This window comes from Seriola aureovittata, chromosome 3, assembly GCF_021018895.1.
Source record: "Seriola aureovittata isolate HTS-2021-v1 ecotype China chromosome 3, ASM2101889v1, whole genome shotgun sequence".
In the NCBI taxonomy this organism is placed as follows: Eukaryota; Metazoa; Chordata; class Actinopteri; order Carangiformes; family Carangidae; genus Seriola; species Seriola aureovittata.
Genome location: NC_079366.1, coordinates 25626173 through 25901968, shown reverse-complemented (window position 1 = coordinate 25901968; position 275796 = coordinate 25626173). Strand labels below are relative to the sequence as shown.

At 41.4% G+C, this 275796-nt stretch overlaps 11 protein-coding genes and 2 long non-coding RNA genes across 14 annotated transcripts; 7 read left to right on the top strand and 6 right to left on the bottom strand.

The window, feature by feature from the left end:
• Positions 1–11960: 11960 nt before the first annotated feature.
• On the bottom strand, positions 11961–72336 carry mad1l1 (mitotic arrest deficient 1 like 1). Its single transcript, XM_056372399.1, has 18 exons — positions 72192–72336; positions 71447–71601; positions 71217–71357; positions 69822–70001; positions 69603–69727; positions 69407–69488; positions 66957–67087; positions 65881–65995; positions 65197–65258; positions 61347–61433; positions 60418–60562; positions 56010–56150; positions 53500–53556; positions 51892–51983; positions 51556–51646; positions 40094–40325; positions 34459–34652; positions 11961–14341 (listed from the first exon to the last, which is right to left on the bottom strand). Exons 2-18 carry the CDS (start codon positions 71588–71590, stop codon positions 14192–14194), a joined length of 2169 nt encoding a protein of 722 aa, XP_056228374.1. The 5' UTR covers positions 71591–71601; positions 72192–72336; the 3' UTR covers positions 11961–14191.
• On the top strand, positions 72120–77281 carry LOC130166692 (uncharacterized). Of its 2 annotated transcripts, XR_008827189.1 has the most exons (4): positions 72120–72223; positions 73404–73561; positions 75915–75964; positions 77006–77281. It is a non-coding gene; the product is annotated as an uncharacterized LOC130166692 (long non-coding RNA). The 2 variants fall into 2 exon arrangements; XR_008827190.1 differs by lacking the exons at positions 75915–75964; positions 77006–77281 and adding an exon at positions 74116–74218.
• Positions 77282–97691: 20410 nt separating this feature from the next.
• On the bottom strand, positions 97692–105405 carry LOC130163984 (galanin receptor 2a-like). Its single transcript, XM_056368326.1, has 2 exons — positions 103137–105405; positions 97692–101856 (listed from the first exon to the last, which is right to left on the bottom strand). Exons 1-2 carry the CDS (start codon positions 104030–104032, stop codon positions 100872–100874), a joined length of 1881 nt encoding a protein of 626 aa, XP_056224301.1. The 5' UTR covers positions 104033–105405; the 3' UTR covers positions 97692–100871.
• Positions 105406–139009: 33604 nt separating this feature from the next.
• LOC130166742 (beta-1,3-N-acetylglucosaminyltransferase lunatic fringe-like) lies at positions 139010–149976 on the top strand. The gene is made up of 8 exons (XM_056372483.1): positions 139010–140100; positions 144093–144141; positions 144601–144703; positions 144797–144950; positions 145227–145312; positions 145409–145568; positions 145693–145778; positions 147366–149976. Exons 1-8 carry the CDS (start codon positions 139732–139734, stop codon positions 147430–147432), a joined length of 1074 nt encoding a protein of 357 aa, XP_056228458.1. The 5' UTR covers positions 139010–139731; the 3' UTR covers positions 147433–149976.
• Positions 149977–153765: 3789 nt separating this feature from the next.
• On the bottom strand, positions 153766–179864 carry ttyh3b (tweety family member 3b). The gene is made up of 15 exons (XM_056372867.1): positions 179302–179864; positions 177800–177986; positions 170281–170477; positions 165447–165558; positions 165111–165331; positions 164765–164860; positions 164538–164610; positions 164327–164402; positions 163260–163315; positions 163031–163123; positions 162705–162797; positions 162464–162600; positions 160396–160569; positions 158774–158849; positions 153766–156956 (listed from the first exon to the last, which is right to left on the bottom strand). The coding sequence occupies exons 2-15, from the start codon at positions 177923–177925 to the stop codon at positions 156822–156824; spliced, it is 1665 nt and encodes a 554-aa protein (XP_056228842.1). The 5' UTR covers positions 177926–177986; positions 179302–179864; the 3' UTR covers positions 153766–156821.
• A 304-nt stretch (positions 179865–180168) lies between these two features.
• Positions 180169–191350, bottom strand: iqce (IQ motif containing E). Its single transcript, XM_056372866.1, has 21 exons — positions 190926–191350; positions 190343–190384; positions 190134–190179; positions 189882–190031; positions 188792–188893; positions 188532–188602; positions 188038–188151; positions 187911–187961; positions 187749–187819; positions 187589–187661; positions 187244–187284; positions 186036–186187; positions 185395–185450; positions 185051–185280; positions 184791–184898; positions 183619–183919; positions 183407–183493; positions 183048–183175; positions 182820–182905; positions 181670–181768; positions 180169–181346 (listed from the first exon to the last, which is right to left on the bottom strand). The coding sequence occupies exons 1-21, from the start codon at positions 190995–190997 to the stop codon at positions 181222–181224; spliced, it is 2205 nt and encodes a 734-aa protein (XP_056228841.1). The 5' UTR covers positions 190998–191350; the 3' UTR covers positions 180169–181221.
• A 5416-nt stretch (positions 191351–196766) lies between these two features.
• LOC130166984 (fascin-like) lies at positions 196767–203107 on the top strand. The gene is made up of 5 exons (XM_056372868.1): positions 196767–197752; positions 199796–199952; positions 200045–200166; positions 200419–200589; positions 201517–203107. Exons 1-5 carry the CDS (start codon positions 196921–196923, stop codon positions 201720–201722), a joined length of 1488 nt encoding a protein of 495 aa, XP_056228843.1. The 5' UTR covers positions 196767–196920; the 3' UTR covers positions 201723–203107.
• A 4966-nt stretch (positions 203108–208073) lies between these two features.
• On the top strand, positions 208074–209952 carry rasd3 (RASD family member 3). The gene has a single exon (XM_056372870.1). It carries the CDS (start codon positions 208937–208939, stop codon positions 209696–209698), a length of 762 nt encoding a protein of 253 aa, XP_056228845.1. The 5' UTR covers positions 208074–208936; the 3' UTR covers positions 209699–209952.
• Positions 209953–212479: 2527 nt separating this feature from the next.
• plk1 (polo-like kinase 1 (Drosophila)) lies at positions 212480–217832 on the top strand. Its single transcript, XM_056371961.1, has 11 exons — positions 212480–213202; positions 213669–213837; positions 214162–214306; positions 214398–214491; positions 214631–214856; positions 215039–215081; positions 215293–215390; positions 215515–215592; positions 216195–216349; positions 216555–216737; positions 216865–217832. Exons 1-11 carry the CDS (start codon positions 212840–212842, stop codon positions 217057–217059), a joined length of 1749 nt encoding a protein of 582 aa, XP_056227936.1. The 5' UTR covers positions 212480–212839; the 3' UTR covers positions 217060–217832.
• Positions 217833–218981: 1149 nt separating this feature from the next.
• On the bottom strand, positions 218982–227983 carry palb2 (partner and localizer of BRCA2). Its single transcript, XM_056367739.1, has 13 exons — positions 227907–227983; positions 227511–227585; positions 227143–227202; positions 226876–227056; positions 224785–226299; positions 222856–224366; positions 222511–222663; positions 222025–222107; positions 221682–221831; positions 221478–221594; positions 220530–220617; positions 220251–220447; positions 218982–220160 (listed from the first exon to the last, which is right to left on the bottom strand). The coding sequence occupies exons 2-13, from the start codon at positions 227568–227570 to the stop codon at positions 219935–219937; spliced, it is 4341 nt and encodes a 1446-aa protein (XP_056223714.1). The 5' UTR covers positions 227571–227585; positions 227907–227983; the 3' UTR covers positions 218982–219934.
• Positions 227984–228012: 29 nt separating this feature from the next.
• On the top strand, positions 228013–235108 carry LOC130164902 (uncharacterized). Its single transcript, XR_008826670.1, has 3 exons — positions 228013–228044; positions 232654–232736; positions 235020–235108. It is a non-coding gene; the product is annotated as an uncharacterized LOC130164902 (long non-coding RNA).
• On the bottom strand, positions 228738–235312 carry LOC130164894 (retinol dehydrogenase 8-like). The gene is made up of 6 exons (XM_056369890.1): positions 234989–235312; positions 231529–231690; positions 231227–231406; positions 230897–230990; positions 230305–230488; positions 228738–230177 (listed from the first exon to the last, which is right to left on the bottom strand). The coding sequence occupies exons 1-6, from the start codon at positions 235092–235094 to the stop codon at positions 229950–229952; spliced, it is 954 nt and encodes a 317-aa protein (XP_056225865.1). The 5' UTR covers positions 235095–235312; the 3' UTR covers positions 228738–229949.
• A 1970-nt stretch (positions 235313–237282) lies between these two features.
• LOC130167097 (collagen alpha-1(XI) chain-like) lies at positions 237283–275138 on the top strand. The gene is made up of 66 exons (XM_056373079.1): positions 237283–237661; positions 249849–250016; positions 250147–250238; positions 250398–250519; positions 250755–250917; positions 252010–252132; positions 252839–252958; positions 253049–253177; positions 253284–253331; positions 254410–254451; positions 254649–254711; positions 254802–254876; positions 255514–255597; positions 255712–255768; positions 256340–256393; positions 256517–256570; positions 256737–256790; positions 256875–256928; positions 257015–257068; positions 257155–257199; positions 258031–258084; positions 258988–259032; positions 259111–259164; positions 259251–259295; positions 259373–259426; positions 259559–259603; positions 259733–259786; positions 260339–260383; positions 260550–260711; positions 260822–260875; positions 260991–261044; positions 261133–261177; positions 261916–261969; positions 262082–262126; positions 262210–262263; positions 263055–263108; positions 263246–263299; positions 263402–263509; positions 263624–263713; positions 263796–263849; positions 264035–264142; positions 264328–264435; positions 264537–264590; positions 264772–264825; positions 266244–266351; positions 266468–266521; positions 266860–266913; positions 267009–267062; positions 267163–267216; positions 267367–267474; positions 268454–268507; positions 269227–269280; positions 269405–269458; positions 269680–269733; positions 269818–269925; positions 270021–270074; positions 270533–270586; positions 270661–270768; positions 271379–271432; positions 271553–271588; positions 271687–271740; positions 272041–272359; positions 272581–272693; positions 272899–272967; positions 273799–274032; positions 274118–275138. The coding sequence occupies exons 1-66, from the start codon at positions 237583–237585 to the stop codon at positions 274262–274264; spliced, it is 5226 nt and encodes a 1741-aa protein (XP_056229054.1). The 5' UTR covers positions 237283–237582; the 3' UTR covers positions 274265–275138.
• The last annotated feature ends 658 nt before the right edge of the window (positions 275139–275796 follow it).

Genomic DNA, 275796 nt, shown 5'->3' with positions numbered 1-275796 from the left:
GTTCCAGCGGTCTGCCTCTGCGATTTCTGCTCCCACCTCAATACAGGGAACTATCATTTCATCTGGGGCGCTCACAGCGTTGAAAAAGTACATTAAAAAAAAACAATTCAAACACTGTCCCAGAGAACACACTTAAAAGTTTCCAATAAAGTAACTCCGGTGAAACTAGCTGATAGAGAAAACTTTGAATTGTCCAGAGTATTAGGGACACTGTTTGGGGAACACCACACTGCCAAACAAATAAGCCCAAGACATGACGGGTTCATTCACCTGAGAGAGATTCAGTCAGTCACTTTACCCATGTTACCAAAATAACACTTTCTCACCAAGCCTCAAGCAGCTTCCTGCCATGCAGATACTTTTGGTTTTATCTGTTAAGTCTCTCAGCCTTCTGCTTCTTCTCCGTCACAATGAACCTGAACGGTGTTGTGTTTTTGGTACTAGTCTACAGCCGTGCTAGCAGCTTGTGACGCTGTACTTCAGCACAGCAGTGCTTTGAGCTAAATGCTAATGTTAGCATGTTAACATCCTCACAAAGACAATACCATGCTGATGTTTAGCAGGTTTAATGTTTATCATGTTTATCATGTCAGCATGCCAACTATTGCTAATTACACAAAGTAGAGCTGAGGCTGATGGGAATGCCATTAGTTTTGCAGGTATTTGGTCATAAACCAAAGTATTGGACAAAGTTTGACCAGATGATGGCACTAGAAGAGAAGTCTAGTTATAACCTTTCACCCTGAGGGGGCCAGGCAATCACCAAAGTCATAAGGAAACTGGGAAACAAGTTTTAATTCCAGGAGATATTTCACAACATGAGTGAAAACGTTGACCTGCTGGTGGCGCTGTAGCAGAAGTCGGGGGGGGGGGGGTCAACATAGTCAATGGGATTTATTCTCAGGGAACCATGAATGTCTACAAAGATTTGATGGCAATCTGTCCAAAGCGCTTGTTGAGATATTTCAACCTGGACCAAAGCGGCGGACGGCGCGACATGCCACTAAGAAATGGCTAAAAATTCAGCAGCAATGTGTCTGCAGAGAGACAATGTTACTCTTGAATAATCACCTTTAATATGGACAATTTTGTTATGACATTAAAACAACAAAAATTCCATTATTATTCCTCTGTTACATCAGACTGGAGGCAGAAATCTCAGAGGCCTAGAAAAATTAAACAAAGTGTCTGAATGTTTGAAGATAGTCCTGGAGGTAAGTGAGAAAATTTGTTTTTGTAATTTGGGTGAAGGAACCCTTTAGGACGACTGCTCAGATGCTGTCGGACACATAAAAGTTTGTTTGTACTTAAACAGTGTCATTCTATGGGATACTGTATGTTGTTTAACTCTGTGGTTGCACACAGTCATACAGAGCTCAGTATTTGTTACTAATACATTTAACTTGTTGCTAATTTGTAGTTTTATAACATCACACAACAACATGAAGACATGATAATTAATAATTCAAATTGATTAATCCATGACTGACTGATATTTGTAAAGAGTTTTTGGCTTGTAGATAAATATAATCCTGTTAGATAAATTGCATAACTCATGTAAGAAAAAATATATCTTTGGCAAACCTAAGCACTTTTTATGTCTCAGTCCAAACAAAATCTGAGTAAATGTAAATGTGGGCCAAATTTGCTTTAGGAAAACTTGGATGAACGTGGATACTGACAAACCCAAGACACCCTCAGTTAAAATACTGAAAGAAAGACTTCAAACAAGGGGAGAGAAAGAAAAAAAAAGGTAATGCCATGTTGGATTGGCACTGTAAATGAAAGGCCCTATTTAGAGCGTGTCCTTGGTGAAATGAATTGGGATGCTTACTTTGCTGAATTTTAATTGACAGCAGCAAGTGATTGGACCAAGTGAACCATCTAATGAGGAGTGTCTGGAGAGTGAGTATCTGTGCAGCGGGCCAGTCTAAACATATTTTGAAATTTGGTGTTGAATAACGCCAAGAAAATGCCGCATTTAAAATAAGAGAGACAGACTTAAGAAAACGAGGGGCTTTTGTCGATAGAGTCTGTCGATAACGCTGCTGGTGGAACCTACTTCTCCCACAGTGTCAGGGTGTTTTGTGCCAAACAAAAGGTTTGACATGGTTGAGGTCAAATCTAGGCTACCTTTACTTACCCCCCCCCCAACCAAGCGCACACACACACACACACACACACACACACACACACACACACACACACACACACACACACACACACACACACACACACACACACACACACAGCCATTTTCTACACGGTTACACCATCCATTTTCATTCAGAGGCGTTTAATGAGAAGCTTTACTGTGCATGAAGCAGGTAAGTGCATTTCCCTGAAACACAAGGCAGCAGCTTTACTCTTTCATTGTTCATGCACATGTTTTAATACTGTCTGACAGTGCGGTTACAAAAGAAGGATCAAAATCCTAAATGAATCTCGCAAAAACACAACTGCTTATCCACCTGCCGGCTGTTTTATACAACATGGATGGTTATGTCACACCCAGCAGTAGGTAAGTACGTGTACTCCTGTGCTGTGCCTAAATGAGAATGCCACTGATTTTACACATCAAGATCATTTTATTTGACATGAAAAATACCACTAAACCTGTGAAAACTGTTCTGCAATGTCCTGTGTGGCTCTAGAGGAGCAGAAAAATGCCTCAGTAGAAATTGTAAACAGCTGGATGTCTTGCTTGGGAACCGCACGTTGTGAACACAAAACCTCGGTTACAAACCAGGGGTGTAGGTTTGTACCAGGCAGGTAAAGTCTAATAAAAACACAACTGAGATACATTTTGGGGAAAATAGGATCCAGTGTTTTTAGAGCTTCACACACACACATTAGGGACTTGAAGTCTAACATCTCAGTTTTAAGTAAAGTTCATTTTGTGATAAAATATTGCTGTTGTCAGCGGAGAACTTCCAAAATGCCAAGTTTTCTGGAAGCTGCTTACATTTTAGACATTAGCAAAAGTGCTTAAAGGTACAGTTTTTATTCACGTTTGTGATGACAGTCAGATGAGAAGATTGGTAAGGTATTAGTAAGGAGCCGGAGCCGGGAGGAGACTAGCATAGCTTAGCATAAAGATAGGGAGCAGGGGGAAACAAGCAGGTTCGGTCACTGTGAAAATTGTACCCGAGTATAAATTTGAGGTCATTGAGTCCTTTCCATTTCATGCTACTTCATACTTGTTTCATTTCAGGATGCAAGATTGTACTTTTTTACTCCTCACCACATTTATATTACAGATAGTTTTTATATAAAGCATAGAACTTTTTTATTTCTAATATGTTCCCTTCAAAAATTGCCTTCTTTCAAATCATTTTAGTCTTTAACTCAGTCCTCACAACTTTATTCTACTTTCAGTGCAAATCAATTTGTTTCAAGTATATTCAAGATTCATGTTATATAATTGTGGTGTAGCGACCTGCGTCATAAGTTCTTGTTTCAAGCGACAGTACAGATTTGAGTTAAGGTTTTCATGACCAAATTATAGCTATAGCAGATTATAGAGAGTATATAAGGAAGCAAAAAAATGCTATTTGCAAATTAATACAATAGTAATAATATGTATGTGTGTATATACACACACACACACACACACACACACACACACACACACACACACACACATATATATATATATATATATATATATATACATACATACATACACACACTAATAACACTATGATCTACAATACTCTTACTTTTGAAACATCTGAGTTTTACTCATGTACAGGATCTGAATATGAATTCCTCATGCACATGCTCAGTACAAACAAAATGGGGACCCACTTGTAAAGAGCACTGCTCCATGGTGCACCTTTTAACTCACTGACATTACAGTGGTATTAAATTTTCTCATGTGTCGTGAAGAAATCTAATACGTGTCTCTCATAATGTCTCTACATTTATGAAAATGACCATCAGACACTAGAGGAGCATGTATCTCTTCAACCGCTCTAACTTTCCATTACCTTGTTATCTCCAGTGTGGATTTTCTAATAAGAATTATATTGTAGAGATCTTTGTACCCTCTCATCTCGCAGCACAGTCAGGTGCACGTGCAGGCAATGACACAGCTACAGCCTGGACCGGGGGGCTAATCTCTCCAGGTGGAATAACCCTTTTACATTCACGACGGCAGTGGAATTCATGTGCAGGAGAACTGTCCAATTCCACCACAAACTGTCTGCATGAAAACTGCAACTTCAGTACAACACCTGCAAGGTTCATTACTCCTTATCTTTAAACTGCTGCGGTACAAGTGGCTTTGGGGCCTGACGGTGGGTGGCTTCGATCAAGACGGCGAGAAGAAAACACGTCTTAACAGGATCTTTTCATTATCCTTCCATCTCCTATCTGTCCTGCGTGATTTTAACCAAGGGCAGGTGAGTTTTGTATGTCTGCATGGTTACATCATTTGTCTCGACAACCTCATTTTCCTCCCTTTGTGACACCTCGGATCTCTCGCTCACGCTCAAACTCACACAAACTGTGTAGCTGGACACACACACACACTCTGGTTTTTGTGCAAACGTCTACATTAATAGATGCAGGGAGAGTGAGGCAGACTTTTTATACTAAGACATTAAAATAGTTCAATTTAAAAACTGCAAGATATGATTTTGTTGGTGAACCTTTAAAATCATGTGATATTTACAGCAATGCACATAACCCAGTCCTGGCGCGGCGCAGCTTATTAAAGAGCACTCCTGGCCGGCAGAATGAAAGATCTCAGTCCTATACCCAGTGGGGCGGTTGAAAAGGGCAGCCAAACAACTCCTGGTATTACTGCTGCTGGAGAACCTACATTAAGTCTAGTTCTGAAGCACTGTGGTTGAGAGCTGCCCTTTCTAGATGTGGTCTTATCAAATCTGTCGTACGCGGAGCGAAGGAGCCTCCAGCTTGCCCCGGTGTCACAGTTTGGAACCCAAGTAGTTGTCAGGCTCGTCACAGCCACCGCCGCAGTGACCAAAATACGTCTTTTTATATACTCGTGCTGCCCGTCTCTTCCCCCACCTCCCCGTCACTCGCGAGCTGTCCGCGCTGACGCCCACCCGAGCACAAAGAGGCCTCCCTAGGCACAAACAATAACTCCCTTCCTTCATTCTCCACATGGCATTTACAGTGACGCCTTCAGCAGGGATGGGGGCAGCAGAGATATGAAGACAGAAAGAGGGGGGAAAAAAATAGAAAAGCAGGAGCAGGAAAAGGAATTAAGAATAAGGGGCTAAGGAAGATAAAAGAGGACAGAAAGACAGGGTTCTTTGCTCATTTTCAGAGTTTTGATTTCGCTCAGAGCCCTGGGGGTTTTCTTTGTGAAATAACCTCCATTTGAAAAAGGGAATTAGACTCGGCGTCTCTCCCAAAGATCGTGGCCTAATGTGGGCCAGCCTGTAGAAGGAGGCGGCTTGATAGAGGAAGAGGATAAGAGTAATAATGGGAAAAATTCTCACCACTGTATTAATACATATTAAAATCAACCCACTAATGGGAGGGCCCTACTTCTCACTGCAACACACACACACACACAGACACAAAGACACACACACAAATGATAGGCCGCGCAGCATTAATAATGTACAGTGTAAGTGAGAGAGCGCTGTGGAAAGGTCGAGTCTGGCTGAGAGGCGAACAAACACGACTTATCAGATATCAGGTCAGCGGGTACACTGGTTATCTCCAGTTTGTTATGTTGTAATGTTATGAGGCCAATCATCCAGGAACATCTGTAACATTCCCACTCGAAATTCTTTTTAAAATAAACACTTTATTTAGTTTAATTGCATTTTAGTTTCAAAACAAGGACACCAGATGAATAACTAGTGCTGGAGTACTGGAGACTGTTGACCCCGAAAACGCTGCTGCTTTCATTAAGAGTGTGTGTGTGTGTGTGTGTGTGTGTGTGTGTGTGTGTGTGTCTGTGTGTGTGTGTGTGTGTGTGATTTGGGGCCAGATGCAGAAAAACAAGGGCCACAGATTGTGAGAGATCTAGAAAATGATCCTTAAAACGCCAATGAATTAGCGGAGAAAGAGACACAGAGGACAGGCAAAGTCTGAGGAGGACTAAATGACAGATATATTGTCGTTTAGCCTCCTTCAAAACTATCTCACCTTTTCCAAATTACCTCACAAGGTGACACTGAACTAGCTGAAAATAGACAAATACACACGAGCAAGCATTCCTGCACACGCACACACACTCCCAGATTGAAGGAGGCTAAGACGAGAGATCAAGGCAGTGCAAATTAAAAGTGCTCTAATTAGCCAAACTGTCACTCTCCTGCTCTGGCAGCCATATTGGAGTCTGCCTGGAGACCTGCCTGCCTGCCTGCACGTTTCCACCGGCCCTCTGCACAGACATATATACTGTATGGGAGTGAGGATTAGAGGCAGAGGCTGTTGAGAATTACACTTGCCAGACATTAAGCACCGCAAAAAGCTCCAAAATGGAACAATGAACAGAGAGGAGACGTTTTAATGAAGCCGCTCTGTGGAGATCCATCATCGGAGGTAGAAACTTTGCCGTTACAGCTCCTTCCAAATTCATTCTCTTGGTCTGGCAGCAACTTCGAGTGCATTATTGCGCCATTAGACTTGGCCAATTGTAGTGCCAGAGAATAATCATGAGGTAGCCTCTGGTAATGGCTGAAAATATCCAAAAGTTCAAATGAGTAAATCTAATATTAATAAATTTAAATGGGCTTGTTTTGTTTTAAAAAGGATATAACGGTGGCCAACAAGAAACTATTGCAGTTTGCTTCTTTTATCATTAAAGCATCATTTCAATTATTTAATAAATGAGACAATTATAAAAACTAGTGCGGTCTGTGCGCTGCTTTCTGTCCATGCACTACAGTACGGTTACTGTGTTAAGATTTTTACCTTGCGGGTTCATCACATGCAGATCTACATTGTGCATTAAACTGCTGCTGAACATTTTCCCAAATACTTCTAGATTTCAGATGGATTTCCCGCCTTTCAGGGAATCTCTCATATCGCTCCCACGCCAGGAAAGTATGAAAGTCAATTTGCGGAAGCTTGATGTGTGGTTGAGTTCGGTAATCCATCACAACCAACAGTTTTTTACCTTAAGGTTTTGTCAAAGCTGTCAAAAGCTGCGATATTGTCGTGAGGTTGGGAGGCTCAGAGTGTTTTGACAACTCTGCCTGTCGGTGCTTTCAGGCACACCGACACTGACAACTTACATTTCAGAGTTGGTCACAGAACAGTAACTCAGCTTATTAAGAAATAAAAAAATACAATCATTGATTCACACATTGTCTGTGCTTGCTTGTTGCTTGTATTTGACTTTTTGAAAATATATTAAATCTTAAACACAGAAAGTTTTCAAAGAATTATTTGCTCAGAGCTGCATTACCAGATTATAATAGCATAAACAAATAAACAAACAAACACATTAAAGTCTTCGATGTAATGGATTACAGTGTCTCAAGTTCAATCTTTGCAAATGTACTGGATTACAGACTGAGGAATGCTGGAATACAACTGATGCCTGGAAGGTAGAAAATCAATTTGCTTCGGAAAATGTCAGCAAAAGTTTAAAGTAAATACCACGTGCAGTCAAGCAACTGGCGATTACATCAGCAGGGTCCTGGGATGAGTTAAGGGTTAAGAAAGCTAATCATTCCTTTAAGTTAAGTTTAGATTTTTTTGTTGACTAATGAACTTTTTTTTTCTTTTTTAATGACAATTTTAAAAGAAAGAAAATCACGTTTTGGGTGGAAGCTAAAAAGGCATGAAACCAGTGGGCTGAGCCATTACCAGTGAAGGAGATTACTTAAACAATTATAGTCAATTACAACTTTAACTTTATCTTTGTAGTTTTGGTGATCATTTCTATCAGTGATCCCAGAATCTGGGAGCAAGGCCTCATCGCTATGACGAAGTCTAACGGGGCAAGAAACCCGAGCGGTCAAGTGTTCAGAATTACTAGAAGTAGAATTACCGCCTCACGGTTGTACGCCTCTGCCAACCTCCTCTTCCTGAGTTACAGTGATGAATAATGGTTAGAGGTGTTTTTGCAGAACATCATGATGTCACAATGAAGTTGACCTTCGACCATTTGGAAATAAAATGGCATCACTTCAATATTTTATCCTATTAGACACTAGACACTCGAAATTTGTGTTTAATTATGTCAGTTAGAGTATGAATTTGTGAGTTATGGTCAAAAATGTGTTTTGTGAGGTCACAGTGACCTTGACCTTTGACCTTTGAAATTCTAATCAGTTTATCCTGGAGTCCTAGTGAAAGTTTATGCCAAATCCGAAGAAATTCCCTCAATGCATTTCCGAGATATCGCGTTCACGAGAATGGGACGGACAGACAACCTGAAACCGTAACGCCTCTGGCTCCGACTGCTGCCGGCGTGGAGCCACAAGAACTGTGTGCACAACTACTGGAAGTACGGCAGGTCAAAGTTGAACCAGGAGGCAAATTGTGAAGGATGTTTACATCAGTTTGGGTAATAATTTCACGGTCTGCCATCGGTTGTTCCTCTGGGCAACAAGTGTCAAATGTTATCATTCACAATAAGAGTCAGTGATAATCCCCCACTGCACAGGACAACCGCACACAAACCTACGGCAAAGCACAGCTGGACTTCTTTGAAGCAATCTGTCTGCATTTCTAGACCTCTATGAATAACTTAATACACACAGTGTTAATATTACAGCTAGAAATGACGGCCACAATCACATAAATAAGATCCAGGTTGCAATAAAATAGGACCATCCCTTTAATAAAAGGGAGTGATGTCGGGGAAATGCCTGACTGAATTCAGGTGCAAAAAACGGTCATATATAAAAACCAGTTTTCACTGCAGTCCCACCACGCGTTACTTTATGTACACATGAATGCTTTCTTACACTTCTGTTACATACACCTGCCTCAGCGAGTACAGCATCATGCTGCTGCTACTCTGAGGGGAAACCAAGGAAAAGAAACGCAGATCTGAACTAAAGCATGACAGCTGCTCCGTCTCTCTCTGTTGGGACTTTAGAGAGGGAGTGAGGGGGAGGCTGGAGGAATAGATGGGAGAAAAGACTCACTTCAGAGACAATACTGAGCTTCCTGGAAACAGGCAGATGGAGAGTTTAGTGAGGAAGGTAGAGACAGGAAGAAAAGAGGGATGAGACATGAAAGAAAGAAGTGACAGGTCCTCTCTATCCTCTTTTTCTGTCCCATAAGCCTCTGGTTTCCAGCTGAGACTCTCCTCTGTAGTGGGGATGTCTCGTCTCAGCAGGCCCCACTTACCAATTTCTCTGTGGTGGAAAAAAAAAAAGAAGAAATTAAAAAAAAAAAAAAGAAAAAAAAAAAGCTGAAAGATGAAGTTGAACAACCACGCCTATACTTTTTAATAAATTAAACATGCATGAGAATTGCTTTTAAAGATTTACTGCAGCCTTGAAATGATTTCTGCTGCACACACCTTTCAAAATCGATTGTTTACCGCCTGATGAGGACTGGTGCGTTTTTGAGTGTGTGAAATCCGATGTATATGCTGCAGAGTTATAAAGCTCAGCCCTGACATTTTCAACCTCACTCTACCACTCAACTACCTCATTTATAGTTGATGAGATATCAGGGGGTGTACTAATTGTTTTCGACTGAGAGATGATGGGCTGATGAAATAAAGATAAAGGAATGAATAAAAGAATGGAAAGAAGCAGGGTGAGGCGGAGAGGATGAAGAAAATTGGGGTTTAACAGGTAATGAAAGACAGAAATGGAAATAACATGGATGAAGGCTGAATGTAGAAGGTCTGTTTTTCTCTGTAGGCAGAACTCGCATGGTGTAACATTAAAGCCATAGAGTTACTCCTTTTCTGTTATGAATACTCATATTTCTTGACTGTAACACTGCAGCTATAACCCAACACTTTATCTTCATCATGTCCAGAAATCCCTTTTGTTTCATTACTTGCACGTCATTTAATTCTCACTGGTGAAATGAAGCTAAAACATGGGTTACATTCACTACAAGCAAAAACTTTAAAGTTCCCACATTTTACAGTTTTCTGGTGTTTTATTCAAAGTGTTGATATCCACAAGAAGATATATTTGTGGTTCTAAATAAAATACCAAAAACCACCTCAGTGTAGTTTTACATCTCCTCTTTCATGCTACTCTCTGGAGCTCTAGTAACAACAGGTCGGTGAGCCAATCAGAAGAGAGGCTCCGAGCCTCTCTGACTGTATAAAACTATATAAAAATAAAGCAGATTTCAGGTAAACATTCAGAGAAACAAAAGCCTGCAAGGTTGGACGGTGGATCCAAGTGGGCTGGGCTGGGGGCATAGCTGAGTGTAGTGACTGTTTTTTATGACATCACAAAGTTACAGAAGTCCTGACGGCTCATTTTCAGGCTCAGTTTCTGAATACAGGCTGCATTTTGTCCATGGATTGCCCACTTTGATACTTTAACAGTATTAATATAGAACCTAGATCGGCTTTACAATCCAAAAATCATGGATCCTCACTTGCTACAATATGGGACCTTTAAAAGAAAAAAATGAATGGAGTTTTAAACACAGCCTCTCTTTTCGCCTGCAGTAAGTGACCATTGTGTGAGACCCGATGGTCTCACTGGAGTAAACAAGAATAAAAATGAAAAGAATAACTTTGCTCCTTCCTCTGCTGGACAGGTTCAGAAGTCATTCATAGAGTCCCTTCAAACACAATCTCTCTCAAGGAAGGCAGCCATTCTTCCCCAGGTGAGAACTGCCTGGGTAAGACAATACCCCCACCCCACCCCTGCCTGTGTCGACTGACCGTGACCTCTTCTCACATCTGAGTTTTCACTTCCACAACCACAGCAGCCTGTTTTATTCTGGCCTCATGATACTCGTCTCCTCAGGAGTCCCCTGGGCTGAACAAGCCCAAACACCTCCCTCTTCAGCTTGACAGCTTCTTTCAGCTTCTTGATTGGGTTTCCACCATTACAGACACCAACAATCTTCTGGCCACAACTACATCTTCTTTCAGCCTCTGCAACTCCAGAGAAGTCCAATAGAAAGCCCTCTCTAACTCATGTTACTTCCTCAGCCCACAAGCCCAGTCACCAGACCATCGCCTGCCCACCTCTGCTCCCATGGGACCTCCGGGAGCTTCGTCCAGGCAGGTAGAGCTTCGAATCACACTTTGTGAGCATTTAGAGCAAAAAAAAAAAAAAACAGCGTGTTGCTTAAGGAAACGTGATCCACAAAGCCTAGTTTGGTTAACAGATCCAGTAGTTTGAAGGATTTTCAGACATCAAAACACTGCAGAGTGGTTTACAATAACAGGAGCAACAACTCTCCGGTTCTGGAAAGTAATCACGGTAGAAATTATTGAACTTTTGTAGCAACAGTCATCGGATAAACGTTAATAGTAAACATATTACATTCATGTTACAATTAATCTACCAGGAACGTAAACTTGCACATATGTGATGGGTCAAAGCAGTGCTTTGACTGATGTTGTGCTGCGTTTAAAATCTGAGCTACATTTTTAAATTCTTTTCCATTTTTCTGCATCGGTGCCCCCACTGTGTCAACAGAGTATCCTCATTTGGTCTGAGGTCGATCCAGCCGATGGGTAAAGACCCAGACACCAGTCGCTAGCCTGTAAGCTCCCCTTCCAGGACTCCCCCTCCAGTATCTCCTTTCCACACAACACTGTTCTTTCATAAAGACACTGTTCTTTGAATTGCACTTAGCTCGGCTGCTCACCTGGGACCAACAGACTTTGGAGAGCTTACCGGAGCGGTTACGCCTGACAACACAGCATCCAGGATCACAGGGGCATTCAACAACAAAGCGGTGAGAGTCGTCAACTTATTAGGCTCATTTACATCTTTCAGTTTCACACCAGCCAGGATTTGATCTCTTCCATGGTTAAATGTTGCTGCAAAATTAATATTCATGAAGTCAAGTCAGTCTTTCAAGAGTCACAGTCATATGCTTTATTGATTAACATTTGCATTCAATCTTTAAAACAGAAAAGGGGGTACAGTAATTTTATGGGATGGGGATTATAAAAACCAAAGTGCAACTCACACTGCTGAAGGAAAACAACGTCTGCTGCACCACTGTATGTGTTACACAGCTTATGTGAAACCCTCTTCAATATGACCTACAGGTGAGAGCTGTCGAGTGTGCAGTAGATGTGCTGTGTTGTTAAAGTGAAAGGCTGAGGAAAAAAAGAACCAAAGGACAGTATGTGGCATGTACTGTACAGGAGAATATGTTTCCTCATGAGACATATGGCTGCACCAGCTGGAGTTCTTATATTGTTGCTGTGATAAGTGGCTTTATTCTCAGTTCACTTCCTTTCGTTTCTCAGTTTTATTGGATTGCTCCCTTGCTTCCCTCTTCACGCCATGTTTATTTCTGCCATTTCTCTTTATTGCTGCCAAGAAATTTCCCTCTACTTGTCTCGTGTTTTGTGCTCACGGAAATACACACAGGCAAGATCGTTAACTAAATCCTAACAGGAATAATTCATAGTTCGTTAAAATAAAATTGATATCCAAAGACATATAAATGCATTTTTCGGAGAATTTCAAAAGAGTTTCTAACTAATGTTTGAATTTCAAACATTAAAAGCATCCCTGGTGTTTTCCATGTGTGGGCTTTATTTGTCCCATCAGCACTTCATGATGGCACACCAATGTCTAATAACATTTTTATGAAGCAGATGAGCAGTGGAAAAATAAAGTGTATACCATATAAAGCCCTGTGATTAAAAAAAAAAAAAATAGATAGATATATAGCGGAACTGTGACTTTAAATTTTTTTTTTTTTTTTAAGTATAAAAAAGACCTCAATGTTCAAGGTTCTTGTTTCCTCTCTCTCTCTATGTTGTCCCCTGTCCAATAAATACAAAATGCCCAAAAAAATAAGAAAGAAAAGAGAAAACCAACTTGTAATTTGTTGGAATTAATTCAAACCAACCAACACAGCCTAATCCTAAACACCGTGTGTTTTCCTGTATTCACAGAGACTCCACCGCCTCAGTGGAGTGACGATGTAACAGGGGATTCAGATTTCTCGTTGTGGTCATCTCCCTGTAAAGCACTCGCATTTATAAAATGAAAAACGCATGATTGCTCTGTGTATGATATTCAAAATGATTCATCATATTACTGTTCAAACAGTTTTGTGCCATGATTGTTTGTTCAGTTTTCTCCATTTTGTTGTTAAGAGAGAACGATGAGAGGCCTGACAGCAATACACAAGCGCACCCTGTTTGAGGACACAGCACAGCCTGTTGCACTTACTGTGAAATTTAGTGAGATTATTACAGATCAAATATTACATTTTTTTTTCTAAGTGCGTATTTTGAATGTGGTCGGAGGAAGTCAAGTCTCTGTATTTTCCTCTGAAATGTTTCACCTTCTCCCTCACTGCTTCTTCTTACAGAAGATCCAGAGAGAGAGAGAGAAGCGAGAGACAATATCTGTGGCATAACTAAAATCAGACACTGATGAAAACTCACCTAAGATTTTGATAGAAGAAGACTGAAAAATAATAATAGAAGCCACTGCTCTTGTATTAAAATGGATTTCTTCAGCAGTCTTTGGATTGACTCAGACTAGTTGTAGCCACAACCTTTTATATAACGCCCCTAGAGAGAGGACACAAAAGGCAGAATAAAAGAGTCAACAAAGACTCAGCCTTGGTAAAGACCACACAGAACACATCTACTGCAGATCCACAGAGCCACACAAATGTTTCTAATGCTCCACACAGTGTGTATTAAACTCAGTGGGAAGTGTACATTAAACTCCCACTATAAAAAAAAAACACTCCACATCCAAATATCAGCGGCTTTTGTGTGACATTTTCATGACAACTTTGTCCCTGTTAGGAAAAAATGTATTTCTCAAAGACTCATTGATGAAATATTCAGTGTACAAATAAGTTTTCGAAGCCTTTTAAATGCAAGATGGAAGTATTCCTTCAAACAAAGTGTTCGTCCTCCACAACACGGCACTGACTGCACTACTCATGTCAGAGCTGTTGAGTAGCGGGACATTTTCAGCACTTTGTGAATATCTTACGAGACAGGAGAAAAGGAAGGGAACAAAAAAAAGATATACAATTAAAATCAAACTAATCCCAATTTTAGACTTTACAGCCCCCGTGTCTGAGTTGGTGTCGGATTACTTCAGATGGTGGTTTGTCTGCTGAAGAGGTCGAGGGTCACCGCAGAGAGGAATGCTGGGATGCTCTTCTGGTGATGCAGATGAAGGGCCACCATCTCTCCCAGAGTTTTGGAGAACTCTGTCTCCATGAGCTGCATGCTTCCATTGGAGCCCTACACACACACACACACACACACACACACACACACACACACACACACAAATATTAACACACAGATGTCAAAATACAATACACAATATCAAACAATAAGACCTGGGTTTTCCACTAAATCCATCTCCAGAGAGAAACTTTCAAAGTGAGGCAAGATCACATAAAGTTGTTATTGTCTACTGGGGATTGTCTGTGTGTGTGTGTGTGTGTGTGTGTGTGTGTGTGTGTGTGTGTGTGTGTGCGCATTCACAGCAGGGTGAAGGTGTCTAAATCTGTGTGGATTAATTAAAAGGAATGAGGAGCAGCTTGGGGCGATGGAGTGAAGGAGAAAGGGATGAGGGAAACGAGGGATAAAGTAATTAAAGCATTGCAGGGAGGGAGGAAGGTAGCGAGGAGCAGAGTCCCATGACGTGCTGGGAAGATATTGAGACGTCTGAGTAACGTCCTGTGTCCATGTGAGGAAGAAAACACAGATCTTTATTTGACAAGTATCATGAGAAGGCTTATAAAAAATTTTTTTTAAAAAGAGCGTCGGGACAATACTGAGGAAAGAAATGAAGAAAATAACAGAAGAGCAGAATACAAAAAGAATAAATGCAAAAGATTCAATACTGCACTACATTATTAACCACATGAACACTTTATCACTGAAGGTCAGTAAATGTTCACCCACAGAGTGCGATTAGGAGCTAAATTACCTTCCATGAAATATGATTAAATATGATTTAAAAAAAACTGATTCTGCCTGAACTCTGCTATATTATCATTTTGAAAATTGACTCAAGCAATAAGAAACAGAGAAGTAGTGCAGCTGTTGGTACATTACTAAGTTTTTTTTTTTATGATCCATATTCAAAAAGAAAAAAGAAAAAGTAAATCCCACTTGATAAACCAATTAGTGTGCTTCCTCACACACAACAGGCTGAGGTGAACTCAGCTGCTCATCTCTGTGCGAAACGCCACAAATCTCCGACGGCTGAGAGGAGAGGATAACTGAACTAATGACATTTGCTATCTGACTGCACAATGCCACACCAAGGCTAAATGCAGTATGGAGAGTGCTCAGGAGACAAAGGGAGAATGACTTGCTGTTTCAATGTTGTTCTTCGAGAATCTGTAAAGGCTGAATACAAGCTGCAAAGAAACACTGGAGGGTTGAATGTTTTCTGAGTTCATCTTTGATTTAAAAAAAGATTTCATCTGATTCATCTGGTAGTTGATTTATTCTGCTTAAATGGAGCCAACTTACTAAATCCACATTTCTTCAGTTAGAACATTACATGTATAATCAGTGTTCAACTTTCAGCTGATTACAGTCCCAGGCTGTTGTCTCTAATGCAGCGGCATTTGTTTATCTCTGTTTTTGTTGCCTTTTTCAAAAGTGGAAAGGAAAATAATATCAAGTATTAAAAGAGATCTGTGACGCTGCCTTTTATTCCCACCCTCAGAGTATAAGACAACATCACGTTCACTCTGATCCGGGCAAAGCCACCGCGATCAAGATATAATCAAAAACAAAAAAACTCTGATGTGCTCGGAGTGTGAACACACTTTCTGTGTGTGTGTTCAAGATAAAACAAGGTGTTAAGTTTTACTTTAATGACGTCACTTTTCTTCATACCTGCCAACAAGCCAAAGTGACATTGTCTATTCTTTTTTTTTTTTTCCCAAGTATTTTTTGGTAATTTGTTGCTTTTGATAGTTTACAGTCAAGAGCTGGAGACAGGAAATTAAGGAGAGGGGGGAGGATGACATGCAACAAAGATCTCCAGCTGGATTTGTTGCGGTTATGTGGTAAGCATCTTACACTTCTAGGCCACCGTGACACCAGACTGGAGCTGGATTTCCCAGATTAAATGTGTATTACGGTCTTTAATTGGGTCATTATCAAAATGTTATCAAACTTTAAATAATCATTATTAAAAAAAGAAGTTGCTTCCTCTGTTTTAAATGTATGAATAGACGGTGGAAGAAAAAGAAATCCGCTCATATGAAGCTGACATTCTTGATTTTAACAAATAAAAAGTACTTTTTTCATTCTTAATGAGGAACTGATAAAGACAAGTCCCATGAATCAAAGCATCTCCTAATCCTTTTCCTCAGTTTGAGTGTGAGTGTTGTGGCTGTAGTGATTTCCTCAGCGCATCTCTTGGCGTATTTCTCTTGGTCCATTATTAGTGGACCAACTTTGGCTGCAGTATTTATCAGATCGCAAATGATGTGGCACCAGTCCAACTAGTAATTACATTACACTTAGAAGAATTTTCATCTCCGAAGAAACTGAAAGCTGACAACATTGTACATTTTAACCCACATGAAGAAAACTATTTGAAATGACTTCTGAACACAACACTCGGAGGCCAGACCCTGGTCACAATATTATGAATTGAGTTGAAAACTATTACGAATTGTCTCACACGCTGCAACATGCGATTGTCAAACATACAATACAAATTCTACAACAACAAACTCAGAAACTAAACAGTTTTTACATCTTTGGAGCTGAAAATGAAAACTATAGTGTTGGTGCCCATATGTAAAGAATGAGCTGCCAGAAGGAGGAGTTCAAATAAATTGCATCCCCCTCTGGGGGAGATAACCACAGGAGATAGCGCATCTGAAGTTCTTAATAAAAATGTACCACACGTCATGCACGTCAGTGAAGCTTTAAGCTAATTAGGGTGAAGTTCTGTCATCACAGAGGTGATTTCCAGTCAGTGCAGCAGCAGCAGAGCAACTGCAGCAGCCTGGCATAGAGAACTGCAGCCGCCTCGCTCCCACAAGGTTTTAATATCATGTGATGTGGTGACATTCTGTAGCGCCGGCTAAAGTTGCACAACATTTCTAACCACCATGTATTGTTTCAAGTCCAGCATGCATCGGGTTAAATCAGCGGTGCACAGAATGAGCCTATTGCCTGTATGTAACCTGTGGCTGTGACATATTTCACGAGGTGTTGTGGGAGGGAGATCACCCTCAAGTGTTTGCTAAAATCAAAGCCTGCTCAATAATGTCTCATGTTTATTGTTCAGCACGAAATGTTTTACAGCTGTTATAAAGTCACTGTAATCACCAGCCTGTAGGTCGTAAGACAGACATTCACAGAGAGAGCGACAGGACGTCGTTATGATACGACAGAGAGGAGGGAAAACTGATCAGCTGTTTATCACTTCATGTACATATTGAATAATCAATAAAGAAGTAGGTGTTCTGAATTAACCTTGGTGTGTGTGTGTGTCTCACAGTAGTGATGGTATTGCAAAATCCATGTCGTGGCAGAAAGTGACAGCGGTGACAAAACCGGTATACCGCCCAAACCTAGACTGATCCTCTGGGCACCTTGGATATCTGTACATGACTTAAATGGACCAGCTTTAACAGTGGTGAACAAGACACATTCATCTCATGCAGTCACATTAATCTGACTTACACCTCAGCCACACACTCGTGTGTAATTAGCAGACAGGTGTCTGTAAAACATTTTATATTAGGAGACCTCACAACAACACGGTTCGGCTCCTGTGGTCTTGACTTCATTCAAAATCTATCTTCATTGAACTGGCCTGGACACTGAAGGGAGGCAATCCAAAGGTTCTAATCACACCATCTTTCTTGTGACAACCTCCCATCTTCCTGCCTCACTCTGTGGCTTTATTTCTCTCACACTCCCTGGTGTTTTCTTCCCCTGAGCGGCTGACTGAAAGATATGCCATATCCTCAGGCTGCTGTTCTCTTCACAGGCACACACACACACACACACACACACACACACACACACACACAAACACGTGTGTGCACACGGCTCTACAATCCGCTGGGGCTCTGGGAACATGGAACACATACATCAAAGAAAAACATTGCGACCAGTTACCATGGAGATCTCAGTGTCTGAAACACCTTCAACCAAAGTTTGTCGTCAGAACAGACCGCGTGTATGAGTGGGTGCACATGTGTGTGTGTGTGTGTATGTGTGTGTGTGTGTGTGACACAGCAAACAAGTTGATTGAGGCCAACGGGAGCAGAGGACTGAGGACTCCCACAGTTAGTCAGGAAAGGAAAACTAAGATAACAGCCTCATTGTCTAGAAAAACACAGGTCCCTCCACACACCACACACACACACACACACACACACACACACACACACACACACACACACACACACACACACACACACACACACACACACAAGTGGCTGAGCAAAGGTTACACAGATTACAAAAAGGTTATGGACACAAAACTGAAGTAGTGGTGCTCTGGATGTGAGACAGAGAAGGAGTGTTAGAGTAACACGGAGACGTGATAAGAGAGAGAGAGATTAATTGAAACGCAGAGAGACAAAGGAGGGAGAATCCACTGATACCAACAGATTCACCATGTTGACTGAATACTGCTCACACAGCTGGGCTCAGCAACATTCAGTCTTTACACAATCTTTGATTTTAGTAAATTAAGATTCAAATTAGGAAGTGCTTTAAAATTATTTACATGTTGTTAATTAGTTATTGGTGCATCAAAGACAAGTAGCCTTAACTCATGAGTGAGTCTTCGCATGTATTAAACTATAGCTGCAGGGTTAAACGTTTTCTTCATTTACAGAATATGAGTCTACAATCACACTAGAGGCTCTGTGAGTCTGTACTTAGGCACAGCGGCGCCTTGAGCTGAATGCTAACATTGCAAGCTAACATACATTGACAATGCCATGACACTATTACTGCGACTGAGACTCAAACATCTGCTAATTAGCACTAAACGACAAATACAGCAAAGGCTGATGGGAAAGTCATCAGTATGTGGTCATAAACCGGTCAATTAAAATTCTGAGGCAACGACGGAGAAGTAAGAGGATCACAGAAGTTATTAAGACCCCTCCCCTGCAAACCATGGCAATCTGTCCAACAGTTGTTCAGATGTTTCAGTCAGGGGGAAAGTGGGGGATACTGCCATCCTGAGAGAGATGACACCAGCATTGGCCAATGAAGCAGAGGTACTTGTGTGCACAAAAACCTTTGTAGATTACAAAAGTGATGAAATGAGGACACACACACACACACACACACACACACACACACACACACACACACACACACACACACACACACACACACACACACACACACACACACACACACACACACACACACACACACACACACACACACACACACAAGAATCACAGCCTCCTTCAAGACTTTTCCACCAAGGCCAGTCTTTCTTTCTTTTTGAAAGGAATAATATAGATTTGAATGTTTGTAGAGATTCTTTTGGACAACATGTACATTTTTCTCTAAATGCATTTTTCCTTCTTTTAATGTTGAAGTCAATCAATATTATATTGTCATGGTAGGCTTCAGTCCAGCTCTCAAATACTCATATTTGCAACAGTAAATGAAGCAGACAACCTTGTAGCTTTACTGACATGTTTTCCAGTGAGAGAAAAATATGTCCTGATGGTATATTGTCAGCATTACTGTATGTACACATCTGGATTACACAAAAATCCTTGGCTATCTGCGCTTTTTGTATTTATTTATGATAACACATGTAATGACGTCATTCAGCTTTTCCCTGAATCCATCCTCGTTTCCTCTCTACCGGCTGCATCCACCTGGTTTTACGCTGCAGCTCAAGGTCTACAACAATAGATTATTTAAAGAACGTTTCTCCCACCAAACTGTTAGAGTTACATCAAGTATTTTTTTAAACCAGCGTATCACAGGAGAACGTGTTTCAGTGTCCGACCAGTGTATGAATGGATGATGTTTCTTAAATCAGAATTGATTGTGCCGGTACACTCCAGGCAAACTTGAGGTATTAAAAAAAAGCTCTGCAGTGAAGTTACAGATAAAATATTGAACATAATTGATTGACAGAAAGGCCTAAATATAGGCAAAGAAAGCCGGGTTGAAAGTAACTTGAATTTTTTTTTTTTTTTTTAATTGATTGACAGTAAATGCACGAATATCAGCACATAATTTGATCTAATTAATGAATAAATGAAAGTAGTATGCTTGTTTTTGTAAACTTTGCACTAATCTGCCTAATGAAGTACGTGGCATTAATATTCTGTGATTCTGCTCATGTACGCTAAAACATCTCGCACTGGAGTACAGCTGGAGTGGTTAAGTGATTTCTGCTCGTTACCACAGTCAAGGCCTGCTTTAGTAACCCATCAACAGTTTGCGATTAAAATGAAACATCATGTAATACATGAGAGTTCTTCTGAAAAGTGTGATAACAGGAGAAAAAGCCTTTTTTGGCGGTTTAAAAGAGAAGCATTTTTTTAAACAAGAGACCCAGAGGGCCAAACGTTGCAACACTTGTTAAATTTATTCTCACGTTTTGTGCAGAGAAAAATCCAAACGACGTTAATAAAAGGTCAGGGGAGGCTTTTTTGAAATCAGCTTTATTCAAATACTGACCTTATCAATGGTTATTTGCATATTCACTCTTCCCCAAAAAGTGTTTTAAACTATATCTGACCTTTATTAAAAACAACAAGGTTCTGTTTACAATGGGAAACAACTGGATTTCCCTTCATTCAGCAGGTGGAGTGAGCTGCATAAAAAAACGCGGGGTGAGGTTAACGTAAATACCAGTTTCATAGGTTCCTTGTACAGGCTGACACCAACCTCATTCAGCATCAAAACAGACAGAGATGCAAGAAGACTTCTTTTTGTTTCCAAAATCAGGAGCAAGAATCCTACAGGACAAACGTGCAAAATGTAAGAAGGACGGACCTCAACAGCGGAGAGGAGGAGTGCTATCCCATTCATCCCCGCTTTCCATTTGTCTATCCAATTAAAGGAAATCAATACTTCCTGGCTTGAGATGCAGGGCGGGACTTTATAGTGACCTCATCCAACCAAGGAGCGGCATTGCTGCCTGAATGACAATCACGCTCTTCGCCTAATGCAGGCAGAGTCAGAGTAAAGGTACAGGCCCATGCATTCAGACGGTTAGACAGAAACACATGAGAGATGTGAAGGCTGAAACAAATGAAGAAGGCCTCTGTTTTCCTGCCAGCTCAAAGATGAGAGGCGACGCTTCAACATGCTTGCTTTCCTCCCGACCTTGAAATAAGCTCTGAATCTAGCTCTCAGTCCCAGCGCTGCAAGCGTGGCACAAAGGTGGGAGGTGCATCTATATGAGGGACTAGTGTTTGGTGAATATTGTATTTTTGAAAAGGACCCAATTCTTATACTCATGGATAAGTCCAGTGATCTCTGGATAAAATCCCTGAAAATACCAAAACCAAAAATGAACTGATCCGACGAAAGCGTGTTGCCTGCGTAGCAAGACAGTGAGCTAGAAGCTGAGAATCACACACGGGCTGGAGAAGTCAGGAAATTCTGAGAAGTGGACTAATGCTTTCTTGGTTTTGACCTTTTCATAGGATTGGTGGACAACAAGGAAAGTGGAGTACAGGACTAGACTTAGCTTACAAGAACTCTACGACTCACAGATGCATTTACAAAAGCACAAACAATCAAAAATACAAATTTTATACAAGTATAGCAAGAATGTCAGTAAAGCTGCGGGACTGTCACCTGTTATTACACCGGTTTTCACACTGACAGCGGGACAGGTGTGTGTGTCTGGAGTGTCTGATTTGAAGAGAATCACACCAAAGCACAGTGCCATTACAGTACATAACCAACAGTAGATTGATGCTAATTAATCACACAAACATGTATATACACACACACACACACACACACACACACACACACACACAGGTCGATTAGTACTCCAAGTTTCTTTTCTACTAACGCACTCTTCTGTGTTCAACGACTAAGTGAAACGCTCAAAGACAGCTTCACTGTCCTTACGGCTGTGACATCCTGCTTTGCACAGGTCTTTGCAACCCTGCTGGTAAAATAGAGGCCTCGGTGTGCATGTGTGGGCCTGTGTGTGGATGCGTGGATGTGACAGATGGCCATATATTGAGGTGGTGACATGCAGTTCGCGGATCAGTTGACCCCTGTCTCCGCTCTCCACCGCTAATGAGGAGCCCCCCCCCCCCGTCTTACCCTCTCTACCTTGGTCTCTCCTACCTCTGCTGAGATGAATTGGACAGAGATCTGTGCAGCAAAGTGACAGCGATGCATTGAAATTAAAGAAAGAAAAAAAAAAAAACTATTAAAATCTCATTTACACCTTTTCCCAACTCTGCTACCATCAATCCATGCACATATTCAGTATTCACATATACCAGCAGCACCCCCCACCACCACCACCCCCCCCCCCCCAACAGCAGCATCATCAAAAATAAACAATAAACAACTCAACTGGATGGCATAGCTTCTGATTGGTGGGGGTGAAAAAAAAGCAGGCAAATTAATTGAATAATCAGAAATATGCAGATGAATAGCTTTCAATTTAAATGCAGATTTTGGCATTTTTCTGCAGTCGGGGAGGAGGATGTCAGTGAGCGAGAGAGAGAGAGAGAGAGAGAGAGAGAGAGAGAGAGAGAGAGAGAGAGAGAGAGAGAGAGAGAGAGAAACAGAAGAGTGTCTACAAAAAAATAATTAAATCAGCAGCTATTCTATCCATATTTATATTCTAATCAGCTTTTTGTTTACTGTTTTTAAAGTGTTGCTCATGTGTCTAAGTAATAAATACCTAATGACTACATACAGCTAACAGAGGACTATTTTGCAAGTAGTACTAATAAATACCTTCACTGAAGAACTGTGATCAGCCTGATTCTCACTAGCATAAATACATAAAACATTGAATTAGTTACAGTTGTCAGAATAAGACACCTAAAAACTTGGTGTGTTGTTGTTCACACCATTTTCCGAGCATTTCCATAAAGCTGGAGGAAATGCAATATTTGTGCATTTGTAATTAAATCTGTGTTAACTGCAGTGGTGGCCTGAGGTCCCAGACATGGCATAAATAACTGTTAATAACTGTTAAATCAAACTGCTTCCCTGTTGGTTTTTAGCTGTAATTTTAGCATATTTATTCATTTATTTTTATTTATTTCTTATTTACAGCTGTGAATCATTTTGTAACAGGGAGGAAAACTCCACACATGCAATCCTGATCTGTCACCTTTAATGTGTGATTGACAGCTCATTAAACCACCAGTTGAGTTGAGAGGACGACCAGGTGCTGACCTCTGTGTAGTGTTAAACGAAGCCTAGGCTATTACAGAAGAAGCCCATCCACTGGGATGATATTTTTTTCCATTAAAACTCCAAGTAACATATTCCAAGTGAGGGGATATCTATATGCAGTATGCATTTCAGATGGGACTCAAAGCAAAACAAACTGGGCCGGTAAACAAGATGTAGCTGTTGGAAATTTTGAGGAGCTAAGCCACAGGTGAGTTTTTTCAATTTAAATGTGAATTGGCAGCGATACTGTGTTTGCTCCCAGACATATTTACTGTTATAGATGTAGTTTTGGCCAGATGTGTCAGGCTGCTGGTTGGTATCACCAAACTCATGCATGCCTCTTTGCGTCACATACACACACAGTGACGCACTGTTCAGACCTTGTTCGGTCATTTTGTGTATGCAACACACAAACTAAATCTCAGGAGCACTGATGCTAAATCAACATTTAGCTCAAGGGAACTTGGTATTGTTGGATTGAACATGTTGATGGCTGCTGTAGTATTTTTGATTCAGGTTATTAAAAGCTCCTCTGCTTCATTAATAGAGTTTATGGGAATGAATTGTTAATGTCACTGTGTGAACCATGATGCAGGTTAGGTTGAAAATTAATCATGTTTATAATGAAAGCACAATTTGAAAGTGTGCAATTTACAAAGAGGGTAAGAGCCAAAATTTTAATTGTATCTTTACATTATTAACAATGTCTTAATAAGATTGCATTAGTGGGATCACACTAATTATACAACAGTATGGTATCATTTTGTAGTATGGTCAGTCCACAGAATTAATTTTAATTTGTGACAGTTGTTATGGGGACAGTTTCCATTATAGCTGATGAAGTTGAAGATCACAGATAATTTGTTGTTAACAGCTTGTTAAATGTGGGATAAACTTATTCCTATACAAGATGAGCTGAGTTTATAGGTAATTAAGCGTTTCTCCAACTAAAAAAAAAAAAATCCTTGAAGAATTTCAACAATAAACAAAAAGTAACTACATCACTTTACGTGATTTTATCCAGTAGAACCAAGTTTTAAATTATGCTAAAATTCACATGCAATAACAATTTAAATGATTACCATAATACAATGCAGTTAGAAATTATCCTCAGATCATTCAGCCCTGAATCAACCCTCACCCACATGGACTTGTTATGTGGTGTCTCGAGCTTATTTGCATAATGTTCACGACATCCTGCTTTAATTTGAATATAACACCTACCATCCTCATTTTAGATTTCTGTGAGAGGTGAAAAAAACAATTATGTTTCCCATCAGGTATTTGATACTTCAGATGTTTCGTACAGTGACCCAACTGTCCAGTTTACATAAACTATAAACAGACAATTCTAGACCAAATTTCTAAAATGAAACTTGTTTAGTTTTCTACAAGCCCCATCTGTGTGTTAAAGTGATGTTTTTTGGTGATGAGATCAGGTGGCTATTTACAAGTCAAACACAAACACTTAGAGGAGATAGATGACCTTTCACTGTAGAACAACAGCACTGAGAATATTTACAGCAAGAAACACTCCAGCTAATATGATAATGAAGTGCACCCTTGGCATTTCTCTTATCTGGCCTTATTGAGGGGAAGAGAATTTCAAAATACATGAATCTAATGAAAGAAATAAATCTCAATTTTTGGATTAATCACAATTTCTATTTGAATTTTATTTAAATCCAATAGCAATTATTAAAATCCCATGTACTTGCACATCTGTGCTGAATGTTATGTGCATTCAGTGTTAGTTGTAAGTGCTTGAGTTATTATAAAGTGGAATAAAAAGATTATTTTGACTTAAAAAGTACTGTAGATGTTAGGTAATAACACTCTGAGGACCCGTCACAGCTCACGGGACTGTTGTGACACGGGATGGTTGGCTGACCATCTCATAGGCTAGCGAAGGATAGACTCTAAAAAAGACTCAATGCTCTGCCTCTGTTTGTTTGTTGAACAGATATTATCTCTGACCGAAGGATGAGAGACCGCGGTAGTCGAGTGAACAGTGTGTGGATTCTGCTTCATTCAGTCGGTCCTCGTCGGGCAGCTAACACTAACTAACACTTGCTAGATGGCTGCCTGCAGTCAGGCTGACGTCGATACAAACAGTGCAGATGAATTAGTGAGAAGACTTTCAGTTGATACCCTGTGCTCTGTGCTCAAAGTGATCATTCAAGTGGATGTGCTGCCCTTTGTTAAAGCATCTGCTACTAACATGCATAATGACGACGACCTTGGAAGTGGTGCACGTTTGTCATTCTGGCTCAACTGTTTTGCTCTCATAGGCCTAAAAAAAATAAAAAATAAATGCATCATGTTTTAGTTGTTTTGCATTTGGCAAGGAAAATAAATCCTTGGTCCACAGTTTCATAAATTTAGCCAATAATGTCACACAGTTTTATATTGAAGGAAACTAGAATTGCCGCCTCGCGGTTGTGTGCCTCCATCTACCTGTCAAGTTGCAGGAAATATGGTCACAATCTCCCCTTCCTGAGCTACAGCACTGAACAACAGCTAGAAGTGTTTTTGCAGAACATTATGATGTCACAGTGAAGTTGACCTTTGATACATTTGGATATAAAATGTCATCACTTGACATTTGTGTTTAATTGTGTCATAATTACAGTATGAATTTGTGACTTATGGCCAAAAACGTGTCTTGTGAGGTCACAGTGACCTTTGACCACCAGAGTTCATGCTTGAGTCAGAGTGAATGTTTGTGCCGGATGTGATAAAATTCCCTTCTGGGCGTTCCTGATATATCGCATTCACAAGAACGTGAGATCACCGTGACCTTGAACCTTGAAATTCTAGTCAATTCATCTTTGAGTCCAAGTGAACATCTGTGCCAAATCTGAAGAAATTCCCTCAAGATATTTGCGTTCACGAAAGTGCGATGGCGAAACGGTAAAACTGAAAACATAACCCAGCTCTGACTGTCGCCAGCGTGGAGGCGTATCAACAGTGTTGCTTGCTTGTTAAGTTGGTAATTATCTGATGTAAGTGCATCATCAAGAATCAAATCAAATCGTAATGTATCAAATCCAAATGAATTCTGAAGATTGTGACTATCCAGTTCTATTCACCAAACAAAACGACGTGTCGACCATAACCTGCCCGTCAAACCAATCTAAATGTTTTGGGTTTTTTTTTGTTATTCTGCAAACTCCAAGAACCAATAAAAAAATCATGGGACGGTCTGGGCTGAGCGATACATAAAGTTATGCTGACAACGTTAACGCGTGAACCGCCGTGAGTCTGTGACAGAGCTGGAGTGGCCTTCTCCTGCTCAGGAGTATTCATGACCTCAGGTGGACTTGTGTGTGGTTCTGATGTATCATGTTACCATGGAGACAGCAGACATATGTTCCCAACATCGACCAGGGGAACTAGTGATGCCGACAAGTGCACGCACATAAACGTGTATGCACAGGCACACACACACACACACACACACACACACACACACACACACACACACACACACACACACACACACACACACACACACACACACACACACACACACACACTCTGAGGGCAAGCAGGACAGGAAACTGTCAGGAGGAATCAGAGTCAACAGTCTCCTCTTTCTCTGGGATTTTAACTCCAGGATTTCTCTCTGAAGCTTTAAGTACATAAAGTTATATCCACTGAAAATGCAGTTAATTTATTCACTCTTGTATTCCCATCAGCCTTTGTGTTTATTGTTTATTATTGCTTTGCTCATATTTATCTTCATAGCTATCAGCGATACAGCAGTGAGTGTTTTGTTTCAGTCAGAGAGCAAAGTGAAATTCAGTCCCAGCAAGCCTCGTTTCTTTTCCCAAAATATTTCAAACACCCACTCATCTATCCTTTATAGTTCCTTATTCATTTTGTTCCTCAACCGTCTCATACACATGAACAAGCGATCATGCATGTGCACACACAAAGAAATTGTAGATAATGAAAAACAATGACAGAGGAAAAACCTTATGGATCAAATGTATTGTTTCTCTGTCTGTATCATGACCTTGTTTGTATCATGACCTTGTTTGATTCAGCTAAAAACAGATACACTACAGTACTACAGCAAAAAAAAATCATCTTTCCAGAGTGAGTACAGTAAGTACAGAGAAGGGTGGGTATTCATCAAAGTGGTAAGGTGTCTTCCTTCAACCAGATGAAGGGCTTTTAACTCGGTGTTCGTCATCCCACAGGCAAAGCATCACACTAGATATCACAAAGTTTCATTTTAAAGTTAGTATTCAAATTGATTTGTGATTGAGCAGAAAAGCGCTGGATGTGGGTTCTGTTTCTATGACAATATCTTGACGACATCTCACCACCGCCATTGTAGGACAGACTAGCATCATCCCTTTGCTTTTATAACCACTTGGTTTGACATTGATTTCTACCATGAGCAACAACAGGAAGATGCTTGCCCTCATAGGGTGTATGTCCATATGGTGTTTTTCTCCTGAGTGCCAGCCTATTTTCTCTCCAATTGTTTAATGAGAAGAGAGCATATACGGCCAAAGGCTTTTTCAGAGCGCTCCGTCTTTTTTTGTGTGGCTGCTCCGAGCGCTTCGAGTTGAAAATCTCTGAACTTTTTAAAGTCTTTTCACGTAACCAATCAGATGGGGCTGTTTCTGTCAATCTGGAGCTTTATGATGTGTAGAAGAAGCTACCACAACAGAGACAGGAAAGACCGATTGTGAAGTAGATTGGCCAGATGTTGTTGCCATAGAAACAAAACCTACACACGGTGCGTTTTTGATGAAGCACTAGGACAAGGCGGTGCTCAGCGTCCTGCCAGCACTTCTCACCCATACTTTGTATGGACGGCTTGTCGCCGCTCAAGCTGACAGCCGTAGAGCAAGGAAGATGTGGGTGCATGACATGATCTGCCGGAGACAACAATGTGGTGAATATCATCGCCTCATCCAAAAGCTGTTGTTCTGATTGGTTACCTGAGCTGCAGTGACGACACCAGTGCCTTTCTGCAAAGTTCAGAGCATCGTTTTAACGTAGAGTTAAAACTTTTCATGTATGTGTACGTTCACCAGCATGTTCACTTTGTAATTATTTGGACATAATAAATGCTCTTTGTTACCTGTTGGATCTTTGTTGATGTTACAGCACCTGTTGTTACTGTTTGGATACCTGTGTGTGGTAAAGGCACCACAGTTGTTTTGTCAATATAGTGATTTGAGAGTCACATGAAATAGAAAAAGTTAAATGTTACCACGGTCCTGATTATACACAGGACGGATCTCTAACCGTCCTCGTTTTTAAAATCAGCTCTATTGATATTTTTACACCCCACTGAGTGATGTCAATAGTGATGTTGTGGGCAATGAGTGTTCTGTAACTGCCATTCCCTGCAAAGTCAACGCTCTCATTCCACTTTACTCCAAAATCAATTATAAAATGGTTAAAAAAGAAATTTAAAACACCTTTATCGGTCCTTATCATTTTAAGTAGCTGCCTCACTGTCTGCTACAAATAACACTCTTAACACTTGAGTGATATTCATTCTGATTGGCTGGAAAAAGACAGAGGCACAGATAACAGGCTTATCACTGGGTGAGAACGAGTGACACCAGAAACCTTTCTGGCCACTGGCCCAGCTGGGCTCCACTGCACCAGCTCCTGACTGCTCCCATGGGTCCAGTCTTATTGGCCCTGTAGCCACAAGCAACCCCGACAGTCGAACTGCGCTCCAAAGTTATTTCGAAAATTAAGCTATAACAGACAAATGACTAAACCATTCAAGCAGTGATGGCTTACAATCTGTCTTACACACACATACACACACATTCACAGGCAAACACACATTTGTGTGGCGTTAATCATCCCCAAGTGGCTGATAAAACAGAGACAGGTCATTAAGACTCGACAGTGTTCATAAACTATACTTTATTAACTGTCCTCTTCCTTCTCCCACTCTCACACACAGACACACACATTATTTAGCTTTTTCGAAAGGCACGACTTCATTGCTTCTTTAAACCCTTGCCTCTACCAATCCTCCATACATTCTTTCCTTTCCCTCCATCGCTCTCTGGTGAGAGGGTTGACAGTTAATTGGGAGTATGTTTTAATGAGCTGGCCCTGAGATTCTATCTTCTCCTTTCATTAGGAAGGGAAGACGGGGGAACCGGCGTCAAGGAAATGAAAGAAGACTGCGAGAAAGCAAGAGAGGGAGGGATAGAAAAAAAAAAGTAGAAAAGTGAGTCGATCAAGAACATCTAGAAGTTTTTAGTAACTGCTGTGGAGAGCACAGCTCCGCGCGTGTGTTTGTTTATTTGTTAATGAGCTAATCAATAGCAGAGGTGTGTAAGCCCAGCAGTGGATCTGTTCTGGGAGATTACTCACAGAGACGCACAACTTGTAAGATTTGTTTATTTACAATTTTCCACACTTGTTTTTATAACTGGTCTGACTCAACTAAAGTTGCTCAACTAAATTTGAACAACACAAATACGATAGGTCAATTTCATTTGAGCTACTACACGCCTCTATCCAGCATTGTTCTACTATGAGAATAAAATACCTTAGAGGAAATTAAAAGAAAAAAAAAGTAGCATACAAAATCACTGTGTGTGCATTAGAAAAACTGCAAACAACGTCTTTATCCTTGTAATGTCAGATTGGCTTTTTGGCCTTTGTGCTTATCTCAATCTTTAAATGGGCAAATGTTAATATTGTAAATGTGAGCCGTGCCTTCCTCTCGTCGAAAACTTCTGGAAGAAAAATGTTCAAATAACTCACTTGCTCACACAGCTAAGGTGTTTATCTCGCTGATTAGCAGAGACTCATAAATACCTAATCACTGATGCTAATCAGCCCTCTCACCTAGGGGTGAGCTAAAAATACAAATGACACACACGCTCATCTTAAGCTAATACACAACCATTTTCTGCACAATTTCCCTTTCAAAACAATTCCGCCATCACAGACATTTTAACATAACATCGCATTAATCCATTATTAACTGACAAACAATCATTTCTCCACATGGACCCGCTATGACTGAGTAGCTTTTTGCACTGCAGCGGTTCTTGTTTGCAACACTATAAAAGAAGCACAGAGTCGACTTCGACACTCACAACTTTTGATCTCCCAGAACTCAAAGATCGGCTGTTAACAGAAACCCACAGTTGAGCTTCTGACTTTATTCTGTAAAACTGATCAAAACAACAGCAGGCAAGTGCCAACATTATAAGATTCCTTCTGACTTTGAATTTTCTATCAGTTCACTTCAAAGTGTTTTAGGATAAATATTGAAGAGGTGTGCATCTTGATTAACCATAGGATGCAACAATAGAATAAGTAAAGACTAAGAGTCTATGCATGCACTGCATCATCACATTAACATGCATACAGTGTGTCAACCAGCTATGTTAGTGCTAATCTCAAAAGTACAACTGAAGGAAACAGGAATTCTATATTCAGTGTTACAGTGTTATGAAAATTCATCCTCTGGGGACCAAGAATGCCTGCAGCAAATTTGATTGACTGACAGCTGACTAACATCATGAAGCAATCCTGCTGCGCAAAATGGAGAAAAGACTATCTACATTTTTGGTTGTGGTCATAACGCTGAGTCACAGGACCTTTACTATGCTAAACAATGTACACGCAAAAAATGCCTTCAAACAAACCTCCCACAATACGATCTTTATGAAGCTTGTGAGAGATGTTGGTTCAACACTGCAGTCAATTTTGAGGGTGGAGTGTTGTATTAGCACTACAGAGGTATTCATGTTACATAAAGAGTTCCATCAAAGGAACAAGGGGGGAATAAACACTGAGCTCAAATGATTAGTCAATCAAATGCACAGTATGTAACTTCTGCCACTATGGGGTTTCAATCAAAACAATAACAAAAGATGGGGTTGGGTGACGTTAGGGTTTTTCGTCTTCAGCACCATTGCCGTAAACTTTGGATTCCTCCAGTGTCAGTTGTTCAGGAGATTTTTAACCGGGAGCTGAATTATCCACAGAGGGCCCCCCTTCTCTACAAATCAAACAGACCCAGTGATTCTAACTGTTAAAGAACTGAATAGATCAGTTTCACTTGTCGGCTAGCGGCTTGGATCGTTTGTCGGACAAATCAAGACATTTATGGGACAACTGTTTGACATTTGATAGAATAAAAGACTGTCTAATAATTGAAGAAATAATCTGCAGATTGATCAATAATAAAAAACAATAGTTAGCAGCTGTAGCTGCTGTACTCTGAAAACACAGGTTGAAGCTTCAATCAACACATTTTCTCTCAAGCTGAATCATATGTTTGCATGAGTGATGATCAAAGAAGTTTTGTTTCATTATCCTTTTTTCCCAAAAACCCTCAAATAGCAGCATTTGATCGTGGTGATGTTTTCCACAGATGAAATGGGGGGGAAATGTGGTTTAAATAACAACATCTGAGCCAAGTTAGTGACAAGGACTGAATAAACAACACATTTCTTGCAGTTATAATTACCACTATCATCCTGTCTCTCTCCCATCCCCGTTGAGACTCACGCAGGACAGAATGAAAGAGACAAAAAAAGCATCTGTATGACAATTTTACTTGAAACATTTAAATTACCAAATTAAAGCAGTATTAAAGGGCTGAAAAATAAGTGTGAATACAGGCTGAAGGAATCATTTCAATGAGAGTGCGACATAATGAATGCGCGAGAAGGGAGAGAGAGAGGGAACATGACAGCTGCAGGTTAAACAGCTTACACCATAGGAGGGGGATTTGGGTGCTTCTGCTAGAGGGGGATATTAGCAGGATTATCTGGCAACCCTGTTGCTGAGGTGAATAACATTAGAATCCTATTTGTAAAGACTTCTATGCTTCCTGTCCAAAATCCCCCATTTTCTCTCCACTTACTCCTGCCTCATCCTACAATTAGTCCACTTTATATTCTCATAGCACAGATTACACTCGCACACACGCCTCAAGAGCATGTTATGTATATTGTACTGATGTGTACGTGTTCCTTTAAGTGTGGGTGCTCCTTATGTGTGTGTGTGCGTGTGTGTGCGCATGTGTGTGGTGTGAGTGTTGTATTCTATTAGTAGTACAGGCCTTTCTGCTCCCATAGGCCACCAGGCGTGTGTCATACGCAGTCAGACAGTCGAGAACACCCTGAATACTAATACTGGAGGTGTAAGCATCTGTTTTGTGTGTGTATCTGTGTGTCTTTGTACATCTGTATGCATGTGCACCCAACAGAGTGGGTGGGGGGGTGGGGGGGTGCTGTGTGGTGTGACAGAAAGTGTTGAGATCGGAGTGAGTATGTGTGCATTTGAGTGTGACAGTGCGCACTATGAGGGTATTACGACTGCGTGTGCGTGTGTGTGTGTGTGTGTGTGTGCATGCGTGCGTTTGTGTGTTCTCTGGACGCAGTCTGAGGTTAATAAATATTGACGGTGAATTATCTCTTCTGGCAGGGTCGCAGGTGGGTTCGATGAAGCAGATTGGACACACAAGCAAGAAAAAAAATGCATGTGCGTGCGTTCACACGCACATTCAAATCCTCCCTATTCTCATGTTATTCACTACTCCACCTGCATTCAAGTGAGTCCTTGAGCAAGGCGATGAACAGTCGCAATCGCCTTCCTCTTGACCACAATAATTAGCCTGCCAAGATAATAAAGCTGCCTTCAACATCGCCAGTATGGATTCTCTGTGGTTTTCTTTTCTAGCTAGAGGCCCCCTATCATAACACGACACAGCAACAACACAGTGATTAGCTACTGCTACACACTCAGATCAAGGGGGGCATAAACAAGAAGAGAGATAAAGGTGTAGCAGGACAGGATGGAGAGAGGAAGAAAGAGACAAAGAGGTAAGTGCAAAGGGAGCATGACGGGATGTTTTCACTGCAAAGCTACTTAAGGAAAGGATTTTCTCAACAGCTAAGGGACAGACACAAATACAGTTTTTATTTAGCCCACTCAATGAGTGTATGGGGAGTGGTGATCGATTAATGCGGCCCAGCCCTGTGACACTGCCCAGTCATCACTCTCTCTCTCGTACACACACACACACACACACACACACACACACACACACACACACACACACACACACACACACACACACACACACACACACACACACACACACACACACACACACACACACACACACACACACACACACACCCATTCCTCCACACATTCAATAAAAAAACAGCAGGACACAGTCTCTGTTGGCGTAGTGTTCCTCTCACTGCATGGACGAGTTGGGCACAAAGCTATAACGTGGCATAATGGTGCATAAACGTGGATGTGGGAGGGATACAGTAAAAAAGGGGGGGAAGCACCTTGCAAGGTCAAATTTGCACTTCCTGAAGCATTTTGTGTAAGAGCTCACTGAGAGATATCAGCACTCACACAGACGCTACAGCCTGTAGGAATTCTGATGTTGAGTGTTTCCCTTTTAACTTCACACTTCTATGGTTATGATCACTGTGCATATGCTTTGAGAAACACACACTGCCAGCGGCTCAACAGCTACCTGCAACCTGATCTCAGCAGGTATGTAGGTAGAGATGTATGTAAAGCTGAAACTGTATTAAAGCTGAAGTATTTCTGGTCTTAAAGGTCGTATAACAGTTCAACACATTTCTGAGCTTGTGCATAACTTTTATCTGTCTCTTTCTTTGAATGCACTAAAGTTATAATGTTACATAATATCAATATATATATATATAAAAATGGTAAATGGATTGCACTTATATGATGCTTGTTAACCACTCAAAGCGCTTTACAATGGAATCCACATTCCCCCATTTGCATACATTCATACAGGGCTTTTCTACTACAGTTTACAGACCGATTCAGGGGTTCAGTATCTTGCTCAAGGACACTTCAAAATGCAGGCTGGAGGAGCAGGGAATCGAATCACCAACCATATATCTGGGGCAAAATAGTGTGATATTTGATTGTGTCCACATTAAGCAGACGCAAATGTGAAGCACACGTACCTTTTTGAAGAGCAGGGAGTCGTCCATGTGCTCTGCGTACACCGAGGTGAGCCTGTATTGGTTCTCAGTGGTGATATCGATCTGATAGCCGGTCAGGACGTAGCAGACTGTACGGAACTCCTGGATTTTTCTCTGAAACACCTCCTTCAGTCTCTGGTTCCTGAGCTCAGAGCTCTCCATCTGCTTACGTAAATCTGCCACACACACAAGTCGGGAGAATGCATCAGTCAGATGGGGTGTTGAGTCTAGACTGATGAAGGAACAATGAATTTAAGCAATTTTAGCATAAGCTGCAACATAACAATATGTGAAAAAAGTGAAAGGACCTGAATTCATTCTGAATGCACTGCTGTGCATTAACTTTTGGTTGGTAGTTTTATTTTTATAACATCACTCTTTGTGGCCACGTGCAACTCAAGGATTCCACTGTAAGATTCAGCTACATGTGCAAGACAGTTCCTCCAAAGAACTCCACAACTACATGCTCAATTCACTGAGCTCATGCAGCATAGATGGACAGCTCCATATCAAATATACACTGCCTGCAGCTCTCCATCTGCTAACTCAGGGTCTACAAAACACTATAATGCTCAGTGTGTAGTGGCAACTAAAGCAGTCTGCAGCGGATCCTAGCTGGGAGCAGAGAGAATCATGGAGTGGAGAAGCAGGATGGGGCTTGACTTTAATTTGGTGAAAATCAATTTGTGATAATTACTTTAATTTGAAGGCTTGATTTGAGAAGGCACAGAAATGAGTTTGTCTGAGCAAAAAATTAGTCATTATGGACGGCACTATTTACAATGTTATCACTGCGGCAAATGCTGAAAGGGAGATACATGCATGTGAGCCTGTGCAATTATGCATGAGTGTGATGTAACCTCAGAAATGGTGAAACAAGGGAGGAGAGCCGCAAAATGTTAATGTTCATATTTAACAGAAAAACTCTGAAATAGGTTTGTGTATGTCATCCAACCAAAGTGTCAGAGAGCTGAAACTTTTATCTGCAGAGTGAAGCTCTGTCGATACCGGCTGTCATCAACAGTCATTTGATTGCTATTTCTGCGATTTCGGGAAAAAAAAAAAAAAAAAAAAAAAAAAAAAGTTTAAAAGCTTAGTTTGGAGGCTTTTATCCGAACCCTAACATCCATAGTGGAAGTGCAATTCTCCACCTTTTACAAAATAACTGCACAGCATAGAAAGGTGGACAGATTGCTCTACTTAAAGAGCAGTGAGTAACACGGTGCAAATTCAACCAAGTTGTCTTCTTCACTAAATCAACAATTGTCCTCAGTCTTGTTCTTGCTATTTACATCAGAGAAAGCCTATCCTGACTGTTTCCCATTTCTGAAAAGGGAGAAAACCAATTTATGCAAGGCTGATAAAAATGCTTATTTAACAGCCCTGAAAAGTTTAGTTTGTTTTGATTTATTTTTTTCAAGGTCAAAAGACATTTCAGTTGCTCAAATTTACATCTGTTCAATATAATACACAAACACAACATCCACTTATATACTTGCAAAAGCAGTTAATAGTGACAGTAGTGCATTTTCATAGCCAAGACTTCTAACCTTTCTATGACTGATAATTATTTCTACACATCACTCTTCTTCATGCATCTCGGCCTTTTACTCTTTTATCTGTGATTATCTAACAAGCCGATGGCTTGAAAGTATAAACTTTAAAGAGTGTGTCAGTGTGTCTGTCTGTGAGCCTGTCTGTCTCCTGGGTAACTGGGCTCCTCTCGAGTGTCAGTCAGTGCTGATAAATACTGTTTCAAGACTTCGGGATTGTGACAAAACTGTCACCGTATGACAGCTATCAAACTGCCCTCAAAATGACTGTTAATTCTCAAGTGACAGCGTGAAGTAGACACTGCTTAAATTCACTGCAACATGCAGACAAATTGACATGTACACAGAGACACAGGGTGTTATTTCCTCATATATGCATATCTACACATGTATGTGTAAATTAAAAGTCTTCCTAGTTAGAAAAATTTTTTAAACTAACTGTCAAGCTTTAAGAAAGTTAGTGACTTCTGACTTTTGCCCTTAATTGGTCTCTATGGGTCTGGGCGCGCTGTCTCCTAAAAGCTGTCAGGAAAATTCCACTCCTAAGGGAGCTTCCTTATTTATATATTTTTTGCCTACTCGTTTTGCAACTTTAAGAACTCCCAAAGTTTGCATCGGTATCCGTTTATCTGAACGTAACAGGGAAAAATGAACAAAAAACAGGTAAAAACACAAATCGTTTGTTGTGTGAAGTGTTAACCTTGTCCTGATTTTGCTTCATGGGATTTCTTAGGACTACTCAATGTTAAGGAAGACAGGAAGAAAGGACAATTATTCTACAGTGAAAAATTATGAAAAAACAATAAAAAACAACAGCTAGGATGAATAAATGAAGAATTGTAGCATTTGAAATAAAAAATCTCTCAGGGTGGAGATGAAAAAAAAAGAAAGATGGGTTATGGCACTAAAAGTAAGGGGGGATTATGGCCTGGCAAGATTAATCTGTAAGCGTGGGGTGGGAAAAAATGTTTTACTGAAATAAAATGAAGCCCTGCAAGAGGACGACAGCAGGTGAACCGAGTGTTGAAACTCAATATGTTCAATAATGTTTTCACTTCCAACTGCAGAGTCACCCTCAGGATTCTTCCAAGAAGGAGCAAAAAAAACCTTCATACATATCTCAATTCACGGGTTTAATTTTATTTAAAAAATGCTCAGTGAGTATTATTTTACATATAAAATAGGGATTTCTAATCTGGTGCAAAAATTAGCAATATTAAAGAATAATTCCTGTCACTTTAATTCTAAACTTCATTTGAATGTTTTCATAATGGTCTCAACTCTCTGTGTAAAAAAAAAAAAAAAAAAAACTTAACTGTAAAGCACAATTAGCTCTGAGGTCTCTGGTAATACTGCCCACCTACACATGGCACCAACACAAAAATTACAAGACTCAAAGTGTTGTGGTAAGTGTTAAGCATTTAAGCTGTGATTAAAAATCTCATTGTGAACCGCAGTTTAGACAAATGGAAATGTTATAAGTTCATGAATTGTGCAATTAAATGTGGAAGACAGAGTTTTCCATTTGCAGAAAATGTTTCAGTTGACTACAATTAAGGTGCTAGTGCCATAATCATAAAGACTCAAAAACCCACAATGCCTGTGGGGCAAAGAGGGAATTTTGCCACAGTTCATTCCTATATTGAGCACTTCATTTTGCAAGAGATAACCTACTGACAGAGGGGTTTATAACTCATTTAGTCATATACAGTACATGCAGTAAAAGTGGTTCATACTTTCCTCAATGCAACAACCTCGTGTTCAGTCATGTGCCTCTTTCCCGTCCAACTAATATTAGTCTGTGTTTACTAAAAGCAAAGCTAGCAATATGGATGACACGAGCGCAAACACTGAGTCTCATACATTTCAGTCTTTTAAAACACATCACTTTAACTACATTTACAGCTGGATTTTTTGTCTGAAAACTCTAGGGTTGCATTGTAGTCTGGATGGATAGAAACAGAGACTTTTAAAAGAAAATACACAGATACCTGCCTCCTCTCCTGATTGGGTCGTATCACTTCTGACCACCAGACAATGGTGAATGCAACAGCAACCAAATCTAACACCACTAATTTGTTTAATCACTCATCAGACCCAAAGTGATCGTTCATTAATCATTATCAAGATAAAAGTTAAGAATAATCATGATATTGATATCGAGTCCCATATCTGAGACATAAAAATTACTCAGTTCATGTCTGATACTTTTCCTCTGCACCGACCCCGGTCTGAACAGACACATTAGCTCTGGATTATCTGCTTGAGTTTAAATGGAGCACACTGGTAAGAAAGTCAATCATCATTTCACCAGAAAAAAAAGAAGTAGTACAGAGGAACAAAAAACAGACTGGCAAAATTTAATGGCTGGGGAAAATGACAGAAAGAAGACAAGAGTGAAGGGAAGTGTAAAGAGGAAAATGAATGGTGGGAGGTGGAAAACGAGCGAGAGATGAGTTAGAGTGTCGGTGAGCAAGGGACAGAGAGTGGGAGAGGGCATGCATCACACTGTAGTCCTCAGAAGACAAATTAGCCAACAGACTTCCAGTGCCGAGCTGCCCTGAACTCCAATTAAATATTTAACCCTGTCATAACTACACTTCCTCCCTATAACTGTCTGTCACAGACTCACACCTAAGTGGACAAAGGCATCAGTGGCCTTAAATATCAATGAAGCCATTTTCTTCTTACTTTGGTTTAAGAACCCAGCCGCCAGAGGGAGTACATTAACAGTGTCTCTCTTTTCATTTTCATACATTTTAGCTTACTTAGGCAGAAATATTATGTAGGTCAGAAAAGCTTTCACAGAGATCAGAGCTACAGTGGCATGACAAAAGTAAGTGAAAACTTTGGAATGATTTATGTTGAAATCTGTCCTAAAATATGGTCAGATCTTCATCCAGGTTACAATTCCGAACAAACACAAGCTATTTTAAATAACACACAAATCATTGTACTGTTCATGTCCATATTCAAGAACATCAAACATTCACGGGCTGGAAAAAGTCCAGCTAACTGGAGTCAGGAGTTAATGAAACAAGCGGTGGTGTGGATTGGAGCTATTTTGACTTACAAAAAACACTTAAACATTTTGAGTTTGCTATTCACAAGAGGCATGTATAAAGCTTAAAAGGTTACAGTCATCTCAAACAGTGTAAATATTCATCAGTCCGCAGTCAAGCTGTCAATAGATGATTTGGTTCTGTGGCTACTCTCCCTGGAGGTGGGCGCCCAGCTAAGATGACTCCAAAAGCACGAGGCAGAATACTAAATAATGTAACAAAGAACCTCAGTAGAAACTGGGAAGTAAAAGCTGCAGCAGGACAATGACACTAAACATCAAAGTAACTCTTCCACAGAATGACTTCAAACAGAACATCCACCTGTTGGGAGTGGCCCGGTCAGACCTCCAACCAGTAGAGATGCTGTGGAATGACCTGAAGACAGCTGCTCAAACCAGTGTTCCTAAAAATATGGCTGCGCTGAAACAACTCTTTAAAAGGAGGAATGGTCGAAACTTCTGCCTGAACATTGAGCAGGTCTGATCAGCAGCTACAGAAAGAGCTCATTTGAGGTTATTGGTGCTAGAAGGAGGTTTAACCGGTTGTTAAATCCAAGGCTCACTTAATTTTTCCATTGGGACTGTGAATGTTCAATGGGTGTGTTCAATAAAGACACAAAATATTATAATTGCTTGTGTGACATTAGCTTAAGGACAGTGTTTGTCGACGTATATGTGTTTTTAAGATCAGATCATATCTTATGATCAATCAACACAGGAAACCAGGTCATTCAAAAGGGTTCACATACTCTTTCTAGACACTGTACATTATAGAAATGCAGTGAAATAAAGCAGAAAAATGCCAAATTTATTCCATAACACAAATTATGCCAGACTTTTAACCTGCAAGACGTGCACGTATAAAAAAACGGCAATGGAAATGTGATGGACAATGGGGAAAGTCAGTGCAACTTCCCAACTGCCCCGTTTCCATTATTACGAGGCTGATGCAAGCCGATTTAGTGCGAGAGTCTGTCAGTGTGCGAGTGTTGAGGATCTTTACCTTGCACCTCCTTCGATGGCGGCAAACTGAGGCCGAGGCTGGAGCTGTGCATGCTGGAGTCGTCCTGAGAGTGGACCAGAGCGCCTCCATCCTGCAGCGAGCGCACAAGCTCCCTGAGATGCGTCACTTCCTCCCGGAGAGATTCCACTTCCTGCTGGCGCTGTTGCTTGGCAACAGAAGTGGGGTTCATTTTGAGGTGAAGAACTCTGGTTTTGACTGGATCATAGTCTCCCTGTGACAAAAAAAAAAAAAAAAAAAAAAAAAAAAGGCAAAGACAAAGATCAGACATCCAAAAATCATCCAACTTCTAGAATAACAGAGAAGTATTTGCTCGTACACAGCGGGGTCTAAAAGTCTGAGTCTTCCACCGAAAACTCTTTGTAATCAAATGCCAAAAATGAATCTCTCTGTGAGGCAGAAAAGCGGTGGAGATACTGGTAGCAGAGAACAGTTTAAATTTTGGTTTGGACATATGATAAAAACAGTTCCAGATTAATTTTCTGTTGTTCAACTTATTGATCAGTTGTATCAGCTGTAAATGACAAACACACAAGATGCATCTTCAGTCATATTAGATACAGTGAGTAACCTTTTGAGAGATATTGTCAAAGGCTTCTGTGATCCAGGCTCATTGAACAACTAATCAGAGAAGGGCAAAGTCAAGGGTGGGAGCTCAAAGCTGTCAATCAGTACTTGACCTCACTCCAAGCTAGCATTAGCTGCTGGAAGAGTCTGAGTCAGACGTGAATAGGGCTGACTCACAGGCTAGCAGGCTCCCGCTTCCTGCATTAGCTGAGACAGCAACACCATGACGGTGTAAGTAAAGGGCTGGGTGGAGCAGGGAGAAGGAGGGATGGGAGGGCCGGAGAGGTTACCTTTCGAGTCTTATGCTAGCACAAGCTTGATTACCAATAACCTTCATATTGTAGCTCTGGGATGTCAACTTTATACAGCAGTCAGATCATGAAGCCAATTTAAGTCAGGATGAAAAATAACACAGGGCTGTAAAATATTGGTATCCAGGAGAGTGCGTCTCTCTCTGTCCTTCCCCATGGACTTTCTTTCTCATATTGATGAACAGCATTTCAGGTTTTCACACATCATAAATCACACTCCTCAAGAACATGTGTACAAGGCTAGAACACATGAAGCATGGGACACGTCTGAACAAGAAGTGAAACCATGCACTTCTGTGAAGAGTAAGGTTAAAAAAAAAAAAAAAAAAAAAAACACAGACATGGAAGAAAAGCTTGAAGAGACTTTCTTAATCACAAAGCCAGGAAGAGTTTTATGGGAACCATTAGAGTGTGTGTGGCGGCTGTGATTCAGAGGAAGAAACGGGGAGGAGATAAGAGGTGAAGTACAAGCATCAAAGTGCTTTCTGAGAAATGAGTCCTTGCTTTCAATCACGACTCGAGAAAACTTGTACATTTTAAATATTACACACTTTGTCACCATTTATCATTTAACAGAGGATTCCTTTTTTCCATTATGTCTATTTAAGTGCTGCTGAAGAGTTTGGGTGTAATACAGATCCATGTGTCCATCTCTGTGCTTAGCACATTATTAGATTTTACATCGTGAAACACAGGATTTTTTGGTGTAAAAGTTGTACAGTGTTATTTTTAGTGACTGTATGTTGTACTTCAGGTTACTTTACTGCAACAACGGTGTCGTTTATTGGTATCTAGACATAACTGGTGAAGGCAGTTGGGGAAAAAGTGCACACAGGTTGTAATCTGATTCATTTCAGTAGGGAAACATGCAACAATGGTCCAGCAATTACTCGTACTGAATTAGAATGCAAATTCAGAGCATTTGGCACATTCATGTTCAGAAATATACAGTGCATACACACATGCATGCTATTTCTGGGGGGTAGATGCACAAGTAAGGCTTTAGTCCATGTGTAGTGCAAAAGTCCGAGCACAAGCGAAAGACAGTGTTAATAAAAGATTGTTTCCATCCAGTACCGTTACATGAATATTAGGAGTTAAGCTCATCAAAGATAAACAGCTGGTGGTGCTAATAATTCAATCACGTTCCATTAAACCGTTGCAGATGAAGGCAAAATGAGATTATGTAATTATTGAACGTCACATGCTTCATGTACATCATGGTTTACAAGCCAAGTCTGTTTTCATTCTGTCATTATCGATACACCAATTTTTGCACGAGCCAAGGGGTACAAACTTTTTTGCGATATCTAACGTCAAACTTTTTTGAAAATGTGCATATAAACAGGTGAATGGAAAAGCACTAACAGATTAATGAAAACATCTAGACTCTCACAGGATAATGCAACAATTTATTCAATCACCTTGTAACTAACATTCACATTTAATCTGAGCTATAAATGGTGATGACAGGGCATTGATGACGCAGGTCTGCAGCTAAACGCTTGGAATTCAAACAAATAGCTTTATTTTCAACCTTCTATATCTACAGATATTTATTTTCTGTGTAACCTCTGCCAAAATCTTTTCTACAGAGGCTACGGGATAATACAGTGAAGTTATGAGCAACAGACTGCCTACCTATTTATTTCCCAGTGTGCTCTCTTTCCACTAATACACTGTGTGCAGCACATAGATCTGTTTACATTAAAGAACAAGAAAAGGCTTTGTTCACTGATATGTTATAAGTGGCAATTCTCTTAGCGAAGTAACATAAATAATTTCACTTTAAAGTATGTATTCATTAGCTGTTGTCTTTAAACCTTGGAAATATGATGTCAAGTTGACCAAATCTGATATATAACTCCATAATAAATGCAAGAAATAAAATAGTTTTACTAAATATTTCATAAACTCTTTAAGTCCATAGCAAGAACACTGGCAACAGAAGAGTTTTAATAAATGTTTCATTATATTGATGCTGTTATGATAGTACAACAAGATTTACCAGCAGCAGTTTATCTATCAAACAGACTCACAAAAACATTACATAACATATAATAAGTAGTAAATAAAGATGGATGTCAGCAACAAGAGGAAACTCTGAATTAGAGGCTAATACTAAAGCAAAAATGGTAACGTCGTTTCCTGGAAACACAAGTTCCTTCTTTTCTTCCTTTGTTTTCTTCTGACTCTGTGATGTTTCGGTAAATGAGAAGAGTCTATCTTAGCTTAATGCCAATACAGGAAGACACACACAAACAGGAACACCAAGATGCAGAAACACACACAGAGGCGCACACGCACACACACACACACCAATCGGAGCTCTTGATTACTGGCTAAATTAGATTCCATATGCCCCCAAGCAACAGTTGCCAAATAAACTACAGGCATGGGGGAGAGCAAGAGGCAGACGAGGAGAAAGGGGATATGAAGATGGGAAATGGTGAAGGACATAGAAAAGAACACAATGAAAACAAAGGGTGGAAGGGCGATCATTGCCTTCAGCGTGAGGAAAAAGCAACATGGATGGAGGGAAGAAAGAAAAAAAAAAAAAAAAACCAAAACCTCACACGCTTATAAATAACGCTTTGTATAATTTAAAAGGAACAGAGGGATTGAGCTTCCCAAAATGAGGAGCGGAGCATGTGTATATTTATATCAAACCATTTCAACTGGACTGCACACACGTCACAGCCAAATAAAGGTCCTGGTATATTTTCTTCCTGCGTACATCTTTTGAAGTTCTACATCAGTGTATGGAGAGTTTATTCAAGGATGCATCTGTATGTGCGTTGCGATAAACACAGCGAGAGAAAATGGGAGGGAGAGCCAGATAGTGAGAGACAGATATGTAGATTAGAGCTGTAAACCCAGTGCAAAAAGAGAGGGGAAGGTCCTCAAAATGCGGCCAACAGCTACATTCTGTCAAACAGTGAAAACTCTTTCAAACACACTTCCTTAAAATTAGGTCAAGCTAACGAAAATTAGAATGATTTGGCCGTGGAATTCATATTTCACTTTATGGATGCCTGGACTGAGCCAAGGGGCAAAGGTTTAATTTACTGCTCAATGGTAAAAAACAAAGGAAATTTTTTTCTCTTTGGCATTAAAGAGCATCATAACAAGCCAAGAAGTAGCATCATATTTTTTTTTAATTGGTTGAACCCTCCTCACAAATCGAACTGAAATGAGAATATAGACAAAAGGCCATCTTCTCCATTATTGATGGGTACTGAAACCTCGTATGAAATGGGCCCCACTGTAAACGATTAAAGACCGCAGTATCGATAAGCTCCAGCGTTATCGGTTCTTCTCTTGGTACTGGAGAAATTAAGAAAATAGATTTCCAATTTATTACTCCAACACAGAATTTATCTTGCACGTTTTATCTCGAGTCTGTGATGTATTTACACTACTCCCAATCCAGAAGAGAGCTCTCTCTCCTGGAGACTGGGTGTACGAGGGGAGAGGGGCAGCAATGCCAACAATGCCAGAGAGAGCTAAACGTTCAAATATGCGGTTATGCTCATTGCCACAAGCGTCTTGCATGTACTGTCAGAAACACAAGCAATCTGTTCAAACATCTACCGAAAGTCCATCACATACAAACTCAGAAATGTACAGTTTACGACCAGCTAGCTCATAGTTCATCTGCCGTTGCCCCTCGTGTGCTATGTATGCTAGCAGCCTGGAGAACACACATGGAGTTAACTTAATCATACAAACATGTGTTAATGATAAAAATGAACCATTAGTGATTTGTTCAAAACAATGCTGATGCAGTTTGCTACTCAAAGATGTTAATTTATACATACTACATAACAGAAAATAAAGCAATGTTAAGTCTATTATTTCTTTCTTTCTTTTTGAAAAGCAGTAAGGGTAAGAGTTGTAGTACTATTAAAATCTTAACAATCCCTATCCCACATCTATTTTACCTTATATGCAGAAAACAACGGCACAACAGACAAAAACTAAGTATGATCCACTGAAAAACAAAACATGAATGTAGATTCTCACCAACAGGGACGATCACCTATAAAATGGGGAGAGGTATAATTAGCTTACAATGCATATGTACGTCTGCATTTGTGAAGAGAAAGTGGTGCACTGTGGTTATAAATTATACTTTAGTTCACTGCTGCAAAAACAGAGAAATGCCAAATTGCCTGAGTTTCAAAGTGGATGTAAGAAAACTACTTAATGTTACAGTGTTTTAGTTGGCCTATTTTGTGTGTGTGTGTGTGTGTGTGTGTGTGTGTGTGTGTGTGTGTGTGTGTGTGTGCATATATACAGCCTACTATTCAACACAGTATTTACAGTGCAGCAAGGTGGAGTGCCATTCTAAGTGCCTGAGGCTACATATCTCTTATTCATAGAACAACAATAACAACACATCTAATACCAGGGAGCAGAGACTGTTTTAAAAAAAAGAGCAAGAGGCAGGGGAAGAGAGCAACCGAGCAAGAGATCAAGAGCATGAGAAAAAGAGAGAGAGTGGAGGAGCAGAGAGAGGTAGAGCGGCAGTATGAAAGAGGGAAGGGGAGGTCGAAGTCCAGGGAACAATGTCTGTTTTTAACACAGCTGAACAAATCGCTCTGAAACATCCATTTATATACTCAACACAGCACTGACCACAGGGGACACATGAGTCACTGATGGAACAGGTGACACACCATTGGTGAGCCAGTGTGCATGAGTGCGAGAGCGGAGGGGCACTATCAAAAAAGATAACGAAGAAAAAGCGCGCACACACTTAAAACCACATGAGCTGATAAAGGGAGGCTGAATGGAGAGACAGAAGAGGAAGCTCTTTCACTGAGGCGTATCATCAACAACAGACTACAGCTCATTTCTTGGTTGGCTTTTTTTAGCCTCTCTCCTTTACAAATTGTTGATATCTGTCCTGTGGAAACCACAGATGCATTTAAAAGGATTGGTTCACCCAAATTACAATTACATGGCAATGCTTGGCCATAGAGATTTTGATATTCATATCTGAAGTCTGTGGCAATAGCCGACACGGCCAAGGTGAAAAACATTTCATAGTTCATAGCGGAGCTCAATTGACTAGAAAATAAAAGAGCAACAGAAAAAAGAGAAGTGTCTTGGTTAGTCTAGATAATGCACAAATCTCATTATCAACAGTTTTCATTGAAATTACTTTTTGTTTTACCAAAGAGTAGTCTGTACTGCAAGGTCTGTGGATTATCCAGAGTAACTATCTAGTATTGAGCTTCACAGAAAGAAATGTAGCTGTGTTTTTACATACATAAAAAAAAAAAAAAATGGGGCATACATTTCTTACGGTCTTAATGCCAGTCCTGTTGTTAGATTCATGAATATCCAGGCATGATATGTACTTGTGGTGAGCAGTGAAGACGATCCATTGCCTCACGTTTTCGTGGGAAGGTTTCCTTCCTATTCCTCATATTTCACTGACTGTGTCCATCCACTATTTAAATCTGAGGTGGTGACAAGACCCATCCTTTAGCTAAAAATGATATGTATAAAAACTGTACTGTATATTAATGTTGTTATAGCAACACCTTTGTCCTCACATTTGGTCCATAACTGTCCGTGGCCTTTCCCATGGTAAAAGTGCATCAAGCAGTGTACTACAAGGATGAGCAAACTCGGCACTGATAAGCACTACGTGACAACAGTGAGGTGTCATTTAGAAAATGTTCACAACAAGCTGAAACTGAGGCCTTTTGTGATATGGGCTGGCTATGATGAACACAAAGCAGTTGCTGAGCAGGCATTGTAGCCCTCTCCATCAAGCAATGAGGCAACCATGGATTAATCTGGGTAGTTACACTCAAGTGTTTTTTCTGCATGGGTACCATTTGATGAGAGTCACTTAAACAGCCCAGGCAGCTTCCTCATGGAAGCTCAAGATGGAGTCAAGAGGAGCAGTTATAGTGTAACATTTTCCCACTGCACTGAGAAAGTTTTGTTTGGTAATGGGCTTATCCATGTACAGCTTAGTTCAGGACACAAATATCTGGTATCCTTTGAAAAAATCCTTAGTTAAGCTTAGATACACATGCGAAGCACAAGTGTATGTAAGTTTAACTATGGAGTGGGGTATGTTGTTCTGAAGTGCAGTAAGAAATCACAAAGATCCACCGGCCAGCGGTGATTGAGCACATCTGGGACAAAAGCAGAAAAAGGCTGCATGGTCGCCTTCAGACTCCCTGGTATAAACTGCGTACAGGCACGGACAGGGCTTAAATATCACCAACATGTCTCTGTTGTTGGAGCCAACAGGAAGGATGTCTTACAGCATATCTCTGCTGAGCAGCCTCATGTCCTGGTCTGCAGTTGGTCTTGCGAGGGGCTCACAGAGCGATCACTGAGTCCCAAAGAGTACAAAAGGCTCTGCAGACAGGTCAGAGTCTCTAGGCTTTTTATAAAAACACCAGAGAGGGGGACGCTGGCCTTCCACCTGCTGCCAAATGAGGCACAGGACCAGCTGGTAGAGATGCAGAGCTTTTTAGACCTTGTAGTATTGGCATCAGAAACACCGGTAGGCTCTGCCACAGAGAACAGAGTCCCTGTGGCTCTTTATGGCTACACAACAGGAGGGAGAGGTTGTGCCCAGAATGCATGAAGGCAAAGGTCTGCATAGCTGCAGCATCTTCCATTGAACACTGAGCTCCAAGGTCTCCTACTTCCCTCTTAGTATCACATCTTTTCAACACGGAGACAAGACCTGTGCTGAAGATTCCCTCAGGAGCAACTGGAATGTGAGATCTGTCATCCTCTTCAGACAAGTCTGTCACACTGAACCATCTCACCTGTATGAACCGAGCGCTTTGGTGACCTTTCTTGACTCTCAGGGCTGGTAATTGGACTCCCATGTGGTTGTTGTAGTTTGCCATCTACAAGACTGACTGGTTTTTTCCACATTTTCTAGCTGAGCAGGAACTTATATTTATAAGTTGAAGAACAGATTATGACTTTAAAAAGGTTGTAAAAGGGAGAAATATTCCACAAAGTATTTTCCAGAAGAAAAGAAAATCTGCTAAATACCCTCCTTTGGAAGCAAAAAATACTTAATGTTCAATCAAACTTTCATTACTGACATTTCTCTCTCAAATTGCATCTTACACTGAGCAGTCTGAAGCAGTATGAGGCACTTTTCTCTGACGTACTGAATCATTTCACTGATTTACAGGATAAAAACCGAACAGCACGGCCATCATCTCTTCTGCTCAAAAGTCAGAAAGCCATTATCAATTTTACTCAGAAACACCATGATTTCTTTTTCTCGTTCTTTTTTCCCTACCAGTGCACACAACTCCCTACATGACCGACAAGGAGCGTGATGGGACGACACACTGTCTGGAGCTCAGTCAATAATGTATTTACAACACTGAGACACAAGCTTCATGGTGATAAGGGAAGGTTCTCAGAAGTCCAATACTAGGACAGGCATGTTTAAGCCTGATGCTGTGTAAGACACTTCAACCACACAGAAGACTGTGCCTTCTTGCCCTCAACTACTGCTGCCATCATTCAGCTGATATCAAGATCACCCTGAGCTTAACTGAGATCCACTTCAGCTTCGCACAATTTAGGTCTGTGACACACATTTCAAAAATAATAAAGTGACTAAAAAGAGGTAGAGGGACAAAGAGGAGAAGGCTGTGCTTTTTTATAAGGCAAAATATTCACTGTTTAGAAAGATTTCTAGTTACCTTTGTTGAGAAATCATAAGATGTCATTGATAAATAGTGGAGATGCCCAGAGCCGATAAAAAAAGATCAGTATCAGGGCCGGTCTGGAGATAATTTAATGGACCATATTGAACAAAATAACAGGTCAAAATCCAGTCCTTTCATTACTGTACCCTTCTGTGTTTTCTTCTTCTCAGACACTAGTGTTGCAGCTCCTCTCCTTTAAAAAACAGCCAGGTTTTACTGTGCACGGTCTTTGACATCTCATTAAAAATATTGAACAATATTGTGTTCAGTCGTCACAGTAAAATATAAGTATGGACAAGGTTGCCCTCAGGAAATCTGTAATCAAAGTGGTGCATGTTTATGTCACCAGGGATTGTTGATTTGTCGGCTTGGGTGACAACTGCTGGCAATTACATGATCTGTACATCTACCCAACATTATGCGGAATAAAAAATATCTAACAAGAGAGCAACAACTCTTGGCACCATTTGCCACATTGCCATAAAAACCCATAGTCACTATGAGTTTTATATTTTTAACCCCAATGCTGGAAAGGGGAAAAAAAGGAGAAGATGTCAACACTGCAGCCTCGGGGTGTTGGTTGCAGGCCTTAAACATTTAGTAATGTCTTCAGATTTTTAAATTGCTTAAATTGTTTTCACGATTTCAAGACAATAAATATACAAAAACTTGATCAAAGCAGTATACAGGTCAAACTGCCATGAACATGCAAACCCTTGTATGACATAACTACCACAGTGAGACCTACATTCAGACTGCGGGGAAAAAAAACATATTTAAACTACAAGCATGACAAACTCAGGTTAAAATATCAACAGCACTATTTCTTTCTAACTGAAACTAATGTCTCAACATAATTTTGCTATGGCCACATCAGCACATGCACAACAGAGAGACTATGTTGATGCAACATCTTGCAACGGCAACAATTATCTCTGTCTAGACACTGACATGACAGCCAGAGCACAAAGACAAAGTACAGCAGTATTAAGTCTATCATTAAAGATGTTATGGTATGCAGAGATTGATGAGAGATGAATGATTCTTATATTTTACAAGCCAACTTCAATTCCATTGTATTTTATGAATGATGATGATCACGTCATGTCACACCAGAAAGAACACAGGGTCCAAACCACAGAGGGGCTACTTAAAATAAGACAGAACACATATGGAGGAGAGCAGAGCGGCTCTTGACAGGTTCTGAAAGCCTGTCTGCAAATAACATTATTGTTCTTAATAATAAGACTGAATTGAACACTGCGGGCTCTTGGAGACGGCCTTGTCAGACAAATATCCTTACTAAAAACCACTCTGAAGAAATTCAATAAAACAATCATCCCGCTCATTCTGTTCCAATCTACCTCGTCGCTGTTTTAACCTACAAAGCAATAATTTCGTCAAGTTTATGTTTTGCTTCTCCGTTGCCAAATGATAAATGGTAATACCAATAACCCGTTCATAAAGCCTCCAAATTTACTGTTCTGAACAACTGAGGTGGTGGAAAAAAAATACGGTGAACAGGATATACTGTGTTTACGTTTCTGTCATGATCAATAATGAATGTTTGTAAGAAATCCAGAGTTAAGTAATTCTGGAAAAACAAAGATGAAAGCATTGCAGTTGTAAAAAAAAAAACAAAAAAAACAAAAAAAACAAAAAACAAACAAAAAAAAACCCATAAGATCGCTGGCTAGCCTACAAACCTGGCTTCATGATCCAGGCCCCTGATGAGGAGAGAGACCTTCTATGACACCAGCGTTCACCACTGAACCAGTATGCAAGTATCATATTGTTAACAATATGATAAAATTGAGTTGCTGTTATATATGACTAGTCACTTTAATAATATTAAAAATGAGAAATATAGAGGTATGAAAATCTGAATTTCCCAGGAGCGCCTCCTGACAGACTGCTGGTGGGGATGATTGAGCTCGAGTCCACGGAAAGCAGTCTCATTACACTGGTAATCTGAGTGGTTGACAGTCACACTCGTCAGTATGATCTAAATATAAAGACAGGGTGGATATGATGGGTTCTGCCACAGGAATCTAAAGTGCAAGTTGATATAATGAAAATCCTACTGTCAATTTATTCGAGCATTCAGTTCTGTAAGTCACTCGAGCCCATTCATTTCTCCTTACAAATGCTTCCCCGCTCAGTCACTCATCTCTGCACTCGGCCTGATGTAGAGGTCTCTTGGTGTGCATTAGACCATGGAGGAGTCATAAAAATTAACTCCTAAGAACTGACCTGATCCATTGACCGTGCAACCTTGAAACCTGTGTGTGCGCACGCACACGCGCGTACACACACACGCTGGGTTGTCAATTGCCTTAAAAGTGGTGGTCATGCTCGAGAGCACATGGATTTCATTCACCCCACAGCTAAATGGAACCAACACGCTTGCCCACACACGTTTCATTAAAGTGCCCTGGTAGACTTAGTTTGGCACAGTATGAGTCAGGGGAGTTAGAGGACCTGACTGAGATGAAACACACACACATACAGAGACAACACTGAGGAAGGTCTACATTTATTTTCACGACCCCCCCGCCCCCCATTCCCCACCCCCCCCAACTGTTCTGTCCATCCTAATCCCTTCGACAAATAAAGAAGGACTTTAAATCAGCCACAGGTTCCACAACTTTTCCATTGGACGCTGCCAGAATCACACCTGGGTCCAATTGTGTTTGAAAAACTGTCAGATATGGGAAGCGTTTGTGTGAATCAATCTGCAGTGTCATACGGGCTAGGTTCCTGCCCTTGGGGTTATTAAATTGGTTCCTTTGTGCCAGACGAATAAATCCATCACAGAAAACAGTTGGAGGCAAGTTTTGGTGCCTACCTGTAGATTGTTTCTCTCCAGTCTCATCTCCAGGATGTTGTTCTGCTCCTCCAAACGCTGCCGCTCTGCCTCTAAATCTTCAATTTTTTGTCTGGAAAAAATGCATGCACACACATTCACTCGCTTGTAATTAATATATACCGTGCAAAATAGCCCTTACGCATTCTGTTGACTCCATAGGTTAATCCTTGAGGTATGGCGCTGCTCACAGACACGCATTTGAGGTCTGTGAGAGTTAATCCACCCCAGGTATAGACATGAATCTTTCATGTGCCAGGTTTTAACTTGGTGGTCTTTGCAACAGGGTGTGTGGATGTGATGTGTGTGCTTAACTACCTGAGTATGCTGACCTCTTCTTTGGTGGCTAAAGAGCTGCTGTCAGCAGCGGAGGCCTGCTGCTTCTTTAGAGCCTCCATCTCCAGCTCCACCTGGGACACACAGAAAAGAAAATGGGCCCGTTACACAAACGTCTGCCCACCTTTGGCCATCTGCCTGGCAGAAAACCTTTTTGCCTGCAGATAAATCCTGAGGACTCTCTTCCAGTGTGCTGCTATCTTTTCCAGTCAGATATCCAGACAAACAGATATATACTTTATACACCATTACACCATACACTGACTCATTTTCCCATTTCCATTTCATAGTGCCCTGGCTTTTTTCCCCCCCAGTCCTTGTTTTTAGTCCATCTGTGTCTTAGTTAGTTTCTCTCTGATCTCACTCTCCTCTCTGCAATTATCCCTCATTTCCATTTGCACACCCATTTTCCTCTGTCTGACTGCATCTGTCTGTCTCTCAGCTCATCCTCACTCCCAGTCTTCCCAAGACGAATAAGTAATTACTGCTATACCAGACAGGTGGATTTCACACGTCAATACTCATTGCCATGGCTATGTTGATGTCTCCCTGGCAACAAGGAGCCATGAAAAGAGGAGAGATTGTAGAACGAGTGAAGACACAAACACAGATTCCCAGAGAATGTAGGAGAGTCTAAGTCACGCCTGAAGACTCTTTATCCCGGTTTTTATCTAATATTTTAAAACAAGTCAAGTTTTTTTTTTTTTTTATAACTTTTCTGTAACTTACAGCACCACTAATTAAGAAATATTCATACAGCAAACTTGACAGATGAAATGAACCATTTAATCTGCCAAAATTCACATTAGACTGTTTAATGTTACTCACAAGCTACACTATCTTGTCACTGCAACCTTGATTAAAAAAAAAGAAAAAAGAAAAAAGGTTCCAGTGTTAGTATTATACATCCTCTCACCTGTCAATTTGTGCCCCTTAAGAGGAGGGAGAGTACTCAACACAAGAAAATGAAATGTACTTGTACTGTAAATACCTATCCAGCTGCTAAATAAGACTGCCCCTTTGAAAAGATCGGCAGGACCACCGGTGTAAAAATGATGTTGGTCTGCATTAGTCACAGAGGTATTAAAGCGTCTTTGACTCTCAGGAGGGCACAGCACACCTGCTGAGATAACAGTCACAACTAAAAAAGGTACTTGAGAATGCTAACTTCAGTAGAAGTGATAGAAATAGAAGCAAAAGAAGAGTTAACATTGGCATTCATTTCCACCACTGAAGACGGGTTGATGCTGAACATTTCATATGGACTGGTAAATAAACAGCTGTTAATGCTAATGTTGCCTCTGTAGCAAAAGCGTACTTATAAAGCACCTTTGAGTGCTAATGGCTGAGGTTAGAATGCCTGTTAACGGCTGGCTAATCATTAAATACTAATTAAAAGGTTTCTATACCATTGATACATTTTTTTTTTACATTTAAATGTTTTTTATTGTTGTTTCTTGTTTTTTTTTTTTTGTTTAGTTACTGGTGGAGTATGAATGGAAGTTAACTAGGGTTAGCAAACGATTTCTATTTGTCTGCATATCACAGACATAGACATGCATAGGAGTTTGTATGTAAATGTATACTGACCGTTTGTAGCTGCAGTTTGAGCGTCCCTGTCTCTTCTTGTGCTTTGGTCAGCTGGGACTGAGTTGACAGACAAGAAGTCATTAGAGACACAAAATACGATTTGTCTTTTTCCTTCCAATTTACAGCATTGACAGAAACAGCAGGTGCACAGAGCAGAAGCAGGCGCGACCATATATCAACCAAGGTGTGTAGTTCATTCAATTTTGAAACACTGACCTTCCCGCCTTCTTTTCATTCCAGTGTTGCTCACAATGCCCTTGTGAACTACAAGAGCAGTTTTATCACTTTATCAGTTTTAACTTGCCCACTAATTAAGCAAACTGATTGTGTGGACAGGGACCAGCTAAGCAGCACACATTTGCAACGCTATTAGCTATGTGCAAAGTACCAGTTAACAACATGAACACTACACTGGCGAGCAACCTAGGAGTGTAAATCATGAGTACTTTATTTTCAATTAGTGCTGACCAATTAATCTTATTTTCATCGTCATCGCAATATGAACATGTGCAATAAACACATCACAAAAGACTGACTGAGATGCGATGAATTAGAAAAAATCATTTTATTTACACACGCCATGCAGTCACAGGGTTTTCAAGGCGCAGCGCCTGACAGTCTTTGTGAACGCAAAATGCGTCCTGGGCCACATTGAAGGACCAACTACCTTACTGACGTCCTCTGACACAGTTTCATTGGCCCTGTTCAGACCTGATATTAACATCTGTCTCGGGTGATCCGATCACAAGTGGACAGCTCTCGGTTCGTCAGTTCACACCTGGCTTTAAAATGCGTCTCCACATGCGTCTCGATTGACCACTTGTGATCGGATCTCACTTCCCCGCTACATATGCAAATAAACAGGTATGTTTTTAGCCAATCCACAGATTGTTTTGTTTTGTTTTTTTGGGGCTTTTTTATGCCTTTATTAGAGTAGCAGTGAGAGAGAGACAGGAAAGTTTGGGGTGAGAGAGAGAGAGGATGACATGCAACAAAGGGCCGTGGGTCAGGCTGCTACAGTAAGGACTGAGTCCAAATGGTACGCGCTCTACCAGGTGAGCCACCGAGGCACCCACCCAACAGGTCCATTGTTAAAGTGCACCAAAAGCAAGTCAATCCCCATAGACTCCCATTTTATAAGGTCCAACTTTACAGCAGAAATAAACATGTTTACAGCCTGGCACAAAAACGGCTACATTTCTCCTCCATGATAACTGTACGGGGGGGGGGGGGGTTAATATAACTCGTTAAAATTTTATTAAGTCTTTAAGTTCTGCATAATTGAGGGCTTGCCACTTTGAGTGACAGACAGGTGAGCGTATGCCTGCCACAAGCTGGCAAGTCTCGGTTCAACACGCGCCCCTCCTCTTTGCCCATTTTTGTATTCGCCGGGAGTTCAGTGGGAGTCAGGTTCTGCCAAGATGGCGATGGTGGAGCAGCCCGCTCTGAGCTTCAAAACCGCTCCTCAGAAACCTATGGGTGACGTCACAAAGGCTACATCCATCTTTATTTACAGTCTATGGAGTGTGTGAGAACGAGCGAGTGAGAGAGAGAGCGAGTGGGGCACGGAGGGGTTATTTGCATGTAAAGCGGGGAAGTGAGATCGGATCACAAGTGGTCAATCAAGACGCATGTGGAGACGCATTTTAAAGTCAGGTGTGAACTGACGTACTTAGAGCTGTCCACTTGTGATCGGATCACTGAAGACGCATGTTAATACTAGTGCTGACCGATTAAGCCTATTTTCATCGTCATCGCGATATGAACATGTGCAATAAACACATCGCAAAACACTGACTGAAACGCCATGCATGAAGGGTTTTTAAGGCGCAGCGCCTGAGCCAAATGAACCGGGAAAAAAAACTCTACCGCATTTTGGTGTGGGGCTGCAGCCTCTCACACAGCAGAGAGCACAGTGTAGACCAGTGAGGAGTGAACTTTTTACCGGAGCTGACAACAACTACAGTCGTAGCTCTTCATCACACCACCTGTTCAACAAGATTTAAACACGAAGAAAAGCTACATTTTCAACATGTCCATCCACCGCGGTTGGTTTTGCACGAGCACAGTGCGCTAACGTAAAGCTAATAGTGAACTGTTATAAACAAGCTAAATGGAAGTGTGTAGACTGCAGGTTCATTTGACACAAACGTCTGTAAACTCATAGCTACAGTCTGAGACAGCAGCCCCCCCTCACAGCAACATTACCTGCAGCAGAAGGAGGGGGATGGAGGAGATGACCGATAGTGACCTTTTTCTGTTTTCTGCATTCAGCAAAACTGTGTAAGCACACCTCAATATTTGCTCATTTATTGCAAGTAATATCGTCATTACAAAATTGAACAGTGTCATCCACATTGCAAATTTCCCTCGTACCGTGCAGGCCTATATTCAATTAAAAATATAATTGAATCCCAGTTGGTTTTAACAACAATAAACGCAGCTATACGGAAGACAAAGGAGGGGACTATAAATACAGGTTTGGTCCTGGTGTATGTGTGTACACAAACCTCCATCTCCGCATTGTGGTTCTGCGTCTTCTGCAGTATGTCCTCTGCCTCCCTGAGTCGTTTGCTGAGTTGAGGAGAGTACTCGGTAGGCGCCAGCTCGCTGTCATAGGACTCTAGTATAGCCCGCATTCCATCACGCTCCTGTAACACACACACATCTGCATTAACATCACCCTACAAAAATTCTGATGTATATATAAATAAATATATATATAAATAAATATATATATATATACATACATACACACACACACACACACACACACACACACATTTTTATGCCACAAAGACAGAACAAAGTCATGACATTACAGAATTTTTGCCATCAGATGTATAATTTGTGTTTATGTATATAAATAAATTGGGAGTTTTAAAGCTCTTTGATGTTTTTCTGATTTCACTGTGTTACTTATGTATGGCTGTTTGGTGTGTTAATATGACAGGCAAATGCCTTTGTAAATGAGGAACAAAGTATCAGGCAGCTGCGCGTTTCACATCCAAGCTGTGACAAGAGAAGCTTAAGGTTGTGGTCATGCTCATTTGCATTTCTCCTCATGTAATAATCAAGTCAGAGGCAAATGTCTTTGTAGACAAAGAATAAAGAATCAATCAAAACATCAAATCAGAGTCACAACAGAGAAATGTCTTTGCAAACAAAGCATATAATATTCTGCTGCTTCATCTCTCTTCTCCGAGGTGTGATGAGATCATTTAAAACTTCACATTTTCCTCCTCTGTAACACTGCAATGCAAGACATGTCCTCAACACTGTTCTGGGTCCAGTAAATCAACACACCAAGTGGTTGTTTCTCTTAGAGAAGAGAGGATCAGAACCTCTTAAAGCCAACATCTTCACAAGTGTCACTCAGGCTGACACGCTGTCTCCAAATAGCTCACGAATGTCTGTCAGTCTGTGTCTTTCTGTTTGACGTTTGAGTGTTCGTTCTCACACTCAAAAACATGCATGAGCTGGAATGGTTCCAAACAAACAAACAAACATCTAAAGGGATTCAGATGTGTGTGTATGATTGAGGGTGACGGAGCAAGACAAAAGTAAATGGTAGTAGACACACACCACAGACATCATAATTATGTAAATGCCTCTAAATCGTGTCACATTTTTTTCACCATTGGTCCATTTCAGCAACTTCAACTCAACTTTGAAAGACTAATCTGCGTTTACTGTCCATGTGTGAGTGAAATAACAAAGTGACAAACAGGAAACAGGAAATGTAAAGGTTTTTACTCTAAAATATTTATATGACATTAGAACATTTTAACCAGTAATTATTAATTACAAAGCTTAATTCATGTGTTACATAGTAAATATGTACCGGTTGCCAGGTAACATGATGAATAAGAAAAATCTCATCTGTTTAAAAAAAAAAAAAAACTGGCAAACAGCCCATTTATTAATGGAAATTCACTGTCATTCAAGACAGATAAAATGATGCGTCTCCTCCCCTCCCTTCACTGCACTGGTCCACTCTGTATTATGAAGCTAAGCAGGCAGCATTTCGTGGCAATCAGGCTTTTAATAAACACCTCACAAACAAACCGGCTACTTCGGAGCATCCTTGACTTTTGAAGTTCATTAAAAGCTCAATAGTTTATTATTAACAGGGCTAATCTGGGGAAGCATATGACAATCAGGTTCAAGTCAAGTCATAAGCACTAGCAATAAATACCATTGCAGATGATCTTTTAACAACAGCCCAAAAGCACCTTGTAATTCCCGGATATACAATCCTATGAATAATGGGCTGCTACTGCCCTGTCAGATTAGCTCATAGGTTAGTATCAGAAAACAAGCCATGATTTCCCTAATCAGATTCAGCCTGTGATTAGCCAGATCGAAACCAACATAATCCATTTAAAGATGGCTGAGTCGGGTTCTTTAAAAACACTATATCCAAAATCATACTTAATTCAACTTTATTTGTTTTGGCATTGAAGCGGCTTCACTTGTCATGCAACATTACACAACAGCCTAATACGTATACGCTGTGAGAACCTTTGAAAGGAGACAAGAAGAAGACAACACAACAGGAAGGGAACGGGAGAAAAAACTGAAAATGAACAAACACGTTTAGAGGTCAGTGTGTGTGTGTGTGTGTGTGTGTGTGTGTGTGTGTGTGCACGTTTGGTACCTATCCTAAACAGCAAGCCCTTTGGCTATTTACTGTCTATTACTGTGCAATGAAATTCACTCAATCTAAATCAAAAATCTGTCGGCTCGTCTCTGATAAAAACTCTCATTTTAAAAAACACACAAACAAACAGGGAGCAGGAGGACAAAGTGATAAAACTATCATTACTGTTTTCATCATCTATTTTTTTTTTTTTTTTTTTTTCAAATTGCTTTTATGTCAACTGTTTTATCTAGTGCATGAAGATGTGACTGTGCCTCTAATGGATCAGCGAGTCTGTCCCACAAAAGTGTATAAGAAATAAAACAGGGCAAAAGCAGAATAATGGAGACGCAGCCTTGTGGCAGAGACGGACGGATTCATTTCAAAGACAAGGCTGGAAGAACTCGGGGTTCGTGTGTGTGTGTGTGTGTGTGTGTGTGTGTGTGTGTGTGTGTGTGTGTGTGTGTGTGTGTGTGTGTGTGTGTGTGTGTAATGAAATTTATTCTCCTCTCCACTTCTTTAAGAACTGCTGTCAAGGTGCAGCTGAGCAAGGCAGTTGAAGATATATTTGTATAGGTATAATAATATTTGCAGGATTTGTTGGTTGCTGTCTGTGAACACACCATTCAAAGTTGGCCTCCTCCTCTCGGACTCAACGAGTGGGAGAGGGAGAGTGAACGAAGAGAGGGAGTGGCATTAATGAGAACAAAGCAGTAAAGCAGAGAAGTAAAACATTACTTTCTGATCGTTTCACCGTGCCTAGAACGCAATGTCCCGAACACAGCAAAATAAGAAAATAAAAAAATACAGGCAGAGGGCAGAGTCGCTGCTGATTAACACACTCCTACACACTTCATAAGTGTGGTTCATAAGTGGTGATTGAGAAGATTACTTTTTGTATGAGTTTATACATTGTTGTTGTTTTTTATTTTAGGGTAATTTCTGAACAGTATAAATTTCATCATCATTGATTTGTGAGCCGGTGTGTGGCTATAGTTATTCCCTCAGGTGGAAGGGGAACGTGGAGATCTGTTTATCTTATTGTGCACGCAATTGTAGCTGATCAATACAAAATGAATGTATCATATTATCAGACTAAATAGTAAAAACATTGCTTGGTTGCAGCCTCTCCCATATCTCTTACATTAGTATGCTGTAGTTTTCTTGTAAATATACAAAATGAACAAAAGAAAAATGTTGAAGAAAAGACAACATAAACTTGGGCACTTGTAGAAATGGTTGGGTGAGAGGTATTAATATACTCTTTTAGCTTTAAGGTGCCTTGTTGTAAGTTTTCTCTGCTGCTGAACGTGGTGGTGATTGTCGCTTTGACAAAACCTTCAGCCATCATTGTCTTTATAATACAGGTGGCTATAATGCCCTCTGAGCAGGACTACATCTTCAGGACACGTTGAAGGCTACAGTGAGTCGCTATCGCAAAGTGACGAGACGAGTTGATGCGGGCCCGGAGCTAGCTGGTTAGCGTGCTAACTTCAGAAGAAAGGACTTGACAGAGACAAGGGTTTACATTGGTGTTGCTTTCCACCAATTTTGCGATGCTGAACTCGCAACATTTCTTTTAGACTGGTGAGTAAACAGCTGTTAATGCTAACCTTGGCTATGTAGCAATAGCACAACCTACAAATAGCTCTTTTAATTTAACTTCAGGAATATTTGGCTGGTTACAACCCTTTTTTTTTTAAGAATAATTAAAAAAAGGGTAAATTTTTTAAAAAGCAGAGCATTGAACAACAATGGATATCGTCTCACTACATTGTGACTGGATGATAAAATTAAAACAATTATTCACACCCTCTGAATGATTGGTAAAGTGCAAATGGTTGAGTGCGTTCTCTGCCAAAACAGTCTGGGGTCAAGTCATATTTCCATCATGCCTTTAGCTCTGCTTAGTTATAGTGGGGGCTAAGTAAATGTGTGTGTGCTTCAGTGTGTGTGTGTGTGTGTGTGTGTGTGTGATTTGTGTACTAAAAGACTGAGTATGTTGACCTAGGGAATTATACAAACTGAGAAATCAATATCACAGGGAGGTCTAGTCAGGAACTGCAGAGCAGGGGGAAGCAAGACAGGCAGATAGAGCAGTCACATGACATTCATCGACCAAACAGAGGGAGAGAGGAGTGCAAAGGGGAGATTAGGAATTAGGCCTTTAGATTCAGGTGTCTACTGTGCTCCCTGAGTATTTGCAGTAAAATTCTGGGAAGGATGTGTCGTGAAGGTGTGAACAGCTGCTGATGTGTGTTTTTGTGGTCAGGCACCTTTGTTAATAGCAACACTCTCTTCTGTAGTCGACGGACCAGAGCATCCTGCATCTCCCTCTTCTTCTGCTCCTCCAGAGTCTTGCTGCGCTGCTGGGACACCTCTGCACGGAGGTCGGCCTGCAAGCGCTCCACACTCCTCACACTGACAGATGGATAGATGGAAAGCAAGAAGGGTGTGTGTGTAGGTTAATGGCAGGGGAGAGAGGGGGCAGAGAATGACAGAAATGGGCTGATTACTGCTGAATGTTAAGACAATCAGACAAAAGCAATTCATAGTTCACTTACAGTCATCCTCCCTGACAGACGACGTACCTGACTCACACCAAATAGTTCCCACACAACTGTCCAGAAATTATTTGCAGCAGCATTTTTTGCCAGGTCTGATCAATAGGACAATAATTATACCCGAGGACCATTATTACGCCACAAGCTCCCTTCACCTTCCCCTCCCCCTCCCATCCCCTCTGCCGTTCTGCTGTTTCTAATACTTCATAATGAGCCCAATACGCTCAGCAGAAGAGAGACGCTTGTTAGCTAATGAAAGCTTTCTTAGCAGGACTGAGCTGCGGCATGAATATACCAGAGCATGCGCGCAGCTCTCCTTATAGACATCACCTCTGCCTAAACAGGACAAGTTTAATTAGTGAATTCCCTCTCTCTCACTCACAATCTCCCACACACGCACACACACGCACGCGCTCGCTCGCTCACACACACACCAGTGGTTACTGTCAGGAGTGCTATCAAAATCAGGACCAGTTTAATTAACTTTGTGACAATTAAGGACTTCTCAGAGATACGCTCTAATAGATACATGGGGGGAAAGAGGCATGCAGGCAGACAGAATGAGAGAAAAAGGTTTGAAGGCAGAGAGAGAGAGAGCGAGAGAGAGAGGGATTTTGTGTGTGTGTGTGTGTGTGTGTTACCGGCTGTTGAGTGTGTAGTTCTGCTCTTTCAGAGCAATTTCTCTCTGCTGGATCTGAATCACCTCCCTGGACAGATCCTCTGGTTTCCTACAGACAGACATAGCACAGAGCAGTTAGCATACACACGTGTCCACACATATACACACTCGCATACACACAATGAAAAAATAAAAATAAAATAAAAAAATCAATATGACCGAGAAAGCATGAAAGGATAGAGAATAGATGAAAACGGCGGCGTTTACATATTCTTTTGTTACTTGGCCAGTGGGGAGCTGGGAAATAAAACGACATGAGCAGCAGAGGGAGAGATGAGAGGAGGATAGTGGGCTAAATACTGGTCATGGTTCTACAAAACAAACTCACTCCATGGGAGAGATTGACAGATTACAAAACGCACAAACACACAATGGGAAGGCCACAACGCAGATGGTCACATACTCGGGCAGAAATGCACCACATGACCTCTAAACTCTAAATCCTGTGTCTAACTACTGATCCGAAAGAATTCTGCTGCCACCTAGCAGCTAAAATGACACACCTGAGAAGTGATGCAGCTTGCTCTGTAGCACAACTCAACATGACGGAGTTAGTTCGACATCCGCTGAAAATAAAGCGTATGATCAAACTTCAGCTTTCACTAGAGACACTCGGAGGTTACCTGAGAGCTGACCTGGTATTTTGTCAGTCTACATAGTCGTATGACAAATTAGGTGTATGCAGGGGAAAGCGCTGAGCTGTCAAGGTTAACGTCAAGGTTGGAAAACCAGAGTATGCCATGTGAAAGTTGGCTGGCGTGGATTTATCACCACTTCCTTTTAGCTAGGTGGTGCCTCAGGTATGGAAATAATCTCATGACTAAAATATGAGTTCATGAATCATATGATGGAATAACTATGGTACTCAAAGTAGGTAATTCCACATTGCCCTGAGCACAGAGGGATTAGCCTGCTCCCGAGCTAATATGAGAGGCTGCTCCGTCTCTGTTCTGCTGCTTTTCGAGGGTTTCGTTTTTTTTCCGCCGGCCATTCCCTGTTGACGTTGCAAATAACAGGCTCGGTGTATATTATTGGGTGAAATGTCATGAACAGCTCTTAAGGTGCAACCCTTTCAAGAGTAAATGCACTGTCAAGGTAGTGTGAGGCCACTGTGACTCTAGTTTTGAGCACACTCTTCAGTGAGTAGAGTGAGGTGACCCAGAGCCTTGTCAAAGTGTTGTGAGTTCAACTTTGGAAAACATATGGATCAAAGGAAGCGACTCAGAAACCTAAACACATCCCCACTCTTACTGCTGTTTGTGTTTTCAGACAAAAAAGGAACTATTGTTTTCCATTTGAAAGTTTAAGTCCCAAGTCATCTATGAGTGAATCTCATGTTACATACAATGTTAATGCTCCATAAAATATCAATAGATCTATTGCAACAACCGTACGATCAGTTTTTCTTTTGGGGAAAAGGCACAATTACTAAAACATTTTGAGCTGTAATTTAAGCAATGACCTGAAAAAAAAAAAAATCTGAGCAGAAACATTTTCAACAAATAAAAAAAAAAAAACTTCTTAACTTGGGGAACTTGAGAGCAATTTAAGAGATACAAAAAGAAAAGCCAGAAACCATTACTGTGTCAGCGTGAAATCACACACAGACACACACACAAACACCTCACACTGTTTTTCAAACACACTGTGTTCAAAACTATTCTGAAAAACCAGAAACACACACGTAGCAAACTCTCTAATTCCTGCCTTTAGCTGGCGAGAGCTTTAGTGAAAAGGAATCCCATTCCCAGAAAATCTCCCCACATATTGTCCTTCAATATTGAATATTCAATATTCAACAGTCTATATATAAATATTTTCATTCTGTTTCTGTCAATTTTCAATTGTCATCCACATGGGTAAACACCTAAGCAAGCACAATGTTATCAGACTATGAAACAGAGGGAAAGGAAATAAACACCAACAACCAGCCAACTGCTGGCAAATTCAAGCAGCGGCTGTGAGGCTCGTCTACTCCACCAGGCAGCCACATGGATGGTTGACGGGCGGGGTAAACGTCTGTGCTAAAGTTATTTTCATCTGACAAATGGCGGGGTAAGAAAAATCAAATCCAAGGCTGCAGGAGACAAACTCCTCAACCAACAGCACCAGTGTGTTTTACTCCTCATTAACTGCTCCATATTCTTTTCACAACACTCATGACCACCCAGAAATATGTAGTGACACAAAAAGCTCCAATATGTCGACTAAAACAAAATATATAAAGTATGAGGAGGTTCTAGTTATGAGAAATTACTTACTGGCCGGCAAAGTTTAAAAAAAAAAAAAAAAAAAAAAAAATCAATAACACAAATGCACACTAGTGTGCAAAAACACTGTATCCCAGATATTTCATATTTAATAACAGAAGAAGAAACACACTAACGGGCAGTTTTGTTTCAACTTCAACATCAATTCAGACAGTGTTACGTTACTGACTATATTATCATTCTGTCACTGAAGTGTCATCCATTTTCTTTTCACTGCAAAGGAACACTGTAGTGATATAAATCCATATCCTGTTTCACTTCATCATTGTTAAACTTCCTCATAAAAACTTTAACAATTATATACCTGCAAAGATAATGACAGCTTAACAGCCTTTAAGGCAATCAGTGTCCCACTAATGCACAAATCCGCATTAATACTAATTTTCACACAGAGTGCAATGAAGGTGAACAGGCTGCTGGTTGAACCGCTCTTACTCTCTGTTTACCTCTGCATCACAGTTCTGTGCCAGGGAAAATAAACATCCTGAACCACCTGAAAATTAATTTGGACATTTAATAAACAGTAAAAAAAAAAAAAAAAAAAAAAACCTTCAAGGACTTTCTGAATGTTATATACTACCAGCATTAACCTTTACTTTTGATCAGTATGACCGTCACACATACGGCTGTCCTTCTGCAGCTTTACGGGCAACACAGTTTTCTCGTTTTGAGGCAGCCTGAACACCTGACTTTTAGAGAAGGATTTGCGCAGGAAGACAGCCTCATCAGAGTTAAATATTCAGAGACATGATGGACAGCCCAACCAAATTATTGTATATCGTTTAGCATTGCATCCCTATAATCCTACCAGGTCTTTTAATAACTGTAATTTTAACAAATACCGTCAGGTCCCACAACACATTACATAAGACTAAAATAAAGCCTTGAAAGAGGAAATATTTCATTTTGTAATTTACAGTGTGTCCACCTTTTTCTTTTTGCTCTGTGTGTAACACACATTTTACAGAAACACGCAGAGTGTAAGACAAATCAAATGTGCTGTGCGGATATGTTCAATTTAACATTCTGTTTACATCACAGCCGGAGTTAATCGTAGAGAAAATGCTGTGTGTGTGTGTGTGTGTGTGTGTGTGTGTGTGTGTGTGTGTGTGTGTGTGTGTGTGTGTGTGTGTGTGTGTGTATATGTGTATGTGTGTGTGTGCATATGTGCATGCATGCATGCACTGGACAAGGGGGCAGTGCTTATAACCTGTCAGATCTGCTCCACTGCTCACAAGGAAACATGCAATCATTCTCTTATTACCAGCTTTGACTGGATGCATTGAGACACACTAAGCGCACACATACGCAGGTATAGAACAAACACACACACCTATACAACGCTGGTGGAATCGATCCACGGTGATGAGACACATTCATTTGGAGTGACCACAGCTCCACCTAGTGGCACGTTTTTATATTTCATTCATATTTCTTTAAAAAAATATATAATAAACACTATGAAAAACACATTTGTTGACCTCTCTGTCTTTCTCTGTCTCACAGTCACACATTCAGACACACTCTCACACAATGTCTGACCTTATGTTAAGTCCAGTAGATTGTCCCAAGTTCTCCCAGGATTGAAGCTTCTCAGCCAGCCTCTGAGGATTGAAGAAACATCAGTTTACATGTTGTAATGTACAGGAAGTAGATGATCTTATTACAACAGTCAAGTGCAGAGTAAAAAAATATACATATGCAAGTTAAAGCCTGACTAATGTAAGATTTTCAAGGCTGTCACCAATATCAATACATAAAAATAAAAAATAAAAAAATCACAATATATCAGACAATAGTCCCAATTTATACTTAACAAATGTTTTCACTAACATTTGTTTTTTTGTAGTGACAAAGATATGTAGTGAGGCGGGATGACAGCACATTGTGAAAAGTAGATTTCATTCAATTAAATAAATATTAAAAACATAAAACTACAAAAAAAAAAAAAAAAAAAAAAAAAAAAAAAAAACGAACTTGAATTAAGAACTTAAAAAAAGTCAACACACAGTTAAAACACAATCTACTATTCTGGACAATGTAGGTAAAGGCAGTCAATATTGCCAAAAATGTTGGACCAATATATCGGTCAGGCTCAACTATAAGTACAATGAACTTTTAATCTCTCCATTTCATGTTTGTAGTAGTGAAATATTACAACGAAGCGAACACCGATATGCTACAAGTGATATGCACAATCCAATCTCACAGCCACACACATCTTACTTCTTTCTCCAGTTCCATATTGACCAATTCTTCTTTGGTTTTCTCCATCCTCTCCAGCTTCCTCCTCAGCCCCTCTACCTCCTCTTTCAGCAGACTGCAATTCTCTCTGCTCTCCCTGGACGGAGCGAACAGTGCAAAGACAAAAAAAAACACAAAATTTACTTCAAAAGCTTGAGATTCAGTGTCTGATGCAGGAAAGGCATACTTGTGATTCCTGGCAACGTTCACACTCTGACACGATTTTAGAACTTGATTTCAGATGCAGTGGTATCACAGTGACTGTATCTACTCACACACAAAAAAAGAGATTGTTGTAGATGATAAGGTTAAAGCAGGAAATTGGATGACACATTAAAATGTGTTGCATTAATCTGATTACGCTAAAACCCCAGATTACACAGTTTCTGTCTAAAAAGAGATCAGATGTGCTGAAGTGACAAGGGGCACAGAAGATGTGCCTCTATTTCAGATGAATTACAACCTCTTAGTATTTGTAGAGGTTTGCCAATAGATGTTATCAGTCATGATGGATGGTGTCAATGATGTTACCTTCAAACATGGCATTACTTTTCCCACTGTGGTTCTTTTCAGTGCACCTTTGTGTCCTATACAAAAACTTTCTTAAAACTGTCTGGTATGGTCAGGTATGTTCAGCAAAAAAAATCTATATGCACGAAAAACCTTATTTTGCATGTCACATGTCTCTGATATCAGGATACAGTCAACAGTGGGGAACAGAGCAGTTGCTGTATTTCTGCACTTGGTCTGTCCTCACTGTTGAGACTACTTTTCTCAGACTCTTGCTCTTCAACGTTTCATAGTGATTGTATACACACAGTACAAACCGTTTCTGGTTTAGAGGATCCAAAAAACAATACAAGCAAAGACACCCATTACCTAATGTTTCCTAGTGTGATAGTGATGACCAAAAGTTGAAATGTCAAAAAAGCTCAAGTCAAACTTTTTCAGCTAAGTGGAATCACACTAGGATGTCACCTTTAAAAATGCCAGTCTGTCTATTCTACTTAAAAGTGAAACCTTCTGGAAAGCATTAAAAACTTATAAATGGATTTAACCTGAGAAAGGCATTATCATCTCTGAGACGCTTCAACTCTTTCTCCAGATCTGGAACCCTGGCCACCTCTGACTTAACAGTCTTCACAATGGCGATGTCTTGCTCCTGGAAGGCAAGACGCGTCTCCAACTCCTGCCAAGGGTGAAGAGAGAAATCATTAAAAAAAAGAAATGACCACAGTACGTGTGTATTCAGCGCATTAGTGCGTATTAGTGTTCTTGCCGTTGTTACACATACATGACATCTTTCAACAATTAAATTATTTCAACTGTTCATGAACATGAATGTTTATCATGTATACAGCGCGTTACAAATTATTATGCAAATGTTATTTTTCTCAGATTTTCCTAAATAGTCGATGCAAATGACAGTCAGTATAATTTAAGTCATCAACCGTCAGAGTATAATTAAAATTTTATCGAACAAACCTCCCAATGATAACTATTTTTTTCAAAAATAAAAAAGTCAAAATGCACCGTTCCAAATGATTATGCACAACAGAGTTTCAAAACATTTTATAGGTTGTAAAGAACCAAAAATGGTAATTTGTTGAAACAAAAACATCTTAACAGGCCAAGTTACATGTTAACATAGGACCCATTCTTTGATATCACCTTCACAATTCTTGCATCCATTGAACTTGTGAGTTTTTGGAGAGTTTCTGCTTTAATTTCTTTGCAGGATGTCAGAACAGCCTCCCAGAGCTGCCGTTTTGATGTGAACTGCCTCCCACCCTCATAGATCTTTTGCTTGAGGATGCTCCAAAGGTTCTCAATAGGGTTGAGGTCAGGGGAAGATGGGGGCCACACCATGAGTCTCTCTCCTTTTACGCCCATAGCAGCCAATGACACAGACGTATTCTTTGCAACATGAGATGGTGCATTGTCATGCATGAAGATGATTTTGCTACGGAAGGCAAGGTTCTTCTTTTTGTACCACAGAAGAAAGTGGTCAGTCAGAAACTCTACATACTTTGCTGAGGTCATTTTCACACCTTCAGGGACCCTAAAGGGGCCCACCAGCTCTCTCCCAATGATTCCAGCACAAAACATGACTCCGCCTTGCTGACGTCGCAGCCTTGTTGGGACATGGTGGCCAACCATCCACTACTCCATCCATCTGGACCGTCCAGGGTTGCACGGCACTCATCAGTAAACAAGACTGTTTGAAAATTAGTCTTCATGTATTTCTGATGCAACCGGTTCTGCTTGTGAGCATTGTTTAGTGGTGGCCGAATAGCAGGTTTATGCACAACTGCAAATCCCTGGAGGATCCTACACCTGGAGGTTCGCGGGACTCCAGAGCTTCAAATACCTGTTTGCTGCTTTGTAATGGCATTTTAGCAGCTGCTCTCCTAATCCGATGAATTTGTCTGGCAGAAACCTTCCTCATTATGCCTTTATCTGCACGAACCCGTCTGTGCTCTGAATCGGCCACAAATCTCTTTACAGTACAATGATCACGCTTAAGTTTTCTTGATATATCTAATGTTTTCATACCTTGTCCAAGGTATTACACTATTTGACGCTTTTCGGCAGCAGAGAGATCCATTTTCTTTCCCATATTGCTTGAAACCTGTGGCCTGCTTAATAATGTGGAACGTCCTTCTTAAGTAGTTTTCCTTTGATTGGGCTCACCTGGCAAACTAATTATCACAGGTGTCTGAGATTGATTTCAATGATCCAAAGAGCCCTGAGACACAATACCATCCATGAGTTTAATTGAAAAACAAAAAATTAAATGTTTATGACACTTAAATCCAATTTGCATAATAATTTGGAACGCGGTGTACATACAAACACACAATTGAACCAACCATGAAAAACTGAGGTGGAAAAAAACATTTCAACCAAAACTGTAGTTCAAATGAGAAATAGTGAAATGTCCAAAATTTCAGCTGATAAACTATACATGTGACAGTGAGTGTGTTTATCCGCATAACGCTGTCTTGGTTATCAGTTTAAACCTAGTTTTGATAATATTCGGGATATGATGCAGCTCAGAGTGACTTGGGTCACTGTATATAATATCTCCACATTATCCAGGTTTGTGATCATCCAGGGGGATGCAGGCTTGTAATTTAATTCTCCTCATCCAGCCACTCACTGCCATTTTTTTTTTTACAAATTGAGTTTTTAGCTTGGTGCTCAGACACTGCTACGTTTACACCTCTGCTGAATTTGGCTTCTCCAACTTCACATCAGTAATGGGCAATGAAAGCAACCAGGCATGACACGTATCTTACATATTACTGGTGTCTGTCCCTAATCTCATGTCACCGTTTACACCATAAATTCATTGTGTTTCATTGTCATATTTTTGCTTGACTGACTAACTAGTGCGTCTCTTGAATTGTGGACAGAGGCATGCTGTGATCTCCATTTGTGCATGGTGGACAAGTTTGTCCTTCATGCACAAACTCTGAGATAACACTGTGTAGCTGCAACATACCTTAATCTTGATGATGTGCTCTGAGCAGGAGGACTGGGCAGCTTGGAGACTTTGGCAAAGCTGAGAGACTTCCTGATACTTCCTGATACAAATCAGACAGAAGTGTGTGGTCAGCATTTGTCTTATGCAGTACAGCTCACTGGACATTAGCATGAAACAGAGCTATGTAAGTGGTAGTCTCTGTGCGTATCTGTACCTGCGTTGTAAATCGAGCTGTTCCTGCAGTTCCTGGTTTTCCAGGGTTTGAGTAGAAATTGTCGAGTCTTTGTTTTGAGTCTTCTGTTTCATCTCTCTGATCTCATCCTTCAAAGAACTGATGGCCTGGGAACGGATTACAGAAGTAAGCCAACACAAGATATGATACATGACCAGAATAGCAATATAAGTGTATGAGCGAGTCTGTGTGGGTTTGTACCTGGTTAGCGGTGCTAAGTCTAGAATCTCGCTCCTCCAGTTTCTTGTTCAGGCCCCCCAGATTCTTACGCAGAGCACAATTCGCCTCCACCTGTTCTGATAGCTTCTTAGCTGCCTCAGTCTCCCTCTCCTCCAGCTTCTTAATTCGTCCCAAGAGTTCCTGGTTCCGGTCAACCTCATGCTATAACACAGTACACCGCATAAATGAGTTCATCCACTCTGAACATGAAGAAATCTTTGAATTTCCTAAATGATCAATATTCCAATCCATAAGAAGGTGAAAAAAAATGTAATGTATTAAACATATATATATATATATATATATATATATATATATATATATATATATATATATATATATATATTATATATATATATATATATATATATATATATATATATATATATATATATATATATATATATATATAATAACAACAACATAGAAAGATATGTCATCAATATCTAAGAAATGAGTAAATTAGGCAGCTTTGCTTAAATCTAGGATTGCAAAGATGAGTACACCCTCGTATTATTTTAGTAGTTAGTATGTCCTGCCTTGATTTTAAGAACTGCACTGACCCTTCTTGGCATCGAGCACACAAGTTCATAACATATTGTCCTGTCTTTCCTATGCCACACCTGGTGGATGACCTCCCTGAGAGCCTTGATGTGCTGCTCCACTTGTTGCTCCACTTGTTGCCTTGGCAAAGGCTAAACTGGCTTTTTTGTGCTTTGGTTTCTGTCCTTTTTGAATTTCTGTATCACTTTTGCTTTTGTGTTCTGCCTTAATAACAATGATTTGCTAATTGCTCTTGTACCCTTGCCCTTTTCTGTGCAATGAAATGATTCTGTTTCTCAAGTCTCCAGACAATTCTCTCCCACGTGGCGCCATTTTTGTCAGCACTAAGTCTGAGAGCAATGCATGGGGTTAGATACCACTTTAATTGTCAACCAATTAGACCTGTTTGAGTGGGACGGTTCAACAGAATCATCTTGTGAGTCTGGTGCCCTTAACGAGTACCAAATATATATCTTTAACCTCCTAAGAACCGAACTCTTGCATGGCATGCATTTTTAATTTCTCTTTGCTATTTAGGCTGATTGGGACCTGAGAAAAATGATGTCCACATATGAGGACATTAGTTTTAAATTTCGATTACTGAGTGGCAGTATAATATCGTCATGTGTGGTCACCAGGCCCTTGTTGAGAAAAAGTTAGTATTGTGGTCTAGAGAATCCAAAATGTGAGGTCCACATATGTGGACGCCAGGTCCTAGGAGGTTAAGTCTTATTTTGTAACTTTCAGGAGGGTGTACTCATTTTTGCAACAGAAATAATCATCACCATGTACTCTTCTCTATTATGTGAACATGCAAAAACGTGTGACCTGTACCTCCAAGTCTCGTGCGCTGTCAGAAGCAACCTTCTCTAGTTCAAATCGAGCTCGTTTGTGACTCAGCTCCATCTGCTTCTTCTCCTGGTCCAACTGAAGGTAGCGATTCTTTGAGTGAACCCTGTCTGCTGCTTCCAACAGCTATAAGGGAAAACAAGTTAGTCAATGCAAAAGGTTGCATGTCAATACTTCCTTTAAACAGTCTACTGATGCTGTCAGTTTCTATATACCTCCATACTGCGTTTGTACTGTGTCTGCAGGTTTCCACTCCCTGCTGAGTGATCTGACGGCCGCTGTGGATGTTCAGGGCGGCTGATGAACGAATTGAAGGACTTCAGGGTTGTTAACACGGTAGTGTCATCTTCTAAATCCATTCTGAGAGTCCCTGATGTTGCAGTGCACAAATGAAGTTTCACAGTAAGACAAAGAGCCAGTAAAGCTTTACTACAGTGATGCAAACAGCACAGTTTAGATATATCACTTGCTAATATTCAGTCAGAAGGAACAACAATAAGCGTGAGTTAAGTAAGTTAAATGACTAAGACAGCTACAGAGACAGACTTATTCAAGCCAATGGGGAAGTTGCAAATTGCATAAAGCTTTATGTCAAATGTCATATGATGAGTTGAACCAGGACAGATTCACCGGATTTACGTTACAGAAGCCAAACGGCCAGAAGTTCTCACTAACTACGAGATAGCTACTGCTAATCTAGCAGCTAAAAACAAAAGCTAATATTTAGACGCTTTGTTGCGTCAAATAACTAAATTTTTCGTTCATGTCTCCGTGTTTATCTGTTTTAACTGTTGTTCAGTGCTGCTGTAAAACTAAGTTACACGCAAAGGATGAGTTCAATTTAACTGTGAGCGTTTGTTTCTGCAGCGACTCGAAGGTTGATATTGATATCAAGCTAATGCTATTTAAAAACCAACTGGTCTTTGTGTTGTTGGAGTTTCGCTTGGTAGCAGTCCTCACCTCAGAGCTGACTTGTTTGTGAAGAGGAGCAGGTTAGTTTCAGATAAGTTATCTTTGCTCTGCTAGCTTGTTAGCTTGGCTTGGTCGCAACACTGCACACACACACACATACACAGAAATCCCTCCACTTTATCTCGAATGGGATGCGTGTGTTATCGCGAAACTTCCTGGAATATCGCGAGAGTGTCAGAAGCAGACTGTTGCTGCTGGTTGAGTATTGGAGCTGCACTGTGGGGTGTTTTACAAAACTAAACACACGTGTCTATGATAGTGAATGAATAAAATTATTTCACTTAAATGTCAATAGTGAACCTCAGACATCCTACTATATTAATCAATGTGCATCACATTTTCCATCAATCTAGTATTTGTATGTACTTTGAGTGGAACGTCATTGACATCAAAATTTGTAGTTGCATAGTTTGTCCCACAGAGAGCAGCACTGCTATATTCACCAGTCTATGATGAAGTGGAGGATACATAAGAGGGGCTGCTCAGACATTTAGCCCAAAAGCATAATTCCATCTTAAATCTTTTTTGTATTTTTTTCATAAATATTTAAGATGTGGGGGCAGGCCTACTAGCCAAAAGCCAGTCTGCCATTGGCTCTTCATTATTAAAAAGCACATGCTATTATTAAATGTGAAGAAGCAGATATGGATGTTGTACCCACCATAGCAGACCGATCTGGCACTGATGACATTCATTTGGCTTGAGCATGAAAAAAATGGCCCCAGGTGTGGCACTGACGGCAGTTTTAAAGATCGCAAACAAGGTTAGGGTTGATTGTTAACATCAGTATTGCCACAGGTGACATGAAATAAAACCATTTGGACCACAATGCTGTAGCCAGAAGAATTGAAATCCATGTTTAATTAACTGGCACTGAACTGCTGAACTTGATTTACATTACATTTACATTTATTAATCCGGCAGATGCTTTTATACCAAGTGATTTACAAGTGAATGTGATTTAGCGACACGCCGCCAATGTTGCTAAACCTTGTAACAAACAATGACTCTTATGTATTGAGTTTGCGTCTGCATAAATACTTCATTATGTCCTATGCGGGAAGTCATCCTTTTGTATTTGACAGCCTCGGCTTAGCGCCCAAGGACCAACTCTAGTTCTGTGACAAGTGACATGGTCTTATAACAATGGCCAGACTATTCCTCATACCTGAATTGCATTTCTATCTTTTGACCTGAAAGGAAGAAGATTCTGAGGAAACATAGAAACACAGCAAAAGACGAGGCTCTGGAAGGACCAAAGCCTCACCTGTAAGATGAGAGTGCCAAACACTGAGCCGCAGTGCCACCCATATAAACAGAGAAAACACAGAGTAGACATGACATCCAGCAAGATTGGGGTATGTTTTTCTTGTTTTTACCTAGAGTTTTAATTATCTGTCTCTGTCTCTTCTTGGCCACGAGCTGATGTCCTCTGAACCATTTCACAGCAACAGTCAAATTAGCTGTGATTACTAATTTACCACAAGAGGTTCCCAGTGGAGAGCGGCAGCACGAGAGGTCAGAGCAGTTGCCCTTGCTCACCAACACTTATGTGAGAAAAGAGGCAGAAAACATGAAATAAAAGCTAGAGGGAGTCATGAGGGGAGATTTTTTTTTTTAATGGTTAGGTGAGATCCAAGAGGGAGAGGGTGGAGGGGTGTGAATTCGTCTGAAAAGGTCAGAAAGAAGACATGTCCTCTCCAGAATGACACAAGAGACCCCTTTCTCTCCGTCACTGTCTCTTTCTGTCTAATCCTTTCACCCCCAAGAGTAATCTGCCTGTTTCAGTCCACTGTCCTCATCACTTCCCCTGCCCCTCCCCTCTTGTCTCCTTTTCTTGGACCTCCCTATCACCCTTTGCTTACTGGCTAATAACACTTTTTTCCTCACTGTCTTTCTTTATCTGTCATAGTGTGACTCAGTCAACCCCCCCCCCCAAACCTCCACCTCTCGTGGGTATTCTGTGGCTCTCTTTGCCGTCTCCACCTGCCCTCGCCCTCCTGAGGGCAGCCTGAACGCAGTGATCTCTGGAAGATGACGTAAACACACACACACACAAAACGCATACACATGTAGACACACACACACACACACACAGTGTACAGAAGTAAATCAGCAGAAGTGCCTGCAGATGTGCCCTTCAATGCCATCTGTTGTGAAAAATGTAAAAGCAGTTCACAGGAAGCCGTCAAACATTCAGTGGCTTTTCCACTCAAAGAACGTAAACATCACCACAAACATAAATCCTCCAGTTTTATATAGATTATAATAAAGGGTTAGGCAGCTGACATCAAAATCCACAATATATGTTGTTAGCTTGTCTTGTTGGCACAGCAACGCCGCCCTTAACGTATTAACAATTAACTGCAGAGATGGTGTGGACTAATAATTGTGATTCAGATAGATATAAAAAGGCTTATGGCATCAAAGGTCATCTGAGGCAGTGTGTTAAAGTCATTAAACCCAAGGAACACGTAATTACTGCAGACTATTATGCTTTTTTACACATTTTCTCATCGCTTCAGTGCATTTGAATAGTCTTTTTTTATTTCCAGACTAAGCTCACGTTCATGTTTCCTAATTGTCGATTCACATTTATTCTTGATTTTTGAGTGACAGACGTCGTCGTGATGCAGAACATACCCCTCCTGGGGGACGGCTGTGCGAGGGGCCCCCGAAACAGAAATTAAGTCAGTCAAATCATTCACTCATAATCGACAGAGCAAGGTCACTTCAAGGTCAACCAGACACAAGATGCTGCCTCAGTAACTATTGTAAACACAGAGGAGGGACAGGGACAATAAGGAGAAAAAAGGATATTAAATAGATAAAAGAGAGCAGAAGGTGAGGACAGACAAATGAGAATTCGTTGTCATCATGGGTCCATAAAACGGAAGGCATGGAAGGATGGGAAAAAAGGAAGCGAGACATGGGAGGTAAAATAGAGAAGAAAATTGGGGAAAAAAATGGGGAGAGACTGGAAGAAAACAATGTTAGAGATCAAACGAGGCAAAGGTTAAAGAGAGGAATCAATAAAGTAGTGATTTTATACTCTTCTAATGAAGGAGGACAGAGTCAATAGCTGATTCAGCCTTCCAGTGCTCCTCTGCCCCGGGGAATACTTTAACAATATTAGTTTATGGGCGACGTGCACACTCATGCGCACATACATACACACAGGGGGAGTGAGACAGACGGACGCAAGGCCACCTGATGATGCATGAAGAAGCCACTATCAGGGAAGAAAGGAAAAATAAATTATGCTTACTAATTAATGAAATAAGCAAAATCGGTGGAGCAAGCAAGGCAGGGAGGAAACGCATGTGTGTGTCACATGTTTTTATTAATTGTTTCCCCCCTTGGTGTTTCCCAACAGTCCACAGGGCAACCCTCGAGAGCAAACACTGTCGGCACAGAAGGCATCTCGAAACTGTTTCTGCATCATCCTAAATGTAACGAGTAATACACAGTCATTTTTAGAGAAGTGTGTGTCTTGTAAGATCGTGTGTATTCTACATTCTATTTCCATGAGTTGCTTTCACTCACCTGTCTTGCGATCAATAATCCACCCAACAGCAATCCATTGGGAATCACTTGCTATGTTATGAAAGATGGGAGTTGTGTGTTTGTGTGTGTAGCTGTATGTGTGTAGTTATCGGTCTGCTCATGTGAGCTGGGATGGGACCAATTACAGATGTGTTTTATCTGCAGGGTGGCTTGATTGGCATGGGACAATAAGAAGCATCAAGGCATTAGTGCAGGTGAGTCAGGTGAATGGAAGGAGAATAAAGGCATGCACACACACACACACACACACACACACACACACACACACACACACACTGGGAGGAGAAGTAGTGAGGTGTGATGGTGGTGCTAACAAGGTGGGATGGAGGGAAAAGACAGAGGTGGTGGAGAGGGGCAGAAGGGGCGGAGGAGCTGTGGAGGTAAGAAAATAGACGGAAGTGGCAAAGGCTGAGAGCAAACTGTGGAAAAGAAGAGCTAAAACACACCAGCCAGAAAAGCAGCATTACCGGATTCATTCCATATGGAGTGATATGTGTTGCAAATGTTGTATGCTGACACTGCAGTTCCACTCATATTGGATTTTAAAAAGCTGATATGAATGCCAATATCTACAGAATCAATAATGGATGATGTGCTCATCAGCAACCCTAATAAATTCTTTAGGGTTAGGTAGCAACGGTGTAGCGACCCACCTCGCTTTTTCTCAAGTTCAGTTATAATCATGTTCCCCTGCTTATTCAGCAGGAAAGTAATTATACCAAAAGCCATGTGGTTTCCAGACGTATACACACATCTTTACTAAACATAACATTAATCACACATTGGATGGTAGTATTGACAAACATAATCTAAAGACCATGTCAAGCAGTAGCCATATAAATACAACAAACCCCAATGCTAAACATTTTTCTTTACATAGTATGTAAGCTGCAGATCACACTGACTAGCCACTATCTAACATTTACAGCTTCAGCTTCTTTCATTGACAAATTCATTTTCATTGCATTATATGCAGCCTGTACATTAATTAAGTGTAAATTGGTCGATTTATCTGTTGCTCTGTGTTGCAGGAGAGGAACTCTAGAGTTCCTAGAATTGACTGCAAACAAACAGCACTGGGCTTCAGCTGATGTGGAGTGATTTTGGGGCCAACTTTTCTGTCAGAAATATCTCTCTTGGCCAGTTTTGAACACATTTCGAGTAGACACAGATTGTGAATGATTAGCAGTCGCACTACCTTTTTACGTTTTTGTTTGTTTGCATTTTGTTGACAGCTCATAAGACCAACAGGGAGTAAAGAGACCAGGCCAGCACCGAACAAGGGACATGGTGGTTAAACTGTATGTAGCTTAACCATTCACCACTGGGAAGGAACCAGCACATTGTTGTTGTTGAGTAAAGAAAAGCAAACATGAACGTAAACATAACCTCCTCAAGTTTCAGTGTCTTATTACTGAAACAACATTTTTTCACCAGTACTTATAGAGGGTACATACAAGTTAGTAAAAGAATAATAAAGTTGTGCAATCAAGTGCACAAAGTTATTTAGAAAGAATTCGGCCGAACCTTTTACAGCCTGTCAAAGGCTAAAGAGAAGCAACAAGAATTTCTAAGGGTCTATGTTATGGTAACTAAGCACACACACATTTCTGAATGAAACATGAGGAAATCAAAATGTTGTTACAAACCCACAGACAACCAAAAGTCCTCAGACTGACAAATCCTGCAATATAACAGCACATATCTGTATAGTTTAAGGTTTTGTTTGGTGTAACCAGAAGTCAAGGCTGATATTAGTCCAACCCTAGCAGAGTGCATCTTGTATTACACTCGTCGTTTTACTACATGATGTAATACACTGATAGAACATGAGATACACCGCAGTAAATCTCTGCTTCATGTGATTTACTTTCCTCTGCTGCACCGTGCAGCTTTGTACTGAATATTAATGCTACTGCACTTAAAACACGAACTTGCCAGGACTATGCTTGGTAATCAGTGAAGCCTCAAAAATTGCTTCTGCCGTGTTCTGTGATCTGAGTGACACTACATAGGAAATGACTCTTTCGTCCATGACCTTTGCAGATCTAATAGCTTTGGTCGGATTATATGCAAGTCAGATAGAGGCGAACATCTCTCAGGGTCTTACAACAGGGAAGAGCATGGAGTCAACGTGGGAGGGAACAGCTTCTATAGAAGTGAGGCCCCTCAACCCTCAGGCAGTCAGTTTCATCAATCAACACTTTTACCCTATTGATTTTTCTCTTTCCTGCTCCTCCTTCCTTCATGATGAAGACCTTCAGCACATTTCCCTTTATGTGTGAAACTAAACATATGGGGGAGAGCAGCTTTACTTGTATGCGGCGAAGCTGCTGCCATAGTCACAGTCCATACAAAGGCAATGAAAAAGCTTTCATAAATGAAAAATGATGATGCCACTGGTTGACAGAACATATGGAATTGGATGCACATAAAAACAGGAGGATCTAGCCGCTGTTTTAGCTGTTTATTAGAATGGAATCAATATGTGGCTGGATGGTTAAAATAATTAATTACACAGCACAGCACACAGAAAACAGAAGAGTAAATCAAAAAGAGAAATTATTATTGTTGTATTTTTCCAACTTGCATCAATATTAATGCTGTTATTGACTTGGTGATCTGTGCTGACATACAGGCAGATCTGAAGACACCAGGGTACAAGATGAATTAATCAGCTGATGAATTGTGAACCAAGTAAAATATGGTTATACATATGAAAAAAAAAACATCCTAGAGATAATTAAACACAGTTTGGAGTGAAGCCTGGAGGAAAGGGCTTTCCAGGTTTTAAAGGGTGAGGATTAACAAGAGCACAAGTAGAGAGGTGAAGTGTCATGAGACAGTCATTATTCCATGTGGCCTGTTAAAAACTAAAATCAGTAAAATCCTTTAAGCCCTTTTTGTCACATTGCATCTTATCAAATATAAACCTGAGGCATTAAATCTTCTGAAAGAGATCCATCTTGAGAATACATATTTTCACCTGCTTGATCTTGCCCGCGCATCCAAATATTAAAGGAGCTCTTTGTAAGTTTTGCTATTGCTAAATAGCCAGTGTTAGCATTAACAGCTGTTTACTCACCAGTCTAGAAGAAATATTGCAAGTTCAGCATCAAACTTCATTCCTTTACCCACCAAGAGCTGACTTCAGAGGTGGAAAGTAACTTCAATGTTAACTCTTGTCTCTATCACGTCTTTTCTTCCACTGAAGTTAGCATGCTAATCAGCTAGCTTGTCTCACTATAGCCCCCAATCTGCCCTGAGGACGTAGCGCTGCTCAGAGGACGTATTTTAACCTCTTGTCTTGTAAATGCAACAATGGCTGAAGCTCTTGTCAAGCGACAATCACCACCATCCGCTCCCGGCAAAAACTAGGCTACGTTTGGCAGCAGGGAAAACGTACAAATAGCTCCTTTAAACAGTTGTAAAATTAACAATAATTGGAATCGTAACCAGAAAATAACTCATTTGATTTTTGATGTCACTACAGAATACTTTATTTTTCAGGGAGTGAAGATTCTTAAAACAGTATTAATTGATTATTGGTCACTCGGGGGGAGTGGAACAAGCTGTAACAGCTCCGTTTTGCTCTCAACCAACTCTTGAGGGAAACTTGTGGCTATTTTAGCTCCTAAATGATCAACTTTTTTTCTAGCTAGTCGCTAACGTTGTCTGTCTGCTGTTTGGTGCTGGGCAGGTAGTGCATTGGGTTTATCAGAGCTTGGTGCAGGTGGACACAGAGATGATGAGAGCTCAATAAAGCTGCAGGTCATAAAACCCAAACATTGAGGTGTAAGACTCTGTAGCACTGAGGGGAACTGCAGGGGTGAACACAGAGTCATTCACTCACAGTGAATGAGTCTGTGTGACCCCCTTTCATGTAACATAGTCATTTGATTCACCGTTAATATAAACATATTGATTAATGCAGCTTTAACAAGTCTCAAAGGAAATTCTGTTTTTGTATTAATCTGTGTGTGTGTGTGTGTGTGTGTGTGTGAGTGAGTGATGTACCACTTTAGCTGGCCAACAGTGAGTTCATTCATCATCAGCCCACTCCAATACAAACGACCACTGAGGACTTAAGGGGAGGACAGCTTCTCTTCAGACTCATTCACACACACCAAGGTGAAAGACACAGCTGTAAATGTGTCCTTTTTGTATCTATAGACTCTCCTCGCTCTCCCTTTCCTCTCAACACAATGATCATAATTTACAACTTCTGTCATTACCTTCTTGTCAGGGATAAAGGGACAGACTGGAAGCAATGATAAGTGATGATAGTTCTGCATTATCTGAAGGCTGGAAATCATTTTTTTAAATATGGGTCAGACTTTCAAACACAATATGAATGTGTTTTCTCACATTTATCTTTTTTTGAGAAATCAATCATATGCAAGTTCAAGAATTGTAAGGTGCTGTGTGTGTGTTTCTGGCTGTCTGTCTGTCTGTGTGCACGCTAGCGGCATGACTCTTGGGTCGGTCAACAACCATTGGACAGACTGACATGAAATTTTGTAAAGACACTGAAGGTCTCCAGAGGATGAATCATACCTTTTCATACGAGTTTTAAGATATATTGTGTCACTTTTTTTCAAAAGTATTTGCACGAGCCTCAGATCTCCTCCAGCATGAAAGTAAAAGCCAGTAAGAACAAACATTTTTAAGATTCTGTTTGAGCATTTTTTCACGTTTCATGTCTGACATTGATTTGTCCTTTCATACATCTGTTTTTTTTTTTTTTTTTTTGCATTTTCATCTTATCATTTCACCTCATGCACCATGAATCCATACCGAGCAGTCATGCCTGCTGAGCATTAATTATTACATATCTGGACATCACAGCGTGATCACACTTTATTTAAGCCACCGGCCTGTGGTTCAGGTTCAATGATGCTTTTTGCTTCACTTTTTTCCAATTAGGTGAAGAGAAATAAATGGCACAGAATTGTCCCAACATGATATCAAGGTATTAAATATGCATATTTAGGTCACAATTTCACAAACAAATCTAGAAAGCAATTATGACGGCAGTAGATTTATTTACGTCTATTTTTATGATATTACTATATTTACTGTGTATATTTATAAGACATGCAAATATGAAATAGGAAATACAAAACATGAGTATCAGTCCAGCATTAAAAATGTTTGCTGGTTGTGTTGCTTTAAATACTCCTGATACACTGTGTCTGCATACGAAAGTGACAAAGAAAAGGGAAAAATAAATCAGAGAAATATTTTTAAAAAAACCTTGTCTGATAGATTGACCTATCTCACATAAAAGGCCTCTAACATTAGCAGAGGGGTGTGTGTTTTTGTGTGTGGGTGTGTGTGTGTGAATTACAGCTTCATGGATTCCCTGTCTAAATGTGGATTTTATCTCCTGCAAATGTCTCTCGTAAAATGTTATGACAGTTTTTTTTCTTCTTTTTTTTTTGTGATTATGGTTCATTCCGTTTCAATTATTCTCTCTCATAATCAAACACGCATCGCTTCGCACACAAACCCGCAGCCGGTGTCTGTTCTCTTTAGTCAAAAGTTCATCAGTGATTATGTCTGACAGCCAGCGCTTGAAATGTGTCCTCTGTGGTCCTGTCAGCCTTCTGTACTTGAAATAATGAATACTCAAAGGGAGCTGGTCAGTCACCAAAGACAGGTGGGCGTAGGTGTGAATGATGAGGTGAGAAATTATTAACATCGCAATATTTTTTCTTTTGGAAGGGAATAAATTTGGACATAATATGTGTTATGCATTCTGTGTGCCCGTTTGAAGTCTGTCCAACCTGTCCATTCAGAGTTCATAGAGCTAACTGGAATAATGTTTAATACACTGGGTCCTGATTTAGTACCTAAAGAGTATAAAACACTGTTCTACAACAATTCACACGTGCATCAATGCAATGGTGGAATGAAACTTGTCACAGTTTAAGGTAAGGCTGGACCCGATTGCAGACCAAAACACAAGGGAGGTGGTGGAATGAACTGACTTTACTTACAAACACAAGGAACATGAACAGGAACCAGAAGCACGAGGTAAAACAAGGAACATGAACAGTAAGCTGAAGCATAAGGAAACACAGGGATTTAAACAGGAACCAGAAGCACGAGGTAACACAGGGGACATGAACAGACAAACTGACGCAGACAACACGGAGGACAGAGAGTAAATAGACACAAGGGAGGCAAGGGTGATTGAACACAGGTGAAACACATTAGGGCCGGGCAGACATCTGCAGACTTCTGAAAATTAACAATTAACAATCACATACTATCGCCTTGTAAAGTTATGACAAATGTGGTGGCAAACAGTAAAGTTTTTACTGTCTACAGAACAACTTTAGTCTTTATTTGGAGCTGTGTTTCTGTCACCTGGTGAATGTAAATTAAAGGTTGGCTCTTCTTTTAGCTGTGTTTTGCGTCGTTTCCACCCACTCCTGAGGGAAATATCTGTTTGTTTGTTTTATAGCTTCTAAGTTCTCCACTATGTTCTCCAGCTAGTCGCTAACTTCATCTGTTGCCTGCTTGATGCTGGGCAGGTAGTGCACAGTGGATTTATCAGAGCTTGTCTGTCAAAACAGCTGCCCTTCATGGAGGTAACAAAGGTTGAGGAGAACAGTGAATTAACCAAAACAGTTCAATTCCAGGTCATAAAACCAAAACAATGATTTTTGAGTTGAGTTTGATCACAATTTAATGTTGGTTCATCACAACGAGCAACCTTCTCACATCACTTGTTGACATAAAAAATATTGATTACATCAAGTTTGATTACCTGAACATTACTTTTTCTCATAACTATTTTTCAGTGATATATTGCTGACTTTCAGGATATTAGTATGTCCTCCACCACTGCAGCTATGTGTGATGCATGTGCAGGTTAGTTGTGGTGTGTTACTTCATGCTGTGGTGGCACAAAGAGACTTACATGGTGCATTCCACTGGCAGACTGAAAGGTCATGCAGAGCATTGAAACATGTACTTTATGTGGTTAAACTAGAGAATCTATTTTGAGAGACAGAGATAGGTAAAGGATATAGATCTCCCAATTATTCCCAGCGCCCTTTTGTCACGTTAACCTGCCGTCAAAGGCCATTTCCAACAATGACTCCGTGGTACAATGATCACAATGTATAAATGTGTTTGATGTCCTTATTTCCTGTGTTATTTTCCTATGAGCTGCGACGGCTTGTTGAATTGTATCATCTGTACATTGCTTAATTTCAGATTCATCTTCATTTTTGTCAGGCTGATGACATTACTTGCAAAAACAACAACAGGTTCTTGTCTCAGCAGGGATAAATCAGTGCCATGCACACACCAGCACTAACTGCTGTCATTTGAGCTACTGTGCATATGCTTTGTGCATTTGCGCTGTCTCTGTTCTAGCTTTGCTGAAAAGTGGTGTTGTCCATTAGCAAGTCAGCACATGCACTGCAAGGCAATCATCCTTTTTATTTACATTCAACATATTTCAATATAAAATTTATAATGCATATGAAAGTAATCGATTTCAGTTTGGAGCTGTTTGCATGAAACATGGAGATGTGATGCCCTCCTCAGAGCATGAGCAAAACCAAGTACACAAAACAGTCAGACATCTCACTACTGTTCTCCTACTGTCATCGATGTCACCAGCACTAATAATGTTGATCCCATTTACTTCCTGGTAACACAAGCTTGGAGGGTTTAACTGAAGATGTGGCTGAATTAACTTGTTAGGAGTCCCTGGGGCACAAATTTGCTGTTGGGCCCCTTTTGACCCCTGACCACCACCTCCCAAACACTGTGCATTGTGTATGTTCCGTGTCACCTTCAAGCACCCATTACAGCAGTGGAGTGCACACAGCAGCATAGCAGCTTTAAAGGTCCCATATTTCACAAAGATATATTTGTGGTTTTAAGTACCAAAACCATCTCAGTGTAGTTTTACATCTCCTCTATCAGGCTTCTGTCTGGAGCTCTAGCAACAACAGCTCGGTGAGCCAATCAGAAGAGAGGCTCTGATCCTCTCTTCTGACTGTTTTCTGAGTGATCAAATGGAGGTGGGTACGGGTGGGCCAGGCTTGGGGCATGGCTGAGGGCGATGACTGCTTTGTGTGTGACATCACAAAGTTACAGAAGTCCTGACAGTTCGTTTTAAGTCACAGTTTCTGAAAACAGGCTGTGTGCATTTCTCTGTGGATAGAGCACTTTGATACTCAGACAGTATTAATATAGAACCTAGACCTGCTTTATAATCAAACAACACATGGACATCTACCTTAATACAATATTTGACCTTTAATATTTGCACAGAGACCCAGAAACCAAACAGTTCCTGTGCAAGAGAACTACCAGGCCCAAGGTTTACTATGTCTGTTGGCAGTAATTTTATTAAGCACTTAATGACAAGTTGGTTTGCAACTGACTTCAAATTAAAAGGAAACAATCACAGACTCTTTTAACTACTGATTCTGTATAGGATAGAAGGAAATTAATGAACTGTTTTGCACCTGCCAATTAAACTTTAAAGAGAAAGAAACATGTTTTTCCAAAGATTAAATACTTCAATTTGTTTGTTTTTTTGAGATGTTTGTGAAGCTATTTCAATTGGAGTCAATTAACCTGCATGTACCTCCTCTGCTTCCCCCAAGCATTGCAGCTGTTTTCTGCAGAAAATGCTCCCTGCTCAGCACCACACAGTAGACTGAAAAGTTAGTACAAGCTGGTGAATATAGAGGATCTTTTAGCCACAAAAGTTAGTGGAGAATGAAACAGTTGCAAATGGAGAGTGAATATTGGACTTAAATTCATCAAGGAGACATAAACACCACTCCAAATGAATGCTAATGTTGCTCTGTGTTGATGAATGTGTAAATGAACCCCTGTCTGCTAGCATATTCATCCTACTCGACTATAAATTTATGTCAGTGTTTACGACGCTGCTGCCAAGTGGCCGAAAAATAATCAGTGAATGTATGTGTTAAAACTTGATTTTGACACAGTGGCCCAGTACAAGATGGGATTTTAGGATAACAATGCAGGACTCACCTTATATATAATATATATAATAATATAGTATTATGCGGTGCAAACTGGCCAACAAATGAGCATTGGGCCGCTGTGGCTCAGGTGGTAGAGCAGGTTGTTCGCTGATCACAGTGTTGGAGTTCTGTTCCCCAGCTCCTCTTGTCCATGTGCCAAAGAGTCTTTGGGCAAGACACTGAACCCCAAGGCGTCTCACTTGTAGATCACTTTAGATAAAAGCATCTGTTAAATGAGTAAATGTAAACGTATCTTTAATAAAATTACCAAAAACCACATGACAAGCAGTAAACCCTGCAGTTCTTTTGCCCGGTTGGCAGCCTTGTCTGTCAGACACAAAGCCTCCTGATAAAAGACCATGGAGTACAGCAAGAAAATAAGCTTTTCTCAGAGGTCACAGAGGTCACCAGCAGTCTGGAGTTGGATGCTGCATGGGAAGCTTGTGTAGGAGAGAGGGCACAGGCAGCTAAGCGGATGACCCAGGCTGTGTAAAGAGTTGAGGGTTGCAGTGGGAGTACAATCAAATTTATTCCCAAACAGTCCCTATAACACAAGAGTTTAGAGTCTCTATTAAAGAGGGTCACCTACTTCATCAGCCCCTACAATTACTCATCTCCTGCTAACCCAGAGATGGGGGGTGGGGGGGCAGCGCCAGGTTCCTCTTCACAGTGCCGCTGCACAAATCTGATTTCCTGGGTACAGCTGTGGAGAGAGGCTGTATTACTTTGACAGATTTCAGTGGCAAATTTCTGGATTTATGAAGTTGCCCACTAGATCAAGCCTGTGGCAAAGAACATAGTTCTATTTACCAGACAGTGAGTGGTCGCAGCGAGCTCAAGCCTGGTGAGGCAGATGCGTCCCGCCTGGTGAAACGTGGCAGCAGCCTAAATTTAGATGGAAGCAGACAGAAAACCCCATATCAGCAGTCAGCTGGAACACAGTGGTCTTTATGAGTTCATAATCTTCACATTGTTATGTACCTACAGTACCTCTATGGCTCTTTGGATGACCAACACTGATGTATTTCAGCGTTTGCATAAAAAACACAATCACAATATGGGCACCATGAGGAGTTAAAGTGATGGATAAACTGCTCTCCATTTCACTTAGTATATGTCTTTGTTTAAGGAAGTTATCAGACGTCTTTAAACATAACTCTAAAGATTGAAGCTACACTAATCAACATCTTATAGCAACAATGGATCCTATGACTGTGTGTAATCATTCTGTGATAATCATGCAGTATCCCTCATCTTTTTTAGCACCCTACAGGTCATTGTTTTGGTCTTATGGCCTGCAACTTTACTGTTTTTGTTCAGTCTCATCAACAGCCCACAAGGTTAGAAACTGGCTGGTGAACATAGTGGATCATTTTAGCAGCTGATGAGCCGGATGTTTCTCTCAGGAGTTGGTGGAGAGATGTCTAAATAGGCAATGCTAGTCACTAGTTAATGATGACCTAATAATTTATTATGATGTGCAATAGATAAGCTAATAATAATGAGAATTTCTTTAATTTAGATACATTGTCTAAAAACAGTTACCAGTTCATTGATGACTTACAGTGTGACTTTATTAGACTTACAATATTGCAGTCAAGTGATTTTTTAAAAAGCTATTAACAAATGGTGAACAAACAGGCATGTTGCCAGCTGCAAAAAGCTAGAAGATTGGTTTGAATGAAAGCCAATTTATTCCAAACCAATCTCTTTGAAAATTTCAGTTCAAGATAGTCATTGTTGAAATTAGTTCATTTTACCATAAGGTTCGTTCTGCTTGTTTCCTCACTTCAAAAGCTGCTAAATATTCTAATACAGGTTTACAAGAAATCACAATTCCTCTTATACCAAGAGCAAACACATTGAACTATTAAATGCAGAAGCTCACTGAGGTGTGAAATTACCTGAGTGTTAATAATGCATTTAATTTTATTTGAGTCTTCAAGAAGAACCCAGAGTTCAAATATAACTCACTATTGTTGGAACATCCTAATGAATCAGTGGTCAAAGATATTTACTATGAGCTTCTGGTGTCTAAGGTTTAAATTAGGGATGGAAAGCTTGTTGCTTTGTCTTACACCACGCTTTCTTGTCTGGCATCAACACGTATTGTACAGAATATTGCTTACAGTTCTGTGTAATGAGGTGATTTGGCACAAGGCTCTTTAATTAAAACTAAAGTTCAAACGTAAAAAAGGTTTCAACAAATTCCCAAAACAGTCTGCTCAAGATTAATTGACAAGTACCACTTTCAGGTATAAGGAAAAGATTGCTGTCGTGGTTCAATAATTCAAATGTCAGCGCTGACTTCTAGTTTAACAGAGGAGACATTTGGCGAAATGTGCTTATTCTCTCTCTTCCCAAGAGTTAGATGAAAAGACTGATACTGATACTGCTCTCATGTTGTCTCATCAAGTATGGAACAGGATCCTGGAGATGATTAGCTTAGCGTAAAGACTGAAAACAGAGGGCATCAGTTAGCCTGTTGACAGTTTTGGAAAGAGCTTCAGCCATCATTGTCTTTATAATACAGGAGGTTATACTACGCCCTGTGAGCGCTACGTCTTCAGGGCAGATTGTAGGCTACAGTGAGTCGCTATCGGAAAGTGTCAAGACAAGCCGGGGCTAGCTGGTTAGCATGCTATCTTCAGTAGAAGAAAAGACATGATAAATACAAGAGTTAACATTGTTGCTATCGGAAAGTGTCAAGACAAGCTGGGGCTAGCTGGTTAGCATGCTAGCTTCAGTAGAAGAAAAGACATGATAAGCACAAGAGTTAACATTGGTTAACATTGGTTAATTTCCACCTCTGGAGACAGCTGTTGGTGAGTAAAGAAACTAATTTTGATGCTGAACTCGCACCATTTCTTCTAGACTGGTAAATAAACAGCTGTTAATGCTAACTTTGGCTATGTCACAACAGCAAAACTTAGAAATAGCTCCTTAGATGCTAAATTACTGTTTAGCTAAAGTTGTGATTAGCATTAATTTAAAATGATAACTATTTCAACAATGGCACAAGTGGAGAAGAGTCATAAAGTCAACAAACTACTCAAAGTAGTGTCCAACAACATCTGCATACAGTCTGCCAGTATAAGCTAACGTTAGCCGCCATAAGCTACTGGTGGCACCAGGCCTATTAAGGCTGCAGCAGCAAAACCCCAGAGTGTATTTAATTGCGCAATAGTGCAAGTTATGGTCAATGATTTCTGCTTTTTATTTGTAAGAGTTACAGTGTTTTATTTTTCTTCTCTCAAAAGTTACACAATCTTGCTTTAACATCAAAACTCACCCATCTCTCTCATGTGTAGTCGGAGCAGCAGGGTACTCGATAAAACTGTGTTTGTGTGTTATTGCCCATGTCTCCTTTAATACACTGCTATTTATATGGAACAGCAGAGGTTCACATCATATAATCAATCATCCTTTTCTATAACATGCATCAGGAGTGAGCAGAAAGTTCTGGCTTGAGGAATAATAGCTGAAAAAAAACACAATTACACCAACTACATCCTATTGATGTGTGTCTATTGAGGTGCTTTGTTTATTGCATTGAGAGCCTCTTAATGTTGAGATATGGTCCAATATCTCTCACACCAAGGATGTTTACACTTTTAGATTTCATACCCAGTGGCAGTCACTAGAGGAAATGGGAGGATAATTGAGAGTAGTTTTGTAAGAGTTTATAATAGGATAATAATAAGCTGTTTGTTATGAATATTTTGAAAATAAAAGCACGGTACATTGCAACAACAGATAAGGATGAATATATCTTGAGAAGGCGAGAATGAAAAATGAAAAAGTGAGGGGTGCAATAAGCATGAAAAGAGCAATAAAATATCTTAGGAATCAAGTGTCTAGTCAGGAACACTGAGCTCAGGGTAAGATGACCTAGTCTGCATCTACCACAGATGGGGGTGTACTTCTCTGAATACACAATGGCTAAGCTACATTAAGAAAATGTGCTGATGCATCGGCCAAACAAGCAACCTGGCTACCTCCTTCAATAGATATCTGTTGGCTAAGCTGGACGTATTGCCAGCTCTCCTTTCCAGACTTGTGCTGTGGCCAGTGTGCAAATGAAACAACAACAAGAAGGAAGACGGTAATTGAAGTTGAGTTCATACAAAACTAAGGACTGATTCATACAATGCAGCCGACAAAACCCACAGTGCTGGCACAGCAGGAGCACTGTCACGGAGAGCTGAACAGTTAAAGCTGCCTAAACTTTTACAGCAATGCCGTGAAACATCAGCCAGCCACACATACATATTTCAGTTAGATTACCTCGTGTATCATGTGGTATAGTGCTACTTCTTTTGTGAGCTTCCTTGCGAGCGTCAGGATGATAGAGCAAATTATTCCTGCTGTAAGTTGTTAAATCCTACCACAAAGGAGTACAAATTGTTATGCACTGTCTCCGCCTCTGGTAAGTTTTAAAACCAGACTTCCTAATTTGTACTGTATTTAATTTTTTTCTCACTCCACACAGCAACACACACACGCACATATACACACCTGCTCAGTCTGTTGTGACTTTTAATAGTGCTATTTTTGGTCTGAATTCAGCCTTGGGGAGGAGGACTGGAAGACTAGAGGAGAGAGACAGAACCAGGCAGCAGCTGTCATCGGTTTTGAGAACAGCAGCGTGTTGTTGGGATGGATATCTCTCTGATAGGGTCACTGCTGTAGCCGTGTCAGAGGGCTGGTGACTCTGAAACCAGGCCAGGGCCATTCCAGTCCTCGCCATTTTATCAAGCTGACTACACCTACTGTCTAAAGGAATTAAAACCCGCTTGTAGAGGATGTTGCCACCTTCCTCATACTCCCTGGTATCCGCAGTGCCAGGGGAAGTCTAGTCAGGCTGGTCTTTTTTCAACCGGACACTGACAATGATGACAACCAGTATGAGGGATGTCGGGGAACTGTGGGCTACTAGCTGTGCTTTTCCCTATTTCTGGTCATTTCTGGTTCCTTCCTTTTACATACATTCATCCATCTCTTGAACTGCTTGTGCCGTTCGGAGTCACAAGGAGCTTGATCCAAGTCCGGCACACGCAGTTTACAACGTGGACATGTTGCTGGTCTGTCACACATGTGGACAAACACATTCACACAATAAACACCAGGAGACAAGACTGCAAAATGTCTTGTTGATCACATCTGACTCCCCTGCAAAACACTTCAAGTATCATAATTTGAGATTTCGAGAACCAAAGTTAGTCGGGAGTCGTTGATGCCATCATGTTTACCATGTGGGCTCCAGCTACTGAAAGACATACTACATGTGTGATCGCCACATTTCCAAATCGGAAAATCTATTATGGTGCAGCTTCCACTAAAATATGTTAATTTAATTCACCATTACAGTCATTGAATCAAATTTTGAGGGATTTTTTCAAAAAACAAAGCCAATGTCAGTGAATTACTGTTAGAGGAAAATATTCCTCATTTGCTTTTTAGCTGAAAAACAGGAAACATCTATTTCTGGAGCTCATTAGTCTCCATTACTGTATTATAGGGTTTGGCTGCAGCTCTATCACCCAGCCAATCTCACCGGGTTGTCTCTTTCTTTTGGCGCCAAGTCAGAAAAATTTTGTTGTTTCTGCTTCACTTGATTTGGATGTTGCATATTGGAAATCGGTGACAGAGGTGACACACAGCAGCGTGGTGACAAGAGTCTCTTCCATCTGGGGAGCGCTGCCCTTCACTTCAGGGTACGCTGATTCCATCAATGAGGAAAAACTGTCGAATGTTTGAAAAAGACAACTATATTTTTTTTATTGCTTTCATTATCGTCAAATAGAAGGGCAAACCTTTAAAGACACGTACACAATCACTGGCAAATGCACAGTTTCCATCTCCGTTGATGCATTGGGAAAATAAGAAAGCCTTATCTGCTACTCTCAGGTTCATTTCTGATTGAATGGGTGAGTGAGTGAGTGAGTGAGTGTGTGTGTGTGTGTGTGTGTGTGCGTGTGTGTCTGCTTGTGCTGATGCATGCGTTGGCAGGGTTTGCTTTGCTGACCACTTACATTCTTTATATACAAGGCCGTTCAGCTCACTTGATGCACTCATTTCACACTTCCCAAATCCACTCACACACCGTTGAGTGTGTTTGTTCTGAGTATAAATGAGAGAGAGAAACAAACAGAGAGCTTAAAAAGTCGGCTTGCTAATGGTCTAATGCACAGCTAAATGAAGTGAAGGAACCTGATCGTGTGTGGCAGAGAGCAGAAGTGTGAAAATCAAGTGAGAAAGAGAATAATTATGTGATGATGCAGATTTGCGTAACACCTGAGGTAAAATATGTTTGAATGTGTGTGTGAAGCTTTAAATACACCAGTGAGGGCAAGATTGCAGAAGCCTGTCCGTGTGTACATATGATATTTAAGGTGCAGATGTATTGCACCAGTACAAAAAAATATTTTTCATGGTCAAAAGTTGCAAAGAATTTCAAGTGCAGCCCTCGTGCACAAAGTAACTCCAGTTTGTGTGAGGTTTTTAAGCTCCTTTACCCGCACAGGTTTCACTGCAGATGTCTCACCTCCATTCAAACATATGAACAGTAGAGTGTGGACAATAAGTGATAGCAGTGTCACTCAGTCAGCGCTTTTGGTCAGGTCGCTGGGGACGTTCAAACAACTCCGGTGGATGGTGAGAGGAGAAGGAGAAGCACAAAATGCTGCAAGTGGGGATTTTAGGCTGTTAGACTACATGCAGTTTTTCTGCAGTCTAATGAAACAGCTCAACACTTCTTCTGTGGTCTGATCAGAAAACACTGAGCACGGTGATGCTACTGTTAATACTGTGGTATACTGTGCAGAACATGGTGACTGATTATCTCTAGAATCAATAGTTCCCCCATTTTCAATCTAAAAACGCATCAAGACAACATTGTTTCTATTGGCAAACTGTGTGATTTAGCAGGTGAACTCTGACCTGCACGTCTGCTGGAGCCGGATGGAGTCTGACCAGCTGGAAGTTAAAGAGAGGCAAAGTGGATGTCACCCTCTCTCCTTAATGTTACATTTCTAAATTCTACTTCAAAACAGCAGACGTGTTTTCCAAAAAATGAATACCAGTGCTGGTTACATCTTTTTAAGACGAGAATCTGTCATGTGGAAGGGATTGAAGAGGTGAGCAAATAAAGACTGTGTGCATTTGTTGTTTAATATCCTGTATACAGCTCTAGTTTGGTGCTTGAGCTGTATGTACAACTCTGCAAACATGTTTTAGAACTGGAGCAGAAAGTGAAAGATCCAGCAGACTTAAAGCAGTTTGCGAATCACAACACAAGAAAAAAGAAAGACTTGAGAGGTTACCCTCTCTGGCCTCTAAAACCAGACAAATCCATAAAATGTTACAGGGGGGACAATAAACTTCATTTAGCTGAAGAGACATAAATCCAGGACATCTGCTAGTGGCTCACTAATGGGTTTCTCATCACCTTGTTTCCATGGGGATTCAAAGGAAAACACCTAAACTAGAAGCACACAGACTGGACTGAACTATCAGAAGAGGATTATTGTACATGCTCCTCGAGGTTTCATGGCGTTTTGGCCACGCTAGCGACATGAGTCTAAGGATGGCAATGTTGGTCAGTCCACCAGTATGGGACAGACTGAAATACATGAACAACTATTGGATGGATTACCATGAAGTCTGTCAAACAGTTATCCATGTGCCCAAAGGATGAATTGCAATGACTTTGGTCATCCCTGACTTCTCCTCTAGCGCCACCGTGAGGTTGAAATTTGGGTTGTAGTGATATATAAAGACTATTAGATGGCTTGCCATGAAATTTTCCTTGTGCCTTGGCTTTATTACAAAGTGCCTCAGGCATCCTCATCTTGGCATGTTTACCAGTTAGTTATACTAATTAGTATCGGCTACTGCTGACCAGTGACGCTGAAACAGCCCGATTTATATTCCATCTCAGCCTGTAAAATGTATTCAGTTTAATTCCATCACAAGTCTTTAGCTACAAAAGTTTTGAAATATGGCGATTTATATTTGTTTACAGGCTCCGACGACGGACACTGACTTTGGTGTTTTGGCCCAGCTATGGCTCACCACAGCTGGCACCACAGCTGTGGTGAGCAAAAGGCTAACTAGCTCATTAATGAACTTGTGAGTTTGTGGCTGTTTGAATAACGGAAATTAAGATGAACAATTAAAGGAGCAGCTGGACAGTTGATGATGGACATGTCACCGACACAGCTAACATCAGTATGACCATAAATTAAAAGATCCTGAGTTTACTGTTGCAGTAAATAAGAGAATCCAATTACTGGGGATGACAGATTACACACAAAGCTGCCAAATGACTGAAGCCATTATCACAAGCTGCACCCGAGGCCAGCGTTTTAAGAGCTGGCAGCACAGCTGATATCCAGCCAGAGCTGAAAGAACACTTCCCATATTTTAATTGTTTATAATTGCAGTGATAACAGTCCTATTATAGCCCATTTTTCAGTAATGTAAAAAGTGATGTCAATATGGTTAAACACATTTTATTCAACACTTTTTCTGCCTCTACACTTTGCACACCCAAACACACACACACACACACAGTCACACAAACAGGGATTTCACAATTGGCTTGGATTCAGCAATTATGCAAAATCAATTTGTTACAGACAGAATTTAAGATTTAAACTCAGACAGATTTATCTTGGTATCCAAAATTTAGCAGTGTAATGTTGTCTGTTTATTTGGCTAAATTACATTTGGCAGAGCGATGACCTCCTGCTCGTCTGGTCACATCTCTAATGTCTGCCGAGGCTGAATGAATCTGGTTTTTGGAGATGATGTGATTGAGGAAAGGAAGAACAGGCGTCTTTCGTTTAGAGAAAGTATTACACAGTGTTCATAAGTTTATCCAGCTTCTGCCTTTTTCCCCCTCCAGGTTTAAGAGGCATCTTAAGGTCTGAGGAAGTCCTCTTTGAATCTGGTGCCTCCGCTGTCTCACTCAATATTAGCACTGCTGTTTTAGATGAGCTTTTTCCACTTGAGTTAATCAATATCCCAGCAGCAATTGCGTGTGTGTAAGAGTGAGGGTGAAGAGTTTATCAAAACAAAACAAAAAACACGTAAAACCATCAGGGACAACATAACCAACCAAATGATTGACAGCAGCTCATATCTAATTGCCCAGGGCAACTCAGCACCCATTACTATGAGCCACTGCTGCAGACCTGAAAGGTGTTTGAGGGAAATAGTCGCTCCTGCTTCAGCAAAACACAGATAGTTGAGTATTTGTTGTCTTATAAAAAAAGTATTTTTAAAAGTACGCTCTCTGGTTTTTAAAGGATAACTTCAGTTATCTGTACGTCTGGCAAACGCAAAACAGAATTGTTTGAATTGTATGAATTTGTAAGTTATGGGAGGAAATGTGTTTTGTGAGGTCACAGCGACCTTGACCTTTGACCACCAAATTCAAATCAGTTAATGAGTCCAAGTGAATTTTTGTGGTAAATTTCAAGGCTTTACTGAAAGATTGTGTTCACGAGAATGAGACGGACGGACAGACAACCGGAAAACATAATGCGCAAGGGCATGACAACAAGTCAGCTGATCACCACATTATGGATAGGATTACAACAGAGAGTGACCTTTTAGTTAAAGAGTACGCTCCTAAGTTCATCAGCAACTACTGTGTTCTGCAGGTACATGATTGAAATGTATGGCTGTGATGCAGGTTGCCTACTGCTCTGACACTGTAGCATGCCAAATTGCTACTGAAGAAAGAACTTCTCCCTCACATGCCTGCAGCCTGACAGTCTTGACCCTGTGTACTGCAATTTTTTGGGTTTATTCTCTCTCTCCCTCCTGGCCTGGGGGAGCGGGTTTGACTCACCCGAAGCTGCAAGACTGAACCCTGCATCACCCTCGTGACACAACATCCTCCTGCGATGCTGGTGGTGATAACAGCTGGTCTGGCTTCGTCTACCCCGCGGTTCAGGTTTTATTTTGGGGTAAAATAGCGAATGGAGAAGTTCCATCAGCATCGGATGGGTGTGTCGTATGACTAATGGCTGAATTCCATTTAGCTGATTCGCTTTCAGGGTCCTGGTATTGTGCATGCTGGCTCACTGTCACACTGTTATGGCTTACTGGGACAATTGAATAGGACAGACCCATTGTTTATGTGATTAGTGTGTGCTTTGCCTACAATGGCAAGTCAAAATGTTTGCTGTGACCAAACTAAAAGACTAACAAAGAACAAAGCTAATGTCTGTAGACACCATGAACAGTGAATAGTCAATGTTTCATACTGTAGTACATATTAATCAGGGGTTCAAAACAAAAACAAAAACAAAAAAAAAAGAAAAGCTAGCGGGCCAGACTGCAGTTTGCACGGCTTGGTGAGATGTGCCGCTGAACATATGAGAGCAAAAAATCCTTTGTGTGTGTGGGAGGGGTCGCAGTGCGAAATGTGCAGATGGGAGCAGATTAAAAAAATATAGTCCGAAGCTTTCTCTTTGAAAAAAAACAAACTTTCTCTTCTTTTTAGACAAAAAAAAAAAGTGATGTCAACACTGGTGAGACACACTCAGCTATAAATGTTTAATTTTGAACTATTGTTACTAAATTTTTTAGGCTAAAGCAATTTGACATTCTGTCAACGGCAGAACATAGTTTCCTCACAAAAATACACCTCCCCTCTGTAATCGGCCTCATCAATAAAACAGAAGTGGTGTTTTTGGCTTCGCAATTGACAAGTTGTTTTCAGCAGAGCTCTCACCACTATGTATATTATTTCACAGCATTTTTTCTTGACAGTTTCTCTGCCTTTAGTGCGCAGCGCTCCGCTCTGGGTCTGCCCGCAAGTGTTAAATGGTCCTAGATCTTGTTGCCAAAAAAAGGAAACACGAAGATGGTAATGAAAGAGGAGGAAGAGAAACAGGCTATTGTTGGCATGGTTTCTAACACTGGCACAGCAATGACGCAAGGACAGAGGAGATGACCAAAACGGAAAGAAAGAAAGAAGAAAAGAAGGAAAGGAGAGGTGGGACGGAAAAAAGGAAAAGAGACGTACAGAGGGAAACACAGGATGATGAAATGATGTGGAGGAAAGATATGAGTGGATCAACAAGACCGGAGGTCTGAAGAAATGAAAGCAATCATGAGTTAAAGTGCCTCATTATGAGTTCTCGGGATATCTGAAATTGTGGAATGAAATTGTGTGTGTGTGTGTGTGTGTGTGTGGTGTGTGTGTGTGTGTGTGTGTGTGTGTGTGTGCGCACATACGTTTAACGCCATTGTGAGTGCTTCAAGAACCAATTGACAATTCAGATGCCTGCTGTGAACTCAGGTTCCTGCAGGTTATACATTTCATGCAGCTGCAAACTACCACTGCTGAAATTTTCATCAGTCATTTTGTCAAGTCAATTACATTTATTTTTGTCTTCCTGTAAAATAGATATATTATGAGGATAACATGACAAATATACAATGACGTTTATACGGCAGGAGGCACAACTCAACATCAGATAGTTCTGAAACTGAAATGCAAAATGCAAATTACAAAAACAAGCATCGATATTTGACTCCTCATGCTCTGTGGATGAAGATATTGTCGTCCAAGAGACCACTCTCATCAGCAGAAACACTTAATCATAATATAAAAGACAACATTCATAAACACGTTGTATTGATTTGTAGCGATCTTTCCCTCTGACAGGACAAGTCTACCCAAACTATGCCAGAAAGCCAGCGTGCACGGCTGTCCTGTCGTCAGGCTGTAACTTCAGTGACACTCTAGCTGTGACCCAATTCAGGGGCCGCATCGTTGTGAGGCTGCATTTAAAGACCAATTGCGTCACAGCGGCGCAACTGGTCTGTCCATTTTCAAAGGCTCCCTCAAATGCGACCAAGAAATGCCGCCTTCCTTTCCTGGGAAATGAAGGCTCCACATCCTTAATGGCCCAACCTATCCCAAGATTCATTGCACACAGATAATGAAACTAATATGGCAGCAAACAACGCCAATAGAGAGACCGAAATTACACTGCTGAATTTAAATATTGGGTTTCAGCTCAGTTGAACAGCTAACCGTCATAAAACCAAGGGCTTTGAAAGCTCAGGTTTTTGTTAAAAAAAACGTTTTGTCGGAGTAGCTAGGCAATGATCACATTAGGTAAGGGCGGACACAACTGGAAGTGGAAATCCTCCTTAGGCCAAACCTTCGCGGTCGACGAAGGCTACGAAGATCGCACCTTCCTGGACGGCGTCCTCCAAAGGATTCAGCCCCTGAATTGGGAAACAGCGAATGACTGTCCTTCCGAGAAAAACAACACCATCATCAGCTATTTTCACAAACGATCTATAAATGATATGTTAACATTTAAGTCAAAGTCCTCCAGTGCAGAGGAGCGACTCGTCTGTCGCAATCCAATGGAGGAAGTAGTGAGATGCTATATATACAGCCGCAAAGTCCACAGAGGCAGAAGGTCATGGTGGCTGGATGAGTCAACAGCACAGCCACAGTTTGCTTCACACTTCCTACTTACAGTTAATGCTGGCTTCTTTTAATCATGACCGTGACCGTTTCCTAACCTTCTCCAAATGCTCATTATGTTTGCAGCTGCTGTTGGTAATGATTTTGGAATGTACAGGGAAATGATGTCATACTGCTGAATCAGAAACCCCTCGTACAGTATGGATCCTTCTGGAAGGACATTGTAAATTAACTACATATTTTATATAATGTTTAATATTGGAGGGCTTGTTAGCCACACATGCACTCGCCCGCTCGTCAAGAATACGGTGACTCATCTGACCATATGACTTCTTCTCTTCGTGGCTGAAGCTCCTGCCATCTGTGTCCTAATTATAAACCACCTTTCTGGGTGACTTAGACCTCTTACCGCCTTGATCTAAAATCAGGTTTAAGTGGGCCTGCTCAGGCTTTTTACACTTGAAAATTGTATCATGCAGCGCAGCTCTATATTAGTGTCTTCATTTGTTTTGTTTGTCCCCTCGTTTATTCAGGCTTTCCTTTAATTTGTCACCCGTCTGTATATTGATCATGATGTTTCAGGGTTCATATTTTGGCCTGTGAGAAAAGCAGAGGACGGCAAGCGAGCAAGCAGAGCTGTAATTGTTTTATGAAGCCTCTAGGAAACAGACAGCATCTTTTGGTGAGAAACATTGAACGTTAATAGAACTTTGTTTTGAAGTGAAATCCACAGGGTATGTCTGTGAGAAAACCCTTTCCTGAAACTTAATAATATAGTAGCCAAACGATTGCCTGAATATAAGCCTGAACTTCACCCAAGGCTTCAACAAAGTGGATCCACTCTCTGAAATCTATTAGCTATTTTCTCCACATGGCGAACGAGTAAAATTAAAATGCCCGACTTGTTCTGCAGACACTAATCAAATTCGCTGTGGAGCATTGTCCATTTCAACAATCTGAGGGGTAGTCTTTGGGTAACTCTCTTCTTCAACTTCTCTGTTAACTTGTTCAATAAAGGAATGAGAGCTTCTCATAACCAAATTCAGATCCCTTTAAGATTTAATCACGCCTGAGGGGAGCAAGAGAAGATTGGACAAAGGATTTGAGGAGACTGTGCAGAAGCCTTTTATCTGTCTATTCCAAGCCTCCCGCCACTTTTTTACATCCCTATTAGCTGAAGTTCTTTAAGAACAGCAACGTTGAAGGTTCTTTTAAAATGAGTGAAAATCCTGGGACGTTTCAGTCGCAGTTACAGGTGACCACAGACAAACTCTTTTTTTTTGCTTTTCTTTTTTTTTAATGAAACACCAAATGCACATAATTGAGTACACATGCCCTCCATTGACACAGTGCAAAACTGAGACAGAGAGAGAGAGAGAGGTAGATGAAAGTAAAGAGAGAAGAAGGGATGAAAGACACAGTCACAGCGTAATGGCATTGAGATTTTCTACAAAGCAACCATATCCAGTGACATAAATAGGACGGTTTCAACACAGTTTGATGCCTTGAGTGCTGCATCACGTCTACTTGCGCTGCCAGGACAAGAGTGTGATTAGCAGCTTGATGTCACAGCAGTTCATGCTATTCACCACCTCTGTCTTGCACACAACTGGAAGCAGCCCACGGGTAGATTAGATTTTGTTGACTGTGTTGCATGCATCTGTGTACGTGTGTGTGTGTGTGTGTGTGTGTGTGTGTGTTTCAGTTCTTTAACATTTAAAGCTATTTTGGCACCCTGTTTCAGTACTTTACTCAACAAGGGATGTGCTGGTTTAACAGGAAGTGTCTCTGCTTGGACCGATGCTCTCCTGTCAGCAAATACCAAAACGGATATACTCTTGTATTCTTCTGTCGCTAGTCGCAGCACAGTCAGTGTAATATTTACAATAAAGGGTCGCTTCACCCGAATTGAAAACTAATAATTCCCCTCTGACCTTTAGTGGTATCTAGGCGTAAATAGAGAGATAGTTTTGGTTGATTTGTCTTGGTTTTGAGATGTTTATCTCACCGATATAGTTGAGGTAAATGGAATTTCACTAGAGCTGCCTTCAACTGAGGGAAAAGCCCCTAATCAGAGCTTTGTAAGAGGACGAAGATGTTCCCCAGAAGTCAAAAGTGTTGGTTAAGATTGCGACAACTTCTTAAAGGTCTCCTGTGGTGTTTTTGACCACGAGCAACAGAAGTGTGCCCCCACTTTGTTTGCTCCTGTCAGTGGTTTCACATGATTCCACTGGTCTAGGTGACAGTAACGCACTGAAACAAAGGCAGCAATGGGCCAGGGAAAATGTGGAGAAGTAGAATACAAGCAAGTAACCATGGATTTAAACAATGCAGGATTCAGTCTTTTTTCTAAAAACAATTAGCTTTGTAGATGTCTTGTGTGGAAGCGAATGCGTGCATGGACAAAATACCCTCTACCACCAGCCACACTACCAAATAGAAAACAGCTTACAGGAACACAGTGTCAGACTCAGGTGAAATGAGGTGAAAATTAAATGGCAATTCTGTCAACCTGTTGTTGTTTCATCTTAAATTTAATTATTACATCCCGTGACAAAACAGTCACCAAAATTACATACTGCAGGACGCCTCCGAAAAGTCAGAGACAGAAATCTTTATACCAGAGCAAATTGAACCAAAATTATCCCCCTGTTAGAAACCACTTAAGCTTTTTTTTTTTTTTTTTTTTTTTTGGGTGAAGTGGCTCTTTAAATTGCCTCTAAATTAAGTAACCCTGCTTGTCTTAGAATTAGTTCAGTCCCTGGTCTTAGCTTTTCAAAAACAACATGAACGTGAAAAGTTGCAAGAGCAATATCACAGTTATTATGTGCAAATCAAAACTGTTCACCGTGTTCTGAATTTTTCATTTTCTGCTTCACATACGGTCATATCTCATATTCCCCGCGAATCATCTGTATGATTGCACACGCGAGCAACCGGTACTGCATATCTGCCTTCACAGACTGCAGACACCGATCATGACATTAACCTGTGAAGATCCATCAGAAACACTCACTGAACTGTAACAAGGCTTTAACCTTCCTGTTAGCAACAAATACAATCGAAACCATTAGCAAAGCAATGAGCAACGAAGAAAAGAATCTCAACAAAAAAAAAACCCCTGTCACACTGTGCGTCCTGCCGGGATACTGTCTTAAGCAGATGTAAGACACAACTGTGACTAGCAGCTGTATAGCTTATGATATGACTTGCATGTAACAGCGCACACTGCCGCATCCATCTTTCTTGATAATAACTGGCTTTTGAGCCCAGAGCTAAATAACGCTGCTCTTCATAACTCTCCCCCTGCAGGGTTCACTCCATCACTGCTCCCCTCCACCTTCCTTCCAAAAAACCTGAACTCATTGGTGCAAATATTGGTCCCAGATCCGCTGTGCTTTAGATCCTACAGAGACTCTACTACACGCAGAAATCAGCGTGTAGACCGGGTCAGTTTATCCTCAAGACAAACAATGGCTTTCTGCGAGGGATTAACCCACACTGTCAACTGTAAACTGTGCATCTGGAGCTGTGTGTGTTTTTGCTGCCTGTAGGACAAAAACAAAAAAATTCCTCCCTGCTGATACATCAGATAATCTGCAGCTTTCACAAACTGGTCATATCGGTTGTTTGATCCTCCCTGTCTCCTACCAGAGAGTAGGTTCCTGATGTTTTGCTTCTGTGCTGCCTAGTGGAACAGAGAACGTTTCTACCCATGGTAATGTCTCTCTTATCAGCTGACACACCATATATTCTGTCCCCTGAGTGCCTCCTCAAAGGCAGCACATCTATTTCCACAGACTCAATTCTTAAAGGTAATGATCCAGTGTTCTCATTCACAGAGTGTCTCCTTGTAGGTAGGACGTCTGCGGAGTGCTGGAGTGTGTGGAGCTGGCGGGCGAGCAAAGAGCTGTCACACACACTGGGACTGGACCGACACCAGTCTGAGATGCTGTGGTCGGATCCTGCTCGGCTGTCTGAACTGTCTCTGACCTTCGTCCCCAGTCCCTGGCCACAAGCCAGGCTCAGCAGCCTGGGGATTGTAACCATGGACGCAGACGCTGCCAAAGCACCGGCAGCAATACGGTGGCGCTCAGCATCAGTCACTTTGTTGTCTGCAATCACTGCGGCAGGAGATGCCACAGCAGCTGAGCTGGAGAAGGAGGAGGGGCTGAAGAGGGCCGCGACTTTCTGGTAGTATCGCGTCCGTATCACCTTTGCCGAGCGGTACAGATCCCCAATGAAGCAGTAACAGATGGGGTTAAGGCTGGAGTTCGTCAGGCCCAGCCACTGGGCAAACGGCCGCGTCTGCAGCAGCCAAGACGGTGGCCTCTGCTCGCAGTCTATCCAAAGGTCAACCAAGTACAGCGGCAGCCAGGACACCGCGAACAGCAGCACCAGACACACCACCATCTTGGCGATCTTCTGACGAGTTTTGAGGCGTGAGGTGTGCAGAGCTTGGCTGCGAGGATCCAGATCAGCAAAAGTGGATTTTTTCCCTCCCCAAAGCCGCCTGCCTGTCAGGAAGCCTATGGTGAGGTTAAAGGTCACTGGCAGGCAGTAGAGCATGACGAACAGCAGCACATTGTATCTGTGGAAGAAAAGGGAAATACGAACAGTGAGATTCTTATAACTTTCCTTTCTAAAACGATAAATACCTTGAAGTCTGTGATGTTTTTTGGCTAAAATATCTCTATTATAACCATTTTGTATGTGTTGAAACACTGAAAATGACACTGTCCATGGCTGGAAACAATATCCTACTCGAAGTAGAAATGCCGGGTGAGTCAAGTATACTTTTATTACAGCAACATGCTGCATTTGAAGTTATGGATTACCGCCTAAGTACAGTTATCAGGAACACAATGGACTCTTCTCAAGACTATTTACTTTGCTTCTTTTTTAATCAACAACACACAGGGCTACCTATGATGTTATTATAACAGCAGCTCTGTCTTTGAACTCTCACGAGAATTAGGTTTGAGGGTGTCTGCAGATAATCAACACTATTTCACACTTTGCAGCACAGTCAAGTCAAGACAAGAAAATAAAGCTATAATGGTGCAACAGCTAAAAAGATTAAAACAAAGACTGTACACAACAGAAGTCATTCTGTGACAGGGATTAAAAAAACCTGTCTCTAAACCTGTGCTTTAAGAGTTCATCTTGACAGCACAGCGTTTAAAAACCCCACAGGTTTGAGAGACAAGTACGTCCCTATGTGAGAGAGTCTAAGGGCCTTGGCACACCAAAGCAAACTGTAAGAAGTAGCTGGGACGAATGAGGATGGATCACACGCTTGCTTTGGAAGTTGCTCTCAAACACAGCGGAAAGACTATAGATAACAACTAGCTGACAGCCGACCTGCATATAATCTCTGTGCCTGCGTGCGAGGTAATAACTTGTCACTATTTTGAGTTTGTGATTTTAAATCTGTTACAGAAAGACAAAAAAAAACAATCAGCCTACATCTTTATGCCTCTGTTCACAAAACATTAAAATGCAAATATGTCCGGCAAAAAGTTGTAACAAGCACGGTAAAGTTTAACTTAGCTTTGATCTGGTGTTGAAGACGCTTTAAACGGGGGAAATCCGTGCTTCACTAGACCGAACAGCCAATCAGAGCATTCTGTGTCTTTCACTGACAGCCTCCTCCAAGTCAACATGCTCAGTTGGTCCCTAAGAGTTGATTACCACAAACGCAGCTTGAGAAATAAAGAGCTTTCGAGGCTGACTCTCAGCTTGGTGTGTACGGACCCTCAAGCCCCGTTTTCCAGTGCTGATGATCATTCACGAGTCTGAATCCTGTAATACACACTGGGTCACGCACATACTGTATATATATATTCTATAGTCTGCTCGAGCACCTACCCTTGTTTGAGGCGATGCTGAGGCCACTCCTCCTGACAGACCAAGATGGCGAATGTCCCAAAGCTGATCTCCCGCCGCCGGTTCATCACCGCAATAGGAGCGCACATGATCGAGGAAACCGTCCACACCACGGCGACAGTTGCCAAGATTCGGCGGCGGGTAAACATGGAGCGCGCTTGCAGAGGCGATTTAACGCTGTAGTAACGATTCACACTGATCACCGTCAGCGTTAACACACTGGCTGAGACTGAAACGGCCTGAGTGAAGGGCACGGCTCGACAGAGGAGGTCACCGTAAACCCAGGCCGTGTAGATCTGGCTTCCCAGAGTGATGGGCATGCAGACGCACACCACGGCCAGGTCACACACCGCCAGGTTCACCAGCAGACTGCGTGTTGCGCTGACACTGGCCAGACGCCGGCTGTGCCTGTTGGTAAGGACACGCAGGGACATTAAATTCCCAATGAATCCCAAAATGAAGGAGAGGCAGTACATGATGGTCAGAGCGATGGTGCTGGGCTCATGGACGGTCCAGAGCAACATGCTCTCCAGATCTGCCAAGTCATTAGAGGGGAAGGTGGGCAGGGACAAAGGAAAGGAGGAGGAGGAGGGTTGGTAGACAAAATTGGTCGTTTGTCGAAAGGATAAGGAGGAGGTGGTGGAGAGAAGAGGGGAGGGAATGAGGGAGGAGTATGGAACGAGGGAAGAGGGAAGCAGAGATGGCAGAGGTTGATTAAGGGAGGCAGTTGTGGAGCTTAAGGTGGACGGCAGCATCAGAGAGCTGTGGAAGCTGTAGGTGTGGTTGAGTCTTTCCTGAGAGCCGTCATACTGCAGCAGTGGAGAGAAGCTGGGCTCGACTGAGCTCCAGTCCAACGGCTGGTCCTGGGACAGATCCATGCTGCTTCCCGGTGGGAACAATCACACCACAAGAGGGGCAGGAGAGGGGTATGACAATCTCTCGAATGTAAGGCTCACTGTAAAGGTTTCCCTTGCTCCTCATTAAAATCCATTCACAGGCTTGTTAGAAAAAGCAAAACACCAAAAATCAGAGACGAAAAAGGTGTGAAATCCTTAACAAAGACATCACATCAGGTCCTATGTTTCAGTCTTGTGCTCTGTAAGTCATTGTGTTCTGTGTGGGTAAAAATGTCTATTGACAATAGCAAAAAACAGCCCAACATCTTACGCCACATCTTATGAATCAGCTGGAGTCGTGATGCTGTTCAGCACTGGTCCCAGTGCAGTCCTTATGTAACATATGTACATTCATCCCTCCAGGGAGTGGCTGTCTGAACCTGATAATCCAGCACCTGGATTAGACTTTCTCACCTTCAAGGAAGGTAAACCTCATACAGACCCCCCACTCACCTCCTCCTCCTCCTCTTCACTCTCTCCTCCACCTCACACCTTTTAGTCCATCACAGGGATGCAATCGGATCTGCTTAGAGAAACTAAGATATCTGAGGCTGTTTCAACCTGCAGCTGTGTTAACAGCTCTGTAGCCGACCAAACAACAGCAAATAAGACATTCCTGGATGGAAAAACACTGAAAAGCTTTTAACGTCTCCTCATGGTGTGTTTGGTTCAGAGCTGCTGCCAGTTAAGTCGTGGAAACACAAACAAGGAGCAAAGTGTAAATGCAGACCTGCTAAAGAAAAATTATCTCAGTATAGCTTTAATATGAATTATTCATTGAGTAAGTGTAAGAAGGAGGATGTCACTCTCTACATATATATCAGCTTTTACAGGCAGGGTTCTCTGATTTATGCAGAGTTTTCAGTCACCACCATCCTCATATTATTGCCATTCAAAAAGGAGGCAGAAGTCAAATGTGGCATTACAGAAACTTGAAAAAAAAAAAAATCCCACCAGAGCCATATCTTAGAATTGACATATTCTACTCCTTAGTGGATACGAGGCTAAGTGGAATAGCTGTTTTTAAAAAATAATTAGCTCACCCTCAGGGAGAAGCAAATCCAGGCAAATTCCAATTATCGTTTACTGACCGTGTGCGGATCCTCTTTCATGCTGAAAGCCTGAAGATGTTAAAGAGGCAGCCAGGTGCTGACTGAAGGAGAGAGAGAGAGAGAAAAAAACCTGGACAGACAGTGGCAAAGTTGCTCCAGGATCCTTTACAGCCGGTGTATGCGCTTTATAATCCGTCTTTGAGCTCCCGAGGGATTTGTTGTCGGGAGAGCTCTTTGTGTTTCCGTCAGGCTTTTCTTTGCCACTAACGGGCTCCGCGCACGTCTGCGCTCCTGCCGAGGGAAGCACCGAGCCCGTCCGCCGCTGCAGGACTGACTATGAGAGAGGGATAAAGTCAGGGAGGGAGCAGCTGCTGCCCGACACGCACACACACACACACACGCACACACACACACAGACACACACTTCAACATACCGCCGCGCGCTCAACGGCTCAGCACCTATGGCACTGCCGTAACCCTGTAATCAATCAAAAAGTGACCGTCACTTTTTTCTCTCTCGGCTGCTTCCTAACTTTAGATTTCCGTTACATCCCGGCAGACTCCTTCTCCTGACGCTCAGGTTTACAGACAACTCTCTCTCCTCTGATTGATTATTGGAGACAAACCGGCGATTGACTTGCAGTTTATTGTCCTGTCATCATTTCCCCCCCAACATCGACAAATAGGCTATCTGACTAAATCAATCGAACACATTGATTATTATTTAGCCGTCTGCTTATCAGGCTACAGTAAACACAACCCTCTCTAAATAAATGAGTTCATTATAAAGGCCGGAAACAGAAACATGAGTGGAAAGACAGAGAGATAACGAACCATAATGCAGAATGTAAGAACCGTATGTGTTGGCCTATATACAGACTCAGTGTGCTTCGTATGTTCTGTGTTGACAGTGATGGACAGAAAGTGACTTTACCTGCTGGATATCCTTCACGTGAGCACGTGCTTTGTACCTCTACTTCATTTCAGACTTGGGGGGGGGTGGGGGGGGGGGGTTCAGAACCATGGTGGTCATGGTTTTAAGAAACAATGTTGGTTGGAAATCGATGACAAACACTCTCGTATTTAAGTCCAATGTTTCCTCAGTAGACATACATATATAGATGTTGCATTGGCCACTGGACCGAAGATGGTCTATAACAAAGACGACCCCATTACAAGGTGCACCAATGGTATGAAGTGGTACATTTCCTGTCTCCTAAGTAGGCGGGGTCAGCTGGTCAATTAAACTATAAATATTTACCATTTCAACAACTTAACTAGCCTCCTGCTACTGCAGCTGGTCAACAACGTGCAACAGCTTGAAGTTGAGGGTTGCCAGATCATAAGTCGAGCATCCCCCACATACCCAGTCTTTCGCTCTTTATTATAATAACCAACATTGTACTGAAAACCCACAAATCTGGAAACTCATAGTTGCTGCAGAGATCTTACCTGTATCACAGAGGAGAGTTAAAATAACAAGATCAGTTGAGATGGGCAAATATATTGGTGGGGACAATTCAGCAACACCTGAACATTGGTAGGGACATGTCCCCACTGTCCAGACCCAACTCTGAGCCAATTCTCTCTGCTCTTGTTCTGCTCTTGCTCTTCATCTTTCTGTGAGGCAGATCCAGATATTAATCTGATTTCTTCTGGTGGAATAAAACATTTGGCCTCAGTGAAGGTATGGACTCTAACTGAGTGTCATTCTAGTTACACAACTGTTTTCACAGGCTGAGTACTCCTCATTCAGGTGCCCTTCACAAAAGATGAAAAATACACATAAATCAGATGAAACATGCAAGAAATAAGAACATAAAGAAAAACAATTAACAGTTCAATGAAAGATATATCTATAAAAACAACAGAAAACATCTAAATTAAATGAACATAAAGGATATAAACGATATGATATGAGATTAAATGATAGAGTCAAATATAGTAAAATTCTCCATCTCTAAACATAAGATACAATATATGTGCATATAAAGTGCTTTGCTTGTGTTTGCATCATTTGAGATATAGGACTGCATACAAAATAAGCGTAATGTATGAAAACTGAAATTTGTAATAACCCAGATGCAAAACAAATTCATGGTGTTTAAATATAAAATCACACCACATTCATCATGTGAGATTGTAACAGATGCTTCTTCCCGTAACCTGTTACTGCTGAGCGGCCACCAACTCAGACCGTGTGAAACCAGCCAACTGCTGTTAGTAAGGGAGGAAATGTATTTAAATGAATCAAATGGGGTGGAATAATTGGATAGAGGATTAGTATTGACCCTCTCACACCTTCTGTCTGTTAATATTGATAAGCACTGAGCTCAGAGATAACTCTGATGACTGCAGTACCACATGCACAGACCACGAAAGAAAAGCTTCCACTTGCTAAGTGTGAGATCACATAGATGGAAATATGTTTTCACCTAATTTACTTGGAAGGTTCAATTAAATTGTTATGGACCTGGATCACTGGGAATCCTCTTTTCAGCCCAGCATCAGTGAATTATTTACTCCCTGTCGAAACGTTTTGATCAAATTGCCTGAGCTCCAATTTATGCATTCCCTGCTGTCAGTCTGTCCACAGTGGATGAATTTATTTTGTCTCAGGTCAACAGGTTGTGTCTCTTGTCTATTTATAAACTGTGAGTTCATGGCTGGTAGCAAAATATCCGGTTCTCACATTTCTAATGTGTGCTAAACCAAGCAACACATTTTCTTTGGCGTCTTTTAGCAACAAAGCTGCTAAATTTAACTTCAGTGCGCCATGCTGTTGTTCCTGACCTTGTCTGCTGCTTATTTGAAATCATGAAATATTACGTTATTTTAAACACTATGTAGGAAACTTTTAATATAGCCTACATTCTATGCAAGATCGCTTCAATTTCCACCAGTCACACTACGGAAAATTCAGCTCATTCAAAATAATAAAGCAACAAATATGTTCACATTTGAAGAGTTTAGCTTTAAATCATCCATAAAAAAAAATATACAGAATACGAAATTGAAAAAAGACCCCCACTCCAATATTGACCACTGCCGTGGATGTTAGTGTTGAAGTTATGAGTCAGCTCAAGATATTCATTATTTAAGTCAATTTTAAAGACTGAATCATTTATGTTTTTTCCCCATATTCCCCTAGTGAATCTCAGGTCTGTGTCCAAAACAGCCAGACCCATCCAATATTTTCTAATTAAACCTCCTGTTCCAGATTTTTTTTCCCCACATGGTTTAAAAAGCGTTGGTGTTTCTACAATTATCTACAAGATGAGTTTAGAAATAAGAGGCGACAGATTTCTCCTCTCACTTTGATGCCAAGTTTGCCTGATCTAAAAGACCAAGTATAGTATAATTATACAGTTAATGATGTACAAAATTAGAACAAGTGAAGTAAATCTAACAATAATGTGCAGGTTAACGTTTCAGATTCATGGCAGGATTTCGCCATTTAAATGAACTGCAGATATCTTTTCAATAAGAGCAGGAGGCAGAAGATTCTGCTTTTATTTAGAGGGTGAAAACATTTGTGCGGCCCTTGGATGCTCATCGCTGACTAATGTTCAATGTGGGGGAGATACGTTTGCCAGGTGGGTTAAACACACTTCATTAGTAGGAACGCTGCAGAATTAGTGGGAAAATGCCATTTGGTCCCTTTGCAGCTCTTGTGGCGATGCGTGTTAGCTGTTCCTTGTTTAGAAACTCTGTCTCTGTGTTTCAACCTGAAAAGGGCAGCAAAACAAAAGGGCAGCAGCTTCCTCCCACATGTCATGATGCACACTTTCATACATCAGGAGTCTGACACAAAGTAAAACACACACACACACAAACACACACACATATATTTATAGGTATTATGTAGTTGTATATTTTATAGGTGCTTTATCAAACTAAAAGAATCACTCACATATCAATCTATCCACCTCCGAGATTTCTTCATCCACCAATTGTTTGTGCTCCTCACAAAAAATCAAAAGTGACATTTTATAAATTAAGCAGGAAACTCTCTCTATGGAAACCGCGTTGAATAGTTTAGTTTAAACTGAACGGATACTTCCTATAAAAACGAAATTTTGCTACAAACTTTCTCACATCTCAAATGAGTATTATTTTATTTATGATGTGTATTGATTGTGTTGACTACTGTTGCAAAACTAAATTGTCCCTCGGGGACAACACAAACTTTGAATCTAATGTGACCCATTAATTCATTGTTTTCCCACAGAAAGTACGATTACTGTGTTGCGGCGTCTGTTTTTACAGTAGCCTGAATAAACAACTCCTATTTGTGTTGGCTACATCATGACAGCAGCAGAAATCGAAAATAACCTGGAGACAATAAAGGTCAAATGCAAAACCTTTACTAATTATTGTCACTTACAAACACTAAAAGTTGTGCAACTCTTTCCAAAGTCAACATGCAGCAGGTATCAGGAGTAATATCCACAGACACCGAGTTGACTGTCTCACCACATGAACAAATCTGCCCCAAAGCTCCCAAGCAGTCTCTCTCTCTCTCTCTCTCTTTTCGCCATTCTTCAGTGTGCAGTTCAGCGTGTACAGGAAGCGTCGAGGGCAGCAAGTATGTACGAGGGCCGGTATCAGCAGCAGCTGTTGTTGAGTCGACTATATGGGTTCGTACGAGTTTGTTGTAGCAGCAGCGAGTGCAAACAGCTACAGAAAGTCCCGAGGAGATTCAGTCAGTCGCCACCTGCACTGCTTAAGGCAAACTAAATTTCGGTGAGTTTTTAAACACGATTTAGGGCTGTAATGTTTTAATTTACTTCATATGAGTTTCAGTTAGTTTGACGTATACAAGCGGAGTAGGCTGGAGAAGGGAAGAGCTTCTGTAATGTCAGACTATAGAGTGTGAGCATATGGCTGCTCCCTGGGGGCAGTACCTACCAGCGTGAACCCTATTCACATTCGAACTCACAAACGTACCAGCACGAAACATTCTGTCATTCATTTTTGCCCAGCCCTAGATCCCGCGGTCATGCTCTCCATGTGTTTAACTTCTCTCATTCTCCGTGGACAGCAGCTGCAGTGACACGGTTTGACTTTGTTGCTGTGAGTTGAGTGAAACAGATGTTACATTTTGGCAAACGTGCAGATACTTGGAGAAAAAAAAAACAGGAGCTCCTGACAGGAACAGCAATTGTAACACGGATAAATGTGCACCTACTTTCAAAGTCAAAATCCTGCTGACAGGACTCCCGATCAAACTACAAGCATCATCCATCACTGAGAACGATGCAGTGCTCATCCTCTGCTCAAGCTGAAACAAGCTGATTGCTTCAGTCAATAGCTTTCAGCCGAACATCGAGTTACTGAAAACAATGTGATGTGACAGCAAGCAAAACAAGCAGCAGAAACAGAGTTTGAGAGAGGCCGGCTTCAGTTTGTGGTAGAGGTATAAAGTGGAAAATGGGTTTTTTAGAGCTGTAGATTCACTCTGTTGGCCTGTGGGTTTACTGAAGCAAAGACCTGTTTAATTTAATGAGGTGAAAGAATAAACTATTGTCCTTTAAGTGACACATTTTCATTCTGGGGGAGGGGGGGAGGGGGCCTCAGGCCACTGTGTGCGTGTGTGTGTGTGTGTGTGTGTGTGTGTGTGTGTATGTGTATGTGTGTGTGCGGGTGACAAATTGTTCCTTTGCCTGTGTGTGATGACCTGAATGTTTTTGATACTGTACAGTACCCCACCAGTCAACATGAGTACTTGCTGTTGAGGGTTCTCATAATGCGCACTCGTGCATACACACACACGCACATACACACACGCGCACACACACTCGCGCGCACACACACACACATACACACACACATTGAATGTTTGGAAATACAAAATTGGATGGAAAAATGAAATGAATCAAGGAAACAGAATAAACAGACGTTTCTTCCCCCTGTCAGTTTATTATTCACTGCTTCTTTCCAAAGAATCTATACACGGATGTAAACCACTGTCACACAGCACAAACTAAATATCACTTTATGGATTGTGGACTGAAGACAGTTTATTTGATAAACCTACAGATAGTGAACATGCCGGCGGAAAGCCTCCTCACGCACGCAGACACAAACACTGAGTCGTCGACGTGTAGCCACAGCCGTGATTATAAATGCAGGGGAAACGTATCACTCAGAGATCGCTGAACTCTCACTGTTGGATGCAAAACACACACAGTCAACCCTCCACTGCACACCATTACTCTGAGGCTAAATCTGAGCGGGGAGGGTGAAGATTTAAAAGTCTAATGATTCAAACAACAGCTGAACCCCGTCTGTTTTTTGTTTTTTTTACCCAAAACAAAAGTGTTTGCAGCAGGAGGTTAAACACATGCACATTTGAGGGAACAATCTTCACAGTCCATTTAGTAGCTGTAGTGCAGCTTTCAATCATATCGCATGATCCTTCGTGGAGTTTTTCATGGAACTGCAGATGTTTTCATTTTCATTTTTCGTGAGGCTTGGTTTAAAGCAGATTCTTGACCTTGAAAACAGCAGTTACAATTTCAACTAAAAGCCCATTGTAACTGGAGTGAATCAGTTTACACATTCCGTGCACATTTATTTATTTTCATTTATTTATTTATTTGCTTTATTTTGAAAAGGGTCTCTGATTGAATGCATTCCCTACTCTTAACAAAAAGAACTACTTTCTCGACCTTTACCATAACATTCTTAACTAAATCCTAAAACCAAACCGCCTGTTTCAAGTGGCTATTTGTACGTTTTCTCTGCCCTCGAACGTGGTTTATTCTTGGTGTGTGTGTGTGTGTGTGTGTGTGTGTGTGTGTGTGTGTGTGTGTGTGTGGGGTGGTGATTGTCGCTTGACAAGAGCTTCAGCCATCGTTACGTTTACACAACAAGAAATCATAATACGATAATAACATAATATAATAATCTGTAATGTAAGTGAGTCGCTATCGGACGCTGGTTAGCATGCTAACTTTGGTAGAAGAGAAGACGTGATAGGGACTAGAGTGAACATTGGCGTTGCTTGGAGACAGCTGTTGGTGAGTAAAGGAAAGACGTTTGACTGAACTCACAACGTTTCTTCCAGACCAATAAGTAAACAGCTGTTAAAGCTAACGTTGGCTACGTAGCATTAGCAAGACTTACTATATAGCTCCTTTAAAGGTCTGGTCACACCGAACGTAGCACAGCAAAGTTCGACAGGTCGACCTCACAAATCAGGGCGCTAGAATCTCGGTGACAAAGTGAGGTTTACTTGGTGACCCACTGTAACTTGGCAAGCTAACTGAAAACAAACTAGCCAGCAAGGAACATGCTAACAATGGGTCGCATCAGCCATGACAGCTCCAAGCTAGCAAGTTGAGGCCGTATTCAGAGAGACAAAAGCCCTGTGTGAAAACAAACACACCGCCCTTGTTCATTTGATTTGAACAAGGTTAAACTTATCAACAATATCATACAGCGCCACCCGATAGCGCTCATCAAACATGAGTAAGCACACATTACGTACAATTGTTGCGACAAAAGATGATGAACGTGACTAACTTGTAAAAGCCTGTTTTTTAAACCGCTGTGCTGTACCACAACTAGTTACTAATACCGAGAACTAGTACTCAAAACATGCCCCCACCCATGCAGCTGTTTGAACACACAGCTCTTTCTGCTTTGCCCGCTAATTGTCAGTTAGCCACAACACAGCTTCTAACAGGAAAATAAGTTCACACAATCTGCAGCTGCGGTGATTTCCTTTTAAAATGATTCGATTTTGCCACAATAGTTTTGCCATTTTACATGTTAAGAAAATTAAATAGGTAAGATAAAGTTTGGAAGAAGCACAACCAACATGTCACGTCTCACTGTGTGACACTGTCCTCAGACAGAGAGATTGAGGGCAACTGTATTTAAATTATGAAAACGTCTTTGTCTTTTGCTCTTGTTTTGTGTGACAGGTCGACGCGCCCCTGCCATGAAGATTATCCTGTACAATGACACAACCTTAGCTCGCTCTCTCTCTCTCTCTGTCTGTCTATTTAATTCAATTCAATTCACTTCAGTATCCTTTATCGGGATGAACGTCAGGTGAACAATATTGCCAAAGCGTCAAGGTTAATACAATTCATCAACGAGATGAGGAGAATGAAAAGAAAACAAGTTCAATACAACAATGTACTCTGCTTTTCTCTCCTTTTCTCTTTCTGAAATCATATTTTATGTTGTACTTCCTTTGGGGACAGGAAGTGATTATCATAAATCATTAGAGCTTCCCTCTCAGTGAAAATGCAAGGATCCCTGCTGAAGGCACATATGAATCATGTTCTACAGTCACACAGCCGCACACGTGCACACATGCACGCACCAACACATGTATGCACACACACACACACACACACACAGACTGATCTAATTTCTGCTATTAAATGAATCTCTGAAAGCGTCTAACGAACCATCTCAGCCATCAGGACGTGTGTATGAGGACAATCAATTTCCTGAGGCACTGCTTACCCCCCTCCACATTCACACATAAAAAGAGCACACACACCCTCCGCCTCTCTCTCTCTCTCTCTCTCTCTCGCAGCCACTTTCTCAGTTTAAAAAAAAAAGTAATATGGTAGCGACATTGTTATCATGACCTTAAGCATGTGCAGACGCAGCAACAATAACTGCCAAAGAAAACACTAAATGATAACAAACTGGTCAAAATACCAACACGTCTCGAAACTCTCGGGAGACTGAGGGACATTATGAGGTTTGTATGTTTGTAAAAACTGAAAAGCAAATACTGTTATTGGAGATGATTTGACTTTTTCACTCTGTCTGAACAACAGGTCACTAAAAGGATATTTTTGAATGGATGTTACTGAATTTGTGAGGTGAAATCTTTATTTTTTTATTTTCTAAAATAGACTCCAGTAATATCAACTCTTCTCAGCTCAAACTGTTCCTGATGTACCAGGAAAGATTCAGGTACATCACCATTATCTACTGCGGAGAAACAGGCAGGTTAAACAGACTGCCTGAAGAGAAAATACTTGGTCCTGTGATTTAGGTGAGAATGAAGATCATTTCATTTTTATTGCTCATTATAATGACGATTTAAGAGCTACACTTTTCCTCATTTCTGATGAATCCATCTGGATGATTCAAGAAAAAAAACTGTTATATATAAAGCCTGAGATAGAAAAATGCTTTGTTTGTTATATGATGTTTGTTTGTGTCGGCTTGGCATTTGTATCTGCATGACACAATGAAGAAACTCTGTCAACGACAATAATGTACTTGTGGTGTAGATTGCTTCTGTTGACTGTACTGTTCCCTCTGTTCAGTTTATGCATGTGTTCATACTGAAATACATCTATGGTGAAAACAAAGATAACGGCATCATCGGCATCATCATCATCATCATCATCATCATGTGATTTCTCAATGAGGGGAGCAGGTGAAGTCTGTGGTTATTATTGTTGTCAAGATGTTCCCCATTGTACCGTGTGTTCTTATCAGACTCCTTAATGACATCCTCACGCTGTCGTACAATTGGGCAAAGCATCAGAAAGAAAAACAAAAAACAATGGGTTAATATCCGTTGGGGAAAGCAACCGGTTAGGAAACAATGATCGTATACAGTTTAGGCGTCATCCATCACACTTCATTTCCAGGGTTACGTCACCGGCTGCTGTCGTTTTATTGGTCGGTAATTGGAAGGTTCACCGATAAACAAGGTCAAAGCTGAAACTGAGTGATCTTTGTGCACACCAGCGAGTCGGAAATGGGACGAGAGAGTGGCATGCGACACCCAAGGTAGCACCGCCTCAAGGCTCAGGTCTCATCTCTGTTCATGGGAAAAACATGTCTCAGAGAGATGCTGCTGCCGATCGTGTGTAGGGTCCCTCATGACATAGTCCATAATGTTCAAAGTACTTACAATAGATTGAATATAGCAGCATAAAAATGCATGCTCTACAGTATGACTTGATGCCCTCGGTTTTGCATTTTGTAGTTGATGTTTCATCTCAGCCCCCCCCAGCATCAGCATGTGCTCTGCAACCTGTAATTTTACATCCACTGTCTCGTTTTCCGCTTTATGAGCAAGCACAGCGACCTGTCCTCCTCCTCGCAAATCCAATTTCCTGCAGAGACATCTTGGAAGTTGTCTTCATTGTTGACGACGTGTTGGTCCAAGTGAGACCACCTGCACACGCGTGTGTGGTTGTGCATGGGTGTGTGGGTGTGTGAGAGTGTGTGTGTTTTTGTGTGTGTTACAGAAGAAATAGATGCCTTTGAAATGAAGTGCAGCTACACCATGAGCCTGGGGCAATTCCTTGGTCCAAACCTTCTGCTTTGCATCATAAATATTTCATTTCTTCTTAAGTCACCTTTGTCCTTGCCCTGTCTGCTTGTGTGTGTGTTAGTGTGTGTGTGTATGTGTGTGTGTGTGTGTGTGTGTTTCTGATATTAAGTGATAGATTACCTGGATTACCTTTTGTTTGTTACCTTTTGAAATATTCATATTTATATATTTTTTTTTCCTCTGCACTTGATACGAAGGAGGAATGAACTGACAGCTTTTTGTACTAAGCACTACAAGAAAAGAGACAACAAACGTGAGATGACAGAGCTGCAAATATCAGATTCAAAACCCCTCAGCTGACAAGGCTACGTAGTGACTCTCATACATCCAGCCCGCAGTCCGGCTCTATATACCACACTTTGCTGCGCCTTCCCTCTGGTGACTTTGGCGCCATTCCTCTTTTTGGCCTTTACCGCTCTGCCTCCTGCAGAGTCACTCGCTACATCTGCAGCCATAAAACTCATCTCCTCAAGCAACCTTTCATGTCCTCCTCTCACCGCAATTTATACTCCCTGATCTCCTTCCTCTAACTTCCTGCTCTTGCGGTCACAAAAGCCACAAAAACAGGATGTGGTCTGAAGTCTTTGACGAAGATATTCAGGAAAAAGTGAGCGAATGTGGTGAAAGAGCCGATACTAAGCAGTGAAGTGTCACAGAGTGATTGTGTTTTTGTTTTGTTTTTTTCTTTGGAAGTCATTGGGTGCCAAGCTGTTTTTTGTTGCATTTTGTAATTGTCTACCACAGTGTAATATAAAGTATTGAGACGTGAGGCTGCTGGAATCAATAAGTCTTAAATTTTTTAACAGGATATTAACACAAACTGTATCTCGGTTCGTCACTTAAGGTGGTTCACAGGAATCCATCAGCAGGCTGTGGTCTCTCCCTGTGGAGTGTGTATGTTCTCGTCAGCCACATGGACATATTAAGATAATTACACCGCGCCCCAATTACACATTATTCTTCAAAGATTCTTCTGCATTTTTTGCCCATGAATCAAGGTTTTATGAATTGAGAATATGTCGTACTGATTGTTGTACAAACCTGTAGGTTTCAATCACACAGACACACTGACGTGATGTTCTGCATATAATGTGGTACATTTGGTTTATTCAAACTTGGTTTTCTTCTTCACGTTCTTCAAATTAAAATGATCATTTCTGAATCTGTGTGATGCTCATTTCTTTGGGGTTTAGTCTGCGTGACTTCCCTCCTGGTGCTCCAGTTTCACCCCGCAGTTCAATGACATGAAGCTTTGGGGAACTGATAACTGCTGTGAGTGTGTGGTGTGGTTACCTGTCGAAGCAAATACATTTTAGTTTAAGGTCAAAATGACAATTTACAGTTTGCCTCAAAGAGCGTGTTGAGATCGACAGTGGTCTCATCATTCATTTATATAACACAAATATGGCCAGCAATGCGCTGCTTTGGCCAATTATGTACACGCAATTGCACATGAACGTTGTATTTCTACAATCACAGCGATGATATTTCCAGAGTGTGAGAGAGTATTTACAAACGGTTGTCCAGTGTTGTGGCAACTGAGAAGCCTCCAAATTCACTGTGCTGTTTTTCTAAACTGGATTTTCTGGATCGTATTTCATTATCTCGACGGTGCCTGAAGCAACGTGAGTAAACCAACACAAACACAGCCTTCATCACACTTTTAACACGGGTCTGTTTTCAGCCTGCACACCCGCATCAATGCTAGATTCAGATAAAACAAACAAAAAAAACACATAGCTAGAGATAATAATAATAATAATAGTAATAGAATTACACTATTGGGAAACAGAAAGACAACACAAAATACATATGAGGAATATTGATGTGAGAAGTCGTCCAGCAGTTTCCAGGTGCTGCCAAAACGCAGAACAAGTGTAAACTGTGAACCTGGAGGAGCTGCAGCCTCCATGTGTTTCAGAAGAAGTTAGAAGGTGATGAGATCAATCACTGACCACAACTTCAATCACATCTCTCACTGCACTAAATTATTATTATTATTATTTACTGTTCTCAGTTACAGGAACAAGCAAACCGGTGCTTGTTAATAAAATCTAAATGGACGCACAGCAAGCTTCTTTATTGGATAACGTTTTGGTGATCAATCATCCTGTGAACTTATTGATTTTGGAAGTTTGGAGTCTGAGAACAGATCTGATTCCACATCTGTGATGTCAGGGTATCCCAATGGACTCAACAGTCGGTCTTCATCCTCCTTCTTTCTCCTCTTCATTTAGTTTTTTTATTTAGGATTTTGTAAACACAAACAAACAGCTAGCAGTGAGACTATACTTTACTTTTCATGTCATATGCTAGATCTTGTTTTTAAAAGAAGTCTTTAGTCAGGTATTTCAACAGCAATTTATTATTATTATTATTATTATTATTAATAATAATAATAAACTTTGATTATAGAGTACTTTTCAAATGCTTTACGATAAAAATGAAATAGTACATTAAAACAAGGGTGTATAGAAGGACAATGAAATAAAACAATAAAAAGATCACAGATAAATATGAGAGAATTAATTAAAAGCGAAAGTTCACAGAAAGTTGCGCTGTCTATTTCTTTGAGCGTAAAATTTTGTGTATTTAAAAGCCTGGCAGTAGAAGATCTAAGAGCTCATGGAGGATTATAAAACGACAGATAGTCTACAATGTAAGCTGGTCACAAACCAGGAATAGCTTTAAAACAAGTAAAAGAACCTTGAAATCTATTTGAAAAGATACTGGCAGCCAGTGGAGTGTGGCAAAAACTCTCTCTTGTTGTTTTAGTTAATAGTCTAGCGGCACAGTGCTGAATGCTCAAGTCTTTCAATGGACTCCTTCAGCAGACCAGTAAAAAGAGCATAAAGAAGAGAATAAAAGCCTCTGTGAACAAAAGGTTGTGTATCATCTTTCTGTGATAAACACGAAACAACCCTGGTCGAGTAAAAGCATAGTTTGAAGCGGAATGGGTTGTACCTCTTGACTCAAACATGAATATATGAATTTGCACGTTCTAAAAATATAAAATTGAACCACATATGAAATGCAGCTACTATAATTAGATCTTGACCAAGGATCACATTCTCCAGGTGATACCTCTAAATGCATCACCAGCCCCGTCTCACCCTGTGCGGACACTTGCTGTGCAATAATGAGGGTGATATGGAAACGCAAGTAGCCTGGTCTCCTGCACTTACTCGTCTTTTAACTCTAAACCTCGTCCTGTCCTGCAGTACACATACAACAAGTTACCGATGACGTCACAGGAAAAGCACAGGCCTCTTTCATCTGTTGGCTCGAGGCTGGAGGTTCTTCCACCCTGTGTTCGCCAGGCTGTTTCTGGAAGAGCACCGACACAAACAGCCAGGGGGCGTAGTTACAAGAGAAAAGGATGGAGAAAGGGAGGGAGGGGTATATAGATGTACATGCATGTGTGTGGAAGAGAAGGATGAGACAAACTGTGTCAGTGCAATTCCCCCATGGCACCACAAGATTAATTATTTTCACTTGCGATTTTCTGTTACGCGCTGACACGTCGATGCGTCTGTGTCCATTTCATGGGGAAGATGTATGAGTGGCATGATGAGAAGATCAACCCAGCCAACCCCGACCCCCACCCCCACCCCCACCCCTCTCATCCTGTGTAAACCATCCATCCACACAGTGGCGGGCTGAAGATGGCAGGAGCCTGAGTAGGTGCAGTTGAGTGTCTCTCTCGTTCAAATTTTTAAAGGAATAAAAGTGGATAACAAAAAAAAAAAGCCCTTTCATACACGCATTCATTTGTGCACGTGTGTGTGTGTTTGTGAAGAGCGTGTGTGGGAACAAAACAAACTAAACATGCCTTTGAGGATACACTGTATGTGCATGAGGGTGGTGTCCTGCAGAAAGAGGCTATAGCACCATCTAGTGGTCAGACATGTTCTGTCACATTTAAACCACTGCATGTGTCAAGCTGCAGTGGTACAAGCTCTAAAAAAAAAAAAAACTAATAAAATACCAAAGCGTGAGAGACTTGTGGCCCGTTACATTTCTATGGACCGGCTAGGATTGTCTTTAGGGATCTACAAGCTAAAAAAATGAAAACATGATTGGACTGAGTCGAGTACGGCTGGAATGACTTATGTCCATACACTAATGACAGTAATACAAGAGCGTTATTATGGTATGTGTGTTTGACCACCGTCCTAAGAATGAGAACATCTGTCTCAGCTGCTGTTTCTCGTTCTGTTTGACACAGTCATATTATACGCACATAAGGAGACAGCAAGCAGTCATTGTGTCAAGTGTTTAATACAGTAGCAGGTGGTTTCTGTATGTTCTACATGTTGAGCGCTCAATTATTTCAGAAGAAGAATTCAACATTAAAAGCCTCAGTACGACAGAACTCATTTATATAATCTGTCTATACCTGTTCCTCTGGGGCTGACACACTCGAGGGCGAGGTGAGAGGGCTGCTGTCAGAGCGGGGCGAGATGTGACAAATCAAAAAGTTACATGAATTAATGGTACAGAATGAAATGGAGAGTTAACGACCTGCCTGTCTTGTCAAAGCTCTGCACATCTGGCGACACTTACAGAGGAATTTCAGACAAAATTCAATTCATTTAAACTGTATTTGCATAAATAGCAAATACATTCAGAACATGGGAGCCCAAAATGGAGGAAGCTATTAGCTGTGTGCACCTTCAAATTTATGGACTCCTGTACTGCAACCGGGTGTGAGACTGAAGTGAATGGTGTTAATATGTCCCTTCAATGACCGGTCATAACCCACTTCCTGGTTGTCAGTGCACAACTGAGCTTGTAGCACCTGCTATTTTGTTGCTATGTGAAAATAAGTTTCAAGGTAGCAGTTTCCGTAGTGATCTGACACTTAAGCGAATATAACCTCATGTATCGGCTAACAGATTAGCTGACACTTGACAAACAAGTGAGTTCTTCAGTAAAAGCTAACAGATTAGCTGATACTTTGCATGTTATTGTCAGTAGATTCAGCTGAACTGGGCCAATTCAGCAGAGAAGCCGCACAAATGGCGCTGCTTGTCTTATACAGTTAATCGATACACTGAGCTCATCTCCAGCTTCAAAGCTCTCTGAGGCGAGCTCAAATAAAAACATTCAAAGTATGTCAGAGGATTGGAGAAGCTTTTGTCTACAGGACTGTAAAAGTGCCTGGAACAAACTCCAGATATGGTCTCAGGGACAGCGTGGATTAGTTTAATCTGACCAGAAGTCCGCCTGTGGATCTGGTCTGAAGCTCAAAGTCATCCTTTGATTGGTTCCCACTGATTCCTCTTGCCATGTTCAAGTCCTGAGGAGAATTAAAACCATAGATGGCTACATTTGGTGGGCTCCGGGTCTTAGTCGAGGGGGGTTAGGAACAAAATTTGCCCTTGTGCTATTAAGAATTATAGGGCTTAATATACACACTCCTGCAAACACACGCACTTACATTCAGTTTGTGTGTGAAAAACCGCAGATAGTCAATGAAACATGCAAACACGCACAGAATGCTAAAAATGATTCTACGTGTCCCTTGGGTTGTTTGCTTATCGGTGTCAGTGGAAAGTGTTGCACTGTAAGGGCAGCTGATTTAGTGCATGTGTGTGATCCTGTGTGTGTGTGTGTGTATACGTGCATGTGCGTGTGTGTGTGAGAAAGAGCTCTTCTTCTCACGCTATGATGACTCATTGGTGACAACAGACACTGTTCTGATTTATTTTGGTATCACTTATCCTTGATTTGATTTGGTCTCTCTAGGAGATTATACACACACACACACACACACACACACACACACACACACACACACACACACACACACACACTCTCATTTTCTCTCCTCTTGCTTAAAGGACACTTAATGTTAGACTCATTATTCCAGCATGAATAGATCAAGAACAGTTCAATTCAACAAAAACATTTTGCAATTACAATGAAATGTTGTAGTTCACTGTCAGATCTTGATTCAGCATTTAGCCCGTTTATAAAGTGGATCACCTTCTCTTTTAATGCCACACAAAAAGAAATGCATGTAATCCAAAATATAGAAGTTTTGGAGTTACATTCTGAATGCTTCACATTTGCAAAGGAGATGGACAGTCTGGGACAGTGTGGGACAGTGTGGGACAGTGTGGGACAGTGTGGGACAGTGTGGGACAGTCTGGGACAGCTTTTCAAACGCTCTGCACAGTTTGAAAAGCTGGCGGGTTGCTCCTTTATGAGGAACGACGGCTGAAATAGATTCCAATGACCAACAAAAGAACAATCTCAGTCTACTTCTCCACTGGCCATTGAAAAGCTTAATATTCTCAGAACAATCATGTTCTCATGGATTACACAGCTTCCAGACGAGCTCCAGGAAGGGAAGACTAATGGCATGATATGGAGGGAAAAAAGAAAAAGTGTATTTAGCAGTATTATGGCGAAATGATGACTATACAGGAAATGGAGTTGTGAAGAAGGAAGGGCCGCATTTTGTTTTCATCCTCAATGTTAACATAGCAGTGTGATGTAATGATCATGCAGGTTGAGTTCAGGATACTACAGTACCCATTAGGGTTGTCACGATACCAAATTTCTGTTTCGATACCGATACCAATATGTATTTCGATACTTTTCGATACTTTGATACTTTTTGTAAAAAATATTTCATTATATTATGTATTGCCTTAATGGGTTATTTAAATATTTAAAGAATGTAATTTAATTTTTAAAAATATATTTTTTAATGTATTTATTAACCATGGACATGTTTTAGCTCTCTGTTTGCAGGCTACTGTAGGTTTACTACTGGGCTGGGAGGGGCTTTGTACTTCTTTCATTGACATTACAGTGCAGTGAACAGGTGAACAACACTATCACCTGTCGTTCTTGACTGAAGTCTCGGAACAAGTCCGCACGGTTGTCCTTTAAATGTTTCGACAGGTTTGAAGTGTTGGCTCCTTCTGCGAGACACACTTTGTAGCACCGCTTGCACTGCGGTGCCTCTGGGTTCAGTGGCTCGCCTTTATCGTTCGGTTTGAACCCGAAATATTTCCACACCGAACTTCGGGCCCCTATTTTGACCACAAGTACGGGCTTTTCTGCAGCTGCCATCTCTATCTACGGTATTTTCTTCAACCCGCTCCGTCTGTCTAAGACGCGACCTTTCGTTTCTCTCTCCTCCTCAGTCTAAACATGCGAGTGCGCGTGGGACGCGGCTTACATCCTCTCGGGCAACTACGTCACACTCGCTGGCCTCGCTGTGCTTAAAGAGACAGGCTCCAATTTACCAATTCATTTGCATTCAATAAAATGAAATAAAAGTACCGTTTGTTTTTAAATGCCGGTATAGTACCGTTTTCAAAACTCTAGTATCGCGGTACTATACTGGTACCGGTATACCGTGCAACCCTAGTACCCATGATCCACAGATTAAAACACTGAGCTGCTGCATCTGCTTTCGCAACAGTGGAAGTTTTTATGGACACAATCTTGTACTTTTGACTTTTCTATTTAAGACCCAGATATTCTTCTCAACACAATTGTTAACAAGTGATCCAGGGGAGTTTCCTACATATCTAAGCCGTGCTCCAACTGTGACTCATCATTGTCTGTGGGAAAAATAAATTGAACTAATATTTGTAGAAGCAGGGGCGCCCAAAATAGCTCCTTCCACTTTTAATTAGGTAACGTCATGAGTAAGAGGTGCGCACAGGTAGAAAATGTTCCAGAATGACTGAGAGATTACGAGGAGATCAACATGAGAGGTTGTTTTTGTGCCCAAAACTGCATGAAATGCAAAACTAATCGGTGAAAAATGTTCATTATCCCAAGAAGGAAGCCTGATTTCAGTGATCTGGTCAGAGCTCAGGGTTTTATGGTGGTTGTGGATGGTTTTACATTGAAACTGCAGGAATAAACTCCAGTTTAAGGTCAGACAGCTCACTGTCACTGTGTGTTTAAGGCAGATTAATGAATATTGCCAAGTCTCTGTGACAGCTGAGGAGCAGACTGATGGCTTTGAATTGACACCGTGTCATGTTGTCATGTTTTTATTTTTCCAGTATATTACAAACAAGTGTAGCGTGTCTCTCTTCATGAATCTGTGTGGCTGATCAATAACACTGATTAAATCCTGTTTTGACACAGTTTGTCAGGAGTGGCGCTCGGCCTGTTTACATTGCAGTCACAATATGAGATTTTGCATTAATTTATCACAGTTGCCATATCACCAGTGTCTGTTATATTTAGAGGAAAGATTTTCATACATGCTGATGTTACAGATATAATAACCACCGGCAGCGCACACACTGCAAACAGCATGTTAGATTTTTTATGCTGACATTGTAATTTTAAATTTAGTCTGTGGTTAACATTAGCTTTTTACTTCTGACAATTGTATCTAGGCTCCAAAACTTATAAAAGTGGTGTTCATTTGTGGAGATTATCGTGCTGAACAAAACATGTGAGTATCATAAACTTTTGTTTGTCACAGAGATTATTTTCTGCAATAATCCAAAAGCAAATGTAAAAATCCCATGGGCTTTTTTTTGTATTACCACTGCTGCTGTTTCTCACTGGAGTATGTGTCACGTCAGTTGTCTATCAAAAGATGCGTGTGGTTAAAAAAAAAAAGCTATGCAAGGACGCGTACAGTGATAAGATAAGCTAATATGACCTAGCTGAATGTGTTTTCTACCGCAGCGCTGCACGTGCATCATCCCTTGCTTGTAAAGAGGAAACCCATCTATACTGGTGGTCAACTCTTGGTGGCTAATATTTTCCTAAATGTTATGCACAAATGAAAGACAAACAGACAGATCCAGCTCTGAAATGGCATTTCATTAGAATATACAAAAAAAAAAATCAATAATCTACCGAGTGCAGCGGTTGACTGACGGTTGTGCCCGGCAACTAAATCGATATTAACCCCCAAACGTGCACATCCTGTGATGTTTGTTAACAAGAAACATGTCTATACCTCCAGCAGTTCAGCCCACCAAGTGGAAACATCATATGTTCAGCTGTGAGCTTTAGAGGTGCTGGTTTAAACAAACTGTCTCCTGGCTCAGACATGAGGCACTGTTCAACTGACAACTGTTGGCAAGAAAGCCAAGAGCTACTGCTCCTTTAACATTGCCATTTTTGATACTCAAAACATGGATTTTGCATATAGCATAACTTTTATGAGGATGTAAATTATGGCTAATGATGATTACAGCGGTTCAACAGAGTTGAAAACAGAAGAAATGTACACGTAAAATGAGTTTGTAATGCAGTCCAATGTGTTTGTGCTATGTGTGGGCGTCTGTATGTGTGTGTGTGTGTGTGTGTGTGTGTGTGTGTGTGTGTGTGTGTGTGTGTGTGTGTGTGTATACGTGACAGATCAGTCCATAAAGAGGATGTAATTGGCAGTGTGTGAGTGGAGATTCGCAGGTGTCAGACTGATGCGACACACCTCTGCTGCAGGCCTGTTAGTACCTCGCTGATAAGATTAGACTCCGTCTCTGTCACTATCACAGCCACACAAACTGAAAGGTGTCAGCTCCTTTCATCCTGACAGATTAATGCGTTGCCATATTTGAAGCGTTATTATCACTCACACACCTCATGCGCACAAGGCTCAGACACATTCCTGCTCGGCTACGCCTGTGAGGACTTTACATTGATTAGTTTCTTTTACCTGGTTCTGTCTAAAGGGCAGCTTCATCAGGAGTGTTGTAATTTAACACTTATATGACACTGATTTGCTGATTGACTGATCGACAAGGGCTAAACTCACCTCCGAATTCACTGATTCTCACTGCTAGTTATCTGGATTAAATAATAATCACCATTCATTACAACAAGAAGATTTTCTTTTTAATATATTTTCTTTTCAGTTCATCAGTTTCTTTCCATCGGAAAAATGGACTGTGCAGTTTAAAAGTCTTTTAAATGATGCCAGTGTTGCATTGTGGGCACTGACCAGAGCTCTTTGTAAAGGATATTAAGTCCGGTAATTATTCTACATTTTTGTTATTGTCACCAAATGTTATAAAAAAAGACCAAAACCAACAGTGCATGTTGTCTGTCTCTCATTTCCTCTCCAGCCTGTCTGTGGCAGTCAGCACCAATTCATTCTTCTTCAAGATGTAATTAATTAAAATCAGGTCACAAATGCAGAGTTTAAATCTTTTTAAAGGCTCAGCTGGATATGTAGCTTTTAAGCAGACCTCAGTCAAACTGGAGTAATGTGCGTTCATGTAATGAGGCGACATGTTTAATTCATCTCTGTTATATGTGATTTTTCTATTTTCATGGAGATGAGACTTTTATCTCTATTTAACCCTTTTCACTCGTTTATAAAAACAGATTTAGTTGCCTTTGTTTGATAAGACTGTAAGATTCACGATTTATATCAGTATCTTGAGAGTTTTGAGCTCACATAGATTTATTGTTACATCTTTGTAACCTTTTTAATGCTATTTGCTGACTGGTGATTCATATGTTCTGTGTAAGATCAAGGTGATCATCAGTCAAACCGATCGCTGTAGTATCAGTACTCTGATTGGATGACTGGATAATTGAGGCAGCTCCCCGAGGGGTGACAAATAAATGGGAGAAATCTGAAAAATGAGTGGCGACACAGGATGACAGCGCCCCCGTCCACAGATCACGAGAGGTCGCTGAATGGTTTGATGAATATGAAAATGATGTGAATCATGTGCAGTGGCCTTCACAGTCACAAGGACTTCACCTAGCTGAACAGCTGTGGGAGATTTTGGACCGACGTGTCGGACAGTGCTCCCTACCAACATCATCAAATCACCAGACGAGGGAATATCTTTTAGAAGAATAAAGTAAAGTAAAGTCCAGTTCTGACCCACCACCTCTCTAAGACACTTCAATATGTCACCGTCTGTAAATACGGAAGTGTCGTGATGCTGCCGACACACCTGAAGAAGGTCGGACGGACGGTAACGTTGTAATCAATAAAATATTTCAGCAGTAAGTGGGACAGTTTGCAGGAGTTCTTCTCAGGTGAATTTGTAAACATTATAGGGCTGTCCCAAGCGATTATTCAACTAATCTAACGATTATTTTTTTATTAACCTAACAGTAATTTTATTGCAATTATTTTCCAGTTATTAATTTAATATAACAATTTGCCCCGTCCAACATCTTGACTCGCAGCACCGTGGTGTTTCCTTTATATGTGCTCGTGCATGACTGTCGTGCTAGAGTGATATGTCAGATGCACTTTGCAGAGTCTGCAGACTACCGCACTGTTGGTGTCAAGATTAAAGTATTCCCAAACTTTGGAGGACCGTGTGCGAGCCTTTTTTGCCGCGTGTTGCTCCACATGCTCCGTCGTACTGCTGGTAGACGCCGCCATGTTGTTCAAATAGATTACACAGACGCAAATCATTCATATAGTCAATGACTTCAATTACGTCACCGCGTTGTCCCAGTCCGTGCGCTGCGCTTGTATCCGGGTAAATCAAAGACGATGGATATAAACGGTCCCATTAGAAAGTTCCGGTTTTGTTCTATGAACATTTACCCTGTGTGGTTTTACACGACGCGTCGACACTAAAATTCCACGTCGAATAATTTTTATAATCGACAACGTCGATTACGTCGGATAATCGTCCCAGCCCTAAAACATTATTTACATTATTCCAGCCGAAGCAGCAATATTACCACCATATATGACTCTTGTAATATATATATATATATATATATATATAAAACACATGATTTATTACTGACTGTGACACTGAACACATTTGAATTATTCAGCGATGTAACAAATATTTGAGGCTTCTTGGCAAAATACAGACGTCAAGGAGATGTGACTTGAGGCTCCAGCTGCTACGAGTAATCATGGTTTTGTTTGCAGACACATAGTTTTGTCTCATTTGTTTTCTCTGTTTTTACATACTGAGTTATGTGATCAGGCGGGGGAGTTTTTTTATAGTATAACATTCTTATAGCATGACATACTAAATTAATCCATGTTCCCATGCAGCCACGTTTACAACACACACACACACACACACGCACACGCTCACAGGGAGTTTCACCAGTTACCGTAAGTTTCACGTGTTGTTAAACTGAACGTCTCTTTCAGCAAGTAAAATTCAGTTCTCACACACAGACAGTTTTAACCAGATACATATGTTTAAGATTGAGTAGCAGCTGTAGATTTATCACTCTGTGGAGACAAACAAAACCTGATCTGCTGCTTCATTTTCCCGTTTTACCCTCCTTCCTCTTCCTCCTGTCTGCTCCCTCAATTCAGTATTCAGTCATAAGGCATATTCAATTACGTTGAAGATGTAACAAAGCACAGCAGAGACATCTCACCTTCAACAGTTATCACAACGGAGTCTAGACTGGCGCTTTTACCTGTTTCAAGGCCATGTAAGTTCAGCAGATTCGCTTTCCAGCGCCAGATGACATCACGACGGGGCTGAGGCTCCACACACAGACCAGAGGCTCCCCTGCATTTGTCATGGCTTAGGGTCGGTTGGTTAGATTTCACAGAGCCTCAAAAGATGGGGAGGTTAAAGTTGCTAGATGTGTGTGGAATTCAGTGTTTGTGTGTGTTGCAGTAGGTCAGGGCAGACGGTATGAATTTCAGGGACCAGGGGAACAGAGGTCAAGGGTGAATCACCAGGGGAAGGGGGGGGGCAAATCAGTCGGTAGAATTTCAGGCGTCGGAGAGGAAAACACTGAGGGCAGCAGCTGGCTAAGATAAAAGCAACAGAGTCGAAGGTTTTAGTTAAAGGTAACGAAAACAACTTTAACCTCTTAACCTGGTGAATTCCTATAAACTGATGATGACGTGCAGCCAAACGTCGCACAAAGCCTGAGAAATTTGTTTTCAATTCTGGTGGAGATCTGCAGCGATACCAGGTATGTGATATGTCAGGCTAAGACTGAAAGGTGCATAAAATGACGCACAAAACTAAGAGACTTTTTCTTTTCAATTCAAACAAGCAGCTATAAAACCAAGGTCTGTGGCTCTTTAAACATTTTCTAAAGCAGACAAAGTCGCCTTTCTTTCTCTGAGAAATAAAGATGCAAGTTTTAATCAAGGAAATCAACGGAAATTTTTGGCTCCATTTATCTACTCACATGGCCGGGTGGCTGATGTGGTGATATGTACTGTGAGATCTATCTGTCTATCTGCCGCTTGCTGTCTGAGTCCTGGGAAAGTGTGTGTGTTTGCTGCCAGACACATGAATCTCTCGCCTTCATATTCCTCTGTTTTCTTTTCATTCATTTGTTATTTTCCCTTCACCCTTTCCTCCCTCGTGTGTGTGTGTGTATGTGTATGTGTGTGTGTGTGTGTGTGTATGTGTGTGTGTGTGTGTGTATGTATGTACATGTGTGTGGTGATATTAATCCACACTGATTACATGTCTCTTGGCTTCAACCCAAATGAAACAGCTCTTCTCTTCATTATTTGTTTTCTGCAGCCCTCGTTGTAAGACACACACACACACACACACACACACACACACACTAGGCTTTATCATCCTGTCGATGCCTTTGATGTGAGTGATAATGCAGAGCTGGTGTGCAGTGGGAGTGCTGTGCATCATGTGGTGCGATCGTGGGAGAGGTGATGGCAGGAAGCAAAAAGGTGATAGGAGAAAAAGCAAACGCCGCTCTGCCTCCACATTTGATTCTCTCTGGTGTCATGCTCTGCATCACAAAGCCATGAGTCTAACTAACTCTTACCGCACCACTGAATGAATCAGACTTGTCCTCATAACAGCTCTGTTGCCCTTTACAACTCCTCTACTACATTTCTCATTCAGCAGTTCTATTAAAGTCTCTCACAAGCTTGTTCTATTAGATCACACACACACACACACACACACACACACACACACACACACACACACACACACACACACACACACACACACACACACAGATTACAAACAGATACAAACTGTATGAATGTGTTTGATAGGAGACCAAAGCCAAGTTTTGGTTTTAGATTTGTCGTCATCTTGGACTAAAGCTGCTAAAATCATTACTTTTATGCTAACAGTGGATCAGACGGCTGTGTGTACTGTTAAAGGGGTCACTCGTTGTCGTGAACCCACAGAGACTCTCAACGCCTCAGCTCTATGGAGCATTTCAGACTATTTTTTGTTTTTAATTTTATGATCTAGTTGGCGTCGACCAAAACAGAGCTAAAAGGGGAGGGAGTATATGACGTTTGGCGTTTTTCAGGCAAGATGTTTGCTATGTATCTATGTATCTATGTATGTATGTATGTATGTATGTATGTATGTATGTATGTATGTATGTATGTATGTATGGATGGATGGATGAATGGATGTATGTATGTATGTATGTATGTATGTATGTATGTATGTATTTATGTATGTATGTATGTATGTATGTATGTATGGATGGATGGATGGATGGATGTATGTATGTATGTATGTATGTATGTATGTATGTATGTATGTATGTATTTATGTATGGATGGATGAATGGATGGATGGTGGATGGATGCTTTATTTATCCCCTAGGGGAAATTAATGTGTCCATTGTTGATAATAATAACAGTTAATAATAATTAAACAATAATAATTAGATTAGTCCATCCTGAACCTCTCTGTCCTGCAGTGCAGTGAGGTGAGACGTTTGCTGCACCTGTTGCTGATTGGTATTGTCAAAGATGGCCTCCAACATGTTTATCATACCGGCTTTATAAGGTGAAAATATGTAAGTGTTGTGTTCACAGCTTTTTTTCTGCTGCGCCCAAGTGACCAAAAAGCTCAAAGACTGCAGGTTTAAATCTGAGGTAAGAGCTTCTCCGGGCTCCTGAAACCAGGATATGATGTTTATATGCACAGAACACAACCCGGATCCTCCAGAGACCCAGTAATGAGGATACACATGTGAATGTAAATGCCCTTTGTTTCTGGGAAGAGATCTTGCTTTTAAATTCTGCCAGAAACAGAATTACATTCACCTCCAATGTATTCTGTTATGTAAATCTCAGATTAATACTTAATTACTTGGACAAACAAAACCAAGGATTGGGAGTTTTTACCATAAGACTTTAAACAGTGACTCCCTGCCTCTTTCCTCCTCCGTCTCGATCTGTCACTACATGTAATATTCTGTCTTTAATAATTAATCAAAGCTCAACAGACTTTTTAACACAACATCAACAAGCCTGCGAAAGTCACATCTGTCAATCTCCGACTTCATCTGCTTGTCTCTGCTTCACTTTGCGTCTGAGACACACACACACACACACAAAGGCAGACAAACAGTGTAACACACCATGTAACATGCACACAATATACACAGCAGACTTATTCGGTTCACTGCTGTGAAATCTTGTGATCAGGGATTCTGCGCTTCAATTCCCTGCAGATCATACGCTGACTCCAAGTGCTCCTCGAGGCGCCTTTGACCCATACACACACTCACACACAGAGAAACACACACCCACGTTGGGTGGTATGTGCAGTTGCGATATCATTTAATGAACTCACATGGTCCAAGTTAATCAGCTTTACGTAAGAAGCTGCCAGGTCATCCATGAAGATTTATTTCTGTTTTCGATTAATCATATGATTATGACTTGCTGCTTTTTAAGTCTGGAAATGTCTGGTGCTTTGAGCGTTTTGTAATCATCATCATCATCATTATCATCATCAGCAGCAGCAGCAGCAGCAGCAGCAGCAGTAGCAGTAGTAGCAGTAGTAGTGTTGTCACAATATTATCTATCATATGATACCGTGTCACGCCCAAGTCTTAGTGACACAGGTGCTGGTGAGCTGAAACACTTGCTAGTCTCCTCAGTAGGACTTTAACCAACAGTAACAGTAAATAAGATAAGTGTAAAGACCCCACACACACACACACACACACACACACACACACACACCACACACACACACACACACACAGCACTAGTTTTTTCTATTAACATATTGACTGTGCAGTAGCAGTCCTTTTAACCAAAATGGAGGGAAGTATTTTAATGAGAAACACATGACTGTACAAAATCCTGGTTAAGATGATAAGACCTCTTGTTGTAGCCGCATGCACACACACACACTAACACACACACACACACACACACACTAACACACACACACACACACACCCACACACCCACATGCATACTGGAAGATGTCAAACATCCCATATAGTGAAGGAAATTTCTCTTGTCTGCAGGTTTATTTATTCAGGAGAAGAAACAGAAGGTCTCTGATTGAAAACACTCACATATTTCATTCTTAATGTGGTTGTAATTGCATTCAAGTTTGAAAAGAGGCGTATGATGAGAAACACAAGCAGTGAACAGGGAGCTTTTGGCATGACCACACACACACACACACACACACACACACACACACACACACACACACACACACACACACACACACACACAAAATTGTCTGCATCCCCTCTGTTCAATGCTTCACAGTGGAAAGTACCTACATCACGGCAGTAAATCAAGATGGTGTAGCACAGACACACAATGAGATAATGAATGTTCTGAACAAAAGTGAGTGGATGGAGAGAATCAAGAAAAGAGAGCGGGATGGATAAAAATAGAGAAAAGAGAGAACAAACAAAAGTGATGTGAGCTGAGCCAGCGAAAGACCTGTGTGCTCCATCCACATTGTTTTCTATAAAAGATCTGTCTGTTTCTCATTGCCTGTCCTTGAGTCTAAAACACGTTGTTTTCTCTTAAATGTAAATTTTATTCTCTCTCTATCTCTCTGTCTTGCCCTCTGTCTCACACACTCACACGCGCACACACACACGCACACACACACACAGGCTCACTGCAGCAGGAAGATATTTTAAGTTGGGGTTGCAGCAGGGGCATTTTACCCCAACCCATACAATACGACCCATACAAATACAACACAGGCTTACAACAATACTATTACACACACACACACACACACACACACACACACACACACACACAAAGTAGCAGCAACAACAACAGCAGCAGCCAGGTCTATAAAAAAATGGACTCAGTGATGTTATTGCACAATAATAGCTCACAATAATGCCATAACATTGCAATACACATGTCCAAAAGCCCATAGCGCGCGGCACACAAGAAAATATCCAAATACGCACATTGTTTTCAACAAAGACATATCAGTGTGATGTTTAAAGTAATTGACGACTGAATATTAAACTGCTCGGCGGCAGCTCATAATAAACCAAATAGTTTACCTTGAGTTGCAGGCCAGGTGCTCCAGTGGTTATAATAATCCAGATGTGGCCTCGCGCTCAGGTGTTGTGGAAGTGAAGTCTCTCATACGGACATGGATGTCCAATTAGTTCAAAATGTCAGTGTGGATATGCATCAGGGAGAAGTGAGTTTGTCTCCTCGGGGTCATGGTGTTGCTGTAGCCGTGTTTTCACGCCATGCACGTCGGAGAAGGTCCGCTCGGGTGAGGCCACAGAGATGAGCAGGCACAGACAAGACACAGCTTTTCAGCGTCTGTAAACACAGCTCTTGGTCGTGGATGGATATTAGACAGACATGTTGCTTCATCTTGAACTGTGACACGAGACTCTCTGGTGACATCGCCTGGCATTTTGAGCTGGCGGTCAGGACGGCCTGGGTCCAGCTCCTCGGGGAGGTGAAGGGGCACCGAATCAACCGGTTTCCCTCTGCTGCCTCTTCACGCAAACAAAACACACAAAAACCGACCACACTCCGCCACGTAATGACGCCACTTCCATTTGGCAAATTAAGTTGGTGTAAATGAACGGTTGAACGTTTCTTTCCCAAAACGTCTGGCCGGAAAGTTGAACTTGTGTGGCTGGAGAAGCTCCTCAAATGCCGCCATGTCAGTCCTAGCTTGATACCTGTTAGCAACATGCTCCTTAGCGGTGCTAACGCTAACTCTCCGGAAGTCTTCGTCTCTGTGGAAAAATTACAACCAAACGAAAACGATGCTGGTGGAGCTGGTTTTAGGGCTTTAGTCGGTGGTTTGCCCCAAAAATTGCAATACGCTTTTCCTTCATTTTGATTTTATCCTCCGATTAGCTATCCATGCTACAGCAGTAGGTTGTAAACTTACGAACTCAACCGTAGAGTTGACATGCCCCGCCCTACACTGCCTCTGATTGGCTAATGATCGTTGCCTTCACTGGTTTCATTGGTCAGGTTTAGGCAGGAGGAGTGAGGCCGGTTAGGGTCAAGGTAAAAGGTCACACTGAGCCCTGCTAGCCGCTCTTTGTGGCTGTACTTCAAGGAATGGTGCTTTGAGCTAAATGCTCACATTAACATGCTACCACGCTGATATTTAGCAGGTATAATGTTTTTCATGTTCACCATCTGTTTAGCATGTTTAAATTCGCTGATCAGCACTACAGTAAATTCATAGCTACAGCTGAGGCTGGTGGAAATGACATTGGTCTTGTAGGTATTTGGTCATAAACCAAATTATTGAACAATTTACATTTTTGAACTGATGGTGGTTCTTTGAGGAAAACTCAGGGGATCACCAAAGTTATTACAAAGTTATTTATTTATTTTCTTCAATTTCGCTAAACCAAAATAAACACAAAAAAAGATACAATACAGTTGGATAATTGCAGACTCCCAATGTTGAGAGTAACATGAATTCCATTCATATATTTTATCCTAATAACAGAATAAGCTTGTCATATCGCAGTGGATGCTTTATATGATAAATAAGTAGGTTTGTGAGTGTACCACAAAAATTCAAGGATCAAGGCAAGAATAAATATAACTAAATTATAACTAAAACAGTATCCACCAGTAAAACAATATACGTTTTGAAAAAAGGAAGAGGAAAATACAGGGTAATGGCATTCAATGTTTACAGTAGAAAAGGTCAGCATGTCTACTTATGAATGACATTATCAATCAAAATGCTGGAAAGAATCGATCCACATACTCACTGAACAGAAACCAGTGATCCATTTAAAGTGAGTCTGAGTTTGTAGACATATAATCCATCCAGTAGTTGTTGAGGCATTTTATGCAGTCACAAATTTCAAACATTCAAACAATTTTCAATCCACAAAAGTGGTGAAAGGACAAAGTGACATTGCCAACCATGGAGCCAGCATGGTAGCATGGCTAAAAGCCAACAAAAACACAGTGCACCTAAAGCTTTTGTGTCTCTAGAGGTCTGAAGCCTCTGGCAGTTTTCCACTTTACCCCATTGGTGCATACTGATGGACTGAGAGCAGAGAGTAGGATTATGCTGCAGGAGTAGTTTGAGAAGTTGAAATGGGTTCTTTGGCAAGTTTTTTTTCCCCCTGATGTTATTCTTGCTCTTGATTAGACTCGATATTAGCTGCTGTGAATCCAAGGTGACTACAGCTGCTGTGCACAAGCAAAGAGGCTACAAAGCCACCTTTCAAATGCTCAAAAGACAGATTATCATTGAAGCATTTCTTTAAACACACACACAGGGACAAATGCACAAGCAGATTAATTGTTTCCTGATCCTCGTGTCTTTTTTTCTGAGAAGAGAAAAGCTTTAATCAATATCACATTGTGAATCAGAATCCCCTGAAACCGTGACTGACGCCACGATAGCCACAAAGCTCCTCTCCTCTCTCTCCCCCCTAGCCCTGATCATTCGCCCCCTCCCTCCCTCCCTCGCTCCTTCCCTCCTCTCCTCCTCTAGATGTGGTCTGAGAGCGATCCCTCGCTCCGGCAAGAAAAAAGGAGGAAAACTTCCTTGTTGTTTGTTCTCCTTCCCACTCACAATCACAAAGCTCTACACTTTCTCTTTTTTTTCACTGGAGTAACCACATTTAAGCAGGAGTTGATCTTCTATTAATCTAAACGTGGAGATGAAAGGGAATTTAAAAGCTCATGAATGTTTTCTTTTTTTAATGTGAGTGCGGGAGTTAGAGGAGTGAGAGGAAACGGGGGAAAAGTCCCAACTTGAGGCTTGGAAAACTGTGACCTTGCACTCTGAATCCTGCAACATATTGACAAGATGAAACAAGAGAGGAGAAAGCAAGGAGAGAGGGAAAACAAGGAGAGAAGGGCAGAGAGGAGGGAGATTTTAGGGGCAGAAATCAAAGACAAGGGGATTATGCTAGGGGGTAGGGGGGGTGAGCAGAGGGGATTTCTACAGATGAAAGAGAAAGAGAGGGAGGAACTGTATGAAGCTAGACTGTCCTTGTAAGTTTCAGTTGTACATATCAAACCCACACTGAGCCACAGAGAACCACCACTTTGCTGTAAACACACTGACAAAAGGGAAAAGAGAGCAGTGCACACAAATATACGCAGCTCCTGAGAAGAGTATAAATACAGATTCTTCAGTCCACATCCATTCACACAACCGCAAAGTTATCCAGATACACACTGGCGCACACAAACACAGCTTCATGCTCACACTGTGGCTTCACTGATATGGTTTGAGAGGAAATGAAAGCCTTCATAAATAGGGGGGGGGGGTGTAACTTTGTGGGTGCGTTTGCAGGTTCAGCGTTTGTGGCTCTACATGATCTGAATGTTTGATGAAATGAATGATGAAAGTGAAGGCAGTGAGCCGCTCTTACTCTTGAAGGCAGGGGATGAGGAGGTTTTTATAACAAAGACAGACAGAAGAAGAAGAAATAATGAGAGGTATGGCTCTGCTGTCTGCCTTTGATTCTCTCAATATGTGTCTGTTTGTTTAAGTTATCAGCAGTGTTTCCTCTTTATGTCATGCGGCGCAGGAAATCTGCCTCCCCTGTGATAAGAAATGCTGAAACAAAACCCCTTTTCAGCCAAAAATCACATCCTATTCTTATTCTTACCACTGTTTGTACTTGTTCAAATAGGAGAAGTGTAAGAGGCGTGGCACCAAGAGCAAGATACACATTTATTAAGTGAAATAGCATTGAAGGGGCTATATGTAAGTTTGGTTTCTTTCACACAGGTGGTGGTGACTGTCGCTGGACAAGAGCTTCAGCCGTCATTGCTTTTACAGGACGAGAAGTTATAATACGCCTTCTTACCTGCACTAAGGCTTCAGGGCGGAAGCTACAGTGAGTCGCTATCGGAAAGTGACGAGACGGGCCGGGGCAAGCCCCAAGCTAACCTGCTAGCACATCCCTAATGGACGGATTGGCACAAGATTTTGTACGGACATTGATGGTTCCCAGATGATGTATCCCAGTGACTTTGGCGATCCTTTGATTATCACCCTTAGCGCCACCATGAGGTTGACACAATTCATACAGACATTCATGTTTCTGATCATTTACTTGGCATCAGACTCATTGCTTTTCACAGACTTGAACTCAGATAATTGCGTTTGGAAAACAGAAGAAGTAACTAACTGAAAGCAACACATCTGCCTACCCAAGTTTTTGAAAAGGTCAGAAGGAAAAACACTTCTAACCGAAATCCATACATTCAACTGCAATATAGCCAACTGTTTCCGAGAATAGTATCTGAAACCATCAACTGATGATTCAGTTGTGTGAGATCAAATGGGTGGTGTGACATTCAGGGTTTAAGAAAACAAACCAATAATTTCCCCTACATCTTGCAAAATATAAGGCCACTTAAACATCATCATTAAACATTGTAAAAAGATTTCCTTGCAGCATAAAAAGGGTCAAATTCAACAAATGTTTAGTCACATTGGCAGATGTTAAGTTTCAGTATTGAGAAGCTTTAGTGTCTTGTCACATAAAAAGGAAAGTACACATTGGAAAGTTTTTCGTGGTGGCATTAAAACACAGGATGTGATTTAGTAATTGTATGTTATGATGTTTGTAAAGGTATGTTGCAGTGTATTAGCAATACATAGCCTACATGGGCAAAACTGATATTTCCAGAGCTTTCAACTACACTCACTGAGCACTTCATTAGCAACATCATACTAATACCGGGTAGCTCCTCCCTTTGCTCTCGAAACAGCCTCCGTTGTTCGCGGCATGGATTCCACAAGATGTTGGAAACTTCCCTTTGAGATTCTGGTCCATGTTGACATGATTGCATCATTTCTGCTGATTTGTCAGCTGCAGATTCAAGCTGCCAATATCCTGTTCTACCACATCCCAGAGCTGTTCTATTGGATTGAGATCTGGTGACTGGGGAGGCCTGGTTTGAGATGACTTTTGCTTTGTGACATGGAGCATTATCAATTTGGACAAAGTCATCAGAGGATGGATAAATTGTGGCCACATGGTCGGCAACAATATTCCGATAGACTGTGGCACTCAAACCGTGACTGATTGGTATTAAGGGGCCCAAAGTGTGCCAAGATAGCATTCCCCACACCATTACACCGACACCACCACCAGCCTGGACTGTTGACCTCATGGATTCATGCTGTTGACGCCAAATTCTGAGCTCACCATCTGCGAGATTTATCGGACCAGGCTGCATTTTTCCGGTCTTCAACGTCCAGTTTTGTTGAGCCTGTGTCCACTGCAGCCTCCGAGTCCTGACAGGAGTGGGACCTGACGAGGTCTTCTGATCCACCTGAGATTACATTTTTTCCCCCATTCTGATGTTTGATGTGAACATTAACTGAAGCTCCTGACCTTTATCTGCAGGAGTTTTATACAATGGATTGCTGCTACATGATCATTGTACGAATAAGAAGGTGAACAGGTGTTCCTAATAAAGTGCTCAGTGAGTTAATATAACACAGTGAAACTAAGTGTTCATGCACAGTATAGCTGTTGATATCCCAGCTCAGTTGCTGTTATGATTTCATCCGGAGCACATACGTCAATTGAAATCGTTTTTCAAGGTGTCACAGTCTCAACTCAATGCTGTGCTGTTCTATAACCTCATTATCATGCTTGATGGCACTCATTTTTTCTCTCTAAATGTCCTAAATGGACTCATAGTCTTGTTGAGGCATTTGTATATTTTCTAAAATGTAATATTATACTGACTTTGCTTGAGGGATCAGCACAGATATGCAGCACAGACACACCACACATTATTAGAGGAGACATTCCTCAGATGGTTGGTGGATCTGGCAACCTGGCCGTTTGGCACATCAGTCTCCTGTTTGTGTATGTGTGTGTGCGCGCGTGTGTGTGCAGTTGGCAGCACTACACACACTCCGATGTCACGGTCTTTTTCAACATCTGTCTACTTGGAGAATGACCCACCAGGCGTTCGCACAGAGGAACTCGAGGCATGTTGCTTTCCAGCAAAGAGAACTGCTGCTTTCATCCTCAGTAACTCAAAATGTCTGTAATGGTCTGATTTAAATTACACATTACAACACTTACATTTTAATCCTAGTGGCGTTAGGAAGGTTGCTGTGAGGTAAAGGCTAATATTATGCACATACCCCCGTTAAGAACCTGAGATTTGCTGTTAGATTTTGTCCAATTCAGTGTAGCCTTTAAAATATTTCTAAACACACACACACACACACACACACACACACACATACACACACACACACACACACACACACACACAGATGATAAATTAAAGGAAAAGACTGAATAAATTAGTCACAAACATTACTAATATAGATGTTTCCATACAGGGCTCAAGGGACCACGGGATGATTTATGAGGGAATATCTTTTGGAAGAATGCAGGTCATGCGTCATCCGTCCATGATATTCAACAAAGCTTTATTGTCATCGTCTACGGCAACAAAATTTCAGGTGCATCATTTAGAGATCATTTAGAAATACCGGTAGACTAAAAAAAAGTTCAAACAACAATAAAGTTAAAAGTAAAGGCAGCAAAAGAAAGAAATACTATGAGGGAAACTATAAGGATGAAAATGCTGTAGTAGGTTATATAGTGAGTTGTATAAGTGTGGTGATGGGATCACCTGGTCTCCATGAGTATAAGCCTCTATGTGTTCATTTGTTTTATTGCACATAAATGGAAGTGGGAATTCTTGATTTGAATTTGTTGATTTTCCAATTGGAGAGAGAGATCACCTGATGCACTGCATGTTAAAACAGGACCACAGCACCTAAAGTAGCAGGATGATCGCAACTAGTTTCTTTAAGTTGAAAGAGAAAGTGAAGGCCCCCCCACCTCCAAAAGTCAGTGTCTCAAACTGCCATGTGGAGATCCACATGGCCGCCTCTTTGCTGGTTAACCCCGCCCACACCAAGCGCTTAAACCGGCTATTGGATCAACGCTGGCCCGTCCCGCCCACCGGTGGAGTTTATAACCTCAGTGTAAAATAAGGCAGCGAGTCAAATAGTGGGAGGTCACCCACGAGAAGTGACTGTAACACAGTTATGACTTGTGTCTGCAGAGAGGAAATGTTGTGAACTGGAGGGAACAGTTTTCTTGTCAATGAACGAAGCTGTAAAACCGTCCTCACAGTCACAATGTGGAAACCCACCGGGGAAACAAAAAGCACCTTCACCTCAGCGGCGGGACCCCGCGCCGCTGCCGCCGCGGTCACCTGTCTGCTCGTGACCGGGATGCTCGTCGTCACTGTCGGACACCCGGGCAGCGGAGACCCGGAGGAGCTTCCAGCCGCAGCGGCGAGCGGAAAAGTTTTCTCGGCGTACTTCAGGAGACTGACCCGGGAGAGGAGAGCGATAAGCGGCCCCCTGCGGAGCAGCGCTCCGCCGGGACCTGTGGAGCATCTCACCCCCTCTGACGTGTTCATAGCGGTGAAGACAACGGGGAGGTATCACCGGCAGAGACTGGAGCTGCTGCTGGACACCTGGATCTCCAGAAACATGCAACAGGTGAGCCAAGGCGTGTTGTGGGATACTTGATGACTGTCACTGGAAGAAAAAGCTAAATTTCTTACAAGACAACGTGAGAGATTAAACAGGCCTAAAGTTGTGATAAATAAACAAAAAGCTGATTTGAACATGACTTTTGCAGCTGTTAGAAACCTGAAGAGACATACACTACTGCACGCTTCATTCTGGGGTCTAAACCCTTCAGACAGTGAACAATCAGGAGCCTTTATAATATGTTATTTTGTGCAACCCCTGATGACACAATGGGATAAAAAACAGGATACCAGATGGTTCACTGAGATCGTGTGTTAATGTGATTTATCAGGTGGTGAAGGGTCACATGAAGGAGAGCTTGTCTGCTACTCAGTATTTCACGCCAGACCTGTGCTGATCATTTAAGATCAGAGCTCAAAGTCACATTATCCAGCCTCATGCAAAGTATTATCCTGTGTTAAGAGTTCCTATGTAAGGGAAGTGGCATCCTAAATGTTTCCTTCATCTCCTACTGCAATTGCAAGTAAGTTGTAAACCCCCTGTAATGTGACTGGGTCCAGTGGCTCTTTGATCCAGCCAGCCAGTGCATTGTAAAACTGAGATAGAGGCCTTTGTTATGTATGAGATGGGAGATCTGAGGGTTAACAGGCCGACCACGCTGCTGCTAACATGTTGACATGACACAAGCAGGGGACATGAAGAGGAAAGACTGTACTGTAGGGCTGTAGACGGATGAATGAACCCTGGATTTCATCAAGTTGACTCAGTGAGATGCATGCAGATTTACTTCAAGACAAAAACAATTTTTCAGTTGTAGTTCAGACTGGCATCGCCGTGCAGAGCTCTGCATCATAAAACACAGCTTCAAACATCATATGAACTGACATGCCACGGCTTTGAACTCACAGAAGTTGAATTTCAGAGTGATTTGTGGTCTGTTTCAGAGGTGAAAGTGACAAATTTGTTTGTACGTGGCTTGAGAATTTCCACTTCCTTAAACTTTCTGCTTCTTCTCCACTACATGAAATCTTTTATCTTTTTTTTTTTCCCCTACCAGATTTATTTGACGATGGTAGCTACTTTGCAGATGAACATTTTTGCTCATATTTCAGTTTTAGAGCCTGAGGTGATGTCTTCAAATATCCTTTTTCATCCTGCCAACAGCCCAAACCCCAAAGATACCCAGTGTGCCATCAGAGAAGAGTGAAAAAACAGAAAATGTTCATGTTTTTGAAGCTGGAAACAGTGAATTTTTTTGTCATTTTTGCTTGAAGAATTCCCTACTAGATTATCTAACTTGTTGCTGGTTCATTTTCAATTAACTGAGTAATCATTGCAACTCTAAACCTGATCATGTTGGAAACCATCGTTTCCAGGTGGAGTCCTGAGATTTAACATGACTACTGGAGATGAAAAGGGAGATGTTGGTGCAGGGAGAGTTTGGGTCGTACAGCCTCACAGATAAATATTTGAGATCAAAGCAGATGGAGAGACAGCTTTTTGGTCTGAATCACAGTGGTGGCTGAGTCAAAGATGAATCTGTTGCTATAAAACACATGGGACTGTGGTAAACTGCACCCAGCGTCTTCAAAGCTCCTAATCGAATGCAGACGTGACTGTGGATCGCTCAGCGGTCGTTCTGATTTCCATTTAAACCTCAGTGTTTGAGGAAGGACTCATTCAAGTCTCATCTCATGCTGCACCCAGACTGTTGCCATGTAAATACAGCTTAAATGTAGGGGAAATCAGCTGGTGTGTGTGTGTGTGTGTGTGTGTGTGTGTGTGTGTGTGTGTGTGTGTGTGTGTGTGTGACGCATTCCTGCATCTGCTCTCACGGTCAGGTGTGTGTAATTCTACCTGTTTCCCAGACACACCTCTATACTGTAGGACTGCTGAGTAATGGAAATACAGCAACACACACACATTCTCACAGTGTTACCTTCACACACACACAGATGCCCTGGGAACTCACCAGATTTCTCATGGGAAGTTAAAAATGTGTCTGATCACAAGAGTAAACATGTGCGCGCTCTCACACACACACACACACACACACACACACACACACACACACACACACACGCCCACATCACTTTCTCCTGCCTCGGTGGTGGTTGTTGTTGCTGCCGTTTCCTGTGTTGTAAAGTTCAACTCCTGGCGACCCCCCCCCCACCCCCCACCTCTCAAAACCACATTTTCCCTCCCTGTCCTTCCCCCCACTCCCAGCTTAGCATACACTGGTGTCACAGACACACACACTCAAACATTCATGCGCTGCAGAAGCTGACTGCTCTCAAGAGGCTTAAGAGGCTCAGAGTGGGAAAAAAAAGAAGACTGACAAAAACTCACAGCTGGCTGGACTCTCCCCCTGTGTTTTCCAGTCTCTCTCTCTCTCTTTCTCTCTCTCTCTCTACCACAGGCAACGATGTGATCACACAGTACTTGGACCAAAGATTTATTATTGAATTTGTGCTGCATGGCAAGTGAGTTGCAAAGTGGAAACCCTCTGAGCCTTGTCTTTTGACTGGAGCAGTGCATGCAGTGAAGTCAGTTTTTTTTTGTTGCTCTGATCTTTCTGCACAACATTTGGATTCGAAATGAAACAAAGACTTTGACTTCAAAGTGCTGACTTTTTGCTGTAACTTCAGTGCGCTTACGACCACATCAGATGAACAGTGCAGGAAGTATAGATCTTTTAGGGGGACAGAAAGTGAAAAGACAAGTTAACACAAACTGAGAATTAAGTCATTATTTTTATTACTTGCTGTCGGGTCTTTTACACTCAGTTAATGTCTGAAGGCTACAAGACACAAACATCAGCGGACCGTCGCTGATGATGCTCTGCCAGACCTGGACCGCAGCAGCACACTGTCGATCTGTTTATTCAGAAGTCGAATGTTGCTGCGTCTGCGACTGAAAGTGAAAGGCGTGGACTCAAATGAAGCCATTGTTTTAACAGCACTTACATAACTATATTTCATTGAGAAGCAGGACTGAACTAAATATTTAAATATAGTGATAGAAATTCTGTGGAAACAACAAATCCACATAAACTAGATGTCTAAAAAACCCCTTCACTTTTCAGACAAATTTAGCCCAGTGTCAAGCAAGAAGTCCAGGGTGTTTTCAGCCATGATGGTGACGTGGTCCACACTGACATCTCTTTTTGGACCGCTTGACATGAGATCTATTGCAAACATTCATGTCCCCCTCGGGAAGAATTGTAACAACTTTGGTGATTAAATTTTCATCCAGCGCAATCATCAGGTCACAGCTTGTCCCATATTTGGTTTATGACTAAGTATGAGCAAAAATAATGAAATTCCCATCATGCCCTAGCTGCACTTTGTGTCACTGTTTGGCCACAGAATCTCTTTTCGTCAGGTGAGGGTCATTGTCCTGCTGCATTAAGCTAAAATTGGGGGACTGTGTGTAAAAAAGTATCAGTATAGATGTAAACAGCCTCACGTTAAAGCTGAAAGTCAGCACTTTAACATGTCTGTCATTGTCTCATTTCAAATCTATTGTCCTGGAGCTCAGAGCCGAAACAACAGACTATTTACAGAGTGCTCCCTATGTGCACCCAGGGTGTGTGTTTACTTCCTGAGGAAAGTTATGGGGTCCATGCGGCTTCCTGAGCACGCAGTGACCCTCAACCCCGTCACTTATCACACACACACACACACACACACACACACACACACACACACACACACACACACACAGCTACAGGATTGTGACCAGCTGCTCTGTTGCTGATAGATTGGGTGCTTACCTTTTGTTCTGGCCTTCATCCAGGATCAGCAGTGCTTGTTGCCGCCGTGTGCTGTGTATCACCGAGGAAGCAGGTGGAGCCTCACCTGAGATTATAAACAAAAACCCATGAACAATGATGGTGGAGCAGCAGGAGCGTCTGTGTGATGGTGTTTTTGTTTCCCTGCTGTCAGTGAAAAGTGCCTGGAATAACATGAAGGTTTTGTTTCTTTTTTTTTCCACAGACGTACGTGTTCACTGATGGAGAGGACAAGGACCTGAGGAAAAGGATGGGTGAGTGCGTGCTTACACACACACACACACACACACACACACACACACACACACACACACACACACACACACACGCCGAGCAGTTTCGCTGAGTAGCAGCAGTGTTATCTGCAGTGCGAGAGGCAGGAAAGCAGGAACCAGGCTGCTGACTGTGCAATATTATGTTTCCATGAAGTGCAGGAAGTCACTTCAGTTTAATCAACAAGCCTTTCCTCATCTTACTCATGGAATTGTTTTACTTTCAATGAGGTATTCTTTTCACTATCAGACACATTGTACGAGTCATTGCGGAAAAATGTGCAACTATGAAATTTATTGTTTCCTGATTATTTGTTTTCAAGCAGTCGTGTTATAAAGGAATCCAAACAGCTTCCTTGCTTCTGAACAAATCATTTTCTCTTTCTTTTCTTACAATTACTGTGTCATGACTGGTCATTTCTGTCTGTTATTGATCATCAGGAGCTCATCTGATCAACACCAACTGTTCAGCGGCCCACAATCGTCAGGCTCTCTCCTGTAAAATGGCTCTGGAGTACGACGCTTTTATTAACTCTGGCAAGAAGTAAGACACAGTCCGCACAAACAGTAACCCACGTAAACTGCCTTCAACATACTCAAAGAGCATTTTACTAACTCTACGCATCGTGTGTCGCAGGTGGTTCTGTCACGTCGATGACGATAACTACGTGAACGTCGACTCCCTCCTGAAGCTCTTGTCTCAGTACAGTCACGCCCAGGACGTTTACCTCGGCCGGCCCAGCCTCGAACGCCCGATAGAGGCTACGGAGAAGCTTGGCACCGCTGAAATGGTAACTCCATATGATTATCCTCGCAACTACCCAGACTGCTTTAGATCTAAATCTGCCGATCGGGGTTCTCAGCCTCTGTCCTTGTTCCATAACTGAAACATGCTTCATGTCTTGAAACCTAAGAAGTGATCAAAGAAACATCAGCTGTGGTTTCCTCCTGACCTCAGATACCCACAGATCTATATTGACTCTAAACTGACTGAGAGCACTGGTGCCGAGGCCGATGCACAACATACACTTTTATTTACGGGGTGTACGTGCGCCTTTGTTTTGCAGAAGCAGGTGCGTTTCTGGTTCGCCACAGGAGGAGCAGGCTTCTGTCTGAGCCGCGGTCTCGCTCTCAAGATGAAACCCTGGGCGAGGTAAACTCTCATTTAGATGAATTATGTTTTACTTTTTTCTACAGTATGTAATCAAATCTCACCTTCCTCACGCTCCCTGCTCCTCCCTCTGGCCAGCGATGGCACGTTCATGGCGACAGCTGAGCACATTCGCCTCCCCGACGACTGCACCGTCGGTTACATCGTGGAGGCGCTGCTCGGTGTGAGCCTCATCCGCTCGGCTTTGTTCCACTCCCACCTGGAGAACCTGGGGCTGGTGTCTGACATACACAACCAGGTACACACACACACACACACACACACACATTGATATACAGACATAACACCACAGCAATTATCTCTCTGCCACTACAGAAAAAATCTTCTAAGCAACATTGCACTTGTTTGTTTTTTCCTGTCAGGTGACTCTCAGCTACGGGACTGTGGAAAGCAGCAGAAACACTGTCAACGTGAATGGACCATTCTCAGTGAATGAAGATCCTACAAGGTAAAATAGGAGTGTGTTGACGCTGCATGACGACGTGTAGAGTCAGGCCATTTTGTTGCTTTATTATGTAGTAAGGAACATAATACAAAGAATGTTGAATATCCGCAGAAGGGAAATGGGCTTAACCAAAGCTACTGTGACGGACGCACACACACACACATACACAATACATCACTGACTCTGAGGAGTATCTGGAGTCCCTGTTTATTTTCCTCTGTGGTTAATGGACTATGATTATTAAATTAAAATAGTACAGCACCAATTTTTATCTTGATCTAAAGATGCGGAGTTTAAAAAGTCATCAAACTTGATACGCCAGAAGCAGAGATGTCATCTTTTTTTTTTACTCCAACCATTCCTATTCCTTCCAAAACATTACCCACAATGCAATTTGACCACCACTGAGTGCCATTACTTGAGGCAATTTATCAGACCCAGTGAAGCCCCCTCTGGAGCCTTAAAAGGCTTAATAGAACTTTTTACATATTTAGTGGTAAGACCTGTGTACAGACTTGATGTGTAAAATCAGTTCCTCTTCGAGACTCAGCAGTTTTTTTAACAGTTTGTTTGACAGCTTTGGATTGATTATGATATTCTTATTCTCTATTGGTGATTTTTGTTAGAGACTAGATTGTGTTTCCATTTAATTAGCAAAGATAAAACCCCATTTGGGGACTTGCATATTCACATATATTTATTTCAAAGAGTTAGGTTTATCTTTATCTTTATCTTTTAGATCTTTGGATCAAATGTTACATGCTAATGAAAAATAAAGTTGAAAGTTTGATGTAGCCTGTGAATACAGACCCAGAGGCCTGGGGTCTGTCCGAAAGAAGCAGTCTGTGAAGCTCAGTGTAACACAAAAGGTCGCCTTCACTGTGAATATTTACAGTACAGAGGCTATAAAACTTCACTGAGAGGAACAGCATTCACGCTGACATTACAGGCCAACAAAACAACACAAGGGATAAAACACAAAGTGATCTTATCGTATCTCTTCCTGACATTAAGGGGATTTTTCTTTCTTTGTCCCCCTTCTCTTCTTCATCCTCTGGTCAGTAATTGTATCATTGTGTATTGAATTGGGCTAATTGTCATTATTGTATAACGTAAACAGACACTGATGGCAGTGTGCCTACAGGGTGGGAGGGAGGGCTGCAGATAATGAAATAAGTTTGCTGACCTACTTGTGGATGGGTTCATGGAAAAGAAACACTCAGTACATACAGTATATTGTGTTTATATATATATACATACATAATATAATATATATTTAACACATTGCTACAGCTGCTCAGTCTGTTTCAGGAAAAGCGTTAGTCTTTAGTCGTGTACTACAATTCCTCTTTATGTAAGCGCTTCGGATTTGTATGTTTTACTACTATGACAAGTTTCCTGGCTTTGTTCATTGTGTGTGTCTGTGTGTGTGTGTGTGTGTGTGTGTCTGTGTGTGTGTGTGTGTGTGTGTGTGTGTGTGTGTGTGTGTTGTGTGTGTGTGTGTGGACTAATTGTATTCACTGTTTTATTTTGAAATCCCCAGTTGGCGGCTTCCAGGCATTGTGACACTCATTTCCCTCTCTCTCTCAGGTTCAGGTCTGTCCATTGTCTGTTGTACCCAGACACTCCTTGGTGCCCCAGCCCCCGGCGACTTTAACAGCCTTCTCGAGACAAAGAGGGAGGGATGGACTGACGAGGAGAAGGAGTAAATGTCTGAAAGAAAAAAAATATAAAGTGAACAAGCTGCCCTCCTCTTGACTCCTGGAGAATCTCCAAAACACTCCCACAGCTGTCTGAGGGGCAGACTGACTTTTTAGGAACGAGTACCACTAGCATTAGTTTGACACCTGAACTCTGACCCTGTGAACCGTTAAATGGTGTCAAAAGGCCAAAAACTGCTACAAGAGAAGACGACGAAAAGTCCAAATCCGTGAATGGATGAGAAATGGAGAAACATCTTTGTTATTCTTAGATCCTGAAGAAAGAACATGTAAAGTTTGGCCTGATGGAGGTGTGAGAGGAAAAGCCATGTGTAAGAATGGACATCTCAGCTGCGAACGTAGAGCTTCGCCTGTCACACCTGTCTCATCTTTCTTCTGTCTAATCCTGACATTCAGCTTCAGTTGTCCTCTCAGTTTCAGCTCCTGTTTGTTAGCTTCAGATGTGCTCTGGCTCAATTGTGCATCCAGCTTAATGCTAATGTTAGCATATGATATTAAGGCATAGAGGGTAACTCTGGTCTATTGCGGCTTGTTTTTTGTTTTTTTTTATTTTTGGCCACCACAGCTACAACGAAGTCAGACGGGACAAGAAACATGAGCACAAACACTTTTTTTAACAGGGATTTAACAAGTAAGATAACATGTTGAGCTAGTGAGGTTTAGCTACCAGGCAGTTTTGTTACTTGTGGACTGAGCCAGGTTAGCAGTTTCCCCCTGTTCCCAGTCTTTGTCAGCTAATCAGCTGCTGGCTCCAGCTTCATGTTTACAGTACAGGCATGAGATGTTTATCAGTCTTCTCATCTAAGCCTTGGCAAGAATTTGAAAAGGCCTACTTCTCAAAATGTTGAGTTAAAAAGAAAAAAAAAAAAATCTGATTATCTAAATCTGATTTGGAGGTAGAACTGAAAGTGAACACGTGAAATGTCATGATAATCTTGACCAGGAAAGATGTGTGCAAGCGACTTTCTTAAGCAGAGAAGTTGGACCAAGAACTTGAAGTTCTTCTTTGTTTTCTCCTTCAAGTAAGTTTGTTTAACCTTGCTGTTTGTATAAAACCTGTATGATCATCTCACCGCTCATGTTTCTAGCCCCAAGAGAATAGTTACTAATAGAAATGCTGCACAGAACAGCTGAAATGAGACTGTTGTGATGAACTGAAATGATTCTTTACCTAAAGTGTTGAATAAGTGGTACATTCGATCACGTTGCTGTACTAGAGGAAAAGTCAGGGGATATAACCACAGTGACCAAATCATCCTCTTGAGACCAGAAACATTTGTACCAACTTCAGTGGTAATCCATCCAGTAAGTGTTGGACCTGCAAACAGACGGACAGCGATAAGAAGACTGGTTCGAACGTCGGCAATCCCACTGAAAGACCTGTTGTTCCTCACATCCTCAAACACCCTGCACCTCCTCATGCTCCAGTGTTGACCGGTTTGGATTCAGTGCATGTGACTGTTGCGGTTGGTGGATGAAGCGAAGCAATCAGAGACAGAAACACAGCGCAGGATCAATCATTCATCATTATGAAGCCAAAAAGAAAAAAAAAACACATTTTGATGATCTCATAGAATCCAGACTCCTTATCTGAAGTGTAATTTGATCAGAGTTCAGTATTACCCTGTCTCTGAAGTATGTTATCATGACTGTATGACTGAGCACTTTGCTGTTTCATTTCTGCTGTTTGCGAGTCATCGTTTGATAAAAGAAAATCAAAGGAATAGTTTTGACATTTTGACAAATTTGCTTTCTTGCAGAGTTAGAGAAAAAGATCGATACCTCTCACATCTGTGCGTTAAATATGAAGCTAGCCCGCTCTGTCCAAAACGACTCCCTGTAAAACTATAAATACATGTTTTTTTACACTTTTTTTTTAACAGATTAAACAAAAAAGATGTTGTTATTGTTATGTTATGTTAATTAGTGAGATTATTTTTTAGAGCAAGGCTAGCAATTTCCTCCCGTTTCCAATCTTTAGCTAAGCTAAGCGGCTGCTGGTGGTAGCTTCATATTTACTGTACAGACATGAGGGTGGTATCAATATTCTCATATAACTCTCCGCAGGAAAGCCAATAAAACGTCAAACTATTCCTTTAACAACTCTGTATGAACTAGTGAGGCCTCTCTTACAAAACATTCTTCAAAACACAGTATATGTCACCCGTCTTTATCCGTTTAAATGGGTGGATTATGGTTGTAGATGATGCGACTGCTTTTGAAACGTTATAGCAGTGTAACAAAGATATTATCCCCTTTGAGGTTTTATTGAGAAATGACTCATGTTGGGTCGTCTTCTATCTTTCTGTGCATTGAAAGCAGTTCTTGTAACTGAATGAAAGTTATTAAGTTAAAATTCTGTCCCTTGTTAAGTGAATGTATATGATGAACCGTTGCTTCCGAAGCGTACGTGCTCTCTCCAGTATCTGGACTGTCTGTAGACGTTATGGCTGAAGTTAATAAAAACTGTTTTTGGTCAATGTTTTCCTTTTTGTGTGAGACTGTGTGCTGGAATACTTTGGGGGATTTTAAATGGGGTTATAAAGGACACAGCCTCGACCTTTCAACTCTGGCCTTGTTTATGAGCTGTTGGGTTCCTGTCTGGAGACCCCACCCCCCACACCCTCCCTCTCCCTCTGCACACAGAAGTCCACCAACAAACCCACCCACTCACAAACACACTGAAACAACAGTAGGCCCCTTATCTGATTGAGCTATACACAAGGCCCTGCAGAGATAAAGTCAGAACCAAAAGATTAGCCGACTGCATGCCACTGTGTGTGCGTGCGTTATGGCCTCTTTCCCAGTGGATACTCAAGAGAAGTTGGACTGAGAGGACCTTAGGGAGCACTCCGGCAAACGCTTGAACACACAGCAGTGAATTTGAGAAAATTGTTCTGAGGTTTTACATGCTGTTGAGTGGACAGTGACACCTGCTGGCTGCATGTGTTACTGCAGCAAGCGAAGACTAAAATGGGAGTTTTGTTAAGTAGATGTGGTTCTCTGCTGCTTGCTTGTCCTGAAGCACCTGTTTGGTTTCTATATTCAACTGTATCAAAATGTGATTATGATGGTTAAAAAAGAAAAGAAAAGAAAAGAAGGTATTTCAACATTTCTCACTGGTCAGACATATTGTTAAAGTACAGAGGAAACACCACGGGCAACAATGGAAATAAGCCCAGGAATTTATCATTGAGTCCTTAATGAAGTTTGATGTTTTGTGTTTATTTATTAAACACAAAACATCTTAGATTATTGTCAATAAATCAAACCAAAAATTGAGGTGGCATGTGCGTTGTGCTATCCAGCATCCCCCCTTCTCTACAATACATGAGCTTCAACTTCCATATTTCCACTTGTCTTCTTTATCTGTTCTCAGTGGTCGATTTACAGTAAATCAAACAAAGTTTACCACCTGCCTTCTTTTCCCTAATGTTGTTTCTGCCTTTCAGAAGTAGGTTAGCACCGCTAGAAATAGCACGACAGGCATGATCACCTCTGTGAAAAGCTTTGCAGACTGACTCATGGTGCATAAGGAGAACAACTCACAATCTGCAGAGTTACACATGCAGCACGGTGTCAGTTGAATCTCTGCACAGGCTCGATCCTAACTTCACCGAGTAATTATTGGACTGAAGGTTAAGCTCGGTCTCAGTGTGTGCAGGTTTGATTGGAAATGACATCTAGAAAGCTCTAGTGACAGTTTGAAATTCTACACTGTAAAGTCATGCCAGATTTTTGTTCAGCTCCTGCTCAAACTTGAAAAAGGCTCGGTTACCTTTAAAGGACGACTCACTTTACTTTTCTTCCAGTTTTTGTTTTGATACTGAGTGGTAAGTAGTGGCCTGTCCTCCCATCAGAGGAAGCTCAACTGTGAGTGGTTTTCTGGCATCATCATCATCATCATCATCATCATCATCACCACAGCCCATTTGATAACTAAGGACGTCCATGCAGTCTCCTTTGTCTGTACTTTGAGGTTCTCCTTCTGTTGGCACCAGTCATTCAGTTTTCAGTGTGGATTCCTTTGAATGACAGTAAAAGACAAACACTTTAGTTCAGACATGGTGGATCACAGTTAATCACACACATATACCAGCTGTCAGGACAGGTGCATGAATATCTGCTTCCGTTCAGTACTGTTGTGTGTGAATTTACAGTATTAAATGACAAACCCCTACAAGATAATGTTCTAGTATACATTGTGTATTGTGCTCAATACAACAAGATACCAGCGAGATCAGGAGACAGAAAATAAGTTAATGAGATCAACCTGAATGTTTTGCTGCATGTAGGAAATTTCTATCAGCGACTGACTTTTTCTAATTACATGAGAGTGAGTTAATTGTTAAACTATATTTATCCTTGTCCTGCAAATGTTTGCATGTTTGGGACCAGGTACGGTTAGCTTAGCAAACACTAAGTTATCCGTTAGCTAGCTAGCTAGCTAGGTTAGCAAAGTGCTCCCGAAAGTCACATTAACTCTAATATTAATGTGGATGTGAACTGTCTCCCCTTCTCCGGTCAAAACACGTAGAGAAAACACACTTTTAGGGAGCATCATACACATTAAAACTGTGGGACGAGAAATAAACATTTACTTACCTAAAAAAAACTGTATTTCAGCATCTCTCCAGTTTGTTAGTGCCGAAGAACGAGCCATAATTACTGTGAACCGAAAACTCATTAAAACTAAACAACTATCAGCAAAACTGCCAGTGCAAAACTCTTCCTCCACCGACAAAATTTGAGAAAAATTATAAAAATTCAACACAACTGATTAGATATGATGCGCACACGTCACAAGCCCTCCTCCGGTGACCGACCTGCAGGCCTGCCTCGTCAGCTCATCAATCATTGCAGAGCAGACATGTCAATCAAACAGACACGCCCCCAAAAATACCTGTTCAAGGCCTAGGTTGAATGTTTAGGTGACAGGTTTGATGTCCTGAGCCTTGACTCTGTGATTTTTTATTTATATATATATATATTTTTTGATTTGTTACCTTTTTTATAGAAAATGTACTGAACAGTGTACATATGAAAAATCATGGAAGTTGTAAACAGCTCATCAGAGCAAGCAGATATACAAACAAATATACAGTTTAACAAAAACTTAAAAGAAAAACAATATATGAAAAAAATAAAATTAAGTAAAATAAAATAAAAGTAAAAGAATTAAAAAAATTTAAATTGCCAGGGGGAAAATTAAAAGTTTATTCTAACGATAAACATAAGACTGTAAGCAAGCATTGTATGACTTAATTGCTTTTCTGTTTGTACTTGTGGATACGGTGGATGCATATTGTTCAACTTCTATGGTTTAAAGCAGGAAAGAATGGTTTATTATTTGAGAATTTACACCTTGTCTGTGTGATTACTGTCAGGGAAAATGTGAAAATGAGCACAATAACCTGCATCACAGAGAGACTTACTTTTGACTGCACTGTACCGCTGCACACACACACCCCTCACAGATTATAAAGGTATGGATGTACAACAGATCTTGTTTCTTGAATAATGTGCTTGCACTAGTACATGCTGTCATTTGAATATAGAAAAGGTAAATACACATACAGCTGATTCAGGAATGTATAATGTTTCTTAATCACATTGCAGTACCTTTCCACAAGACAGGAAATGAATTTGAATGGGTTCCATATATTACTTTTGAGACTGACAACTTTATTGCAGGAGGATTAGAAGTACAGATGTAAAGCATACTGTATTTGACTGATTACCGTGACTGTGTTTACTGTTAAAGCTGTTCAACTCAAGGTGAAATGAATACATATGATTTTGTTTCCCTCTTCTAAAGAAACTTTACATCCAACAGCTGCTGTAAAACAAATGGAACAGGTCATAACAAGTTTAAAATATTACATTAAAAGCACTCATCATATAGTCAAGATTTATGTTTGTATTTTTCTCATTTTATCACCATCAATCATCACTTTTTATTTTTCTCTTGATAAAATGGTTATTGACGTTAGGGAAGAAGTGGCAGTTTGAAATGATGATCACATCAATAATCCAAATGGATGGAAGTTGAGTCTATAATGTGAGTTATAACAAGGGCACAAAATGAAGTGGCCATGAAACTTACGCTCCATAAACATTTCACCTTCACCGAAGATATTTCAGGGTTCATGTTCTAGTTTTCAGACTGAGGAAACAGTTTCTGAGCAGAGACACCACAAGCCAGACCGGTTTTGTGCTTCCCATCTGCTCAATCGAAGCAATAAGAAAGAAGCCACAGTCTTGATCAGTACGTTAAAGTTGCTTTAATTTCTTTTTTTTTAAAACATTTATTCCAGGCTGAATGATATCATTACCACAGTTTTGACATGTACATCATTAATATCTTAGTTAAACCATCAGAAAATAAAAACAGCCATAGAAAACATTGCTTGTCTGTCACATCTGGACAGAGGTGTATTTGAAGTCCTGTAAATAACACACATACACACACACGTTGCTGACTTTTGAACGTGAGCAGGGCTTTTTTTTTTCTCCTTCTGGTCATACCGTACCAGGTCGGGTAAATCCCACAAAGCAGAGCACAGGAATTCAAATACAACTTTCAGTCAGGTGTGCAGACTACACTGGAATAGTTTTATTAAAACATTGCAAGACAGAGAGTCATTCACCATTAATAAGAGAGGAAAAACGCTGCTCTTGCCTTTATTCTCCTACAAAACAGCTAGCTATTGTTTTATCTTTAAACTTTGATTTTTACAAGACAGAGAAAAATAAAAAAAACATGTTGTGATATGAAGAGTGTTGTAAGAGTTTAAAAACATTATGAAAGGCCATTAATCAGTGACTAGTCCCACAGATCTTAACGTTGTTTGCATCAATGGTGCAAAAAAAACACTGTAAAGTACTAGACCATAGGTAGCATTGTTACCATAACATGGACATTTTCTTTCTAGTAAAATCACACATGTAAGATTGTCTCGCTAATACGAGAAGTGGTCATTGATTAATAATAAAATATTAAAATGCTGTACAGGGATGGTGGTTGAAAGGTGTTTGAATGTTAGGGCTCTGCTCACTCAACTAACTACGAGATTCCAGGCTTCTCTGAAATGCAGCTACTACTTACTACATCACCCATAATGCAAATGGTTATCAGTGTGATGTCACAGCTGTGGGAGGGCGTGCAGCTACTACAGCTCTAGATGTGAATGTAAACAGGACAAAAGTAGGGAAAGTAGATGGATTTTATATGATACTGCAGTGTGTATTGAGCGTGTATGTGTCTGTACAGCGTGTGTATGTGTGTGTGTCTGTGTTAATACGTGTGTGTGTGTGTGTGTGTATGAAGGCATGTGCAGTGTTTGTGTAGAAATGCTAGATAGGCTGGCCCTAGCTTGCAGCCAGTCAGACACACTGATCACCGTACTTACACACAGTAACACTGAGATAGAGCGATAGCCAATCACACTGCAGTGATGTCACACACACAGGTTCACGACTACAGTTTTTATACACTGTACACAGAGTTTTAGAGCGAGAGGAAAAACCACTGGCAGTCTTCCAGGCAGTGTGTTTTACTTCTCCATCTCGCAAAGTCACCTTGAAGAGAATTTGTGCTTGTGGGTAAGAAAGGAAAAAAAAAAAAAAAAAAGACTCAGGACTGGTGAATGAAAGTCGATCCAATGTCACCAGTTAACAAAATAAAAGCACAGGAAGAAAGAAACAACAGTAAAGAAGAAGAAACAGAATACTACAGTTGGTCACAGTATTACATCCCGAATGTCAGCTTATAATAAAACATAAAAAAAACACCCACTGTCCTTTATTCTGAAACACTTATGTAACATTATTTATCAGGGACGTGATTTTTTTCAGGTTCTGCGACACAACTTCCATTCAGTAATAATGGAACGCCGTTCTTTTTTTTTTTTTTTTTACTGCTTTTTATATTCCTGATCACATCCCTGAATGAAAACAAAACATCATAGTAACAAAACATGTTCCGTCCCTCCTCAGCGCTGATCGTCTTCTGGGGGCCTTCACTGGCTTATGTAGCACCTGGCAAATGTGTAGTCACAATTTATCTGTCTTTTCATTGTCTTTCCTGTTCCCTTTTTATTTACAGCCGCAGGGAAAACATTCCAGATAAGGTGTTTTCCCCCTTTTTGAGACATCTGGAGGCAGTAGGAGAAGAAGACAGAATCAGGCATCCCTCATTGTTACAGTATAGTTTTTTGGCACAGGTTGAGCCTTCTTATGTCCCTTGTCTCTCGCTCCAGTCCCCAAAGGCTTCAAAGCAGTTACTCCACAACCGGATTCCTGGCTCATACTCGAAAATGCATTAACTGACGCGCATACTGTATGTGCACGTAAACAAGTACGGAGAGAGACGTGGACACCACTTTTCGAGTTCACGATTCAAGTCTTAGTTAGACGACAATGTTAAGCTAAAGAGAGAATGTGGATGTGCTGCTAGAGTTTCTATCTAAACATGGCTTTCCGATTCACTGGCTTATCATTTATACAGATGAGTGTTCAGTTAGACTATCCGCCTGTTTGTTTGTTTGTGTGTGTGTGTGTGTGTGTGTGTGTGTATGAGAGATACAGCAAAAATTTCCATGATAAACACACATCACACCACATTACCAGTAATGATTCAACAGTCGACTTTTCATGAAATCAGAATAAAGCACATGTTCACTATTTACAGCTCTGTACAGTGTGTGTGTGTGTGTGTGTGTGTTTGTGTTTGTGTGTGTGTGTGTGTGTGTGTGTTTGTGCATGTCTGTGCTTGTCTCTGTGCGAGTGTGCGATCTGAATGTAGACGTGTCGGGGGGGTTGAGTGGTGAGAGTGGCGTGGCTGCCTCCACTGGAGGGCAGTGTACAGATCCCAGTGGAGGAGGAGGAGATATTTGGAGAAGTAGAAGAAGAAGAAGAACCTGCGGAGCCGGAGCCCAGGCTTTAGTTGCTGTGCATTGTGGGTATGTGGGCTGGTCCATCACAGCAGTGGTGAAATGAGCAGCTCGGGATGTGGTAGTAGAAGTAGTGATCTTTTAGGATGGGCTTTGACTGTCTTTTGGATAATTTTAGGTGAGGAGTAGAGGTTGACCTTCAAAGTGCAGTCCTTTACTGAGGTGCTTGGTTGATGAGTTCTGGCCTGCTGTGTTGTTTCTGGTGAACCGGTGATAGTGAATTTCAGTGGACCTTGACAAACTGGGGTCCTGTTGGTGCTTAAAGCGCTCGGCTCTGCTTGAGCTCTGGTGAGCGCTGTGTCGGGTGGTGCTGTTGGCTGTGAGAACTGGATTGAGGCAGTACAGGGGTGGACTGATGCGGCTCTGGTATCTTAGTGGACTGAGGATTGTGGTCGGGCAGCGGGGTGAGGCCGGCTAGCCGGGTCCAGTTGGTCGTTGGGAACGGAGCGTCGGTTCTGGTCTGGTCGGTTGGTGGCCAGGTACTTTGCTCTCATACTGGAGGTGTACTGGAGAGATAGGAAGACAGTGACAGAGGAAAGAGAGACGAGCATGTGGGGAAGGGACACAAACAGAGGGAGAATTTGAGATAAGAGCGGGAAACAATGAGAAGCAAGAGGGAAAGAGGATGACAGAAAAAAAGGACAAAAAACAGACAAGAAAGAGGAAAAACACGGATGGATTATGATTAACCATTATTTACGCCGAAGAATAAAAGAAGTACTGTAGAAATAGTCTCAGTTAAATAATGTACATTAGATCAAGAGATTTGAATGGTTTCAATACATAGGTAGATAGATAGATAGATAGATAGATAGATAGATAGATAGATAGATAGATAGATAGATAGATAGATAGATAGATAGATAGATAGATGGGGTGACAACATGTGAGGCAAACACAAACACACAGGTACAGCAGAAGTACTTTGACCAGTCATTTGGACAGCCGGGGGTGTTTGATTACAACAGTCATTCATTATATAACAGCTGATTACGTCTGGATGATGTTATTGTAAATTAGCAGATGTGGTTTTATTTTGTCAGTAGTTTGTAGTTAGTGCTCTAGTTCTGATGTAGTAGGTTAGCCTGGTATGAGTTAGTGGTCTCTCGTGAGCAGCTAGCTAGTTACAGTTGGAGGTCTCTGGTTTCCACGTCACTGCAGACAACAGGAGAGCAGTTCTGCACAGGATGGCGGCCCGGTCGACAGCCCTGCCTAAGAATGATGAATCGTGGCCATTTGGGTGGCTGCTACGGTTCAACGGTGGAGGTGGGAAACATGTGCTCCTGTGACTGTTAAATGGTGAAGGGTGAGGGGGCACAGAAACAGAGGACACACACACCTCGACCAGAGAATGCACACATAGACACACTGTGGGAACAGGGGGGGGAGGGGGAGCAGGAACTTTAGAGGTTTGGGCTCAAGTTTACTCAAGGGCTGAACTGTCAAAAGATCTTCAGCTTCACTGCAGGTTATAACCAGGTGGCGTGGAGCGAGACATGAATCCTAAAAAGTGTGCAGAAGTTATGAATAATTCTACATTCGTTTATTAAATTTAGTCAGTCCATGGTATTGTAGCCCCAAATGTGTACAGTTGATAAGAGCATGGAACAACATCCACAACTACAGGCTCAGCAGCATCTTGTCAAAGCCAGGATAGTCAACACGTTTGTAGATAAAAGAAGGTGCAATCCAGACACCTGTATACCTTGCAGAATGTTTTCTTATTGTATTGAAGAAAAAGCTTGATACACTGCAGGACTAAATATTAAAAATACTCTTAAAGTGTTTGTTTGAGCTTCTCTCCGCCACGGCAAAAGTGGTGTCATGATCAGCAAGTCCTCTCACGCTTCACTGACGGCCACAGTGAAACCAACCAGACTTTTTACATCAGAAATAGAGAAAAACTGTGTGACTACCATGTATTATACTGACCCAACAATTACACTTATCAAAAGAGTCAAGCTTCTCTTTTGATGCAAGTGCAGATCCAACTATCAACAGGCTTCTTTTAAAACTTCCAGGTAATCCCAGGCTGCCAAAATGACCTTCATGAAGGCGATCCATGATCACTGTCTAGTTTTAGCACAGAGGACACTTGCAGTGGTGTGGGGATAGGGAACTACCTTCCAATATCCACACTAGCATGCACTTTAAGTCATGAATGAGATAAAAGTACATTCATCAACAACATGTTTCCTTCATTACATTCTGAAATTACAAAATGCCATCTCTGTGGGTTCTGCGGTTTGGAGAATTTCCCAGCAGCACTGTGGGTATTGGAAGATAGTGGAGGGAGAGTGTGATCTAGAAAGTGTGCACTTACAGAGGGTGGAGGGGACTCCCTGCCAATCAGGGGGGTGTTCTCACACCGAGGGTTCTGAAAGTTTGCGTTCTGGCTCCTGCATTATAGAATAAGAGGTTACTGCATGTGGTCACCCTGCCGCTGGTGCTCAGTTGTTGAGCTGTTGATCTGTGGTCTGCTCATGATTACAACTTAATGACCCTCTGACAAATGGCCTCTGACAAATGGCCTCAGTAATAATTACAAGTCAGGGACTTAAGCCTGGCACCATATAGCCAGGGGTTAAACACCTCTGCCACAGTCCAGCATAGTTAACATTCTTTCTTAACAATGCACAAAAGAAAAACATTTAGTCTCACAATGGGACACGCTCTGTAAAATGATGCTTTTATCAGTGTGGAGACCTATAGGCAACTGGCTGTAGGCACATAATTTAAAAAAGCATATATTGGTAATTTGTAGAGCATCATTTCAACTATTAACGGTTTCAAGAAGAAAATGTTTAAATATAAAATATGAATTCATTAAGCTTCAAATGTGACTCATAAGCACAATTTAATATAAAGCTAAATTAGGGCTACTTCTTTTATCTTTGATATTTTATATACGACAGTGCAACTACCTAACAAGCTTATAATATGAATGTCTGAAAAGAACCTAACAAATATGGTTCATCTTGTTAATAAAAAGGTCTAACACATAAAACAGTTCCTTAAATACTCCAGTTTTTCGAAACTACAAAAATATATTTTTACGTAAGCGGCTTGATATAAACAAACACAAGTCAACACACATTCATTATATGTTTATGTAAGTTACTGAACGGATTTCCTTGGATTATATGAACCTGGTCCTTTGGCAGCTGATAGTCTTGCTGCTGACAGCTGACTATAGTTCCACAAACATGACAAGGAAAAATGTGGAGGGAAATAAATCCCTCTACAACCCTGCAATATGCTTTGGAATATAGTCATCAGTATTCTTAAACATACAGGATTTGTTCATGGCCCAAACATCAAAGACATGGTCCTTTAATGGTCCAAAAACTCAAAGTAATACATGACTATCAGAATACAGACAACTGAACTGTTTAGTATTTAATTTTCTTATTTTTAAAGTTGCAGTTTCTTGCTTTGCAGCAAACAACATATTATCCTTGATTAGCGCACAGCTAAAACAGAAGCAAGCAGTGGCAGACTTAAGATGCTTATTTCACTTCTGTATTTTTGTTGTATTCAGAGCAAGCAATTGCAGGCCTGTGTCAAACTGTAAGACGTAGCAAGCGGGGTGAAATTATTAACTTGTGCTGAGGCGAGTGCAGATCTGAATTAACTTTTTTAAGTCAGGTTTTTGCTAACGCTGTGGACTGAAACAGGCAGGCTGGCTGATACAGCAAGCATCTAATTTTCTATCAGTTTCAAAGGGAAAACTAGTGAAAGGTTGTAACTCATTAATTGTCAAACATAGCTGACAGTGTGTCACAAAGGACATAGCAAATAACTAGCTAATCTAATTTATCATATTACAGGCAGTGAGCGTTGCTGTGCTGCTAGTCTGGGTCACAGGGGGGCAAGCATCAGCTACCTATGGCAGGCAGTGTATTGATCCTGCTAGCCTCTAGCTAGCGGTGGGTGCTAACTCACATGTATTCAGTGACGGGGGCATTGCTGACAGTGTGGGCTGTAGCGGGCAGGCTAGCTTCGCTACCGTAGCTGGAGCCACAACTGTAGAGACTGGGCATGTGAACGCGGTACAGGTTATCGTGCACACCGCCCCGTGAGGCGCCCGACTCGTCCTCTCCGTCTTCCTCATCCGTCCTTCAATTCAGGGTAAGGGCAGGGCACGAGAGGGCATGATGGATAGGAGGGGGGAAAGGTAGAGGGGAGGGAGATCCGAGAGAGACAACAGAGTGTAAACAAGTGGTTGAAGAGGAGGTTAGGAGACGGGAAGGCGTTCTTGTACTATGAGGAGCCCCCTGATACAAAAGACTGGTTAAGACCATGCCTTCAGCCCCAAAGCAGCTGAACAAGAAGAAAAGGAACACGGGCAGCATTCATCTACAAAACAGGTCCACAACAAGTACAGTAGGGTCTCTAATATTACTGCACAGCTCAAAGTGGAGAGCTGTTTTTTTGTTGTTGTTGTTGTGTGGTTACATAATATTAAACTGTATGAAGGTAGAAGACTCTTCGATATTCTCAAAGTTCTCTTAATACGCAGAAACATGCAGTCATTTTCTTCATGCAGTCATCCTCTGTTGACATGGAGGATTCCTGGTTTTTACCGTCCATTTCAAATTGTCCAAACAGTGTCAAATGTCAAGAATCCACTTTCTTTGATAAAAAGTCATGCATCTCTGAGTGCTACATGGAAATTAAAGCAAAAACGTCAGGAAAAAAGGAGATAATATGGCTGGTTTGGGCAAACCATTTTCAGACATAAAATGGTCAAGAATGTAAAACGGCCAGCAACATAACAGAATGAGGCATCAAATAAGATATGTGCTGATTTGGAAGTTGAATCTCTGGCTACAGAATTATACTGGGTGTGACGATGTATGATTAATCACAAAATACATATACATGTGCATATGTGGACCGTACCATTAGGACTATTGTTTTTATATACCAACAAAGTCACATCAGGCTGGAAATGTTTCAAAGAGGGAGGGAGCTGTATGAAGAATATTTTAGCAGGGCCCTGTGTTAACAAAAAGGTAGAGGAGATGTTACTACCCCGGTTGGCCACCAGATGGAGGCATTTCACTCTTTCAACCAAAATGGAGTTAAGCTGTGCAGCCCATCAGAAAGATTCAGCAGTTGCAGCACAGTCAGCCTAAAAAGCAACCAATCCGGTGAGCAGTTATTCTTGCTTAATTCAGGGACATAATGGATTTTTATTTAATACCCCACCGGACCATACGCTAGCATTGCTGGTAATTCACACCCACCAACAACACCAAACCACACTATTATGGCACAGCTGTGATTCATAATTCAAATCATTCACCAGAGTGAAAACCGTCACGTATAGTGTGATGTATAGTCTAGAGCTCTTTGCGCTGATTTTACCACAGAATGATTTGGTTGATCGAATGGGTATTTAAAGGGGCTGTTTATTGGATCAAAGGGTCGTTAAGGTTCCTCAATATCCATCATCATTCGCTGAAGCCCAAAGCATTTCCAAATCAGGACAGGGAGAGAGGGAGAAGGGAAGGAACAGAAGGAGGAAGTGGGGCATAGAAAAAAAAAAAAAACGTAGTGATACACAATCTAACACAACACTGGTGCTCCAAGTCCACGGTGGAGAAAAGAAAATGAGAGAGATGTACAAACAGAGAAACAAACAATCAGCCAGATTGGCAGTGCTAACGGCAAACAATAAAATAAACAACAAAACTTGCAGAGAAAACTTGATGGATGCAAAGACAAGCAGGAAGACGTATAGAAGGATACAACAGCTCAGAAGGCAAATACACTTAAAAGTATGACATGCATGGGCACCGAGTATATTCTTTATGGGTCTTTCTCCTGTTTTCAAGTTCATCAGCTGAATTCAGTGAGACAATTAAGAAGTTAGAACTAGTTACATGTTAGCTGTTAGTGTAGAGATTAACTAGTTTAATTTAGGGCTGTAAAGGCTTTTGTGTAGCTTGTGTATGTGATTGTGAGAGAGAGATTGTTTGTGTGTGTGTGTGTGTGTGTGTGTTACCTCTTGCCAGGCCAGGTATGTGGCACACTGCACACAATGGAAGAGAACATCAGAGCAGTGACAAAGGAGAAGAGAACCAGGTAGATGAGACCCTCGACTCCGTCATAACACAGGCCTGTTAATGCCTGAACATAGTCCTACAACGACAGGAGAGGAGAGGAGAGGAGAGTCAGTTGTTAAGAAGGATCTTGGGATTTGAGGACTTCTCTCTTCTCCTAACACAACAAACAAAGTGACTCACCATGTGTAGGCTGCGACAGTCCACCAGAGCAGTCAGCTGGTGAAGACCAACCTCCGTGGAATTCAGCACAGACTGGATTTGCTCGAGACTCCCCTGCACGCACAGAGCAATGGTTACACATTCACGCTCAAATATGGATATCCGCCTTCATGTACATCCACACACACATACACACACACACAAACACACACACACACACACACCAGATAAACACGTGTGTGCTGACACTTGTGTAAATGCCACTTTCATCACGCTCCCGCTAACGCAAATCCCCTCATGCATGAAAATAAAGACCTACAGATCATTGCACACACAAGTGCACGTACCTTGGTGTTGGCATAATCACGTGTTGCTGATCTCAGTAGCTCTGCCACATCATCCTGCATCTCCACCAATGCTTTGTGACTCCCTGACAGCCTCTACAAAACATACAGAGACACAGAAGACACACAAACAAAAGTATCTTTTGGTTATTATATCGTTTTACAGGCTGAAGCAGGTAAATCAACTGAAAGAAAGAACAGTAACTTCAATACGACAGGACGGTGAAGTTACCTGCTGGAAGGGGTTAATTTGGCCAGAGCTGCACCTCAGGTAATACTGCAGGATATCTGGGAATATAATAATACATACATTTAAAGTATACAGTTTAATGAAAAGACAAGCAGTATGTTTCTATGGAAGTGTGATAGCAGTAACATTCAAGCATAATTGTGTGTTTGTGTCTTTATGTGTGTTTCGGAGGCAACATCTGTTCTCTACAGCAGACAGACAGAGCGGAAACAACTGACAGACAACAGAGCTCATTAGATGAGTGCAAAAAGGAGAGTGAGGAACGGAGAGGAAGAAAGGGAGCAATTGAGAAGTAAAGAGGGATATAAAAGGATGAAGAGGGAGAACAAATCAGATAATGATCCACAGTGAAAAAGCTAAAAAGTGCTCTGAATATTTTTTTTTTTTTTTTTTACATCTGGGACGAGCAGGAGGACGAGAGAGCGGGGAGTGTGCAGGGTTGCTGATGCATTGCAATCAGCAGAGAGAGAGTAAGAGCTTTTAGATACCAGAGTGTCAATCAAACACAATCCCCTTGGATACACACACTCATACACACACATAAACACACACACTTGTTTCTTAAAATAGAAGCAACATGCCAGGGTGAGATTCAACTGTCAGTGAGGAAACTGGAGTCTATTCTGGATGTTCCTGCTTATTTGTCAACCTAGAGCATCTCTATAGCAGTCCAATGACCAGTCTCCTTCTATCCCTCCCTGCATCACTTCACCATTCATCAACTGAGAACACTATTCAAGTACTTTATTCTCCTCATCCCCAGAGGTCAAAATAAATCTGAATGGTTTCAAGAAGTAATACACACAGGCTTTTTTCTTGTGAAATAATGGATTGTCTTATCTTATGGCCTTTAGAAACATCTGAAAAGATAAAAAGACCCTTTGCTTGAATTGCTCACAACAAATACACATATTTGAGCTGTGGCAACGATTTGCAGGTAGCTTTGTTTTTCTAGTCTAAACGGGTTGGAACCGCCGCTTTACAGAAGGAAAACCTTAAAAATGGCTGCTACCGGTTGACAGGTCCTATGTTTTTTTTTGTCTGCATACCTTGGTTAATGACAGCGTTTTCCTTGGTTACCCTGGTGATGTAGGTATCCGGGGAAACGCAGAAGTCGCTGGCTGACTGTAAGAGGGTAAGCACACATGACACATCAGGCTACAGTAACATCCCCTTTGAACACACTTGCTCGAGCAGTGGGTAGAGATTACATCATTGCAGAGCCAGAGAGCTCGGCGATGTTGCCATGGTTACACTTACAGCAGCAACAGCCAGCTCCAGGCCGAGAGACCCCCAGCTGATTATCAGAGTCAGAACCCCCAGCAGACACACTCTGAAGGACAAAGCAAATACATATTTTTAAAGTCAAGGTTGGGCTTACCGACATACCATGTATTACACAGCTCTGACACACACACTCAGAGTCTCGACAGGATTTCACCCCTCCAACAGGAGCAGATCTTGGGGTATGATGTGAAGTAACGTACCCAATCAGAGTGCCTCTAGAGTTGCGTATCAGGCCGAAGAGCACCAGAAGACAGATGAGTACATCAAACAGCAGCAGGCCCAGGTACCCCAACCACCTGTAAATATACAAATTCACCACAGTGTCTCATACATGGCCTCGCAGGAGAGGGTGTTCATCACTGAGCAAATGAATCCTCAGCATTAAAGCCATGGTTCGTTGACAACCTTATGCCAGCGTGGTTGTTTTTAACATGCAGGAATATATCAAAAAACTGCATGACTGAAAATGTGAGACCAGTTTTCAGTTTGATACAGCAAATACTGCTGAAATGCCTGACACACACACCAGTACTCGTTAGTACTGACCTGTAAAAGTCAAAGGCCTCCGTCTTGCGGGCCAGATCCTCCAAGGAAATATCAGTATTGGACCAGAAGGGGACATCCACCATCAGCCTCACCAGCTCGTCCAGCTGGCCCTGCAGCTTTTGGACGATGGACACGTAGTCTGTCTGCTCCTGGAAGGCTGTCTCCAACTGGACCAGGCTCTCCTCCACTGTCTGGTTTAAGGCTAGGGCGCTGTCAGACACCTGGATTCAGACATTAACCAAAAAGAAAAAACTGGCATCAGTCACATTTTATTATTTTATAACTGGTTTGTGAGGTAATCTTTTAAAGACAAACAACGCAGTACGTATTACTGACCAGTTTCTCCACCCCAGATACGGTGCGGTTGGCATGACGGAGGGAGTACGCCAAACGACTGGCTCCATCACTCGACTCTCCATTTCCGTAGAATCCTACAGCGATGCCAGCGCTGGGAGGCAGAAAACAGGAAGTGCCAAGTGTTAACACAATGACTAATTCAACCATTGGATGGCATCAAATTCATCAATATGGGCGAACCATGTCTTTTTTTTCTCTTTTGCTCACAGTCACACACACACACACACGGCAAAACTGCACCAAGACGAGTAATTTATCAAGTGCAGTTCCTCTGTTAACCAGCAACAGGCGGCACTGGTTCTTGGTTCTTTGCTTTGGTGTCACCCTTGGGCCTCCGGCAAGCACAGGACTACCAGGAATGATTCTCACACACACACACACACACACAGCGTCCACACAATAATTGGGTCACCAGACCGCACATAATATGGTCCTTCTGCAGCTCTGCACCGACATTCACACATGACACATGCTACAATATCTTTGGTTCCTAGCACCGACTCTCTTTCTTCCAAACCGTAGTTCTCCTATGTTCACTATATTTACACCGCACACTAACCTCCCGCCTGCCCACCACCACCACCACTGCAGAAATCTTTTTTTACACTCTCTGTTTTGCCACATCTAACCCATTTTCACCACATACCCCTCCCCACTGGGCTTTTATTTTCCCACTCACCCTGTAAAGCTCTAGTAACCCCCTCCTTTCCCTTTGTGTACTGTATGTGTGCATGTGTGTGTATGACAGGACTCTTTGCATTCATGATATCTGTCTGCACTCTAACACCAGACAGATTTGTGGAGTGAAATTTATGGCCATTGTTAAGGCAATTCATTCTAGCCCATTAGATTTTGAATAGCCCCGTGTTGAGTAGCCCCGTGTTACACACAATGGTGTGTGTGTGTGTGTGTGTGTGTAAACACACATTGTGTTTCAGAGCTTTAAGATGGACTTAATGTGTGCATGTAACATAAAACAAATACAGAAGGAAGCAGGCTTGACAAGAGAAACAGAATAAAGATGAACACAGTCGTGAAGACACATTAATGTGCTTCGTGTGTTGATGTAAATATCTTCTCTTTTATTTGTCCATTTCCCAACCCATCCCTGCCTCCCACCATTTTACTCCATCCCTCATGTCATCTTAGTTTTGACAGGAAATCCTCTCTCTCCACTCCTGTTTACTCATCCTCCTCTTCTCTCCAACCACCCATTCCCTCTCCCACTGCTTTCTCTCTCCTCTTCCCTTCATCCCTCCTCTTCTCTGTCCTCCTCTCTATGACTTTTCTCGTTGTTTTAATACCTGCTGCTCCTATCAAGGGATTTCATGACTTTATTAACCAACAGCTTAGAATATGAGACATAAATGAGGGGCTGCAGCAAGGCAGAAGGTCAGAAGTTAAATAGCTGACAGCAAACACTGGCCAGCTTAGCTCTGATAAAAAGCCCACACAAAGGAAACCACATACATTAGTGAGACATCATTTTGCCTTTGAGAAACAGCAACCTGTTCTGAATGATGTTAACTCAGAGAGACAGAGCGCAGCCTTAGTCTCTGCTTCAGTCCATTTTCAGCTGAAATGTACTGACATCATAAAGCTTTGCTGCACCTAAATGACCAAACTAAAATGCACTCAGCGCAGTCGATCAGATAGTAAATGCTGTATTCAGTCAAAATTGGGTTCATTATGAGTTCAAATCCAAACAAAACTCATTCACCTGAATCCAAATAAAATAAATAAACTTTAATGTTTTATTTGATATGAATAGTGCAACCTGAGTACACAAAGTGAGACCACATACAGACACCTAATCCCACTAGTGACTGCTACATACAGAAGTTATTCTGTGCAGTATAGAGCAATGTAGGAGAAGGGTGGCAACTAATGATTATTTTTAGAAATACATCGATCCAATCTGTACTGGCACCCATAATGACATTACTTTGTGTATTGGATATCGGCCACTTCATAACCAATACACATTATATTATTGCACTATTATTAAAACTACCATTTGATACTGTCGCCAAATCACAAATCTTAAGAACTGTAACTTTAAATACAGTTTCTGTGTCAATGTAATGATACGATTCAGTGTTACAGGTGTCAGTTAGATTCATTCTGTGACAACCAGCTGCAGAGTCAGTTTTTAGAGCAACAGCCTCACATTACCTTACCTCAAAATGATTGTAATGTGTTCCAAGCAAAGTGAAATATAGTTTATACAATTTTTGGAAAAGAGAGCACCAGTATCGCATCAGTACTCAGCATCGGTAAACACTCTGAATAAAGGTAGCTGTATCAGTATATGATTGTATCCCCAGTGATTTTTGTTATAGGTTATCTCTCAATCTATTTTAATGATCAATAGAGGAATCATTCTGCCTATAAAATGTCAGAAAATAGAGAAACATGCCCATATCCACAGCCCAATGTGCCATCCTAAAATAACTTATTTGTGGCCAACAATGTAAAACCAAAAGACAATGAGAATAAAAAAACTGTAGAAAAAACTGTAAACAACCTAATACCAGCTACAGCTTCCATCTAAACACACTGCACCTGCAAACAAATGGAGGAAGTCCACATGCAGTTGGTGTTCAAAAATAAGACATGATGTCATATTAAATAGTGGACCAGGAATCACACACACACACACACACACACACACACACACACACACACACCACACACACACAATCACACAGAACGCATGCGTACAGGCTCAGATCCATATCAAATATTCAAAAAGAAATATTATAGCTAATCATAAAATATTAAAGCCTGCAAAAACACTCTCCAACACTGAGTCACGCAAACGCGCACGCAAACACACACACACACACACACACACACACACACACACACACACACAGACATAGCTCCCCCTGACTGTATAATTCATTTCTACTCTCTGCATCAAATTCGCTTCTGTCTCCATGGCAACCTTTCTAGGCCAGGGAGAGGGCTGAACACAGAGAAATAATAAATAACGGAGGGGGACTGACGGAGATGAAGAAAAGGGGAAGAGGGGGAGAAAAAGTCAAGAAAGGGGAAGGGGAAAAGTAACGAGAGAGTAAACCAAAGAGCGATAGTCTGTATATTTGCGTGTGCATTTTTGTGCCAAGAGGAGCAGAGTCTATGCAGCTCAGTATCTGTGGTCAAAATAGACTCTACTCTGCTGCTGGGTCCCTTAGGTCAAAGACCTCAGCGTGTACACACAGCCTTCACAGTCAGATAAACACAAACAGAGGAGTGTAACCACCTGGCTGGCTCCCAGTTACACCACATTGGCTTTTAGGTTTACACAAGAATGAGTGAGCTTGATTGGTGCAATGTACAGTCATAATGCACATATGGCGGCTGTTGGCTGAAAACATTGTATCTCCAAAATGTCAACTTTGGAGGAAGAGAGAAGAGAGGTTATGTTTTATGCTTGATGGATTTGTTCTTCACAATAATGGTCTATTTGTTTTCAAAGGGTTTCATCAGACTGCCCCCCCCCTTCTGTTTATTTATCCCGTCTTCTCTCCAAATTCACAGAGGAGCATACTGAATTTAAAGTATAATGATTTCATACAACAACTGCAATACACAGTGTACAGTATATAGGGCAGACTAGATAAACACATTTCTGAAATTTCTGCAAAATAAAAGCGAATCAGTGCTTCCAGGAACTACAACAAGTTCAGATAGCATTTGTGTTTTTCTTCACGAGAAGGAATTTATCTGTTGTATCAGCTGCTATGGAGATAGAGCTGATACAACAGATAGACTCGAACTTGGAACATTACAGTTTCTGTACGTGTAGATCCCTGTCCTCTCCATTGTTTTATTGTCTACATCTTGGGGTGGCAGTTAAATGAATGCTTTATATGAAGTAGAAGAAGCATAAAGAGCCGATCATAAAAGGTTTTTCTGATATTAACATTGTTGTTGCACTTCTGGCATTTCCTCACAGGTTTTTAATGTGCAAATTGAAAATGTGCAAAAAAACTGTTGGAAGTAAATATAACTATTAATTCAAGGACATTGAGTCAGACTTAGTGTCTGTCCTGTGCAGTTTTAGTGGCATTCTCTATGCAGCTGTACACCAACAGGCTGTGGTATGCAGAGAGGCAGCTAATCAGTGGAACCCCCCCCCTGTAAATCCCCGGAGAAAAGTTAGAGTCTCCACTTAAGGCTACAGAGCAATTCCTTTGAACGTGCAGAATGATTAACTATATCAACTCCTACTCACTCAAGTATCCTTAAAGGAGCTATTTGTAAGTTTTGCTATTGCTACATAGCCAACATTTGCATTAACAGCTGTTTATTCGCCAAGAGCTGTCTCCAGAGGTGAGAACCACCGCCAATGTGGACTCTCGCTTTGCTTCTATTTCTATCACTTCTTTTCTTCTAATGAAGTTAGCACGCTAACCAGCTAGCTCCGGTCTGGCTGGACCATATCGTCATTCTCTGATAGTGAGTAACTGTAACGTCCAGGCTGCCCCAAAGAAGTAGCACTGCTCAGAGGACATATATATATATATATATATATATATATATATATATATATATATATATATAACCTCTTGTATTGTTAAATGCAACAATGGCTGAAGCTCTTGGCAACCGAACATCATCACCACCCGCTCCCAGCAAGAAACCATGTTCAGCGTCACAGAAAACTTACAAATAACCCCTTTAATAAAACAAATCTTATAGCATGTGGAAGCGGTTACCAGGGCTAGAGGGGGTTAAATGTCCTTCAAATACACTTGCCGTTTAAATGTATAAAGGTGTCACTCTTAAGGGAATAACCTCTCACCTGCAGACGAGTGTGGCGATGATGACGCACCAGGCCGTGCAGCAGCAGTCGGCGCTAGGCTGCTGAGAGTGTGTATGGGAGTGTGAGGAGTCATCACTCTTGCGTCGCCGGCAGCAAAGCCAGAACGAGTAGAAGAGGAGAAAGAGGAGGTCCAGGCCCAAACATAACAACGCCACAGCACCAAGCAACAAAATAGACTGGAGAGAAGCGGGAGAGAGAAAGAAACAATTAGTGGCAGCAAGATGTGTACGATTTCATGATACAGTTTATGTTACACATTTTCGGTCAAACTTTGGGATGGATTCATTCTGTACACAAATGTTTCATGTTTAATAGTTGTCCTTATCACAGGGAAAGGGACAATTTAGGAAGAAGGTTAAGGACACAGGAAGCAAATTAGCTGATATGAGCAGAAACCAGATACATGCAGAGACCACATGATTTAGTTTCCTGTGTAGACAGATACACACAGACACAATTTGTGCTACTCTCTCCAGCTATTTGAGACTAGAAAATAGTTACTGTTTAATGGGCGTTTGATGGATACCATGAAAAACACATTTGCACACCATCAAACACGCACACCTCCACAGTGTGAGCGGAAGCGATGCTGTTCGGGAGCTGCGTGCGCTAGAGACCCACCACACAGATCACATACCCTCTAAAAGCTTTGAAGTGTAAAAGAAGGAATGGGTGGTGGGGGCAGACAGACGGAGAAGTGGGGGGTGGTGGTGTAAATTTGGAACAAAAAAAGAGACAGGCTGGAAAGACAGAACAGAAAGAAGATGTGAAAGAAGATGACTGAACTGAACACTAAAAAGGGAGAAATGGATAAAGACAGGGATGAGGGCTGTTACAGCATTTTGCCTGGAACTGATGAAATCTTTTTTTATCTCACACACACACACACACACACACACACACACACACACACACACACACACACACACACAGCAATGTTAGTTTTTCTTTCCCCTCTGGACTAGTCTGGAAAAGTCATTCTACTGCAGGGACCGTGAAGAGACGAAGGCACGTTTCTGGTAAACCAAATCTCCACCTGCAAGACCACTTTAGACAAAGGAATCCTGCCACGGCTCTGCTTGTTCGGAAACAGCAACATTGTAATTCAGGGGACTCCTCTGTGGATGATAACACAGTCTGACTCCACCTCCAAGATACTCACAAACTTCCTGGCTTCCAAGACTGACTTCTAAACAGCCGATTTTTCTACTGACCTAATTTTTTCCTCACTGCCAGCCAGCAGTTTCCTCACCCTGCAGCAATTTATGCACCTCTACTGTAAATATGCACATGTATTGTATGAGTGTATATTTGCCAGAATTCACATTATATTCGAACATTAATTAATTATGATGGTTTTCGTTTCTTAAACCATACGTAGGCAACGTAAAGCATAATATTTCAGTGCAGTGGTTCCAAACCTGAAGACAGGGACCCACAAAAGATCATTAACAAGATAAGAAAAAAAATTATCTAAATTATTTTTTCTTATTTTCCTCTTATCTTTGAATGTTTATTTGTGGATTGTTGAAGAATTGTATCTCTTAAGGCTTTGAAATTTAAATCAAATAAAAAAAAGGATAAAAAATGAACAGAACTGGTCCTACCCACAGACATATAAAATTGCTGATGTAGACATTGTTTCGTTTTGATGGGTAACAAACCAAAACTGTTTGTGATCCATGTTTTGGGTTTTTAAGAGTCTACAGTCAGGCCAGCGGATCTGTGAGACTGTACATAGTGGTTCTTGGAGGTGAGTGCTGAGGGAAATGCTACTACTTTAGCAGATAATCAGTCATAAACCAAAGTACTGGACTGTAAAATTTTGACCCGATGATAGAGCGAAATTAAAAGTGGGCCGAATCATAAAAATTAACATGATGATTAACAGCAGATGTGTTGCGAGTGGGTGAATTTAAAATGTATGAGAAAAATATTAATGACATTCTCTAAAACGTGAACATATTTAAGCTTCATTTTCGTCAGGAACGAATCAGACCCTTCGTTTCGACTGCTGAACTCGTTATTATGAGCTTTTAAGCTGTTTGTGTTCGGGAAGTAGCAGTGACATTTAGAATTAAAACGCTGCATGTAATATCCCACTGAAAAATCTGCTGTGGGTATCTAAATTGTGGAAAATAATATGATCAGGTGGGTGGCAGGTGGATGATTTATGCATACATGCGGATTGGGATGACAGCAGTCGATCCATGCATCACTAGTCCGTCGAGAAATTTCATGACAATATTTTAGTCTGGACCAAAGTGGAGACCGCTAAAAAAACTTGTGATCTCCAGTAAAACTTTAGATTGTTAGTGCAAAATGTGATTTATTGCTTATCTGAGAGAGTCATCCTGTCCCTGTGGCCTTGAGTTCCTGAACTTGTAAAACATAATAGAAATAACTGTTCACGCTGACCAGTCACACAAGAGCCAGCTGATATACTGTCACTAACTAAATCTCTTTTCTCATTGAAAAACAATGTGGTCTAATAAGGTCAGCATTAACTGTGAACTGTGGCAGATGTATAACCAGGCCAGCAAAGGGTAATGCATCAAATCTGGAGGGCCTCAGCCAATCCAGCATAGCTTGTGGGTCACTAAGCTAGACCATTATAGGATACATTACGATACACGACAGGATGTGACCTGCAGTGGCATAATGTGACATCCGAAGGGAGAGGAGTGCTAATTTTCAAACCACAAGTCTCAGTCCCTATTAAAAGCATCAATACACCTATATTTTCTGAGGTCACTACCTACTTAAAATAGTTACGGTCCTTGGGTAGGTGGTGACGATGTTAGTTTGAATATTACAAACTAATTGTGGCGCTACACTATTACAACTTAAGTTTCAACTTCCACAAATATCAGAAGGGAATTCTGTGACATTTATGTTGTCAATAATGCTGTGTTTCTGTCATTACCACATTCTTCCTTTGTGGTGGGAGAGCAGGTGGTAAGCTATGGCTGAGCCAGAGGAAATTCAGTTGATTGCTTTTTCCCTGACTGCTTTTCTCCAACAGGTTAAAGAAGATGAGTGGAGGATGGGGGGAGAGGATCCTGATGGGAGAGAAGGGGGAGATAAGCTCTGCAGATTCCTAGTCTCTGGTATTATCCTCTGTTATTATCTATGAGCTTAGCTCGCGACAGAGACGTTGTGCTGAGGTAAAGGCAAACTGTGCTCCTCTAATGCATTGTTTGATCTCTTGTGACGTTAAAATCAACATTAGGACTCAATACCATTTACAGTAACATGCATTAAGCTTTGCAGAATGAGAACAAAACCTCACGCTACAGTATATAATGATGGATATTTTCATGGCATCCCTTATAAATCATGCTCCAGGAATGAGAATGGGATGATATAGATACCATGATATGGAGGAAAGAGGGGAGGTGAAAGACGCTGGGACACAAAGTGTGGTATTTTTTACCATGAAATATAAAATTATTATTAGAGCTGGAAAAATTGATTCAGCCTCTCAAATTTGAGGATTTGCTGCTTTCTTTTGGTCATATACCCTTTGGATACATAACCTTGGGCTCCAAGAAAATTTTAACCTGCATTTTTTCCACACATTTTATAGAAAAAAATGGATTATCAAGAAAATAATCATTAGATTATCCAATAATGAAAATGATCATTGGCTGCAGCCCTATAAAACAATTTCAGTCCATTAATCGAAACATTTTTTTCATTATTTAAATAACTGCTTAGTTTAGAAAATGTCCAAAAACAATGAAAAATGCCTGTCACAGTTTCAAAAAACGTCTTGTGATGACTTGTTTTTAGTCCAAATCCCAAAAGTATTAAGTATGCAAAAATACAAAACAGAGAAACACAGCCAGACCATAAGTGGGTTAAAGCATTAACCCACTTATGGTCTGGTATTTTTACTTCACTATTTATTTTTAATTATTAATTGATAACCAAAACAGCTAATAAAGTAGATAGTTACTCAACTAATCATCTCAGAACTAGTGGCCATTCAGAGTAATAACAGCTGATCCAGGACTCTTGGTGTATGGGCTTAATGTTAAATTTATAATCTGACTATGGACCAGGTCTCTGCAGCTACCTCACTCTCCTCCCACTGTGTACGATGGCCGCTAGATTAACTGTCAGGCTGACAAACCATCAGAGCAGATTAAGTGTGGATCAATTAGCTACTAATAAGCATGGTGAGCTTGGTTGTGCATGTGTGTATGTGCATGCTTACATGCAAGTGTGTGTGTGTGTGTGTGTGTGTGTGTGTGTGTGTGAACAGCTCCAGGAGATCAGCTTGCGGGCTGGAGGAGGGGCTAAATGTTAAACGCCCAGGCACAGTGATCTACTTTCAATCTGTCCGTTTAAGTGTGTGTATGTGCACGCCTGTGAATGTGTGTGTGTATGATTGAGCTGACAGGATCAATCACTTCCACTTCAGCGAGTTGTCCTTGCACTCTCCCTGCCTGTGTGTTACTCTGTAGTCTGGCCTTGCCCACTATCCTCTCAACGTCTCTCCGGAGGCGCTGACTGACCTCGAGTTCATGCTGCTTATATTCACCTGTACTTCTGGGTCAAAGTGCAACCAAAACACTAACAGCAATTTCTGTATTCAGACAAAGACCCAGATAGTTTGCTTTTCTATACACAAAAAAAAAAGATTCAAGAGTGGCACCTTTTGTCCTCTCGGATCCTTTTCAAAACACTATGAGATAATGTCTTCCACTGTGCAAATCTTAGCACACTACTCAAAAAAATACCAATTACTGACTTACTTTCCACAGCTGGGAATATGTGTGTGTGTTATTACAGGTCACATGATTCCTCTGTAATGTTCTGCAGCTGTTAAACTGTGGCTGGTAGCTGACTCTGCGATTCTTCCGTAATACAAACAGATGAACACACACACACACATACACACACACGGATAGGCACACATGCTATTCCAATGCCTTGCAGAACCTCAGGATAAGAGCTCCGATTTCAGCTCTTCAGGAAAAATAAAAATAATAAATAAAACAGTTTTCTTGCAAAAAGCCACAGCGTCAGCATCCCCAATAAAGTCAAAGTCATCAGAGACCAACTGCTGTGGTGAATGAATACTAAACAGTTTGTTTGTTTAAGAGAAAAACTCCTGCATAAGAGAGGAGAAGTGAGTAAGTGAGTGACTGAGTGAGTGACTGAGTGAGTGACACTGTGTGAGAAGAAAGTTTTGAGCAGCTTCAGAGCTCAAGAGCTGAATACAAATGAACCTGAGCCAAATCACATCAGAAAGAAAAACACAACACAGAAGAATCTCTCTCTATTGTGTGAGAGAGAGTGTGTGTGTGAGTGTGTGCTACGTTGTGGTGTGTTGACGGACTCAGCGCACTGAAGGACACTGTGTAGGACCTTGTTTGTATGTGTGTGTCTGTTTGTGTGTTTCTCAGCTGGATGAGTGGATGCATGAAAGCCTTTGAGACAGATACACTGAGCCAATCTAAAGACGGGCTTCAGTGAAAGAGTGAGAGAAAGAAAGAGAGCATTCTTTCACAACAGACTACAGCCCTCCCCTTCCCACTCTCTCCCCCCTCCCCTCCCTCCTCACTCCCTCCCTCCCCCAACCCAATTCAACCTCCTTCTTCTTGTTCTTCTCACCCTCTATCTCTCCCTCTCCCCCCCCCCCCCCGTCTAGCCAGAATTAATGATTTCACCCTGAATAGAACCCCTATATTCACTCACACACACACAACCCCCGAGGGAGATCTGTGACCTCACCTCAACAAACAACACTAAGAGCTAAATACGCACTGACACAGAAACTGAACATACAGAACATACAGCACATATGATATGCACAACTGTACATACAAATAACGTGCAAACAAACATATGATCATGGTGCAGAATGATCAGTGACATAGAAACAGCACCGTCTGCTAAAATATGTCAGGATGTAATTAGTCTAAAAAGGGGGTCCTTAAAATTCCAGTGGTAACACACATTGACACACACACACACACAAAGGCCCTTAGTTAAACATTGAATAGCTCGCAGGAAGTGGCTACTTGGCAATTTAGAAGCACCTCCCATGGCTCATCGAGCCTTCTCTCTCTCCTCTCGCCTCCAATCAGTCTCTTTTTATCTTTCTCACTCCTCCTCCTCTCTCCTGCTTCTCTCTCCAGTTCTCATCTCCCTCCCTTGTTCATGGCCGTGGGTGCCTTCCCACGCTCAGCTCTTGAACTTGCACGCCTCCCCTCCACTCCCCATACATGTCAGCACACTATGTTGAGGGGTGACTGCAGCGCATGAAATGTAGGACTCTAAACGATATGTCTTGGCTTTATGCGGAGCTCCAAAGACTGTTCTTTTCTGCTTCATTTCTGCTGCAGAGACCTGGAAGTCACCTTGTTTGCAGATTCTAATGAAATGTAGAAAAACTGGGCCAAAGCCACTCTTCGATGGAGCTGCTCTCTAAGGCAGCGCTTCCGACTCAGAGAGTGTTTTATCAAAGAAAGACTGCAATTAGTTTTATGCTTTTAACTTATGCTAATGATTGTTTTTCCTCCCAGATTATTTTTTCAATTAATTAATTGTTTATCCAATAAAATGACGGAAAATAGTTATAAATTCCCATCGCAAGTTCCCAGAGCCCAAGATGATGTCCTCAAATTTCTTGTTTTGTCCAAAGAACAGTCCAGAGCCCATAGATATTTAATTAACAACAATAATATAATTACAGAAAATCTTCACAATTAACAAACTGGAACTGGACCACGTTTGGCATTTCAGCTTTATAAATCATCTGAACTGTTAATCAGAATTGATCATCAGAATTGTTAGTGATCATTTTTGCCTTTTGACTAATCCATTAGTCACCACACCTTTGTGACCTTTGGAGAGCCAGGCAAGCGGTGCCTACTCAACACAGTACACCTAATCACAGCTTGCATGTCTATGGCCTATGAGCTGTGACTACTTCATCCAAAGAGTAATGTTCACTTGGAAACACTCTCATTTTAATAGTTTTACAAGTGGTGAAGAGGTACAACTCTCCAATATTTCAAAATGAAAAGCAAAAATTTGAAAAAAACAAACATAATTTGGTGTAGAAGAAATGTTTTGACTTTTTTTTTTTTTTTTTAAATAAATTGCTATTAATCTCACAACGCCTGAGATTTACATTGCAACCATTAGGGGTCCTGAACCCCAGGATGGGAATCACCTGACTAATCGACTAATAACAACGATGGAGCAGGTAGGGGTTCAGTGCCTTGATCAAGGACACTCCTCTGTCTCTCTCACACTCACAAACACACATACACACACACGCACACAGAGCACTGATCGATGCAGGGAGGGAACCCACAACTCTGTGGTTGCAGGACAGCCTCAGTCACTACTTTGCCACTCTGCTGTGAAATTACAGTGTGGGTAGGTGGCAGGAGGTAGGATGATTAGGTGATGCTGCATGATGAAGGGGATGATGAATTCTGAGTGGGAGGTTATTATTCCCCCGTATTTGTCTTACCTTCTGGTACTCAGAGTCCTCAGGTCTGAAGTCACTGCTCACCAGCTGGAATTCGATATTGAAATGAGGCAATCGGTGCAGTAGATTCACCCACCAAGGTGGGGAGTAGTTCACTACAGCCGCCATACTGATGCAATGACCTGCCGGCTGTCACTTCACTCAATAACCCCGATTCCTCACACAGACACTGAAAAGAAATTCACGACCACTGTAAGTTAACGGGGCAAAGAAATTACATCATGCATAATTCACAACTCCTGGCATGGCTGTGGCAAAGCTGGTAAACAACTATTATAAATGTAATTTTTGACAAACATGAAAGATGAAGGTACAGTGTCCACAGTCCTTAGTGCTAATACTGTCTACAACCATAACATCATGACTGACATTATTACAAGGCCAATGTGATCAGTTATCAGTTATTAGTCACTAACAAGGGTGGAACAAACATGTCAATCAACATTAACATAGTAAAAAGTATTGCATACACCACCTGGCCGTGAGTTAGAAAATACACTTACAAAGTATTGCTGATTTCTAAATGTCATATATCATTTAAATTTCTCATGACAATTTGCTTATTTTAGATTTGCATCGAATGAAAAGACTTCACTTGTGAAAAACAGGGTATCCCTTCTCCACTCAGTGCATGTCCTTACCTACCAATGACATTCCTGAACATGTTGCTGTGGAGTGTGTGGTTAAGAGGGCCAAAACACTGCAATATGACACATTACTTCATTTCAATTATCTTTGTTAAACTGAGAGTGCTTCTGATGAATTGGATAAATACTATTATTTTGCCATTTAAGGGGTGTTTTCCTTCAGAGTCCCTGGTGTATTGTGGTTTACTGCTGTGTAATATGGCATGTAATGTGCCTGTATCATGATAATTGTGGTCAGTATATTAATGTCATAAAACAGTTCACTTTTTATTTCTACTCTTATTACCAATAAACCTTTCAGTATCGACTAGGGAATCTTTGTCCTGAAATGTTTTTAAATAGCCCATTGTAAGCAAATATTAAACCTATGAGGTCATACTGTATTCAGTCCTACTGTACATGAATTATGAAATGACAATAGCATGGCTGACAGCTACATCGCATCTCCCAATTTACGCCCGTGCTGTAAAAGACAGGCTCGGTGAGATAAACGTGATGTGGACGGTGAAATGGCCGTTATATCAAACCCGACACACAGGCACGACTCTCTCTATTACATTGATTTTACTGTACCCACACATGTAGGTCAACTCAATCGCGGGTATCCTCACATATTCATGCAGCAAGCCTTATTCATTCTTCTACGTCGAGTCAATAAAATGTTAGCAAAAACCCGGATTAGCTAGCATTATCCCGCTTTGTCCGTTAAAACTACCGCAGTCTGACAGAGTCGTCAAGGCAACGAGGAGGAGAAAAGGCAGGAGCTGGCTTCAGGGCTCCATGTCTGTGGACATCAAAGCCCGTGTGTTGAGGAATAGGAACCGTGTTGCGACTCACCTAGTGAAGCCCAAGCGGATGCAGACTCTCGTTTACTGTAGTCTTGGGAGTCCAGGCCGGCGTATATTTCACCTATTGTCTTCCCAGATCCGGTGGTGGATTTGAACCCCACAGCCGTGCGCTGCTGCATCAACGCGGCCGTACCGAGCTAGCTGCAACGAGCGAGTCGGCTGCGGTCCCAACCACATTGAAAATAATGGAATAACGGTCACGGACCCAGTCCGCTCACATTTCACCGAGACGCCTTCCCGTTTGGACTACCTTACCAGTCAGCAACAATGCTACGGAAGATTAAGGGTTAAACTCGTTGACCCGCAACCCAGTATCTTTTCTTTCTTTTTTTTTTACACTTGACGATGCCGTCGTTGTCTTTCTCTTAAACCATGACGGTTTGTGCTCGTCCGCGCTGTTCCCACGGTGACCGTCGGTTCAGTGCATTTAGCGCTGCGGCTCTTCAATTGGATGATATTGTTGGAGCGTGAAGCAAACACGGTGTTTAAAAAGCCCTGGAGGACGGGGCTTTGCGGCAGCTCCAGTTCTCAGTGTGTGTGTATGTGTGAGACAGTGAGAGAGAGAGAGAGACTGTGAGAGTGTGAGTGAGCAAATGCGCAGAGAGACCACCCCCTTACGTTGAAATCACGGTAGTACATGTTACACCAAGGACCTTTCCAGCAGTGAAGGGTGCATTCAGATTTTTAAGGGACACTTATGGTGACCCTGAGGTGTAAAAACTGCCAACAACTCATAGGCGTAATTTTACAAGCTTTTCTTACAGCATATTTCCACTGAAATTATTCATCTAAAAAGTAACTACAAGTACCTCAAACTGTACTGTACTTGAGTAAATCTTACCAGCAAGAAAAATATCAGACCAAAGAAGGTATTTAAAAAAAAAAAAAAAAAAGCATTTTATTGAGTGTCTCAGAAATCAAGTTACATACATGTGGAAACTGCACTCCTGCACTTTTTTTGTTGACCTCCCTACTGGTTATCATTAGTCTATTTCAGAGAACAAACATTGGCATAACACATACTCCCTGTGTATCCTCTGTTGTACTGACTGTGTGTTGAATATTGCAGCAGGCTTATCTATAATTTATTCACAGTTTCGCTCAATAGTGCATCAGTTGAGTGCATCATCCCCTCAGTCATACCTCGGAATCAGTCATAATTTAATAAGCAAACATGATATATTAGTGTAAGGAAATGTATGTGTTACACATCTGGCATGTCAAAATTGATTAATTATTTCAAGCCTGTCAAATGCAGAGGACTTTACAGTGATCCGCCTCACTTTGACTAGTCATCTTAACAGAAATTAAAGCATTTACTTCTGTAATTTAAATCTGAATATTCATGCAGGAGGCACTTTGGCAAACCACTGAGAATATCTGGCTCAAATGATAAACCACAAGAATAACAGATCAAAATGAATAGGGTGGTTCATTTCCTGTTCACATTAGTGCGTTTTCCTCCACTTTGACGATAACTCCCTAAACCTCTGGTCCAAGCATTTAAACACTAAACTGGGTGATCAGTCAGTCAAGACTCTATTGTGACAGTATCCTGAATAAGAGCATGATGAAAGTGAGGTGTAAATGTGCCATGTATTTCCATGTCATAAAAGATCCTGTACCTGACTTCCCAGAATATGCTGGTTATTACTGTTGGAGAAGCTCTTAAAGACGACAAAATAGGCAAATATTGTGTATGTTCCACTATTATCTTGAATAATATTGGAATATCCCAGCTATCATTTGCATGTTCAATAGGAACCCTGACAAAAACATGGCCATTTAAACCTCTGACATTTAGGCTCTGAGTAAGAACACAGCAGAAATTCTTCCTGCCTACACTTTGTCTCTCTCACACACACACACACACACACACGTACACACTAACTCACACAACTCAGGAGGTCTATAAGATTAAGACTTCTCTGCTTCTCAGAGGACGCGAGGGAGACACGATGATATCATCCGAATCATCAGAATCCACTGCAGCAGCTCCTCCAGTCTCAGCTGTGCAATGGAGCTCTGTCTGGTCTACAGGAGATATACAGGTATACTTGTGATTAATCGCCTGGGCATCATATTATTTAACTCCATTTAACCTAAAGAGCCCTAAAATGTACAATTTTAAGCAGTCTGCAATTTACAATATGCATACTTCTATATAAATATTTCAGATTTTAAAATGATTTGGCTCTGGTTTCAGCATAGTTCCCTCCAGCAAACATTTTATTCTAACACACTGCTTTAACTCTACATACAGATACATCAGCACATATAAAATAGGGGAGGACTCAAAGATTTTATGTGCTTTTAACAGTTCACACAGTAAAACATATTTCCCCTCTCTGTCTAACCTGTTGTGGGTGTCATTCTGGAGGCATGATTGCTGGAGACAGGCCACAGGTCTTCTTCATCACCCAGTTTTTTTTTGTCGTTATGCAGGGATGCAGCACCTTGACAACAAAGCAACACATAACCAGTCCTCAAGTCAGACACGTCCTCAAACATGTCCGTACAAATGATGCAGCTGCAGTACTTTTAACAAGATGCGTACAAATATATGGACCTTGGACCATGTCGTGCTTAAATCACAACCCTACTTCTCCTTGCAAAAACTTTAAGATAAAATAACTTTTTCAGGATCACAAGTGAAGATGGTGCAGTCCAAAATCTGTGAAGCCTGCATAACATCAAATGGAGGGGAAGTCTATAAACATGCAGGGAGACTGCTGACATCACTTCTCTGCTCTATGCACCCATCTGCTGTCAACCTATTAGAAATTCAGGGAATCTGGGGGAGAGATGGTGAAAGCAGTGGAGTCTTGCAGGGTCAATTAAGTCAGACTGAAGCTTAGAACAAGGCTCTTGAGCAGTGGTAACTTTATATTTTTAGAGGGTGATGTGAGGAAGACAGTACTGGTCCACAGGGCTGCTGAGTGCCCTCATCAGTCTTTAATAGGGAGCTATCAAAGCTCTGGTTGGTGCAGAGGAGACAGGCACCCTGAAATTAGATCAGTGGGCCAGAGATATCCATAACTACTCATAAACTTGTCAGGGAAGACATCATGAGTAATTCTGAGGTTGAGAGCAAGGCGATGCCATGGTGTTGCATACTCAGCAAACATCAAGCCTGAACCCTCACTGACAATCTTGAGTGGTTGTATCGATGATGTGTTTCCTGACAAAGCCTTTCTACACCTCCAACGTCAAGGAATCCCATATTACTAAAGTACACACTGCTGATCATGACTTTAACAGGGAACTCACACATATAAGGCACAGAGGCATTAAACGCATTCACTGAAATTAAGTGTATGCTATAAACACAAAAAACACACATATAATAATTTGTGTTTGAGCTACATGACCATAGGATGGGGTTAAGACAGAGGAGCAGGAAGTCTTTTTGCGGTGTACCGTGTTTGTTTGTTTCTGCTCTGTTCTGCGAGTGCGTTCATATATACAACAAATATTTGATCACAACAAGCTACGTGTGAACCTGACCTGTTCTGCTGGGTGTTGAGCGAGCTCTTCTTGGTACCGGCGTGGGCAAACTGTTTCCCATTGGAGAAGGCACAGAGAACCCTGAGCTAAAGTGCACACACACACACACACACACACACACACACACACACACACACACACACACACACACACGCACAATACTGCATTATGTTCTGTATGTTTGAATGTATTTTTTATTTTTATTTTGTGTGTATATAAATGAGTCACCTCTCTATTGCAAGACTACAGCGAGCCAGGTGTCCCCTGAAAGCAGACTGTATCATCGTCAAGGCAACCGCATCCATCTCTCCACCTACAGAGGAAGCTACATCACTGCGGTTTGTTGCTTCTACAGCCTGAAAAGACGAGATGATGAAGAGATGAGATTCATAGATTGACAAACAAGTGAGGAGACTTCGGGAGCTTACAGTAAGATCCCAGAAAATGCTTTTTAAATGGCCCATAGTTTAAAAAGTACTTGTGATATTATTACCAAGAATAATACTGGTGATTGAATATGACCATTCTGATGTGTGATCGGATTCTCACAACTTTACTGTGTGGAAATGTTTGTGTGTGGGTGAAACCTTAATGTGCGTGTCTTTCAGCAGGTCCTTGAGCTGCGCCTCTCTGAGGAGATGGCCTCTTAATGCTGACTGCAACATCACAATGTCCTTAAGATAGAATGCAAAGAGATGGAGATAGACAGAAATCTGGGACAGAGTGTCTGGATATTTTTATGTAATAATTCTCTCACACATCAATAACTTCTTTTACATAACTGTGGTGTGTTACATACCCTGTTTCTATGCTCCTTCCAGTTTGTCTGGATGATCCTTGCTGCTTTCTCTCTTTCTTTATGTTGTCTTTTCTCACTCCTCTTCTCCTCTACATTTCTATCCAAATCTTCACCTCTGTCTCCTTCCTTCTCTCTACCGCCATCGTCCCTTTCCTCTGTCTCCGTCTGACCTGATCTGCCCAGACTGTCCTCATGGTCCCCTGCTGTTGTGGCAGAAGGAGAGGAGAGCTCAGCTAGTGCAGGTTTGATTTTGTCGTCCTCCAGACTTCGGATCCTCACCCACAATTGCTCCAACTCCTGTCTGAGAAACACACAAACACACGCACACACACACACACACACACACACACACACACATACACAATACATAAATAGATGACAAAACAGAACCAGCAGCCATAGCAGAGGTCCTTTCACAGTTAGCAATTAGTTAGCAGAGACTTTCGAAACCTATGACTTTGGTTTAGAGCTCAATATACAATTTATTCTCTGAGCGGTCTGCATGTGCATGTGGTGAGATTTGATTTCAGCCAACTGCACCATGGTAGCAGGCAGACATTATGTGCTTGGACTGAGCCAAGCCTTACTGTTTTAACCATATCTGACTTGTACACCAGAAAACAAGTTTAGTATGAGCAGCCTGTGGACTTGTTACTTAGATGGTTAATTTAGGTTAAAGAAACTATAAAAGTGACTTTTTCCAGCTGACCATGCTTTAGTTTGTAGAGCAAACGACATCTGTAAACGATTCTTCTTTATTATCTAATTTATTTATAATGTTGATTAGACTATCACCCACATCTCGGACACTGCCCCATCTCTTTCGGTTATCCCCGTTTGTGGCCTGGAGGTTATATATCTAACCATTATTTACATGAAGACAATTCTCAGGTGGATCTCTACTGTGTTTGGTGGGACAAAGCCTCTGTATGACAAATGCATGATCTCTACAATGGGCATAATCAAAATTCCCTGTTAAAACTACTGTTTCAAATGTAAATAAATAGTCCATCAATAGTTTTAGAAAGTTCTTGATATAAACAGCAATATAACGTTCAAAGATGATGAATATATGTATGACTTAAAAACACGCAGAACCATTCCGGACCTTATACATTTCAAGCTTACAAAGAGCAGACATAAAAATGTTACACTCAGCAAGCAAAACATACTTATGCTGCTGTTTTTCATTGTCCCGTTCACTCGTTTGTTCAGCTTTCCATCGTTCTGTCTCTTTCTCCAGTTCCTCTCTTTCTGTCCTCAACTGTCTCAATTCATCACTGAAATGCAGAAACACAACACAGATTTAGTCTCACAAACAAAACTCAGTAGCTTTATGCTCATAGCCTTTGTCAACCTCAATTTGGTCAATTGAGATTGACAAAGGCTTGAGAAGATGTTTGTATTGTACATCATGTTGCTTCTCACTCACTCTTTACTTGACAGCATCTCTTGAAGCTCCACCCTCTCCTTCTCCAATTGGCTGACGCGTTCTCTCAGATCTGAATCCTCCTCCCCTTCTTCAGTGATTGTTCCCACGGAGACCACTGCCTCTGTTGCCATGGTAAATCTCAGAATCTCAGTGGGTGTGGCCTGGACCTCCTGATCCAATCGGCTGCTGCTCTTTGCTGACTGGGTGTGTCTTCTGCTGTCCTCCGGCCTCTGATAGGAGGAGAGAGCAGTCAGTCTGTGATGAAGCTGTAATCTCTATGTGTTTACATCACTTGTTAGCTGGTGTAAGTCACATATGGTTAAAACTAGTTAGTTTCCTCTCACCTTCTCCACTTCCAGCAACCTGCGCAACAGTCTCTGTTTACTCCACTCTCTGTAACCTAGGGAACATAATCACACAAAGACACACATTTTTTCATCTGCATCACAGTACAGAATACAATACCACAATGGTGTTACATACTTTAATTCAGGGTTGAGAATTGATTAGGTCTGCAGTTGAAGATTGTTTTCATAGTGGATTAATCTGTCAATCATTTTCTCCAGTAGTCGGTTTATTATTTAAATAATGTCAGAAAATAGTTAAAAAAGCCTATTACATTTCCACAAAGCCCATGTTGACAACTTGTAATTGCTTGTTTTGTCTGACCAACAAAACAAATCCCAAAAATATTCTGTTTAATATTATAGAGGACTATGAACGCCAGCAAATACTCACAAAATGTGATACCTTCCTGTGTATGGAATACACTTTTCAAAATGTCATAAATTGACTCCAGCTTTCAAAATTGTAAACCAACAAAGCTGTAGTGAACAGAGTCAAAGGTGTCACGTTTAGAGGCAGAACAGCAAGAGTTAAACTAGAAACTGATAAAAGGAATGAATGAAGTAAATGTCTTGAGTGTGGCTGACTCTGGAAGCTCTGGGTCTGGCATGTCAGTGTGGTTTTGTGTGTGAGAAAAGACCTTTGATCCCTCCAGCAGGACTGTCAGTGTTGAGTTCTTCTCTGAGTGTTGTGTTCTCCTGCTGAAGCTGCTTCAGGTTCTCAGACAGACGATGAACCATGGAGCTTAAAGCTTTCTGCTGTCTCTGGGAGCATTTACTCTCTGCTCGACTACTGCACACAGGAAGAGACAGAGGGAGGGGAAGACTTCATGAGAAAGACAGAATTAATAAACGAGTGGATGATAGTATTTGCCAGCTGTGACAGCATGGCTCGTTTTGTTTTCACCTTTTAGTTAGTGTGTGTGTGTGTGTGTGTGTGTGTGTGTGTGTGTGTGTGTGTGTGTGTGTGTGTGTGTGTGTGTGTGAGGCAGTTTTGAGTACCATGGTAGGTTTATGTTTCTGTGTGTGGGCAGATTTTGTCACAGTGATAGCGTAACAACCATGAAAGATACAGCAACGAAACTTTACAGTTGTGTAGTTGAGATCAAAATGAAGGCTGAGTTCGAAGATGGGTGTGAATGCGAAAATGTTGAGGGGCGTCATGGCTGATGTGATCCCATTACCAGATGGTCTCTTGTTTTAGACATTTACCACAAATCCTGCAACCCTGTCCTCTGATCTGTGACCGTGGCCATCCTTTAAATCCAGGATAAAAGTAAAAAAATAGTTCCTCTCTACCTTCCTGCATGTTGATGAAGGGAGAGGAAAGTGACTGACTTGATCTGTATCTGAATACTGCACACACTGTCAAACTAAATTTGACAAACTTATAAATAACTGATTAACAAAGTTGTGAAATTTCAGTTCCACAAAAGTGAAGTATATATGATTCACACTGCACATTCAACCTGACACTGAGGTGTAATTTTATAGGACTTTTTCTTAGTTGTTAACCTTATAAGAAGTTGATGTAGGAAAACTCAAAAACCTACATTTATATTCAAGTACAAGTCAAAACCAAACTCAACTATAAGGTTCCAGTAACCCTAAAACATTTGTACAGTAACTGTATAGTAATCCTGTAGTTATTATAAGATAAAAGACAGTGATGACTCTTATACCAAAGCACTGTCAGACGCATGTCGGGTGACCCGCCTTTACCCATGCAGACCAACACAAATTCCATTTAGGGTCCCTGTATCACTGTAAGCTGTTACAACTTCCTGTGACACCAAACGTCCATAGCATGGTACTTAAGCATGATCCTGCCGTTTTCAGTCAGGTATACCTTTTCTCTGCGGCTTCTAGTAGCACCCTCAGTCTCTGGATCTGAAAGACGAGGCACACAAACACACGCATTAGGTGAGATTTCCTTTTCCACAGCTGAACTCACACTCTGCAACCAAAGTCAACATGACGATATCATTAGCTCTCACAGCAGGAGCAGAAACACAGAGCAGGACGAGGAACAATTCTTTCAACCAAGCACTATTTTTAGTGTCGGCTTCTTTCTCTCATTCCTGTGGTGGTTGTTTCAGGTGTTCTACTTTGGAAAATCTGTATGCAGTAACATGCCAAAAGAATTTTAACTTTATCATTCAGGTGGAAAAAATAACAAAAAGCAGCATGTTACCTCTTCAGAGTAGGTTTCCACTGTGATCTTTAGCTCCTCCAAGTTGGTAGTTCTCAGCTCACTTTGCAGTTTACTGGAGAATAAGAGGGAATAAACTAAATATCTTGCAGCTTCGCTAATGGACCAAATGGACTGATGTATAGACGGTCAGAAATTTTACCTCAGGGCATTTTCTTTCTCTCTACACTGCTGCTCCAACTTCAGGATCCTCTGCTTCAGCCCATTGAGAACCTTGACAGAAAGAATCCGTTTCATAAGCCTGTTTAGGATGCATCCTAAAACTAATCTCTGGTATTTGCACTAACAGACTACAAATACTCACCACACTCCCTTCTTTTTTCTTATCCACCAAACTACGAGTGTAGTCAGATCCCTACAGAGAAAGATCATACGGTTTTTAAAGTATTAAATTTCTATGACAAAAATCAGAGGAAATTTAATGATCATACTTTAGAGGGATCCAACAGTTCTTCTATCTGTTTTTCTCTTTTAGCATTATCTTCCTCCAGGCGGCGTAGTTTCACTTTCATTTGCTGGTTGTCAGACTTCTGCGCCTGGAGACTCTGCAGAGAACAGTACTAGAGATTAATCACACATTACGAAAGGCATAAAAGGAGAGACTGCATAAAAGAGTGCATATGCAAAGGTGGAGGTGCAATGTCTGAATACACTTGAAATGCCAAACTGTAAATCCACATAAGGAAAAATGTCTTAAAGCCCTTTTAGTTTTAGCAGAGTAATAAAGGTTTGAGTCAGCTACAGAACGGCAAAATGGAACTGATAAACATTCATTGTCCTACTCAAGGACATTTCAGCAGACCGGAGATGTACGCTTTCATTTAGATTCTGAAGAAAAAGCTCCTAGCCTGCTAGTGCTGACAACCTCTATCACCGTGCTTCTTTTTTCTGAATACACAACAACATTCATTGTGTAGCTCTTTACCTTCTTGAGGCGAATAATCTCATCATACATGTCTTCCTTCTCTCTGTGGTCACCTGTGCTGAAGGTGAAGCCTGCAACACACAGGGGCAAATAGGGAAACAGCACACAGTCACACAAATGCACTTCAATTACATTCTCACCTTGCAGGTATGAAACAACTGATGGTTAATGAGATCATGTCGCTTTCTGCTACTGTCGCCCAGCCTCACAAAAGGCCTGACCTTTCCCCTCGCCACTGTCACACCAACACATTCTCTCACCATTAGATGCAGAGTGCAGATGTTTGTGTTTCCTCATGCTCAGGGTCTGTTTGAGAAACTCCGGTGTCACATCACACTCTGATCTCAGCATCTGGGAAAGATCTGGAAAAGAGGAAGATGAAGAGAGCTTGTAAACAACAAGATTTTTTATGCTTCTGTGCAATTTCATTACTGTATGTTTTAAACAGCTTCTTTTTTTTTTTAATATATATATATATATATATTTACTTTTATTTATCAATATCAATCAATTAACATTTATAACCTTTGATTGGTATTAACTGTGTGATTAACAGTGTTTTTTTATCGTTTGTATTTGTTGACCTGGATGATGAGCTGCTGCACACAGGTGACCTTGATGGGATAAATAAGGTAATGAAGTATATAGAGATTTTCTCCAACACAGCTCAATGCTGCAGTCGATTCATGCATTAAACTCGTTTTTCAAGCTCCACCAATCCAGTGTTTCTTTATAACAGCTGATCAAATGACTGATGTGCAAAATGGAACGCTTTGGAGCTTTTTAGTCTGTTTTAGCTCCCTGCTTTCGTTGTGCAGCTTGCAAATTCTGCTCTTAATCACTGGCTTCCAACAGAAGGTAGATATTTTCGGCAAACAACTAACACCATATAGCTGACAGACAAAGTTAGTGATTAGCAAGTGAACGTAGAGGAGCACCGGGGGAGCTATAAACACAGATCTTTGCTTTGGTAATGGGTTGAGACCAAAACAGAGCTAAAGGCAGGCTGGGAATTGGACTGACATTCCTCAGGTGGAAGAAAACACCACTCCAAATAAATGCTGCCGTTTCTCGTGTCAGCTATTGTTAACATGTCAGCTGTAACAAAGTGAAATCCCAGAAAGATCAAGCCAAATATAATATTTTTATAACACTTGCAGAGTTGCTTATCATCAGTTCTCCACAGACATCAGTCCTGAGCAGGACACCTACAAAGTCAGCAAACCAGTTATCAGCTGAGCAAACAGTCTGAGTCTCTCACTTTTATCCATATCTCTTTCCAGCAGCCACTCCTCCATCTATCCCTCCTGAGGAGAGACGTGGCTAAGGCTGTGTTTATATGGTGCCTACCATGGCCGTTGCTGAGGGATGTGAGACGAGCTGAGCCACTCTCCCCAGTATTTTCCCCTCTGGCGTCCCCCAAGGACGCCCTCGGTAGTCTCCAGGCCGCCACTGCTGCTCTTCTGGGGTTCACATTCAGGCTGGAGAGGTATGGAGACCCTACATGCATACAAACCATATATTAACAATCATGGAATTTGGAAAGCAGGTTTGTTACATAAACTGCAAAAATTCCCCACAGAGCAGCTGAGCAGGTCTTACTTGGAGAAGAAGGAGGCTTCCCAGAAGATCTTTTCCTCCTTGTTCTCTGATGGAGGACAAAAACAAGGCATTGAAGCAGAAGAAAGGTGTATTAAACTAAAATGTTTATTAACAACAAAATACACCTGAACCAAAACATCAACCCAACAGAACAGACAAAAGTATAAACCTACAGTCACATCACTAACAACAGGAGCGGATTTGTTTACCTTTTCCAAAAAATCAGCAGAGAAAGAGAAGCCATCCTCAACCTAGGTTGGACAGAGGAGAGAGGCGAGTGAGTGTGTGCCAAGGTAAAGAAGTGAGAAAAATAACATTTTTAATTCTAAAAAAATCTGTATATTTAGGCCGGGTTTAAATCTAAATTAATCCTATAAACCTGGGTGTGAAAAACCCATATGGGGTTCCAATATAAGTCTCAGGTCTACCCAGACGATTAAACAGAGAAAACTATTTCTGTTATACAAAATATTCTACAACACTGAACAATTTCAAGACGTCTAAAAGTCCTTCAAGTTAAACAGTCGGCAACTAAAAAAGGATTTTTTGAAATACTCTCAAGACATTATAACCAAGAAGACGTCACATCAGTTTAATGGGTCACGAGCCAAAAAGGTTGGGACTAACTGCCATAAACGATCGTGTTGTGTTCTGTTTTGAGTTACAAACTCAGTGTGGACGCAGCTGTGATAAATGTTAGACACGAGAAGGAAACACAAATTAAAGAACAAATCTAAAGACTCAGGGACAAAGTCAGTTTTATTCTTGACCTAACCAAAGCTAAGGGCTCACCAGCTCCTCGCAGTCTTCATCTGTTTGAACATCACTCGCCTCCAGAGACATTTTAGCAGTTGCACTAAACATCGCAGGGAAAACAAACGTTACGTTAAGTCGGAAAACTTGACTTTCTCCGTGTGTAATCCTCTCATTTTTTCCAAGTCAAGCAGCTCACTTCAGTTCCCCCTCTTGCTAGTAGTAGTAAAAACATGGGGCAACAAAAGAGAAACGTTAGCTATGCTACAACTCGAAATTTGCGTCCACAACACTGCGGATTCGCCACGTAATGAGCCGGTGATGCAGTGACAGACACTTTTAACCATAGCTTCCCGAAATCCGTTAAAACGTTGCCTTCTTTCCGTGCAGATGTTACTGTTTTCACATCACTGTTGGAGATTTAGTCGTCTAGCAACCAGGCAGTTGTTAATCAGCTGCGTTAAACTAGCTAGAAAAAGTCTGAGCGGTACCGGAAACCATGAGCATGCCTTCAAAGTAAAATCATAAACACGCTAAACTATAGCAAGCGCTCATCAAATTATGTTTAGTTTTTTTAAATTAAATAGAATATATTGACCAAATGTATTTTTAATTGAGGCAAATATATATAATATTTAAAAGAAATGTCAACGCAAGTTTCAAAAGTTTTATTTTGAAAATTAAAGCCAGTTGTACAAGTGAAGCTTTGTTTAACTTGACAGAGCTCATAACTAAACCGCAGCCCAGGGTTGAATGTTAATACTTTTTCTACCTATCCTTTCTGACTCATTTCCTCTGGTTGCCCATTGGTGAAGAGGTGTTAAAAGGAGGGGATTAGACGATTTCCTCCAATAGCTTGAGAGAAGGAGATGAGGAAAAGGGAAGATAAAGGAGACTTTTGAGACTGATCCACTGTCCCCTGTTCAGTGCTTGTTCGCCTCTGATCACAGCAAATCAACATCTGTCTCCAGTGTTAAAATATTTTACATATGAATTTATCATACAACATAACCTTTAAATAAAAGTACTTATAACACATTTTTGTACAAACATGACGGATCACGGACCATGTCCTCACAGCAGCTTTAAAACTTACATCTTTCTGCAGCTACTTTTCTTGTTTTACCTTTTTGATAAATAAGAGTACTAAATGTATTCTGAAACATACATGTAATGCCGCATGTTGTAACATAGTGTATTAGCACCAACAGTTCAGTCAAACTTAGGCATGCAACCAAACTTCAAGCAGCAACCCGTCAGTCCAAATATTTGCTATTTACTTCTGTGTTTTCTCTCTGTCTTATTCTTATTCCCATATGGCTCATTTCTTGCTTGCTCTTACTTTCTGCGAGCATTCAGCTCTCATTTATTTCTGCTTCCAGAATCTTCCTTCCCTGGTAACCTGTCATTCCCATTCTTCTTCTTTGGTCCCCTGAGAGGTAAGAGGCAGCAGCATAGTACAAATGATGAGAGGTGTTCAAAGAATGATTGAGAAAGGTTAATAGATCCTTTACTTTGAGTAGCCCATGACTGCATGGACACTGACATCTCTATAGACCAGCCTTGTGGCATAAAGTAGGAACACCCTCTTAATTTAGATGATGTACCTAAACTGCCTTGACCAGAGGAGATATAAGTATGTGGATAAATCGTAAATTACTGGATAGATGTGGGCGTATTCAGAATATATGAATGAATAAAGAAATTGGTAAACCTATTCTCACATGTACAGTGCTCACCACTCCTTTTGCATCGTTCCTCACACTGTCCTCTTCCCTGCAAACTCTGGAGAGAAGACGGTGACCTCTTGTTACTGTATCATATTCTCACACACACTGTTTATACAGGTGGTGGACCCCCAGATCCACACAGCCAGAGCAAATAAACCCATTGCAGATCAGTTTTCTTACAAAAGAGTTAGACTGGTCCAATAAAATGGTTGTTGTGAGCCCAGAAAAGCTGAAACTAACCTCCAGCTGTGAGTTAACAAACCAGCAGACTATATGCTGTAACTCTAGTCTTTTCATTCAGTGGACATGTAATTCAAAACGCAGGCTATTTGACTGGTGGCTCTGCAGAACCTCAGTTTTACTAGTCTTGGTCTTTGGAACAAAACTCATCACCTCTTTTGACTGTATCCGCAGAGATGATAGGTATATAACACTGAACAAACATGATTTCACCACATAGCATAGCATTAAACAAGATTAACTTGTTATTATCATGCACTCCATAGTTGTTGTCTGACAGTCTAAAAGTAAACAAGTTTATACCGTGCTGCACCTATTGGAAGATAGTCACCTTATCAGTGGTGTCAGCAAGCAAACAACACTCCAATCAACACTTGGATCTCTAGTTGTCACTGCAAAATCAGCACCTAACAATATGGAAAATATACTGTGCAGTGTGAGTTTCTGTTGTGTTGTGGATGTAGGTTCTATATTTTTGTGTGACTAACCTAAAAAAAATAAAAAGCATGCACTGATCGCCTCAAACAACCAATGCTCATTACACAGGCAAAATCATCCTTCAGGCGCTCTTCTGACCGGCGTTTCATGTTTCCATCTATTTATTTTTACTTTCATTGTTCCCGGACAAGTGATAGAAACATCTGATGTATGCACGTGTGTGTGTGTGTGTGTGTGTGTGTGTGTGTGTGTGAGAGAGAGAGAGAAAAGTTGCATGGTAGAAGTAACATGTCTGCCATCTAGTGAGTGTCAAGCTGCACTACATGTTACCTGGAGGTCAGAGACCCTGAAAACACACCATTACTTTTAAGGGGCTATTTGTAAGTTTTCTCTGCTGCAGAACGGGTGGTGGTGATTGTCGCTTGGCAAGAGCTTTAGCCATCGATGTGTTTATTAAACAAGTGGTTATAATACACCCTCTGAACACCACTACGTCTTCAGGGCAGATTGTAGGCTACAGAAAGCTGGTTAGCGTGCCAACTTCAGTAGAAGAAAAGACATGATAGAGACAAGAGCTAACAAGTACAAGCATAAATATTATATAACATTAATTAGCTGCTTCAGTTTCAGGGTCCTGGCATTAGTTCACTGCCACATTGTCGTGGCTCACTGGGACGCTTAAATATCCACAGTCATAGTTAATGCCACTGGTAACACCTGTGCGAAGCTATGGTTAACACTGTCTTTCACCTGTGAGCAATATGTTATTTTCAAACTTCAGAGATTTTCTCTACAGCACAACAGCCAGCAGTTATTGGTGTATTTTATGCAATTATTTTTGATTAATAATTGTTTTATGAGTGATTGCATACAGAAGAAGTTCTGTTATACTTTAATAGCAATCCTAAAAATATAGGCCGACAGGCAGTATGCAGCACCCAGTGACCAACTCTAATAATGATTGTGTTGATTTGCTCAAGCGCAGTAACAGGAGCAGTGTGGCAAGCTGGTGAGGAAAAACACCTGAAGGCTTTTTAACTGGAAATGAAAGAAACCTCAGGAATGATGAAATCGACGTGAGAGGGACTCCATTTCTAATGCTGCACATACAGGAAATGTACTTTCTATTTGTATTTGGCTTTGACTGTATTTAGAATAAGGTTGTTTAATTAGTTGCTGTTTCAGCCGTGTAACATGTACAGCCGTATGATTGCTGGTGTTCTCTGAATGTCCAGATGGGGGCGACGTGGCCTGAGCTGAGCTGTATCCAGCATCAAGCAGCCCAGGCCCATGCCATGCTTTTTCAAAGTGCCCCACCTTCAGATTCTCTTACCTGGAGCCATCCAAGTCTTCATGTCCCTCAGACTCTCCAAGCGCAGGCCAAGACCCACTTCGTTTCCTCTTCCATCACTTCACCAGCAAATCATAGGCTACCAGATGTTTCATATCCTGCTGCTCTTCTACAGATGATGTTTCAAACACTGAAATATAAAGACAAATACAAACTGCTCACAGTGAGTTGATTGATGGGGAAATAATTTTATGAACTGTTATTTACAGAGACACTGGGCACTTACTTGATACATGACTTAAACAATTCATTAATCATCACAATTGTCCTTGATTAATTTTCATTTGATTGACACTATAACATGCATATCAACAAACAGGCATGCGCACACGCACACACACACGCACACGCACACACACACACACACACACACACACAGCCTTTGCAGGTCAGTAAATTTCATAAACATTGAATGACACAAAGGCGATCAGCAGCTGTGAGCTACTCATGAACTTTTCCAATCTTTCCACCTTTAGTGCAGAATTTTCACTATGGGAAAACAAGGGGAAGACAGTGTCAAGTTTCCTCAAAATACATTCAACAGTGTAAGTGCAAGTTATTTCAGTTTTACAAAGGCAATCTGGGGATAACTTCTCTGTATTGATGGACACCATAGGAGTCACTCACACTGTGGCTGACACAGATAACTTTGGACAAGCCTGCTGGACAAAACCTCTGATCAGATATTTTCGACAGTCAAAACAGCACCACTTACATAATCAAATTCTGACTGTCACAGGAGAAGAAACAAACAAAACAGCTCAAAAGTCTAAACCATGGGGTTTTGCATTGCCCTGCTAATATTATCGTATTAGGTGTGAAGGAAAGATAAGCACGCACGCCTGTCAACAGTCTCTCCAGTATAAATAAAGGTGGACATGCAGGCATGAGTCATGATGGAGCCCAGGGGAGGAGGACGGAAGAGGCAGGCGGGCCTGACCGGAGCAGCAGATGGAAACGGGTGTAATCACAAAGAAGAGGGCAGGAAACAACTGAAGCCGAAAACAGAAATCCACACTTTACATTTGCTTTTGAACCTCTGATTTTCCATGTCCACATTCAGAACACACATTTTTTTTTGTTATACCTGCATGCACTGCTGAGCACAGCTCCACTCAGCACAGTCATTCAGAGCTGAGCATTTCTAGATCATACAGTGTAGAGTTTTTTCTGTCTGACAAAGAGAGAAAGAGGGGGTTGGGGAGAGAACGTTATACCAGATATAACCTCTCACCCTACAGCACATATACGTTACCATGACAAGAAGTCACCGGGGCAATTAAAGGCAGAGAGGGGAGAGAGATAGAGACAAAAGGCACACTGCCTTGCCTGCAGCAGGGAGAATTTATATTTAGGAGTATGTAGAGTACATCTCTTCTGGTTCATCCAAACAGTGCTGGATGCTGTTGAGGTCAGGGCTCTGTGAAGGCCCGAAAAGTTCCTCCACACAAAACTATTTCTTTTTGGGTCAGGCTTTGTGGACAGGAAAGGACCTTCCCCAAACTGTTCTTACAGTCTGAAGCAGGCTATTGTCTAAAATATAATTGTGTATACTAGTCTAATAACATTTCCCTTGTGAAACTAACAGGCCTGTCCCAAACCATGAAAATAGGCCCCAAACTAAAAGTAAAGAAAGTATGAGCAGAAAGAGCATACCTTTGGCCACATAGATAGATGTGCCCTCATAGTTCCCCACTGATCATCAATTTCTGTTTCATAGCCAACACATACACAAACACACACATACACAGACACACACACAAACAGGGCCCTGGAGACAAACAGTGGTCTGTCAGTTGGTGAATGGATCTATCCATGTGGAACTGAGGGTGAGCAGATCTCGATTAGAGGGAGGGAAAGTAGGGGGAAATATGGATGTGACGGAAATTAGTTATTAGCAATGTTTTGGATGACAGCCCACTCAATGCGATATACTGTGCATGTGTGTGTATGTATACAGTGGGTATAGCAGGGGTTGGGGGGTGGGGTGGTTTGCCAAAATTGCAGTAATCTCCCTCCAGCTCCTCTGCCTGCATCTGGGGCGTGTACTGCTGTTAGAAAAAAACTCCCAGTCCTGCAACTCCTGCAGCTCTGGAGAGGCAGTCTTGATTTTCAGTCAGAGGACACTCATCGTCAGTCTGCACAGAGCAGCTTTCTCTCCCTCTGTCTCTCTCTGTCCCTCCCTCAGACGCCCCCACATTCACTCTCCCCTTTTCGCTCTGTCCGTCTCAACCACAGCATCTCTTTTCTTTCCTCTTCTGGACACACGACAATCATGTCCGCAAACGGCGCCGACGGGGACCTGCTGCAGATCCCACTGGGACTCATCAACAGCATCGGGAAGTATCTGACGGCGGAGACCTTCGGCTTCAAGATCAACGCCTCGGCCAGCAGCCTGAAGAAGAAGCAGACCTGGACCCTGGAGCAGACCGGGGAGGACGGCAGCGTCGTGTTCCTCCTCTCACACCTGGGCCGCTACCTTGCCACGGACAAAGACGGCAACGTTACCGCGGACAGCGAGACGCGCGGCCGGGACTGCCGCTTCGTTATCACCGCGCACGAGGACGGGCGGTGGTCGCTTCAGTCCGAACCTTACGGTCGGTTCCTCGGCGGCAGCGAGGACCGGATCACGTGTTTTGCGCAAACGGCCTCACCGGCGGAGAGATGGAGTGTGCACCTGGCTGTGCATCCGCAGGTCAACTTGTACAGCTTTGCGCGCAAACGCTTCGCCCACCTGAGCGTCCAAGGGGGCCCGCAGGAGGTGTCAATAGACCGGGATGTCCCATGGGGGGTCGACTCGCTTGTGACACTGGTCTACCGTGATCAACGCTACCACCTCGAGACCTCCGATAATCGCTTCCTTCGCAACGATGGCAGCCTGTCCACCAAAACGGACAAGGATACCGGCTATATGCTGGAGTTCCGCTCCGGAAAAGTGGCATTCCGCGACTGCAACGGGCGCTACCTGGCCCCCGTGGGTCCCACCGGCACAATGAAGTCTGGGAAGAGCACCCGGGTCGGGAAGGATGAACTGTTTGGCCTGGAGCGCAGCCACGCGCAGGTCGTGCTGACTGCAGGCAACGAGAGAAACGTCTCCACGAGGCAAGGTGAGGCTCTGCAGCCACACAGAGCCACGGGGGGGGGGGGGGGAGAAAAAAAATCATATTTCACCATACTGATGAAGTCACTGCATAACTGTGCACACACCACGAGCAGCTGTTGCATGATTCTTGTGTGTGTGTGTGTGTGTGAGGGGGGCGGGGGGGGATGATAGGCTTCTTCATTTTCCTCACACCATGTGTTTTTCATTATCATGCTCTCACTTTCTCCCCCCCATCCCTCCTCCCCATTCTCCCTCCCTCCTTTTGGCCAGTGTCTGCCTAGCTTAACATTTTTCCTGCAGTAATTCTACCCCTGCATTGTGGCTGCTGGTTCAGGGTCAGCTTCAGTCTACAGTTATCCATCATCCTTACCTCAGAATAGACTGAGAGTAAGACAGAAAACGAGGAGGGATTTGTTAAAGAGACAAAAGGGATAAAATGGAGGAGAAGCAGAGAAAACAGGCCACAAAAAAGGGAGGTGTGACTCAGACAGTCCTGCTGAATGTGTGTCTTGATGCCACATGAAACCTCTTTGTCTTGTTGCCACTCAGTCTCATTTTGTGCTGCCATGTGCATGGGAGTGATCATTGACAGTAGTTCATCCATGTAGTCAATGTACTAATATACTTTAATGTATGTAGAAATGGCGTGTGTGTGTGTGCGTGTGTGTGTGTGTGTGCGCTTGCATTCCAGGGGAGATGGACTGTGGAAGACGGAAGATCTTTGTTTGAATAAGGGCGCTGACTTGTGACCTGGTCTTTCATTGAAGTGGTCATAATGGTAGACTGAGGGCTAACACATCCATTAGGGCAAAGAGATGGTGTATGTTCAACCTTCACAATTTTTCTCTCTTTCTAAAACGGACCATATGCGCTTTTAACATTTAGTCCAGTAAATCCGAATGGGACAGTAGGCTCAGTGTCGGCATGTATGGGCATTTTGTCAGCCAGAGGATTGATGGTTAAAATTAGGTTTTGGTGTCAGTCCTTTATTGAGTAGCAAGATGTTTTTTTCTTAACTCTGTTGTGAGGAAGTTCACAGCTGTTTTAAGTCGTTCAAGAGGAATAAAATAAAGCCTCATGTCAAGTCTCATGTCCTTGAAGGAAAGTCTTTATAAGCAAATAGCAGGTTCGGATCAAAGTCTTTCAGTTGTATGATTTGAATGTTTTCATTTTAAAGCTGTGTTAAAGCTGCACTAATTTGCATAATTATATAACTATAACTATATTTATATAATTGCTTGTATGTGTGCTTGTAATCTAAAAGTGGCCGCTCATAGTGACAAACAGAGACACAGTATTCTCACTGCAGTTCCCCTCAGCTCTTCAGGCGGTTTTTGTGTCTTTAAGCTCATTGTTTTGGCTTTGTAAAGTCCTCAACTTTACTGTTTTGGTTCATTCTCAGTTCTCACTGCTCTCAGCAACTTAATTTTCAGCATCAGCACCAGCTCCTGTCAGCAAAAAAACGCTCTATAAACCCTCTGTACAGACAGTCAAAGGTAGCAACTACCTGGTGAGGAGAGTGATTATTGGACTTAAGACTCCTCAGGTGGCCAGAAACGAGACTCCAAACAAACGCCAATGTTGCTCCGTGTCTGCTAGATGTGTAAATAGGCAACGATTTGCTAACACGGGGGACTTAAGTTATGTGTGTTTGAGTCTCAAGTGTGAAGCTTTGGAAAATCACCATAGAAGAAGCATTTCTCCACAGTATCCTTATTAGACCAGAATGCAATTCAGCCACAGCCTTTTTGACTAATGAGTGCAACTCTCATATTTTCTCATTTGGGTAGATTTGCTTCCTTGCTGCTTACTCTGCTATTATCACCATGCTCTTTTGTTCCTCTCACCTTGGCACATCCCGTGTGGGTGGGATAATACAACAAATCCGTGTGGCCACACCCCTACCCGCCGGGCACAGAAAGTTTAGCTGTCCTGTCCCTTTAAGAGTCTGTCTGAGAGACTTCATGAATTAGAGGGTAGCGGAGTTTCAGACGGAAAACCTCCAGAGACAAATGAAAGCTGACAGCAGACTGCCCCACTTTTCTAGGCATGGACCTGTCAGCCAATCAGGACGAGGAAGGGGACCAGGAAGTCTTCCAGATGGAGATGAGTCGTGAGGACAGGAAGTGTGCCTTCAGAACCGCTGCTGGAAAATACTGGACCCTGACAGCAAGTGGAGGACTGCAGTGCACTGCCTCCACCAAGTAAACACATGCACGTTGTATATCCCGTTTTAGTTCACACACAACAATCCCTCACAGTCTGTACATTGAGTTCGTTAATGTGTGTGTCACAGATCGGCCAACAGCTACTTTGAACTGGAGTGGCGTGACGGTCGTGTGTGTGTGCGTGCGGCTAACGGCAAGTATGTGATCGCCAAGAAAAACGGGCAGCTGGCTGCTACTGTTGACAACGCAGGTCAGTGATGTTTCTGAACTGATGGGAAATCACTTACGAGGGGCAAGAGTGGATAACCAGTGCTCTCAATGATGCAACCAAGGAGTTTTCATGAGCATATACTTTTTGAGAGCATTGTAACATTGTTAATTTCACTTTAATTTGATGCAATATCAGGTTTTTTTTTTTAGGTCAAGTGTCAGAGCTTCTTCTTGACTAGGGAAACAAAACCCAGATCAGTTTTACACGACCCTAATCAGTCTGTCTGTTCAGGGGAGGCTGAACAGTTCCTGATGAAGCTGATCAACCGCCCAATCATCGTCCTTCGCGGTGAGCATGGTTTCATCGGGGCTCGTAAAGCTGGAATGGCGACCCTGGACTCTAACCGAGCATCCTATGATGTTTTCCAGCTGGAGTTCCACAACGGTGCTTACTCCCTTAAAGGTGAGCAATCGTTTAATAAATACAAAAAAAATTATATTACAGAACTGATGTGGTGTCCTTACATGTTTTTCTGCAAGTCATGGAGTTCACATGACTGCTGGCCTAAAGGCTTAGAGTAAAGCCCAATGTACTAACTATATTTTTATCAACCTGATGGCTTTTGGCTGTTTTTGATTGTAGAAAAGTAAGAAACAATGCAACAGCAGAGTTTTTCATGGCCGAAAATTAGGCGGAGGTGGTACATTGCTGTAGTGGCGTACAGCCACAATTGCAGTTACAAAACATCAAATCCACAGAGTACAGAGAAAACAAGTAGGTCTACTAGAATAACATTTTATATCCAAAAGGTCAAAGGTCAACTTGACTGTGACATCATGATGGGGAGATTGTGACCGTAGTTCCTGCAACTTGAATGGTTGGTGCCAACCGAACAACTGCCAGACAGTAATTCTAGTTTAATGCAAGAAACTGCATCAAATTGCATTATCCTGTGTATATAAAATCCTGTGGTGAAATTAAATGTAGTGATGTTTGCTGTGGGCTTTTAAAACAGTGCTCACCACAGCCTTGTTTGACTCCACTCTGCTTTAGAGAAAGTCAATATTAAAAATATCTAATGGGAATAATATCATTACTACGTATATGGGTCAGCTACTGTCCTGTTAACATTTCAACCAGCACGAGGCCTGAACAATGAATCGATATTATCTATTAACTTTCATTTCCATGATGAAATTGGGATATTGTAATGTTGATAAGCAAATTGTATTGTAAATTCTGAAACATTTAAATGAAGATTATGTGAAAAGATATTTTCATCTCACCCTGACCTTTAACAAGTGATTCTACACACATAAACATACATCACCAAACTTTATAAGTACAGTGTGTGAGTTGGGCTACATTAAGTGTGTGTTGTTTGTGCAGATTCCCAGGGCAAGTATTGGTGTGTTGGAGACGACACAGCGGTGGTATGCAGCAGTGCCACACCTGTCCAGTTCCTGTTTGAGTTCTGTGACCTTAACAAGATGGCTATTCGTGCACTGGGGGGGAAGTACCTTAAAGGAGACCATGCTGGGGGTCTAAAGGCCACCGTCGACTCCCTGGACAGCGCCACCCTCTGGGAATACTGAGAAAGCACAGCCGGACTTCACCAATATCTGACACAATGCTTCAAACTATTGATAGATACTGTAGGTAGCTGTTTGGGTTTTTTTTTTTTTTTTTGCATATGTGTGTGCGCCTGCGTGTGTGTGTAATTGTGAATTTGTCTGGATGGATGTGTGGTTGAAACTGAAGCTGATAAACTGGAAGTCATGGCACCAAAGCACTACAGGTGTTTTATTTTTTATTCTTTTTTCTTTCTTAATCATTATCTCTTCTTACTGGGCTTTTTACTGGAGGTTTGAATTTAAAATTGCTCGCTGTTCTGATGTGTTTAATGAATGAATCATAGTGTGGTTGCACATTAAATGTTTCAGATCCAGTCAAACTTACGCAAGATATACCTGATAAATGTCAGGACGATTACTGTTGTTAGTCGTGCCTCTCTGTGGTGACTACTGGTATAACGAACATGTACAATGCTATAACTCATAATTCACAATATCTAACCTTCTCCTGTTAAATGTCCTGCTGGCTCTGCTGTTTTCATCTCCTGTTCTCTTTTAAACTATAAACCATAAAGAACATTAGATAAAGGGATGTAACTGGTTAACATGTTTCTGCTGTAAATAATGCTTTATTTGTCACTGAATGCTTCAAAAACATAGTAACAATGGAAACTTTGAATGCAAAAGTGTGTTGAGGCTGCGAGAAGAAAAATGGGACATGGCTGGCAGATCTCACATGTTTTTTGCCTGCACACTCTCCATTTTTCCCTCTTTAGTCTTCAATGTGCAGGCAGACAAAATCCGTACATAGACTTGCTTCATCTTCAGAAAGTAGTCAGTGGTCAAAGGTTTTCTTTTAAGACTAGATCCAGTCAGCCCTCTCTGGGTCCTCCTAAGGTTTTAAATTTACAATATATGTGAGGAGGAAATAAATGAAAGGAGAGGACGAGTTAAAGGAGCTTTGAAACATACTGATTGACTGAAGGAGCGTTTTTAGACCATTTCTGTTAAAAAAATAAAGAAATGAAAGGGAGGTTGTGAATAGGGCCTAGTTACTGCACACTAAACACTTAAATGCACATAAATGCAGTAGACTGTATACAAATATGCCATCATAGATACAATATCTCCAACTATGAATAGTCAGTGACTCAAAATCTGCACAATAATGTAGTGTCTATTTGAAAAAAGTTAAAAGCACATGTCTGTTGTGATGACTTGTCTGCCTTAGATTGGGTGCTGCTGCTGGTGTGTAAACACAATGATAGAGTCAGTCATCTCTCTGGCTATTATTGTGGCTGTGCCTTCCATAGAGCATCAGTCCTTACAGCCTTTTCTTTTTCATGTTCTTACATTTGAACTGAACTGAGTAAAAAACCCCAATAAAGTTTTCCCTCTTAACAGTGGACCTGCTCCTTTACTCTCTCTTTCTTTCAATCAACAGATTGTTCTTACCTCTGTGCACATAAATGTAATACACCAGACAACACCACAGACTTTGCCATCAACTCTCCCAAAGAAATAGTTTAGAAGAAAACTGTGGCCATTTTTACGTGGATTATCCAAAGTAATGGGGCGCCACTCTTTCTAGACATGTAACATTTCAAAGCTGTGGGCAGCACAAACAAAAATTCAATTTACCTCCATATACTGAGGTGATGGCAAAAATCCGAGAGGCTAATATCTTTAAACTTAATTCAAGACTGTTATAGTGCAACAAATAAAATTTGGATCAACATAAAACTTTGTACGGATATCAAGGTCCCTAAAGGACAAAGCTGACTGACTTTGCTGATCCCATGACCTGTAATAACTTTGGTGATGCCTTAATCTTTCATGTAGTGCCATCACCAGGTCAGAATTTTAATTTGTCCAATACTTTAGTTTATGACAAAATACCTGCAAAGCTAATGCCTTCCCCATCAGCCTCAGCTGTAATAAATAAATAATCATGATTGTTTAAAGTCTAAAACTTTTCAATCCATCAGCATCATTTGTGCCCTAGAGCTCCATTGTTGTCCAGAGGTTGTTAAAACACATAAATGAGCCACACTGCTGCACTGGGTGTCAATTTCCTTCCCTTTGAAATTGAAGAGGTAATGACCATGTCATGGATTCAATTTAGCAAATTGTCATAGTTATTCAAATGCGGCAACCATTTTGTTATGCTAAGAAAAAAAATCCACTGTCATGATTTCTGCAAATGCTGTTGTGTGTGGGTGAAGGAAGAAATTCACCTGAATCATGTCCCCTTGAGATTTCACTGAGCCAAAACTGTACAGGAGAAAGGAAGACAAGGGCAGAGGGAGGTAACCTACTCTACATTCTCTGTCCTTCTGCAGAGAAAACTCAGCTCTTCTCCTCTTTGGAAAATTGCTCAGTCACTCTACTGTGTGCTTAACTTTAAATGTGTGTTCTGATACAGACACAGACAGGAACAGACCAACAGACATCCCTCATCCTCCACTACAGGATCTCTGCATGTTGCCATGGTAACAGGTAATGGCAGGGATGGGGCTTGAGGGGGATGAATGTTCGGAGATGTAACAGACAGACACACATAGATAAATAATCTCAATAAACCTTGTAATACTCTAAGTCAAGCAGTCACACAACTAAAGAAACAGTTTCTTTGACCCTTAAGACACTGAGTGAGTGAAAGAAGGCTTAGTAAATGAAAACCACAAGATATCACAGACATGTGATAGTCCCTAAACGAATTGAAGCTCCTACTGTGCTCACACTAATACAATAATACTCCCATTCTCACGTCTTTTCAGGCAGTCTGTGTTTGTGTGTTGTGTGTGCAAAATCATCCGTAAGAGAAAACACATGGCAGGCTGTTGCCAAATCTGTCTGTTGCCAAAAGCTAATATGTCTCTTGAGTGGAAGAAGGAGAGAATAATAAGCAGGGGAGAGACAGAGCTGGAAATGAATGAGGTGGAATATAAAAAGAGAAGATTTTGCTGAACATGAGAAATAGGACAGAAGAGAGGAGAAACCTGAGTCAGTCAGTGTTATGAGTCTGTGACAGCACTTAAACAGGAAGAGAAGAGCTTATTCAAACTCTCCTTGCAGGAGGATATTGTTGATTTTCAGTGAAAGCCATGTATGAATCTACAGTTTGGGTAGTACTGAATTTTTCCCATAAACTAAAGGATTAAATATTCCTTCATGAGTTGAGAAAAGTCTCCTTCCTCGCAGGCTAAATTAACCATTTAATAAAGAGACTCAACAACCACACTAGCAGCTCTGTGAGGCTGTACTTTGTCCCAGCGGTTCAGTATCCTAACATGTTCACTATGACAACGCTAACATGCTGATATATGATATTTAAATGTATATTTATTCATTTAGGACCTGATTTTTTCCCAAGAGATATACAAATGAAATACAATCCAGCCACAGTAAATGAAGGAGAAGCCTATGAGAATAAGTGCTGCAAAGTGCCACCAGGCTGCAGTTGCATGAAGTAACACGTTATGTAACATGACAAGTGCCAAGCCATGTTTCAATCTGTACCAACGTGGTGGACCAACTGAGTGACCAACATTGCCATCCCTAGAGCCTAGAACCCATAAAGGAAAACTGAATCCTTCATGCATCTTCACTGCTGTTAAAGACCACATCTCATGGGCTTATGTACTCAAACACATTATGTATGAAAGGCTCCCATATTTCCCACTGTTTTATATGAAGTTTTGATATATATGAGAAAATACATTTGGTTTTAAGCACCAAAAAACACTTCTATAGCTTGAAACCTCCTGTCTCATGCCTCTCTCTGAAGCTCTAGCAAGAACAGGGCGTTTTGTGTATCTTTCTAGCTCTGTGACAGCAGACATTTTGATTTGTCACATTAGGAAAAGAACCGGCTTTAATAATAGTAACCAGTAACCAGTAAGCCATGACATTAACCATCGCCCCTGCCACTAGATGTCCCACTAGACCACCAGCATCTCAGGCCAAAACAAATGTGTTGTCGGCCACAAGCCCCCCCACCCCCTTCACGTTCTCAGTCACCAAGGTGTTACAAAGCCCAACGAAAGCGGCCACTAAACACACAACAAGAGGCACAACAGAATAAAGTTACCCTGTATGAGAGCCAACAACAAAAAAAAAAAATCCAGCCACAACCGTTTGCCCCATGCTAGCATTGCTGTTACATGCTACACAGCAACGTTGGCAGTAAGCTAGCTAGCCATAGCAACAGCAAGTTAGCTAACTGTTACCATGGCCAACTGTAACCGTCGCTAATGAAAACAGACACGTGACATTAAGTAGTAATAAAGTTACTTACACATCTAGGAGAAGAAAAGCAGGTTCCCAGTCAGGCTGGAGCTCACACGGTTATCCATCTTGGTAAAGTAAAGCCAGTATTCGCACCGCGGTCGGACTGGGAAAGAAATAATTCAGCTATAGATTTATCTGCTCGGACCAATCACACTGACTGTAAGGTAGTAAAAACTTGAAGAACTGTATGGATGTTTTGATGGGCCGCCGGCCGACCAGAGTTTGAGCCACTAGTCCCCGTGGTCAGTTCGCCTGTGCTCTGGTCTTATCTCTCTCTTTGTATGAGGTCTTTTTAGATTAAAACTGTGGTTTCTTTGGTGGAGGGATATTTTGGAAGGTTGCTTTCACCTGAGCCATCTCAACTATGGGTGGTCCTTGTGTCTTTACACATGTGGGGAGGAACAGGGGACACGCACATGTATTAACATGCACGCGCTGCCAGACCTACCTTCTTTCTCTGCTCAGGACGTCATTATTATATCTTAACATACAAAACAGTTGTTTTCTGCTGTCATCATTGATTATTATTTATGCCTGTGCATTCTTGCTCTGAAATGTCAACATATTTTCTGTGTAGTTTCATTCATTTGAGTTACAGGAGTGTATCTTGTTGTTTGAACTGCAGCACTGTAGCTTATTCTTATTTCTAGCACCAGTAATTTTCCAGTGTATTAGCTGAACTACTTAACTGATTTAACCTCATTGCAATGTAATGTTGTTTTAATGTGTCTACTGCTGCCATCTAGTGTACATACTGTGAAGATGATTTTTGAACACTACAAGGCTAAAAGTATGTGAACGCCTCTGTTTTTTATGGTGTGGGTCAGTTCCAGTAAATGGTCATGATAATACCACAGCATACAATGATATTTTAGACAAAAGCTTGCTTCTAACTTCACAGAACTGGCAACTTTGTTTTTCTGTTTCAATATGGCAAAACATGGTGCATAAAGAAATGTTTTTCCCCATTTTGGTGTGGAAGAACTTGACTATCCTGCACAGAGCCCTGAATCCTGAACTCAACTTCATCCAACATCTTTTCCATGAACCGGAACACCAACTGTGAGTCAGGCCATTCACCAAACATCTGTGGCCGACCCCACTAATAATCTGAAGTCCCTGCAGCCAGGTTATAAAATCTTGTTGAAAGCCTTCTCAGAGGTTAGTGGATGCTGTTATAGCAGGATTAATGCCTGCAGTCTTGGAATAATGAGATGTTCAAAAATCGCATATGTGAGTGATGTTCAGGTGTCCACATACTTTTGACTATACAGTGCACATTCAATCGTTTATTACCACTCCTGACAATATTGTTTAGATATTTCCTATTGTGAAACAGATGCATGACAACTGATTGCTGTGCCAAAATACTGCAAATTTTGCCAAATTATTGGCCTACTTTAAAACGCCATAAACAGTGGACAGGTTCGTGACAGCTGGATCCAATGAAAGTGCTGTTGCGAACAGCGGCTCAGGGGAGTTTGTCAGCAGATTTGTTCTTGTTTTGTTTAATTTGCTCCTGTCTTATTTGCTGCCTTATATTAAACAGGAAACACTGACCTTCTTCAAGGGTAGAGATAAGAGATAGAACAAACTGATGCATGCACCAAAATGTACGCACACATTGTCAAATTATCACAGTATCTGTTTGCCCACCGATAGCCATGTCCAGCCAGACGGTGTGAGTCAGCAAGAGACACAGAGGGAGAGTTTTGTTCTGTATCCTGTGACAATAATGACACGCTTCAGGAGAAAATTTGTAGGTTGTCTAACATCCTATTGATAGCCTTATACAAATCTGACTGGTTCTTTGAAATCCCACTCTTGCTTCACATCTGTTGTGCTATCAGTCTGTATGACTTAACTACACCACTAAGTGCACTAAATAGGTGTGGTCCACTCGGCTGGTAATCATTTGGCTGTCAAAATCATACAAAAGATTAAATCTACTCATGAATGATTTAACATTTCAGATCAAAACTAAAATTGCACCATACTCAAACACAATTCCAGCATTTTTAATAACAGGAAGTGTACAGTACATGTTTATATAACCTCAACAATATGTGTGTTTGGGTCAAACAGTGGATCTTTGTGGGAGGATTAACGAGAAACCTTCCATGACTCATACCTGGTGTAAATATGACAGAACGTGTCTCTATCTTGGTTGTGTGTGCATGACTGACCATTGCTTTATGACTGCCAGACATCAGGCTTTGAGTTCCTAGGAACCCAATAACAAAACCACGTGGGGATAATGGACCAAGAGCAAAACCGATAAAGGAAATGGACCAAAAAATGCAAAACAATGGAATAGACACACCAAGTATAGGTATAGCATTTTAGATCAGCTTACTGGGGATGGTGAGTTTGAATGGTGAAACATGTTGAGATCTGATTATATAGTTGTTCACCATGGCTGAAAATGATAGTAACCCACTAATCATTTCAGTAGTGGTGGACTTAATAAGTGTGTATCTGCAAATAGTGTACTTCTTAATCCATTACATTCATGTTTTGACATTTTGTATTTATGTTGTACAAATGTTATGCTGTCTACTTGGTCAGATCTCTAAATGAAAGATTTTATTAATGAATAAATGTCTAATCTCTTAAGCACATTTATAAACAAGTAAATATGGCTGTTTGCTTGTCCCAATGGTTTCCAAGTTTCTGAATGAGCTGGTAGTGGCTGAAGTGCCATGATTTACGTGGCCCTGGAAAGTGTCCCCCTCTAATATGACTATATGACTGTTGACATGCAGTAAAACGACATTAAATTCGTTTATGTTTCCATGCAGCCAAATGTCATTGGGCTGCTGGTCTTTAACAACAGAGTCAACAACTTGACCTGCCGTTTTGAATCGTGCTTAACATCATGCGAGAGAGAGGGGCAGAGGGAAGGATCTTATTGGTGGAGAGCAGTGGTGGCCAGCCTATAAATGCTTGTAGAGGAGAGACCAGAACCTGTGGCATCTGCGGAGGTCACAGGAGTCCGTTTCCCACCAGTGGTCGCATATTGTCGGTGGAAACAGCTGTTCTCTCAGGGGCACATGCATCAGGTCAGCATGTCTATGTCAGGACGTCCCAACACGGTGCGATTGGTGTTCCTCGGAGCGGCGGGGGTCGGGAAGAGCGCGCTCATCCGCCGTTTCCTCCACAACCGCTTTGAGCTCAAGTACACGCGCACAGTGGAGGAGCTTAACGTGCTGGAGTACGACACCGCTGGGTCAGGGAAGATGCATCTGGAGATCTTGGACACGAGCGGCAGCTACTCGTTCCCGGCCATGCGGGAGCTCTCCATCCGACACAGTGACGCTTTCGCCCTGGTGTACGCGGTGGACGACCCGGGATCCTTCGAGGAGGTGCGGCGGCTCCGAGACGAGATTCTGGAGCTGAGGGGCGGTAAGCGTGCGCCCATCACAGTAGTTGGCAGCAAAGGAGATCTCACCGAGACCGAAGGTCGCGTGCTGCTGGCGGGTGATGTCATGGCTACAGTGGAGGGCGAATGGGACGCCAACTTCGTGGAGGCGTCCGCGCGCACAGGTGGAAACACGGTTGGAGTTTTCCGCGCGCTGCTGCAACAGGTGGACCTGCCGCACCGGCTGAGTCCTGCGTTGTGCAGGCGGAGAGACACGGTGCCCAGCCCTGCAGCCAAGAAAAGGCCACCACTGAAGAAGAGCAACAGCTGTGTCCTGTCATAAGAACATCTTCTGTGTTTGATGAAGGACTCTGCAGCTGGACTGCTCGTGTTCAGGTGTTGCTGGTCATCACAGTACTACACCTGGTTTGTGCAGCGGTGGAAATGTCCCCTATGAACTACAGCTATGACACTTTACTGTCTTTAGTCTGGGCAGTATAGTCATGATAGTTTAGGGAACCCCTGCTTACATGCCATGCACTTTATATGTGTTTTGTGTATATTTTTATATTATGCCTATAAAATAACTTTTGTGAATTTTGTCTGTTTCCTACATTTTCTGCACACTGCACATCGGTATTAAAACCACATTTTGAGTGTACTTTGTCCAACGAAAGAGTGTTTTATTTAAATCAAAGCACAAACATCACAGTATCAAAATGCTGCATTATAAGTAGAAGTTCTGCATTCACAATTTTACCTAAAAAAGATTATTAGCAAAATAGCCTACTTGAAGTATCAAGGTATAAGTGCTCCTAATGCAAAATTACCCCTTAGTATATGTGCAGCATTTTATATTGTGGCTGTTTGAAGTAAAGCTAATGTTAACTGCTTAATCTACATTATATTTTACTGATATGTAAAAACTTGAGCTTCAAAGTAACTAGAATAGCTGTAGAATACATGTACTGGGCAAATTACAACATTTGCCTCTGAAATGTAGCTGAGTAAAAGTATGAAATATCATAGAACTACGTCACATCAGTACAATAGGCTACCTCAAAACTAGACTAAGTACTTCAGTTGCCTTACTCCAAGTCAGCAGCCCAATTAAATGATTAGGCGGCTGACAATATGTCCCTTAAACTCTCATCTTGCCCAGTAGGCCTAAAACCTCTTAACCAACATTAATTTTTGATTTTGTGCTTTTTATATTTTTTACAAAGACCAAGACATTTATAGAAATTTTTTTTTCCTGACTCCAATCCTATCTGAGTCAATCTCCCTCTACTGCTCTAGAGTTTGGGGTGTCCTACAACATATTAAAATCTACATTTTTAACTTGTCACCGTGGGTCAGTGTATAGATCAAGACAGACTGTTTCATCATCAATGTCAGCCTCCATTGTTAGCTTTAGCGGATGCATGGAGGGGATATTTAGATGTGTCAATGCTCCATAAAAATAGCTCCTCTCTGTATAAAGCCACGTCGTGCTGTTTAACACACACACACTGTCAAGTGGAACAAAGCGCATAAACAAACCCACAAATCTCATGGTCTTTTCATTCATCTATCCTCTCCTCATCCACTTGTTCTCCTCTTATCTTCCTCTACTAATCCCATGTCAGTTCTATAGTCTGCTGCTGAAAACAGATATAACACTTGTGGGCACAAAAAGATCAATAAGGAAGAGGCGTAGATCTTCCGGGCCACACAATGGCTATAAGAAAAGATGAAACAGAATACACAAATAGATTTTTTTTTTTTACATGACCTGGATGTTGCTGCAGGAGTTTGGAGTTTACTAAATATAATTTCTGTGTTGATTAATCACACATTTGTTAGAAATTTGCACCAGTGAGGACCTAGAACAACTAAGACAGGTGCGCCATCCTTTAACCTGTAGCTGATGTCAAATTCTAGTTATAAGACCTTCATTGTTTACATTTGTCGCTCATTTGTCCTTTTAATGTTTTCTGTGTCTCAAGTAATTAACACACAGGCAAGGTTGTACTAATCCATCATAGGAGAACTGTAAGGCTTGAATCACCAAATATCTTCATTAACAATACATCTGACAGTTATTTTGTTTAATAAGCAATTGATTGTTAAATGTATGAAATGTCAGAAAATAGTGAAAAAGGCCTATCATTGTTCCCTGAAGTCCAGGTTAACATATTCAAATTGATTCAATTTGTCTGATCAATATCCAAACCCTCAAATATTGAGTTTGCTATCATAGAAAAACAAAACTAGAAAATATTATTATTCAAGAACTTGATACCAGTGAATTTTTGACTTTGCTTTGCTCAAAAAAAGAAGACTTAAATAATTACTTATTAATCCTTTAAAGTACAATGTCCAAACAAATAAGACAACTTATACATTGTTTGGAAGCTGTAAGTCTCCACATTCTGTGCAAAGTATTTTAGGAGCTATTGACACAGAATTGGTTCAGACCTGTGGCTACCTTTTTATACAGTCTATGGTGGTCACACAAAAGGTCCTTCTACAGGCATTATATTCTCTTTTGAGAATAGTAACCTTTATATTTTGGATAGGCCCAATATCATTTTCAGGCTTGCACAGGGGTTATCTGGTAAAATGACTGACATTCATTTTCTGTCATTCAACTAACTGACTGATCCGCTAATCATTTCAGCTTAGTCACTGTCCACCACTGATAACCAGTGGACTAGAAACTCAGGGATCTACAATGCTCCTCAGAAAGAGATACATCCTTTCACTTTAGATCCTTTTGTTTGTTCTTGACTGAAATGTTAACCTAGGATGTTTTAGTCATACTTACACTGGGGATTGTACACAGTGCTGGTTTGCCATTTATTTGAGTAAATAATTTAAAATAATTTCCTCCTCAAACAGTAAATGACCACTAACTCCACAACATGAACTTGTACTCAACAACTGTTTGATTAAATCCCACTAGGACTACATTTCCCGTCAGTATTGCGTTTTAGGAACTCACGGGCAACAAGCGACAGCCTTTCAGCCAATCACATCGCAGAATATGACTTTCTCGGTCTGTGATTGGCTATTTTTGCACCGATCTTCCCACGATGCTTTGCTGCTCCGCCTTCGAATTCAAATCGAGTGGACCAATCAGAGAGCGCCGTAACGACCGAGGCAGCATTTTAAACTTGTACCAGAGACTGTTGTCAAAAGACAGGACGGGGCAACGCTGCAGCCACCGAGGGACAAGTCTGGCGATTAATTTCACGGCTAGCTCAGGTTATTTTTTTTATCTTGAGATTAATATGCACAAAATTTTTCCTGTTGAATCAAATGTTTGATTAACGTTCGCGTTCAAAGGTGGTTAACGTTAGTTTTGATTTGAATTCAGAGGTGTATGGGAGCCAGCTAGCTTCCAGGACTGAACAACATCGGTTAAGCTGTTTTCGACACTTCGACTGCTGAAGAATTTTAAACGTTTCTTTAAAGACGCCGAGAAGCATTTTAATCGAAAATGAGTGCAGGTATTCCGAAGCCGGCGAATCCGTCGGCCCATGTCGACCCCAAATCAGCTCCTCTCAAAGAAATCCCAGATGTTCTGGTGGACCCACGAACCATGAGGAGATACACGAGGGGAAGATTCCTCGGAAAAGGTGGTTTCGCCAAATGCTATGAAATCACAGATGTGGAGACGAAGCAGGTTTTCGCCGGAAAAATCGTGCCCAAGTCCCTCATCCTGAAGCAGCACCAGAGGGAGAAGATGTCCTCAGAAATCGCCATTCACAAGAGCCTCGACCATGCGAACATTGTGGGGTTCCACGGGTTTTTCGAAGACGACGACTTTGTCTTTGTTGTCCTGGAAATCTGCAGGAGAAGGGTGAGTGTATATGGAAAATACGTGCTTTCTCTCCAGTGACCACATTTCTCAGGGCCAACGGTTATCACGGCGGTGTCTTCCGTTGTCTTCCCAGTCCGAGTGTAGTTAGCTGAAACCATGGGAAAAAACAAGTAAATTCTGAACATGGGGCCACTTTTAAATAATGTATGTGCCATAAAGTCAACAATTAGATAAAAATCTTTCGTTTTTGCTGAATTTGACCCCCTTGTATGTGCTGAGCAGGTCCCCTCCCAAATATCTGCATTGTATTCATTGTCCAGTCCATTCACTAACATTTTGGGTTTATTAAATCAAACTAGTTCACACTACATCCCTCTTTATTATTGCCATAGTGGCCTTACAGCAAGAAAGTGGGAGTTATAGACTTGGTCTGAAGTGATTTATTATAGTTTTCATTGCCATAATGATATACGTATTAATCCAATAATTTTCTTTTCTATTTCAGTCCTTGTTGGAGCTGCACAAGCGTCGTAAGGCTGTGACTGAGCCAGAGGCTCGCTACTACATGACACAGCTGCTCAAGGGTGTCCAGTACCTGCACAACAACAGAGTCATCCACAGAGACCTGAAACTGGGCAACATCTTCCTCAATGATGACATGGAGGTCAAGATAGGTAAGTGTCACTGTTGGATTGCAAATAATGTAACTTAACCCCAGTTCTCTTACAATGATGATGGTAATAAATATCAGAAACATTTACCAACACTCAAAAACCAACCTCCAGCGCAGTAACAAAGGATAAGACACACCCTAACCCTCACATCAGACCTTTGTCACACTTCCTGGATGACTGGTTTCCACTGACTGGTGGAAAGATTTCTCATGAGAACCAAACACACAAATAAGCCTTCAATTAGGATAAATTAACATTGTGTCCTGGAAAAACAAACTTTTTAGTCTGCTGCTTTACAAAAGCTTGTCTGCCTCTCCTCTCTAGGGGACTTTGGCCTGGCCACTAAGATCGAGTTTGATGGCGAGAGGAAGAAGACCCTGTGTGGAACACCCAACTACATTGCACCAGAAGTGCTTTGCAAGAAAGGCCACAGCTATGAAGTGGACGTCTGGTCGCTCGGGTGTATATTGTAAGTTTGGAAACATAAGCAAACTCTGGAACAGCACTATTCCACATGATTCAGCACAGTCGGTTCAAACCCCCCATCTGTGTTCTCTCAGGTACACTTTGTTGGTGGGTAAGCCCCCATTTGAGACCTCCTGTCTGAAGGAGACCTACAACCGCATCAAGAAAAACAACTACACTGTCCCCTGGGTAAGCGGAACTAACAAAGTACACAATCCCTTCAAAATAAAGTTTTATATTGTTTCTTTTTTTTTTTTTTTTTTTTTACACAATTATTTTCCCCACTCTCATGACCTGTCATAACCTGAATTCAAAACTCTCTCTGCAGCACATCAACCCGTCCGCATCTGCTCTCATCAAGCGGATGCTGCACGCTGATCCTGCTCAGAGGCCCACCATCGCTGAGCTGCAAGCGGACGAGTTCTTCACATCCGGCTACATCCCCTTACGTCTGCCCACTACATGTCTCACTGTGCCCCCGCGGTTCTCCATCGCTCCCTCCACAGCTATGGAGCTCAGCCAGAGGCGCCCCCTGACTGCTATTAACAACAAGGGTAATGGTCCCAGTAGTACTTGACTTAAGACAAATTACCAAAGTAGTCAGTTCAGACTACAGATTAAAGTATGATGAAATGTTGGGTGGCACAGCTCTCCAGATCAGTGGTACTCAGTATCCCAATATAAAGGTCTGTGTTTTAATGACTTATTTTTTTTTTTTTTTTTTCCCTCTTTCCAGCTGGAACAGAGAAGGTGGACGTTAAGGATGAACCTGTTCAAAGGTGAGAGATGTTTGTACAATGTCTAGAAGTGCTCACTCTGAATCTGTCAAGCTTCAGCAAAAATACTTTCTCTCCCCTTCCCTTTTTGGTTTAATTGGCTGTTATTTACTCTTCACTTTGTAGAAATTACATTTAAATAATTAAAACTTTAAATTACAGAGTCTTACACCACTATAATTGTCTTTCTTTTTATGTTTTCATTTGTGTGTAGGGAGACTGAGGCGTCAGAATGCCACCTGAAAGACATGCTACAGCAGCTCAACAGTATCATTGCTGCCAAGCCCTCTGAGAAGGCACTCATACGCCAGGGTGAGTGTAGAGTCTTTGGTTTCACTGACGACTCTTTTTCATGTCAATGTTGCACACTTTAATGGTTTGTACGATCTGTAGTACGACACTACATACAAAACATTTGTTCCATTCGTGTTTACAGAAGAGGCAGAGGATCCTGCATGTATCCCCATCTTCTGGATCAGCAAATGGGTCGACTACTCTGACAAATATGGACTAGGTAAGAAATAAAACTGATTCCACGTCCATCTGCCAGTGACGCTCACACTTTTCTAAACCTTTTTTTGTCATTCATCAAATGAGATTGAACAAAAAGTTTATTTTTCTAGTCAATCTGGTTCTTATGGACATTAATTTACACTAATTTGGAAAAGTGAATTTATAGTTTTAGTCAATCACTGACATCACTTAAACTATAGCTGAGCTACCACGCATGATTTTAAAGCGACATCTTTGACCCAGTAGTTTGTAGATGCAACAGTTGGTTTGCAAATTCATCATTTGTCCTTAACATCTCTCATGAGCCTTTTTACAGAAGCAGCATTTTACAGTTTGGTGTATACGCATACAGGTTGGACTGTTTATCTTGAAGCTTGAGCCCAACTGATAAATTGGCCAAGACAAGAAGTCTGTGTATATGCCGACCAATAAAAAGAAATGACAGTAATAAAATGCAAAAGTTTCTGTATATGTAATGTAATGCGATTCCGTTGTTTGTCCACCAGAGAGCAATTGTATTGTTATGCAGTGGATGTTGGCCATGAAATTCAGTGCTGCTGCGTATTTCATGTTTTAAAAAAGAATGTCACTTGTGTGTTTCAGGCTACCAGCTCTGTGACAACAGCGTTGGCGTGCTGTTCAACGATTACACTCGTCTGATCATGTACACCGACGGAGACAGTCTGCAGTACATCGACAAGACGGCGGCTGAATCCTACCTCAGCGTGCGCTCTTGCCCTGCTACCCTCAACAAGAAGGTCAGGAGTTTACTTATTTCTGCAAAGATGACCTCTAAACATTCTCAGGTTCATTTAGTATGTGTGTGTGTGTGTGTGTGTGACATTACAGGAGCAACGTTGTAAATCACTTAATATCCTCCATTCTTTTTTTTTTTTTTTTTTTTTTAAGAAGCTGTTCTTATTATGGTCTTAATTTCCATGTACTTGTTCTGTTTCCTTGTAGATAACCCTGCTGAAATATTTCCGCAATTACATGAGTGAGCACCTGTTGAAGGCCGGTGCGAACATGGCACGGCGGGAAGGAGATGAGCTTGCCAGGCTTCCTTACCTCTCCCTCTGGTTCAGAACAAAGAGCGCCATCGTCCTGCACCTCACCAACGGCACCGTTCAGATCAACTTCTTCCAGGTGAGACGCGCACTGTAACATCTCTGCGTTTTCTCACATTAGCTGTTGAATACAATTTTTAGTTTTTCCTCTTTTCATGATATGCACGAATCCTGAACCTACGTTTTCATTACCCCTCCTCTGCCAGGACCACACCAAGCTGATCCTGTGTCCGCTGATGGCCGCGGTGACCTACATCGACGAGAAGCGAGAGTTCCGCACCTACAAGCTGTCTCTGCTGGAGGAGTTCGGTTGCAGTAAGGAGCTGTCCAGCCGCATCTGCTACGCCAAGCTCATGGTGCAGAAACTGCTGGACAGCAAACTCACCCCCGCTGCACACTAGACCACCTTTTCCCAAAGTCTTCAATCACAGTCTCTGTCTTTAATCACCGGCCACTTCTCCCTGGCTGTCGGCCTCTCTGAGGACGGGACAGACAATTAACTTCTCTATTTTATTGAAGAGTTGCAGTGTAATGATTTTTATGTCATCTTTGAGGCTTTGACATGTACCATGAAAATTAATCTTTTTTTTTTTTTTTTTCCCCTGTCCTCTATTGTTTATAGAAACTCACTCAAGTCGTATCTGAATTGTCTTGGTGAAGTTTACTTTTGACAAACGCGTTCCTGCAGCCTGGCACACGACAATGTTCAAATGAGTCTGTGAGGAAATGATGAATGTTCTGTGTTCCCCATGTTCATCATCTTAAAGTTTTTAATGTTCTTCTTTGATTCACTCCGCTTATGGGTTGTTTGCATTTGTTCATATATCTGTCTCACGCTTTAAAACCTAAAGCCAGAGTGGACAAATGTGTAGTGGGGGACTTGAGACTCGGACTGGCTGTGTAGATGCAAAAAGCCTCTCTGGTCTGCTTTTGTCTGTTTTTATCTGTGTTGTATGTAGAGAAATGGACCATGTCAATAAGTCTTCATCATGTACATTTTTCCCTTTTTTAGTTTTACTCTTTCATAAAAGTCTATTTTAGATATCTTTTTCAACAAGATGTACAAACTTGTACAGACTGCTGAACATGTATACGTGTTGTAAAAATGGTTTAATTTTACTCAAGTCTAAATAAAGATTCTCTTGAACAAGACAAAATATATGTTTTTATTGTTTCAGTCACATTTACAGCTTGGAAGATAATGGCGCTTAACAAAATTCGAGCACCTTCAAACTGGTTACTGGAAACTTTTGAGACTATGTGGAAAATGTAGCTAACCTCATCTAATTTGTTTTAATTTAAAGTTAACAATGTAAGTGGCCACCAGAGCTGAATGCTGCCTAATGTTTACATTCCGGGGTTTAGCACACCTCGTGAAGTAAAAGGAAGAAGGTGAATGCTGACGTCAGCTGACGTCAGACGCCACTTTGGCTGCACGAGAAGATGCTGCTGGACATTAGTTACCGATCGGGGAAATAAAATAAAGATCTACGCTGTCATCCGAGATCGGATACCTGTTGCCGGCTGATGAAGCCACCTTTGCACCCTTGGTAGGCGAAGAGAAGTGTGTTATTTGATGTTCATTTTGTATTGTGTGATTAATTATAGTTGAGCTTCGTATTGTTATAGTGTGTGGTTTTATGAAACGTGTAGGTTTATGTAAATGTGGAGTATTATTGTGGCCGGTGCGATGATGAATGTGTGTTTTTAAGATAGAGAAGTGTTTGCCGGTTGATGTTGTGTTTGGCGTGAATCTTAAATGCTTATGTGTATTTTGATATGCTAAGAAATGTAATCTTCTTCTTCTTGCTGCTGTTTTTTAGTTTCACGGTACCAAAGGATAATAAAATACGTGCCTGTCGAACTCAACGCTGCGATTATTGATGCCAAGGGCTGCTACAAACAAGTTGAAATAGTATGTAAATATGCAGATGCAGATTTCTTCTGGTGTTTTTTCAAAGATGTGGTCCAGCCCACTTTGACTGCCGTGCTGAGGGATGTTTCACAGCAGACATGTTTGCTTGTAATAGCAGGCAAAGCACAGAGTACTGATAACGTTATAAGTCTATTCCATGTAGGTGAGCTAACCTGGTGATGTGCATGTTGACTTACCGCAACACTTGATGGAACTGAGTCATTGTTAATAACATTTATTTCTCCTGTGCTTTTCCTGCTACAGCAAGTCAAAGGGTCTATTGTGTGAAGAGTTTAGAAAAGATGAATCCAGTGTGGAGAACCCTGCGTAACTAACTTTAAACATACGGCTGATGATACTGATGTTGGACTCAAAACAAGCATGAGACAAGTTTGCTTCCTTACTTAGGGCAAAATAGATAATAGTTTCCTTTAATCATGAAGTGATGATTACACTTAAACACTCACCCAACAGACTTGTGCAAACCTACTCCACATTTCCACACTCTACTTCAGAGTGGGAGATAATTCAGTGCTGGAAGCCTGCACGAGTACATCCACTCATTTCATACATTTTCAAATGAGAAAAAGCATTTCCAAACTCTTAATCCTCTTAAACGGAAAAATTGCTATATAATGGTTTTGGACAACAAAAGCATTGTAAATACAGAGACAGACACACACACACACACACAAAAATACTAAAAATAAACACTGAAACCACAGACGTTTAATGTCAATTATAAAAAAAACAAAGTTTGGCAACACTTCTTTTTCTTTAAATATAACAAATATAACAACATGTAGGCAATTACGCAAAGAACAGTCAAAACAGCAAAGGTAATAAAACACAAGGTTGGTTTTCAGGTTGGGGGTTACAGTGGTCTAAAAAGTGAAAATTCACCATCTAGTAGACATTGCCCCACAAAGAGGTTCAGTTAAGAGATATCCAGTGTGTGATACTGGTGTTCTAAAAACAACAAATCCAAAGGCTGGAGGGAATCTAGTATAATATAGCAGCACTCCAGCTTTAACGGTTCAGTCTTACTGAGGTTCTAAATAAAGCTTAGGTCAAGTGGGCCACTAACTTATGGGATATATTTAGTTTACAGTATATTAATCCCCATATTTTAGCAGTACTGTGGCCTGGAGACAATCCTGTTACTGAAAGTTATATTTTGTCAAACTGCAATGTCCGAGCCACAGAACCTCCTTGCGAAGCAAAACAAAACAGATGTTAAAATTTTTAACGCTGTCTCTGAACTGAAGCCTTGTTAAAATCTTGATATAAACATTCATACAGTGACAGAAAGGCTTGATTTTTTTTTTAAGTTTGATGAAAGTCATCTAAGAGTCTATATTTTAGAGGCAGAGTGAATTCAGACTGTAGCAGTGTAAAGTAACATCTCCGTTGTGATGGCCAGTAACCAGCATGTCTCGTCCCCCCCAGCGAGCCAGCTGCCAGCCTTCGCTCTCAGGAGCCCACACCATCCTCGAGGCCCCCCGACGCCCGAGCTCCCACACACACACACAGCCGCTCTGACTCAGACCGACCACGCCGAACCTATTGACATCGGCTTCACATAGTCTGCAGAACACACAGAGGCAAATGGGAGTGTTAGGTACATGAACGTATATGTACAGAAACACACACCTCCTTCATCAGTCCTCATCTCACCTGCCGGACCAGGCTTTGGGTGGATACAGTCGAGTAGCCAGCACAGATTTGCTACTCAGAGGGTTAACGGCGACCAAGGAGAACAAGGCGGTCTTCTTCTTCTCCTCTTCTTTCTCCTGCTCTGAAAATCTGGCCTCTTTTTCTTCTTCCTCCAGGGAGCTGAGCAACTGATGCTGCAGCAAGACAAATAACACTCCCTGTGCACCAACACAAAAACACACAGGGGTGAGACATTTACAGTGGCACAGGCAATAACACATGCAAAGCAAAGAGACTTACATGATAGGAGTATCCTCTGAGACAGGCCGTGTGTGTAAAACCGTCTCCCAGGACGATTCTACGCAGCAGCTGTCCACTCTTTAAATTCCTGTAACAAACAAACAAAAAATAAGCATACGAGCTCCATACTTGGATTTTAAAGACCTTTTACACAGCAGACCCTTCGGCATGTCACAGTGGGAAAAGCATGCGTGATTAATAACATTACAAACGACTGCATTCCATTTAGTTATGCCAGTTCCACTTCCAATTAAACTCTGAATCTGTATTCAAAGTCTTAAAAAATGCCTTAAATCACATGTTATTTCTCTCAAAGAGGAACCGAAGACTGCTTCTGTTGATATATTCAACATTAGAAGTCAAGGATATTATATAATGTTTGAGTCCTATGGGCAGTTGAAGTAGATATTCTGATCAGAGTAGGGCTAATAACATCAAATTTGTTAATTAACTGACTGATACAGGATCACAGAGCCCTGGACTGTATCCCAGCATGCACGGGCAAAAGACAAAGAGACATGTTAGAGAGAGGTGGATACACATATACAGACAAACACATTCATCACAATAAAGCTGTTGGCAAAATTAGACCCTAAATATGTGTCCAAAAGTCCCCAGTATTGTGTGAAGCTAGATAGATATCTATGTGATCATAGACTGCTATAGTTTATGGGACTATAAACATCACACACTGTCAGTATAAACCAATATTTAACTTTATGCCTTGTCTAAATTAAGTGGTAATCTTTTCTATAAAAGTTCTTCCTGGCTCGTGTCCTGGCGGCCTGGTGGTTTATTCTTCTCCCTCCCTCCTTTTCCTGCCTGTATCTTCACTCTGAACTGTCATCTGTTAACATGCCGGTTCACTGGCCACAAGGAAACACAAGTGTGTTGCTGAAATTAACTCTCCACCGGAATAAACTACTTCAATCCATCAATCTTGCTTACCAGACGAAGACACCTCCACCCTCATCTGTGCCAATCAGAGCATCAGAAAGTCCATCCACTGGCGCGAGGGCCCCGACACAAACACCAGGAGACACAAGAGGCTGACAGCTTGGCATGCTGAGGAAGAAATTAGACACTGAGATACAGTAGGTTCTGCAATGGGAAAATAACCGAGAAAGAATAAACACAACAACTTTGGTTTACCTGCTGTTGTCTGACATGTTAAACACCTGCAGGGTGGAACCTGTTGCTGAGTGGGAGGAGGTAACCACTCTGGACTTGGACACACCTACAACAGCCTGGACGACCCCCTCACATAGCAGCACTTGCATGAGGCTGGAGCACGACAGCAGCCTGTGCACATGGACAACACATATACACACAGTTAAGTTTCTGAAACCCTGATGCTCTGCAAACCACAACAGCTGGTTTTCCCAAGAACGATTAATCCCATGTCCACTGAAAAATATCCTTAATCCAGCACAAGACTTAATTCCTGCACAAATAACCCAGAATGTTAAAATACACATCAGAGAGTCATATTCACCTCACTTCTCTGATTTCCAGCTGACCCAGAGTCACAAACATCAGCCCAGCAGCATCCGGGACAGGAAACACATTGATCACTGGCTGTAAACAAACACAAAAATAAATCCCTTCATGAAACATACATTATAGCAGCTTTAAAGATACCCTTTGTGACCATTGAGCAAAAGTGATGCTTCCATTCACTGTTTCTCACCAAAAACATATTGTGTATCTTTGAGGCACCCATGTTTATTTGCTAGCTGTTTCCTTCACTACAATCATCGGTACATTGCTTCATTTCTTGGCACATTACTGCCACCAAATGGTGATCGGTGGAATAGCATGAAACCACTGGCAGGACTGTGTTACATCTACCACGTGCTTCCTTACAAGCATGAGATTCCTTGTGCATGAGATACAAACAAAAAGGCACAACTTGTAAAAGTAATGCTCCATAGCACAACTAGTCTACAGGGTACCTTTAAGACACACACAAAACACTCACGTCATTGAAGGTCCAGGTGTGTATTAAGCTCCAATCGGATGCTGAAGTCTGACTCCACAGACACACTGCCCATTTCCCTGCTGCTGCTACATACAAACCGCCTGAGGGTCCAGGCAGACAGCATGTGTCCACCAGACAGCCTCCTGCTGGGGCCTGAACACACACACACACACACACACACACACACACACACACACCACACACACACACACACACACACACACACACACACACACACACACACACGCACAATAATTACAATAAAGTGATTGTTTACTGTAATTCCAAATTGCAAACTCAAGCTAAGATTGAATTCTTAGTTGTAAGACAAGTAAAACTTTCTACCTTCAGTGTGTGTGCGCATATGATCACGTGTTGCTCTGCAGTCTCCTCTGTACTCGGGCACACCTGCCGATCCGTGCCCTGTGATTGGACGCTGGATGCAGTTGGACAGGTAGCCGGTTCAACCCTGTGACGCACACAATCAGCTGTATCTGACGGTTCTGATGGAGCCTGGTTCTGACTGGAGACCAAAGGCTGGCTGGGAGGGAGGGAGGGGATGGACGGACAGGGAGAGAGAGCCGGGGGAGATAGGGCCTGGGTTGACGGGCTGTGAGGAGGAGGCAGGGTGAGAGGTGGGGCAGAGGGAGAGGAGGTCAGGGGAAGGCCGGCAGCAACAGGGTGGGGGGTGAGTCCTAGGGAGGGTAGTGTGGGGCTGGCAAAGATAGCAGAGGAGGACAGATGTGGGGTTATGTGGCTGGAGCACGGTGCTGTGGCCAGAGGAGGGCTCAACAGGAGCTGAGAGTGGACTCTGTGGTGCGGTGAAGACTTATTCTGATTTTTATTTTCCACTGAACTGTCTCTGGGAGGACAAGTTGTGGGTTCAGAGGATTCGTTTGGATGTTTGGCAGGAGATTCCACATTCGGATGCTTCACAGGAGACTCTCCTGGAGCATCAATGACATTACACGTCCGTACAGCGGTGCAGCTGTTAGAAGGCTCCTCGGGTGTTTCCTGTAGATGGCAATCAAAGGAAAGATCCGTGATGACAGCTTTGTCTGTGTGGTCCTCCACAGGATGGACTACACCAGCACAGTCTGTGTGTTTTTCTGATGCAGGCTGTTTAAGTTCATTTGACTGACCAACAACATTATCACTCACTTTGCCTGCAGGTCTGTCTGCAAAGTTCATGTGAGGCTGAGGTTTGATACGGTGGTCTATGGACGTGTCTGTGTTGCAGGCTGAGACGCTACTCTCGCCATGACTATTCAAACTCACAGTATCTTGCTCTTCAGTTTGAGCTACACAGTCAGCAGCACGCTCTTGAACCACAGACACAGGTTCTGTTGAGCTGGTGTGAGTCTTTGCATGGAGGTTTTCAGTCTGCTGCTCTGCAGGGGTTTCTGTAATATCTCGGTTAGATTGCTCTTCAGCTAAGGACTGGCTTGCGAGCTTGTGGTTCATCATCAAGTTTTGGAAGTCTGCAGACTGTGTAGCAGCTTGTTTTCCTGCAGCTGGCTGCTCTGAATCTGTAATCGTGGGTGTGAGGCTGAGTGGGAGAGGAAGTGGCATCACTGGGTCACTGGTGCTGTAGCGAGGGTGAGAGTGGCGGTTGCTTCTACGAGTATTATAAGAGGGGGCTGTAAAATGTTCAACTCCTGATTCCAAAGCGACTTGGCGAAGCTTGTGTAACTTCAGGGAGGCAAACTGGTCATCAGGGAGATGAAAATCTTGGTGGATGTCAAAATTCATCAAGTTGCTGACCAGCAGGCCAGGGGACAGAGACGGCAGAGGAAGAAGAATTGTTTGTGCAGGTGGAGAGGAAGGCAAGAGGAGAGATCGCCAGCTCGATGAACCTGTAGGATACGAGGTGAAAAAAAAAAAGACAATGTGAGATGAAACAGATGGGTGACTGTGGCTTAAATCAGGGTCGACCCAACATAAACAAACTTTTTTGTAACTACTGTCAACTATTCCCCTTAAGGAACTAAAACCAACAATGAATTTTTCCACTGTTGTCTGTGCCACAGCCTGATATTATGCTTTTATTTACTCTTGTGTGCTGTAGAACTCCATTTTTAGTGAGTCCATAATTACACTGCCTCATTTTTAATTTAGGTGCCACAGCTGTCTGAGAGTCTGCAGATCAAGGCTCAGAAACAGCCTTCTTCACCAGGCTGTTGTTCGGTTACGTCTGCTAGCTACAAGACACATCTTTTGTAAAGTCCCTCTGCATCTGTGTCTCTAACATTGACACACACATACAAGACTCACTTCTGCTCGTCTGTGTGGATGTGTTTGTCCTGCCACTGCTCTTCAGAAAGATGGGATAGACCTTCTCCACATGTCCAGAGGCAGCACTGCACTCAGCTCCATTAACCCCAGAGGAAGGCTGGGTAGTTGTGCTGTGGGTGGACACAGGCTGGGGATCATCTGGCACAAGAACAGGTTCCCCGGGAGCGAGACAAGGCTTTGGTCCATCAGCTCCATGGAGAGACGGGGAGGAAGAGACCAGGATGCTGGTGGGCTGGTTATCATCTGAGGTTTGTTCAAAGACTGTTTGATGGGTGTCTAAACTAAGAGGGGACCGTGGGGTCTGGCTTCTTCCTCTGCCTCTGCCCCTGCCTCTTTTTCTCCTCCTTCCTCTCCCTGGACGAGTGGTGCTGACAGCAGGGGATGAAAAAACATCCACATTAGTCTGACTGGGAGAGTTTATATTTGAAATCTCGCTGGAGCTCTCACTGTTGCCAGTAAGGTCGGCAGATGCATCAACAGTCCGCATGTGTGATGATTTATAAGGATCTATAGATGCAGCTGTCAGGGAGGAGAAATCTGTCTCAGTGTGTTGATCTGAACATTCATTGGTGAGTGTGTGCCTGTTCAATCCTCTGCCACGGCCACGGCCACGGCCCCGGCTCCTGCGATGTCGTCCCATGCTCAGCTGGGACAATATGACGGCCTGCATATCAGGCTGACTCTGTGAGAATGTCATACGCCTTGTGGTTCGGACATAGTACTCCACTGGGAAAAGCAGTCCCTCCACTAAGGTACAGGAGTCCAAGAGACCCCCAGTCTTTTCTTCTTTTATTTCCGTGGTGTTATCATGCCCTTTTTCATTTTCAATTTTCTCTGCTGCATTTTGCTCGTCTTTATTACTGTTCTGTTCACAAAGCATTATTTCTCTCTGTCCTCTTCCTTTCTCACCATCGTCTCCTCCCTCTGTCTCACTTCCTATTTCACTCAGTGTACAATCTTGTCCCCTTTCTTCAGTCTGTATAGCAGAGTTTGTACAACTCAACAGCAAAGAGGTTGCATCTGATTCATTTTTCCCTTCAGCTCTCAACTCACTTTCTTTTCCCCTTTGTTCATGATCTCCTTGCATCTCCTTTCCCTCCATATCTCCTGTTTCAGTGTTTGCATGTGTGTTCCAGTGTGTAAGCAGCAGAGAGGGAGACTCAGACTCTGAGGCAGAAAATGGTTCTTCATTTTCATTCACAACCTCTGTTCCCTCAGACTTGGTTTTCTCCTCCTCTCCTTCTGTTGTAGCACCCTCCCCCCTTTCACTCTGCTCCTGTCCTTCTTGACTGCTGTCTGTGATCCTGCCAGTCTCAGCACTCCTCCTTTCCCACCGCAGGCGGCTGCGCCGAGACCTGAGGCGCAGGGCAGGACTGGGTCTGTGACCTCTACCTGAGTCATGGCTGGGATCTGGGGTTTGCGGGCAGGCAGCATCAGAGGGGAGCAGGAACCTGATCACCTGACTCCTCCTGAAGTTATCAGAATCTTCGAGACCTGGTAAAACATCAGTAAATCTGTGAATTTCAATATGCTCTTTTAATGCAGGCAAAACATTGTCTACTTCTCAGAGCAATGACTGTGTAACCTCAACCATATGAACAGATGTTTGCTGTTTTGGGATGGACAGGCAAGGAAGTAATGTATGTGTATAGGATAGAGGAAGAAAAACTGCCATAAACACATACAGGTCCATATATATCAATGCGTATGTGCACATTTAAATCCAGTTACAAATGTATTGTTTCTTTCCTGGTCCAATTAAAAAGATTAACTTCCATCTCTCACATCGAGGCAGTAACTACAGGCTTTGGATCAGCAACGGATGACTTTACAGTATAACTAAAATAGCCATATCCATATTGCACATAGGGTTATATGATTCTATATGTTTTAACATATGCAGATATTTACAAATGTGCTTTGGCAAAAACCCACTTCATGTAACACTTTTAGATATTTTACAGCATACATGCCTGTCTAACAGTAATTGTAGATATATACTGCGAATATATACCGTGGAAAATATTAACTACTGTATCCGTACTTTGCATCTGATTAGGATAGACTCACCCTCAGTCTGTCCCTGGCACTGGAGTACACCTTGGGCTGAGGCATTGGCGGTGTTCACTGTCAATGACGATGGGTTGTGACATGGGTTAGATGTCACCTCTGGGTCCCTCTGGTCCTGGTGGTTCTGCTGTGTGATCCTGCTCCTCACATGGCTACGCACTGCTTCCAAACGCTCAGCACGCTGTGAACCGATCAACATGTGAAGTAGACAAAGGATTTTCTAATTTTAACTTTTAAAAGAAAAAAGTAAATGAGAATATGTCTTACCTGTAGTTTCTGAGCTGTTCTGAGATATTCCCTTTGTAAAAGTACCAACTTCCTGCGTAGCTGAATGAGGAAAATATTAATATGTAAGAGGAGACAGAACTAGGTTCATGGTAGCACTTCATGTGGCTTAAGTATGTAGACAAATGTAAACAGTGGGGAAAAGTAACTAAGTACATTTATTCAAGTTCTGTACAATAAGTTTACTGTAGCTATTTTAAGCATAATTCAAAGCAAATATTTTTGTACTTTGAAGTTAAATTTTGAATGCAGTACATTTACTTCTCAGAGAGTGTTTCTACACTGTGGTAATGTTATCTTTACTTAAGTATATGATGTGAGTACTTCTTCCACCACTGAATGGATATTACCTTCTCCTTGTCATCATAGTGCAGTGTAGTCTTCAGCTCTTCCTCCACATTGCTCTCCATACTGTTCACTCGGCCCTGACACACGAATAAAAGTTACATGTAGCTATAGCACAGCTAACCTGGCATTAATTTAGGTATATTTAATCTTTATTATTGATGTAATATTTAAGTTATGATGTAATTCTTTAGTTTACCGGCCAGTTTACCTAAACCGCAGGGCTAACGGTAAAGTTCGACTGTAACGTAAGATTAGCTAAAATTAGTAACCGAATAATACATTAACGTTAAGGATCAACAGCGAATGTTCAGGCTGTCTACACACAAATTCTGCGACTTTGTTATAATGACATGATATAATGATATTAATGTTAATGTTAATGTTTAAGGCACACTTACACTGACTCCACTGGCTGGTCCATGGAGTTTATTTTGATGTTCGATCACACGGGTATCGATTTAGTTCTAATTTCCCGCGACTCCTTCAGCAGACGTGAGCAGTGGAGTTCCGACGACTCGATCAGCCGGAGGAAGGAGGTAAATTAGTTTGCTTTTACTTACTGAAATGCATTTAAGTTTAGTTTCGTATTTACTACAAAAAGTCTACAAAAGTCACTCCTACATTACTTTCACGCATAAAACGTACTGGAAATTGCAAGTTATAATGGGTGACATTTGACTATTTTATCGTTTCAAACTGATATTAACCGTTAAACCTGTCGCATAAATTCAAACAAGCTAACGTTAGCTTAATATTTTTTTTTTACCAAGGTAACTTCTAAGAAAAACCCAGGCCGCCTTGAAGGTATCATAATTATAATTAAAAGGAAACTGGAAACCATATCTGGATATCTGGAAACCACATATAGATACTTTAGTATATACTGTTTGTTTGTTACTTTTGGGAATGAGAAACCCAAGAAATGTCCCTATAATCAATCATTTTAACAATTGTTTGACAGCGTACACTCACTGAGCACTTATTTAAGAACACCTGTACACCTGCCAGCAGATGAAACTGCAGATAACGGTGGGGAGCTTTAGTTAGTTCATGTCATTACAGTTTGTTCACCAGATAGCACTAATTCACATATAGTCAAAATTCTTTAAACGTTAAAGAAATTTATGGGATCCTTATTTAAATGTTTGTTTATATGCTTGTGTAAAAAAATTTCAAAATCTGAATTTTTAAACTCTGGGTGAAGGAGTTTTCAGGACAAATTGATTTCTTAAACAGAAGTATTTAATACAGCTTCATGTGAATCAAGGAGATAGGCAATGGACAATTACAAACATTAACAGGTTAAGTAGTGTAGTGCTATCCCAAACCTGAAGCTGTCCCATGCAACAGGTATATATAAACCCACACAAGCACATACATCAGTCCTAAACAATGAACTACATTCACCTAAGTCACATTGTACAAGGAATCTCAAGGAAGACAGTTTGTCTCTTAGCTGAAGGGCTCTTGTATGACTAGACCCCCCCAGACCCCCGTCTCAGTCCATGATATCATTACGACCTTGATTACTACGGCAACAGCTACCATTGGTGACTGCGAGAGTTCGACGTTATCCATGTGTTTTCGCATCCATCCTAGATACAGAAAGTGAACTATTACTAATTAAAGACCTTAAAGGTTAGAAACAAAAGATTCCTTTACAGGTACGGTCCTCAGAAATTGAGAATTAGTCATGCTATAATGTTAACCTGAGAGAAATGACAGAGACACTGTCAAGTAAGAGTCTTCTACAGGAAAGGAAAATTAGGACACTTGTGTGTGCAGCTAATGAAACAGTTATCATAATCATGAGTAATGACTATGCAACCACAAATTTGTGAAAACCATCAGAAGCACCAACACAGCTCCTGAAAGGTATAAATTACAATTTTAATGCCAAAACAGTTGTACCAATACATTAACAGTATTTGAAAAATGTGTAAATAGATGCAAATACATAGGCTACAAATTGAACAAGTTGTATACCTATCACTCTGAACCAAAACAGCCTGATTTGGATAAAATAATGAAATCAGGCTGCAGAATGTTGTCTCATTGGTGCAAACCTTATTTGGCACTCTGGGTTGGCTACAATAGATTGGAAAACTCTTATTATATTTCAACTCATCTGGACATAAGTGTTGTATTTTATACATTCATAAGCTACAGTTTTATACAGAAATAAGAATATAGAGAAGACTGCTCAGTACAATACAGACTGCATATATAAAGCACGAAATATGGCAGGTCACAAAACTCTTTGAAATTGTAGGATGGATTTGTTAATGGATTTTTTTCTTTATTTGTAACAAAGTGACTTTTGCTACTTGACCTTGGGCAGGTACTGTATGTTAGTAGTTAGTAGACAGCCTAAGCAGAGGTGTTTATTCTGGTCTATAAACTCAGAGTGTTTGTGTTATTCTCACTGGTGTACAGAGTTTTTAATTTGGTGAAATTGTCCTGCTCCTCAGACATCCACAGGTGAGGTACTTCATAGCGGTCATGCTGATGTGCATGAGAGAGCCGAGGTTGAAGAGCATGTGGTAGAAGGCATGGACAGACAGGCCTCCAGTTTCATCAGCGTATTTCAATGCTACAATAGGTGTGTACATAGGGTTGGTCAGGTTACGGAAACGTGGTCTGCTTGCTTCAATCACTTTCTTGGTGCACTGCAGAAAGTGGGAGGATGGACAGGAAAGACACAAGATTTGCAGTCAGACTTACAGGATTAATCACTGGTGCAGACAAACAGATGAGGCACAGTGAGGCTGAGTCACAGGCTGCTGGAGAACTTACTCTGGCGATGTCATCAGGTGTTTGTCCCAGTACCTCAAAGATGTCAAGAGAAGAAGGAAGGTACACGTTCTTGAAGTAATGCACTGTGTCAGGATCAGCCCCAGGACACTCCCTCTGTTTCACTTCCTGAATCATCTTTGCCTCAAATTCTGTATGCACTGGACCCGGCTCAATCAACGACAATCTGAGGAAAGAGACACTGGAGCTCAACAACACAGCATGGACAGATGGAGGAATAGTTCTGTGGGCGAATGGGTAATACTAGTGCTGACATCATTAATTGATTGATCATGTGAGAACATATCAATCAGCTAAAATTTAAATGATTAATTAATCTATTAACAGCAGTCCATGAAATTTTCCACCCAAGGCTACAAGAGTCGGTGGTAATACGTTACTAGTTTTTTAAAATAATTTAACTAATAAAAATGCTAAGCGTTTTATAGGTTACAGATAGAGAAAAGCAATGACCATCAAAATTTAAATTTGTCCAATGCTCTGTTTTATGAACAAATACCTGAAAAACTATGACCCATGAGCCTCACACCTGCTCTTTGTTGATAACGATGGGAATAGCATTAGTGAAACTCACGTGACGTTAAATTTTAAGAGTTGCACAGCCAAACTCTCACAGAAGCCCTCCATGGCAAACTTGGATGCTGCATACACGTCATTAAACACCACACCTGCAGAGACAAAATTAAAAAAAATTAATTCTACTTCCAGACAACATGAATAAAGACATACAGTTGTTCTCCATTAGACTTCCTTCAGATCAACCCACTCTACCATCTGTCTATCATCCACCTATCAATCCATCAAACTGAAGCTGAGAGGCCTGTTATTTCTCCCTGTACCATTTAACGCCCCATCCCGCCTCCTCCCCATTTACTCATCCCATCACACCTGTGTCTCTGTTTACCTTGCAATCCCATCACGCTGCTGACCACAATGATGTGTCCTCCTTTTCTTTTCTTCATGTCAGGCATCACCTCCTTTATCATACGGATCACTCCAAACACATTGGTCTCAAACACTTTCTTCATCTCTTCCATGGGGATGCTCTCCACAGGACCCACCAGGCCAATACCTGCATTATTGACTGGTCAGGAGAAGAAGAAGGAAAAGAAGAAGACAAGGAAGGCAGGGTGCAGTCCGTATGAATTTTAGTGATTGTAACAATCCAAGATACAGGGTGTTGAGGGTGCATTCACTTTTACTTACTAAGGACATCCACGTGTCGATCTTTGATGCCATTGATACACTGTTTGACGGACTCATCGCTACAGACGTCGAGTACAGCCAGAGAAAGAGTTTTCCCATACGCATCCCCGGCAGCTTCTACCAGCTTATCTTTACGTTTCAGATCACGCATCGTGGCAATGACTGTGGACAGTTGGTAGACAAGGGAAAGAATCACAGGGGGGAATCACAGAGCTGAGAAGTTTGATATTGTAGATATAGATCATTTAATATTTATGCATTATACTGTATTTCCTTGACTTATGCTGGGATTTGCTTTGGCAACACTTTCTGTCTGGCCTGTAAAAACATGCTGATGTGAGTTGAAAAATCATTATATTAATCAGACATGTAAGTGGAGTAGAATAAAGCTTTAATGGAAGCTGAAGGGGGGGCTCAATACTAGTCAGCTAGTCTCCATTCAGACCAAATTCCTGTTCCAACAGGAGACGTTCACTGTATGGGGGCAGTGATTAAATAATCACACTTGCTCAGCAACTACTGTCAAACAAAATCCCCTTGAGCAAGGCACCAATCCAAAAACTTCACTATTTGTGGTTTCGCATAGACACCTTCAGTGAAAAGAGCGGCACCTCCACAATGGCTTGAAACCACAAATTTGTTTAAATGTTTTAATCCCACATGTATTTTCTTCAAGTCATCTTGACCTGCACTCCTCTTTTTACCAGTGCTGTTTGCCAAGAGCCATGTGTGTAATTGTGCTCCCTCTGTTTCTATGGGCAGCTTCCAAGTGTAAGTTTAAATGGATGTAACACTCCTTCTCTACTTAAATTTGAGCACTATGCCTCCAGGCTGCTGTTGTAAATGATTATGTGATTAGGCATCCTGCCCAGGTAAACGCAGTTACATAAAGACTATCTGTGGTATCATACTTGGAGCCTCACACAAGATACACACATATATAATGATATGTTGAATAGACTCTTGTGTCATGATACGTGTGTATTACTTGTTTTAAGAAGTTAAGGCAGGTGCAAAATGCTCTTTTGAATCCTGCTGCAGCATCAATACATGTTCTGTCTGTGTACACATTTGTATGTTTTCCATCCTAAGTGATCCTGTCTTTGTGTTCAATTATTGTTGTAGGAATGAAGGAAAAGAAAGGAGTAACGGTCATGGACAGCTGGGAAGGAGGTGTGACAAAAAATTTGACAACAAAGCAAAGACTAGTAGGTGAAAACAGAGAGTGAAGTACTGTAAGGAAACTATTCACAAACATCCCTTTCAAACTGTTGAACACATTGAGTAAATTTCTGAAAGAACACAACAGTGGAAAAAGCAGCACTAAAGATAGTCAATTGAGTAAAGACAACCTTAAGCAGCCTCAATATAGAATCTGTGGTCATTACTAGTCCTGTTACAGAAACCAGTTTACATATCAGCATTAACGTCTTGCCATGGTGCTCATGTCACCTGCCTGCTCCAGGAATAGCCCTTGCCAGCCTGTCATCCACAACAAAGCTCTACAAGCCAGGCCATAATAAGCCTAACTGAGGCTGTGCCGTGGCTTTAGCCATTGTCTGGTGTGTTAAGAGTGACCTAAGGTTAAGTTGGGATCAGAGACATAACTATGTGTTGGGAGGTATAGTGAGGTCAGAGCTTTATCTTATGCTAGAAAAGTGCAGTTCAGACCTCAATGATTCCAAAACGCTCAGTATTTTGAGCATAATCAACATCTCCTCCACCGATGGCTGCACATCCATGGTATATTTTACATAATCGCTGACCATTTTCAAATACATGCTATAGAGTTTGAAATTTTTTATGTATTTTTCTGACTGATAGAGGAAACCATTGTTTGAAGTTATCGTTTCCCATTAGTTTCCATATGGCATGAAAGTCAGTCAGTAGACCAGTGAAAGTTGCTTGAGTTTGCAAGTCTGCTCTAATTTTTATCAACGTTAGATCATTCATTCTGCATTGTCATTTTACGATAACGCAGTAGTGTAGATTGAATTTGAAAAATCTGCACTGCTTTACCTCATAATACAATACAACAGGAAAACAAATGGAAACTAATGGATATGTGGGACAGTAGAACAAATACATTCAAATTTCCAAAAAATGGTTAGCTGTGATGTAAAGTTTATAAGTGATTTGAGTGGACCACAAGCAGTTGGAAAAACTGGGTAAAGAATGTGAGAGGATTGGTGTTAGGCTTAGCTCTCAGTATGAAAGTAAATAAGCCCATATGTCACTTGATGGGGTCCTTCCTTTTGTCACCATCATTATAGTTTACTTTATGTTGGGAAATATAAAACACATACGTAAAGGTTGTAATATAAGGAATACAAATGATATGATATGGTGTTTTTTAATATTAAAGAGAGACTGTGCGTACCTTAAATCTGTTTGGAGGAGGATTTAAATTTGGGTGTGACAGACAGGTTGCGGGAGCAGGCCTCTGGAGGAGTACACACAGCCTAATTTTGAATTAGTCATTGTCTGATACTGCATTGACTTAATTTCTGTTTGGTTAAACTTGGCAAACTGTTTTAAATATTGACTCTATTTGTGACTGGTGTAAGCTGCTTCTCGCCTTCCTAACACATGTCTTTCATAAAGTGTTTAGTATTAGAGATCTGTTTTCCAGACGTGAGATATTTTTGTGTAAATGACACAACCTGATTAATTGATTGCATTAGTCTTCAACTTTTGTAATTCTATTAGTGTCTTGGCCAATGTATGCAGTCTCATTTTATGGCTGAGAGAAGTGATGCTGCAGTTACAGAATCTAAAGAATGTTCTTAGTTATATGGCTTTCCTTGATTATAATACTTTCCTATGAAAATCTGTTGAAAGTCCCTGATTGCATGTCGATCAGATGTCCAGGTTCTATATTTGTCGTGAAAGTATTTGAAGCTAAACAACAATAAAGCAGAAAAAACAAAGCTTTGAGTTTGTTCCCGTCTCCATTAATCAATTTATTCTAGTTTATTTTCTAGGATCTCAAAGTTTTATTATTGATTCTAGATTATGTCTAAATGTATTCCTCATTTACTGTAATGTGGTTCATATTTGAAATATCTAAGCCACTGTCATTTCACTCATCCTTTGATGGAAACGGTTGATTAAACAACCATGTGGACTATATAATACTGTTATGTCACCTACTCTCCAGTCTTGATGTAAGCATCTTATGTGTAAACAGTATGGCTGAAGTACAAGTGATGTGAGACTTTAACAAATTATGTGGAATTCCATTCAAGTAAAGCTGTTATTATTAGTAGAAGTTGCATTATTTTATTTAGCAATTTATTGACTTATTGAACAATTTTCCTTCTCTGTATGCTTTAATAATACCAATGTAACCTATTTACATGCTATGCTAATTGAAATTGCAATTAAATATCGATTCACTCACTCTCTCTCTCTCTCTCTCTCTCACACACACACACACACACACACAGAGTGCACCTACCGTGATAACGCTTCTGTTCATCCTTCGCCAGCATCACAGCCATCCTCAGGCCGATACCGGAGGAGCAGCCAGTGATCAGCACCACTTTCTGTCCGGGACTCGCCATGGCTCCACTGCCTCTCCGCTCTGTTATCAGACTGAAGCACCAGCAGACGACCAGCTCTGCGGGATGAGTGGAGATCTGAGGTGAGAGCCACTATAAGAGGATAAGGGAGACAGAGAAAGAGAGTGTCACATGGACAGAGTGCACAGCCGCAGCGCAGATCAGATTATCTAAGGGGTCAGTCAGTATTAGTATTCAACTCATTTTATTCCATAACTGAAAAATACCCATCATGCATCACTGCAAAAGTCGATAAACCTTCTATCTCTCAGTAAAGTTTGTTTTCTGTGAAACATTGAACTTTATTTTTTTTAAAACAAATAAATAAGAAACCATTTGAAGTTGCATATCAGTATGTTGAAATCAGCGCCCGTAAGCCAAACCTGTAAAGAGGTTTGGCGCCACCCAGTGGTCAATATGATTATTTCTTCAAATGAGTGAATGAGTCGCCTTGGCCTGGTGTTCCAAGCCTGGCTTCATCATACACAAAGATGCTTGGGAATGTTTTTTGTCAGTGTCAGAAAAGTTCTGGTTTTGACTGATAGAATTAATGAAACAAACACTACACACAACAGACACACACAACAAGCACATGCACACACACTTGAAAGCAAAAGTAAAGCTGTTAAAAAAAGCCTACCTGAAGCGTGAGGTAGGGCTATTTCGAAATATGCCTGGAATCTATTTTCTACTTGTTCTTAAAAATATGAGTATGTATGAGTGCCAGGATGCAATTTACTTCAGTTAATACCAAAATATAAACTTCTTAAAATTATTGCACACTACATTTACATGTATTTTAAACATACGACATATTTACATTTAACCACCTGAGGAATTTAGCAAGTGTTCTCTCCAGTATATTCACAAAAACACAGAGTATTTTTTATATCTGTTCGTTAGTAACAGGCTGGAAAACACTTACGCTTTTGCTCTCATCCTGACATAAAGACAATGCAGGGCGATGGTAATCTTTACAAAATGCTGCAGCAAGACAGCAGCAAATTACACTAAGAACAGTTATACCTTCCTAATACTGAAATAACACTGTTAAATCACACCTACACTTTTAATCTAGCCCTCTCCTTAATGTGCACATTTCAGAGTTTGTCATTTATTAATACACAGTAAAATGTGCCAAAATTGTTTTTACGAATACATACATGGTTACATGGCACATTTTGTTTTATCTTGAATTATTTGTGTCATTTTAAATCCATTTTCTATAATTTACTTGGATTAAACATCCTAATTTGCTCTAAGATTTTACAGTTTCATTTGGTCCTGATACAGTCCTTTTATTTTAGGCTACAAGTGATCTAACTGTAGATAATACAGTCAAATGTAGATGGACGCTGGAGCAGGACAGAGGAGACCTTAGGCTCATATAGGTATTCATGTACATGTATGCATGTGTGTGCATGTACTGAGCTCAGATTCATCCCTTTTCAGCCATAAACTTCTCCTAACAACTCCTTAAAGCTTTCTGATACCTCCCAGTGAGCTGCTGGCTTCTTTTGACTTTTCCACATTAGAGATAAAGAACGATGAAGCCTTGAAATAGAGGGCAAGGAGTACATTTTGGTTTTTATTGTGCCTATAGGACGAATATGGTGTGTGTGTTTGAAGAGACTGGAGTGGGCAAAGACAGACAGGCATTGGAATTTGGAATCTGCAGCAGCATATTTTTATTAGTTGGGCAGCACCGTTGTCCTGTCCTAGCATGCTTTGTGTGTGTGCGCGTGTTTGTGCCTGAGAGAGAGGGAGAGCAGAAAATGAAATGCGGCACAAGCCTTCATTGTTCATGTTGGATGTTTTTTATTAGGTCCTACAGAGAGAAACTTTGCTTTATATTGAAGTCATTGAAACTTATTGAAAATGTGCGCGGGCGCACATGTGCACATATGTGTGTGACAGCTGTATAATTTGTATGAACCAGGACGTGCGTGCAAATAAGTGCCCGTGCGCGCATCAAAGAGAGACAGAGACAGAGACACCACATAGTTCCTTAAATCATTCAGATAATAATGATGCAAATAACGACACGCGCAGTAATTATGTTTCTGCACAGCTCCACGAGCCTCAGGAGTCTCCGGGGAGGGAGGGGTCACCCCGGGGAGGAGTAGAGGGGAGGCAGGGAGGGAGGAGGGGAGAGAAAGTGAGGAAAGTTCTTTGTGGGTGAAGGAAGAAAGACCATCCGAGATTAAGGGATTTTTTCCGCTAGTCTCAGTTCTTCATCCGTCCATCCAGAAGAAAAACACACAGACAGAAGTACATGTGCTGCTGAAGATCACCTATCATCAATTAAATCAGCGTATGCGCGCTCTTAATTGGCAGCTGGCGGAGTGCGCAGCAACACGCACGGGCACGAGACAGTTCCTAGACGTTCTCGCGTGCTGAGCCGAAGTTCCTCTGACTACAGGTGTCCCGCGGAGCGCACAGGAGCCACGAGGGAGTTATTGGCCGCTGCATCGATAACCTCAAATGCCATATGATGGATCGATGGAGCCCAGTGCGCGACACATGGCTGCTGTTGATGCTTATCACAGTGTGTCACACCTCAAGAGCAGGTAAGCTGACATATACACGGTTGTTTACTTGTTTATCTTTGTGCAAGTAATTGGCTTACCCTCTATTAAGATAGTCTGCCTACAGAGAGTTTACAGAGTATTTGTGACATTTCACTAATCTTTGTTGAACATTTTAATGTTCAATTGTTGTTCAACAATAAAATATTCAACCACCAATCAGTAAACCATTTAATGGTTAAGCTGACGGTTAGGGTTAGCAATATCCTTTTAGAAATTTTACAAATACTCTGAAAACTCTCTGCAGGCTGACTATGTAAATAAAGTGTTACCAGTAATTGACTTTCTAAATTCAATTAACATATTTTTTTTTAGTGGCTGTAAAAAGCTGAAGTTTGATTAGTCCATGGTTCCTGCCCCTGTTTTTCTCTCCTCCTCTACCTGTGTCACATCAGTTATCACCACCTGCCCTCCAGGCCTTCATGAGCTGATGAAAGCCAAGTTTAAATGTCACCCATAACCGATCCTGAACATCATTTTAATCCCTTCCTGCAAACTGTCGGTCAATTGTGCATCTACCCATCTTTAGTTTGTTGATATGAACTTCATTATTCAGGCATGGGTCAATTCCTGAAGACCCCCCCACCCCCACCCCCAAACTTGTCTCCAAGTTATTTTCCACTTAACTTCCAGAAAAATAGGCTTTGGTCTCCATTTTGACAGATGATTTTGTCGTGCCAGGTCATGCAGGCCTAAAGCTTACTGAACTGAACTGCTTCGTTCTGGGCTCCTTGAGCCCACTGCACATTTGCTAGACAGTGGAAAGGCATAGGCCTATATGTCTAGACTTGTTCTGCCATACCTGCTGCATCAGTCTGTGCTCTCATACAGCAACATACAGGATATTTAACAGCTGGGTAATGGAGAACAGACTGAGGCAAATTAAAGTGAGCTGTGCTGAACTGTACTGGGGATGCTTGGTTACGTACAGCAGCCCCTGAAGCTGCTCTGGAACCATATGAGAAGACTTCATTCTTCTGGGGCTTTTAGAGCTTGGTGTCATTGATGTTTATCAAGATAAGAGCATGTGCATCACTGTGTTTCAGTAGGCAAGTTGCCTTGTTTTATCATTGTAGACAATGATAAAACTATAAAAAAAAATCTCACAGTAGTTCATTGTAGGGTCACTGACTTAAATCAGCTTCACTGAGTAATCCTGGTGAAATGCTATGAACCTCCTTGCATCAGATGGGCCAGAACTTAAGACAGAAAGGTTGTCTCAGGTCATTCTTTTTCTTTCAAATACTTCTTCTTTTTCTAGATGAGTTTTTAAAACATGTTTAATTTTTTTTCTTTGATCTTCAAAGATCATTATTGACCTAGGAAACAACACTTAAACACTTAAAACAATCTTACCTCAGGGACCATTTAGTGGCAGCTCCTGAACTTTCAATCATATTACAAGAACCTTATTAGCAGATGGAGTTTGCCAGCTGTCCTGGAATTGTAGACATTTAGATTTTCATTTTCTCTGGGCACTTGAAGGACTCCTGGTCCATGTTAGCTTAAAGGAATAGTTAAACATTCCTGGAATTATGCACCGTTGTTTTCTTATTGAGAATTGGAAGAGAAGATCAATACCACTGAAAACAGAGATAAAGGTAACAAAATCCATCTACCAGTACCTCTGAAGCTATCTGTTAACATGTCATATCTTGTTTGTTTAAGCTGTTCAGAGACGGGTAAAAACGACACTTTGCAGTGACTCAGGGGTTTATGTACCAGACTGTTTCTTTGCCAGGAACAGTAAATTCCTGCAGTCATGCCAACGTGAGGTTGTTAGAAAATTACCTCTAGACTAACTAACAAATAAGTGTATTTCCCAAAATGTTGAACTGTTGCTTAAAAACTTGAACTTCAAAGATGAAACAGCAGCAAAACATTGTCATGTCAATGTCAGATCTGCTGAAGATCATGCGATATGATTTGAAAGTCCAGAACAACTACTAAAATAACCTTGAGCTGATGTTATTTTGTCAGCCACATATTAGCAATCATAAACATCCAAACAAACACACAAAGGCGAGAAAAAAATCCTGCAACTAATTGCTTAAACACACACCATCTGTTGTTTTCCTCATTTAATGGCTGTTTTATTTGCAAGTCAGCATCCATCGGCTTTGGGCAGGGCTACATCAACGATTCACTGTAAAAGAGTCAGAAGGCAGGTGACTTGGCAGCGACTCCACCATGTTGCCTCCACCTGCTCTGTCTGAGAAGATGCTGAGAAAGCTGAAAAGTATTAATGTTATGTCCCAATAACCATTATGAATTATTTGTTTTGTAATTTGGATTAAGAAAAAATTTGCCTGCCAGCTATCAATTATAGTTCATGTTATTAGGCGTCAATGATGCATTGAAAATGTTGATTTAAAAAGCCTTTCAAAGGTTGTTAGCATCTTTCTCAGTATTATTATTCCAACGTATAAAAAATAGTAACGCACACATTCTGGGTCAAACCTCACTGTCTGTGAAGGTCATTACTGAAGTGACTAATGTGACCTCTGGACTTTTGAGGTCATCTGGGGTCAACCTAGGTCAGGATGTGAACCCTGTAGCATCTCACACCTGGTGGGTAGTGAACACATTCCTGAAAATAAGAATTTATTTGTGAATAACTCCACTGGTAACGAGAAACACAGATTCACAAAGAGTGAAACAACACACATGTACACATAAACCCTGATGCATCATGTTCCTCTTCAGCTCTCGGACAAACTCTTTCATAACACCTGTCATTAAACTGTCTTCAGGTACATGTCTCTTTTTTTACTTACTGTCAAATGCAGTAACACACCTGGCTGTCAGCAAGTTGTCAGGAGTTGGGTGTGAATTATGATCATAGACATCTGAGCAATGTGGTCAAGTTACGGTCAAGCCTGTTATAGTCTGGCCTTAGGTATTTCCGTCACTTACCTTGCTCACTGTCTGTATGAAACTTGTGTGTTCAGGTAGCTAAAAACTGAACTGAGCTATTTATTGCTTTTGAAGAATTCAGAGTATTCAGTGCTTTAAACTGATTCTAAAATCACCCGATTGCTGTAAAATAGCTAAACCCAAATTTAAAGCCTTCCTGCTTCATGTTGCTTCCAGATCTACAATCATCAAGATGAAATCAAAACTCCTCCCCCCAATGTAAATAAACAATTTATGTCTTGTGCAATATGTTAATGCAGGATGTGGTGTGATGTTAGGGTCAGCAGAATAAAAACATAATATCAGTGTTCTGTGAGAAAATCAGTCAGGTAGGCACATGCCAGTGAGTATAAGGTACTTGCTTCACCTTCCCAGTGTGTGTTGCTTATATTTCATTGTCTGGCTTCAACAGGAACAACTAAGCTTTCCATTTTAACCTTAGCACAACATAAAAAAAATTACGTAAAAAAAAACGGTTGCTGCATTGGTCTGCATACGTTGAAAATTCTAAAAATGCTCCTCTGGTCACACCTCAATCAGTGAGGTAACAGCGGGTGTTTTTCATCTGACAGATGATGGGAAACACCTGCTCTGACATCATGGATTGGGAAATGGCCAGAGGTGCAACACGGTTGAAATTTTCAACAGAGTAGTAGCTTTCGAGCACGTGTGATTCAATGTGGAAATCATCTTTATTTTAGATATTTTTAGCCATGCTAGCAGCGCCTCTAGGGATGGCAATGTCGGTGTATCGGTCGGTCCACCACTTTGGTTAACATCTGAAATTTGCAGACATTCATGTTTCCCTCAAGTTGAATAATTGTATTAACTTAATGTGATCCAGTGCTGTCATCAGTGCTTAAGTTGTTTTGTGTTTAGTGCTAATTAGCAGATGTTAGCATGCTAACAGCCTAAACTAAGATGCTGAACTCTTGTTTCAACATTTGTAGCCTTTTCCTCCCCACTTTGGCCATTTCCCCCTCGTGGCTCCCTTCGTCACTAATAAATCCACTGTCAACTTGGGGAGGGTGCAGAAAGTCATGCGTCTTAATTTTTTTCACAAGAGCTTCACCAAAAGGCCATAATGTGTGCAGAGGTTCATGAGTTTCAAAACACCGACCCCGACCGACCAGTATGTACATGATCCCTCAATGACTTCCCACCCACAAAAATAGTGCTGTCTAACTCATTTTCTATTTTATGCTGAAGGAGACAGTGAAAAAGTTATGAAAATGTTAAGAAGTGAACCTTGAATTGAGACACAATCACAGTTCTTTTTGTTGAATTGTATAACCAAGATGGAGGTACCACTACCAGTAATATAACCCCGGTCCTTATGTTGGTGGTGATGGCTAAGTACTTAGCATATGATAAATGTTAGTGAAATGCCTGTTTATGAGTGAAATGCAGTGTTTATGGTGCATATGCTTTGGAGTAGTTGTTCCTTTTTAGCCAGAATTACTAGAGTTGAACCAAAGCCATGTCAAGTTCCTGTTAAACCCCCCCCCCCCCCAAGATATGTTGAACTCTTTAAACAGCTACAAGGACACAATGAGGGAAGAATTTAAATTGCAGATTCTGTTGAGAGAGATTAAAACAAGACATGAAAACTTCAACAGTAAGCCCAGAGTTGCAAATGACTCATAACTGAATGAATCATTTTTCTTGCAGTTAATAATTCATGTATCAGTGTGTTAATGCATGCATTCAGGTCAGTCTAGAAGCATTGTGATTGACAAAGAAATAGTTTCTGTTTTCGTCTGTGTGTTTAGGAAAGAGCACATGTGTTTGATTTCTTGTTTGGCTGAAGCTAGCAGGGGAGATAATGCTTCCCTCATCTTAGCTAAACAACATGTGTGGAGTTGCCTGCTCCAATGATAGATCTGGAAACGGTTTTTGTGCAGTGATTGATGAAAGGTGCCCTTGTAATTGACCGGCTGAGCAGAATTGTTTAAATGAGTTTTTAGGTCAGTTACAGCAGTGTGGAATGTCTGAAGGCGTTCTTCACAACAGACATTTACAACAGAGGTGACAAACTGATAATGACATGAAGACATTTGAGCTCCAATAGTATGTTCGCATTGGTGCAGTTGGATGCTCTCATAATTGTACTGTCAAAATTGAGTGGCAACCATGTTTTCGTCCAGAGTGTGTTTAATTTTAGGGTGGTAAAAGCATTTCGACGGAGAAGAACTGTGTGTCTGTTCCGCTGCGTAAGTTTGTAACCTATGAGCCCAAACAGCATCCTAATGGTTCTTATCTTAACTATGATGAGATTAGAGCTGCAACTAAATTATTTTCTTTATCTATTAATGTGAAGATTTTCTTGATTAAACAATTTATCACATGGGCTATAAAATGTCACAAAATAGGGAAAATTTTCCTTCACAATTTCCCACAGTTGTTTTTCGGGTGTCTTGTTTTGTCCAACAACAGCCTTGTCCGAAGGCGTTATGTTTTCAGGTTATCTGTCCGTCCCATTCTCGTGAACACGTTATTTCAGTAATGCCTTGAGGGAATTCCTTCAAATTTCATACAAACATTCACTTGGACTCAAGTATGAACTGATCAAAATTTGGTAGTTCAAGGTCAAAGTTCAAGGTCACTGTGACCTCATAAAACAAACACGGAGCTGCTAGCATGGAACTTAGACTTGTTTTGACACATTAGCAACTACAGAGTTGGTGCCATTTATTATTATCTGTATTGTGTCCTGCTGGAATTGAAGTCAGATTTGTCCTAGTTTACAGCAAATACAGTTGACTCTGGTCTCGCAGTCCCAGTCAGAAAGCCGTCTCGATTTGTTTACAACAAAAACAAGACCCACCAGTGAGAATAGAATGATTAGAGCCAGGTTTAACACTGTCTGTAAAAATAATTGGTGCCAGGTGTAACACTGTCTCCATAAATAGGTACTTAAAAATGCACAAAAGCTGGTAAATCAAAGAGAACACCCTGGTGTTTTTTCAACTTGTAAGTCAGTGACAGCAGCTGACCATCAATTGGCAGCAAAAATCTCAGGTAGAAGAGCAGCAGCAGCAGCAGTAACTTGGTGGTAACTATGGAGCAAGTCATTTTACTGGACTGCTCAGTGATATGAACTGGTGTATAATCTGTGCTTTGCTTATTTCTTTAGTTGTTTCTACAAGGAACCCAAAGAGCCATCTGGCTTGTTGTCCAGAAACACAACTTTTATTGCTGATGATGGTCATTGTTTCACATTATCATTAAAGATTGTCTACTGCACTGACAGGGTTTTATTTTAAAATTCTGTAAAGAACCTTTATTTTAAAAGGCTGCTACCACTGATCAAACAGGACATTAATTTTTTTTTTAAATCAGCCGCAAAACACACCTGATCACACACACTCCAGATAACTGTTGTAATCATGACTACAGGAATGAAAATTCACAAGAGCAGCAGTTTTTCCAGTATGTGATTGTGCTTTTGAGTTTGCAATCAAGCGTATGTGATAAATTCGACCTGACACAGGATGTCAAGTGATGCTCTCTAAATTAATTTCTCTCTAATTTATCAAGTAATGGCACCGTTTGCAGCACACGGTAACTCCTAGTCTGTCTATCAGTTCTTGTTATTTTGTTTTGTCTGTCATGTTTTGCAGGTACTTGTCATGCACACCACAAAAATGCTAGAAAAAGGTCAAAAGTAAAATACTGATGATAATAATTAAAGCATTTTATCATACATTTTGCACTCTGGCATAGCAGGTCTGTGTGCTATAAATCTTTCTTAAAGTCAAAAATAGGCTCACTCTTTGTTCTCCAAAATCAAAGTCTCTGTATTATGCAGCATCCAAAAATAACAGAGCACAGAGCCACATAAAGCAATGTGTAGCTGTCCGAGAAGTGCTGGAGGCGTGTGCCTGACAAATATTGATGCAGTCTTTGATCTGTGTTTGAGAGGAAGACGGATTTTGTTGGAATGAATGTATGTGACACCCTTCGTGGTTCATTTGGAGCGAGAGGAGAGGTGATTACAACTGAGATGTTAAGACCAGAGATGAGCTGTGATTTCAACACGAGTGCCACAGATTCCTCGAAGGAGATAAGAAGCACATGTCTGTCTGCAGGTTTCTAATTCACTTTTTTCTGTAGCAGACATTAAGGATTCATATAAGTAAATGCATATGTGTGTGTGTGTGTGTACTGTGTGCACAGACTAGTGTGTCCGTGTGTGTCTGTGTGTGTGTGTTTCAGACAGCAGGAGAGACTATCCAGTGTGATTCTTTGATCAGAGCCAGCTGAACTTGGAGAAAAGAAAACATATGGTCCCTCCATCCTACTCTTCCCTCTTTCTCTGTCCTTTTCTCCTTTTCCTCTTCTTCTCTCTGGTTTTCATCTCCCTCTTTTTATCATTCGTTGGGTTTAGTCTCTGAAGAGAGCCATGTCAGATGTTTGAGACGGACGTTTGAGAGAGGCAGCAGAAAGAGAGAGTGAGCAGGAGAAAGAGTGAAAGAGGTAAAGGACTGTAATGACAGGCTCCTGGGGCAAATCCTCTGTGGGGGATTTGAACCCCTGTGCGGAGTCTGTTTTGTGTGTGTATGTGTGTGTGTGTGTGTTTCGGTGCCGCGGTGTAGGAGGCTCGACTAAACATTAGTTCTTGTTTCTGCAAGAGGCATGTTATTGCATTCTTCCCCATTACTGAGATAATGACAGACTCGTCACAAACACACACATACAAACACACATGTACACAAAGAAGCCCTTACCCAGTCTTCAGTCACACACACACACACACACACACACACACACACACACACACACACACACACACAGAAACACTCACAAACACAGACACACATGTGGTTTCCAGAAAATCCATAGTCTTTCCAATATGATGCCCATTAAGTTGTCTGCCTGTGTGTATCAGTGTGCTGCTCCACTTACTTGTGTCTCTTGTGTATATAAATATGGAACCATAACCCATTAAGACCAGATGCGACAGCGATGCATCTCTGATAGAAGACAGTGGCCTCCACTTAGACTGCACTGCTTCACTTTTTTGTCAGCTAGCATGTTGTAATAGATCTGTTTATACAGCACTTGCATTATCCAGCCATAGCTGGCCATAGGTGACAGCAGGGCTGTGATGATAACAGCATAATCGCAATACCGCGGTCACATGATGCCTACTGCGGGGTTGAGCTTATTTCTGTCATCACTGCAATTTTTTTTTTTTTGCTCTTTGCCTTTAATGTTTTATGCTGGTGAAGATTACATGCAGACATGTGCATGGGGTGGGGTGGGGTGGTGGGGAGATTGTCCACTAGTAATTTGATCGCAGTGTCGTGCACTCCGATGAGAGGAGGGTGGTGGGGGGGTTGTACTCAAACAGGTTATAAACAAGCTATCAGTCTAGCCAGATTATTCCATCTGCTTTATTTGAAGGTAAAAGTCAAAGTGAGTGCTCCTGAAATATGTGTAATAATCCCTCAAAGTGAAAGGTGAGAGTTGAAGCAGGAAGCCTGGAGGTGAGCTGCGATGGATGTTTACAATGGACAGTCATAGTTTCACCATTCAACCGAGTAAGTTAAAAGTTTGTCTTCTCAATCTCACCACGTTCCCATATCATAACAAATCCAAAATCCAAAATCATCTATCTATCTATAGTTGAGTAGATCACTCTTGTTGTGGATCTTTCTGTTCAAACTACAGTTGTTCTTCTTTATGTTGAGGCTTACATCTGACATACTCTGCATGTGTGTGCATGTTGATCATGGTGCCCCTCACACTGAAGTTTAGAGCCTCGGGTTAACACCAGGAACTGATGGAGACCAGAACACTCCCTTGTGTATGTACAACACAGTGTATGTGCGTTGTGTGTGCGCGCGCGCTCATATCCACATTATGCCGCTGTTGTATTGCGCTTGTACATACACACACATCAACAGCATAGCAAAACGTTACCTGATGTGTTTAAGTGCATATAGAGTTCCCATGTCTCGTCTTGTCCTCTGCTGCATTCAGATGTCAGTGCTACCGATCATCTCTTGGTATGTATGAATGAAACCCCTCTTCTTTTACACACTTCTTGTGTGTCAGGTTCCCTTAAGTCTAACCATGTCTCTAACACGTGAACACCAGGAGCTACCTTATGGCCTGTTTATGGCTTTAAAAGCATTTTAGCAGCTTTTCACGCTAACATTTGACCAGGAAAATTAAACCACTATACAGAGCCCCCCCCCCCCCCCCCCCATTACCACTCCGGTATCCATATACTAAACATGGAGCTACAACCAGGAGATGGGTAGTTTAGTGTAAATGTAGAAACAACTATTTATGGTTTTACAGCAGGCTGCATGTTGCACTATTTCTTGGCCGGTTGCAGCAACGACCAGACAGCAAGGACAAACTAAAGGAATGAAATACACAAGATGAACATTTTATCTTATTGAGCTTTAGAGGTGCTGGTAGTCAGATTTAGCTGTTTCTTCCTCTTTCCAGTCTTTGTGGTATGTTAAGATCCCCGGCTCCTCCAGGCCACATGTTGAAGTATTCTTGGGCAAGACACTGAACCCCACATTGCCCCTGATGGCTGTTCCATCAGTGTGAATGGGTGAATGTGGCAAGTATTGGAAAACAGCTTTGAGTGATCAGTAAGTCTAGAAAAGCACTATATAAGTGCAAGTTCATTTACTATTTGTAGCTTCATATTCTAAACAACAGATGTAAGAGTGGTATAAATCCTCTCATATAATTCTCAGTAAGAAAGCAAATAAGCGTTTTCTCAAACTGTCAAACTGTTCCTTTGAGCGGGTCTGACAATTTAATACTGAACTACGTTACTTACTTATTATAATTCCCAACTTTTATTTTGAAGGACAGATGCTTATTCTTTGAGTGTTGCTTCAAAGTTTTCTTTGAAGAGAATTCGGTACTTTATTACCACCTTATCTTGGTTGATACAATTTGGTGAAGTTGCATAAAAGCAAACATTTTACTCTGAAGGAGGTAGTTGTATTGTAGGACTGTTATGTTGCATTGCATTACATGGTACAGCTCTTTCTATTTTTCTGGTCACTCAGTACATTTTGTGTCATGTATGACATCATCAACTCAGTATCTCTGAAAACAAGTAATCCCCTAGATGTCAACTTTTTTACAGATGTTTCTCAGCTTATAAAAGAACAAGAAAAAATAGGACTTGTGAGATTTTTACAGCGTGAGTGGGCCACCATATCACTGGAAGTTTTAATAACACAGTATTAGCTGTATAAGTAAATAATGTGATGGTGAGCTCATGAAAGACAGAGTTACAAGCTGACGGTGCCAGCATGCTGGCAGACAGACAGACACGCGGACAGATGGACAAACAGATGGACAATCTGAAAAAAGTGGGCAACAAATACATCTGGTGCTCAGACTCAGACATTATGCCAAACTCTTGTGTGTGTACACATGCACGTGACTGTGTGTGTGTGTGACTGTGTGTGTGTGTGTGTTGAAAGGTGCAAGGCAGATGGAGGGTTTACGTAAGCCTCAGAAATACGTGTGAAAAGAAGCAACACCAGTAGAGGCTTGCCCTCCTCTCACCTACCATCCATTATTTCTCCTATTTTCCCTCTTTAACCCCCGTCTCTCTCTTTTCTCTTTCAATATGTTGCACATTTCTCTCCTCTCTCCCCCCAGTTTCCTCTTTCACATCCCATCTTTTGCTGCTTAGCCCGTCTCACAGAGCTCTGTGACCATTGTGTCCCTGGTCCTCAGAGAAATCTTGTGTGTGTGTGTGTGTGTGTGTGTGTGTGTGTGTGTGTGTGTGTGTGTGTGGTGCATATGTTGAACATTTCTGCCTAAACTACAGTCTGCATCTGTACTGTGCCAAATGTCTCTTTTACTTTATGTGTTTCCTTGTGTGTGTGCCGTTGGGCTGAATCAGTCAACACATGTATCCTTTATAGCCCTCTTGTATTAGTCTTTGTTGTGTGATGCCGACTGTTGCTTGTGTCAGTGCCAAGATGGGCGTTATCATGTGATTACGACAAGCTTCTGCAACAAGTATGTTTCCCAGAAAGACAGAGAGAGAGATACAAAGATGATGAGGTGATCTTACTGATAAAGTGGACGTCTTAAATGTAATATCATACAACAACAAACAGTCGTGTACATTTAGAGGAGGTTGTCACTTTATGTATTTAAATCATTGCTAATGATGTTCATCAGCTGGGCAATTACTTTGTTTGCCTTTTAGTGTTGGATGGGAAATGCATAGTGCGTTCATCAGAGCTTGTTTGCTGAAAACAGCTGTCTGCTGAGCCTGTAAAAAAGGTTGATATGAGAAGGTTTTGAGTCATAAATAAGCCAAAGGGGTCTAAAAATCTATGTGAAGTGTTTGATCTGTTGTTGATAGAAACAATTGTGATTAGAGCAGCTTCAAAAACATAGTTTTGGTCAACAGTTTCAGCGCTGCTCACCAATTAACTCTCAATGGGGATGTGGACCTTATCCTGTGGTAAGAGCAATGACAACTGGCAGAAAGGCATTGCAACAGAAATAGAACTGTCTTTACTTGTTCCCATTATTAGTATCTTACTTTACTTACTTAAAAAAAAACAAATACAAACTACTCATCAGCTAGACAATTGTTCTTACAGAGGGTAAAGGGCCTCGGATCCTATCCAAGCCCTTTATATTTTCTCTATACTCTATACCCAGACATCTTCCCTGTGTGGTATAAAGAAAAAGTCATTTAAAAAGTAATAAAAACTTTGTCAGTAACCAAAATTATGAATCCCTCCAGATCCTTTCCTACTCTTGTTCAGTTGTGCCAGTCCAACTATATTGTTCAGGAGCAACCTAAAACAACTTATTGGCTTTTAACTGTATCTCGAGATGTGACCGTGAATGTGTTTTGAGTGAATGCATCTTTCTTTTTTTTCTTTCATGACAAAGGGTCATGGCTTCCAAATCTCCACAGGGGCAGCACTTCTCTCTTTCAGACTGAAGTGGCAGCAGCAGAATATGAAGGAGGATGTAGTTGTCACGTTCTCAAGAACAAGCACAGATACTCCCATGTTTTGCTCCTGCAGCTTAAGTTTGAACGTCTGCCGCTTCCCATGGGAAGCAGAACAAATCACTGTGCTTGCAAATGTTTGATTCTGTGCAGGTTACTGTTTGGCCAAAAATGACAAAAAACCTTGGCTGGCGAGGTGGACGCCTTGATGAACGGCCTCAAATCCACTAATCATCAAACCCACCCATCCGCTCAGTCATAGTGTTGCTTGTCTTTTTGCAGCCAATCCCATTGATGTCCTGAAGGTCCTGGAGCTGTCGGAGGACATGGAGGGTGTATCGTTGGAGGCTGGTCTGTGCACCAGCAGGAAGGGCAGAGAAGAGACAGACCTGTCCTTTAAAATTGACAAGAAGATTCAACTGAGCGCGCCCACCAAGCAACTCTTCCCTGGTAAGTTTTAATACAGTGTGTTTGTTTGATACAGAAATAAGTAAGTGTGTGTATGGATGTATTTGGTCATTGAGAGCCTGTGTCCTAATTTGTGTGTGTGTGCGTGTGTGTGTGGGCGCATTCCCATCAGATTCGCCGTTTCCTATGAATTTCTCAGTGATGACGACAGTTAGAGCTGTGAAAGGCTCACAGGTCTTTCTCCTCTCCCTGTATGACTCGCAGGTACGCATCATACACTCTACATCATCCCGGTCTAAACGGGATATGGCCAAACATAAACAGCCTGAGTTACACTAACTAAAAATGATTGTTTCCTTTTCCTATTATCATTCTTTCCAATCATCCCTCTTTCCTTCCATCCTTTGTCTCTACGTCCCTCAGGGCACACAACAGCTGGGTCTCGAGGTCGGTCGTTCTCCTGTCTTCCTGTATGAGGACCATCAGGGTCATCCACCACCCGAACTTTACCCCACCTTTAGGAAGATCAACCTGGCTGATGGCAAGTGGGTAACTACACACACACACACACTTTTGTGTTTGCCTTTCATGAAAGTTATTGATCATTTAAAGGCATGCAGAGCCATAATAAAAAGAGAACAGAATATTAATGTTAATTAAAAAAAAACAACATGCAGGAAATTTCCCTCATGTGGCTGCTGCAGGATTCTAGAAACACTTTCTCAAAAAAGAACAGCTGTAAAATAAAAATTGAATTTCTTCTTCTGTCTTTCCTGCCAGGTGGCACAGAATAGCTTACAGTGTGGAGGGCCAGTCTGTGACTCTTTACCTGGACTGTGACAAGCTGGATACCCTGGACCTGCTCAGAGGTGACGACCCCCGCATCAGCACAGACGGAGTTACCGTGTTTGGAACTCGCCTGCTGGACGAAGACGTGTTTGAAGTAGGAACATAAATGTGTGCATTTGTATCTGTGTGACTCGGGATGTTATGTAATATGACATGGAGGCAGAGTGAGTGGAGTTGAAACTGTCGCACTGTTTCACACATCTATTAAAGGGAAGAACCAGGCTCATTACCTTCAAATCATTTACTTTGTTAAGTGTAAAGTCGTTTGGCTTTCATAAAAACTGTAAAAACTACAAAGAACGAGAACACACAATAAGTTTCTTATGTGTGGTAAGTGTCTCTGCTTGTTGCTGCTTGTTTGATTAATCCATCAAATGGTGACAAATGGATAAAAGCTTTTCTCCCTACACTGCCCTCCAGTGGTAGTTTGGGTGTACTGCACTTTAACCACTGCTCCAATACCATGAGTGCCAGAACCCTGCAGCAAAAGTTTTTAAATGTAAAACAGATTAAGCAATAGTAGTCTAAAAGTATGTCCCATTTAATATAAATATTTATTCTTAGAGCTCATCATTAGTTTTGCAAAAATGAACACTTACTAACTGCTTAAACTCACAAAGTCCTGCACATTATTCACAATAAGCACTGGGAAAATCCTCCCCAAATCTGCAGCTGTGTAAAATCCTTGTCGACTTTTATTAGTTCTGTTTCTGCTGTGTCTTCAGCAGTGTGAGGTAATTTTGTCAGTTTTCAAGTGTGAACTCTGACCTTTGTTTTCAGTGTCAGGTGGTCCATCTGTTTAACTGAACAACTCCCAGCCCATGTTTGGCTTGGACTCCCTACCATGTCTGTGGATGTGTGTGTGCACGTGTAGAGCAGCACGAGAGGGAGAAAGAGCTCGTGTCTGTCTGTGGGCTTAATGTGCTGGCACCACTTGAGACTGAAGGTCTGGAGATGATTAACTGCACATCAACTGTGAAAACAGCCCGTCGTGTGACTTTGATCTGACCAAATGAACAAATTCAAAGATAAAGACACATGGATATGACATGCCATTCATGTAATGAATGACACATTGTTCAGTGACAACCAGTGATGACATCCATAATGTGAAGTGACACGTTTTGTCACTGATGCTCATATTGTTTCACTAATACTCTTGTTTGGGTGTGTTATTGTGACGCAGGGAGACATCCAGCAGCTCCTGATCGTTGATGACCCCAGAGCAGCAGAGACGTACTGTCAGGACTACATCCCAGACTGTGAGGCACCTTTGCCCTACGACAGCATATTAACGGAGGCTGAGGAGGTAAGGCCCCTCCTAACATCTAAATGGAGAGGGCAGCGAGAGACTTGAACCACATATCAACTTGAGGACTTGAACAGCAAATGGTCAGAAATCATATCGGCCACGTGGGATCCAGTCATTCGGTCTACCTGCCCCGTTCCTCACATAACCCACACTGGGAGGAATTTCAGGTGTTGAATGTTATAAATCCAGACTGACATTTCAAAAGCAAAGGAGCCCCGATGGTTTCATTTGTAAAAAGGAAACTATTAAAGGTTTTTATGGACGGTTTAGATGGCAGATATGACAAAAAGATGAATTGTTTGATTATTTTCAGTCATATATTTACACCAAGAAATCCTCTGGGTAAAATAAATGAAAAGTCCACAGTAAGATCACAGTGGGCTGTGAAGAAACATCTGCTGCACTGAGAATTAGTCAGATATTTAGCTCAACACTATTTGGCTTCCAGTATACTGTAAATACAGTATTTGCATGTGCAGATTGTCTCTCAGATTCTCAGTCAGGCGGCCTGGCAGAGGAAGTGTTTCTGAGATCTCAGTGGGCATCCTTTATGTTCTACAAGTCATCTGTATTTTTAATGTTGTGTGTGTATATATATATATATATATATATATATATACGCAAAAAGTTACATGTGCTGACATGATGCTTCATCTGTTGGTGGGCTCTTTGTCATCTGTTTTCATTCTTTCATGGTTCTCAGGTGGAGAGAGCACCGAAGAAACATGTGGCTGAAGAGTTTGAGGAGTTTGATTACAGTGACCTCTACGATGACATGTCTGTCTCCACGGTGACCGCAGGTCCTAATGTCACAGAATATGAGGTGAGACTCAAGAGCTTAGCTTTGTGCCTGCGTGAGTTTGTATTTTCTCTGTTTTCTTTCTGTGCCTCATCATTCTGTTTTGTTGGACAGATTGTTGAGTATGAAGACTATGACAACACTACAGATTACTACAATGTGAACGAGTATGAATATGAGGAAGAGTATGATGACCGTTATGGACCGGCTGAGAGAGAACGGGAGTTCTCTCTAAACACACAGGTAACATCAAAACCATCACGTACTGAGAATTTATTCAGCTTTACATGAAGGGAATCCTGTGTGCATAAGTTAATGCTGCATGTGTCTGTCCATGTCCTCTCATTAGGATGTACCAGAGAAAGGACAGAAAGGAGAACCAGGCTATTTGGGAGTGGTGAGAAAAATACACACAGGTTTAAAAACACGCAGAAACACAACCACACAAGGGCTTCATATTGACTCTCAAAATATCTTGAGTGCTGTGCAGATATTTCCTGATCTAAACCTGGAAATCAGGAAAATAGTTTAACACCATAACCGTTTTCTGACACAAGGATCTGTAGAGGTAAAGTTCCTGTATAGATGCTTTTGTCGGGACAGGCCTGCATTGGGAAGTTTAGCATATGTTTTAACTGAAACATGGGTTCTTTAGAGTAACTGAATAACATAAAGTATTAACAATGCACCGGTAAAGTCCAGTAAATACTGATAAATCAACCTTCCGATATTATCAGCTGATCTTAGCTTGTAGCAGATATCAGATATTGCAGCTGTATAAATGTTGACTCACATGTCAGCTGATAAGAAAGAAGGAACAGCAGTAGAGAATTATCAGAAACATATGTGAGAAGCAATGACATATTCTGTTCACCACAGAGCACTGACAGTGACAGTGATTTGAGTGATGTGACAATGTAGATACCATGAAAACATATAAATGTGTTTGCCATCACTGGTTTAGTTATACTGTATGTGATGTGGTAAATGTTCCTTTAATGTCTCTTTAATATTTACAGCATTGTGGGAAATGCTGCAAATCTGTGATAGCAGACAATTTTATGGCAATGTTGGATCTGATATTTGCATTAATGTGTTAAAGTACTTTGGTTTTGCAGGTGTTTAATTTACTTTATAGACCAAACTCTGCCAAACATGTCAAGTTATTTAATCCATAATCAACCAGAAAATTTAAGGAAATAATCTATTTTCAAATGCATTAACATTCTACCAGTGTATTATTGTGACATATATCATTTTACCCATATTGCCCATGCCAAATACTTCAACAACAAAATTAAAAGTGTCCTCATCCATGTTTATGTGAAATCTCATATATTGATATCTTGTTTTTTAAAGTAAAATATCAACATTGACTAAAACAAAAGTCCAGTATTTGTCTGGTAGTCAATTAGCACCGGTATCAAAATGTTCAAACGATACCTAACCCTAAACCTCAACCTAATTGTCTGCAGGGAACGCAGATTACAGGATCACATGGACCTCCAGGACCTGAGGTGAGTGAATTCTGCTGGATGACTACCTATCTACCTTGAAACACATTTCACCTCAATCTTCAGGTGTGAAGAACAATTTTGCACATGGGAGAGGTGGACGAAAGTGCAGCCGAAATGACTTTTAATATGGAAATGGAATGGAAATCGTTTCCATCACTCTGAACCGACTGATTGTGTTTTTGTCTGTGTGTTTTCAGGGAGAGGCCGGTTCTCCTGGAATCACAGGACCAGTGGGACCTCGAGGAGACCCCGGGGAGCTGGTGAGGACTGTCCTCCGTTTAATGTGTGAGTGACTGAGTCCGCCACATGTTGGCGTCTCTGTATAACTGTCCTCTTCTGTCTCCTCTCAGGGCCCACCAGGGCGGCCGGGCCTTAATGGAGCTGATGGGATACCAGGTCCCCCAGGCAACATCATGCTCATACCGGTAACATGAAGATACTTCTGTGTTGCCCAAGGCCTTAGAAACTGCAGTGTTGTTGCTGTGGCAGTTATTTGCCCCTATTAACCCTTAACGGAGCCTCAGGGCGGACGGGAATGTTTGTATGCTGTAACAGAGAAATGGGCTGGCTCAGATTACACAAATGAACCATTTGTTTAACTTTGCTAATATCACCTGCTCCTGCTTTAACCCTTATAAAGGGTTTAAACCTAAAACCATATAAAGTGTAGATTCATACGTGTACATCAAATGTATTTCTTCACCGTGATTCAAAATGTATTTGTTCTGTGTCATTTATGTGTGAACACAATCCTTTGTTTACCGATGTCTTTATTTAGTGTTGACTTGGGTTGAGATCTGGTGAATGTGAAGGCCACAGCTTATGATTCACATCATTTTCATACTAAACAAACCATTCAGTGACTCCTCATGCTCCGTGTGGAAGCAACAGCATATGTTATGTTTCTCCACTTATCTATTTTTCTTTCACTTTCACCCATCTGCTCCTTCTTATGCAAGACTTGAATAGCAGTGCAACATATTGGCCACTGGGTGGGGTATTGAGTTTGACTAAAAAGCATCTTCTGTGTGTATGTGTGTGTGATCGTGTGTGTGTGTGTAGTTCCAGTCAGGGGGTGATCCAAAGACAGGTACTGGGGTTTCTGCACAGGAGGCGCAGGCCCAGGCCATCCTGCAGCAGACCAAGGTACCAAAACATTACTTTACATCTTAAACACATAGAAAAAACTTAAATGTAAACCTACTGCAGTTTGTGTGTCGCTGTCTGACTCTTTCCTCCTCCTCCTTCCTGCTCTTCTAGCTGGCTATGAAGGGACCTCCAGGACCACTCGGCCTCAGGGGAAGACCTGGACCACTGGTGAGTGAGGCCACATCACGTTGTCATTTTAGTGTGTGGTGTGCATACACCTGCTGCTTGATTTTCTCCTGAATCAGAAGACGGGAGGTGCAAGGTGAATAATCTGCTGGAGAACAGACTGCTCAGGGTTTTTTTCCTCAAGACTATGTTCGGTCATGCTATTTAAATACTAAGTGCAAATAATACATTACTACAAAAAATATTGCAAGATTTAAAAGAAAAAGTCTAGGCCACCTGAATGTTGCTGGGAAATGTAATTGAACAGTTAGTGTACTCTGTAACACACGTCTGTGTAGTGGTTAGTTAAACACACACCCCACTTTAATTGTAGTGTTGCAAACGACCTGTTGCATTCACATCCTGAGCAGTGGGTCAGGAACTCACCTCCAAAGCAGGTGGAGCGTATTGGAAACAAAAGGAGCACTCATGACGTAGGTTACAGGACATTTCTGTAGTAGAAAAGTATGGTACTATTCGCACGCACGCACGCACGCACGCACACACACGTGCAGACAATGGATCCCAAAGCAGACTTCTTTCGACATCTGAATGTTGTAAACGTTTTTCCCAGGGTGGACCAGGTTCTTCTGGGCTGAAGGGGACCAACGGAGAGATGGGGCCACCGGTGAGTTCGCTGGCACGGCAGATGCCATGGCAACACACTCAGTACTTCACTCCCTTGTATAATGCAGAAGCTCATTTAACTAGCATGACTGTCGCTTGCTCTCTTTCCACCTTTTCTCCCCAGGGTCCTTCAGGACTACCAGGTATCCCAGGTCAGAATGGGCGTCCCGGGAAAAGGGTGAGATTATTAACTCAAGTCTTTCCTCAGTAAATAGTATATTCTGTTATTATGGTCTAATTTCATAGAATCACCATGAAATAGTCTTTTCCCAATAACACTTATTTGACAGGATGTCAGTGAGGAATCTGCCATGTCTAACTTGTGCGTGTATGTGTGTTATTAGGGTCGATCTGGTACAGATGGGGGCCGAGGTGCAATAGGAGAGGCTGGAGCAAAGGTGAAGTAGAGCTGATGTCACACTTTCACTTACTGACTGCTCTGTCAAAATATCAAACCATCTTTCTATTAATTCAAATTTCAGGGGGATCGAGGGTTTGATGGCTTGCCTGGTCTCCCTGGAGACAAAGGACATAAAGTAAGTTAGCTGACTGAAGTAGTGAGTGCGGTTAAGCTGATAATTCACGAAACCAATTTCCAACTTCTATACGTGTATTTTCTCAGGGGGACAGGGGGAAACCAGGTCCTGTAGGTCCGTCAGGAGAGCCAGGAGAAAAGGTGAGAGGTCACGGTGGTTGTAGGTATTAATGTTTATGCTGGTCTGTGTTTCTTTATGTAGGTATTAATGCCTGAGTTTTTCACAGGGCTCTGAGGGGCCACCCGGGCCAAGAGGACAACCAGGCGATGCTGTGAGTGTTTACACCCAAAAGACACATGTATGAAAATGACTAAATAGGCGCTCCGCCTCATATGAAGATCGGTTCACTTGTCATGACATACTACTCAAGTTTTGAAAACAGTTTAGATAATCTGTGTTGTGGCTTTGGAGGAGTTTTTTTTAAGTCTGAGAAAATAACCCTGATGATTTGGTTGTTAGAGTTATCTTGAGAACCTGCTTCATAAACTTGGGTTGTGGAGTTTGAGAGATGTTTACATATTATCTAAATCTAATGAAAGATGCTATCAAGTTGGACAATGGGAAATTTGGAGTCCAGTGTTTATTGGAGTGTGATCCAAACAAGAGACTCAGGGTATCTTTGCACCTGCTGCAGTGTCTTGTGAATCCCCCACCTTTTAGTATTTACAATACTAAATCACTAAAGTACCACTTAAAATTCACAATTAATTAATTCCCAAAGCCAATTATGCTAAGCAAGTGAAAGTTAGGATTTTGTAGCTCACTTGTCTTCCAGTATACCTAGACCCTAATATACCAACACACTCAAATTTCTTTGTAATTATGCCTGGTATCCTATCACAGACAAATACATATCCATGCACTGTACTTCTATACTTATAAGGTCTTTCACTGACCCACTTACCTTAAATGAACACTAATTCCAACCGTAACTCCGAAACAGGATCTTTGATCCTCAGATGACCCACTGAAGAGGCTTTTCAGAAAAGGGTCTAAAACTCAAATTGGTCCTTACAGAGATAGAAGTATGAAGTATGAGAGCACATACACACACACAAACCTGATTATATTTCATTGGATGTAACTGTGATGTCTCTTTCAGGGCTCCAGAGGTCTGAATGGCCCCAGAGGTCGTCCTGGTCCTTCAGGCCAGCCTGTGAGTATGAACGTTATACTTTATTATACATACCACATCTGCACACAGCCACACACATTAATCTAAATTAAATTAAACTAAAAGACATAAGATAATTGTAATTATCCTGGTGTCTGGCCTTTGTGCTTATCCATGCAGTGAAACTAAGGCTCTTCTCAATTTGAACATAAATCCAACTGTGGTGTCATGATCAGATAATTCCATATAATAATGTTTAATCGCAATGTTATAGTGGTTCTCTATTTGTTAAACATGATGTTATGTAATTCTTATCTCCACTGAGAAAATTACTCTCTGCCAAATACATCACATTTCCAAACACCTGAAGCGGATTCTTTCTAGTTTGCATAATTTACGTTCACACTTTAAGCAACACAAGTTTGCACTTGTAAGCATCTGATAACACATGGAGGAAACGTTTTTTCCTTTGTTTAAATTTCACATTTTAGCTGCTGTTGGTTAATCAAGCATTAAACACCAAGTAGCAAGGAGGTGGTAGAACCAAATCAGTGAGGTGGCTGATAATCTCTGGTTTCATTTAGTCATAGTCCCAAGAGGCTCATGTAACAAGCCTCAGGGAAATTTCTGTCGAAGATAAAAGTCATGTCTTCTCTATTTAGTCAGACAGGGAAAAATGTTTTAGGAAAACATTTTTCATGTGACAGACAAAGACACAGCCAGAAAATAAAGCCCACATAGGGAAATTAATACATGCATTATAGAGCTGGCAGCTTCACTGTCTACTATTAAAACCCATACATCCTCCTCCACTGTCCTGGTATTTTGTAATAAAGAGCTGCTGTCATTTCCTCAATTTTTTAATATGGAGGCTGAACAAGTGCACTCAAGGACACAGAAGAAAAATGAGTCCATTCTATTAACTAGTCTTTTCTCTACTCACAGGGCATTCGAGGAATTGATGGGGTTCAAGGCTCAAAGGGAAACATTGTGAGTATAATAAAGGTAGTAGACAGAAGGGCCTGATGACAAATCACTCCCGGTGACATAATTTCCTGTATGCAACAGGGACAACCAGGAGACATCGGCGCACCTGGACAGCAAGGCAACCCTGGAATTGTGGTACGAGCAGAGCGCAGATATTCACAAAAATGAACCGACTGCATACATGCATAAACAGAAATACTAATGCTACACCTCTCCTACAGGGCTTCCCTGGTCCTCAGGGGTTAGTGGGGCTGCCAGGAGAGAAGGTAAGACACTTGTAGTTGGATTTTACTCTGTGGGGTGCAGAAGTCGATATAATGGACTGGTCTTTTTTGTCTGGTAGGGGCCTCAAGGGAAGAAAGGGATGCAGGGCTTACCTGGAAACGATGGGCCCCCAGTGAGTACATGCAGTGTTTGTGCTTCCATATCTCAGAGGACTCTTATTGACATAATGCATTCCCTCACCCTTAATCCTAACCTTAAAATCACAACTACATGCCTAACTGCAGTTTGGCTCTCTCGTTAACAGGGTCACCCTGGAAGGGAAGGAACTCCAGGTGAAAAAGGACTGCCGGTAAGTCTGTTGTACAGTATGCATGTATCTGTGTTAGTGTACAACACATGTACTGTATGTTGTGCTGCTGTTGCTACAGTTGAAGAGTAGGTGTCAGTCATCTTAATGTGTATTTGTTTTCATTTGTAGGGTCCTCCAGGAGTGCAGGGGCCTGTTGGATACCCTGGACAACGAGGAGTTAAGGTAGACAATGCAAATCAGAAGATTTGGTTTGACACTGAAACCTAGTAACCACATGAGTTTGTATGTATTACAAGATTTATTACAGGACACAATATGGTATCCAAGGAGAAGGATTATTGGTTTTTTCATCAGTTGTGTTTCAGAAATTCATACTTGAGCACTGGAAATGGCAAGAAAACATATGATTATTTGAATAGCTATAGAAGCTATAGAAAAGAACAAATGTACCCAATTTAAAACCATATGGGGAGAAGTATTACAAGCTGTGAGTACACTAAATCCCTGGCTTTAAATTGGTAATCTGACAGGACAGGCTGATGATATCCAGGTCTGAATCATTGTGACCTGACCCAGGTGTTTAACTTTAAATTAGCTAGATGTTCTTGATGGAGATAAACTGTATATGAAGGTGAAGGTCAGCATGCTAGCAGTTTTATATGCTCGCAAGCTCATGCTAATTTCATGAACAGCCAGTAATATTATATCATGTGTTTTCTATTTTGTGGTTGATTACAGTTTTGTTGTTTTGTTGTATCGTTTCCTGTCTGACAGGGAGCAGATGGAATCAGAGGATTAAAGGGAAGCAAAGGCGAGAAGGTGAGAGAGACAGAAAACAGTCTGTTCACATTGAGGATGTTTCGTTGTCTGAAAATATCATGTTACCTCCACTGTTTAATTACAGTATGCAAGCTCTTTCTACTTCCATCTGTGATTTTATGTTGTCTGTTAAACTGGATTTTCCTCCACTTGGCTCTGTCGGCAGGGAGAAGACGGTTTCCCAGGGGCCAAGGGGGAGATGGGAGCAAAGGGAGACACTGGAGATAATGGAGCTCCGGGTACCCGAGGAGAAGACGGGCCTGAGGGGCCCAAAGGCCTGATGGGTCCTCAAGGAGAAGCTGGCCCTTCTGGTACTTCTGGAGAGAAGGTATGCAGCTATGTTAGCAAGTATAATACTAATTGTAATTGATAAGATTACACTCAACTCATCTGGTACAAAAAACTAGTTCAAGATGAGTCACACTGTCTCTCTTTTAGGGGAAACTGGGAGTTCCTGGTCTGCCAGGATATCCAGGACGACAGGGACCAAAGGTGAAATGAATACAGTAATCAACACTTGATTGGATTAAATTAGGCAAGTTACAGATGTAGTGTGTGCAGTGTGTCATTCATACAAAGTGAATGTTTGTGGATTCCTCCTCCTCAGGGTTCTGATGGTTTCCCTGGTGCTCTGGGAGATGCAGGAGAGAAAGGGAAAAAAGTGAGTAGTGGGTGTAAAATCATAATGATGATATGTCAGGAAATCCGAATTTATCCATTAACATCCTGTTTTTTGTGTTGTCACTCAGGGTCCTGCAGGACAACCAGGAACCGCGGGCCAGAGGGGTTCAAATGTGAGTGCTGTGTCTCAAAACATTCCCCAGTTCAGTAGGTAATGGATTGCACTTTTAAAACCAGGTCTTGTGAGTAGGAATTGAGGGCTGAAGTCCCGGCCCGCTCTCGTGGCTGTCCTCTCTTCCAGTAGCTTTAGTAACTCAAGGGTCTTCTTGCTGAAGGTTTTTTTTGTATTTCTGAAAAGACGAAACATTTATCCTCCCTGTTGTGAACTACATTGCTGTAATACTGCACTGGCAAGTAAGAGGTCCACATCTCGTCATTTTAATAAAAATAAAAGGATTATCTTGTTAGAATTCAGCCAAAACTTCAATGAGGATTTGACAGTGTAACAAAGACTTATGGGACATGTTGTTGTTGAATGCTAATTGCCTTTTATCTTGGTTAAAATGTGTTCAGGAAGAGGCATTACAGCCCCATTTAGATAAGATATGAAAATCCATGGAGATTATGGAGTAGCCTCAATGCACTTCTGCTTCAATACACCCACAAATGTGAGTGTTATGATAGCTACACGAATATTTAGATATATATATTTTTAGCTATGCTAGTGGTGTGTCTCTAGGGATGTCATTATGGTTGACATTTTTGTTTTTATCAGTCCCTGAATGCACTTTACAGAGGCCCACTACTTCCTGAACTGGGTTTGGATTAGTTTGAATCACACCATATGTGTTGGGTCAGTAAAAGTCCGGAACATCCTGGCTTTGGTGTCACTCATGTTTCTTCTTCTACAGGGTGCACGTGGTTCCAGAGGAGCAAAAGGGCCTACAGGGAAATCAGGAGAAAAGGTCAGCTGACTCTCAGCCAATAGTAACACCCCATCAGTCTTTACTGACGGATGAATACACTTACTTTTTTTTATCTCACTCTATGTTCTCTGTCTCGCTTAAATTTTCATAGGGTACCTCAGGACATGATGGGCCCCCAGGATCTACTGGAGAGAGGGTAAGAAAAACACTAGTAACATATCATATCAATTAATAGACTGATTGATTGCCTATTATATTGGCTGCATTATGTTTTTTTAGGGACCTCAAGGGCCGCATGGAAGGAACGGAGAGCCAGGACCCAAAGGATCAAGCGTGAGTGGCAAAACATACACATCCATACATAAAATTAGGGCTGGATGTTGTTCAAAAATTTTGAATAGTGGTACTGATACTGATCTTGACTTTGATACCGATTCTTAATGATACCTTTTTCTTTACCAATTTCATTCAACCCATTTTAACAAAAAGACAATGACAATCACCAGCATTATTAGATTTTGGTCCAAGCATGCTGCGTGCTTGTTGTGCTCACTGACACTGACGAGATTTACTCATTTACTCATTGACTCTGTAGGTGATGAATGATGAGCCATTTCCAAATCCTCGAAAGTTCAATACGCAGCCCTACATAAGATTACACACAAACAAAAATTTAGACTTGATTCATTAGTCATTATCTTAATTTTGAACTGTGTCTATCAGGATAAAGATTTACTCCACCACTACACTTTTTTTTTCTTTAAATTGATTAGTTTTTATTTAAGATAGGACCAAAACAGGAACAAACTAAGTTCATAAATCAATCTAAAATCTCAATGTTTTAGCCATTAAGAAGAAAAAATATTCATCTACAAGCCTGTTTATTGTGGCTTTGAGGGTAGTGGTGTCTTGCTGTGGTGCAGGCTGCATGGTACCGACATTTTATTCTGCTTCAAGTCATTTTCTGATCAGAATTGTAAAATTTTTCTGTCTGAGATTACACAAGATTATACCAATTTCTGTCCTGAGCCCCCTTTAATTTCTCACCTTGGTCTTGGCACATGTGTGTATTTATGTGTCTGTCTGTGTGGTTTTGTGTGGATGCATGTTTGTGCGGTGTGTAGGGTCCCGCTGGGAAGGATGGACTTCCAGGTCACCCAGGTCAAAGAGGAGAGCCGGTGAGTGAGGTCATAGGAGGTCATCAGTTACTTCACTTTTTCTTTGAGAAATGGTCTTCACCACACACACACACACACACACACACACACACACCAGAATATGTTTTTCTTTGACCTTGACATTTCTGTGACTGCAGGGATTCCAAGGGAAGACGGGACCTCCGGGACCCTCAGGTGTTGTGGGGCCACAGGTGAGTTCAACAATGTGAATCACTTTGTTATGTAATATATCTCTTGCCTTGTGGCGTCTGTACTGGTGTAACTGAAACAATCACTTGTGTGTGTTTTTTCAGGGCAAATCAGGAGAGTCTGGCCCACCAGGGGACCGAGGTCACCCAGGGGCACCAGGGGTACCTGGAGAGCATGGTTTACCTGGGGCTGCTGGGAAAGAAGGTGGAAAGGTGGGTCCACACAGTTGTGTCACACTGATTGTTATCATTGCATACACTATAGTTCTTTGGGTTTTAGTCAACAATGTTTTTTTCATTCTTTTCTTCTGTCTTTTTCTTTCTCAGGGTGACCCAGGATTACCTGGGACACCTGGGAAGAACGGTCCTCCAGGACTGAAAGGGTTCAGGGGGAGCCGAGGAGCACCTGGAATAATGGTAACACACAGAAACACAGACCACACTCCAAGGAAATTACTTGATTTCTTAATATTCTAAATAATATAAGTGATTTTTCCAGGGGCCTCCTGGTCTGAAAGGAGGATCAGGACCAACAGGATCCCAAGGAGCCATAGTGAGTTCGAGTACATCTCTTTTGTTTTTACAGTTCATGTTCAGTGTGCTTTCCTGTGAAATGAGAGCATATTTCTTCGGTTGTGTATTTTTTCAGTATAATATTTTATAATTTTTGTAGCAAGTTAAATTAAACGATGATCAATTGGTGTCTGAACAAATTCACATGAAAAACTCTGTCCATAGGGTGCATCAGGTGAGAGGGGCCCTCCAGGAACAGCTGGTGCCATCGGACAGCCGGGTCGGGCCGGATCAATCGGAGGACCTGGACCAATGGGAGAAAAGGGGGAGCCTGTAATTAATTATTTATGTCTTCTCATTAGACTTAATTTGTTTTCAATGATTCTGCATTTCATTGACTCAGCTCATGAGGCATATGAGTGTGGATGGAAAGAAAAACCCCGTTAAAAATATCAGTGTTTGTGTTTATAGTTTGCTTGCAGAATAACACGTGCTAAATGTGTGTGTTTGTGTTCCAGGGAGAGAAGGGTCCTATTGGGCCAGCAGGTCAGGATGGAGACCAGGGACCCTTAGGGATGCCTGGAGCTACAGGTCCTGCAGGGCCTCCAGGAGACGACGGGGATAAGGTAATCCGTGTGTCTCTGGGAGTCTGAGAGGCAAAGTGAGGGTGTATGTGTTTTTGCTGTGGTAATAAAGTGTGTATGTGTGTGTGTGTGTGTATCCACAGGGAGAGCAAGGAGGCCCTGGGCAAAAAGGCAGCAAAGGAGACAAAGGGGAATCAGTGAGTTTACAGCTGGAAAAATACATAAATGTGGATTGTACTCCATAATCAGAGTAGGTCTCATCTTGTCTTAATGTTTCTCTCTCTCTCCCTCTCTCTCTCTCTCTCTCTCTCTCTCTCTCTCTCTCTCTCTCTCTCTCTCTCTCTCTCTCTCTCTCTCTCTCTCTCTCTCTCTCCACAGGGTCCTCCAGGCCCAACTGGCACTCAAGGGCCCATCGGTCAGCCAGGACTCCCAGTGAGTCTGCTGTTCTCTTTGTATTCTCAGTGTCTTCATCCCTCTGTCCATTAGCTATACCACTTATCCTCTGAGGGTCATAGCTGACACTGGGTGAGGGCAGGGTACACCTGTCCAGGGTGCACCCTGTCACATGTCTATCACAGGGGTGACATATAGAGATAAACAACCATTCAGACTCACATTCACAGCTACCACCATCAATTAACCTGACCTGCATGTCCTCAGACTGTGGGAGGAAGCCAGAGTAACAGGAGGAGAAACCCACGCAGATACGAGGAGAACATGCAAACTCTGGCCGACTGGAGACTCAAACCTAGAACCTTCCTGCTGTGAGGCAACAGTGCAACCAGGCAACCAGTATCTGCCACAGAGTCTTGGAAACTAAAATACCTCAAATCACACTGTAGCACAGACCTAATGAGAAACTCTTGAATCACTACATTTACACGCACTCAAGACTCCAGGTTACTGGAGGACACATGCAGTGTAGTAACCTGGTTACTGTGGATCTGTGTATACATGCATGGCTTTCACATTTTAACTGTATCACTGAGTCAAATGTTCAGAGCTAGAAACCAACCTGTTTAGTTGCTAGTAGAGGCTACTGTGTATTTGTTTCAGTTTTACTTCGAATTTGTGTGAATTATTTTAAATGTAAGAGTGTATCGCGATGTGTAATTATCGCTTCTTTTGCTGCTTCGTCGTCACAGAAATATTTTCCCTGTCTGAAGTGTTTATGATGCACACGCTTACTTTTAAAAGCTGAAGAAAAAAACAAAAACATGGCCAAGAATTCAACCATGGAGAAATCAGGTTTTTCTAATCCCCTACCCCAATTATGGAAATATTATTTTTCATTTACATGACATTCAAGAAATCAGCTATAACATACATCAATATACCCTGAGTCAGAGCAACAGCCAGAGCAGCCACACAGGCAAGGTCACTGAACTCAAGTGTGAAAATTGCAAAGAGAGAAATGGAAGTAGACAGCAAGTGTACTCGATTGAGAGAGGTGGTTTATAGTTCTTTAAAAATGCAGCGCAGCGGGAATACAACCATTTTTTTACAGGAAGAATGTACACAGTTCAGCTTTGGCCCACATCTGGTGCTCTTATAGGTGACAGCTGTGAGTCTGGTCACTGTTTGTAGAGACTTCAGTTTGCAGTTTAGTTCAAAAGACTTCACTGGTAAACCACAGAATTACACTGAATTACATTGTATGAGCAATTCAAGTTTTTGTTTGACTTCTCCATTTCTGTATAAATAGACCATAACCACAAGAGCTCGCTGGTCTTTGACCGCTATCTTTACGATTTAAACAAAGATACCTTTTGATTTAGCCCTTAATTGTTTCACAGTTACAAAAAATTTCTCACTCTTTGTGTTTGTCATTCTCCTCCACTGTGTTGTAGGGTTTGGATGGAGAGCCAGGTCCCCGCGGCCAGCAGGGCATGTATGGTCCGAAAGGAGATGAGGGACTCCGCGGCTTTAAGGGCTCTAGAGGACCAATAGGATTACAGGTGAGATTTGTCCAGAAGTCAGGCTGCAGACCATTGAAGTGATGTTTTCTGAAAAGATGGAGTGACCTTGGAGCTCGACACTAATCCTTTAATCCTGTATGTGTGTGTTTTCCAAGGGCATGCCAGGCCTACCAGGAGAAAAGGGCGAGAGTGGACATGTGGGACTAATGGTGAGCTTATATCCTGTATAAAGATCCATCCTTTATTTACATTACATTTTCTTTCATTTACACAGAGTAATAAGCGACCATCTTGCAATGGGATCACAGCAGCTGTGATGCCCGTCAACATGTTGACGTTCCGACCTATGAGTACTCACTAGTTATTACTACATTATAATATGAGTAATAAGTTTCATGGCTGCATCTTGCATGGTCGTGATGTTGTCCACAGACAGACAGACACCTGCCAAAGTACTAAACACTGTGGTAGTTCCCGCCACAGTAGGTGTCTCCGAGACTACTAATGAGTAATTGTTATTTCTTCTACATCATATCCCTGGTTTTAGGGTCCACCTGGGCAACAAGGCCCCTCTGGCCCTCAAGGACCTGTTGGGGGACAGGTAAGTCCGACAGACACATTTTTGCATTATCTTTGCATCTAGTCAAGCACTTGTTCTGAAATTGGAAGAAATACTATGATCTGTGTGCTGCACAGGGTCCGAGCGGTCGAGTAGGAATGGTCGGACAGCCAGGTGTTGTTGGAGAGAAGGTGAGAAAAACTGACAAGATCACCTTTTAGATGCACATTACAATGTTCAAATAATTGATCTCTGTCTGTGTTTAATGCCCTCAATTTATTTCTATATTAGGGGGAGGATGGTGAGGCGGGTGACCCTGGGCCAGTTGGTGTTCCAGGAAGACACGTGAGTTTGTTTGGTTTTCTTTGGGGCCACTCCTTGAAGACATCTTCAACTGTTCTGCCCACCATCTTCATTTTTTAAGCTTAATTCATTGTTATCCTCTGCCTCACCCTTCTTTATGACTGACTCTGCTCTAACCCTTTATTACTTTAGGGAGAAAAAGGAGACCAGGGGGAGAAAGGAGATACAGGCCCTCCAGGAGCAGCTGGTCCTCCAGGAGCCAGGGGCACACCAGGGGAGGATGGAGCCAAGGGCAATGCTGTGAGAAACACTAAAACCGATAACAGTCTTCATCACTCTACTGTTATGTACTATGCAATACAATGCAGCACAAAGCACTGTAACTCAGTATGAACCTGTATAATATTGCTCAATGAACTTTAGTACAGTCTGTGGTACCATAACGTTACTGTGCCCTGCCCTAGAAAAGTGAAGCACAGTGATGAAATATTTGATAAAAAAGCGAGTAAAGACTGAAATCTGACATTCTTCCCTCTGTTTACTTCTGTAAAAAAATTATTTTATTATAGAAATGTATAAATTCTGTAACAACAGCATTTTACATTTTCAGTAACTACAAAACTGAGCCAAATAACACGTGAACATGTGTTAACTAAATGAGGCAGTAGCTGAATCCAGCAATAATGGAGAAAATAAACCTAACTAAACTGAACTCATGCTAAAGTTCACTCACTTAGCAGATCTCAGTAACTGCCACTGCAGCTTTCGATTCAAGTGAAATTCATGTGATTTAATGAGGTTAAGTTACCTTTAAATCACATATTATTTGAACGTATTCAATTGTACATTACTTTTTTATACTGATTTCAGCCTAAATTAATAGTAGACGATCAGACAGTGACTAAGCAAAACAGAGATACTTTTAGATAGATAGATAGATAGATAGATACTTTAATTATCCCCAAGGGGAAATTCATTTTAATCTCTATAAGCCAAAGAGACAAAGTCATAAAGAAAGTTGAAAGAACACTTTTCCTTGTCCTTTTTCCTCTTGCATTCCATGAAGATTATCCAGAGAAATTAATCTTCCTAAAAAGGCATAAAATGAAAAATGAAGTTACAATCTTTCTGTTTGTTGCAGTTTGTCGACTGAACTGTCTTCACTTTACTGCTGCTGTAGTTAGTGCTCTCTGTCCTTGTAAGGCAGTACATGATTCGCCACATTTATAGCCTATTCTGTTGTACACTATTACTAGCTCAAGCTGTCTCACTCCCTCAGGGTCCTATAGGCCTCACTGGGGACCTCGGACAGCAGGGAGAGGCTGGACCCAATGTGAGTGCCTGCTCTTTCTATTTGTCCTCCTTTCCCCCTTATTCTTCTTCATCCTTTTCTTCTAATTCGCATTCCTTTGGTAGTTATGGAACTGTCTTGTCCAATTGCCAGAGCAAAGGCTGATCAAAAAGATCTTTAACTGGGATAGAACGCATGATTTTCTTCATCCAAGGATGTCACAGCAATAATTTGGCTTTTTGATTTGCACCATATTTGCAGGAACAGTTTGCTGTGTAATACGAAACCAGGAACACTGGTATGACAAAATGAGGATTAAGTATGAGAAAATGAGGATTAAGCCAGACTTTAAACACATCAAAGATTTATACACAGAACTGCTATTTAACATAATTTACAGCTGCCAAATGAGTCAGTATTTGGAAGTGTTTAGTGAAAGCATCCTGATTTGGTTTAATCTGTGTCTGAGGATGTTAATATGTTGAGTTGACTTTTTAAAAAGGAGATTTTTGGTGGCTAAGACAGGGTACCTTGTTCTCTCAACTTACATGATGCTACAGATTTCTTGGTTGCCGTTGTTCTCTAGTGTCTTGTAAGCCCATACAGGCTTAGCACCATGGGGTGGAGGGCACTTAAAATAGATCAATTCATCAGGCAATCCTCTACCTCTGCTCGTGTTACCTTTAAGACATCTTCAACTTTATTTTCTGGTCAAACTTTGTGTAGTTTTCCTCTGCCCACCTTTTTTTTTTTCTCATCAGGGTGTGGATGGTCTGCCGGGGTCTAAAGGAGACACAGGCGATCCTGGAAAATCTGTGAGCTACTCTCCTCTACATCACACACCATGCACTATGATATCCATGATGTTCATAAGCATTAAATATGTTGTCAGCAACAACACAATGACTAGCCATGTAACCTATTCTTTAAATTTCTCAGGGACCACCAGGAGCACCAGGGGAACCTGGACCATCTGGACCTCCTGGGCGAAGGGTTTGTGTTGTTGTGTTTGTCAGATCCTGCATTCACCTCTGATGCACTCATTTCTATTTCCTGTTAGATTAAGTAAAAAATGAAGCCCTCTTTCCCTGGTTGTATGAGGTTGCAAGTATTTTTCTTAATGCATTCTCTCAGCGCGTGTGTGTGTGTGCGTGCGTGTGTGTATATCTTTATGACAGAGTCAGGTAAAAATGTTTTAAAATGTTGTTCTCCAGGGTCACTTGGGTAAACAAGGGAAGGAAGGAAAGGCAGGCCTGAAAGGAGCAAAGGTGAGTGTTAGAAACAACTCTTTGAATCATAACTTCTGAATCCTACCAGTTTCTGAAGGTCATTCTGTTCCCTGTTTGTTTCAGGGTGCTGCTGGTTTGGAGGGTCCCATAGGGAAAACAGGGCCTGTGGGGGCCCAGGGGCATTCTGGCAAGCCTGGCCCCCAGGGTCTAAGAGGGATTCCCGGCCCTGCAGTAAGTTAGTTCAGTGACAGCACAGAATGAATCAGAGAAGCACAGAAAAAGATGAAGGTTAAGAAACAGTTTCTATCTCTGTGTCTTTCTTTCAGGGTGAGCAGGGTTTAAATGGACCACCTGGCCAGACAGGACCACCAGGTCCCATGGTAAGATGACACGTCAAATATCAATTTTCAAAGATTTTTTTCATGACAGAATGGAGGAAATCATCTGCTTTTTTGCTGAGAGTTAGAATAGAAGATCAATATAACTCTAATGTGTGTATGATAGATATAAAGCTACTGCCAGTATCCAGTTAGCTTAGCTTAGCACAAAGGAGACACTTATATTTAGAGAACAGACATGAGTGTGGTGTTGATCTTCTTATCTAGCTCTCAGCAAGAAAGCAAATAAGTGTATTTCCCAAAATGTAGAACTATTCCTTTAAGACAAGAGATAGAATTTATTGGCATTATGACAAAAAGGTTCAGCTCATTTCCTTTGCTGTGAAAATATAGGATGATGACCCTTTACCAACTTTTATTTCTCAGTCAGAGTAGTAGATGAGTGGGTTTTGTTATATGCACAGCTCCTTTTTGACCTCGTCATAACTTCATCTTCTCAGGGTCCACCAGGATTACCAGGACTAAAGGGAGACCCTGGCAAGAAGGGAGACAAGGTGCGTGCATACTGTACACACACAAGTATTTAACTGTGACTATGACCTCGATCTTATTTGTGATATCTGTGCAGGGTCACGGTGGACTAATTGGTCTGATAGGGCCCCCAGGAGACATTGGAGAGAAGGGTGACAGAGGACTGCCAGGAAACCAAGGACTACCAGGTCCAAAAGGAGATGAGGTGCTACAAACATACACAAATACACAAGCCTGAATTATAAACCAGGTGATGTAGACAACCTGTCTGCACCTGTCTGCAGGTCCGTCTCATGTTAGTTGGTTTGTGATAGTGTGATCTCATGCCTTCATGAGGGCTCCTGCCATTCTGTTACTATAACTGTATGCAAAATTCAGTTCACTGTATACAACGGCAGAAACATAAAATATAACTTCTTTGATCAATGAAAATTCACTATAATATTGCCCATAAGGCTACTGAACGTTGTCTGGGGCACCGCTGGCAGGTTAATCCCTGTTCAAAAGAGGAGGCTGGCAATATTCTCTGTCTTTCTAGTTGTCCTCAGATCCCATGAAAAGATCAAAAGGAACATTTTTCAAACAAGTATTTTCTTGGATCTTGGGCCTGAGAGCAAAAGACAGGGTAGGAAAGACAGAAAGTTTTGAAAGACAGATTAATGCATAGTTGGTTTTGGTCTTTTCATGGGTTTTGTCAAGAATAAGCTGCTTTATTCTTCACAATCTCTACAGAGATACAGAGCAATGCTTTGTAGTCATTACTTCAAGCAGATCTACTTGTTCTCTTCATCTGTTTCTTTTGTCTTTTCTATCAGGGTCCATTTGGCCCACCAGGGCCCCCCGGTCCTCCTGGACCCACAGGCCTGTCTGTGAGTACACAGGATTATATTGACAATACATTGCCTACAAACCTGCATCATTGTTAGCACAGAGTTTGCTGGAATCCATCCCATCTCTGTGTCTCTCCTCTTTCTTTATCTCTCTCACAGGGTGCTATTGGCCTAAAGGGCTCTAAAGGAAACCAGGTAACTATGACGCTCATTGTTTTATTAGATTCATTTCTTCAGTGCTATTAAATTACACCACCGCCCAAAACTGATCATTTTGCTCTGTGTGTATTCAGGGTCCAATTGGTCCCAGAGGAGACACTGGACCTGCAGGACCTCCAGGATCACCAGTGAGTTCTGATTACAGTTCAGCAACTTTACAAACCTCATTTACTTAAATTTACATCTGTGTGACTTCACCCATACTCTCCTCCTCTCACCTTTTTTCACTTGTATCTGTCTGCTTCAATAAACTCTCCTCTGCAACTGTTTCTTTCCCTTCACTTATTATCCTTTCTTTGCCCTTCTGTCTCTCCTCTCCTCTCCTCTCCTCTCCTCCTCTCCTCTCCTCTCTCCTCTCCTCTCCTCTTCTCTCCTCTCCTCTCCTCTCCTCTCCTCTCCTCTCCTCTCCTCTCCTCTCCTCTCCTCAGGGGCTGCCAGCCGCTGGAATGGCCCCCCTACCAGAGCGAGGACGGAGAAGGAGAACCCACGACTCGGTGGATGGTGCTGCACTTGAACAAGAGGAGCGGGAGGCAGTCGATGGAGGAGAGGAGGAGTGGATGCAGGGGGACCAGGCGGAGCAGGACGGTTGGACGAAGGAGACGGAGGGCCAAGGCATGGAGGAAGTGTTTGCATCTCTGTCCTCTATGAAAGTGGAGGTGGAGGGTCTGCGTAACCCACAAGGGACGTACCACAGCCCAGCCCGCACCTGTAAGGAGCTCTGGCTCCTCCACCCAGAGCTCCCCAATGGTACTTCATCATTTCTGTTTATCACAGCTGTCTGCCTGCATGTCTATACTCATTATCTCTGCTGTCCTTCTCTCTCTCTCTGTCTGTGTTTTTTCTTCTCCATCTAATATCAACTGTCTCCGCAGGATTCGTCACTCTTTGGTGTTTTTGTTGTTGACAGTGGTAGGAGCGTTGAGTTTTTTGACCCCTCTCCCCTGCCCTCCCTCTTTCTCTCTCTCCAGGTGAGTACTGGATAGATCCAAACCAGGGTTGCCATAGAGACTCCTTCAAAGCGTTTTGTAACTTCACTGCACAAGGAGAGACGTGTCTGTTCCCCGACAAGAAGTTCCAGTCGGTTAGTTTACATGCAGAAACACACACACACACACAATTGAGATTATTAATTAATTTACTTTTTGGGCATTTGATAAACGGTTAAAAGCTAACCGGAGCCTTTGCCAAAAGCTGAATGGCTTAGAGAGAGAGTAAACATTATTTAGTCATCACCTGTGTTGATTCAGTGAACATGAAACAGATTTTTGTTGTTTGTTTGCCATCAGGTGAAATTAGCCGCCTGGAAAGGGGAAAAGCACGGCACATGGTACAGTAAATTCAGGAAAGGAAAACAGGTATGATGTGATAATTTTGCATCCTATCAATGTTGCTAATGCATGTTTTTACACAACACTTCATGGAAAAGGACTTTGAATGTGAAAAAGTTTAATCAGAAGTATAAACACTGCTGAAAATGTGGGACATATTTAGTTGAATGCCAGATAGAATCATTTTTATCAGCTCTAAAGAGACACTTCATTTTCAAAGCAGCATTTGGCAGACACTGCTTTCCAGAGTGTCTAAAAATGCTGCTCAGAGTAAAACAAAACCATCAGCTGAACTAAAGTTAGACATTTGGCAGCAATCAGATCATATTAGTGATGAGCACACCAGAAGCTGTTATCTGATTTACTAACAAGCTTCAGCTGATTTTCTGTGTTATAGAACAGACAAGCTTGCTTTCTGTACTGATAAACAACAAGGGTAAAATTCCTTTCTACTACAGCAAAGACATTAGGTTTGACTCTCTGTGGTGGTACGTTCAGCTTGGCTGGTTGTTCTAATGAACAAAATCAGCAATGTTCAAAGGAAGGAAGCCTGCAAGCATTCTTGTCCTTGTTGCTCCACTGCCTAATAAACAGAATTTTAAGTGTTAAGTGGTAGCCTGGTGAGGAACACAAGGTGCAGAAGTTAAAAGTAAATCCTAACCAACAATGACCATGTTTAAGACTATGAAATGGAGGGTCGACAAAAACTGCTAATTGAGTCTTTCATGGCCTTTGTGACAGTGTTGCATTAAGCAAACAACTGAATGCACACTTCTGTTTACTTCATTCTGTATGTGTGTGTGTGTGTGTGTGTGTGTGTGTGTGTGTGTGTGTGTGTGTGTGTGTGTGATCCTCCAGTTTTCCTACTCTGGGTCAGATGGCGTTCCAATCCACATTGTCCAGTTGAACTTCCTGAAGCTGCTGAGCGCGACAGCCAAGCAGACCTTCACCTACCACTGCCTGAACTCTGCCGCGTGGCTGCACACCGCCACCTACGGCCACGAACACGCACTGCGCTTCAGAGGCAGCGACGGGGAGGAGCTGACACACGAGAACGCGCATTACATCACTGCACTGTACGACGGGTGTCAGGTGAGTAACACAGACATATATTTGAGCATGAACACATACAACTACATATGTTATTTGATTGTGTGGTTGTTTTTCTGTCCTGCAGACACGCTCAGGGCAGGAGAGGACTGTGCTGGAATTTGATGCTCCACTGTCCAACACGCTCCCCATCATTGACGTGGCTGTGTCTGACTTTGGAAAGGGGAACCAGAAATTTGGTTTCCAAGTTGGCCCGGTCTGCTACAACGGTTAACCGAGTGGGGGGAGCTTACAGCAAAAGTAATTTAATAGGAAAAAGAGCCATGGACACTTTCTACATGCAGGGAGAGAACTACATTCAAGACTTACCTGGTGCCACATATTTATATGTCAATTTACCTACAACAGTGTTCCTTCATCTAAACATCAATCCTTTTATACACATTCATTCACTCAGACTCTCATTAATTCATATATTCATCACATACATTCTCTCAGCTGAGTCACGTACTGTGTTTTCAAGTGTTGACTGTCAAACCCTCAGTAACCTCAGTTATAAGGATTTTTCTCCTCCTTGTAGGAGAGAGTGGTGCTCTCAGATTCATCCATGTCTGCTCATACAATTATTGATCTATCCATCACACATAATAAAGTCTCCAAACATTATTATCAGTCAAACCCATAACCCATTTTCAAAAATACTAAAATACCATATTTCAACAAGATTCACCCACCCTGTTGTTCTGTGTCATCATCAAACCTCAATTTGTTGTGTAGTTTTTGTGTGTTGTTGTAATTTTGTTGTTCTAATTATCTATTATGTAATGTATATTGGAGTGTAAGTCATCACGGTGCTATTATGTAGCTCCCTGCGGAGTACATTTCTTTGTAAAAGGGAACTGGGGCAGTGCATTTTTTTTATATTGTGGAGCCATGTTTTATATTTTTTTAACATAACAGAACCAAACTGTGGTATATGATTGCCTCAAGGTCTTTCTATGCATAGTTGTGTGGGGAAGTGACTGAGTAACATATTTTAATAAAAGTACATAATGTACATTTAAGTTAATATGATGAGATTTAGTTTTATTGAATGCATTTGTTGAGCAAAGCCAACAGAGGAAAGATTAAAGAAGCAGACAAACTCACCTGCTGCTCCTGCTCGTAGGTATGATCTGTTTAGGTCTGCACTTTGATGTGTTCTTCCAGATTGCTTGATGTACAGTATGTAATGTATGTCAAAACTGTTTTAAGGGATAGCAGTGTTTCTTGGTCGGTTGGTCAGCTGATCGACCGCTTTGGTCTGGATTGAAATATCTAAACAACTATTGTACAGATGTTCATGGTCCCCAATGATGAAACCGACGGATATTAAGGATACCCTGACTTTAACTCTAGCACCACCAGCAGGTCAAAGTTTTTAGATACCCAGTGAAAGATATCAACACACAGTATACCAGATTGGACTATGACTCTATGACATTCATGTCCCCCTCGGGTTGAATTTTGGTGGTCCCTTAATTTTTTGTTTTTAGATTGCCATAGTACATTATCACAGAGCCACTTGCATGGCTGTGACTGGACTTATTAGATCCATATTTGATGTATTACTACCTACTATTCATATAAAAATAGTTATGTGTGCTTAATGACCATATATAATGCATTTTAAAAAGAGCATGAAAAATATGACAAGGCACCAAATGGCCACTTAAGCCCCCTTATCCTGAAAGATCAGAAAAATAGATTGGGGCCATTCCATTAAATGCCCTTTAATTGATCAGTAAGAGCTTAAATTGTTTCTTA

Bases quoted from the DNA above. Each gene is read 5' to 3' on its own strand.
- LOC130166742 (XM_056372483.1), top strand. From the start codon at position 139,732: ATGTGGAAACCCACCGGGGAAACAAAAAGCACCTTCACCTCAGCGGCG. The intron at 144,704-144,796 runs GTAAGACACAGT...CGTGTGTCGCAG, and splicing joins TTTATTAACTCTGGCAAGAA to GTGGTTCTGTCACGTCGATG. The intron at 144,951-145,226 runs GTAACTCCATAT...TTTGTTTTGCAG, and splicing joins AGCTTGGCACCGCTGAAATG to AAGCAGGTGCGTTTCTGGTT.
- plk1 (XM_056371961.1), top strand. From the start codon at position 212,840: ATGAGTGCAGGTATTCCGAAGCCGGCGAATCCGTCGGCCCATGTCGAC. The intron at 213,203-213,668 runs GTGAGTGTATAT...TTTCTATTTCAG, and splicing joins TGGAAATCTGCAGGAGAAGG to TCCTTGTTGGAGCTGCACAA. The intron at 215,593-216,194 runs GTAAGAAATAAA...TGTGTGTTTCAG, and splicing joins CTCTGACAAATATGGACTAG to GCTACCAGCTCTGTGACAAC.
- LOC130166984 (XM_056372868.1), top strand. From the start codon at position 196,921: ATGTCCGCAAACGGCGCCGACGGGGACCTGCTGCAGATCCCACTGGGA. The intron at 197,753-199,795 runs GTGAGGCTCTGC...CCACTTTTCTAG, and splicing joins AAACGTCTCCACGAGGCAAG to GCATGGACCTGTCAGCCAAT. The intron at 199,953-200,044 runs GTAAACACATGC...TGTGTGTCACAG, and splicing joins CAGTGCACTGCCTCCACCAA to ATCGGCCAACAGCTACTTTG.
- iqce (XM_056372866.1), bottom strand. From the start codon at position 190,997: ATGTTTAGTGCAACTGCTAAAATGTCTCTGGAGGCGAGTGATGTTCAA. The intron at 188,894-189,881 runs GTAGGCACCATA...CCTCTTTTCCAG, and splicing joins ATCCCTCAGCAACGGCCATG to ATCTTTCCCAGATGCTGAGA. The intron at 183,176-183,406 runs GTTTCACCCACA...TCGTCTTTTCAG, and splicing joins TGAAAGACACGCACATTAAG to GCTGTAGAAGCAACAAACCG.
- palb2 (XM_056367739.1), bottom strand. From the start codon at position 227,570: ATGGAGAGCAATGTGGAGGAAGAGCTGAAGACTACACTGCACTATGAT. The intron at 222,664-222,855 runs GTAGAAAGTTTT...GTGTGTGTTCAG, and splicing joins TATGCGCACACACACTGAAG to GCCCCAGCAGGAGGCTGTCT. The intron at 221,595-221,681 runs GTAAACCAAAGT...TTTCTTCCTCAG, and splicing joins AACATGTCAGACAACAGCAG to CATGCCAAGCTGTCAGCCTC.
- ttyh3b (XM_056372867.1), bottom strand. From the start codon at position 177,925: ATGGCGGCTGTAGTGAACTACTCCCCACCTTGGTGGGTGAATCTACTG. The intron at 170,478-177,799 runs GTAAGACAAATA...GCTTCTCTCCAG, and splicing joins AGGACTCTGAGTACCAGAAG to TCTATTTTGTTGCTTGGTGC. The intron at 162,601-162,704 runs GTGAGTCACTTT...CTGTCGTTGTAG, and splicing joins ACTGTCGCAGCCTACACATG to GACTATGTTCAGGCATTAAC.
- mad1l1 (XM_056372399.1), bottom strand. From the start codon at position 71,590: ATGGATTTAGAAGATGACACTACCGTGTTAACAACCCTGAAGTCCTTC. The intron at 61,434-65,196 runs GTCAGACATTGT...GTCTGTCTGTAG, and splicing joins TCTACTGGACTTAACATAAG to GAAACCAGAGGATCTGTCCA. The intron at 34,653-40,093 runs GTAAAGATCCTC...TGTGTGTGGCAG, and splicing joins GCCATCGAAGGAGGTGCAAG to ATTTACGTAAGCAGATGGAG.
- rasd3 (XM_056372870.1), top strand. From the start codon at position 208,937: ATGCTTGTAGAGGAGAGACCAGAACCTGTGGCATCTGCGGAGGTCACA.
- LOC130164894 (XM_056369890.1), bottom strand. From the start codon at position 235,094: ATGGCGAGTCCCGGACAGAAAGTGGTGCTGATCACTGGCTGCTCCTCC. The intron at 231,691-234,988 runs GTAGGTGCACTC...AACTGTCCACAG, and splicing joins TGAACAGAAGCGTTATCACG to TCATTGCCACGATGCGTGAT. The intron at 230,991-231,226 runs GTAAACAGAGAC...TTGTCTCTGCAG, and splicing joins CAGCGTGATGGGATTGCAAG to GTGTGGTGTTTAATGACGTG.
- LOC130167097 (XM_056373079.1), top strand. From the start codon at position 237,583: ATGATGGATCGATGGAGCCCAGTGCGCGACACATGGCTGCTGTTGATG. The intron at 259,604-259,732 runs GTAAGTCTGTTG...TTTCATTTGTAG, and splicing joins CAGGTGAAAAAGGACTGCCG to GGTCCTCCAGGAGTGCAGGG. The intron at 267,063-267,162 runs GTGAGAAAAACT...TTTCTATATTAG, and splicing joins CAGGTGTTGTTGGAGAGAAG to GGGGAGGATGGTGAGGCGGG.
- LOC130163984 (XM_056368326.1), bottom strand. From the start codon at position 104,032: ATGGATCTGTCCCAGGACCAGCCGTTGGACTGGAGCTCAGTCGAGCCC. The intron at 101,857-103,136 runs GTAGGTGCTCGA...TTTCTTCCACAG, and splicing joins CAGCATCGCCTCAAACAAGG to ATACAATGTGCTGCTGTTCG.